We start from the raw sequence: 283,288 nt of genomic DNA, 5'->3' as shown, positions 1-283,288 counted from the left end.
TCTGAGAGAGCTGGAGTTGTTTAGCCTGGAGAAGAGGAGGCTGAGGGGAGACCTTATTACTCTCTACAATTACCTGAAAGGAGGTTGTGGAGAGGAGGGAGCTGGCCTCTTCTCCCAAGTGACAGAGGACAGGACAAGGGGGAATGGCCTGAAGCTCCGTCAGGGTAGGTTCAGGCTGGATATCAGAAAAAAATTCTTCACAGAAAGAGTCATTTGGCACAGGCACAGGCTGCCCAGGGAGGTAGTCAAGTCACCTTCCCTGGAGGTGTTCAAGGAACAGGTTGATGAAGTGCTTAGGGACATGGTTTAAGGGAGTGTTAGGAATGGTTGGACTCGATGATCCAATGGGTCCTTGCCAACCTGGTTATTCTATGATTCTGGCCCCCTGATTTCCTATAGTGGCTGCCCTCCCCACCTTTCCCATCTTTAGTGACTGCCCCATATTTTGTGACAAATGCAAAGCCAGAACATTCATAACAAGTGGAGATGATCATTTCAAAAATACAGTTCATGAAAATTTGCTGAATTTCAGGCACAGATTTACCATGACAAATGATCCACATATGGGCTATGGTCTTCCCCTTAGCAGGAAGACGTCTTTCTAATCTCTGTCAATCAGCTCCAGTCACATCATAGTAACCTGCAGGAAGTTAATTTAAAATGCCCATTTCCAACCTTCCTAAGGTTTTAGTTTTGATACACAGCTGCCAGAAAGAAGTCCACGCTTGTTGCTTTGACAAAAAGTCAAAAGGCTCCAGGAACTGGGGCTTTCCAAAAAATAGCAAATTTTGTGAGACTTAAAATAAAATTGCAAGAGTTGGTAATGTTGCAATTTTTACTAAAATGAAAGAAGTCTGTGGGAGCTAGAAATACAAGTATAGAATCATATAATCATTTAGATATCTTAACTTGCAGCCCCAGACAGGGCCTGCAACCCAAGACGTAGCACATAAGAAAAGGATTCTTCTAGAAAATGTGAATGCTGTCCATTCCTACCAACCCTATTGTCCTGTTGCTGAATAACAGTACCCTGTTGCTAAGGCTGAGGAGAAATTCATGAGGGAAACCAGAGCTGCTGCTGCAAAAATAAAACCCCTCTTCTATGAAGATTTACAGATGTGTTTAGTTTTATCCAGACTATGAATTCTAGCGAGTGGGACTATTCACACTGGACATGGAGTCAAAAATGTACACCAGCCTGAACAGGACTGGGACCTGGGATTGCACAGAAGGAAAAAAAAGAGTTGATAGTTCTTACATTTCTTGAACATTTCATGTTCAAGAGTAAAACATCAAGAGTCATCACATTTGGGAAGAACATGCACACATTTGAGGAAGAACTGAGGGATGTCTTTGAAAACAAGGAACAGCTGAGATTGCTTGGGAGACGCTGTTTAAATGCAGCTAGCATTGTTCCTCTTCTGTTGAAAGCTGAGAACAGCATAATGTGATTTGTGATTACAATTCTTTGTATCTGTGAAGTGACTGAAGAGACAGGGTAACTCTGAAACATCAGTAGACTGCTAAATTCATCGGAAAGGAACTGGGACAGAGAATGGCTGTTTCTGATTTTCTGACTAAAGTGTACAACGTTTCTAGTTATTTTTTAAACAGGATGAAATGATAGAGAGATCTTCAGTTCATGCTAAAGAGAAGGATCTTGCCAGTGATTTTAAAATAAACTTTTTCTGTAGTTTTATTATTACAAATGCTTGTTCTTTTTTTCTTTGATCCTTTTAATGCAAAAGGAAAACAAGCAGGAATCACCAGCTTCCTCTAGGTATGCAGTACAAGTCTTACCACACACCTATTCCATCACCCTTGCACTGACTTTATGTTTACTACCACTTTAGTTTGGATGAAACTGGAGATGGTGATACTCACCTGCATGGCCTCTGGCCTCCCAGTCCTATCCTTCAGTGCATACCAAATAGCTTGAAATGAAAAGAAATAAACAACTGGTAAACCCACTTCTCCATGACATGCTTCCTGGTGTTGCTGTTCTTCATGGTGTCCAAAGTGAGCTCTCCCGTGGCAGCAGTCAAGCTGGTAATCATCTGGCAGGTCATTTATTGCTTCTTCTCTCAAATCTCATTAAAGGTACACACGTGGGGCTTGTGATGGTGTGTGCTTCTTGCTGTGCTCACTGACCCCACTGATGCCTGCTGTTCCTTTTGTTGTGCTGCTGTTGTCTTCTGTTGCTCACCTTTACTTCAGAACAAATGTTGTCTTTTACAGTGTGTACTTGTAGGGCCTCCATCATGCAACATCTGACTGAGATCAGTTAACGATAACCAACAAGATTTTTAGCTTCGCCCTAGAGGTCATGAGTTCTTCCTTGCCAGAAAAGACAATGTACCATGAAAAAATGATACCATTTTTCTTTGGCGTTTGGTGCATTTGTTCTTGAATTATGTGTTCCTAAAGTAGTCTTCTGAGGTATGCCATAAATAATGAGAGGCAACAGATGCCTCATTAAATTAAATGCTGTGTTTTTAAGCATTAGGTAATGAAGTATCTGAAAATGTGTTTCTCTGTTGCAGAAATCCTCTATGCTTTTCTAAATAACAATATCTTGCAAATAATCCCGTCATCCTTCTATAGGGCTCCACACAAAAGGAACGTGGGGATTGGAAATGGATGATCTTTAAGGTCCCTTCCACCTCAAACTATTCTATGATTCTGTGATTCTATGATTCTATGATTCTATGATTCTATGATTTGAGAAGTGATTTTAAACAGAATTATTTTCCTAGTCAAAAATATCGTGATAAAAAGAGCATGTAAAAGACAACAGAAAGCAACAGAGCAAGTGCTACATGAGCCTTCTCAGTGTAATTTTAGAACCATTCCTCAAACTTGTTCTTCTTACACACAAAGCTCTTCTCAGCTCCTGCAGCCAGGCAGGGAGTGTGAGGCAACTCTCCAGCCAGCCATGCTGACATGGTGAGGGCAGCTGTGGGCCCATCACCAGGACCACTGATCACTGCCCAAGCACCGTGTGATGTGGTAAGAAGGTGCTCTGTCCCTCTGAAACCCCAGCAGCCATGACCCAGGATGGTTACTTGATCAGCTTCAGATCAGATCTGAGGAAGGATTTCAGTTTTTCGGACACTGACATGGTGGAGCTGACCTGCCTTCCTGGTACTAGAGGGAGCTCCAAGCTGGAAGCTGTGGCAGCCAGCATGAGCAATTGAGGCTCGCTCACAGACCAGGTGAGTTAGTCAGGGATCAGCGTCACATTCATGCAGATTCATCGCTTCCAGACAGCTCAGAGTATGGGTTGAACTTGCTCATGAGTATCTGTCAAAATAGCATGGACAGACCTTGTGCTCCACACCCTCATTGTCACTTTTGAGCAGCTTGCAGAGCAACTGAAGTATAGAGAACATGTTTTTCCCACAAACTTTGAAATGCTTTAGAAGAACAACATCCAGTCTTCTTCTGTAAGAGTTGTCTACCTTTCTACCTTCAAAGGACCATGGTGCTGCTTTCCAATTAGGCTAATGGCTATCATTTCAGCCTCAAAGGATGTTGATTCAGCAGGGTCCTAATGCTGTTTTCCACCTGATGACTTGTTGTTAGAACAGTGAACAGCAGGCACTCAGACGAGGAGAGATGGTGAAGGAGAAAAGATAAACAGCTTTGGTGTAGTCCAGAATAAAAATTACTATATGAGAAACTAGGTGGCTAGAGGGCATGAGGAGAAAAGCAGCTACCATGTACTATATAGAGGATGTTTTACATTCGCTCTTCCTCCAACTATGACATCAACTGCAAGCTTGATAATAATTGCATTATTAACCCCTTAACTAGCTATGACTTTGCCCTAGCAAAATGCTTTGAGGATTCTTCACAGGACACAGAAACGTCTCCAAAGTTCAAACTACAGCCAGTCAGATGATGTAGCCCAACCAGAGTTGGTTGGTTTTGTTGACCTGTTTCCCCCCAGTGAGCTTTGTCCCTTTCTCTCTTGCCTTTATTGCCACAGCTACAAGCGATAAACAAAATGAGTTTCTGGAAAATGTTTGCAGACGTAGCCTGGGTCTCTTTATCAGGCTCCTGGTACCTATCTTGAAATATTTAGATTCCAGCCAACAGTTACACAGAATCTTCATGTGTTCCCATGGAAAAGTCATGTAGACATTTATCCTTTGTAATGCATCCAGGAAGAATAAGCTTGTATCACAGATCCCAGCTGAGCTTTAAAAGAAGAAAAATACACAAGCATGAATGCCATTCAGCTGGCTGCCAGGAAATGGTGCTGATAAAGAGAAACCATAGAGAGTACAAACAAAATGTGTAGTATAGAAAACCCAATTGAAAGCAGGAGGATACTACTTAGAAAAGGTTTGTATCTACCAAGGATGAAAAATCGCTGTCATAAGACAAAAGGTGCACAGATGTACTTGGGAATCCCAAGCACAGTTACACTCATAATGTTTTTCTGAGCTAGAAGAATGTGCCCTAAACTGAGGGAAAAATTACAAATCCATTTACTTTTTGGATCTGCTATTCAAACAGGTGAACTAGTCCACTTATGTCTCACTCCTATATTTCAAGGGATCAACAAAATCTGTGCCCTCATTTTAAACTATTTTTAATGTAATTAGCAAAGTATGTACCTGTGTCCTTACAGCTGTCAAACCGGGGCCATGTTCTGACTCACCTGGTGCCTGAGGCACATGTGCATCCGGTGTGCAGCGAGGTATGCTTCGTAGTTGGTTTTGAGGTGGCAGATGTGACTGATAAAAATAGAACCTGGGCCAGCTGATTTAAGCCTGGAGGAATGGCTGCAGGACACAGCCACCTTGGGCAGCTGTGGATGGTCCTCACAGAGCCTGGTCAGCACTGCGGGGGCTGAAAAGCCAAGGCACTGCGTGGACTGGCCGCTCTCCGAGGGTGATGCTCCAGCTTTTCAGCTAGTGCAGCACTACATGGGAACAGTTACCCCCACTAGCTGTGGCGTGGCCCACACACACGTTAGACAGCTTGTGAAGGGAGGTAAATTAAGTTACAACCCTATTAATTTTTTGCCAGAAGCAAGACCTGTCTGTGTTCACTTTACAGCAGCCAGGGATCAGAATACCATGTGGTAACTGCTGAAGGTAAACATGTTGTGGTCCATGCTGTCTACATGGAGGCTATGAGAGAGGACATGAAGTCAGTACTGAGGCAAAATTCAGCCTGGACACTGTCTGAGTCATGTGAGCTCCCCTCCATCACAGCTTTGTCTGGTCACATAAGCCATGACATACTCCCAAAGCTAATCCATGGGAGCTTCTTTAAGCTTAGCTCTGAGTCTGGTGTGATTTACATGCAGGACCAAATGGTTCGACAGTCTCAAAAGCCCACAGGGGAACTGAAGTCTTGGATGAACTTTGTCTGCGTCAGAGAGTAGTTAGCTGGGACCTCAGATGTGGGTAGAGACAAGATCGGTGGCATGCAGGTGGGAGAAGACTGACTGCCAGTGACTGGCCAAGCGCCAGGGCTGGCAAGCACACGGATATTGGCTCTTGGATGCACAGATCCCTACTTGCAAGGGGAGTCCAGAGCTGAAAACCACATGATAAGAAAGCATTTGACTGATCTGGTAATTAAAAAAGGGATGCCAAATCCTTGTTCCCCTTTGTAGGAGTTATTTGAGTGCCATTGTTCTCCTTAATTACCCCTCTCTGGAAACATGAAGCATAGGGTGAACTTACCATTGAATTTTGCGAGGAATGATAAAAGTTTCCCTTAGAGTAGTCACTTTATATCTTTTCTAGTTCTGGGCCCAAGAACATTTTGCAGTGGAGGTGCAGACAGCTACATACTTCAGTCTGTTGGCAGTGGTCTCAGGGGGTTTGTGAAACGTAGTCAAGAACAGCTACCTTTCACAAACAAAGTACCCGCAAGGGCTAACTGAGCAGAGGTTGAAATTTGGTGTCTTACTGCTCTAAGATTGACCAAGGACCTATTTCCTATAGAAAGACTAGGTTGGGTTGGGTCATGTCAGGTCAAGTTAGGTTAGGGAGAGCTCGTTGCTGTTATAGATGCAGAAAGGGATCACAAGATACATTTTCCAGCATGTGTCTAAGCAACTGATTGTCCTTCGCTTGTCCTCCCTCTAGCAGCATAAGCAAGAGAGTTTTCACTGCAGGGCTGTTCTGCTTTGAGAGCAGAGGGCTGTTTTTCCAGGTTTGCCCTGAGGCTCAGGGAAGAGGTCTTGCAGCTTCCTGCAGGGCTAAATGTCACATGGAAACAACGCCTTTACATCACTTGGCCGGTGTCTCCTTGGATGTTCTTAGGTGTCTAGGCCACCTCTGTGCAGACTGCAGGGAGAGCACTCAGCGCGCTGGCTGGCCCTGCCGGGGATCTGAAAGGAGAGAAGTGTGCAAACCCCTCTTGTGCTGAGCTATGCATTCCCCACCGCCTGCTCTCTAACCTCCCCCTCCCTTCTCCAGATTATGTAGGTCACTGTTGACATTGTTTTCCTCTGAGCCCAGTCTGCTCCTGTTGTACCACTTTGTTCGCAATTAGCCTGTACTTTTGTAATTGACCTGAATAAGCCTGTTTGTTTCATTTGCCTTCATCCCATGCCTTATGTTTGCAGAGAGCAGTAATTAAGGAGAAAATGTACCACGAATATCCCCTGCAAGCCCAAAGCAGACAGTCTTGCTCTTGGTGATTCTCAGCAAACTGACAGTGTAAACCTGAACTCAGCCAGCTTTGGGCTTTGCACTGAAAACACAGCATAACAGATCTTACAGCTTGGATGTGCTGTATGGCTGTCTGGCCTCCAAGGATGCCTTTTATTATTACTACTGTCAGCAAAATTAAAGAGCTACAGCAAAACTGTAATTGAGCAAGCAAAAATGAAAGTCCCTCTGATGACAAGTGATGTCAAAGCACTATATTACAAGCCATGAAATCCATGCGTTTATATTAGTTTTTGAAACTGCTTGCTGTGTCTCCTAGAATCACTTCTGGCACGTTGATGATGTTCTGAATTTCTTCTCATGTCACAACCCTGCCTTCCCCATTAGGGCTCAAGTATGAATTTTGGAAAATCAAGCTGAATATGAGCTGGCAATGTGCCCTTGGCAGCTCGGAGGGCCAACCATATCCAGGGCTGCATCAAAAGAATTATGAGCAGCAGGTCAGGGGAGGTGATTCGGTCCCTCTACTCCTCTCTGGTGAGGCCTCCAGGTGCAGCTCTGGGGCTCACAATGTGTGAAGGACATGGACCTGTTGGAGTGGGTCCAGAGGAAGGCCGGGAAGGCAATCAGAGGGCTGGAGCACCTTTTCTGTGAGGAAAAGCTGAGAGAGTTGGGAATGTTCAGCCTAGAGAACAGAAGGCTCCGGGGAGACCTCGTAGTAGCCTTCTAGTAGCTAGAGGAGGCCTACAAGAAATCCGGAGAAGGACTTTTCACAAGGGCGTGTAGTGATAGGACAAGAGGTAGTGACTTTAAACTGAGAGGGTAGCTTTAGTTTAAATATAAGGAAGAATTTCTTCACTATGAGAGTGGTGAGGCACTACACAGGTTGCCCAGGGAAGTTGTGGATGCCCCATCCCTGGAGATGTTTAAGACCAAGTTGGATGGGGCTTTTGAGCAACCTGATCTAGTGGAAGGTGTCCCTGCCCATGGCAGGGGGGTTGGAACTGAATGATCTTTAAGGTCTCCTGCAATCCAAACCATTCTGTGATTCTTACGAAATGCAATGGAGCGTGCAAGGTATCACTCCCTCTTTCTCTCATGTTGCTCAGCAACACTCAGCTGGGCAGGTTTCAAGCACTGCCTTTTGCCTCAGTTTCCCCATCTGTCCTCATGAAGTCCTGCCTGAAGTGAGACACCTCATGAAAGTTCCCTTTACTTGCTCTGCTTTTTGCCCTTCACATCCTTAAAAACAAAAAGCAAACGTCAAAACAAGACCTTGCAAGACAGTTTTTTTCCCTCAAAACTTTCCTGTTGTGTCCCAGACCCTCCTGCAGAGTGCTCTGCCCCCCTCTGTGTTGCCATCCTGCAGGCAGGGCTGTGTCGAGGTCCGTGTGTCGAGCTGGTTCAGAGGTCAGTGTGGAGGCCCTCAGGGACTGCTATGGAGTTTGTAGAGAAGGGCTTAGCCCTGTGCCACCCCTGAGCACCAGGATCCATCCTCTCACCTCACATGCTGAAATGAGGCACAGGGGCTGAAATGCAAACTACATTTCATGGCTGTTTGGAAACCAAATACCAGAAATGCTGGCGCTGCATCTGTTTGTGTTTTTCTGATTGGACGCCAGTACCCTGCTCAGCCCTACCTAGAAGTACGTGGTTTGTGTCAGCCCCTTCACTTGTACTGGGTTCTCTGGAAAGACTGGCTAGGAGGACTTTGTCTGAGACAAAGCACAATTCTGTCTCTGAGGAGATGCTGGCTAGTAAGCAGAGAGGCAGCATGGAGATAGGTACAAAAAAAAAAGCTGTCACACTTGGCTGTGGAGCTAGAGTTTTCCAATAAGTCTGAATTTGATACCCAGCTCTACTGCATTTCCTTGGGAAGCAGGAAAACAAGTTACCATAAATCCCTTTTAAAATTGCTGTTAGTTCAACCCCTGGCTCCTTGACATAGACTTTGAGAGCCAGGCTGCCCCCTTCCTCTATAATGTACCTTGGCTTGCAGAATTCACCACACAGAATGAAATTTCACCTTTCCACAACCCATGGCAACCATAATTCAATTAAACAGGAAAAACCTTGGACAGCAGTCACCCTCAGGACACGGTATACTAAATATGATACAAGCAGGAGAAGAGTGAAACACAAAACTCATGAAACAATCCTGTCAAAAGAGAGTTGGCAAGTGGATGCCCTTCAGGACAAGGACACATGCAAAAGCACACACTCTGCTTTCTTTATGCCCGTGCACTTTACATAGATGACAACAAATAGGAAGGACTGAGATTAGTGGCAACATTTGTGTGCTTGTAAGTCTATCTGAAGAGCAGTCAAGTGGACATTTAACTTGTAGTATTGGATGTGTTTGTTCTCATTGCTAATGTGCAAATATTCTTCTGACTAGGGGTGCTTTCCTAAAGCAGGGCTAATGTAGGCAGAAAACAAATGTCAAATACAAGAAAACACAGTCAATTAGTCATCTGGCATGATGACTGACCAAAAGAAAGGGAGATATAAAAATATGGCCAAATCTTAAGTTCTTAGGAGAAACTCTTGAGATGTCATGATGATAAGAGCCAGAAGACAGAGACAAAGCTTCCATGATCCAAGAGGAAATTGGTAGAGAACTGCTCGGCCAATTGGACATTCACAAGTCTATGGGCCGGATGGGATCCAGACCAGGGTATTGGGAGAGCTGGCAGAGATGCTCACCAAACCCTTTACCATCATCTGTCAGCAGTCCTGGCTGAGTTGGGAAGATCCGCTTGACTGGTGGCTGGCAAATGTTATGGCCATTTACAAGGAAGGCTAAGGGAAGAATCCAGGGAACTACAGTGTCAAGAAAGGTCATGGAGCAGATCATCTCGAGTACTATCACACAGCACACAAAGGACAACCAGATGGTCAGGCCCAGTAAACATGGGTTTGTGAAAGGTAGGCCTTGCCTAACTAGCCCGGTCTCCTCCTGTGACAAGGTTTCCTGCTTAGTGGATAGAGGAAAGGCTGTAAATGTAGTCTATCTGGACTTCAGTAAAGTCTTTGACATAGTTTCTCACCATATTCTGCTTGAGAAACTGGCTGCCATTGGCCTGGACAGGCGCACCCTCTGCTGGGTGAAAAACCATCTGGATGGCTGGATCCAAAGAGCGAGGGTAAATGGAGCTAAATCCAGCTGACGGCAGATCACAAGTGGTGTTCCCCAAGGCTCAGTGTTCAATACATTTCTGTTCAATATCTTTATCGATGGATGAAGAGATTGAGTGTAACCTCAGTAGGTTTGTAGATAACACTAAGGTAGGTGGAAGCGTCACTTTGCTTGAGAGTAGGGAACCTCTACAAAGGGATCTGAACAGGTTGGATCAAAGGGCTGAGACCAACAGGATGAGGTTCAACAAGGCCAAGTGACGGGTCCTTCCCCTGGGACAAAACAACCCCATACAGCGCTACAGGTGTGGGGAAGAGTGGCTGTAAAGCTGCCTGGCACAGAAGGACCCAAGGGTGGTGTTTGACACCCAGATGAATATGAGCCAGCAGTGTGCCCAAGTGGCCAAGAAGGCTAATGGCATCCTGGCCTGTATCACTAACAGTGTGGCAAGGAGGATCAGGGAAGTGATTGGGCTCCTGTACTCGAAACTGATGAGACCGCACCTCGAATACTGTGTTCAGTTTTGGGCCTCACTACAAGAAAGACATTGAGGTGCTGGATTGCATCCAGAGAAGGGCAACGAAGCTGGTGAAGGGGTTGGAGAACAAGTGTTATGAGGAGCGGCTGAGGAAACCGGGGTTGTTTAGCCTAGAGGGAGGCTGAGGGGAGACTTTATCACTGCCTACAACAACCTGAAAGAAGGTTGTAGAGAGGTGGGCGCTGGTCTCTTCTCCCAAGTGACAGGTGGTAGGAGAAGGGGGAATGGCCTTAGATTGTGGAAGGGAAGGTTCAGATTAGACATTAGGAAAAACTTCTTCACCAAAAGGGTTCTCAGGGACTGAAACAGACTGCCCAGGAAAGTAGTTGAGTCACCATCCCTGGAGATATTTAAAAGATGGTTAAATGAGGAGCTCAGGGATATAGTTTAGTAGTGGATAGGTACAGTTGGACTTGATAATTTCAAAGGCCTTTTCCAACCTAACAATTCTATGATTCTATGAAAAAGCTCAGCTGACAAGAGAATGCAAGATAGGGATGCAGCCTGCACTAGTATGTTCTTGAGCAATGAAGTGAGGTGTAGTAACTCTGCAGACAGAGAAAGAAATCAAAGTGGAAGGCAAATTCTTCTCCTGGATAGACTCAAAGTGGTGAAAAATAGAGAGTACAATGAATAAATGTGAAACGCACAGCAAACCCAAACACTATTCCCAGGTTAACTGGAATTAGGAAAGCTAGAATGCTGGTAGTAACAGCCTAGGAACATCGCCAAGGGAGGTGGTACCATCTCCATCCCTTTAGGTTTTTAAGTCATGGCTGGAGAACCCCCTAAGCAACTTTGTTTCATCTCAGTGGCTGATGCTGACCTGAGCAGGAGACTGGACTACAGATCTCCAGAGATCCCTTACCACCCAAATTTTCCTACGATCTTATGAGGGCCTGCAATTTGGCATAGAGATAAGGCAACCACTGACATTGCCATGACAACAAACTGGGTTTATGCTGGTGTTGCGGCTTTCTGCAAAGAGGAGAGTGCACGCTTCCTTGAGAGAAACGTTCACAAAAAACCAGGAAGATTTATAATACTAGACTCATTCAAGCTTTGCTTTCAATCTGATGTAAGAATTAATACGCTATCAGCTTGTTACACTGTTCATTTTTGCTTCTGTTTCAATTTTTTTTAAGATAGAGGGGAGAAAGTTACACGCAGTCTCAAAAAGAAGATAATTACATCCTCCCCCTTGGGGAGACAACCGAAATAGCTTGAGCTAATACTCTCAGCACTGGGGGGAAGGCAGCCAGTCAGCAGCCCGGGCCTCCTGCATGTGGCTCATCACAGCCAACCCAGTGCTGTAAAACATATTCCTTCAATATTCACCCTGTTGTCCTCCTAAGTAAAAACACATGAAGCAAAGCACTGCCAACGCTTTGTTCAAATACTGCAAATGAAATCACAGCTGCAGTAATGGGGAGTTGAAAACAGGCGAATTCTAGGCAGCGGCACCCCTGCGGCACAATGTCACCCACATGGCGAGCGCATCGTGAAGCCCCATTCACGTGGATTTAAGACTCACTTGCACTGCTCTGCCACTGCCCTGCTCTGAAGCGCCCGCGGACTCCTGAGTGGCAGGCGGTTAGAATCATGATGGTTCAGCTTGCAAGGGACCTTACAGACCATCTAGTTCTAACCTCCCTGCCATGGGCAGGGACATCCCACTAGATCAGGCTGCCCAAAGCCCCATCCAACCTGGTCTTAAACACCTCCAGGGATGGGGCAGCCACAGTTGGTGGGGATGTGCCAGCCTGCCAGTGCAGCTTCTGCCCTGGCAAAGCCCCGTTGGGGAGCTTGAAGACAGGAGGGCGTTGGGGCCTGAGCACACGCAGCTGAGGTGACAGTGCTTTGTTCAGACACAGCAAGGGCTCTGCTCTCTGCCTGCCTCATGCCCGGGTGCCACTGCACACAGAGCAGCTCTGGAGGTGGAGGTTTCCTACACGCTTTCCACTTGCACTGCCTGCCTCCCAGCCAGAGCCAAGGATCTGGCCCCCTGGGACCCATCTTCTGCCAGGAATCACTTCTGATTCAGTAGGTCACTGAAGCTGCTGGCTTTTCCCGTTGGCAGTTATGCCTCTCTTCCTCAGCCTATGAAAATCAAGTTTTCTTTCAAACATGAATGTGGCCCTTGTAAGCTGATCTGCAATATCATTATTTTCTCCCCTGCTCAGCAAAGTTTGCAAAACTGGACATTTTCCCCATCAAATCAATGAAGCCTTGTCTGCCCTGGAGCATGGTAGTAAACAATTCCCACTGTGGCTGCCATCAGTTCAACTTGCCTGGTGGGAGCCGTTTATTAAAATTTCTTCCTGGAGACGAAGGCTCCCGGTTCAATTGCCTCATATGTTAGAGCCACAAACATTCGTGGAGTGAGATTCTGCAGGAAGACTTCTGTCTTTTTTTTTTTTGCCACGGACATCCAAAAGCTGAGGAAGGAACTACAAACCTTGGCAAAGTGCTCACAAGCTGGAAGTCTGCTTAAGTCATTTTTTAAAACCAAAGAGTCATTGTCACCTAGAAGGGAGAGAACTGGCTGAGGAGCAGGAGTTAATCATTATCATTGTGAAGTATTTGGGTATAAACTGGAGAGGGGCAGATTTAGAGTAGACATAAGGAAGAATTTCTTCATGATGAGGGTGGTGGGGCACTGGCACAGGTTGACCAGGGAAGCTGATCTAATGGGAAGTGTCCCTGCCCATGTCAGGGGGAGGGAACCGCATGATCTTTAAGGTTCCTTCCAACTTAAACTATTCTATGATTCTATGTTTTGCAGGCACCTCCTTTTTCTGTTATGCTTTTGCAGCATTAACCTTAATGGATTATAACATGATCATGTCAGATCTACGTCATTAAAAACAAAATCTTGAGATAACCAGAGCAGGAAAATACTATCTGCTGTGTTAATCTATCTTGTATCTATGTTTACATTTTGCTGAAGCTTGGCCCATACGAATATATCCAGCCCCACAGCCTGTCCCAGGCCCTCAGAGAGGGGTTATGGGATATCAGCTGGTCCCACTGCTTACTCCCACACACCCCAAATCCAGCAAAGCCCAGCTAAGCCAGCAACTGCCCCTCACCCTGCATCTGCAGGGCACATTCTGCAGGGATGCCCCCCTCAGCAGCCTCCCCTCCCCCCCAGCATCTCGCTCCCACGTGGGGCTGCCTGGGCAGGAGGACCTTGTCCTGGCCCCACTGCTTTTACAAGGCTGAGTGTACGATATGCGGCTCCAGCCAGGCCCCAAAGGGACAGCAATGGTTTATTGAATCACGTTTTACTCCAGCTGCACCACATTGTTTTATAGGAAAGTCCAGGTCTAGCACGTCTCAGAAATAACATTAGGTAAGGCATTTTCAAAGCTCAGTGCTGCCACTGCCTTGGGCTTAGGCAGGGATAGACAAAGGTGTCTAATCAAGAGCTGTGCCCCCACAGGGAAAGGGCCAAGGGCTCATGGGTGGGATGGCACAGCTTCAGCCGTGCCAAACATCACGTACCTCCTGCAGGAAGACGTGTCTTTAGCTGCTGTTCACCCAAACACCTCCGGGCTTTATTTGATACTGAAGAAAACCAGATACCTGGTCACTGTCGGGGGTTTTTCTTTCATGAGAAAGCGACTGAGCAAGGAATTCCAGGATGCCTTCAATAATCTTATCCTTTTAGGACACCTCAGGGTGGAAGATTTCGTGTGAATAAAAGAGCACAACTGGCAAGCCCTCAGTCCTCTGGAGAGAAGGCAAGCTGGAGGGAAGTAGACAGCAACAGAGGCCTGACCCCCACACTGCTGCCCAGCCAAGCTCGAGGCAAGTTGTTCCATCCAGCTGTTGTCTAAGCAGTTAATCACAATTTAAAGCCAGTAAAAATGGGATACAACTTATATTTGTGTATGGCTTTTTAGCTGCTGTTTAATTGCCTGGTTTTAGCCCACAAGGCAGGGCATGCTGCGGTACTTATGAGGGGCACCCCTTCTTCTCAGCCAAGGGATCTAGGAGGAGCCCTACAGAGGGAAGGAAGTCAAAAGAGGCATAGAAAAGCCCATCTCCTCCTCCTTGCAGGGGGTCGCAGCAGGCTGGCACAGCAGAGAGTGAGCCCGGCTATTGCAGCACCACAGCCCTCACAGTTACCCCCTCCCCTGCCCAGGGAGGTGGTCGAGTCACCTTCCCTGGAGGTGTTTAAGGGACGGGTGGATGAGGGGCATGGTTTAGGGATTAGGAATGGTTGGACTCGATGATCCAGTGGGTCCTTTCCAATCTAGTGATTCTATGATAGCGTGAGGCTGCTCCCACTGACCCCCCTTCACCTCCACACACAGGCAGGGATCCTGGTCCTGCTGGCTGCCAGAGCTGAGGAGTAAAGGCTGCAAACTCAGCTTGTTCTAAAATTACATCAGCGTTCAAGTCCCTCAGCTTTGATTTCCAGGATCTGCTCATCACCAGAGGAGAGCCAGGGCCAACAGCTGTAACCTCTGGGAACCACTGTCCTGTACGCACAGTCCTGCATAAAACAGGGAACCCTCACAAGAGCGAGATGAACTGTTAAGGCAAAGAGAGGTCTTCCTTCACTTGTGCTACCACAGGAATCCTGCTGCCAGCAAGGGGCTGTTGGAGCAGCCTGGCTGAACGAGGGGAGGGCGGGGGCATCCATGGCTGCAGTGCTGCAGGCGCAACTCCCCGGGCATTGGCTGAGATCACTCCAGCTCACGGAGGCCTCGCTGGCACAGGGACTCGCTCACGCCGAGCGTGCTGGAGGTTGTGTGGCTGCAAACCTAGGGCAAAGGGCTTGAAAATGTGCATGGGCTGTTCGAGCCTGCAAGGCCCAGGTAGATGGCAAGGACAGATTACGGCTTTCCTCTTCTTCAGAAAAGACTTTTAGACAAGTGAAGACTCCACATCTTTCTAGGGGTAGAAAGAGCTGTCACACCTGTCATGGGCCTCCAGCTCCCAAAGCCCCAAAACCAGACAACAAAGGTGCTTGGTGAGGCAACACAAAATTCAAACACAGGACTAACCAAGTAGAGTGGCATAATATCACCTTCTTGGTCTATAGCAGCAGTTAAAAGGGCAAATAAACGGTAGCCCCAGTTTAAGTGATCACAGGTACCACAATTCCTCCACTACCATGATTCCAGACGACAGTAGTCAATTTTTAATCACAGAATGGTTTGGATTGGGAGGACCTTAAAGATCATCCAGTTCCACCTCCCCAGCCATGGGCAGGGACACCTTCCACTAGATCAGGTTGCTCAAAAGCCCCATCCAACCTAACCTTGAACATTTCCAGGGATGGGGCAGCCACAACTTCTCTGGGCAACCTGTGCCAGTGCCTCACCACTCTCATAATGAAGAAATTCTTCCTTATATTTAAACTAAAGCTACCTTCTTTCAGTTTGAAGTCACTGCCTCTTGTCCTCCTATCACCACACGCCCTTGTAAAAAGTCCTTCTCCAGCTTTCTTGTAGACTTCCTCGAGCTACTGGAAGGCTGCTATGAGGTCTCCCCGGAGCCTTCTGTTCTCTAGGCTGAACAATCCCAGCTCTCTCAGCCTTTCCTCATAGAAGAGGTGCTCCAGCCTTCTTATCTTCATGGCCCTCCCCTGGACCCATGGAGAATCTGCTTCACAATCTTGCCAGGCAGAGGTAAGACTGACCAGCAGGTCTTCCTTTTTCAAAAATGGGGGTGTACTTCCCCTTTTCCAGTCAGTGAGAGCGTCACTGAACTACAACAACTTCCTGAATATGATGGATAGCGGATTAGCTATTTTATCTGCCAGTCCCCTGAGGTTCCTTTAGGTTCCATTTGTTGGCAATTATGGACAAACTGCTCCTCTACACATTTTTTGGCGGCATTTATGGAGTCAAATCTGGCTTTAAATCAGTTATTGCAAAGGCTTCCAGTAACTTTTCACAGTCAGCCAGCTGAGCTTATTGGTACCACCATCTGTATTTCCAAGAACACAATTAATATGCTGGAAAACACAGGCCCCCAGCATGGATCACCATGGGAGCCTACTGACAAGTTCTTTCCGCTGCAGACATGACTGGACATACTTTACGCTTATGTTCCTTTCAATTCCAAAGAACTGACTTTACCCCTTAAAATAAGGAGTCACAGGATGAGGCCTTGCTGAAGGGTTTCTTCAGAAGTTTCAAAAACATGTTACTGACTGTATTACTCATTTTTATTCATTCTCTCCTGCGAGAGCAGATCTGCATTTAAAAAAAAAAAACACAAATTATCTGTGACATCTCCTGTCCATCCTTTACCCTCATGTATAATTGTTTTCTTCATTTTATTTTTTTCTCTCAGGTCTACTCATTTGTAGATGTTCATTACTGATTTTTTTTAAACAAAAAGACGAACCAACAAAAAAGCATTTAGCGAGCATCTTCTCTTCCAAGTAATGCATATGGAAGTGATAGATGGTGACTTGTTTCAGGCATTTTATCTATTTCTTCTTAAAAAGCATCTCCTCTGACTCTTCACTCCCAGACGGATCTTCAGACTTGTTCCTACAACGGCAGCTGTGTTCTACAACCTCTCTAAAGGAAACAAACAAAAGATTAACCTAGGCTTGGGGTTGGGAGACTGGAGAGTCTGGATTTTATGTGGACTTCATCTTCAACCATTGGCTTTTGGTTTTATGCCACGATTGAATGTCAGCCCCATTGGTTTCCTGCCTAAGATACAGTTTGGTGAAAATAAAGCCCCTCCAGTGCCTTTTCTGAATTTAGCAAGTCAAAACCCCTTTTTAAAATCAATAACATTTCCTGCCTCCTGCTCAAAACTAAATCTCCTCCAAGTTACCTGTTTTTTGGTTCAAGTAATTAACTGCACGTTTGCACTGCCAAGCAATCCTGCCTCAGAGCATAAGTGTGTGTTGACTTGCTCCTGTCCAGCACCACACATCACCAGCAGCACGCCACCACGTCATTTCTGCTCCCATGTAATAAACTTTTCATGTAACGCTCCGTTTAATAAACTTTCATAGCCAGTTTCTAATCGACCTCAATGCTTTATTTTAGTTTTACATTTTGTCCCTCACATACAGTTACTTAAGTCTTGTACTGTTAGATTTCTACAAAAATATCAATTTTTCAAAAGCAGAAAAGAGGGAAAGATATATTTTAATATATAAAAGGGAAAAAAAAAGCTAAATCTGACATTTCATTATATTCTTAAAAACATTCCAGTCTATTTACAGATGTGTAAAAAAAATCTCCAGGTCTCTTGGTCTGGTGAGATCGTGCGCCTTGCAGGGGTTTTCTTTGTTCACCTTATTTAAAAATCTTTTCATTACATGTCATATTCTTGCATTATTGCCTCAAAAGACAGCATATATATTTAAAAGTTTTGTTCCAAACCAATGGCAGCTTGAGGAAAGAGTGGAAAAAAAGAGTCAGCATTTAAATTAATAGCAAAATGTGAAGCTGCAGACATGAGACAGCACAAGGAAGAGAGCAAAAACTAAGAGCATTTCGAACACGCTTTGTTGCCTGGTAGAATCCATCACAGTTCCTACTTGGAACTGCACCAACTACCACCTTTTACAGCCAAATTTGGGGTCTGTTCTTAGTTAATTTAATAATCATGCTCGGGAACCAAAAATGTTTGCTGTTATCTTTACACAGTACATTTTTATTGCAATAAAATTCCCCGCTGCCCAGTGCCAAACAGTAAATACATCCAGGCATTTTCCATTACCTTGATAATGGACAAAACATCCTCCGAGGTACAGCATTTATTTTAGGTAATATTTGATTGGATTTCATGTTAGTGTTTCCTGATCCACGAAAGTGTGCAAAGCTCACGTTTTTAAGAAGCACGCAGATATGATTAGCACATATTTCTGTAATTTGGAACCATAAAAGGATGGGGTGCAAAAAGAAAGGTCAGTAATAAGGAATCCAAAAGGAATCACAGCACAGTTCTGGTTACCGTTTCACGCAAGTGAAATCTCTTGGCAAAACAAACTGCCATAGGGAAAAAAATAAGCAACTTCAGCCTATTAGAAATGCTCAGAACCAGACTCCCAGGTAAATAAATTTAAATCTGATGTAGCACTAGTAAACCGATTCAGTTACTCCAGATTTCCACTGGTTTAAAATAAGGTTAAGAAGCTTAAATAATAAGCAATGTGTCTAAATACTTACACATATTGTAAATTCCCTTTTCTAAGGCATTCACTGACAACTGTAAGGCCCTACATGACTCTCATGTTGACCTCTGCTCTCTTTTCCAAATCACTAAAACAGGACTTGTATCGAATATTAAAATAATAAACATGCAAAGGGCAATAAAGAGTTACATGTATCCACTTTAAAACACACCATTTGGAATGGCCAGATGAAGGACCTTTTTTATGTAGGTTCTGGAGTAACTTTATGCATATCAAGCTTGAAAGGGCTTCTCTGCTCTGCAGCATAATAAAATCATTGTAAAAAAGATGAGGAAACATCCAAGGTACACACATCCCCTGGTGGATCCAACTGAGACACAGATCCAGAAGATGCAGCTTAATGAACAGGGTGTATGGTTGCACTGCGTACAAACATTGCTCCCTAACTGTGGAAGAACATCACTCAACACCTGCACGACCTCAGGGCTGGAAGGATGAAATTCCTGCATTACTGCATCACCAAAGATGGGGAATTTCAGGAGGAAATCACAGCTGCTGTTACTGGAACAGTAGGACAGGGGATTGCATTTCTAAACACAAAGCTAAATGCACCACCAAATTCTATATCATTTTCATGGCAAATTTTTTTACTTCTTCGGAGCAGTTAAGAAGCCCCTCAAGCGCACCCTAACTCATATTTACAAACTTCATAGGAAAAGATTGTGTGTACACTCATTAACAAATCATCTCTCCTAGGTTCAAAATTTCATTTGTCAAGAAAACTATGAAAACAAAAACTGTGTACAAAAATATACATATCTTTACAGTCTGTAGGCCCTTCACATCCAGCAGCTGAACATAGAAGAGTATCTACAGTTATTGAGTAAGCAGTGGCAGAGAAGAATAAAAAATACATCTCATGATTCAATACTGCCCTATTTCCCTGGTAATGAGCATTTTTGTTGACTTTTTGCTATACACAGCTTGTGCAAATGCAGTGAAAAACCTCTGAGTACCTTTCCTGAATTTATAAAGAAATGGAAAGTTTGGGAAGATATACACATATTTTCATATATACATTCACATATACACTCGCTCAATTACACTCTGCAACAACAGCCCTCAAAGCGTTCCTTATTTTTATGAAGCAACTTCAGTGATACTTTTAAAGATGTAGCAACAGGGTGCCCAAATTAAGTTTTGCTCTCTAATTTTTCCTTCCTGATGCATCAAGGGAGGGAGTATTTCTGTAGGGGCAGGAGGTAAAAGTGAGGGGTTTTTTTTAGTAGTTCCATTAAACATACCATCCTATTTTTAATTACACTGGGAAATACCATTTTCTTCCCCATGTAGTGAGTTACAGATATTTACTAAAATCTTCTGTGCATAAGCTCCTAAAGAGTCTCTGCCAGAGAACTATCTAGCACCAAAGAACAAAAACTTTTCACTTCAGCCCTCTGCAGTCTCAGATTTCCCTTCCACTGCTCTAGGTAACAAGTTTGAAAGCAACTGCAATCTCATTTCTGCACATTCATTGTATTCTGCAAACATTAAAAACAGCAAATGTGAACAATCTGACTTCTGCATAGATAATTTGCCTGGTATGAAAACAAGTAATCCATTTGTTTCCTCCACAAGACAGCTGCCTCCCTACTTGAGGGGCGGGCAGTGGAATTCTCTTTCAAAAGCCCAAGGTTCTCAGTCCTTTGACAAACTATTTCTGTGAAGGACCCAATTTTGGAAGGATACCATGTGTCCAGCAATGGTTACAGATCATCTTCCTTGTTTTGTGATGGAGAAAGAGAACATCCAAAATACAACAGTGAGGTAAAAATATTATCGACATGCTTAAGTTTCATAGCATTTACTTCTCAGTTTGGGGCCAGCCCTCAGTTGAAGAGAGTGCTGATGCCATACAGAAAATGAGCGTTGCAGACAAGGGAGGGCGTCAAATTCTGACACTGGTACACTGCTCCAGATCTCCATTCCATATTAGAAAAATATATGCAACTTATTTGCCTGCTGAATTTGAAGGCAAGGTCCCAGTAGCATTCAATTTCATAACCACAGGTGCTAAAGTGGGCATCACTTTGCTATCCTGTTCTTCTTGAACAGTTGCAGGTAATGAAGATTTTACCCCGCTGGGTGCCAGTTTTGCAACTACAGGTGCCAATAAGGGCATCACTTTATTACTCTGCCCTTCCGAGTCTGCTGGCAGACTTGCCGCTTTTAAGCCAAGTGGTGCCAGCTTGGGCATGGGTCTCCACAAAGCGTCAGCATTACTAGCTTCTGGATTAGTTTTCATCTGCAAAACCGGTGGAGTCACATTAGTGGTCTCTGCCAAGGTTGTTACACTTTTACCATTACCACCACTGGTTACAGACAGATTGGGAAGCGGATCCTTCATTTCAGCACCTATTACTATCTTTAAAACATCCGCTTCAGATGAAGGTTCTCCAGAGTTCTTATCCCCATCAGTTAGGTCATCATCTTCCAGGTGCAGCAGGAGAGGGCTTATAGAGCCACCACCTTCTGGAAGCTCTGAAAGGTCCTTAAAACTGCCTCCCAAGTGGCCAAACTGGAAGGAAGGCCCATCTGCAGCTGTGAGATTGCTGGCTGTTCCCCGACGAGCTTCTGCACCTTCATGTGAGAAATTTGAGTTTAGAGTGCTGGGCAGTTCTGACATAGCTGAGGCATCATCATTCAGCTGCTGATTGAGGAAGGCAATCTCATTGAGCAGCGAAGTGAGGGTTTCATCAGTGTCGTCGCTCTCCTCAATGCTGCTCAGTAACTCACTTGCATCCAGTTCTGCTTCCTCCATTGCAGATGCTACTTTCCTCAATTCCATTTCTATCCTGGAATCTTTGATCTGCAGCTTGCGAAATGACAATTCTTTCGATTTTAATCTTTCCCCTCCAGGATCACCTTCTTTCCTCCTAGCCTGGCTTCCTACAAACTCACCAATGCAGAGCTTTTTGCTAAAGGACTCTGGAGGTTCCTTTGTACATGATGTGTTCCGGAGGTGTGGAAAGCTATCTTTACTTTGAGATAAAACTTTTGTGGGACCTGTTGTATTCTTTCCATCTCGGCCACTGTCTCCAGGACATAGTTTGGCTTTTTCTTCTGAAAGGATGCTGTCACTTTTCCTACTTTCCAGAGGATCTACAACCAAGGACGTCTCAGAAGCCTGAGCACCTCCAGCTGTTGCATTAGAATTTTTGTTTCTGTTCAGGTTTAGACTCGCGCTTCCCTCCGTAGCCAGTGATGTTACGTTAACAATCTTTGGCATCATGAATGAATCTTCACTTTCTGCAAAACCAAACAAAGCAACATCCATCAGGATCCATGCTAACTGAAAGATAATTCCTAATAAATATAATTTGATCACTTTAAAGTCCTCCTTAAGTAAGCTGCTATTCACAATTTTAGTCATAGGAAGTCTTAAAACCCTACGAGCTGAAGTTTCAACTTGTAGAACAAGAGCAAGCTCCACATCTGTTATCCCAGAAACACTTTCCCAGACCCTCAGCTTCCTTCAGTAGGCTGGCACAAATGTCAATAACTGTAGTGCTTTCAATTTTGATGGTGATGCACAGGAAAAACAAAACGACAATATTCTCTTAATGTTTTTTCACGCTTTACTTTTATGTTTGCATTTAGCAATACTGGTTTAGAGGCATTTAGGGGACTACACATTCACTTTTTGCCTCCAAGCACTTTCCTATTTATCACACTCAAGATTTTTTCACAGCCCCATATCTGAAGCGAACTTTTCATTTTCATTATGACCAAATGACTACAATGAAGCAGAAAGGGCGTGGCTTGCTTTTAACAAAACAGATGGCAAACAACATTGTTGGGAGGAACCACTCCACACTTAGTCCTAATGTACAGTACTCAGCCTTGAAAACCATCTCTCCAACAAGCAGCAGAGCTGGCAGGGTATGGGAAAAAGTTGTGCCAGAGTAAGAGCCTGGATGTAACAGGCAAGTATTTTCAACATCACTTTGCACTGCAGCAAGATATATCACACCAGACACATTCCAGTCCCACTTATTCTGATGTTGCTGAAGGCAAGGAGGCTCAGTGAGGTGAAAGTTGAAAAGCTCCCATCTTTAGTCCTCTAGAAGCCCCTCTAAACTGTTCAAAACATTTGATAGTGATTTTCTTTGACTTCCAAAATAATAATACCTATTATCACTTCCCAGTGAGAAAACAATATAACTTCATTTTTGCAAGGGTACTGTTGCCCGCACAAGCAAAAAGATCAATAAAAAGTAGAGAGCATACCTGAATGGGGCTCTGCAGCTGATACTACTGTTGAGGGCACTGGGTTTCCAGCAACAGTTGACAGTGTAATGGGAATGGTAGAGTTAGTAAGGATTCCTTTTACTTGCACAGGAACTGTTGATCCTGGCAGCTGAATCACCACTGAAGCAATACCTTATCCAAGAAGAAGGGAAGTGGGGGTAAGGTGGAAACAAGAGCCTTTCAGATACTCAGTCAAGCCTGGAAAATAAGAGCCTTGCACTTCTACGCAAGACTTTACGCTGTAATACCATCTGAGTGTGGTGAGAAGAAACACAGATTGTTTAGGTGACTGAGAAATCTTCCATAAGTTTCCCTAATTTGAGAATAGCAAAAATCTAACAGATTTTACTTACCTGTTGATAAACTGATAGTTTGAATTAATTATATCAAATATCTCTTACCAGAGTCAGGCTCTTCCTCAGTCAGTTAAGTTGTAAAAGAACTCAAACAAATTAAAGTAAAAATTAAATAACACTTTACTTTGTATCTGCAAACAGCATTATCCTGATTTTCATTAACATGTCCTCACATGATCATACCTGGCTGTGTTGTCATGGAAGTACTGACAGCTCGAGGCTTTAATTCAGCTTGCAGGAGCGTGGAAGGAACAGCTGCTACCTGCCCTGGTACTAGTGGGCTCTTCAGTGTAAGCACCTGTCCCTGGGGAGTCATCACGAGGCTCGCAGCAGTTAGTGTGAGTGAGGTTGAGGTCTCCACTGTAAAAAAAGAAATATATAAATCAGTAATTTATTCTGGCATAGCATTCTTCATGGCGAATGATATCCTGTGATCCAGTGCTAGAAGGAACTCCAGCTAGAAGATTTACAAGGCATAGATTAGAAAGCTGCTGCAGAAGCTATGCAGGCTCCAGGAACCCCACCTACACAGCGAGAGCCAATCTGTACTATCTTTTTGCACAGTGTAACATAATCTTAAAGAGTGGCACCCTGATCAAACATCAGGGCAGTCTTGCTGAAATTAAAGGTGATTTCTTCACCTTAAAGAAATAAAGGAAGTTCTCACCACATCCAAATTCTGATGTCAAACTTCTCAGGATTGGATAAAAATGAGGCTTGGGAAACCAGAATGACTTTTATGAAAGTCCAAGACAATTTCTTATTACAAAAATAAGAAACATTACCAGATCCTTACACAGTATTATAGTGGTACTACCATCAAAGTCTGGACTTCGGCCATTCTTTTTTTCCTTCCTATGTTTACAGTGCGAAAGTCTACATAAACACCAAATACTTCTCAAAAAAAAAATTCTCAACCATCTGACAATTTTGTCATTTAATTTAAAAGCAAGTCTTCCACCACCTTAACAGTTAGCTTGTTTCAGGGGAGGGGGGATGTTTCAAAAACTGAACCTATTCTAACAACTCCAGTCTTCTTTGGGTTGAGCTTCAGCAGAAAAAGAACCACCTTTGTGTCTCAGAAATTACTGTGTGATTGCAGTGAGACTCCTATGACCGACCCGCAACATAATAGGAATTTATTTTCCATTGTTCTGAAACTCAAAAGTCACGTTCTGCTGAAGACCTCTGTCGTGCTGGTCTTACCCTTACTGAAAACAAACTGTTTCAACACCTATTGGATGGACACTTCCTGGTCCTACACTCAATTCTTCTCCAGGAAAGCAGCACAAGCAGGCAGCACCCCATGGGAGGGCAATGTCTGTCTTCCCGTTATGCAAAATGTGCATTGCTTTTAGCCCACCTGTGGGACGGGGTCCTTTTCTGGCAAGTATCAACGGCTTGCCTCTTCTGTTTGTCATAGTCACAGGAGGCATAGCCACTTGGGGCAGCTCTTTGGAGGGAGCAGAAGATGCTTCTTGCTGTTTGCTAGCAGTTGAGGTTACAACAGATGCCTCTGACTCAGGTTGTTTCTTCTTTTTTTGCGCTTCTACTGCTTTTTGTTTGGCATAAATATATTCTAGCTTCTTCAGCACAACCTCTTCTGTCTTCCCTGTAGAAAAATTACTAGAGTCAATTATCTTCAAACTCTCTTTGCATAACTAAAGAGTTTAAGACAGAACTAAAAATCTATTGGCACCATTCAACTTCTATACAAGACAGCCACCACGCCCACAAAGTAAAGTGCAAAAGTTAATAACAGAGGGAAGTAATTACCTATTTACTCCAAGATTTTTTTCCCTTCAGAAACATCCACAGATTTTAGAATTTATGTGCAACTTTGATGAGCAGAAATCAGCTAGGACAGGCACTGGCTGTTGCTGAAAAAGTACTGCTGTGAAAAAAAAATCCCTCACACCTCTCCTAGTAAAAATGTATGACTACCAGACAAAATGATACCTTTACCTGTTATGAAATTTCTTCAACCAATGGACCCTGTTACTCAAATGACACTGAGGTAAATTCACATACAGTTTACCATTGACACAAAACCCGTAACCTTGAACACACATACACCGCCCCCCCCCCCCCACACACAAAGATTTTATACTTTGTTTTCTGCAGAGGCACACAATTTAATATGATCCAAGTAGAAATAACTATACTAGGTTGTTTCCTACTTAGTATTTAACATCATAGTCTACCTTTAACTAAGTCTATATTTAGCTAACTCTCCCAAGAGAGTTCTTTCTCATCAGTTTTGAGGTTCTTCACTAGATATGCAAAAGATCAGAAAAGCACTTTGTGAAGGTATTTGCTTTCATTCCCTGCCCAGAAGGCCTATCATACATTTTTAGATTAATATGAGGCTTAACTATACCATTTTTTAAATTATTTTTTTAATTATCTTTTTCTCGAAGAACCTCAAATGTAGATGAATTGATTAATGTAAATACACAAGATTCAAGTTTCTCTCATTTCTCCTTTATAGGTAGTCTCCTGGTTTTATTCCCAGACAGTAAGAGTAGTTTAATATCTTGCATGTGTCACAGCTTTCCTACACCTCCAAATGAGACAGAAAGACACAATAAAGACAACGTGGTTTTGCCTTGAAATGCCTATATGAGTAGCAGCTCAGAATATATTGCCATTTTGTTCTATGGACAGAGCTGCCATCTTATAGGCAGAACTAGCATTAGTTCTCAGAAAAGCAGTACCAGACAGTTATTTGCAGAGTTGACCAAAAGAGTCATAGGTTTTGGTACTGACCAAAGACAGCTGCGTATACTTGTGAAGCACTGAGCGAAAAAGCCACTTCAGGAAGTCATCAATGACAGCATGAAGTGACTTTCTCCCCTACACCACTAAAGCACACTCAATGCACAGGACTCCAAGCCTGTGGCCTGCAGCACAGAGATCATTCTACACTTTCTTTAGGCATAAAGGAAAATAAAAGCAGTTCTTACCAGCATGATGAACGTATCTGTGAGTCAGAGCTTAGCAGGTTATTTGGCATCAGAAATCAAAATTTTACGTGAACTAATGACTCACTACCCCAATCCACAGAGAATCATTCCACTCGCTCCCGTTTCTGAAAGCCTTTTTTTTTTTTTTTTAATTATTCCAGTTAGTCTGCATCCAAAAATAGTCTCACCTGAAAGTGTGGATACTTTTCTAATCAAAACATCCTGTCTGCGCGTCAGTAAGTTCTTCTGTCCAATAAATTTATCTGCTTGATCAGTCAATCCTAGGATTTCATCATAGGCCTAGGAAAGTGTTAGGGAATTGATTTATAAACCAATGATACATAAAAAGATAAAATAATTTTCCTTCCCAGAAACCTTTACGAAATCTCTTTAGTCATTTTTATCATCATGAAAAACTAGCGTTCAGAGAAAGCACGTGAAGTACCACAAAATACCAGCTTTTCTTAAATGCATGCTGAAAAGTAAGAAACATCTTGTTATGTCCTTCTTCCGAAGTTCAGGTCCAAAGAAAAGAAACAACTTTTACCCCACAAATCCAAGATATAGCTGATAAACACTACGTATCTACAGCTTCTGTTCTGTTTCCTATCATTTACATGTTTACAATTAAGTTTTTAATGGCAGTCTAATACTTAATGAAATACTACCTTCTTCCGCATTAAAAAAAGCAACTCCTCAATGTATTTCAAAACTGCCTGATGTGCACTGTAAACCACTACGGAATTAAGATATAACCTTCCACGGTTAAATTCACAAGAAATACAACAAGGAGAGGGCTAACAGAAAACATGCATCTGTGTTATCAAGATTAAGCTTTGGAGAATACAGACTCTTTCAGATATTGTTTTATTCTAGAGACTCCTGTAAAGGTGACAGAAGTCCTCTATTCACAGCGTCACTAGGACTCACCCAAATTGTTCATACCAGCTTACTTACTCTGTCCAGATTAAATTAATTTCCTTCTCAGTTAAGCTTCAAAGTACTTACTTTCTGGAGAATGTAGCATTTGGAGACCTTGGGAAGGCTGTGTAACCCTAGAGTTCTCTTCAACTTTTCAAAGAGATCTCTCATCACATTACGTCGCCGGCGTTCATTTGCTGTGTGTGTCTGGCGGTAATGAGCAAAGGCTTCTGCCTCAGTCTTCAGCTTTTTGTTCCAGAATGGAGGTCTCTGCTGGAGAAGTAACCATATTGACCAGTTTAAATAAAAAAAGGTACTGCAATGGCAAACAATGTTCAAAGACATGCCTGATCTACAATGTTTCTACAGACACCTGAAGATTTGATGTCATGCTATTCTTCTATTATGTCTTCATGAAAGTTCAGTGTCAGAAGCACATGCAATAAGCATGAAATGCTAACCAACAAGAAATCATATACCAACATAATCGCATCAATTCTAAAGGAAAAGATCATGAGCAGTCCCTTCTGTTCATAAGCTTTCATTTCTTTCAGTACAAGGCTACTTATGATTACACAGGATTACAGCAAAACCACACGTTTGAGTCGAATTTTTTTTTTGTTGCTTGCTCGTCAAAATTAGTCTACTAATAAATAAATCAATCACAAATACAGGACACTTGAATCTTTTCCTGGAGTTAAGCTAGTCTGATTTCTGTTTTGTTTCACTTGTACGTATGGGTTGGGGCCAAGAGATGTAGATAAGAATGTGAAAGACGGCACTGAAAATTATCACCCCAGACATCTACCAAGAAACAAGAAGAGTCAAAGACAGGCTCCAATTTTGAATTTGCTTGAGTTTCCAAAAAGGTTGAGAGGCAATAAGAATAACTACTAATCTCCACAGATTTGAAGGGTTTGTTATTTCATTGTTACTCTTTCAGGTTTTGTACAATTATGTTATTTATTTCACAATGAAGTAATACTTAAAAACTAATATTAACACATTTTTTTACATCATTTTAGGTCTGCTCCAAACCCCAGTGAATCAGTGGAAAGACTCCTCAGGTCCAGTGATAATATATCAAATCAGCTGGCCTTAGGAGGAATCTGAAGACTGTCTCCTGACATCCATTTTGCCCTCATAGGCAGACTGAGCACAGTAAGGCTGCACCTGTATCTGCTCTTGTGTTGGGCGTTAGGTTCCTTTCAAGGAAGGGCCTTATGCCGTAACTTCAAGGGCAGAGAGAAAAATACATGGAGAAGGTGAGGGAAGCAGAACAGCCCAGAACCCATCTCCATCTCAGGCAAAAGCATACATACCAGCTGCTCTAACATGTAAGATACACACAAGGCTCACAGCCAACCTCCAATCCCCACCCCGGCAGGTAGCTCTAGACCTGACATCAAGTACTTCACAGAGTTATCACAAACAGCGAGTGAAATTGGCTTCAAAGACACCCTAAAATACAGCATAAGCTTCAGAAAGAATACAATGAGTTTTGGTTTGAAAGGATTCTGTGTTATCTTTAACTTGCCTAAATACATGTTACTTAAACTACTGTTTTCAGGAAATCCTTTGCCCAGTGCTGTGCCTATATAATCTTACACGCTGTCTTCTTTGACATGTAAAAACATTTCTCAGTTTTTCATATTTTGTGTACTGTAAAAATTATTTATGCCAAGAACACAAAGCCTAAGCAAATGTACTAATAAACAAAAGGCAGATATTTCACCCATACATAAAGCTCGATCTGAAGCCCACTGATACCAGCAGCAGTCCTTTTTCTTTAAAGAGATTTGGACTGAGCTCCTTCCCCCCACAGGCATATTTGGCTTATAGCATTTAATCAATTTAATAGCATTTAATAGCAATTAATTATATGGAAGAGATAAATCATGTTAAGAGTTGCACTTGAGATGAAAGTTTATCTTTAAAATGGAGTTGTGATACCAAAGGAAAGAGGAGAGCAAACATATACCTTCGTAGGTTTTTCTGATAATTTTTCATCCGAAGAATTACGAGCATGGTATCTGGAAGAAAGGTAAAAAGTTTTTCCCAACGCTACTCATCTCATGCACTCTATCCTCATTAACTACATCCCAACAGCCTAAAATCGCTCATTTCTATTCCCTGAAATTAATTCTTCCTTGTATAACTACATGAAAGCAGAACACTCTACTAGTTTACTTTCTTGAGAAAGCTCTAAAGTCATCTCCAGTGTCATTATCCTGGAAAAAATTCAGCTGCTCTGAAAGCTGTAAAGTTTTCCCATAGTGCAAAAGACAAAGTACTTCACTACATGCCAAAGAGAATAAATTCAGCCTGTGACTGTCAGCTGAAGAAAGCATTTTTTTCATTATGTTTTGGTTCTTTTTTTAAAAAACACAGATTCAATACAAGTGGCAGAGTAATTAATCCCTTCCCCACTAGGAACAACCAACCAATATTCTCACATTTATTACTACCCTAATATATAACAACAGCTTTCTCATGTCTTGGGAGATTCAAGAAAACAAAGAACAATACATATTTCAAGGAATTAGTGTTTACAAAACATGACATCTGTTTTTCCCTCTCACTGAAAGATTTTCACAATTTAAAGCAAAGTCACCATCTAAGGATAAACGTTGAGCTGTATTTCTGAAGGAAAAATTGTATTTCCTATCTGGAAAGTAAAAAGTATCATCAAACAGATTTTTCAAAGTTTCTACAAAAAATATTCTTGAGATAAAAAAACGCTTTGGATGACACTTTCCCCATCCTTTCGTTTGCTGCAGCTAAGAATTAGCCATGACTATTCTTTACAGTCTTAAAGTAAACCATGTTTTTACTTTGCTGGTTCCCCCCAAAAGCCACGCTTTTCAACCATGGCGGTCTATAGGCAAAATAAGAAAATACTTTCTTTGCTGGGGCAATGGTACCAAATACAAAGCTTTCATTTACAGGATAAAGGATTAAGCCAATGACTACTCTGGCCTAAAAATAACAAGTATCACTAAGAACAAACAAAGGTTGCAAAATCATATTTAAAACAAGATGGCCCTGCTCATATTCAGTTTGCAGCAAGGGAGGTGATTCACTCATAATAATTTTACATTACAAGATACACACCCCGATGAACAAATTAATTAGAGAGGGGGGAAAAAAAAAAAAAGGGTAAGACAACTTGAGTCTACTCTTAGTTCTGAAAGCCCCATCCTCACAGACACTGGGAAGCACCAGTGCCCAGGAAGACCTGGCATAAGCCTTGTCTTACCATCATATTAAACCTGTTTAATGAGTTCATTCAGCGCCAGCTCATCAATAAAATACAAAACTGTAGTGCTCTCCAAGGATGCTTACTTCTGTTTGGAAGGTCGGATATTAGCAGCTGTGGCCTTCAGACGGGCAATGTTAATCTTCTCTGAAAGCTCCTCCACGGTCTCAATGTCCACCTGCTCGTCATCCTCACTGTATTCACACGCACCCTGGAACAGTTTTTGTTTTGTTTTTTAAAATGAGTATCTACTTAGCAACAGAGCTCAGGCCAAAACAGTTTCACTTCAGTCTCAAAAGAAATTACATTATAACATTAAGAACCATTAAAGAATCAACAGCTCTAGCCACACTGGCCAATAAACAGTGTTAAGCAGGTGGTTATTTTAACTGTCACCTCTAGGAATTCATCCCACTAGCAACTCTGCAAAATGAATTTGCTAAGGGCAAAATCCATCTCAGTCATTTATGCTTTTGCTATAGGTGAGATAAACTTTCACAGGGCAGAGCTTTCCTGTCTCTATTCTCAAATAAGATTAAACTGCCTTTACAACCTACTGCTGTAGACTCTTGCCAACTAACATTTTTTTGACACAAGATGAGAGTTATCACCTTGGCAATGGGCTCTTGCACCTAAGATAGCAACAGTCAGAACATCATACAACCAGACTTCTTCAGTCATACAGTAAACTGCTTATATGATGAAAAGTATGATTTTAGCTCTTTCCAAAACACTGCTCAATAATTCTTTTAAGTATTTATGATATTCTGAAAAGTACTTTTCCTCCATGCTTGCCTGACCAAGAAAACTTGCTACCATCTGTGAAGAGCAACAGAACAACTGTAGCACTGTAGCATCTACAAGTTATATATCAATCTTGTGGCTGTTCCTAGTACCAGACATCACCTCCACTCCAACAAAACAAGCCTTATTCAAGCAATTTTTTCTATTACTATTTTAATTGAAGTTTTTATATTATACTCTTTGGTCTGCTTATGGAAACCAGAACTCTTTCTCCTCAAGTAAGAAAGTTTAACTATAATTCCAGTCTGTACTCTATTTCACTCAGTTCCCTGAACTAACCCAGTCTTGTCTTCCTCCTAGTCTTCTTTTCTGTCTTTCCTTCCTCCTCTTCATCCTTCTTTTCTTTCTTTTTGATGAGCTGCAATCTCCTCCTTCTTTGAACTGAATACTTACCTGAAATCGATGCAAATAGTTAATCACAAAAAACACTATGTGCAGAACAGGAAAAAAGAAGCAATGTGCCATACTGGATCAGTAAGTGGCCTCTAATAAATGCTTTTTGTGATAATGATTATTTAAAGTTACCTGCAACTCACACTGCTGTTTTAAGGAACTGATTAGAAAGGAGGAAGTGTGGCACTTACTCAGCTGACCCCTGATTATGCTATATACAGTGCTGTAATGAAAACAACCATCAGCCTAAATTGCCACACAATGGTAGCTAATCAGTGGCTAAGAATGTACATTTTCAATCGTAAGTGATTAAATTTATACCTGTGAAACGTGCAGCTACACTACATTAAAGGGACTCAATTTACAACCAGACAGTAAATCTTCGTCAATAACGTCCTTTCTGAGAGAAGCAGGATCTCCCATAACCCAATGTTTGAGACAGTATTTGGCTTCTTCATACTGACTAAACACAACCTCTTCTGAAACAAATTAAAACACAACTGTGAAACCCGCAACTCGCACCAGGGCTAAAATTGGGAGAACAACGCAAAAAATGCCATCTTAGTCACTGACACCACAGCATGTCCACCACTGTGAATCATGCTGCCAGAGAAAATCATCAACATTTTTTAAACACATGGCTGTGTGATCAAAGTTATAAAAAACGGAAAACAAAATCTGTATGAAAAGTTAAGCAAGTTTGCCTTTCCCATGATAACACCTTCCTGAAGTATTGCAACACATACTTTGTAGCAATGTAGCCCTTATGCATCCATTTTATAGAAAGAGGGCATATATATCTATAAAAAAGTGTGTATTTACTGTCTACATACATATACTCACATATGCAATAATGCCTGTAAAATCCTCCAGTCTCTTAAGAATAAAACCATGCAGCATCCTCCCCTCTGTAAACCCACTCAACTATTCTCAAGCCTTCCATCACCTTCATGACATGACGGGTCCTACGAAGCATTAGTAGCATAGATTCTGTGTTGAAAGAAGTATAAACTTTCAAACTACTCTCCTGCAGAGAAGCTGACAGCTCTTGCTTTCCTATGAAGTATCAAGATATTACTGCTGAAACAAAGAAAAATGATGCTTACATTATCGGCTGTAGCTGCTAGATCTGTACAGAAAAGCATCCTTCTACACGTTGCCATGCACACTTCCATGTTATTTACTAGGCACCACCCCCTGTTACCTCCTATCTCTACACTTGTAAGGAGTCATGACGTTTGAAAAAGAAACACAAAAGCAAACAGAGTGACCTCAGATGAGAAATTACTAGCCTTGGAGAACAATATCTTTCTTAAAGATATTTTTGACACATGCTGATTTTAAAGACAGCATTCTTTGCTGCCCAGGAAAGCAACTCTTATCTCTGATGAGTTTTGTATTTGGAAAGGAGATACCCAAGTTATTCTATGACTACTAACTTCTAGGGTTTCTTGCACTTTTCCTTCAGAACAGCTGCGAATCTGTATTACATCATAACAGTTCCTGTTTGAATATGAAGAGCAGCATGGAGGTAAAACAAATTCTCAACCGACCTTAGGAAGTATGGTGCTGACACTGGCAGGAACTTAAGGACATACCATTTCTCCCTGTGCATGAAAACCCATAAAATCGTTATATGTTTTATCTTGTAAATATTCTCCCACAAAGCACTGGGATCAGACAGAGAGAGAAAATGAACTGTCTTTCCTGAGGAAGGAATGCGTCACTTTGAACCTGACAGGCTGCTCAGGAGCTTCCCGTCACCACGTTATGTTTCAGCACAGGTATTTCAACAACTTTCAAACATTGCCTATGAATGGGTACACAGCTTTGTTTCATGTCTGTTGAGTGGCTCTATATGCTTACAGAAAGTTAAAGAATTTAAGTTCTACTAAGTAAAATCTCACCTGAAGAATATCACTTATGCAAACAGCCAGCAATTTTGCAACAGTTTCTTCTACACTTCCTCTACTTGTTACAGAATTTGCCAAGATCTGGTTTTAATGAACAGGAGCAACTTCTTGGATGTTTTTTTCCAAGCCATTTTGTTCTTAAGACAACAGATGCATCTAAGTTGTCTTTAAGTCAATTCTGTAGCTTCCCCATTGAAAAGCAGACACTCAATCCTTTACACAAAGTCACAGAAAGGGAGAAGTATCAAAAACAAAACTGGAGATTTCCAAATTGTCTACAATCCTTAACTGATAACCCAGGGCTCACAGAGTGCAGAGGATGCATCAGAAGACCCAGAGTGCTGAGATTCCAAGAATTCCTCAGCTGAGGAGGACATCATAAGCTTCAATCTAAAATCAAAGTCTACTAACTGGTAAGAGCGGAGGGAAGGGAAAGCAAAAGAAAGTAAGTTTGAAGATATAAAAATTACACCATCTCCCTAGATGCAGACCTTCTGTTGAGCTACACAAGTGATATAAGCATATAGCATAGCTCCTTCCACAGCAGTTTTTTAATTGTCCCCTGGGCCTGATGAAAGAAGGAAAAGCAACATAAAGCCAGATCAGAAAAACTGAATGAAGAGAAGTTCTTCTAAGATACTATTTAAATTCCAGAACTACTGAACAGATACGTGTTATTATATTTAAAACATCACATGGGCGAGAGGTACAGAGTTATGCCATTTTAACAGGTCACATTTTATGACAACATAGTTGTATTTCATTATACATAAAGCACTTTTCATTCTTGCCTGTTCTCCTGGGTCATCCATAAACCCTAACAATAAAGGGAAAAATGTTTCAGGATGCTAAGTCTTTCCTCTCTACCTCTGACTTCCTAAAACCAGGAAAAAATACCACAATTGTTACATAATCAGAAGTAAGTCCACTTAAGTTCTGCCACATGAACAGCTATTCCTCTGTACGTACTGCTAACTCATCAAAGGCTGAACCTTATCCATAGCCAAGGATGACTTCTTGTTGAGGTGCAAAACTAAATGATTGTGGAAGCCCTAGCTTTCCAGCATCAGACTTCCCACAGTTCCTGTAGTGGCAAAACTTCTCAGTGCCTTTGGGCTTATAAGACTATAATGCCTTAAGGAACAGAGATATAAGAGGAGCAATCCTGCACTACAACAGAAGTACCAAAGTTGGTACCAAAGAAATATCAGCAGTTTTTCCTCTCTGCATTTCAATGACTGCTTCCAAGCATTCTCTTCTTACTTTTATCCATCTGTTCCTGGCAGCCTACACCCTGATTGCTGGTTTATGAAAAGCAAATTGCCTGATGGCAGAAATAGATGTACTCAGACATTACCCAAAAAAATGCCTCCTTCCTGGATCTGTCTTCTATGCTACAATGTCTGCAGATTACACATCTGATCTGTACCAAAAGCTCAAAATATGCAAGAGATTATAAACCCCTAAATAATCCACAAAATGTCACTTGTACTTTTTATTAAGCTTACGATTTTATAATAATTCGTAACAGTTCTTGTAATTTTAACGTTCAAGCTCAGTGAAAAAAAAAAAATCAACTGAAAAACACATTTCAACAACATTTAAAATAACTTGCCAGACACAGAGGCTATTTCCAGACTAGAAGTTACACAGAACCACGGGACTGTTTGTAGTAGTAGAATACCATAACAACCCTGGTTTTGGCTTAAGCTCAGGTGGTTTTGTTCATATCAAACCCAAGATGATCACCCTTCCTAATCTTCTCTTGATGCAATTCAGGATATGAAATGCACAAGGCAAGGATACCCTCCCAGGAAGACTCTCTTTCTGTTGAATAGACAGCAGTCTACAAGAGCCTTTTAGGTCAAGCACACAAAATTAGCGCAACTCACTTAAATTCCAGACAGGTTTTTACAGTCCACCAAGATCTCATTCCTCAGCTTCACTGCTCTAGAACCAACGTTAGCCTACTCAATGTTTGTGTGAGCTTATGGTGAAGAGATACTCTTATATAGCTTACCAAACCCTATCAGTCAAAAATAGCATAGTAAGCCTCTTCCAAAACAAACATTTCTTATGATCTCAAATCAATATTTTTTCTTTTCATCATCCTTTTGTTGCAGGATAAATTAAAATTAATCTTTAAACATCGACTCTGAGAATAGGTTAGTCTCTGACCTAGAGATTATATAACCTGTTAGCTTATCAACAGATCCCTAAGAGTATCTTGTCAGGAAAGGTTATTAGGATATGGTCAGAAAAAAAAAAAGGTCTAATTTGGTTTTCAACTTCGAGAGGACTAAATTAACACAGGAGGGCTAAAAGAACTATATAATTTCAAATTCCTGTAGACACTAACATAATCTCTCCTTTTGTTAATTTGTTTATTCTTCAATTCTTCACTCTTTCCACTTTTCTCATCCCAAGAAACCACTACCTTATTTCTTATGTCTCACAAAACTGCAACTTCATACATTTTAAGCAACAATGCACTGTTTCTTAAGTCACACAGATACATAAACAGTACTTCAAGCAGTTACATGTGAAATTGTTCTCTTTTAATTTTTGGGTGAAACTTGGTGGAAATCCTATGAGCACTAAAATCTAAATATATCTTAATTATACTAACCACAATAGTTTAGCTTTATTCCACAAAAAAGCAGTTTCTTTTCTACTGAAAATGGAATGACAGCTTTCACAAACTACTTACATTTACTACTAAATTTCAAGAGGAATTTAAGAAGAGATTGAAACATTCCTTCCAGAAATAAATGTTAACTTAAGGGCTACAAAAATCAGTGAGAAGGAAATTAATGACAGAAATACTAGACTAGCTACTGCATTTTACAATCATTAAGCCACATTGCAAGGAATCAAGAGTAGAGTAAATACCAGAGGAAGACCATGACAATGACAAATCGGGTCATAACAGACAACACACAATGGTCCGCCTACAACTTGCTCGGTATATTCCTGTCATCTGAAAACCAATTTCTGAAAGGCCACTACAATGTTACCTATAAAAAGTTATGCAACTAGGTAACAAAAGTCACTTCCCCTTGGAGCCCTGACCTAGATTTTTATGAAGAAACTGAAGTCCAGAACACAAACATCATACTGTCTTTTTCAAATCCATGGGCTGTAATAGATTAGTTGGTCAATTTAAAATCATAGTAGTAGCAGTAATAATAATCATCATCAACATCTTCCCTCTTAAATTGTTAAATGCTTACCACTTTTTCAACATCTACTTCCTCTTCACTTGGGAAGTCAGAAGCACCATCCAGCATCTCATCAGCAGAATCATCAGTTTTTTCATCCTCTTCATCTTCCTCTTCATCTTCCTCTTCTTCCTCTTCCGTATCATCAGCAGTTGTATCAATACTGGGCATGCAATCCTTTTTCTGATGCTTGGTTTCCTGTGCTCTCTGTTCTGGTGTCAGGAAATCACTCTTCTCAGATTTATCAGCTTTACTATCCATCTCACTTTTATTTTCTAAAGCAGGTACAATGCTAGATATTTTACTCCAGGAACTGTTGACATGTGTTACAATATCATGACCTGTTTTCATTTCTTCCTGAGAATCAAAATCATCTTTTTCTTTGTTGTTACTGCCTTCCTGCCTAGCTATATTTGCTTTGCCTTCCGTGGTATTGACTGTATGCTCTTCTCCTGAAGCACTATCCTGCTCTTTTTCAGAACTGATTTCAGACTTACTTTCTTTTTTCTCTCTTGTGACTTTTGCTTCTGTAGAGCCCTTTTGCTCCTTCCCTTCAACACCTGACAGCACAGCATCACTCTGGCATTCTTGTTGGTTCACAAACAGTTCAGTCCCACTCTTTTCCTTGTCATTCTCCAGCTCTGTAACTTGCTTTTGTTGATTCTGTGACTGCCCAGAACTTGCCTCATTGTCCTCCTTCATCTGCATCTGCACATCATCTTCCTTCTCTTTTACCGATTTCTCTTCCTGTTCGGCATGTATCTGTTCCTTCCCATGGCTCTTCAGCTGTGCACTCTCCTGGTTCTTGGGACTCTGTGGATGTGCAGTATCCAAAGGAGTACTCAGAGACTTATCTGACGACCCACAAGCAGTTTCAGAGTTAGTTGTGACAGCCTCCACTATAGCTGCAGAACCAACAGAATCCTCTTTCTCCTCAGAGGCCCCTTTTTCCTCCTCATCATTTAGCTTTTCACTGATGTATGAGTGGTCAGTTGATATGACATCTGTGGAAACATCATGCTGAGAAGAGGAGCTATGATCACAAGAACTCTCTAGTATCCTTGAGTCCTTCTCCACCATCTCTAATGTAGTGAAATTTGTACAAGGTGCAACTGTGCCAGATACCGACTCTTCAACGTTACTCAGCTGGTCACCCAACAATTCATTTTCTTCCTGTTTCCTGTCTGACACTGTGACCTCAGACTCTGTAACTTCAATGTCATCTGAACATTTCATCTTCCCATTCTCCTTCTCCTGAGCAGCACCCAAGTCTTCTTTTTTGCATATTTTCTTATAATCCTTCTTCATCTGAAGAGATGCAAAATGGTGAAGAATGGAGTTTGGCACAGTCTTCTGTCCCGGGAGCTGAAGTAAAGCAAAACTACCAGATTGTAAAGGTATGAGATTAGCATTAGTAGCTGGCAGACCACCTGAGCTGCAGGCTATTTTAGACTCAGAGGTTGTTTGATTTGTCACGTTGCTTGCGGCAGGAGGAGAAATCCTTAGAGTCAGAGTGCCTGCCTGTGACACAAAACTCGTTACTGAAGGAAGAAGAGAAGATGCTTGAGTGGCTAGGTTAGATGTAGGGGATAAGTTGGCTACTGTTTGTACAGTTGAATTTGTGGCAGGAGAAGTGGTAGAGATTGAGGAAGTAGGAGACACTGGAGACTCGGGAGGCTTAGATGGAGCAGGCAACCGGATTCCTACAACAGATCCTGTGAGGAAAACAAAACATCAACTAATACTTCCTCAAAGCAATTTTCTTCTTTTAGTTTTAGTATTTGATGCTGTAGTAGGAGTAGCCAGCATTCCCCAGGATCACAATGTAATCAGGTACTTGATCAGAAGTTCTCAACGAACAATCTGGTGCTGCATAAAGACATATAAACTCTTGAATGTTCATATAGAACACTGCAATAAAATGCATGAGGAACCTACTTTAAAACTAATAGATGTAATGTAAGTTCTAGCATTAAGCTTTTTAATAAAAAAAAGTTACTGCGTTTAGCTAAAGCACTCTGCATTTTACTCTTTCCCATTTACTGGAAAACAGGAAGTTTCTTTAAAAAGAGAGATAAAAAGAATATTTAATTTAAAAATCCTTTTTCCTCAGAAAAACAAGACAAGATTACACCACAATCTTTTTCACCTTAATGAACTCTCTTTCTGCAGCATCTCAGAACTTGATGAAACAAGTAAAAATATTGCCACTGGCAACTAGTATCTCTTGTACAGTCAAAGCCTCAAACCAGAAAGGAATTCAATGAACTTTGATTCTTTCTACACTCCTATGCGTTCAAACCTCTACTAAAGCACAGGACTATTTTCTCTCCTGCCCACAGTTTGTGGTCTCACCTCTTTGTTTTCAATACCATTCTGCCTCCCTGTCCTCAAGATGCTTCTTTATAAAGGGAGAACAGAAGAAAAATTCTACTACAAAGTAAACATGCATTTGAAGTATATTTTGTTTATAAACATGTTTTATTTAGAAATATTCAACAGTATACTCAACAAGTATCTTGCAGACAGTAGGTAGGATATCTGTAATTTCTTCACTCTTCCAACCCTGTCTTCAACTATGCATTAGAGAAACAGCTGAAAATTGAACTTATTTTTCTTATCACACCCTAAGGAGGCAAACACCCAGCAATTTCGTACTATAATATAATATTTGAACTGAATATTTGCTGTAAAAGCCTAATGAGCCTGCAAACCAAACAGAAACAGAGCACCATATCCAATGTGACTCGGGTAGCAGCTCATTCTTTTTAGGAGAATATCCAATAAGAATTATTTTTTAATTGCCAAAATAACAGAATTTCTTTTAAGTTACAACAGTACAATGGACGTGGCTCCTTTGCCACACACACAGGTCCTCTCACTTGCTGCACAGAACTTCCATTTTGGCGACTTATCTATTAACTGCACTTCCTGCCTTTCTAATGTGTGGTATTTAAGTTGCATTACACTTGAATAATTATTTACACTATGTCCTTCAACTACTCATGCAGCACCAAATTACAGTCTGCTCAACTACTTCCAGCAGGAGAAAGGCACATCACAGGGACACTTATCACATTGTTAAATTCCGGATAATATATTGGTCGGTCAAAAAAGAAACACTAGACTTTGTACCTGGATTGCGGAGCATCACTGGCTGCACACTGGGCTGGGTACCTGCAGCTCGAACCTGCTGCAGAGGGACAAGCTGAATTATCTGCCCATTAGGATGTCTGAACAGATTCACACCACCAGGGCTTCTGAGAGGCTGAAGGATCATCCTCTGCCTCTGAGCAAGCGGCGTGGTATTGTTTAGTGGTCGCAAAGCAGGAGATGTCTGATGCACTGGAATCAGCAACAACCGAGGTCCTACACGTTTATCAGTTCCAGGAGACATCTTCTGGGGAGACTGAGTTACAGCTTGTGGAGTAGCATCTTCTGAAACATTTAAAAAGTTATATAAAAATCAGCTTAAGAGAGCAGCCTACAAAACAGGCATTATGTTTAATGAAAACAAGCGTAAATATTTTGGAAACAACTGGGTATCTTTAAGTTTATTTGAAAACACTTTTTCCCCCCTTTTTAGTCACAGAACACACATGGAACCACTGAGCTCAAAACAGACTTCTTCATGAAGTTCTATTGACATTTCTCAACCAATACTCAGAAGGCTTCCATGTTAATAATGGGAGAATAATTCCATACCTACCTAGACTTCATGCCAACGGTGAAATTCTAGAAGTCATAGCAATGATCATGCTATACATTTCTATGGGACAACAAATGATGTGAGACTTCCAGCTCATTTCATAGCAGTCACTAACCACATTGCCACATTTTTTTCCTTCTCTACTAGCTCAGATTGGAATAAAACAAGCCACTTGAGATTGCATTTCTTACCCTATTTTGGAAAGAAGGGTGAGGCAAGTAAATCTATATTTGAATTGGGTTCTGCAGTTGCAGGCTGTATTCCAGCTATGAAAGAGGCAGAATAAAAAAAAAGGAAATGTTTGCAATAATAGCCCATAGCACCTAAGCCTTACCTCTTTTTGGATTCAGTGAAGGACTTGAATTTACTCCTGACAGTATAATTGGAACAGAGCCAGCAGAGGAAGTTGGTGTGGTCACCACAGAAGTGGCTGTTGCAGTTGTTAGTACCACTGTAGAAGTAGATGTTGTGACAACAGGACAAGTAACAGTTGGTGGTGTTACCACAGTTTTAGGGAATGACGTAGTTGTTATCGGTGCAACAATCCCTGTTGCTTGTGTTACGTTCACAGTGGCAGTAGGAGCAGTGGGTGAGGAAGTAGAACAGGTGTTAATTCCAGGTATGGCAGGAGCAGTTGCAACTGTAGTTGCACTAGAAGAGCAGGCAGGTTCATTAGCTCTCATTTGGCTAAGATTGGTCACAGTAGATGCTGCCACACTGGCACTTTCCACAGTAACCGGAGAAGTAGTGGTGGCTGTAGTGATCCCAGGAGATACTGTGCCTTGAGTTGGACATGGCCTTGAGGGAACCACAGGAGCCACAACCACTATTGACGTAGGCTTGATACTAAACTTCTGTGGACCTGACAGAGGCTGGCGTGTGCTCACTCTGGGAATCTTCTGCTGCAGAGCTCCAGCTTTATTCATCACAAACTGTGTGAACACGCCACCAGGTGAGGGTCGAGGAGCTGCAAATAAAAACTCGCAGGTCAAAATTTTAGTAGATTTCCTCTTTGCCTTTCACAAGGTGCTACAATTATAATTTCTCTGAGCCTCCATTTTCTTTGTACCTTGTAATTAAAATGAAACCTTTATGTTAGTCCTGAGCATGCCTTACATATTAGAAATATGTCTACTTTATTCCACCTCTATAGCTTTTTGTTGCATTTCTTCCTGGCCACATAAAAGAATCAGATCTTAAGGGGTTGTTCTTTATCATGAAAGAGACAATTCTAATTACAGTATAGGAAAACCAACACCTAAGCGAAATAATGGGCTGAAACTACTTTCTAAACCTCTTCCTGTAACAGTTTGTGTGATCTTCCTGTGTTCACAGCTTCTCAGTTTTCAACCCCGTTCTACTGTATCCACATTTTACACAGCCACGGGGGAAGGGATGGGAGAGGGATGTGTGTCTCAGTGCAGTGACATTTGTGCAACCGAGAACTGGATGGAACAAACTTAACCAATGAGAAGTAATCACTACAGGGAAGATCCTTTCACTCATCCCTTGCTCTCCAAGGAATCAGAATACTGAATCTGTATCACTCTGGAAGCCCACAAATGAGTAACAACAACAAAGATTATGGAGCAAGCCCAACTTAAACATAGTAGTTATTTATGGATATAGCATCTTTAACCCATAACAAGCCAGAACACTTAAATCATATATGCAACCCATCACTTCACCCATCAATGAAATGCAGCCAGCTCTTTAGTAGAGCAGAAACACACAATACAATAAGTTTTATTACAGGACAGGAAAAACAGCACACCCATTTAAATAGCAATGAAAATTTAGGTAGAAAGGAACAAAACAATCAATCAATCAGAAATTAAAGTTTTGCCAGGACACAGGTAACATCCTTTGCTCTTGCAAAGCTTCTTCATATTAATTAATGTGTGGGAATATCTGGATGGGCACTAAATATTTTATATATTTTTTTAAAAAAAAACTAATGCAAAATGTAATAGTGAAAAGCAACTTCCTCTCTTGCCATGCTGGGGTAATCACTTCAGTACCAACTCAGACACAAGTACCACATGTTTCTTCTGATACTTTGCTGGTTTTACTCAAATAGTTGACTAAGTCCAACCTGTTTAGCTTGTGAAATCCAATGAGATTACAGGCCAGTGTGGTTATTGGCTGCACATCTGATGTTTCACTAATCCAGATTTGGACCATCCTGTCTTCCACTTCTGCTTCATGTGTATTTGCTGTTCACAAGAATCCCAATTACAAGTGCCACATCATCAGAAAAGCCAACAGTGGAGAACCACAGAGTAGAGCGATCCTTTTCAGTTAAATAGATGTTTGATGAAAACCAACAAATCGTGAGGAAACTCTCAAACAAAAATCTTAACATTCAGTGTATCTCTATCCACTCTTCCCTGTCTCTTGAAAATAGGTTCTAACTCTCTTAATAAAATAACTAATAGACAACATCTCTAATCTTATTCTGAAGTCAAAATAGAACTTCCTGCTTTAAAGAGGTTATTTATTGCAGAGGCAGTCTAGGTGGGCAATGCAGCCAAAGGCAGCATGCACCGTTGCACAGAAATCAACAGCAACGCTGTACACTCACTTTTTACTTCAGCTTCACGCAATTTAAAACACAGTAATAAGTTCCAACCTACCTATCTGTCTCTGTGCTGGGACATGGGTTTTCAGAGTCGTCACAGTGGGGGTTGAAGTAGTGCTGGTGGAAGATGCAGTATTGGGAGTTGATGTTGTGGGCACCTGGACTGATGGTGTCCCAGAAGCAGCTGCTTTAGCATTGGATGCTACCTTGGAGATCATAGTACTGAGGGTTGAGATATCAAGTACTGTGGGTCGCAGCCTGCCTGTGATATAAGCTGCTAGCCGATTGGCAGGATGTAATGCCCCCATCTGTCCCAAAAGCAGTTTGGCCTGAGGGTACCTTTTATCATTAACCTGAAAAAAGTGGAAAATGGAAATTTGGTGAAAAGAATGCTAATTCACCACCTCTGGAGAGGCATTTAATTCCATGGGACTTCCAAATGTCCTTTTCAAAAAAACATCGCAATTCAGAATGGGAACTCCTGATTTCCTTACTGCCTGGGAGAACTTCAAACAACTCTGTTATATCTTTAAAACACAGATTTTAGATGCTACTCAGACTCCACATAAAACCCTAGAGCCTAAAGGAGCATGTAAAATCACTGAAATTAGACAGAGTGAAGCTAGAACTTATTTTTCCTGTCCTTATCTATAGTTCTGACTAAAAATGTCTTTCCAAATTCAAGGACAATTTTGGATAACATTCTCAAACCTAATTAACACCTAGCATCACAGAAGAAAGAATACATTTATGTCATATACATTGGGACAAAACTGTATAACAAGGTTGTAAAAGTTCTATCAGCTTTTTTCTTATCTGTACTATCATTCAATACCCTAATTAAGGTGTTATGAGTTGACTAACTTCAAATTCAGAGTTGTAGTCATAACTGACGGCTTGGGAAAGAAGAAACAAACATCCTTCTGAACGTGAAGCTTTATACCTAGCAGTCAATGGGAACTTTTGGCAGTGTTGCATTTTACTTTCATGTTGTTTCATAATACCTTCTAACAGCCAAAATACAGGTAACACACAGTACTAAATAAAGTCTTGACTCTTTTTATTGATCGATTTTTACTAGAAATAGGAAATCTCCCACATTTTCTCTGTTAGCTTCTCTTTGTGACGGTGCCGTATCTGCAAAGTGCCATGAAAAGAAGTTTTACTCTCATTTTCTAGTTCTTATGCCTTCCCTGAAAGTGGTGTTAATTATAATTACAAATACCTTTGACTGAAGATGATGTTCACCCTAGCATTACAGTTTCTACCACTAATTGATAATACTGGCAAGCAGTATTCAAGCTGGCAGCATGAAATTGCAGGGAAAGTACTCACTTTGAATTTAGGATTATGAAATCTCTTGAAGAACAACAGATATTCTGCAAAGAAGAGGCACTCTACAATAATAAGCTGTAGCAAAATAAGCAAGTTAATGTTTACAGTTTCATTTTAAAAGTTTTGTCCCAGTGTACACTTCCTTAGAAAATGTTCTTTTTGTGGCCACTAACAGCCATTCATTTAGAAATATCTGTCAAATGCATTTGCATGGAGTTTTCCAAAGCATCAAGAAGATCTTGAAAGAGATTCTGTACTTGGGCCACCAAGACGCAAATGGCCAAAAGGACAAGCTAAACCATCAGATTTCAGACTTCAAAACAGGTTTCCTGTTATTGAGTTAATCTTGAAAGGGACAAGCTTATGGAGAGGCAGGAATGCCACTAGATACTAAGAATCCTCGTCTGGACGGGTAAAAGACTAGGTAGATAAACTAAAGAGTGTTCTCTCCTTCAAGGAACTCTGGGATACTGGATGAAACTGGATCTGATCTCCACAGTAAAGGCAGATGGACCCACCTGAATCAAGCCTGAGGGGCTCATATTAGCTTTGCGTTTGTAGACAACCAACTTTCCTGCAGGGGAAACCCCTGCATAAAAAGGCAAGCCTTTGCCCCCATGCAACTTCTCCTGCAGTTTGTCCAATGTGTCTGCCCGCAAGAACTTTAGATTTTCTGGGGTTTTGCACGATGGCACTCCGCTATCAGGAATCTCCAAGACGGGTATCTCAGGCTCCTCGTCCTTGACCTGGTAGGACGGCACTGATATTTTCACTCTGGAGGAGTAGACAGGAGAGTGGTTCTCATCCTGGGCCTTGTGTTGCGAAGCAAATTCAATAATGAAGCTACCCACTTTGAGGCACTGAGGCACGTTACTGTTGATATGCTGTGATAAGATGCTCAAGATCTTATTGTGATCTTCCTCCCAGTTGCAGTCAGAGATAATCTCGATAAGTTTGGTTCGTTCACCTGGAGTGGTGTGATGAACATAGGAGGTGGAGGAAGAGTCCTCCTCACTACGGGAAGACCACCAGCTTTTCTCTGAGAAAGAATTGAAATAGGTTTCTGCAATACTATGGCATTGTAGTCACCTGGATATTCAAACATTCTGCCCACACCTCCACCCTTGTCTCAGCTGCAGGGCAACAAGTAAAAGAACTATTCAAAGCATCACTTCCCCTTGCAAGGCCTCAAAAGGAAGCAAAAGCTCACTACAAAACTAACGTAACTATTTCTCACAGTTCATTCCCTGCAGCCATACCACCTCAGGTTGTATCCCATTGCACCACAAGCTAAACAAAGCTGGGTTACTACAGTATATGAATGAAAGATCTCCAAGCAACACCAACATGCAGTAGAAAGCATCGCTGGTTATTCAAGAGATAGCACTTTTCTCTTGGAGACAGAAAAGCACCAGTGTCCTATAATGGTATAAGTAGCAAACACACTGCTAGCAGAACTGTCTTTTGCAGAAGATGTATAACAGAAGCATGACTTTTTCTTGTAATTAGAGATCGAATGTCACCTTTTGCAAAACTGTAAGGATGTTAAGCTCTGTGTCCTGGCCATTTTAATTTCACCTACCAATTCAACAGCATTTTCAACTAGTGCATTATTTCCATTCCTGTCCCTAACTGTAGAGTCGTTGTTGTATAGGTTAAACAGTGAAAAACTCATCTCAGAAGGCAGCTATATTTCATTAGTGGATGACACAATGCCTCTAGTATATGTCTCATTTTAAAGCTCGTAACATGATTTGGGCACCTTCAGAAAAGGAGAATAAAGATCTAGCCTACTTCTTTATGAACTAGAAACTGAAACCCAGTATATATAATGTAGAAAAACTTTAACCTTTCAATTTGAACTAAAAGAATTCAACATTAAGAAACTCTAAATAACGTATAAGCGTTTCCTTGTCCTGTATGGTTCTAAGTGGAGAACACAAGGATCCCATCCTCACAGCACCACTTGGATATATATTAATTCTTCAGCAAGTACAAAGCAATAATAAGGAAAAAAAAAACCCAGACAAACCCAAACCAGTGATCTCCACTCCTCCCTAAGCATCTAGCTATCCCTCTTGAAGACAAGCTTGCTGTGCAGTATTCTCTTTTATCGCTCAACAAGATACAGTAATCGTGGTCATTTTAACCTTAGAGCAACAGCAAGTACTGGGTATTTAGCCTGCTCTATCTCCCATGTTACACATACACAACTGCTCCAGAAAACAGGAAACTGTAACCACATAAGATTTTTATTGACAACCACAGTAGCTTCCCCAGCAAGCGGACTTCTCTGTCATCAATAGCTCCAAATTTTTTTTTTAAAAAAAAACGTAAGCCAACGCAAAAAAAAACCCACAAAAATGTGGGACCACCGAGATGTCGAATTACACTCAAGACTCTGCTCTTACCTCCTGATTTATCAGTGTCTTTGTCTATCTCACAGGTTGCTTTCTGAGGAGACTGAGGCTCTGGTTCAGGCTCTTGCTGGAGGAAAGAAATTCAAGAAAAATATTCATCCTGTGTAACTCTTTTACATGCCAAAAAAGAAAAATCACATCACAAAATTTAACTAATTCACCATACTGTCACCCTGAATCATAAAACGTATGTTAACTTCGATGACGTTATAAATTTCAGCTCAGCACAGCTCTCTCAAGAATGAAGATAAGCCTTAAGTGACAGTGCCCACTGGGAGCCAGGAACTTCCACGGACAATTTCTAATTTCTAAGGCAAGCTTACCAGCATTGCTAAGTAAGTGAGTCAGGCTCCAGTCTCCACAGTACTATCACCATGAAATCTAAGTCAAGCACTCATTTTGCATAAGAATTTCTGGGGAAAATATTATTTCAGTATTTTCACATGTTAGTTACAGTTTAATTTCTACCTTTATGCTAGGAGTCTGTGAATCACTTTTGTGCTTCTGTTGCTTTTTCTCCTCTCTCCTGCATTCATATGCTCGGACCCTTGCACAAGTCATCATACTTTCGAAGTACAAGTAGACAGGATCCTTGTCTTCTTCTCGGATCTACCAAAAAAAAAAGAGACTTGTTAGAGTCATGAAACAGTTCTGCTTTCAAACAACATTTCAATAGTAAATCTCAAAAGAAAGGTCTAGCATTTAAAGCTCAATCTGTCCTCTTGGTATCACACAGCCCAGCCTACGTCTTGCTTCCAGATTCCATATTCAGGGCAAGGGGGATAATGGAACCCCATCATGACCCCTAAAATCCAAAACCCATCCAGATACTCTAAGTGGGGAAACAAGTTTAACACTGCTTAACATTATCTGGTATACATTAAATAGCAGCTCTGGTATGTTTGTTCATAACTAGACTCAAGTCTACTGCTGTTGTTGCTTTTGTTAGATACTAAGGTGAGCATAGAGGCAAAGGTCAATTATTCCAACATTGGCAGTGAAACCTCAAACAAGTATAAATATATCCTTTTTTTTTCTGCAAGTAGGTCATTAATTAGATATTAGCTGCATTATGCAGCTAATAACTTATACAAACATTACAGGACCAGCAATCATTTTGCCAGAAATAGCAGATATTACCGCATTTTTTGAATGAAGCTGATTACGATTCACTAACAGCCTTCATCATCTGTATATTACTACACAAAATTCTCAACAGAAAAACGGACACAGTTCAAGATTTATATACAGTTAATTCATTCTAACTTAGCAACATACCTACAGGGAGTCAATCTTAAGCTTTCATCTCAAATTTCATCTCAAATGACATAGCACAGAAGCTTTTGCTATTGCTTGTTTTAATTTTCAATATAAAGAAAACCAAACACTTCTTTTCCTTTCTTACCACTGGATTTGGTTTAGGAGTGTACACTCTGCCTGGTTTCATTCCACTGGAAGATCTATGCTTACTAGAAACCAAGACTTCAGGATGGGGCAGTACTGCAGATTTAACTGGTTCAATAACAGATGGTGTTGGGATGTAGGTTGGCTCTGGATCTATTTCACCTTCTACTTTCACCCACAATGGACAATTCCTAATAGGTTGTTCTGGCTCTGAGTCACAGATAGCTGAAGAAAGAGGAAAAAACAAAACAACTTACTTATAAATGAAGCACCATCTAACACAGCAGTAACAGAAATTTCTGTCTGAGCCCAAGGCATGGCTATGCAGGAATCACCAGTTCATGCTGCTAGAAAATACTACTGATTGATTTTTCTTGTCTCAAATCCTAGCCAGAAACAACTGAGATTTGTCCACAAGAAAGAGGAGAAAATAAAAATGGTTCTATACTAATCATTGTTTCTCACCTGTACTGTGATAGCAGATACAGAAAAACACTTAAGAATTCTGATCTTCATTAATACTGTATACTTAAAAACTACAAAACACTCCCAAAAAAGCAGACTTTATACCACAGCTGTATGGAACAATTAATTTTAGTGGAACACAAGATAACACTACATTCATTTTTAGCTATTGCTAAAAGTACTACTAGCAAGAAACTGAAGATGTAAATTGACAGTCAATTTCTAACATTTGGTTTTCTGAGCATCCCTCAGGCCAGATCTGAAACTACCATACATCACTACGGTCAGCGAATGATACAGCTACATACAGCAATTGAAAATGCAGCTCTAGATACTCACTAGGTAAAAGGGAAATAACACAGCACTATCATAGTTAAGATTACCAGCAGCGATAACAGTAATTCCAACCCAAACTATTCTATGATTCTATATCATATCCTTAATCTTTAAAAGGTACCCAGAGAGTTGAGCAACAGTTTAAATGATCAAAAAGAAACTCCAGCTACATGATCACAATAAAAAACTTATGTAGTGTCCAAAATCCTGATCAGACAAGTAAGAGTTAAATAAAAGGAAAAGGTTCTTTCCTCCTAGCCAGCTATACAAAAGCAGGTGTCATAGAGAGCCTGTGGAATTTATTTCCAATTTCTGGATATAGAAATGGCATAACTACTACATCCTGATAACAATGCCCACTAAGATATGTGGTTTCGGCAAAGCTGTAAGTAGTCACTTTTGCACTGCAATACTCACTGTATTCCACTCTCTTTCTCCTCTTCTTATCTTTCTGCTTCAGTTCATCTTCCTCCCCATTACCCTCTTCTTCCACATCTTCATCCTCTTGCTGTTCTCGTGTTCCATAGAACACAAGATTTCCACGTACAGCCTTTTTCATTATTTTCTTATGTTTTGAGCCTCCCTTCACAAGCAACACTCTTCTCTTCAAGCAAGTACAACCAAACATACAGTCTGGCCTGCGGCAGTGGGTAGGCTGACGTTTCTCCAGTGCTAGACTGGCACATATGCAACCCAATCGACAGAAATCATTATTGCAAGGAGGTGCTCGTCGTCTTATTATTTTGTGGATAGGTTTGGTTTTGAGCGAAGCCTAAGAAAAGTTTTAAAGAAGTATACGCTTCAGATTTTAGTAATATTAAATAGAGTATAAGCAAAATTTCTATTCGAAGTTCATTTAGAATAACCCCTCCAACCACACAGTTTACATATGAAAATTTGTCAATAAGAAAAACAGAACAGAGGAGAGTTCACATTTGAAGTCTGGGAGGCAATCTGAAACAGCTAAATCATCTTGGCAATAAATAAGATGTGAAGAAAGCAGAAGAGGTCATTAGCTGACAACCAAGTTACATGACTAGGATTTGCTGGCGCTCAGTTAACTGAAAAAGCAACAAATAATAAGTGCAGTTACCAAAAGGCAATTGTATTAACCAGACTTTCACAGTCAATATTTGAGATAACTAAAATTGATTGATATCAACGCAGTATTATTACAATTTTTTAAAAAATACTGCTAAGTCAGCACTTCTCAACTTTCACTGCGAAGACCGCACCACAACCATCATGAGCTGTCATGCTACATAGCAGCTTATTTTCTGTGTCTATATGCAACACTAGGAAGTGCACAGATTTGGAAAAGTAGAAGAAAGGGAAAGGGAAAGGGAAAGGGAAAGGGAAAGGGAAAGGGAAAGGGAAAGGGAAAGGGAAAGGGAAAGGGAAAGGGAAAGGGAAAGGGAAAGGGAAAGGGAAAGGGAAAGGGAAAGGGAAAGGGAAAGGGAAAGGGAAAGGGAAAGGGAAAGGGAAAGGGAAAGGGAAAGGGAAAGGGAAAGGGAAAGGGAAAGGGAAAGGGAAAGGGAAAGGGAAAGGGAAAGGGAAAGGGAAAGGGAAAGGGAAAGGGAAAGGGAAAGGGAAAGGGAAAGGGAAAGGGAAAGGGAAAGGGAAAGGGAAAGGGAAAGGGAAAGGGAAAGGGAAAGGGAAAGGGAAAGGGAAAGGGAAAGGGAAAGGGAAAGGGAAAGGGAAAGGGAAAACTGCAGATCTACCTGAGCTGTAAGCAGGGTTGCCAGAGAGATGTCTGCTCGTTCTTCTGTAATATAGGTCCGCGGTTTGCCATCCCAGAGAGCACAGTCTTCCAAGTCCATTAACTTCACTTGAGATTTAGACAAACCCGGTGGACGAGCTGCTTGCTGTTGCTGTGGTGGTGCCTGGCGCAAACTAATCTGTTTTGGAAGTACATTTTCATCCAGAGTCGGCACCATGAAACTATCTGAGACAGTAGCCTTTTCCCCTGATGCTGAAGAGTTCTGTTTCTGCTTTCCAGAAAAAGGTGAAGGCAGTATAGGCTTGTAAGACGATTTTACTCTACTGTTTGTAGACGTGTGTCTGGTTTGAGTCTTTGTCTTCCTAGAGGTAGATGACGGAGGAACAGGCTTGAATGTATAAGATGTTGATGGAATTATGGCAGACTGCTTCTTTAAAACACTGTCAAGCGTTCGCACATAGCTGGTGCTCTTAGTGGGAAGCTGATACACCACAGGAGAAGTGGGAGTGCTAGACGAGAACCCCATACTTGTTTCCATCAATTTCCCTTCATTTTCCAGATACTCATCCAGCTTGTCACTACAGAACGCCGAGCGATTCTTCAAGGAACCTTCTGAACTGCCACCTAAATAAATAGAGCACTTGAACTAGTTCCCGGGAAAACATTAACAAATCTTATAATAATTAAACAATACAGAAGAGGTAAAAACCTCTCTAAAAATATATGTACAATTCTTAGAACAGTACAATACAGGCACACCAAATATAATCAACTCTGAAACACAACCAGCTGTCTGAACAACTTTTTTGGTGGATATTTTACACGTGTATTCATTCACAAAAAACATTAAACTTTCCCCAGTCAGTGCTTCCACATAGCTTACTCGTTTTGTCCTGAACATTTAGCCTACCCAGCATACCACGATACATCCAGAATACCCCAAAACAACATGGCATGAAAGTACAACATAAACATTTAATCTAAATATAAAGTAAAAATTGGCAAGTTACCAAATGCCCATTTCTCCCTGAGGCAGGGCAAAATAAACAACTATGTAAGGAATATCTGCTCTAAATGGAGTAAAAAGTACACTTCTATAAATGAAAATTACTGTAGTTTATTAGGTTGCCTGCGGCAACAGAATTCTGCAACTACCATACATCCAAGTAAACTCAAAAGTGATGAACAAAACCAAAACTGTAACAGCTTTGATATTCACTCAAGCCTTCTGCGTAAAACAGAACACATGTATTTTTATCTTACTCAGAGTAAGTTTCTCTTCCCTCTTAACTCCATTCTGACCATGGAAGTAGTACCAAAAATACACTTATTCATGACAGTTTCAATATAAAAAATAAATCTCTCTTCAAGACACACACAATTACCAAATTGCAAGCTCTATGAAAGGCCGAGAAAAAGGCCACTGTTGGAAACAGGTACACTCATCTTTTTTTGATTTGGATTGGGTTTCTTTACCTTCGTTTCTAGAAGCACCATGAAGCTTCCCTCGCCACCCTTTAATTTTTGTGATATCGTTTGTTTTTCCTGTCCTGGAAACAAAAGGAAATCCAGCATCTGCAAAAGAAGAAAGCTAGCCTCAGTTTTTGAGTCAAGCTTGATCGTATCCATGTCCTAGTAAACTCTGCTTATTCCTTTTCAGGGACAGATGAACAATAGTAAATTGAAAGACTGAATAAAGAGACTTGATTTTTAATTTCTTTTTTTTTCTTAAATTAACAGAATACGTAACAAAGCCAAACTTCCTTTAGAGTTGTGCTGTGCAATAATGCACCTGCTATCTCATACAAAAGATGTCTTCTGGATTTCCAGTTTTAGTCGCCTTAGCATTGGCGCCAGTCGTTGACTCCAAAATGTAAACAGGCAAATCAGCCTCTTACTGGGCTAAAATGGAACAGGCAGGTCCCGAGCTGACACTACTACCACCTCTCACAGTGAGGAAATCTGAGCCTTTCCCCTCATTTGAGCCAATGACTTTTATAAGACCTGTAGAAACTTCATTTAACATTCGATGTTTTGTCAAATTCAGTTGAGTATCAATTAGAGGTAGAGACAGGGAATAATTACAAAAGGCGAACACTGACATCTCTGTCAAGTCATCCATCAGTTCTGGGAGCTAAGTTGGAATGTGAAAAAAAAAAACCCAAAAAACTAATGGGGAATCTGTGTGGCTGTTTCACATATTACTAGGCTAAAAATAATTGCATTTGACACTGAGCTGACTGAGGTCTTATGAACTGAATCTGCCTCTTTTGCAGTGTAAACAAAGATAAGATACAACATCTATCTCTTTACCAGCTCCCAAAAGCTTATTAAGAAAGACACAGTAATCAGAATATTGACGTAAGAAAGCAGGAGAAAGCAGTACCCCTATACTTGTCCAACCAGTTTATTATTAAAAATACCATCTACCAACGATATTAAAATCATAGTCACACTATAATGTGAAATGCATTTATTTGGATACTAAATAAGCTTATAAAAGCACAACTGGTCACCGCTTTTGTAATAAATAATTCCCATGAAGTTATAGGTTAGCTCCTAAGTGGTTTATCAAGCTCTTCTGGGAAGTTCAGCTCTTTCAAAGATAACTTTTTTTGGTTTGCATGTGAGCAGCATGAGAGAAATGCATATGTCTCACGCGTTCTCTGAGGAATTTGAGATCAGTTATTGGGTATACTTAGGACTTAGAAAATCTAGTTCTGATAGACAACACATACCAGTATAAGATAAACTGGACAGATACTATTACTGGATCACAATCATCACAAAATGGAAGGTCTAAAGACAATCTGGTCGGAATTGCTCAGAACTACTTGGACAGTAACCTCGGAAAGATTTAAGAAAGTTCTTGTATTTTGTCAATTTAACAGAATCATAGAATCACTAGGTTGGAAAATACCTTTGAGAACATCAAGCCCAACTGTACCTGTTCACTACCAAATTATATCTCTAAGCACTTCATCTACCCGTCTTTTAAACACCTCCATGGACAGTGACTCAATCACTTCCCTAGGCAGCCTGTTGCAGCGGTTGATAACCCTTCTGGTGAAAAAATATTGCCTAATGTCCAATCTAAACCTCCCCTGGTGCAAGATACCAGGTTCAACTAAGAGGCCGCTCCCTTCTTCTGAACATCGATAATAAAAAGGTAATACTTGAGATTTCAGCAAATTCATATTCTACCCACCTGGAGAATTGGGATTGGTTCCTGGATAGCTCCACAAAGAGTAATTTGAGTAGGAAAGAGGAAGCTGTACACCCAAGTATTTCAGGTCAATGCTCATTGTTGGGTCCACAGAATTCAACTTCAGTCCCACTACAACAGGCAAGTATCAGTAAATGTCTCAGTACAGGAAGGTATTAGGAAAAAGAAAGTCAAGAAATTTACCAGAAAAGGAACCTTTAAGTTATATACAGGCTTTTCTACCGTTCACCCACCTTTTTTAAGAGACTTGAAAAAGAACTTTAGTGACTCATAGCTGTTACTTATGCTGGATTTGTAGCACGTATGTATTAAAGAGTAATTTAGGGAATTATAGGGAATTAGACAACAAGAAAAAAATTGAGTTACTTTTCATAGATCTTCTTATTACTACTGAAGTTCCCACAGAAATTTATTAAACAAAGTGCCAGTGCTCTAATAATTCCCATAGGGTTTGTTTCTTCTTTTTGTAGAGGTCAGCATCCTTTATATCCTTCAAGGTTACAGTTAACTGCCTGCACCCATCTGGGCTGACTATTTGACATTTTGTATCACTACCTAAATTATGAGCCCTGGCAGTGGTTCTTAACACATCCTCTCCTTTACTGAAAGCTATTATTGAGCAATAACACATACCACAAACCCTTCAGTTTCAACCAGCAGTAAGAGACAAGACTAAACCACATTTTAATTCTGAAGAAGAGAGTGTGTGTGTGTGTGTATGGAAGTTATGATATAAATAAAGTTGTATTTGGGCAGTGCTCTCGGGACTAGTTCACCTAATGATCCAGATTCTCAGTAGGTTGTTGGGTTTTTTTTCCTCCAGGCTTGGCACCTTACAATAAAATAATTTACTTTTTTTTAAAGCAGGGGGGAAATCTGCTATCAGGAAACTAAGCAATCCATGTTCTTGATGCCACAAGTGCTTAACTGTCTGTAACATCTTCTTTGATCAACTCCCTCAAAACACTCAAATTGAGAGATTTTATGTGGTCACAAAAGCTATCCTAGTGTATGGCAAAATGAATATAGCTACAAAAATGCCGAGAAAAAAAGAAGTTAATAACTTTACTCAGTACCTTTTTCAGATAATATTGTTAAACTGAATTCAATAGATTATTGTTCTCAATCACATTCAGCTTGCAGTCTAGAGTTGAGAACATCTGCCTCGGTTTTTAGCTACAGTAACCTACAAATGGTACTCCTGCGGCCAAACAGTCTGAAATTCATGTATTAAATGTATGAGTTTTGAAATTGAAAATGTATGACCTGACAAGGCTCTGGACATAAAGCATTATATGCATGTACAGTAGAAACCTTGGGGTGGTGGTTGCACATTTATGTTCATAAGTAGCAAGACAGTGACCTGATTACTGGCAGCCCGAAAACAATCAGCATGGAACGAGTGTCAGGCATCATTTAAATGGATATCATTATCAAAGACACTCTAGCAAAATATAATTTTCCAATCTACATAAGGAAAATGAGCAGCAAGTCAATCCAGCATTTTGTACAAAACTATGTCAAATGCCAAATGTCAAGATGCCATCAAGTTCTTTTCAAGCTCAGTTTTTAAAAAACTGGAAAGAGCACACAGGTTTGCTTTCTTTCTCTTGACACTACATTTGATTTATTCTGTCACCTTCAAAAACAAGTCTAGCTTTGTTTAATACTCAAATAGAAATAAGAACATCACCCATACACAATCGATTATTTCAGTTTACGGTCATCGAAGTATAAAACACCCAGACAAAAACCAGATGACGATGACTTCGGCAAGTGCAACATGGAATGAACACAGATGGCTTAATGAGAACAAATGCTAACAGTTAATATGTGACACCACCACACATGAACGTGTTTATTAATTACTATCATTCCAAATATTGCTAAATTTCAGTTGCCATAATCAAATAGAAGCAAATCAACTCCTTCACAACCTTTTTTTTCCATCAGATGCAATTGCTAAATCCAAAATACGATGCCTGACAAAGGTGCCTTTGATTTTCAGGAATAAAGGATTCAAGTTAGCTCAGATACAAGAGGCATCCCATAGCATGCCAGCAGGAGCTTTCCTTTCAACATACTTAAGTTGAATTCCTTTTCCTCTGAAGCATCTTCTTCCTGCAGTCCTGCTGACTTTAAGATCTATAGATAGCCTCAATCACCATTTTCATTACAAATCAGCCACAATTGCAGGATTCAGGTACAGCTCCAACACATCACCAGTGATTCTCAAAAAGAAACTCTAGATTCTCAACTACATTATCTAAAACCAAAAGCAGAGTTAACATCAAAATTGCTATGTCCACTTCCCATACTGCAGTGAGGACAAAAAAGCAGTAAGTTTGTACAAAATGGCTGAAAGCACATTTAGAAATACGCACGTCACATTTTCCAGACAGAAGCGAGCTATGTCTCTTTGCCTGTTCTGAGTAGACCACAAGGAGTCATGATTTGCAACCAAGAAGCTTTGGAGAACAAAGTATCAGAATCAAGGAGACTAATGAGGCTTTATGAAGCAGCACAATGCTACTCAGAATCACTATGTCTGGCAAAAGACATAGACCTTAAACTTGTCCTAGGGGCACTTCTCAGCCACCTTCTTACATCTTGTTGATATTGTAAACAGAGCAAAAAAAACCCCAAACCAACAATCCCTCCCTCCATTAACATCACTGTTTGTTCCCTAACCTCAATTCTACAATGGAAGGCAACAGATCTGTAACATTTTGGAAGGTGGAAGTAGTTTGAATAAAGATTGATTCCAGTTCACATGCAGCATCTGAAGTCTAACAACGCAAGTGTATGTATCGTAATTCACTTCACAACTTGATCAAATTACATCTGTATCTCTCGGTAGTAATGTTCTTGCTGTAATTAGTCTTCACATTAACTTCCTCTCCCTCTAGAAATTAGACAGGTGAGGGTCACTCTCTTCATTGCTGAATTACAATTTCACCATTCAACAAGCTCAGCAACTAACATCCAACACTGGAAATGACAGTCACAGGCGTTCAAGAAAGTAAATATTCTTTAGATCTCCCTTTTCTTAGCCTGACGCTTGATTTGGCCTTGTCGATTTTGCAGTATCTGAACTGCTCACTACTCCTCAGAAAGTACCGCACGCTTCACCACCACTAATTTAGAAGCTGGAGGAAAAGCATGCAGGTTTCACACATTCCCAGTCGCAGGATCATCCTATGAGTAAAACAGCCTTCACTACTGCTGTGGTTGCTAACATACCATAATTTTACTACACTTTTCTGGGGTAAAGACAACATCTTGGAGGCCCAAAGTATAACCCTTAAAAGCTTCAATGTTGCCATAGCATTTGCCTACTAGCACTGCCAGCAGCTGACCACAAAAGGGATTTTACCACCATTTTTTAAATACGACAGCATACACAGACCTGTGAGGGCAAGCTGGCCAGTGGGTTCATTAGAAATAGGGCTGCCTGTTTCTGGAATCATAGGAGTGGAAAACTGCATTTAGACATCCATAACAACTTTCAATGCTAATGCTTTACCACCGAGCTAAAACCTGGCTGGAGATAGGTCTTGTTGATACTCTAGTATCAGAGGCTAGATCAGTATTTGGATCCAGCCTCAACCCTACAGCATTACAGTTATATGCTTGAAAAATTCAAGGCCAGAACATCAGGAATATGAGGTACAATGCTGCCATTTGGATCAACTTATTCATCATCTGCTCTGATGCCTATACTAATGCCATCAGTGTCAGGACTATTATTGCTGAAAGCTTTCAGCATCATCAGTAGAGAACTACTGTTCTCAATATAGTTCTGCTGTATTAACCCTTGCCCTTCTTCCATCTGACCTTGGGATAAAATTGTACATAAATGAAAGATTACAAGCTATAACAGAAGTGCCTTGCTTGGCTCTCTCATATGGCTAGTGAACCTGGATCTACAATGATTCAAATACAGGCTCAAACAGAGCAAAAGTAGTCTTAGTTAAGTATTTCTGGATCTCTAGTGCCTCTACTACTGAGAAATGGCTATTTTCTATGAAGGAGTAAAATCAACTCCATCTGCTCTTTACAAGGATTAGCTCATTACAAAACGGGCATTGCCTGGAGTTTTAAGGCTCAGCATCTTCTGAGAGGGGCATGTGACATGCAACCTCTTGCTTTGCTGTTGTAGGTTCAGGAATCATCTTTTTGCTTCCTCCACCTCTTCTAGTTTGCAATATGAATGCGTAAAAATGAAAACACTTTTATTGGCTGGCTAGAAGTACTTTTAAAGCCTCCAAGAACAAACTGGGTCAGACGCCACAGATTCCCTCTTATTGCCACAAGTGGCAAGATGGAAACTTAGTTTCACACAGATTTCCTTTCACGCTCTCACGTTTGTATGTACACACCTGTACGCTTTCCTGCATTTGGAAAAAAATTACCAAAATTAGATCCCAGCTGCATTGGGCATACACAGCATTACATCCAGTAGAAATTATCAACCCAATGAGATTAAGTATAATATACAATCAGGTGCAACAATATGTATACTGCACACTTACCCTCCTGAAGACTAGGATGTATTACTTGCTTATGCCTCAGTGTCTTCAGCTCTTCCATCAATTCCTTTTCCAGTACTTGTATTCTTGCTTGACAATCTACTCAAAAAAATGAAACAGGGAGAACACATAAAGAACATTTACCATGCAAAATGGTACTTAAATGATTAATTTTCCAGTATGTCTTTACAAATTCCCTTATTGTAGGGAATAGCCATTTACAAAGAATACAAAAACGTACCTGGATCATTGGTAGTCAACAACGGAGCCTGAAGATTCTGTGACTCTTCTCCTGCAGCTCTATCGACAGTGTGAATGTCAAGAGCTTCCTACATACATAAAGAGTCTTGAATAAGCACAAGATACCTTAAAATGCTGATTTTGATACAAGTGAGGGCACATCAAAATACCACTGAAATTATTTAATAAATGAGTATGCATTCTTTTATGCAGAACTCTAGACCCTGCTATTTCTCCCCAAATTGCTAAGTAGTAAGAAAATGTTATCATTAACATAGGAACATGATAACAACAGATTTAGGAAGAGACCATAAATCTCAAAGCTTACTTTAAAAGAAAATACTCCTTCAGCTTATAAGCACAAAGGATTTAAACACAAGACGTTAGGAAAGGTTTTTAATTTTACATGAAACAGGTTTTACCTTTGATGCAAAGGACACAAAAAGGACTCCATCAACATCTTCAAGGTCTGGCTTAACATCTGGAGGGATATTCCCAGGTCCCAGAGAGGTGTTCTTGCTTGTTATTACAGTTTTCCCTACACCTTTAGGTGGTCGACCAGCCTTGGACATTTTCAGTTTCCGTGGCCTTCCTCTTTTAGTTGTAACTGATGACAGGGAGTTTTGATTGCTACCAGAGCCTTTCAGGGACATGGGATTCTTCAATATACCAGGCCTCTTTCTTCCACAGATCTCTTTAGTTGAAAAGTGACAACTTACTGAGTCCCTGAGATTAAAATTCAGTGATTTAGATAGTGCCCACCGGGCCTCTCTGATTGAAGGGTATTTCTGTGACATTTTACTCCCAGGAGATTGTTTTTTCATAACTAACTCCTCAGTTACAGTAACTGTGTCAGAGCAAGAGCCTTTGTTATTTTCAAAGCACACAGGCAAGGAATCCAGCATTGCACTCAGAGGGGATTTATCCCTTTTGCAAGAGGACAGCATGGTCTGTGGGAGCTCAGATATCTTCACTGTGCTCTTTGTGACTGCACAAGGTTCCAAATACACCACAGGCATCTTCCCACTTTCCAGTTTTAACATTTTTGCTTTGGCAACACCTGAAGGACTGGTTAGCACACGCTTCCTAGATCTGAATTCTCCATCAATTCCATCTGTTTCACAGCGCCTCATCAGGTGTTTTTGTACAACTGGATCATCATCATCAGTGTTGGAATACTCATCAGTTTCTTCATCTGTGTTTTCCTGCTTTACATTTACTCCTTGAGTGCAAATATTTGACTCATAGTCATAGTCATCTACCGGTTCCTCTTTAATGACTACATTAAAGTGTCCATTTGGGTCCAACGGGGATGCCATACGGGAACTGCTTTCGTAACTGCTAGCAATGGGACTGGGATGGGAGGGAAGGGACAAAAACAAAACACAACATCTTTATCAAATCTCTTCCTTTTTCCAAATTCCATCATCTCCCATAATCTTAGATTACATATTATAAACAAATTTCCAAACTGCCAAATAAGCTGTCACGTACAAGCTTACATTTTTAGAATCAAGCATTAAAAAAACCTGTCATAGTTAAAAGCAATCCGACTTCTTATCTGAAGGCAGCAGAATAATCTCCTTCCCTAGTAATATCGAGGTGATATTTGCACTTTTTCCCATTTGAGGCTCAGCATGAACTCATGGTAAGCTATCATATTTAAATGCTCAGAAGTGGCCTTACTTTGCTGTGTATCTCATTAAGTCACTATATTGAAGCCCTTGCCCTTGGAAATAAGAAGATAAGTGAGCTCTTAATGAACTTCAATTTATATGATTTAACTAAAATTTTAGTTAATGCATCCTAAAGCCACATAGAGATAATTCCTAAATTTAACTGTTGTCCAAATGGTTACGGCATGTTAATATCCTATTGAATTACACTTCATCTTCCACTAAGTCTGAGCACTAAAACTAACTACAATTAGACACACCATGCATTAGACACCGAAGACGTAACAGTGCAGCCAGTTACATTCTGATGATGGGCTTCTTTGAGAGACAGACACATCAGTCAAAAAATTGCAGTCAGCAGTTTTGTTAAGTGCATCAAAAGCTTGCTCCCTGTCATAAGAGGGAGCAGCTAAGATATGAAACCAGAAACTCATACCCACAATGAACCCCACAGAATAACAGTCAGAACTTATTCACTAAGAGTATCAGATAGCATTCCAACGATCCCTTTACATTTATTTTTTAAGATACTGTATACATCTGTGTTAAATTATTATTCAGATTGTTAACCTTATGTTACTAATGTGTTATTAAAATAATAATATTAATGTTAATGCTAGCATAATTTCAAATGTAACAACATAATTTTTATCACAATCTATTATATATAAGGGGAATATTCCTTTATATATATTGCATGCATGTATTTTATTATTATTATCCACCCATCCTCCTTTAAAGAATGACTATGCTTAGTTGAACCCCTGGCTGCAACTAAGGGCGGGAAGATGAGGAACAAGAAGCTGCTTCCACCTTGTACAGACTGAGGACAAAAGCTGGGACATGTTAAGAGTCACAACATGGAGCTGAGAGTCTCCAACTCATGGAGAAAGACTGCAGAGTTAAAACAGGGAGCAGTCAGACAGATTTATATACTCACCTATAACATTCCTAAGAATAAGACGGAACCTATTTAGAAAACTTGCTGCAATTCAGGATGCTAAGTAACCAGAATGAGGCTTGAAGCAAACACCTGCCTTTTGCAGGAACAGCAGGCAGCAGGAGAGTGGCATACCACTCCTGTCTTGCCTACTGTTTTCTCTGGACAATGAACTTCCTATTACAAAGCTTCTAGTTTTCATTTAATTAAGGATATCACACATAAAATTAAAAAGCCTTTCTTCTTCAGCGAGTTTACTCATAGAGAAATTCTAAAACAATCCACTTGTAGGTTATGGACAACTCAAAATCCTGCCACATTACAGCTTAGAGATTCATTCAGTATAGCAGATCCACAATTAAAGTGAAAGGTATTAAGAATATGAGTCATCCGCTTGCCTGTCTTAAAATTCTTTAAAATAAAGAGAAAAACACTAATAAATTTGCTGGCCAGGAATAAATTTATCATCTTAATTCTACTGTTTCCAGTTGGAAGGCCAGTAAAGCCTGGACTTCTCTAGCCATTTTCCTTTATCTACTGCAAGATATATACTCAAGATAAGGATCGCCCTACTATTAGGAATCTGGGCAGTATCCAAACCAAAGCATCTCTGCCGTAAAAAAGAAATTTCTAGACACGAATGTAATTTTAGTCAGCATATTACAGTCATCATAAAGATGATGAAAAGAGTGAAGAACCACCAGTATGAGTGAGATCAAGTACTTGCACAAAATGCTGAGCAGCGTTTTTCTACATTTTTAAATCCAGATGACATTATCAACTTTTCAAACAATAACAATGGCACCTTTTATTTTGTGAAGCTATGTGCAACACAAGCAGTATCAGAAATTTCTCTTCCATGGGAACAGGACTCGTACAAGTTTGACCCCTGAAGATCCTTGGCTTAATCTGAGACCAGCTAAAAATGGTGAATTAACGTCATATCTAGCTCTTTCTTTGCCCAAAGTGGAACAATGCTTATATTTAAGCAAGCTTCACAATCTAACAGTAAAAGCAGAGAAACAATTTCCCTGCATTTTTCCAAAATGAAAACCACCTAGCTGCTCGTTTATTGAAAATACTGAAATACATGGATTTTTTTAGGTAAATCATTTTAAAATACACCATGGGAAAAAAAAAAAAAAACGCAATTCCATTTGGAATTAATCTAGCAATCTGTGACTGAGGTTTAAAGGATGACCACTTGCCTTCCTCTTCCAAGAGGACAGGAAGGAGGGAAGAAAAGTAAACTATGAGACTAAGCACAAGACAACTAAATCAGAAAAACAAGACTAATGAAGCATTAAATAAATCCCACCATACTTGTATTTTTGAAGCAGGAAATTCAAAAGACCTTGGAAGAGAGAAAGGGCACATTAGCCTGTAAGACTTAAAAACCAGTAAAGTTCACTTGTAGTTCCTTCTATGCCCTCAACATCTGAGTGGTTCCAGGCATAAACATTCCTGTAGAAGTGTCCGCAACTCAATCTAAACATTTATTTTCTTTACAACACACTTGAGAAAACTAAACATGCTATAAGGCCACAACCCCCCCTTCCCATTACCTTGTATAAAGAAAATAGTCTTATATTTCCAAAGTATGCTAATAATTCAACATTAAAATTATTCTTCATTATATGGAACCTTTTACATAGTTCCATGCTTAAAAATGTCACAAAAATTGAGCACTGGTGGGAAATACCATGCACAACAGAACCAGGAACTCCACTTCCTTTAGTGAGTGCTGAGAGACAGCAGCCCCCAATTTCTGTCTCTCATACGAATCTAAACTCAGCAGAAATCACTGCCCTGCATAAAAGCAAAGTAGTTCCTATCAGCTGCTAATAGCTTCTCTCTGACCAAAAAGACCAAATCACCCAGTATTCACTAAGAGGTAAAAATATGTAAATATTAATGTGATTTGTTCAATAAAGAAAAATGCCACTTGCTCAACACTGTCCATGAAAGACTGACATATTTACAGATATCAACTGCACAGCATGAAAACACTAAACATGGGAACAGACCTGAAGGAAAAAGGACAACTAATGTTCTTAAAAAGTCCAGCACATGAACATTTCTGCTGTTGCCTGGACGAGATCAATTTTTCTCTTTCGAAGTACGGAATCTGACTTTTTCACATAGATTACAAAAACAAAACATGAAAGCTGGACAATGCTTGAGGGTAGTTTCAGGACTGTGGTAGCATTCATTCATCAAATGATGGATGCTTCCAACCCCAGAACAAGGAAATACCCTTCACAGTCTGCACAGCTTTTAGCACGTTTCAGAGATAAGTTGTCTTGGAGGTGAAAAGAGGAAAGGCACATAACATGCTTTGGACCAAAAGAAGTTAAGTCTGCCAATTTGCATCAGCTATTCTTAAGGAAGGTCCTCAAGTCTTAAAATGATAGCTTTTACTCCTTGGGAAAGAAGCAAACCAAAAAACACCAAGCTGAACAATTCAAAGACTTCCACAAATAATTTGCTTCAACGGTCCTCTTCAAACAAAATGATCAGAATTTTAACTTTTTTCAATTGCAGCTGGTCTCAAAGAGAAAAAAAAAAAAAATCACTTCAAAGGCAAAATAAACCTTTCAGTATTTATTTTCAGAGTTTTACTGCTTTAATTCCAATACACAAAGTTACCTAAACACTTTCCCATGCTGTATTCTTGGGAACTAAAGAAAAGACCATCCTCTCCAAAATCAGCATACCCTCAGTCTTCAAGATGGGTTTCTCTAGAATTTACAATATTTTTAGAGACTAAGTGTGTGACACATTTTTCTTCCTAATACACTGACACTAGAAAACAATGTGAAAGAAAGGTTAGGGCACTCTAGATCCCAAACAATTCTAGTATTCTTACAAATTATTACAACAAAACTCAATAGTCTTGAAGTTTTTCATTTACTCAAAAGGCAAGCAAATGCTTTCTGCAAGGCAGAACCCAAACATAGTACAGGTAGGCTCTCAAAATACACTAGACTAGATAGCTTTACTAATTTTGCGTATACCTGTGTAGATATAAAATTACCACATAGTAAATGAAGGTCTTAACAGTGTAACAATTACTTTGACATACTTCCCTAGGTACAAATCCTCGATACTTCACAGCAAACATGAGGTAACTGACTACCAACAGGCAGGCTACCTCATACTACTATCTGGAACAAATTAATTCACAGAAGCAGTTACTGACCAAACGGTGGCATCTTGCCAGTTACAACTGCTTTGTAGCAATCACTACACTTATCCAACCTAAATATCCATACCCACCACACATCCTCTCCCATCGGCTAATGAAAACTGAACAAAAAGAGACAGCACGTCTCTGTGGCAAGCAACTCTAAAAGAAAAGCAATGTTTTGATGACTACACGTGCCCTGTTTTAACACTCTGAAAAATTAAATTTAGTCTTCTAAAGTGCTAAGAAGGTTAACAGAAATCCCTCAACACTTCTTTACAAAGGGAGTTAAAGTAATATAGGAAAAAACATTGAACACTTAAATGCCGTACACACATTAGAAAGTCCAGACTGATAGATGACTGTTTAAGCAAAGGAAAGCTTTTAATACAAAGTGCTCTGCCATTTCAGGTCAGGAACCCTTTAGCTGTAAATCTATACTGAGCATCTTATTATTTAATGTTTTACCAAACACTCTACTCAATCAGTATTTGTGCTATAAGTAGAATGTGAACCCACCTTTCAGAAACTTCTTGTTTTAGCTTTGGCACTTCACCTGAAGACAGGTCAGTGTCCAAAAAACTCAGGAAGTCCCTTTCTGCATTAAAGGATTCTTTGTCCAAATCAATGTCTGAGGGGTTTTGACCAATGAATGAAGATTCTAAACTTCTCTGATGCAAATCTAATCCACCAACTTCAGCAGGGCGACCACGAATGCTAGGACTGCTAAAAACATCACCTCCTTCTAATTCTAAGTTACTGTTTTGTTTCACATCACGCTGAGGTCGACTATTCAACCCATCATCTCTGAATCCTTTAGCAAAAGGATTGTAATCTATTTTCAGCTGGGTAATCTGGATGTTCTGGTAGGCTGTAACTGCGAAGAACTCTGTCTGTGGAAAAGTAAATGTATGGACATCTGGGCCATTGAGCTGAATGACTTCTGTGGCTTTGTCTGCAGGCACCAAGTGAAGTCGTGGCAGATAACGGTGCATAGAATGCAAGATTATATGACCCTCCTGGTCCAGGGTATTGTTGGTAAGTTTGAGTTTGTAGAAGGATACTGGCTGGTGCATCCAGTACTGGCCAGTGGAAGGGGATTCTGGATGAATAAACACTCGCCCGAGAACATGTGGTTCTGCCTTCCCACTAGGCTCCCACCAACGGCCATTCCATTTGTATCGGTGATTGTCCACAGGGGATATGTCCATGACTAGGATGTACTTCTGACTGGCATCCAGACCTCTAATCCAGTATCGGCAGTATGGGAACATGCGCCTCCCCTGCTTCGTCAGAATCATCTCTGTGTTGCGATGGTAGAACTCATTCCACATACTATTGTTATCTAGGGTAACGGTAATGCCCCCTGAGACACAGTCAGCTGGGAGGCAGGTCTTGACTTTGGATGTTATCGGAGTTGATACACTGCTGGCAAGAGCACAAGCATCACGGTTTGCTACTAGGATTCCTTGGTCAGCTTTACCATTTCCCTGCTGCTGTTTCAAGATGACAAAAAAAGCAGGCGCTGCACCGGATACAGTCCCACTATCCCGGCTACCCAAAACAATCTGCTGTTTCTCCATGATGAGCACTGTTACAAGCTCTCCAAACAAATACAAGTTCTACACAGTTCTGATATCTTCTACATGTGTTCACTATTCTGGGGAAAAAAACGGAAAATAAGGTTAACATTATTAAAATACAGTCTACAAAAGTAATTAAGTCTCATGAGAAACCCTTTTTGTAATAGTCCTCCTCACTGAAAACTCAAAATATACCGTAAAATCCAGCACCAATAGGATATAGCAAATCAAGGTTGTCTATGTTTACATACAATTTAGGCCTCATAGGCATGGGGGCTACAAAACTTTTAAACTGTATTTTCATATCATTCTTTTTCAGAACAGGGTTCCTTACTTTGCTTGATATTTCAAAATGCTCTTTGTTCTGATATTGTCTCAACTCATCAGATTTACTTAATATTAACAGCATTTGGTAAAATCTGCAGTTTTCAGAAAAGCAAAAGGCACATCTCTGACACAAATGCAGAAATCATTTGTTCTTGCCAGAAAGGAAAGACTTCTCTGAGACCCAAAAATTCTCAAAATTGAAAAGGGGGAAAGAACAGAATAAGACAAAAAAAAAGTTAAAAACATTTTTCCAAAATTTGTTTATTAGAAAAGACTACTTTTGAGGGGTTGGGATTTCCTTGCTTGCCCCACCCATTCCGATCCAAAAACTTCTGAACATCAATGGAAGGCAGAGACAAGTAATAGGGAAAAAAAATTGTTCAAATGGATAAGCTTTGGGGAAAAATAGACAAACTAACACCCCAAATGGCCATGCAGTTAAGAGCAGATAGATGAATGTGAAGCACCGGGCAACCTTAGCGATCTTTATCTTCTTAATGATAGAAACAGTGTAAATCAAATAAGAACACTTCGTACTTTTATGATTAGCCAAATCACTGTTTAGAAAGCTCAAAAAAGTTGCCTTTATCTGCATATACACAATCCCACTTTAATGTGTCTACCTCAAAGGTTAAGCATTATGTCAACACTCTACACAACTTCATTTTCCAAACAGCTTGCACATTTCTCAAAGTGAAAATCTGAACTAAGTGCTTCTGGTAACTCACAAGAATGCCATTCCCACGTTCAGATGTTTGTATTTTATTCCTAATTATATATAGAATACAACACTGACAAAAATAAATGATCGATTCCTGTATCAAATGCCTAGTTGGTGGGAACCAGACAAATATGAACAACCACCACCAGCTGAATTAGCTGTTTGAAAAGAATCATATTTTTTTCCAGCGAATTAACTTGAATTCACAAGTTTCAAGTGAACTAAGTGTTCAATAAGACATATTCATTTTGCTAAGACTTTGCTACCATAGGAAAAAAAACATTCCTCTATGCAAATCACCCGCCACATGCACGTGGGAAATTACCTCAAAGCTCAGGAGGCAAGAAACTTATACTCCATGATAAGCATTCTTGACATCTAGCAAATATGATAGCTACCTCCACCTCTTAAACTTTGCATTTGGGAAATAAAACCCTCAAACCTGTTCTCCACAGGTTTCAAGATCTGTGATGTTACAAAATCTGGCTTTCAGTTTTACTTTGAGGAGGAAACACTATCCCACAACCACACCCACAACCACCCATCCACTCAGGACTACTAAACAGTCTAGAACACAAAATCCATTAGCTGTTCAAAATGAGCTTCGTGTTTTCCCTTTTAAGAATGCTGCCCTGCTTTTTCAATAGAGCACATCTTAAGTCCCACCAACATAAAAAGCTATCCCCCAAAAAAGCTTTCTCACTTTCATCTATAAAAACACAACAGAAATATAAATCCCTATTGAAAACCAGATACATGGAGTAGGGAGAAAGAAACCAGATCCTAAGTTGTATGTAGCTTTCCACTAACCGACCCTCTCTATATACACATACCACATATTTATACGTATAGTGAACATATCATCCTGAAGTCAGTTCACATTCACGTTGTGTAAGATACATCAAAACTGTATTATCTCATGAGGGAAATAAACTAGAGTTGAAATCACTTTGGTAGTGTAAGATATGCTGAAAGCCTGCAACTTCACGTTTACTTGAGATAGAAATTACATGTGCCAGAGATAAATCAAAAAAAAGCCTAGGAATCATGCAGTCAGCAAAACTTCTATAGATTTTAGAAAGAGTCAGTTTCTGTTTTGTAACATTTTAAGTTCCTACACTGAACTGCTGTAGTTATTTCTACCACAAGCATCACTCACAGTATCAAGTCAGTCTAAAATGTGTGTGGTTACAATATCATTATGTGCAATTACAGTATCCAATCTACTTTATTTCACCACTAACACGATCCATCACGAGAACAATTTCACACATTTTACTACACTTGCTCATGCACACTAGCCTATTTTATTACAGCAAGTAGCTTCTAACCCAGTATTTCCAGAAAAATGTGTGTTCGTGGAAGCCGAAGTTCCAATCAGCTTCTTCAGATATTTCACTTCTCTACCCACATGCAGATCTTACATTTGAGAAGCAACATCCAAGGAGACAGGAGGAGACAAAAGTACTTAAAAAATACTCGAAGTTGCACTAAGGCGTGCTAAAAGCATAGACAATGAGACGGGGAAAAGTCCGTTTCAAGAAAAATAAAAGCCCCAAAACAAACACGAAACCTTCCAACCTGCAAACGAGCCCGCGATTTCCGCGCACACGCTGCGCACGGGCTCCCCGCTCCGTTAGGCGCCGATGACGCCACCCCCGCTGCTGGCGTGAGAAAAGCCACAGCGCAGCTCGCCAGCCGCGCCGCCCGAGCTCCGATCGCCGCGGGGCCGCCCGCCCGGCGGGGCCGCCCCGACTCGCGTCCTGCGCGGCGAAAGGCGAGCGCCCCGCCCGGGGCAGGTGGCGCCGGGGGCCGAGCGGCTCGCTGGTCGCCGTCCTTCTCCCCCGCGGAAGCCTCGGGACGAGCGCGGGAAGCCGCCGCCGCCGGGACCCGCCCGCGCCCCTCCGGGAGCGGCGCACAAGGGGAAGCCCCGGCGCGCGGCCCTGCCCGGCGACACGGGGCGGCCTCGCGGCAGAGCCTCGCGTCGCCGCGGCGGAGCGGCCCGCGGGGCCGGGCCCCGTCGCCTCGTGGCTGTGCCTGGTGTTAATTTTCGCAGTTGGGGAGAGGCAGGCGCGGAGCGGAGGGGCAGCGCGGGGCGGCCGGCGGCCCCGCTCCCCGGTAGTTACCGTGCGGCGAGGCGAGGGGCCTCCCGCTCCCTTTCTCCTCACGCGGACCGTGTGTCCGCCAGCTGGGGACAACGTGCGTGCGCACCGCGGTGACGTCAGCGCGCCGCGGCGCGCGCAAGCGCGCGGCCCGGCTCGTGGCCCCCTCCCTCCCGCCTCCCTCACGCCTGCCCGTCACGTGCCCGCGCCGAGCACCGGGGCCCGGCGTCCGGGGCTCGGCCCGGCGCGCGCCGCCGCCGCCCGCGCGGGGAAACTTCTCGAACGCGCGCGCCGCCGCCTTCGAAGCCCCGCGGGGCTCCGAGCGGCCGCCGCCCCTCCCCGGGTCACGGGCCTGGCCCGGGACGACTCCCGCGCTGACACGCGACGGCCGGCGGGTGGCGCCGGCGGGATGCGCTGCCGAGGGCACCGGCACCGCTGCCGGGGCAGAACCGACCCTGCGACACCGTGCGATTTTTGGGGCAGCTCACACGGGGGCAGGATTTATCACACCCTGCCCCCGGCGAACCGAGCGCCCCCCGGTTACCGAACAGAGCTGGTTTAGCGCAGCCTTAGCAGCCTTTTCACCCGCAGCTCCCAAGCGCCGCGGGGCCGGCAGCCCGCCCTCTACATCAGGGAAATTACGTTTTGTAAACCAGGCACTCCCGAGATAACGTGATGGAGAGCAGCCCTGTGGAGAAGGACTTGGGGGTGCTGGTCGATGAGAAGCTCGACGTGAGCCAACGATGTGCGCTCGCAGCCCAGAAGGCCAACCGAATCCTGGGCCGCATCAAAGGAAGCGTGGCCAGCAGGTCAAGGGAGGGGATTCTGCCCCTTCTATTCCTCTCTTGTGAGACCTCACCTGGACTATTGTGTCCAGTTCTGGAATCCTCAAAGTAAGAAGGATATGGAGCTGTTGGAACGGCTCCAGAGGAGGGCTACAAGGATGATCAGAGCTGGAGCACCTTCCATACGAGGACAGGCTGAGAGAGTTGGGCTTGTTCAGCGTGGAGAAGGGAAGGCTTCAAGCGACCTTCCAGTACCTAAAAGGGGCCTACAGGAAAGCTGGGGAGGGACTGTTCATAAAGGCTTGTGGTGATAGGACTCAGGGCAATGGGTATAAACCTCAGAGGGGCAGATTTAGGCTGGACATTAGGAAGAATTTCTTCACCATGAGAGTGGTGAAGCACTGGTGCCTGTTGCCCAGGGAAGTTGTGGCTGCCTCATCCCTGGAGGTGTTCAAGGCCAGGCTGGATGGGGCCTTGAGCAGCCTGATCTAGTGGGAGGTGTCCCTGACCACGGCAGGAGGGTGGAACTAGATGATCCCTTCCAACCCTTACTATTCTATGATTCTGTGATTCTATGAGAATGAGCCCATGCGAAGAGAATCCTGAATGTTAAGGGAATTCACTCCTGGAGCTGTGCTGGAAACTGTCAATAACGGAGGGATGCTTTCATTCATAGCATCAAAGGTCTTTTCTGCTTCCTGCAGTGCCCCACCAGTAAGCAGACTGGAGGTGCACAAGGAGCTGGGAGGGGACACAGCCAAGACAGCTGACCAAGGAGAATGTATTCCATACCAGGTGGAATCATGTTCAGCAATATAAAGCTGGGGGAAGAAGGAGGAAGGAGGGACTTTTGGAGTGATGGTTTGTCTTCCCAAATAACTATTACACTCAATGGAGCCCTGCTTTCATGGAGATGGCTGAACCTCTGCCTGCTAATGGGAAGTAGTGACCAAACCCCTTGATTTGATTTGATTTGCTTGCATGCATGGTTTTTGCTTTGCCTATTGCAGTGTCTTTATCTCAACCCATGAGTTTTTCTCACTCTTCTGACTCTCTCCCATCCCACTGTGGGGGAGTGAGCAAGCAGCTGTGTGGGGCTTACCTGCCACCTGGTGTTTAACCACGACACCCATATACTAGATAATGTTGGCATGGTAGAAGGGAAACACCCCAAATGCTGGCACCAACAGTTTGGGAGAGAAAAAAGTTTTACTTTTTTTTGGGAGGGAGAGAAAATAAAAGAATTGGAAGGAAGGAGACAAAAAAAAAGTCACAGGGACATGGCAGTTCTTTTTGTTAAGGGTCATGTTCAGCCATACTCTAAAACAGCTTCAGGTTCTCTCTTGGAATTTGCACAAGAAAAAAACAAAGCTAACAGCCATGCACATTCATGTTTCACATAGCAAATGGGGAATAAGGGAAGAAAGGAACCAATAAAGCATTCCAGTTTAGCTATAAACCCTGGAGGGGATGGGGAATGGGAGGCAGGAACTCAACAAAGGACCTGGCTCTTGGGGAATCAAGGGAGTGCTATGAGCTTTGTGTGTGTATTCACATCTGTGTATCTCTAAAGGGCAGGGTCGTGTGGGTAGAGGACATCACGGAATTAGAGTAGTCCCAGCCAGCAGAGAGAAATGCAGCACCTACCAGCCCCTGGGACAGGACTGTGGTCTCAGGGGCTTAAGTGGCCAGAAGCCAGCCACTGGGGAGACTGGGATCCAGGAACCAGCTGCTGGGCTAACCAAGTGTCTAAGCCCAGCTGCTGCAGGGTATCTACCTTGTACATATACATTCATATATAAGTGTGTGTGTATATACACAGGCACACTCTCACTAGCAGACCTAGGCTGTTGCTGCTATGTTCCTGCGAGTATCTGTGTGTCTGCCTGATCTATGTGGTCAAATGTGTATACATATATGTGCTCTATGTGCTTGCACCTACCAGGAATACATATTCAGCATTGCTACTGGTTATACCTGAGGACATGAAGCTGCAGCAGCCTCATGCTGTCAAATCCAGCACAGTATTTTTCACTTTAAAAATTCAATCAGAAATAATTACATCAATTAAAAAACTAAGCCATGTTGTCCAACATTGATCAGGAACAGTAATTTTATACCTACAGCAATCACATACTGGGTACAGCCATCATCAAGTTTTAGGGTCACAGGATACATGGACACTCTTGTATTAAGCAATATGTTTCTGAACAGTGACAATACAGAAGTGGCTCCTTTTTCTTCCAGCTAGATGTCCATTTGTATGACTAAAAGCAGCCACAGAGAACTGAATAGCAGATAGTTACACGTTCACAGCCCACAAGACCATGTGTCAGTGACAATAAAAGAAGCAACATCAGAGACTGTTGACACTGCCAGGCATTTTGGTACCATTTTACCTAATATAGGTAGATATGCTTGTCTGCAGCAAAAGCAGAACCTCTAGTTTATCAAGAAAACAGATTCACTAGAAGTCATGGCAGTACCACAGATTCCCTGCAGCTTAAGTAACCCGGTTCTGAGCAGCTTACAGCTGGAAAGAAACAGGAGTACTGCACTAAAGAACTTCCTACTTTGAGCAATACAAATACCAGTATTAAGGTCTTGTTTGTGCTAAACACCAATTGCCAGTATAGAACTGAATACCGCCCTCCACGATCAGAGGGAGTTACCTTATACTAACTAGTAATGTGATGGTTGTACTTGAAATGCTGAAGTTCACAAGCAAGAAGTACCCTCTTCCCCAAAATGTTTCTTTCAGATATATTCCCTGCTTTGCAGAGCCTTGAAAGTATGAACTACAGTCTTCACAAACTCTATTTCACTGCCTAGTAAATCACATTTCTTCTTTCAGTAATGCCCACAAGCATAAAGAGCCAGTTTGAGTCTACACACAAGTAATACTGAGCTTGTAACTTTCCCTACCCAGCAGTCACAGAGATTGCTAGTTGGAGCTGTAGCAAAAAAACTGTTCTTCAGCCACACTTGTAACCTGTCTTCAGAAAAAAAGAAAAGATTCAGTAAAGATTCAGTAACAGATCACCAGCTGGAGGGTTGCAAGGCCCAACCTTTGCTAAAGATTTGCATGTGGGAGAGCAACATATGTTGCAGACATAGGAAAGCCCAACTAACAGTTGCCAATCTGTGGAAAACATAAAAGAGGTGCGAATTGCATGTTTTGTTAGCGATCCCTTTTCCAGTTCAAATACAAAGATCTCTACTGCACAAGTAGATACCGGAAAGGATAGTTGAAAGGCACTACTAACAGCATTATTGGAGCATAAAGGGGGCTTTCATCTCTCAAATTCACTAGCTAAAAAATAAGCACTAGCTGAAAACCATAGCTGTCAAAATCAACTATGCAAACGTAACACACCCACAAAGGCAGGCAGCAGAGCCCTAGTCTAGAAGTTTACTACTATGACCAGGCAGCCCTGACAATCACACAAAGTCCCAAGTTTGGGCCAAAAAGAAGAGTGTGAAGACCTGAAAATGTGGTGATGTTATAGTCAGAAGTGTTGTGCAATGTGCACACTAGAAGGGTTAAAATACAAAACCATACTTTCCTTAGCCAGTGTTTTGCCACTAATGATTAACACAACAACACCCCACAAGACAGTCTGTTAATTCTGAAATTCCAAGCTGGATTAAACTGCCTACAGGTATCTAGTCTCATTTTCTATACCATAACCAGCCCCACTGGCCTCCAGCTGCTTCTCCAAAGGAGTACTGGCCTCTCCGAGTTGGATGTTTGCTCTATACAGATGTCTCTAATATCTTGCAGCATCTCTGACAGCTCTGGATCCCTGTCCTTATGGAACAGAATCCCAGCCCAAAACTACTTTAAAAATAAAAAGTTTACATAATTTTCCTTATTATAGAGAAGTAGCATGAATTCTTCATTTAGCTATATTGAGGAAGAATAATCCAGTGTCAAGAAGATTAAAGGTGTAAGTGGTGGCAGAATCTAGCTAAAAAGTGAGATACTAAAAAAAAAAAAAATTGCAAGAAATGGACTTGCAGGGGGAAAAAAAAAAAAGGCAAGAAATCTGCTTTTCCAGATTTACATTTTCTTGATTATGCAAACATGCAAAAACCTTGCACCAGCAGCACACAAAATGCACTATTCCCACAGCAAGTATGACAGCTTGTGCATCATCAGATTTTAGCCCAGAGCATTACTTTACATGAAAGCCACACTCACTTCTTAATTACTTTATACTTAAACCAAACTAATTTCTTAAGGTTCAGAGCCCTTATTATCGCAGGAGAAATAGGTGGTAGTTCAGGAAGTGCTTTATCAACCGTCAGCTACACTCCTGCAAAAGCAGCAGCTTCGATTGGAGGAACAGGGCAAACGCAAGGAAGGATGAGGGAAACACCTGCCTCACCTCTTCCACACTGATACTTTGCCACAAGAGCCTGAACTTTCGTAGTCCCCCATAAAGTCGGTGCTTCGTTTAACAGCACTAATCCTGCTACATACAGTGTACAGTATCCAGTTGTTTTCCTTCTGCCAAGAACTACACAAACTTCTGGGGAACATAGAAATCTTCCCAGTCCTGAAGACAGCAAAATGGGAACACACAATGCATTTACATTTACATGAAGTATGAACCACCGCTGAGAGGGCAGGGAGAAAAGTCAGTGTTCATGACAAGTAATTGCTCTTTTTTACCTGTATACAATATGTTATTATTTCAACATTTAAAATAATGTATTTTATGTAATTTCCCATATTTATCAGAAAGACATTGATATTCCCACTGCTCATACATTCAATGACTGCTGTATTTTTTTGCAATATGCTACTGTTTCAACTACTGGAAATTAAAAACTAAAAGAATAAAGCAATCTTTCACACCATTTGCCACGCAACGCTGGCAGAAAGAAGCCATAATTGGCAGGAATAACAGCGTTTCAATTAATTTCAGTCTCTTTATGGTGGTCTTGAGGAACGTTTATCACACACATGGCAAATCTTCAGCTGGGGATCTTGGCCACATCACAGAAAAATATGAGACCAAAAAATAAGAAAAATTCAGCAAAACAAGTCAGGCAAGTAAAAAAAGCCCTCACCTGAGCTCAGGGCTATCTTACTCATTCTGCCCTGTCTTATAGTAATACTAATTGCTACAGAGTTACTAATGTCTCATAAAGTTAGAACTGCCAGGGAATATCCATTTCCCTTTGAAGTTACTGTAAAAAGGAGAGTAACAGCAATTAAAGTATCAGACTGTTGGCAATGCCTTCCAGGTTTATACCCATCTTCATTAGTGACTTATCCTGTGGTCAGGCAGACCACACCATATCAGCAGAAAGCACTGTACTGCAAGAGTTAGCAAAACACCACAATTCCACCATCCCAAGTATTTAAGGGTAATTAGGTCACAATCTTGTCATTCTCCAAATTTGCTTTTCCTGAATACAGTGACTGTAGCAACGAATGGAAACACTTTTATGGTAGATAGGTTTTATCTATCTCCCACATTCATTTTCTGTCTTTTATGCTGTTCACATCCCTTACTGCCTTTCTGTTTTGGGCTTGATTAAAAAGAAAAAAAGACTCTCTTCTGGTTGCTTTCCTCTCATGAATACCTTCATAGTTCTTCTCACCCCTAAAAATCTTACTGCATTCTTCCTTATCCAGTATAGGAAAGGGATATATCAAGGATTTATCATAGGTACTAAACCAGCCAGAATCCAACAGTGAAAGCATATTCCATCTTGCAAAGTCACTCCGTATTAGGAAAAAAAACCAAAACACACACACACACACACACACACACACACACACAAAGACAAAAAAACGAAAACCACAACACACCCTTCATTATGGAAGAACATGACACCAAGTAAGCCTTGCTGGTGTCACAGCTAATGGCACTGTTTCCTATGTGCATATCATGGTTGAATTTTTTAGCAGAGTCTCTGGCATCATTGAAACAGCAAACAGACAACAGCCCTTTAGACAAGGGCTCTTTCTCACTCCTCTAGGCAGAGATCTATTTCATTGTGTTTGTAAAAAGAATGTTTTGGACTTCCCACTCCTTATGAAACCAGTTTTTAAAAAGCCAACATACACAACCACATACTTTAGAAGCAATCTAGTTTATTTGAGTGTAAATGAAGAAGTGGCATGAGCTCAATGAGAAAGAATTTCAATTTATTTATTTTTTTCAGGTGACCAAACAAGTTTATTCACAAGTGAGACTAACGTTGGTTTCCTCCAGCTGCACGTTTCTCTCCCCCATGGCAGCCACAACAGCATCTGCACCAACACTGAACAAACATTAGTTGAGGTTAACAGCCAGCTGCTGCCAAACGGAACACGTCTGCGAATGAACGCTATCCATCTCTGCCAGACCTAAGAATTATACTTTTTTACCTCACATAAGAATACATGCGTACACAAAAATGCTCACCCGCGGCAACATTTTTCAAGCGGAATCAATTCACCATTCCAGTTCTCAATACAGATTCACAAGGAGCTGTGCCTGAGGGCACCGAAAGGGTGCTTCAGCAGCAGAGCAAGCAGCTGCATCGGGCAAAATACCTTAAAGGGGCAAGAGCGATTCATCAGCCTGACCTCTTCCTTACACAACCTTCAAAATCTGTAGCAACTTCGATTCTTCAGGCCTTTAGCCCACTCCATCGAACGTGATTAAAGACAACCATGAGTTCAGCTGCCACATCTTAAAAGTAAGTGTGACTGTATAAACTTCGACATCTTAAGAAGCGAGGCAAGAAACTCAGACTGCCTCACTAGGAATCAGGTGGATTAAAGAAGTGCAAATGTTCATGCCTACCCACTACAGAGCTCACTGTAACATTTTTAATGCTCTTGTAAACCTAGTGTGGTTCCTAAGACCAACAACAACCCCCAAGCCAGCACAGCATCACAGAATCATAGAACAGTTTGGGTTGGAAGAGACCTTAAAGATCATCCAGTTCCAATCCCCCTGCCATGGGAAGGGACACCCCTCACTAGCTCAGGCTGCCCAAGGCACCATCCAACCTGGCCTTGAACACCTCCAGTGATGGGGCAGCCACAGCTTCCCTGGGCAACCTGTGCCAGTGCCTCACCACTCTCATGGTGAGGAAATTCCTTCTTATGTCTAGCCTAAATCTGCCCCTCTCCAGTTTATACCCATTGGCCCGAGTCCTATCAATATATGACTACAAAAAGTCTCTCCCCAGCCTTCCTGCAGCCCCCTTCAGGTACTGGAAGGTCGCTATAAGGTCTCCTCGGTGCCTTCTCTTCTCCAGGCTGAACAGCCTCAACTTCCTCAGCCTGTCCTCGTATGGGAGGTGCTTCAGACCTCTGATCATCCTTGTAGCCCTTCTTTGGACCCGTTCCAGCAGCTCCATAATCCTTCCTATGTTGAGGATATATCCAACACAGGCGCTGCAGCTCATGTACCAGCTCCCCTCGGGAACCGGCCGGCGGAGCCCGCGATCCGCCACACGAAGCCTCCTCCCGCTCCGCACAGGTGTGGCCTCAGCCTGGGGAAGGCTGGAAAATCCCAGATCCGCGGCGGAGCGCGGACGGAGCAAGGGCCGCGCGGGCCGCGCCGGCCGCGGGCACCGGGCAGGGCCCTCCCGGCGAGGCGGGGCGGGGCGGGGCGGGGCGAGGCGGCGAGCACGCCCCCGCCGGGGGACGGCACACAGGAGGCGCCGGGCCGGGCCTCACTCGACCCTTCGCGGCCGGATATGGAGCCGCGGGGGGGCTGCTCGGTTCCTTCAAACCCCCCTCTTTCGTCCTCTTTAAGCGACCGCCGGGACGAGGAAAAGCGAGCGACGCGCCCTCCGCCCCCGCGCTTCAAACACGGGCCGGAGCGAGCGCGCGCATGCGATTGGGCGGCCGTGGTCACGTGACGCACGCGCGCCTCGCGCCATCTCCTCGAACAAGAAACTTCACAGCCCGGGTGGGGAAGGGAGAGGAAGGGACGGGAGGGGAGTGAGGGGGGTGAGGAGAGTGAGGAACGACTCCTACCTTGCTGCCCACGCGCCCCTCGCCTGTCCACGCGCGACCTCCCGCCGTCCTCATTGGCCGCACCAGCGCGTCACGTGGCCCGCTCCCCTTTTATTGCTGCCGCCGCAGCGCGGGCACTGCAGAGTGCGGCTGGGGGGCGGCGGTGGCGGGTGGCTGCCCCGCTGCCTCGCGACGCCCGCCAGCGCCGCGCAGCTGATTGGCCGCAGCCTCTCGCGACGCGGTTCCGCTCGCCGCACCGCCGCCCTTCCTGCCCCGCCCCTGCGCGAGGCGAACACGAGCCCCAGCGAGGAGCGGCCGGAGGGGCCCCCGGCGCCGCCGAGGGGAGCCCGGGAGCCGCGGCCAGGGCCCCTGCGGGTGAGGAGAGGGTCGGGCGTGCCTTAAAGCGATACGTGCTGTAGGCTGAAGTAATCGTTCGTGTAAAAGACGAGCAGTTTAACGAAGAACGGACCGCCGTGTAAAAGAAGAGCCTGTAAGAAAGACTTGGGGGTGTTGGTCGACAGCCGGCTGAGCAGGAGCCAGCAATGTGCCCAGGTGGCCAAGAATCATAGACTCACTAGGTTGGAAAAGACCTGATCATCGAGTCCAACCATTCCTATCTGCTATTAAACCATGTCCCCGAGAACCTCGGCTACCTGTCTTTTAAATACTTCCAGGAATGGTGACTCAACCACCTCCCCGGGCAGCCTCTGCCAGTGCTTGACAACTGTTTCAGTGAAAAACTTTTTCCTGATATCCAGTCTGAACCTCCCCTGGTGCAGCTTGAGGCCATTCCCCCTTGTCCTGTCCCCTGTCACTTGGGAGAAGAGGCCAGCACCCAGCTCTCTACAACCTTCTTTCAGGCAGTTGGAAAGAGCAATGAAGTCTCCCATCAGCCTACTCAAGGCTAAACAGCCCCCTGGGTAAAAATAATGGAAAAAATGCTGAAGGGAAATAGGTAAAGAACCCCCCATGAGCTCTGGGCAGCACAGTGAGGCTGGGTGAACTCAGTGTAACCAACAGAGTGCAGTAACTGTTGATAAAAAGGTGACATCCTGCACTGACTTGGAAAGTAGTTTCAGGTTAACTTGGGTATCACTTCTGATGGAAACTAATTAAAAATGCAAGCAAAAGGTGATGGTAAACAGTATCTTAATATAGCCCTGTGCTAAAATTACTGCAGTGAGGTCTAGGCCACAACAGGAGCTCAGTCGTGGCAGCAATCGGCATTCCCCAAGCATGGTAACATTACTGAGAATTTGTGACAATAGAGCTTAGGAGTCCATGAAGGATGTAAAGCGGGAGGTGTCTAATTAGGCATAGATTTATACTTTAACAAAATTGAACTTCCTCTGGGTTTGATATTTAATTGAGTACTTAGAAGCTCAAAAATAGCTGTTCTCACCTATTTGATAAATATTTTTTGAGGAATCCATGTACAAAGGTTACAAACACGTTAACCAGTGAATAAGTTAAATCATTGGTGAGCATTTGCAACCTTGCAGCCAAAGTTTAGAAGTGATTGGGTGTCAGTGGAGTAAGCAGTAGCGGGTTTAGGTCCTGTCTTTTTGGAGTTTATGAACAGATTGAAGGATGGCCAAGTTTCAACTGCTTGTTTGAAATTCCTGTTACTGTAAGAGATGCAGTGCCCAATTTGCAGCTGCAGGATGTGTTTTATCAGGCCAAGCAAAGGAAAAGTCTCATAAAATGAGGTTTACCATTTGACATGAAACGTAACAATGCTGCAAACCTAGGAGAGAAGAAAGTAGTAATTCAAAGACAATCAAAGATGGTGAGGCTCTGGACAAATGAAAGGTAACGCATGCAGGGGAAGTAGGTCACAGATATTTATTTCTCAGGGGAAAACCACATTTTTACTGGAGCAGTTTTGAAAGAAACCTGATGGTGTTTGTGAATATCAGAGAAATAAAACAACAGTGTGTTACTGCTAAATGAAAAAGTGTTGTTTTGGTCTCTATGTGAAAAAAGCCATCCTTTACCCAAGAGAGGCATATCTCATGAGTGTTCTGCTGAAGGAGTTCCTATGCAAGCCAGATTTGTAAATCTTTATTTTGAAAATGGGCACTTAGTTTGAAGCAGATGCCCAAAATTGTGGTGAAGTTTCGAAAAAAATTCTTTGCTGCTCATTCCCTTTGCTTTTTTTTCACCTTTGAACAATCTTTTCTTTGTTGGCTAATCAGGGTGGGTTTTTTGAAAGCTGAGTGTTGGGAAACTAGAGTTCATTAGAGATTCAGAAAGCTTAAATAAGCAAGAAAAAGATTAGGCCTCCTCTCTTACTCCTTTCCTTGATGAATAAAACCTTCACAGGGGAAAACTGGGGTAAGAGCAGTATCTGTTCTTCCAGGGCCATGTCTGCCCAGGGACCACGCTGCTGTTCTACACCATCAGTTCACCCAGAGGTTTCCACTCACTATCCACTTCTCCCTGCTCCCCTGTTTGCAGTTGCTCACTGTGGGCCTTCTCCCCTTCACTTTAAATCAAACCTCAACATTTTCAGCTCTTCCATTCCCATCCATCCCAGTACGGGTGATAAAATGGGCCTGTAAATCCATTAGGAGAGTTCCCACTGAGGAACATATTTAGGAAATAAAGGCATATGCTTTAGAAAACTGAGCAGAAACAGACACATCCTCTTCTAGGAAGAAATTACACAGGTGTTGAGTGGGCTGAGCTGGTGGGAGGAAGGAAGTGTGATACAAAGAGAAAGGGCGGTACTAAATCTGGTCTGTGCCTAAGGCTGGGATTTTATTGCCAAACTCATTACCTGGTGTATTTATTCCTGATGACTGCAGAATTCAAACCCCGATAAACAAATTTTGTTGCTCCACTAATAATATCCATTTATAATTAGTCATAAGGTAAAAATAATTACATTTAAACAACAATAATTACATTTAACAATGTTTGAAGTATGTTATTTAAATGCTTTAATCATTCAGAGTCTTCAAAATCTCAGAACTAAGGATGCAGCTTCCTGGGCACTGAATGAGTCAGGATCATATGAAGGAAATAATGTGTGAATGTTTCGTGTAACCCGCATTACGCACATGGGACAGATAAAGATTGCTGATGTAATTGTGAAGCTGGCATTTACTAGCTTTCTAGTGTTGATTTGGCATCCCAAATAAGGACTTTCTTATCTGAATACATGAAAAGGGTTCATTGGTGGTGGCTGCTTTGTAAGAGTTCCTTAATTTTTTTTTATTGGGCAAAGTTTTAAAAAAGATCAGTTGTCTTGGTTACCCTTGGAGCCACTGCTGTTATGCATCATCCTCATGATTTAAGCCTGAACCTTCTCTTTATACCTTTCACCAGAGCTGCAAAGGTAGCAGTGTGATTGCACAGCCATAAGACCTCTTCTCTCCAGAGCTCGAGGCCAGGGATCAGCCGCTGAGACTGAAGAGGTCGTGTTAGGACAAGAGAAAGGCCTGTCCAGGTTTACTTAAATAGTTTTGCAAAGAAAAACAGCAAAGTGGAAGTTCTGACACTAGCTTTATAGCTCATGTTGTTTCAGAGATCTGGTGAAGCCCACCAGCTGTTCACTTGAGGTCTCCAGACTGCTTCCACTAGTAGCCTTCCTTCTTATGCCTTCCTGATCTGTTGATAATTGTTGGTGGTGAAGGCACCTCTTTGTCTCTGGACACGTTAGAGCCTGCACCGCTGAGCTTGGGCTCCTGCTTTCTCCTTTACAGAAGACTGCAAGATGGCCAAGTTCTCCTCTCCACAGGGGGCTTAACATCCCAGCTTTCCTCTGCAGGGACCAGGAACAGTCATGACCTCTGAATTCCCAAACTGTTGCCCTACCCAGCCATAGAAGACAGGAAGCAGGATTCCACTCCATCCCCTCACCTTCTGCCTTTCTACAGAGAGATCGTCTGCCTCAGCACCCAAATCAGGCGAGATGCTGGCTGTTCTCTCTCTGCACTTCACTCCTGGCAGGGTGTTTGTTTAAGGCAGAATCCTCCTGGAAAGCATCCCTGGTGAGCTTTCTTGCCCTGGGCCAGCTCCTAATGGACAGAAGCCAGCTTCAGGATCTGGCTCAAGATCATCACTCCTTGAGGGAACAGCGAACAACCCTCCCAGTACTGCTCTTCCAGCCTTGCCATTCATCCCTGCTGGAGCTTTGGCTCTTCTGCTGCGTAAGCCTTGCCAACCTTGGTCTTTTTCTTTCTTTCCTTCCTTCCTTCCTTCCTTCCTTCCTTCCTTCCTTCCTTCCTTCCTTCCTTCCTTCCTTCCTTCCTTCCTTCCTTCCTTCCTTCCTTCCTTCCTTCCTTCCTTCCTCCCTTCCCCTCTTTAGAAGGGGCTGCAGCTTAACAAACCCTTCCCTGCCCGAACTGCTAAAACCCGCCATCCCCACTGGCCTTGTGCTTACCCCTTCCTGACCCCAATAGGCAACTCTGGGAGCAAGGGGTTAAACCTTTGTCCAAACAAAGCTGAAAGGAAGGAGGGTGCTGGACATCTCCCTGAGGGCAGATCCTTATCACAACAGCAGAAATCTGAGACCTTTTAATAAATGGGAAAAGGATGGAGGATTAACCTTTCCTGAAATGTGCCTTTGAGGGTGGCAGGTATTGTGTGTGGCCACTGAAGGCTCTGGCACACCGTGGGGACCCAGATGCTGTTTGCTCTTGATCCAAACGAGTAAGGAGCTGCCCTGGAGACCTGGCAGAAAGCATCAGCTGCAAACCCCCTTACAGGCATCTGTAAGCACAAGTGCAACATCAGCTGCAGTTTTGAGGCATCTCATTTCAGTGCTCCTGGCTGACCTTCCTGTAAGTGCCCAAGCCACTGGCTGGCTCCGGGAATTATTTTGTTTTAGGTTGGAAATGTTGATGGTCTCTCAGATATGTGAAGCCAGCTCTTCTCATGCTGCAATATCCTCACTGCACTCCTGCAGCCCATCTCCCAGTGGAGCTTCAACCAAACTCCCCGATGTATGGTGAGGAGGGACTGTCAGGACATTCACTATGAAAACGGCATCCTTATCCAAACTAACGACATGCTAAGGCATCCACTTAAACCCAGTGTTCCCATGTTATGTACTTCATTCATTTTGAATTACAAAATGGCACAGACACGGCAATCATCAAGTAGGCAAAACACTTTCTCCATAGATGCTGCCGATAAAGAACATAATCACATCACAAAACTGCAGAAGCATCCTAGGAAACAAACTCTGCACAGACTGAGAGTTGGAACTCATTGAAGGCATTGTTGCATCTCTCCCAAGCCTGTTTCGCTGTTGGCTTCACAGGGGAACCCACCAGCTGCACATCCAGAAATATCATCAGGCTTTACATGCCAAATATCAATGCAGAGCAAAATTACTAGTCTGGGGCCAAATTCGCATTTCAATTACTCCCTGTAGTTTTGCAGGAGTCAATAGGTGTAACTGAGCAGAACTAAAAGTCTGGCCAGGAAAAATCTCCCAAGTCGCAGACTGTGTGGAGCCAGAGACCAGAATTTTCTCTCACTCAGCAAACTGTTACTGCGTCTCGACAGCTGAATCATGTTAAAATATATATTCAGAGACATAAATGGGTTTACTCTTCACCGTTCACCAAAAAAAACAGTAGAGCACCAATGCTGGCCGGGGGAATGTGCCTTTCACCCCAGATCCTCTGGACAGGTCAGTGACACGGGGGCCAAGGTACTCAATCAGTCAGCAAGGCAAAGTATCCAGCTGGGCACATAAGGCATCCTCACAGGTAGAAATGCTGCCAGGGCTCAGGGGCTGCCCTCAGTGCTAGGGCTGCCCCAAGCCAAGCAAGATGGCAACTATCCAGCTGGGTTGGGATGGGTACATAAAGGAGAATGTATTCAAGGTGAGGTATTTAAATCGTTTGCCTTTGCGGGATGCAAAGCACGATTTTGTAGCTGGGCAGGCTGGAGGGAGAGTTGTGAGAGAAACTGGACCTCCTGGTGAATGGTTTCACCTATAGAACTGCAGGTGGTTAAATGAATGTCTTCAGCGTTCCGAAGAGTCTGTGTTCAACCACCTTTATTGGTGCATTCCTCAGGAATGTAAACAATAAAATGTGAGGGATTATAAAAACCAGGCCAAAATCTGCAGTCAACCGAGTCCGTAGAGATGCTCCAATGCCTGCTGTAGGAGGGGAAACAGGTGTTTCTGAGAGACACAAATGTCAGGCTGCAGGAGACAAAATGTTCCAATAGGCACATTTATCCCACTGCTGCCATCTCTGAGCTTTCTCAGCTCTTCACTGAAGAAGCTGACTGGCTGGACATCTGCAGCTGGCTGTGGGGGTGCAAAACTGAATATGATCCCTAACATCCTTAGGGTAAAACCTTGCCCACTTCAGGCTGCGCCAGGGCTTTTCTATGCACTGTGGGAGGGAATCCCACCACCCACACCTGCATGGCCAGCTCAGTGCATGTTTCCAGCATCCTCCCTGCAAGCAAAAGCTCTAAGAGAAGAAACCAGAGAGATGCCATTGTCTATGTGTTCATCTGCACTAAGGGAAAGGTGTGTTGTCTCCTTCTACCGTACCTGGTGAAAACAAGACAGCGCCTTGCTTCCACCTGTGATAGCAGGTCCAGAAAAGGCAGTTGTGGGAGAGACAGAGATACACTGGAAAGACCACAGAAAGCCTCGTCTTCAGGATTTTACCCTCATTCGCACTAATGTTGAAATAAGAATATCTGAATATTTGCTGAGCTGTCATTGATGCTATCTTGCCCAGACCATTTGTAAGATGTTTACTGAGAAAACACATCCGTTAATTTTTTTCTCACGGAAGTTTAGAGCCCTCCTGGAATGAAGGCAAGTGCAGATTTTCTACATTCACAGATTTTTGATGCCAATAGAAATTAGTCTAGAAACAGGCAAGCTGCAAACCACGATGTTGAACTCTTGCCAGCCTTGTGACGGCATCATCCCATGGACTTCCGTGAACTGCTGCGCGTTGCTCCTGCTATGGAATCAGCATGCGGACTCAGAGGTGCTAAACAACACTTCAGTGGCTGAACAGGCAGGAGGAGGAAAACCTACGTCATTGCAGCAAATCACCTTCACCAAGAAGAGTTTCAGACAGGGTATAAAGGCAGGCTAGGTGCATTTCCAGACTACAGACTACGTCTTGCTCTCATGCCAGGGAACCAATTCTGGTGATCTTGCTGCCTTTCTCACTGATTACATCAGTAACAGCAATGGCCGATTCAGTCCTGTGGTGCAGGAGGCCTCTGGGATGGTAAGGTCTGCTTATCAGCAGAGACAACTGCTGAGACAACCATGGTTGAATGTGAGAGCACAAATCTCCAAATAAAATCCCTGTGGGCCAGCTGTTGTCATCAGTTACAGCACTGCAGCACCCTACATACAGCTTGACAGAGCTCAGCAGACTGGCAATATTTCCTGGGCTACATTAAGAGAAATATCTAGCCATTTTATTTTCTGCTATAAATAGGTTCAACTCCTCTCATTTCGATCCTTGCCAGATGATGCCAGCAGAAAAAGTTGGCATTCTGGCAGGGCAGCAGCCCTGAGTAATTTCAGCAGTAACCCAGACAGATTTCATCTATAGGTAGAAAATATGGGAAATGTTTTATGTAGGGAACCCAGTCATCATTGCCTCAGGTACAGCCCAGCATATCAGCTTCAGTGAAAGTGCATTGGTGTAATTGGGAGCACTGGCAGACAAGCTGAAGTGAATCAGACGGGGGATGGAGTGTTAGAAGTCACCGGCTGTTTGCTCTGCAGGAGATTTCCACCCCCACAGCAGTGCTGGTAGAAACATGTGCCCATGCTTCATCCTTTTCTGTGCACAGCGTGCCGTCTTCGCTGCCTTCAGCAGCACTGGCACCACTGGCTCCGGCTACTCGGATCCCCAAGTCCAGCACATGGGGAGCAAACAAATGCTGGGGAGATGGGTCTTAAACTGCCCCTGCTGAGGAAATGCCAAGCCTCAAAATTGAGATTTGACATAGTTTATTTTAGTACCAGGGGTTCTGGCAACAACTAAGCATCTGATATTTTCTGGGGTGCAGTTGGGCCCCTTGTAGCCCCCAAGTCTGCCTCTTCCTTTGTCTCGACACCCTGCAGCTCCGGTACAAGGTTCACATGCACCAAAAGGCTGTTAAAGGTCTGTCCCTCCTCATATGCCCAGCCACAAGCCTGCAAAATATTCCTGTTCCTTTCTCTTTGTGTCTCTTTCTGCAAGGGGAGGGATAATGAAGACAAATAATACCATGAAATCTATTAATTAGGTCTGAACCTTACCTGATGTTAGTGGAGGCATGCTGCTTTACATTATCTAGCAATATGAACCTTGTTTTTTTTAGCTTGTTTTAAAGTAATTCAATAACAAGAAACAAGGAGAGGCAGCAGGGAGTGACCAAAGGGCTCTCTGCTCCAGCTAACACCCACGTTACATGAGCAAAAGTGGCTGTTGCAGAGGCATTCATTGGCGGAGCAGAAGTAAAGAGGCAGCAGCAGTCTCCCACGCAGCTTGGGTAATGACAGGGTAGCAGCCAAGATCGTTGTCTTATATATTAACCAAGAAAGCAGCGACCTTCTGAATTTGCTGCACTAATTGCCATGTTGCAATGTACATTGCACGCTTCTCTCCAATCCCCCATTTCTCTCAGTGCCCCCTTTTTGTCACCTTTACCTGCACTGTATTTATTAGCATATGGTACAATATCTTATATTCCAAATTAGATTTTTTATGCATGCAAACTTCCTTTCTTCTTCACAAATTCTTGCTTCCTCACACTGGAGGCTGGAAAGAACCAGCTCCTATAACGTCTCATCTGGAAACTAGTCCAGTCCTATTAAATCCCTATTGAACTCAACAAAGCTTAAATCAACAAGTGCTATCTATTTCATGAAGTCAAATATTTCTTTCAGTTCTATTTTAAACCACTGAAAAGAAACTGGAGGGAAGAAAAGCTGGTTAGACACTTTCTAAGCTGTGGCTGGTGGCTCATTGGAGCACTTGCCTGGAAAGCTGGGCTTGGTGGGAGCCAGCAAACATGCTGCTGAAATACCCAGCTCCTAATTTCAGTCCTGTCATTAAATGTGACCAAAAGAGGTTCTGTTTCCCTAGCCTGTCCCCATTTAGGAACAACTTGGCTTGGCATGCCTTGAGATGGAGGATACACAGAGTAATTAGTAAGCAAGGAGTCAATCCTCTTTGTTCTGTCACTAGACCTCATTGCAGTGACTGAGGTCTGATTCATACTGACGCTGAGTTCCTTTTATATGACAGAGCAAATGCAATCAAAACCCATGTCCATCAGTCTTTTCTGTTCCTGGACTAAGTAATTGATTTTTTAGCTCTGTTTCCCATGGTAACAGGGCTTTCTGATCACTGGCTGCACGTGTTGTCCCTAATAGCTTTTGAATCAACTGCTTCATTTCAGCCAAATGTGATGGCAAGATCGAGGTCTGAAGGATAATTAAGTTCTTACAAGTTTTCTGAAAACAGGCTGTATGCGGCAGGCCCTGTTAATACCACATTGGTACCTTCGCTGCAGATGGAAATTCAGTGACTTGGTATTGGACACCAGAGATTCCACAAAGGGAAAAGCTCTTCTAAGTACCTTAACTAGGGGCAAGCTTCACCCAGGATTTGCAATGATCTGTGGGATGCAAATCCACAGGAGACCAGGTTTCCTTCCCTCCGAGTGTTTGAGAACAACTTGATATATTAAAGGAGCATAACGAGTGTTAAGTAACAGATCAGTATAAAATTAAGACTATGTAAGACAATGCCTCAGAGAAATACCTGTAAAAATACGGGAGTTTGCAAAAACTACTGGCTGTTAGAGCATTAGAGCAAAAAGAATACCGCCAGCAAAATCGAATGTGGATCAGGAAGATATGTATGTGCAAATACTGGTCCTTCCTCTGGTCAGCCAGGCTCGAACTTTCACTCAAAATTAATTGTATTTGACTTCAAAGAGGGTTTTTACCAAGTCAAGACAGCAAGGGTCCCCTCCAAATGCAGATCAAGAAGGAAGGTGGCAGGTCCCAGGGTAGATGTGCATTAGTGCACGTATATCCACACACTGCAGGCACCTGCTGAGCTACCAGCCCTAAGCACGCCATTCCCCATGCTGAGAGATATCAGATTGGGCTGGAGAATCCCTGTATCCTCTGGCTGAGCTGCCAGCACAGTCGACAGTTTAAGGTCCACCAGTCAGCTCTGCCACTGGAGCTGACTGGGTCATCTCTCCTTGTACATTAACTACCCCTACGTGACAGAGACTGTGCTGCAAGCTTGTTAGAAAACCAGTGTGCCGAAATCAGAACTCTTAGGCTAAAGCTTCCCTGCGGTCAAGGTCACAGTGCTGTCACCAAGCAGATGCAGAGCCAGGCCAGCTGCATACAAGCCTCTTCACTATTTAAGAGCAACACACTGCAGGGCACCTGGGCTGGACCAGAGCATCTCATCCTTATCCAAAAGACAAAGCCAGCCCCCATCTTAGACCCCTGCTTGGTCCCAGCTGGGGCAAAGCCTTCTCTGTTCTGGGATTTCACATAGAAAATTGCCAATCTCTGCTTTTCAACTCCCTTGTTTGCCATCATCACAGCTTGTCCCATCTGTCCATATTTTGAAGTGTCCTTCCCTCCCTCTTTTCTCACTAACTCTTCTTCTGCTATCGTTCCTCTCCCACACAACACAGCTTCATTTCTACCTGGTCTGGCCTGGCTTATATGCGAAGGGATTAAATCATCACTTGAACAAGATCCAAAGGACATCACTGTGCAATCGAACCTTAAAATATTAACTAAATCAGCTGCTTCATGCTTCGGAAGTAGTTTTTCCTGCATTGCAGATGGGGGGTGAGCACTCGTACCATTTACCATCACTCTTCCTCTCTGTGTGAGCTGACAGGCAGAGAGCGTGCAACGTGCTGTTTGCTGATGAGGAATAAAAGCACGATGTACACCTTTTCTTCTCTGCAAGCTGGAAATCCAGGGGCTCTTTTATGTTGCGCTTGGAACATTTGACTCACCAGCTGAATTTTACTCACCGCCTCCAAAGCACTCTTCCATAGAGAACACTGCCAGTAGTTGGATGAGTGCGGGCAACAGTTTTCAGGGAGGAACTGATGCAGAAGTTTTGCACTCCCAGGTAGGATGCAGCATGTTCCAGTAACAGCTCTACCTCAGGCTCCCAGAGCAGTGGCTGCAAAGCCTGTCTCATCAGTTTTCAGCCTTCACAGCCTCAAGGGTAGAGCAATGCCAAGTAACTGCAGCCTGGGGAGGCCAAACATGCCCTCTGCCTCCCAGAAGCAGCTTAATCGTGCTTGGTGAAGAGACGAAGACAGCTTTCACCTGGGGTAGACAGATTTTCTATGACCCCACCCAGCAAGTGAGCATCATCACAAACTCTGCCACGGATTAGAGGCTGGGACTCAAGACACAGTATGTGTTTTATTATTAAAAAATGCATAAAAACTAAAGACATGCTTCCCAAAGTTAAAGTCTATATGTACATCTGTGCTTCCCAGGCAGCTGCAGGGAGCATAGCTTCCAGCCCTCACTGCAAATGTGCACCACACAGGTTTTCATTACCCTTTGTTAGGTGTTATCTCCTCACCTGCATTTACAGCATTCCAGTGAAACGAAGAGAAAATCCTGTACTGCCTGGCATATAAGATGGTGCAGCTTCTATCTGCACCTGAGAAACTGTTCTGAACTTCTGGAGCCATATGTAGGACATTGCTCTTCAGTAGGAAACTTTACAGAAAGGACTCATGCCCAAGCTCCAGGCTGAAATTCCCCTTCCCTAGGAAGTGTTCTCACTAAGGGCTGAAACTGGACAGGAATTTTGTAGAGTTAGCCCCAAACCTTACAATAAGCAAACACTGGGCATTGAACGGTGGAGTGTTCTGATGTCAAGTCTGCAAACTCATTTGACTTATGGGTCCCACCTTTGCCAACTCAGCAAATGATGATATTTGTGGTATTTGTTTCTGAGGAAGAGCAATGTGGAATCTCAAGCCTTGCAATACTGACAAGTTTTCAGTGCACTGGAAATAAAAGAAATTAAGATCTAGCAAATATTTAGGATAAGTAGAGTAAGATGTAACTGCACTTCATTGCTGGGAACCACTGCACAAAACAAATGTTGATTTACAGTAAAATATTAAATTATTAAAAACCACACAAGCACTTGCAGTTATAGTGACTCAGACATGCTGATTGGAAAACAAAACAAAACCCGAAGAGCAAACCCATTAATTTTGCCCTGTCTGGAATGCTGCAGTGATACTAGTCTGTGTTCTGATGTGCCTTTTACAGCGTGCCAGAAGACCTCCTAAATAAGAAGACCAGTGGTTCTCAAGCTTTTTAATTGTGAGGACTCTCTTTGGAAAGAGATCTCCCAGTTGTTTCCTTCCCCAGCACACACTCCTTCCCAAAACCAATTTCACACCTTCACTACAGCAGCTACAGCACTTGGTTATTTGAAGAAGTCATAGGACTGCTAAAGAGAAAGATGAAATGAATCCTATTTTAAAGCAAATGCTGAATCCTGCTCCAGCTAAAATTGAAGCTGGAACTGAAGCAACTCCACCATTCTGTATGTAAGCTGTCTCCTTTCTCTCCTGGAGGGCAGCACTTAGCATTAATTAGTACTGTTTCCCCATAATGCTGTTAAGTCCTTTCTACACTGTTTCCTTTCCATCCCTTTGAAGCTGGATTCTGCCTTCACATATGCCAGCTGCTCTCCTTCCCTTCATATTTTAAAGCCAGCTGCAAGTCTGGTCAGGCCTGAATTGGCATCAAACAGAAGAAAAAGACAGAGATAAAAGAAGTACGTGGGGTGAAGAGAGATGCTGGATTTTCATTTTTTCTAATTTCATCGCTCATCAAAATGTCTGAAACTCTTAACAGAGCCCCAGACTGAGGACACAGCAAGTGTCAACTGCATGAAATAAGCCAGACGTTCAAATTCAGTACTGGGTAGAAGCATATCCGCAGATCAGTTCAAGAACCACTGAGGTAGGCAACAAGTCTAGGCATTACTGCTGAGTGAACACAAGGGTAATTTCCCCCCTCTTGTCCTGAATGACAGTGTAAACACCCATTAGTGTTTTCAGAGGTACCAGTCCCAAAGTCACACAGTCAGGATCGAAGACAACATCTATGCAAGAGCAAGCACTGACTGAAAAGAAGATGTATTCAGCTCTGCTCCCACAGTCAGTGAGAAGGAGTAGAGCATAGACTCTGACTGCCCACCTTAGCTGTGAACTCCTTTCAGTGGGATGCGATCAACCTGTAACCCTACAGTCCCTCTCTCACAAGTCCAAGGGGTTGTTAGGGTTGCAGTCCTTCCAAGCCACCCACCACTGCAGCCCACACAGGTGTTGAAAGCTACAAAAGCTGCCTAAGAGCTCTGACCAGTGCTGTTCAAAGCCATTTCAGATCCAGCATCAGAGCCCCAGGCGACATGGCACCACGGCTGCACACGTCCTGTTCCAGGGAAGCAGAGTGTCACTGCTATGTACAGACTAGCAACTTTTCTCTCCTTCTGTCTCCAGCTCATACAGAAGGCTTTTGTCCTCCCCGTCCTGCCCATCTGGATGCCTTTCACCCTCAGCATCATCTCCAAGGCACAAGGGGCTCATAATGTAGCGATAGTCACTTGTGACAGCAGCAGCTGCCCCAGCAGTGATCTCTTCACTGTCCATGTTTCCAAAGGAGGCATGCAGGGATGGGTCACTTGCAGACGCCTCTATGTCCTTCCCAATGTTGACATAGAGAGGATCTTGACTGGAGGAGAGTGTGGACATCCTCCCCCGAATCATTTCCAGCTGGGACCGGAGCACTCCAAAGCTGGGGCGTAGCTTGGGCTCAGGATGCCAACATCTGCACATGAGATCATAGCTGCAAAACAGAGGAAGACAAGAACACTGAGAAGCAGAGCAACCACCCCCTGCACCTCTAAACAGGGGCTCTGTGCTTTGCAGCTTTACAAGCACAGACATTTTCTCCCAAACCTATCGTATTTGGCCTTGTACAAGTGACAGCACATAAGTAGTCATTATTCACCTAATTCCTTGTTCCTCCCCATTTTCAAAGGCATTCTCATTTTGGTCAAAAGAATTATTGATACAGCATCAAAAAAACCCCCAAAGCTCTGTCAAAGAATGTTTAACTTTGTGGTAAAAGCCCTGTTCCACTGTGTCTGGAGTGGTAGAATAGTACTGCGAGTGTGACACCACTTAGTAACAGCTTATCTATTTATTCCCAAAAAGCATCCCAATAACCTCTGGCTGAAGCCACCCCTCCAAATGCTAGCTCAAGAGCAGATAAAACACAGGAAGAACAAAACAGAGATCCAGCTGTGGGAGGTGCAAGTTATTCTCAGAATATTCTTTTTTTCACATTATGCTAACTCAGTGGTGCCGGCATGGTGGAGGCGTGCTGCCGTTGCTACTCAACAGGTTGCCAGTGGGACTGGAAAAAGGCACAGAGGGTTTGCTTAGAAGGCTTTGAAGGAATGGACAACAGCTTCACTGCTGGAAGAGGGATGCCGAAACAGCCTTTCTACTGCAAAGGCACCACCATTATGCAGAAGACACATTCAGTGCCATTATCAGCCTCAGTCCCCATCTGGCAGCGTTCCTCCTGTGGTCAAATGCCAGCCACCTCAGCTCTGGTTGCTTGAGGGCCAGATGAGAGATGGTGGCTCCTCAGGCGAGGAGCTCTGTTCCCCCGTGGCCGCATTTGCGGCTCAGCACTGACTGGCTTCCTGCTGGCCAGGCCTCCTGCCTGAGCCCACTGGGCTGGAGAGTGGCCAGAGCCATTGTCCCCCTCCTCTTTATGCATCACCCACAACACTGGCAGCTGCATTCCTATGGCATTATTGTTGCCAGTTCTTGCAGGGAACAGGAACAAAGCACAGTACTGGCACTGAAAAACACCACAGACAAATGAACCTCAGTTAAACTTGTAAATGGAAAAAAATCTGATATGGCCTTTACTAGGAAAGAAAGCATTTCATGATGGCTTTTATTTTACTTTTGTGTCCCCTGCTTCCTATCAGCTTTACAAGACTGTTTTTGATCTCACACTAGTTTTATGGAAAGCTTCTATGGCTCAGTTGTCTTAATCCTGATTTACATCCCTGACAAACAGTAGAAATAACTGTAAGTGCTCCAGATAAAATAGGAACTTCCTGTTCTATGGCACCAAATTAAATACTTTCTTTTAGCCTTGCTGGCAAAGAGTAGAAATTCATTTGTAAGAAAGGTAGAAAACTACTGGCTGTACTGAATCAGCCCGAAAGTCCATCTGCTCCAGTACCCTGCCTCTGACACTGGCCAGTAGCAGACACTAGAGGAAAGCACAAAAGCTGAGGGTGGGCATGTAGTGATATCTTCATGGTATATTTTCCCAGGTCTCAATAACCTGTAGCTCAAGAGACTCTCAAAACGGAACTTGTACATTTTTGGTAGTTTTTGATGGATTTTCCTTCAGCACTTGGCATTCATTCATTTTCTTCAATGCCTTTTTAAATCTCTTCTCTACTTTTGGCATCTACAACATCCTATGGCCGTAAGCTCCACAATTTGGAACCAAAGTTATTCACAGCAGTCAAGATGCAGACATACAAGGAATTTAAGCAGCAGCATAACGATGTTTCCATTTATACTCAAGAACAGTTAAAATCCACTGCTGAGAAGATAAAAGTGTACAGCTTTAACAACAAGAGTACAGATTAGTTTCTATGTGGAAAAAAGCCTGGAGAAAGGAAACTATACAAAACAATCCGCTATCAGAGCACGAAGGAAGAGGGAGGAAAGAGGACTTCATGTTGTCCATTTTATACACAAGGAATGGCTTGAAAAGACCACTAAAATCAGGGTTCATAGTTATGTCCTGCTTTGGACTTGACACAGATTAAACAGAGAATTTCTTGGGCACTCAGTGAAATGATTTCACCTTGTCCGGACTAGGCAAGCTTTTACCCTGGGGACAAGTTATGATGATAACTCCCTGGTGGACCTCAGGCCCATGTGAACTTCAGGAGATTCCAGACATCACCCATGGAGCAAAGGCTCCTGAGCAAACATTACATGTAACCCACTGTCCAAGAACAGTCTCTTGGCCACAGGACTAAGGCAGGAGTACAGGCTGTAGCATGTGGCTGCCTGCTCCTGCAAGTCCGAAAATGTCTGCATTTTGTCACACTTTTGTTTCCCCCTGTAATTTAAGGTGGGACTCGGACCTACAGAACCTTAGATCCTCCTTTCTGCCCTCTTCTCTTTCATCCTGCTACTTGTATGAGAGTAGTAGATCCAATTTTGACATCTGTGCGCAGTTTTGAAAGACACATGCAGGCCACTGCCTCTGCAATCTAGTTTCCTCATAGTCTTGGTAGATTGCTTTTGCATTCAGCTTTCAGGGTATGCTATGAAACTCGCATCTTTTCTCAGATGCTGGCTTGAGAAGGTACGGACCACTGAGGTTCTAGAAACACAGTTACAGTTTTCACAGAGCCAAAAGCTGCTAATGCTGACACTGTTCAAACCTTTGAGACAAGTTAGCTGCTCATGTAGCTACCTACCATAGGTTCCAGGGAGCTGTGCCTGCAGAGAGTATCTGGTAGCTAACCCATAGACTTCTAGTGAATGCCTCTGAGTACTGGGAAGTGGACAGATTCATATCTGCACCCCAGCCAGCTGTCCCTGCTTCCTCTCAGCAAGCCAAACTTCTCAAGAAATCATGTTAGCAGGGTGAGGAAGTACTCACACATCTTCCAGGCACTCCGGTGGCTGCTTCAGCCTGTTCCCACTGATGAGGTAGTTGTAGATTTCTGCATTCTCGATGCCAGCATAAGGGGTTTGCCCTCGGGTCACAATCTCCCACATGGTCACCCCAAATGCCCACTGAAAACAAACAGCACACAGAACAAGTGAACAGACAGTTCCCTGCTTGCTGCGGTGGGGTTCCAGCATGATCAGACTGTGACGACCCTCCCTGCCTATGGTAGGGTCATGTAAACACTGAAGAATGAAGGACAAGAGGGAAAGGGTTCATGTCTTTTGCCTTAAACTACTCACACACATCATTAGTCTTGAGTTTTGAAAGCACCCAGTGCAGAGGTGGCACCGTCCTTCAAACACAAGGCAAACTCCCTTTCCTATCACCACTGATGAACACAGGATTCCTCAACTTCAGCAGGAATACGGGTGGTCCCCAAATGCACCAGAGAAAAACTCACCACATCACTGTGTGTCGTGTACAGATTGTCTGCCAGACTTTCCAGAGCAAGCCACTTCACTGGCAGCTTGGAAGCACAGCCCTGACGGTAGTAGTCTCCACTATAGATTTTCTTAGAAAGCCCGAAGTCTGCAACGCTCACGTTCATGTTCTCATCCAACCTAAGGAAAAGTTTTAATGACTGAGAAAAGCATTTACTAGCTACCTCAGACGAAAAAGAAGTATGTCTCTGTTTAGCCAGGGAACTGAGGCATAAAGTTCACCAAGTATTGCCCAGAATGATGATGACTTCCTCTACTTGATGAACAACGTGAAATAGTTTAGTAGTCTCAAATCAGTTCCTTGAGACTAACAGGGAGATAATTAAGACTATGGAAGTAAGGAAATGGCCCTGCTCAGGTGGTCTACTCTGTCAGCCAAAGTGAACTCTGATACTTTCTGTTGTTTCAAAGATTAACAGAGGACGTGTGTAGTACTCGTTGCTACCACTAAGGCCTGTATCCTGTACAGGTCATCAAAAAACAGCTTGCCGGGACTGCCTCTTACAAGGAGTCAAACTAGATCTGTGAGATCTTCTCTTCAGGCCTGGTTAATGATCTGAATTGCTCTGTCATCCACTTAAATGTAGACATGTCGATAGACAGTGCAAGTAAAGCCCACAAACAATTAATGCTCCCAGGACTCATAAAGGACTTCTTGCTTTTCCCAGGAGACATGATGAAATAGGCAATCAGCTTCCTCTGAAGGAAATCTGTATTTTTTTAAATGTTTAAAAATAGGAAATCAGTTTGCGTTTCCCATAAATGTCAAAGCAGGATAACTCATCATTTTTCATTATGACTATCAGGCTCATGTCTGTGCATCTGGACATTCAAATGCCTTTGGAAATTTGTGTCTCACTGCAGATTCTACCAGTTGTCATGGTTTTGTTCAGAGGCAGAGTTCTGTCTGCCAGAATGGGTTGTTCCTTACTCCATCCTCAGGGAGAAAAACAGAGAACTAAAAAAGGACTTTTTTTCCCTTCAGAGCAGGCAAGGCAGTCTAGGGACAAGAACAGCAGTGTGGGATCATACAGAGTGTGCACCATGCAACTACTTCTAAAGGCGTCCTTCACATAAAGCCATTCTTCACAAGCTTTCAGGGAAATTCTATGTTTCTTATATTGCAGTAATTATGTCCTCAAAATAGATACAAGAAATGCAGATTTCAGCCTACAATGAAAGTTCCTTTCTCCAAACATAGCCAAACCTATTCTCTCCTGCTCATTACATCACATTGCAGAACAAACAGCCTACACTGACACATTAGAGTCACTAGTAACAAACACATATTGTAATCGACCCCATGAAAATATATGTGCAGACCAATGATTGAAAAGTTCCTTATAAATAGGATTGATTTGGAAGCTCAGTGGGATATTAGGAGTTGCCTCCTGTTCTCAGCACCACCACCACACCCCCATACCCCTATGGCCATGGCTCCCCTATGCTTATTGTCACTTGAACGCAAATACCAGCATCCTTGGAGAGGATCCCTCCCCACTTCTGTCATGTAAAAGGCTTCTTATCCCTCTCTCATCTTCTCTGGTCTTTCCTTTTTCTAGAAACTCATGGGTCACTTACATGCAGTTCCGAGCTGCAAGGTCCCTGTGTATGAAATTTTTTGAGCTCAAGTACTCCATCCCACTGGCAATGTCAATCATAAACTTGAGGAGTGTCTGAACAGGCAAGTTCTGAAAGAAATAACAGTTTAAGTTCTGTTTCTGGAAGCTTTCAAACGTGTCAGGCAAAACTGCAAGATTTACTGCTACATTACTGAGCAGGAATATAGGGAGGGGATGGAACGGAGGAGTTGGCCCTCAACATGCATGGAACTATATACTTCAACCCCATATCCCACAGCTTCCTTTGATATCAAAATCGGGTCATCTGCCAGTGCCTTTGGGAGACCAACCCTGAAGTGATCCGAGTACACTCTCTGAAAACCCTCCCAGAAGGAATTCTACAGTAAGACAGACTTACAAAAGGGTTTTCCCCAATCCGTGACATCAGCAGAAAAGCATGAAGATCTCCATGCTTCATAAAGGGCAGGATCACCATGGGAATTGGGAGACGGCCCTTGGGACGGCTCCGAAGACTGACTCCTAATGAGGACACACACAGCAAATGGGTTTTAGCAAATAAATCAGACCCAAGGGGAAGCTTACAGGCTGTTGTGCCTTTCTCTTACAAATTCAGAGGAAAACGTACAGTACTAAGTGCTCAGTGGCTCTCAGCTCTCCTTGCAGGGCAGGCTATAAATGTTTCTAGGATCGCTCTAGACCAGGCAGCCCCAAACTCCAGGGTCTGCGGAGCAATTTCCACATTCTGGAAACTGCCTATGTTCCCAACTCATGAACGTCTTGCACCTTACCCAGTTTTTCAGAAAAGCCCTCTTCCTCTGTTTGTCTGTTGACTCACCTGCCCGCATTTCACAGCAGTTCAGACATTCCTCAGCCAGCTGAATACTACAGAGTATTTGCAAGAAGTAAAGAAATTGCTTACATAAGAGCAACTTATTGCCAGCATATGAGGGCAAGCATTCTGAGCACTTACACATCCTAGGCCTGGGAAGGAGTAATGCTGATGTATGCAGTACTCCAGGCAGCACAGAGCTCTTGGAGAGCAGTGGGGGTGAGTATGTGAGGCTGTGTGTGATTGTGCAGGATCAGGAGCTGCTTTGCGGCACCAGTGCTGGCTTACCAATCAGTTTAGTGACATGCGGGTGGTCAAACTCCTTCATACATGCAGCTTCTCGCAGGAACTCCTCAATGTCAGTAGAAGTGAAGATGTCCGCTGGAAAAAAGCGACTGTAAGTTTTCCACCTTTACGGGACTTTACAGATAATGATTATCAGAAGCTTCTTTGTACCACAGCATCTCCTCTCAGACCTACAGCTGGATGAGCTGGTTTACAACAAAGCAGAGCCTGACACTCGGCAGTAAGCAAACGTCAGGGACAACTGGTAAATTGTGTTTCTGCAGAGTAAAGATTTGCTGATTAGCAACTCTCCTCTCAATAACAACTTTCCTTGGAAGCCACAGAAATCATGGGTGCATTTAAGATGTAAGAATTAATTAGCTAAAAGGACCTAAACCAGAATGTCAGGAAGAGGAAACACCACACAAAATTCAAGAAAATGTTGAAACTGAGGAGATGGCCTGGAGCCTCTGGCTAGCACAGCAGTCCACAATTAATCTCTGATCAGGGTGGCATGAAAGATCAACACTTTTATGTCTGTTAGCACGACTGAGTCTTCTAAGGTGCTACAGCTAAGATTTCTTGAATAACCACACAGCTGGAAAGCCTGGGCCAAATTCAGCAGTGACATCTATCAGCATAAATTTTGAGTAAATTATTTCTCACTGTTATTACTCCAGATTTATAGAAGTATATCAATATAATCAAGAATTATCTGAGTGGGCTACTTCCCTCACTGTTGCTGCTGAATTTAGCAGGAGTCCTGCAGTCCTGCTGCAAGATCAGACTTAGATCTGTGGGAGAGTATTCACATTGTCTGCTTTAGGCAAGTAATTTAAACATGATTCAAAAGACAGAAGTGGATTCCCTTTTTACAGTCAATGGAGAAAGGACAGTTCTTCTGGAGGATGACAGAGAGTTCAAGTTAGATGTCTGAAGGCAGACAGTCTGACTACACAAAACTGCTTGCAAACTGATTAGAATTATTGTTGAAATCAGAGAAAATGATGAAACTTACACTAATGCGGTATTAGTATATTTATTTTTGCCTTATAGGAGACATGAAATAACATAGGTTAACACATACGTACAAAATATACACATATTTGCTTTGTGTTATTTCTACCTATTAATTGCTTTTCTTGTTACGGACGTTTGCCTGATGAATGTATTAGTTGCCCTTGTTGTTTACACACATCAAATGACAAACCACAAGGGAGTTAGACTACTTACTCGAACATGTCTGACTGAGACGAGTTAGCTTGTCGCCCTGTTCAACTCAAACACTCTTCTGTTTATTCTAGGGTACGCTTGGAGGAATAGCATCCCTCATTGCTGAATTATTAGGGCAAAGCAGACCTGAGCTGTCTATGCTACTCAATATAATGCTATGTTCAATCAAGAAACTGAACAAGATCCCCTATACACAGTGGCTGCAGCTATGACCTGGGTTTAGTTGCACTCATCACATGCTCGGTGCTATACAAGCAATTAAGGTGGCATAGGTCTTTCACTAAAGAGTTTCCACTACAAAAAGACTGACATGTGAAAGGGATGGGACAACATGGGTAGAGTGGCTGAGTGGGAAGCTCAGAGAGGAGGAAAGGGACATTTGCTGGAGAAAAGGACAAATAGCATTTAATCTTTGCAAGCTCTCTTCTCTTAAGTACTTCAGGTAGCCCTGCTCCCACTTACCTTTCAGCATCTTTACTGCCACTTTCTGGAAAGAGCCATCATCTAGCTTCAGTAGTGCCTCTCGAACCGATCCAAACTCCCCTGTGAAATGACCAGAGCAGGCAGTGAGGAAACAGCTTTTTGTGAAGAAAGCATGATTCATAGCAGGTTCATTCCAGGAGTCACTGGCAAAGAAGCTGAATAACCACAAGAAATACAGCTATAAGACTGATTTTTCATTCTGCAGTTCTAATCAGCAGCTTTTGGCATCTATGTGTCTAGAAGAGTAGCACTACCAGCAGACAGAAGGCGAAGGAAAACAAGAGACAAAGAAAGTAATCTTCTCTCAAACGGACAATGCAGATCAGAGTATGAGGCTGAGATCCTAGGCAGACATTTCTGGGGAAGCCATACCACGGGGGATGAGGCTGAGTGAGGCTTTGGTCAGAGAGCAGGCTATTAGCTGAAGTAGTGAGTGGATGGGTTGGCTGAGGAAGCTCTCAGTGCCGACAGCCATCAGAACTGAGTAATGGTGCCAGGACTCAAACATATGAAACACAATCAGGCCTTATCTCTTAGAACTCAGGGAATGACTTCTGTGAATCACAGCTGACCAGCCAAAACATAGAACACCTACTTGTGTGTGCATGATACACTAATTCACAGGAGGAAGTGTTTACTCGGGCATGTTCTCTAAGAGAGATAAGAGGAAATGCAACTGGCCAAACCCTCTTCAAATTATTTTAGCCTAAAGTGACTTTATACCACACCATAACAGCCTCTTCACATTAGGTCTGGCTCAAGATTTGCTCTCCCTAAATTCTGACTGCTTAACTCACCCAAAAAGCATTAGTATGAGAGATTTTGATACTGCAAAGAAGGAAGAAAAATATGGCATCCAGGACACCTACCCCCAAAGCATTCTTTCCACTAGCTTTTCAGTAGTGTCCTTCTAGTGCTAGTGCCCACTAGCAGTGGATCTGACCACAAAAGAGGAAAACGGGAAGGAGAAAAGGCATTTTGTACTGCTTCTGTATTATGGAGCAGAGTCAGCAGAGCCCAAGATAATACAGTCGTGCCACCTTATAACCTGTATGCTGAGCATGGGGTTGGAGGATCCTGCCACCTAGTATTCCAAAGCCACCCCCAGGGGCTCCACTGAAGCCGGTTTCCAATTTTTCACCTGTCACAAGGACAGCAGAGAAGGGTCAAAGAAGGATCCCAGAAACTGGCCAACAGCTGACATTCTCAAACAGATGTCACAGCTGTTTAACTACTTAGCATTGTTAAGCCCTCTGAGACCACTTCTGCAGGAAGGTCATCTTCCTGCTCTGGAAGAAAGGCATTTGTTTTGGGGAGGAATGGAGCAGAAGGATGCTCCCAGTGGGAAAGGGTCAAAGAGAACCACAATAAAACTAGTCTTACAAAGAAAAACGAAGCTGAATACTTCAGCTTCCTTTTGCTTATGACCCCTGACTTACACTCCTCTCTTAGTTATTGACTTTATCAATACATGTTTTCATTTATTTCTAGAGATTGCCTTAAACCTGAGAAGAAGGGAAGGATTATTTAACAGCACACCAGCACTGGCCTGCCACTTGGGAAATCTAAACTAAAAAATATCTTTCACACAGCATTTCCAGGACAATCTTTTAGACGAGATTAAGCAAAAAGCATCTCATCTTTCCTATGGCCATCCCTCCTAACTTGAAAACCTCAGAGAAATGTTAGGAGCGCCTGTGTGGTGGATCCAGAGGAAGATCCACAGCCAGAAGAGCTCCTAAGGACCTGATCTAATGAGGACAAATGTCAGCAAAATTCAGTATCTGTTCTAACTGTGCCTCTATAAAAGCCCAAACTAACATCTGGAGTCAAACCACCTCAGATGTTGAGAATATTTGAAACCGGATCAATGTTTTATTTGAGAGGTCAGAGTGTTTGAGGTCGATCATCTCTGTCTCTCTGTTGTCTCAGCCTGTTTAATACTTGATGCATGCTTATGCAAATGGAAGGAATTCTATAGCACCACTCTCTCAGTAAAAAGATTGGAAGTTTAACTGAACATTCCTTTAAAACTCTGAAAGGAATTCACACACCAATGAATCAACTGTACTTTGGAAAGCTGAGCACAGACTGCAGTTCACGACTGTGTAGAGCCATAACTCCGAAAGGAATTCACACACCAATGAATCAACTGTACTTTGGAAAGCTGAGCACAGACTGCAGTTCACGACTGTGTAGAGCCATGTTATATGAATGGCTTAGCCAATATCCTGTTAGTTATTTTAAATCTTTTTAATGTTTTCTTCCAGTGGAAGGGAAAGTTCCCTTTAAATTGCCACCTACAAGCAGAAGGAAAGTAAATAGGTTCCTTACAATTGCTTCTCCCTACCCAACAGTAAAGGTAACACAAACAGGACTTTCAATGGAAAGCCTTCCTCAGTTTTGGTTCTTACCCTTGCCCAACATTCTTCCCAAGGTGAATTGCTGTTCCTGGATTAGGACATCTTTGAGTTTCGTCTTCAACTCATCACTGATACCTACACTCTCCACTGGAAAAAAACAAAGGAAGAGTCAAATAAGGGATACTTAAGTATTCTGTCACAATCTAATCACCTGTTCTAATCCCCATCTCCAATCTGACTCCCATATTGTAAGCAGGAAAACCTGAAAAAGGTAGAGTTCCCTTCCATGTCCTCTAGCCTCACCGCAGACAAGAGGCCAATAACTTTCCACCACAAGAAAATGTACCAACAGTACTGAAAGAGAGGTGAAATAATCTCTTCTGAAAGAGAAATAACACCAACCTCCAATATGCCAGGAGCAACAGGAATACAGAACTGCTGTAAATAACACCGAGAAGACAATCCAATCAGAAGGGCCACTGAGAGACACTGGTTCACACAGCTTCATTAAAGTTGACAGAGCTGCACCAGTTTTCAATGACTAGCTCTTGGACTATTTTAAGTATAGTACCATTCTCAGTACATTGCTGACAGGGTAACACAATATACAACAGTTTGTGGTCACTAGATTTAACGGAGAGATCTATAAAGCCAGCAGAGCAATGCTGAAGACAGCTGAAGCCTCATCCTAACCAAACCATGCAGCTCTGCTACAGGGAGCCATGCCCTTGCTGAACCAGGTGACAGGAATGGATCATCTTAACTCTGGCCATTCTCAGGACTCAATCTCCTGTTCGAGAAGTTACTAACTTATGGCCTTCCAAGGCTGATCGATCGGTTCATGCTTGTAGCACAGCTCAGCACGCTGAGTTTAAAGCATACCTCTCGTATTGTTAAGCCATATTTGTCTCACTGTTGCATAGTATTACAGCTGAAGAAGTATCTGTAGTGTGAAACTGGGGCAAAGGAGTGGCGAATTTATGCCTTGCACTAATCTACACAATGACTGTAGCTATAATTAGCAAGTGCTATGTAATTGGTTCGGCAACAGCAATTCTGGCCTCTCACCTCTGCCATCCACAGCATCAGTTTCAGGGAAAACAAAGAGAGAGTTTGGTACATACATAAACAAAGTTCCTCAGGCAGAATCACTCAGATCATTTTACTTACATGTCGCTTCAATGAGCTCAGGGCCCTCCCTGTTGAAAGACCTGGCAGCTCTGAAATGGACTGCTGGATCCCCTCTGCCAACCACACTGCCAAAGGCATGGCTAGAAGTCAAAAAAGACACACAGGGCCATGATTACATGGGCCATCCACTTCTGAAGGGTGTGTTGAACCATATGTGTGATTTCTCACACTTTGCCATATAAATACTACAGACTGTTTTGTTAAAGAGGGTGTGGCTGGAGAGGAGGAAGGATGGGTTTACACTGCCTCATTGATGCACCTTGAGGGAGTGGAAGCCTTCTGAAAGAGGGGAATTGCTTGTCTGAGTGCCTGGGAGAAGCTGCAGGTTGGGGCAGGTTGCAAAAGTCACATAAAGAAAGATGCTGCTGTGAGACAAAAGTCTGGGAGACTCTGAAAAGAATGGGAACTTTGCTTGCATCAGGGAGCAAACTAGCATGGGATGAAGAGCCCAGCCAGTAAGAACACAGCAGCGGTGCTAAGGACATACAGAATTACCTTGATCTAATTTATAATTTCATCTTCTAATAAAGCTCAGCTATTGACATAACATTTTTTCTACTGTACTTTTGGTGTTACCATTTTGAAGAAAACATAGGGCACTTTCCTTATAGTCTCTAATTCAGGATCACTCCCAAAATTGGGGGGGGGGGGGAAAAAGTCATCTAAAGAAAGCGCCAGAAGAACTCAATTCACAACACTTTCTGAAAAAATAAGAGTCAGAAATGACACTGGAAGAGAAAGCAAACATCTCTCTAATCAGCACAAGGAGAACCTCCCTTACCCAAATCGAGTTTCCTTTCTTCGTTTTCGAAGGAGAATAAGAGCCAGGGCAACAGCTGTGACCAGAGCTGTGAGAATGCCCAGTGCCACAGGAACCCAGGATGTCCCATAAGGAGGCTGTCTCTGGCCACCTAGACAGAGAAAACACCGAGAAAGAGTCAGGAAACAGCATACCATCAACGGTAAACAGACCATACTGGGATATTTCTTCTTTTTGCCTTTAAATGGGAAAGCCGTGGTGCTGGATCTGGTGTACACAGTGGCTCACTGTACACTGGAATTTGGCATAAACAGCTATTTACTCAATCACCAGAAAAACTATCTGTTACACATAGCAAAGGCAGAGCAGATGCACCCAGTTATCACAACCTGTTCTCAGTTTTGAGCCTCAAGAAAGTAAAAGGTGCTGCTCCAGATTATACTACTTTACATGAGCTCATCATCTGTGGTGCTTTAAATTGGTGTCTCAAGAAAAAATGTCACTTAATATGAGCATTTTCTGTGCAAGTTTCACCTTGTTCTGTTTGAGGTAGCCAACAGAACCTTGACCAGGCTACACAGTACTGCCTGAATGCCAACCAGATAAGATTTTGAAAGACAATAGAGAAAGACAATTGCCTCACGGTAATCCGGTTGAAAATATTTACATTTCCCCTCTCACCCCTCCCAAAGAAGCAGCACTCTGTGGGACTTGGTATTGGCTGTAACATCCCAATGTTGCCGCTTGGCTGTAACTTTTCAATGTCTCTCCAACAAAGAAAGGATGAAGTTTTAGAAGTGCCCAGTAAGTCAAGAAATAAGTTAGGCAGCATGCGGGTTCCAATTCCAGTCTAATATTTGCTCCCAGAATATGTGTACTTTTGACTACAAACTGTTTACGAAGAAATGGAGATGCTGCCAGTCTGAGTAAGCTGCCAGAGAAGGAAGATAAGCAATGTGGTTATGAATTAAAGAATATTACCTATGTGTGGCAAACAACAGATAAATTAACCCAATTCCCGAAGAGATTTCTTCTCCAAATACAATTTCTTAAAGATTAAATGTGAATTTGAATGGGTTTATTAAAATCTGGGATAGGTCCCATATCTCAAAATTGTTTAAGAGCAAACAAGAGTAGGTAACAGGTCCCTTAGCATTTCCCTCATCTTTATGCTGCCTTGTTCCCCTTCAGTTGCAGACTGCGCTGTATCAGAAACTAAGAAAGACTCATGTTTGCTGATGTAAGCAATCATTTCATGTTATATGTCGTGATAGTGTAGTAAATCTGTCCTCAAAAAAAACGTTAGCTTAACGGCTAAGATTTGGATGAACCTCTGCATAGATGTACGCAAAAAGGAATCAGACATCCTTACTAGCAGAGTCCTAGCAGGTAAAAGGCTTCTAAGGCTTGATGACTAGTTACATTGTTGTGACATCATTCAGTTTTTTAAAGAACCAGTTTTAGTCTAATAAACAGGTAGAGCTTAAGGAAACAATTCTTCTGGACCACTGAGGAAGCAGACTGGTACTTCTTCACTTGAAAGAATTATCAGAGCTTTAGAATCTGTTTTCCAGCATGTTACTTCCTTCAGTGACTCACATTCTTTTCCCACCCAGAAGCCTTTATAAGCTCTGGGTTTTATGATACTCCCTCTTGTTGCACTTTTTGACTCAGCCTTCAAGGCTGCTTATGAGGGGAGAAAGGGATCAAAAACAGAAGTGGAATGAAAATACAATGAAATTAACTCCAACCCCCTCCACAATTCCCAAGCCAATCACTTGGGCTATTTCTACAAAACAATCAGGGCAGAAACAATTAACAACACTGAAGTAAAGGTCCTCTCGGATAGTTAACGATAACATTCCCGCCCTCCTACTGCGAGGCAACCCCCTCTCAGCCTATTTGTTTCCTTTCTGTCTGCTAGCTGGCCTGGTGAGAGAGCAGGGATTTAGGTCATCTTCTGGGGGGGACCCTCCAAAGAAGGATGGATGAAACCAAACTAAACCAAAACTAAATTATTCTCCTAATTACTAAACTTAGGAATCAGGATCCCATCCCACAGTTTCTAGCAAATGTGTTAGAAATAGAAATGAATGTTGAAATTCACTGCTTCACCCCCTCTGCCCCACAGATCACTGCTTCCCACTCATGCCACTGCGGTAGAGAGCATGGCTGCAGCCAACGAAAGATGGAGAGTTGCCTCTCCTCCCTCACATCTGTCTCTCTCCTGTCTCCCGTACTCCCCTTCTCCAACTGGCACATGCCTTAAGACTGCAAAGGACAGAAGGAAGACAGTATTATTAGGTGAGCTTAAACCAGTTTTTAGGAGTCCTTTGATGATGATGAGAGAACCACTTTTATTTCTGTAGCAGGTTTTACACCACAAAGTTGTGCAAAGACTGTAACCCAAGAGTCTTCGTTTGCATACTACTATCAAGATAACAGGAAAAAGCTATTAGACCATTCTGTTCCCCTCTGCAATGGAAGAGCGAGTTTTCTACTGAGAATGTTTCTGAAAATATTAAACCAATCTTTGTTAATAGTGCACAAGGGCTCTGCATAAGCAGGGTGGAGCTCCCACTTTGTGGTGATGACAAATATGACTTAAAGTTTACACAAGCTTAGTCATCCTTACTGCTGCACTGGGAGCTGGTCAGAAACCACCCTTGGCATTTCTCGCATAAGGCAGCCAGTGCCAGTTTGCTATTTTAGGAGAGGAAGCGACTTATGTTTTCTACCAGGCCTGAAACAAAACTGCAGTCTTTCTGCAGCTCTGCTGCTCAAGGCCTGTCAGTGTTTCACACTGATATTTCCAGGCTGTTATGCTGGTGAAGGAATATATATGCTTTCAGACAGCATGTGGCCAAAACAAGCACCACTCCCGATGTTATTTCTTTTAAGTGGTTTGCAAATAAAAACAAGTAAACATTCTGTGCTTTCAGGATTATCCCATTCCAGCTCCCTGTAAAATGCAAACCCTCTACACTGCCTGGGGCTTCTTGCTAGCACTGGCCATTTTCAAAAGGGATCTTCTCGTCCTTTCAAGTACTTCTCTCTGTATTTGGATGCCACAGAAAATAACTGAGCAAGAAGCAGTGGAAAAAAAAAATTGATGTAGCCGATGTCCAATCTCTAGTAGAGTCAGCTCTGGACCTCTGCACTCCTTCATTCTGTTTTAAATAATTTGAGGGCTTCGATCCCACAGTGACTGTGTGCTCACACATAACAATCAGTACAGACTGCATCACAGGAACCGACTTGCCAGAGGGCCTTTCTGATGAACGTGCACACTAAAACCAGCATTAGAAGTACTACCGCAAGTAAGGCTACAGTTCCCTCCTCATTACTTTGCCCAATTCCCCACCTCCTGCTTGCCTGCACACCCTACTCTAGGTTCCCACAGCCATCCCTAACCGTGGAGGCATCAGAAGGGATCAATGTCCATACAATTCCTCAAAATATGTAGGGGCTGAGAAGAAAGCAGTGGCAGATTGGTCAACCACGGAGATTAGAGACTGCTGTCTTGTCCTGCCACAGGCATTAGGAACAAAATCTCAAGAGATTGTGGGATTTTTGCACAATCGCACCTCAATGACTTCTTATCACTGATCTATATTTTTATTCTAACCATCTCCCTCTTAATTGTTTCACACTTTCCTTCACAAGCAGCATCCATCTCCCCCCACAACATCCTGCTCTTCTCCATAGCCTGACTCCCATTTCTCATTCACTGTGAGATAAAAGCAGCAAGCAAACAGCACAGATGAGCCTAACTGCCCTTTATCAGCAGGAACGCTCTTCACACATGTGTGTTCTTTGCCCCCCACAAACACTTCCACATGGTCCAGACTGCATGATATGGTCTCTGTACCATCGTCTCCCCTTTATACCAGTAGCTCAGCTTTTCCATGGAGCGCGCTAAACTTGTTTAATATAAACACATTCAGTAAAACCATTACAAGCCCCGTGTGGCCATGGTTTACATGGTTTACATGAATCCCAGCTCTTCTAACATTTTTCCCAAAGCGAAGAGAAGGCAGTGGATGCTTACCCATGACCTCTTGGGCTTCAAGCAGGAAGAGGTCACTCCAGGGCCCGCATCCTGCAGAGTTCAGTACACACACTCTGATGATCAGGTCTTTGAGAGGATTCCATGTTGTAAGATTAGCTTTTGTATCCTGTACGATCATCTCCCCCTGTGAGCAAATGGCAACAAACTGTAAGCTGTCTTAAAAGGAATGGAGCCTAAAACTTCACCTTTAAAACTAAACCAAAACATTACTATGGACTTCATGGGTGCTATAACAAGGGTTGGAAGTGGCCACTCCTGGTTCTTAGTCTTGGTTTTGCCATTAACTTTAGCTGTCACCTTGGGCTTCTCATCTCAAAAATTGTTAATATGTTCCCAGGGTGCAGGGAAGATATGAGGTTTAATGATTTCCTGCTTTGAGGTCCTTCCATGAAAGTTGCTATGGAAATGGTTTTTTTTTCTGCTGTTAAAAGATACACCTCCTTCTTGTGGGTTAAACACAAGGATGCACTGACATACCACAAAGCATTTGACGGTTTTAATCCAGGGGAGTCTGTTTGAACTTCTTGACCAAATCCCAAATGATTTCATAGCTAATTTTCGTTTAGGATAGCAAGGCCAATATATTTTCAGTAATTCTTTTTTATAAGCATCATTTGCAGCAAACCCATGAAGATTTGGCTGCTGCCACTGACACAATGTAATGAGAACTCAAAATATTGTCATTCGAAGTCAATGACCTAGTATGAAATGGGTCATGCTAGAAAGGAAATAAGCTTCTTTTCCCTCTAGTTGTCTATTATTACAGGCTTGTTCATCATTAATAAGCACTGGCTAAATACATATTAAGAAGCAAGAAACCATCAGATATGTGTGAACTTCAAAGGCAGATAGATACCTGGGAAAGGTCAATGCTGAAGAATAAATGAAAGGCCTTCTACCCTGACAGGGCTCTTTCAACTCCCTACATATTGTAAATGAAATAAAAGAATCCACAACCTTCGTTCTGTGATTTACAGTATAACTCATTCACCTGTTAAATACACCTTTGCTGCTAGGATTTGGAAAGCCAATGACAGGAGAGAGAACGGCCCCACCATGCACTGCCTGAGCTGCCTTTGAGGCAGCACTAGAAAGAGTCAGAGATGAACTGAATTTTGTCTGTGTTGTCCTTTTGTACGAAAAATGGCAGAGAACTGGTCTGTCTGCAGATGAACATTCAAGTGAAGGAATTCTGAATTTACCAGGAAAGGAGAGATGGGCATAAATCTTGAGGCCAGATACTGACGAATTGTTGCCAATCATCATAGATCCATTTACACAAAAGCAATGTCAGCAATGTAGCCTCCTGGTATGGATAAGGATGAGGGGCCCTAATACCTAGAAAATTTCATAGGAACTTTCTCCAACTGTGTGCCCAATGGCTCAGCTGCCCTCTTGATCCATTACCTGAGTTACATTATCCTGAATCCACTCCAGCCTGTATCCCAGGACATTTTCTTGCAGCATATCTGGAGCCACACCTTCCCACTCCAAAATGAGACCGGGATCTCTTTGGATAACATGAATGTTTTGTGGGGTGCTGCTTGGAGCTGAAAGCAGAGGACAGAACACAATTACTTTGGGCAGGGAAATAAGGCACTATGCACACTGAAAATGGCTGAAAAGACAGTTTTATCTTCTTCCCTGAGATAAACTGGAAGAGAGAGTGAGCACAAAGGAAGAGAAAAACTTCTGGAGGCCACCAGCACTATATTTGCTTCAAGCCGGGAAGATAAGGTTGGTGGCACCTCTTGCTTCTTTCCAAGACCCCAAGAATTTCAGAGAGCCAGCGGGACATACTTCTAGCATGCAGGAGCCCTGTGGCTGGATCAACATGTGGTTAGCAGCAATGATGCGTGACACAGACTTGAATGCATATTATTTCATGTTAGGTGCTAGGAGACTCTTAGAGTGGACAAGCAATCTGACAGTATAAAAATGCCTGCATTTCAGAATTAGGAAGTTTATAATTGTCTCTTTTTCAGATTCAGAACTGCTTTCCTGTTCTTGCTTACCAAGCTCCAGTGTTTGGAAATAAACCCTGTCGGTAAAAGGGGAGCTGCCCATCTCATTGCTGCACTGCACACGAACGCTGTAGTTGGTGGAATGCTTCAGGCCTTGCATGCTGTAGGCAAAGGGGGGCACGGGGGTGACTTCAGTGGAGACCTCATGGCCATCTGGTGACTCAGCTACCTGCGCCAAGAGTGAAACAAAAATTGTCATCATAAGCCATATGACTAACAAGTCTATAGGGATAAGAATCCATTTGAAGGTTAATTTAGGAACATGTAAGAATCAATATGGAACAAGTGGTGTTTAAAATACTGAAATGAGAGTTGGCAAACTAAGAACCATGAGCCACAGCTTTTGGTTTAAGTGACATCACCCTCCTAACTCTGTCAGTGCAACAACATGGTTCCATATTTTAAAATCTTTCCTTATCTACGTTACAAATTCTACAGTTTCCTATGATTCTACTAGTCCCTTTAAAGAAAACTAAACGTGCATTTTGCTCTTGAGTGGCTGGCTTCCAAGGCTTGTCTAAATCTGGGCAATGAAAAATTGGTAGGTGAACTTGCCTGTTGTCTAGTGTCACCTTTTTCGCAACTCCTTTTTCAGAAGGTTGCATATTTTCAGTTTTGTAGTGGATTAAAGACACTGTATACTCTGTTGGCTCGGTTCAACTAACCTGTTTCAAATTAAACCAAGAAGAAACTTTTTACCACTCCTGCAATCCTTGTTTTTTGTTTGTTTGTTTCAAATCTGAACTTTAAAGAAACGTGAATGTTAATTTAAATCTGATATCACTGTGTGCTTTTAACACCCAGAAGTTCAATGGTCCTGCTTTTGTACTGACAATAGCAGAAACTACTGCACAGCTTCCAGGCTCAACCTATCTTTCTTCTCAAGTGCATATGAAATAGCAAATCTAGGAGTAAAAGCAAGGCGTACAGATAAAAGTGAAACACTCACATAGACTTTTTATTCTTTGTATAGCAGTCTTTATTTCTTCCTGGCCTTCTGCTAATTTTCTCACATGCTTTTGGCCAACTAGTTTGGCTAATAAAAAGGGATAATCTCAAATTTCCTTAATAGAAAAGCATACCATTATTATTATCAGTGTCATCCAAAACAAGAAAAACCCAAAGAGACTTCTGTGTAAAAACCTATCCATTTGATGATGCGTTTTTGTTCCACATTCTGAAGTGTTGGTGCTCTTACATCTGCCCCCTTCATGCTCTGGAACACGGCTTCTGTTAACAGTCAGTAAACATAGCGATTCCTTACCCTGTCCTCAGAAGCAATCTGTCTGCCTGAACGTGGTACCCACTGCAATTCCTGAGTGCTAGAAAACCAGAGACAGGCTTCAATCACCCTTCTCTTTCTGGGAGGCTTCAAGCAGAAGTGCAGTCAAGGGGAACCAGGAATGTGTGTATTTTCACATGGAAATGTGTGTCAATAGCTCTCACAAAAATCTCTCAATGTGGGAGACAGGGGAAGCACAGCTTTCTGTCAGTGAAGGGTTACTGCCAAGTTTAAGTGCTTCCAAATCCAAGTGCAGGAACTTTGTCCTCCCTTAACGGAACAGAAAAGGCTTAGAAAAAGGGTGAGAGACTGCTGAGCGGACAGAAACCGAGCTGCTCTGATTCAGTCTCTTTTCCACACGCCCCACCCCCCCAACCCTGCCTCTGCCAAAAGTGAGAGGGAGAACTCAAAACCCAGAGCGATTAGCATTGCAGCATGCAAGCCAGAGAATAGGCTGTTCCAGCTGGAGATAACTTGCATTGTAAAACAGAGGAAGAGAAGAGTTTTTCCAACTGAGAACAAGAACAGAAGCAGCAACAAAACCCAGAGACCAGGAGCCAGCTAGACTCAGGCCTTCTTTCTGCCAGGGACTTAAAACAAAATGATATTTTCTTTTACTTATGAAAGGGAATAAATATCAGAGCATGAAATTTCTTGTTTCCTCCACAAATAAAAGGAGGACTGAAGTAAATAAGCTAAGTTGCTTCCAAGATAACTTGGGTTCATAATCCTCCTCTACATAGTTGACATCATCCCATAGAAATTCCACTCACACTGCTGCTGTAGTCAGGTAGGGAAAGCACAGTGGCCCAATATTCACACCTGGCAGATAAACCCACGGGGAATGTGCCTAGCTGTGTTTGCATGGCCTGTTTCGAGAATCACCATTTCTTTCTGACACTCGCTTAGCAGCTGTTTGATCTGTTTTTACAGTTAAGTGTGCAATGCTAGAAACTAACTGCCTGAAGCTGGACACACGCCATTGTTCCCAGAAACCTAAAGAAGTAGTCCAGTTTTTTTAGAGATGTTGAGTACTCAGCACCCATAGAGCTAAATGATATTATCATCCTTCATTTTCTGGGCAGAACTGGACTTTGACAATGGTAAAACCAATCAAGACTTAGAGGCAGGGCTTAAAATTATTCTGAAATGTGCAAATAGGCCTGACAGTATCAAAAAGCCCAATCCATCTCCTGCCTTCAGCATTCTCACATCGCCTGCACCGTAACCCACACTTTGCAAGCTCCTCATCCTTTGGGCTCACTGCTAGGTCCAGATTCCAGCATTTTTTCTGGCACAGCAAAGCACAGGGCTGAGCTGTCATGGGAGTCACAGGCCACTGCACTGCAATACATGACCACGAGCCAGCCGCTCCAGGACATGGTAGCACCCTGCAGCCACCCAAGGGCATTTCCCATAGAGAGATGCGAGCTTCACAGGTGCTGCAGTGTTATGACTCTGCATGGAGTAGCTGCCATGGAACAACCAACATGATAACTGGCCAGGAGGGAGAATGGGGCCAGTCTCAAATTCTCAAATGAACACTTCACGCTTAAAACCTGCTGTTCGGCACTGTTTATGCCCTGAGTTGCATCCTGTTATGTTCCCATGTTTTAAAACTGGAATAAGAATTCAAACACTGCTACAAAGCAGTTGGAGGAGAACAAAAGATGGCCCAAGCAGTGTTGTGGTTCAAGGGAGTCCCATTCTTCATGCAGGGCAGGAGACAAACCAGAGAGGCCATACCTGAAGAGTGCAAGAGTGGAGGGTTGCACGGCCATCAAATCCTGGCACCCAGACCACACTGGCATTGCTGCTGGTGACTTGGCTTACAGTTACATTGAGAGGCGGGAGAGGCATGGCTATAAAGGAAACAAAGAAACCTTTCAGTATATGCAGAACTGAGCAGGTATTCACAATGGCAGAGGCTTAAGGCTAGAAATTATGCAATGAAATCACTAACAGAGATGGTACAATATCACATCTTTAGAGTGTCTCCTATTGTTGTGAATGAAACTATTACCTTGACATTGAACAAGCTACGAGCATCCATTCTTTGACAGTTCAGCATACTCGCTTGATGCATATAGGCAGCAGTTGATCTCTTTGATAGCAATGCCAGTGTGTGACGTTTATACCTTGGTTACTCAGCCGTCTTCCCTGCCCCCTCCGTTGCAATGCATGACTCAGCCCTGCACACACAACTGCCTGTGGATCTACATTGTGAACTAAACCAGGGCTTTAAAATCCCTCCCCTGGTTCTCAGTCCAGCCCCCAAAACTAGCTCTGCCAGCACCAGTGGAAGGATGGTTTGTTGTAGTGACCTGTGTACCCTGCAGCTGCATTTGCAGTGGAAAGCGTCCTGCTGTGAAAATGCTACCTCCAGAAGTGCATTACAAACCCTTCCGAAACACTCTGGGATGGAGTCCAGACTGAAAACCACGCCTCCTTCATGCTGGAGATGAATAAACTCAGAAAGCACTCTGTGTTTTATAGAGGGGCAATTCAAGGCAAAGACTTTGCTTGTTACACGGCTGATACCACACTACAAATTAAGGGAGGAGCCAGGAACAAGATCAAGATTCCCAGACTGGCCATTTAATCAGATGTTTGTGCTTTCTAACACCACAGAACAGCACCAGGGCACTGCCCCTCCGCTCCTGCTCCGAGCCAACGTCTCCATCACTGCAGGGGTCTCCAGTATGTTGTCACATTAACCTGAACTCTTTGGCTTCTTTTTAGGATACTCAATGCTTCCCTTTACCTTCCATTTTCCTTCTACTGTAATTCCACATAGTTACTTCCTATTCTTCCCAATATACCCCTCATCATCTCTTTTTCATTCCTGAGTCTCTGCTTTTATTTAGGCACCTCAGTCCCGAAAAAAACTACCAGCTTCATGAACACTAATGTTTGCCTTGACCTTCTGCTCATTTAAAACATCCTACACTGCTGCCATGAGTAATACTTTTCCTGCAGCACCTCAACAAATTGTACCCTCAGGAATCCTTTTTTAAAAATGCAACAGTCCTCAGGACAAGGCTCTGCCTACAGAATGAATTTTCCACCTCTCCTGTGCTGCATCCAGTGGAAAGCAGCAGTGGAAAAATAATTACAAACGAGGATTCCTCCAGCTGCCTCTTCTACTCTGCCAGAGAGCACCCTTGTCTCTCACTGCACTGAGGACAAACACAATATTGCCTTCAGCATCTCCACAGGGCCAGCTTACAGGAGAAATGCTTAGACCAAAACCCACTCCAAAGTCTCTACAGAAGACCTAGAGGAGAGGATGGGGCAGGGAATAGATGGTGTCACAGATAAACCCTATAAAGCCTTTATTGTCTGGCTAACTAGTTACCAGAACTCAGGGCAGAGATCCTGCAGGGTGGGTGAGTGGGAAGATGAGGCACCAGGGTCCAGAATGGAAGATGGACAATGAGTTCTTTGCCTTTCAGTGAAACGTCTTTCTGAGTTAACTTAGATTTTTCAGTGTCTTGGTTTCTTTCCCTTTTGATGTTGGATATTCAAGTTTGTAAGCTCTTTGAGAGGGTAAAAAGCGTGCTTTCACTCCTTACTTGGGTATCATCGAAACACCGCCATTAACTCAAGTCTCTTGTAAACATAATCCTAACTCTTGGGTTTAACAACATGTAATTTTCAACACTGGATGGCAGGCCCAAGGGAGTATGGGTTGTACCACCAGTAAGAATAATCAACTGCTAATAAATCTATTCTGTACAGGACACAGCCGCTGAAGAGTGTTGGCTTGCTAGCACCTTCCCCTAGCTCTTCGATTTATGAAAGGGACAGATGCATTTCCCCATCATGCACTGAAAAAAAACCTGAGCAGTAGTTTCCTGTTGTGCTCTGAAACACAGCATACAACCCTACAAGTTGTAGCTGCGCACATGGAGGAGACCAAAGACAGTCTGAAAACAGGACCTTGAATGTTAACATAATGAGAGTTAACTTCCTCCGTGCTGGTAGAGTGGCTGGAATAATGGAGTTTTGTACACGGCTGGGGACTGTGGGCTACAATAGAAGTAATTTTCTGCTTGGAGTACACCCTGCACATTGTGGGCACTACAGAGAATAGATAATGAACAACAACAGCAGCAAATAGGAAGAAATGTTAACAGTTTGTAAATGTCCTAGCAAAAATATTTGCCTCTGGAAACACAAAAGAAAAATTGTTTAATAAATTGTAGAAAGACTTGAGCAGATGATCGCAGCGGGGTTGGAACTGGATGATCTTTAAGGTCCCTTCCAACCCAAACTATTCTATGATTCTATGATGTAAGCAGATGTGTAAGAGAGGAAAGCCCTGATCATGCATGTACAGACAACTACTCCTGGCAGTAGTTTCATTGAAGTCTACACGTTCATAGGATCAAGGACTAAACAACCATTATCTGGTCCTGCTCTAGTTCTTCCCAATGGCCTTGTTAGGAGATTTACTTTAATTTTATCAGGGGCTGTACTAGATCTTCAAAACTTCTGCTCTTTAGAAGAGCCTCATCAATTCCCTAAGTTTATAACTACTCTTTTAGACCTATCTTTGAGGTAGTCCAGTTCGGCCTTTAGGACTACAGCACTGGACTTGCTAATTAAAATTGGTTTCTTATCTCTAGGACATGAAAAATACTGGTACAATATTTGCTGAATCACTTAAGCTTGCTCTTCCTCAGCTCTGAAGTGTGTGTATGCACACAAGTGTGTGATGGCGATATATCCCTCCCAAATAGGTTGTGTGGATTCATTAGCTGATGATTAGCCCCTATGGATCACTTTTGGCTAAACATAATTGCTGGGAAATGCAAGAATTTGGAGGTCTTTACCTCACCATCTTATTAACAGTTTAAAAAAAAAAAAAAAAACTGTGTTAACATTAAAAAAAGGTGTATTTATGCCAAGCGTTACTTAAAATTACAGTTGGATGAGGTTTTTCTTTAAAGCATAGTAGCTTTGTGAACTAAATTCTATCCCAGGATAGAAATCTCCATAAAAGATCTATTCCACAACAACTAATTCCCCTGCGTAGCCAAGCCTTTAAGGCAACAACTCAAAATGTTTTTAAATTACATTATAAATCTTACTAGTTCAGCACACTGCATTCTTGGCATAGCAGTAACCACAATGTCCTGAAGAAAAATACACTGTAAGAATGGTAGATCTGCAACTGGATTTTAAGCTATCCTTTAATGAATATTAGCTTACACAACTTTAAGTACTGATACAGACACAAATGCTTGCTTTTATTCGCGCTGAGCAATACGCTAGCACTTGGAACAAATTACTTTTGTGACATGCCTCTCCTGGAGCTGATAATCATGTAATTTAATGTGCATTAAACCATGACTAAAAATTCAAATGCAAAAGCATCTCAACATGAAGAGGAGGGGAAGAGCAGATTGCTTTGATTATCCCCGTTTCAGTCACCTGGAGGAATAGAGGAAACGTGACACTAGCTTTGGCATCTCCAGATGACAACTGGTCATGCAAAGGCTAGGACTCATTTGTTTTGAATAAGTTTTTAAAGCGCAAAGAATTTAAAGAATAAAATCCATAAAAACATCTGGATGAGCAGACTTCACTGGCTACTGGTGATAGTCTTCCTTGTCTTTTTTCAGTATTTAATGTGATGCCAATAGAAGCAAGCAGAAGACATGTCCTCTAACATAGCTCTAACAAGACCTATGTATCACCAAGAAGGAAAGATTTCCCCAGCTACAGATTTATATCTGGCTTCATCTCTCAAAAACAATTTGACTGCTTTGACTCTCTCATTTACAAGGAAAAACTCTTATTTGATATCACATTACCAGTCCTCAGTCAGATGTAGTTCATTTTCAACAGCCTGGGATACAGCCCTGCGTAGCAAGTGGAAACTGCTGTTAGGAGCTCAAAGCAGTTTCAACTGCTGAGGGCTCCAACCGGTGCTGGTTGCTGGCACCTTTGAGACAGCCCTTGGCATTAAGGAGCCCTACTTTCCCTCCCCAGAGAACAAACCCAAATCCCTTGCCCATCCTCTTGCACACTCTCACCTTTAATTTGAACAGTGGCTGTCCGAGATGAAGACAATCCCTTTACGTTGTGAGCTTCGCAGGAGAAAACTGTGCTTTGATTAATACCTGAATATCAGCCAAGAAAAGGAAAGGAAACACAAACAGCTATATAATCCAGCTTCAATCTTCAGCAGAATTTCTATTATGTGTGACATCCAGCTCAACCAGTACAGGCAATTGGAGAGCTAAGCTGGGTGCAATCAAAAGCAAATGAATTTCAATGTAATTAACATGCTAAACACATTTTTAATGGAGAGAGTGTAGCGATGTAGAAGAGCATTCACAGGAACTTCAGAAAGCACTGAAAAAGAAAGATGAATCTGGCAGAACAGCAGGTCACAATGCTCAGCTAGTAGATGTCCACTTATCACCTTCTGGTGAGCATCCTTGGAGCAAAGATACTGCTGAACCACATGCTTATACAACACCCAACGTTCTGGACCTCACTCTGCCACATAAGCAACAATAACCTTCTAACTGGGCTACAAGCCCGGCAAAGTTCCAACCAGACGCTGCAGATTTCAAGCTAATACCCACTTGTCTCTCACCTTGCACGAGACTTTCGAAGACATGCAAAGGAAAACAAAGTAAAATGCTAATACATCAGTGTTGAGGCACTTTCCAGGGGTGATACAATGCAAGTGAGGATTACACTCCCTCGCTTCTGTGAGCGTCTATCACTGGGCCTGAACATGGCATCATACTGATGTCCAGCTGCTCCAAGATGCATATAGACGTAGCTAATTAATCAAAATTGACACCGATTTGCAAAGCTGCATGGAGAAATATGTCCAGCGTACATTTTCCCTCAACTCAGCCCTCAGTTGTCTTATAGGGCTCTATCTGAGGAAAGTTAAGGATTGGCACATTATGTGCATACAGCTTAAGAGGCAAAAAGACTTCAGAGCTGCATGGAACAGCTTGCACAGTCTGTCTTTGCCCTTTGATTCATCTCCCAAGCATGAGATTAACAGCATCGCTAAGAGGGTGCACTGGAAGAGAAGAGGGACTGCTACAAAATGAAAAAGCAAAGTATTTTAGCTTCTTCCACTCACCATTGTGAACCAGAGGAAAATGCTGCAAGCAGAGCAGACCAACACCTGACACAGTAGGTTATCCCAAAGACAGAATCAAACACAGCCCTGTCCTGAGGAAAACACAAAACACACCCCAAACCAAGTTCTCCTTACTGTCCAGCACCACTGCCAGCACTGCTTTCCAAATACAACCATCTTTTTACCAAACCAACTGCTTGCTGAACCTTCTAAATGTTTGCTTTCTAGACAGTACTTTTTCTTCAGGATTCAATACTTTCTTTAGCTAGCAATGCTTATTTTCTTACCTACCCTCTTTTTTGACAAGCTTAGGAAATCTGGCTATGCAGCTTGTATCCTACTGCATTTTCTCCATCACAAAGACAAGATATGCCCAAGAAACATCCCAAAGAACACTGAAAAGGCTAAAGAAAGATGCTTGTGATGAATATATATAACACCAATTTATCTGAAGAATCACGAAGAGCAGACGTCCTTCTTCAGGCCCCCATGCAACTCTCACATTTCTCAGTGATGGAAGTTTCATACAGCACTATGGGATGAGTTCAGAGGAGGGGAAGGGAGATTTTTTTATTCTTGTTCCCCTCTCGACCATAATTTTTTTTCAGTTTCCATTTCAACTGGCAGATTATATCACAAGGGAACAGTTTTCATTTCCAACTTGGAACAGCACTGAATGGCTACAGAAGAGAGGGAGAAGATGATAAAACCACTGCAAATCACAAACCAGGTTTTGGTTTAGGTATAAATTAGGTTCTAAGGAAATGCTTAATAGGATTGGATATCTCAAAGGTTGGCCAAAGAGGTACAGAAAGAAACTCCCACCAGGTAAAACTGCATAAACACTGATAAAGAGGCCCCACAGAAGACTCTGAGTTATAAAACCTTTTCTTTCTAAAGACCTATTTCAACTTTGGCTTAAGGCTGCTAAGAAGAGAAGAGCAGCAAAGAGAAGAAGTAACACAAAGCTCTTGGACAACTGACTAGAACAAAGTTACCTTTAGGAGGTAACTTCAAAAATAGCTGCAGTCAGGTCCTGGAAAGGGTACACTGCCCCTTCCCTGAAAGTGGGCTTAAGAAAAGCTTAAACACCTACTGGCTCCTGAGCTCTTCACTTGACGCTGCTGGGGAAGGCAGTTGTACCACCATGGACCTAGTGTGCCTGCTCTGGGCAAACCTTGGTCTCCGAGGATATCAGTCAACCCACTTCAGCACCAATATAACTACTCTAAGTGTCATACAGTTACATGAGGCAGTCAGGTTTTAATGATATAAGCATCCAGCAAGCCTGAAAGAACAGAGACGGGAAAGGGGAGGGAAAAGCAGTGTGTGACATGGCTACGCAAAGAAGGAGGTAGCAGCATTTGTTACAAGTGAACATTTGGTGATTTCCAAGTCAAATGTCACCAACAGAGTCACTTAATATAACCATGAGGTGGTTATACATCACCCTACATGAGGTGGAACAAAAGAGGCACTCAATGCATCGTTTGTCCGATACCATCCTTACGCCAGTGCCAGCCCCACCCAAGCTCTGAAGAGCCTGCGCACCTCAAGCCAGCAGAAAAAACACAGAGCAGCAATAATCCCTCAAGATGATTTGGTTTTGTATGTGATCATGATCTCTCAGCTCTCAACGTACAGTCAAAGACCATTATGTGGCTACACAGGGTCACCAGGCATAATCAGAAGACAGTTCTCCTCATCTTCTGATGCTCAAAGTGATCCCCTGCATTGGCAGCAGCCTTACCTGACACATTTAAGATGGAGGGGGAGATGTCTGGAAGCCCCACTCTAGAGTCTCCCATCCACCAGACAATTGTCACTGGTTCAGGGGGACCAACAGCAGCACAGGCCATATGAAATGGGACATTAGGGGACACGGACACATCCTCGGGTTCCACAGTAAAGTAGGGCACACCTAGAAAAGCAACAGACAAGTGATAATAACTGCAGAGACTCCTTCTGTCTCTTGTCTATTTCCAGTAATACCAGTGCCCAACACTAGGCAGAGAGGCAGGGCAGTTGAGTGTCCAATCCAACTGCCTCCAAGCTCTTCACAAGATCAGATATGCTGGATCACCTCAGGACATGAATGTCTACACTTTCCTGCAAGAAGAAGTCAGAGAGGAAAGAGCACTTGCTTCCCAAAACGCCTTTGAAAAAACTATTTCACTGAGTCTCCTTCAAGATTCGCCTATGAGGTAGCTTTTACTGGCAGTATTTGCTCAATTTTTCAGCTGGAGAGACTGGAGTTTAAAGAGGCAACCATCAATAAATTTAGTGGTGGCAGACACTACCTTAAAAGATGCCTAATCCAGCTGCAGATACTTCTTGCTATGCATTAAAAACTGAAGCTTGTGAATGTGTTGAACCAATGGCTTTAACAATCCCATGAATGAGGGAAGAATCCCCCAGGTGAGAGACTAGGATCATTTACAATGCTTTTTCCTCAGCTTAATTGACTGGAGCTGCCTTCCAGCATGCTCCAACACAACAAGAACTGGGCTGCCTTGGAGTTAAGGGTAATTTGTTTCAGAAATTTGTTTCAGAAGGCTATCGACGAACTCAGTTCTTTTGATAACTATGTGTTCCCTGCCACAGAAAGACTCCTGCTTGGTACAATAGGACTTAGATCAGGCCCATAGGGAGTAAAACACAGTTGCAATGCTAACTACCTCAGGTCACCTCTAAGCAGCAATAGCTGAGTGTAACTCAACACATGAATATATGTGGTTCCTCTTGCAGGCATTGCCAAAACACTTGTGGTTTCAGTGCTCCAAACTTGTGACACAAAAGTTATCAGCCATCAGCACCAGTGCGGACCCTGCAGGACAGCTGGCATGCACTTCTGGTGGCTGGTGGAAGAGTTAAAGGTCCAAAGAAATGCCAAGTTCCCATTTACACTCGAAACTTTGGGTGTCAAGCACAGCTGCTTCCGACTGCATCTACACCAAAATTATGTGTTCTCAGCTGCAAAAAGCGTGTTGTAGAAACTGATGATCGGCTGCATCACAGCAACATGGGAACCAACAACACTATGCATGTGTTTTAATTACACCGTTTGTCCCTGGCCAAAGATGACAGGGCCAAATAGATTCAGTAGGTGTGGCAGATGCTGAGCACCTCCAACAGCAGGCAATTAATGTAGGTGACCAAAGAGGAATTGAGAAGCCTAAGGCTTACCATTTCCTCTACATTCCAGCTGACAGTGGTGTCCTCAGTCTTTCATTGGCCATCCACTTGCTGTCTGTGTCTTTCAGGTGATAGTTTCTTTGGGCCTTCCTTGCCTCCTTGCCACTCCCTTTAGAGTGGCATGTAAATGAACAAACTAAACCAGATCTAAAAATAGGTCACGTCAGGAATGATGGTGAATATCTGTACAAAGGCTAATGCTTAGACAGGTATATCCATCATCATGATTTACTGCTGGTTTTTGCTTACATGTGTTATTTTTTTTTATTGCAGTCATACATAAATAATAAAAGTGAATAAACTTTCCAGATACCAGCTATGACAGCTCCACCTGCTTTGCCCTCCTCCAAGAAAGACTAGAAGGGATAATATCTTTGTTTTTCTACCTGTGAGCAGGGTGCCTGCCTCCTGTCCCTTTGCCATGGCAGCTGAGGTAACATTTCGGGAGGACCATGCCCAGCTCAGAAGGTTTTCCCACCTTGGGAGCAGCTAACTAGATCAGACAAGACCACAATTAAAAACTCTTACAGTTCAGGGAGTGCAGCCGATTCATCCAGCTCAGGAACTTGCCTCCATATATAGGTCACCTGGATATCTCACTCTGTAAGGCATTTAGTTTCCCAGTTCCTGGTACAAGAGGTGAGTGCCCGCATCCCCTTTCACACATGCACCTTGGTGGCACTGAACAGCCAACAGCCAGGAAATCAGTGGCAAAACAAGAAAAAGAGCCTGCCTATTCCCCATTCCAAGCCAGCATGCAACCTACAGGGTCATTTTTTTTTTTTTTATTTTCTACAGCTCAGTTTTTAGACACTTCACTCAGGAGGACGTGTCCATACAGGTGTGGCTGGAGGTCTGAAAGTAGCCACAACAGGACCCGGCAGCCCTGGGAACAGCCGCATGGTTAGAGGTGTAATTTCAAAGGGGAAGCTCTGTAAGAAATGTAATCTGTATTTTTCAGGTAGTCACACACTACAGTGTGCCTCTTAGATTACCTCTCTCAGCATCAAACACTATCATATTCTTGGTAAGGTCAGACTCCAGTTTCTAAACCAGAAAACAGTTTCAATTTAATTTTGTTTCTGTAAATTGAGAAGTGTTTCATGAGATTAAACATTCCAGCTGCATTACAAAGGCAATTCAAATACCATTGCTACAAATTCTGCCCGATACACACTACCTAAGCGGATCTCAAGGCAGACACTAGACAGCATAGAAATCCACTCAAGCCCACTTTAAGCAAGATCACCACCAGCTCATGCTTGTTGAAGACTATCAGCACTTGCCAAAAGCTGTAAATGACCAGAGTAAAGATCCTCTCTCAGTCAAAGAGGACAACAGCTGTTATCAATACAGCAACCACTTCTAGACAAAGCCGGTAGGCTCAGGAAAGAAATACACACAGTGATAACAGTGATAGTGGTACTGATAGGATTTTGTGTTTCCCAGTTTTTTCTTATGCTAAGAGCTGGCACGTTTATAAAAAATCCACCCCTTATCACTATTTGTTATTTTTTTATTTTTTTCCCCCACTAACTCCCACTTCAAGATTACATGCTCAGTTTGAGTTTAACTAGCTATTTGCTCTTCTCATCAAGGTTACTACTTGCATTTTTTTAGCTTACGCTTAAGCTGTAAGCTTTGGCCGTTGTTCTCAACACTCCCCCTCACATAGCTGCAGCTGGTCTTTGCAACTTTGATACTTCTTGCTGATCTATCCAGAAGGGCTCCACTGTTTTTCAGAGGGCTTAGCACACTGAGCTACCCAATCACCCCTTAACACACCCACCATGCAAATGCAGCCACCTCTGGAGCAGACCATGGTAATGGAATAGAAACAGAAAACCAGCACAATACAGAGCATTTTTAAACCGTAAACGTTCTCCAGTTAAAACTGCACCTGAAAATGCAGGTGGACAAAAGCCTGGGACTTATGGAAGGCAGCAGGCAAAAGTTTCTCTTCCTGTGAGAATTGCTATGAATCTTTCCATGGCTCTGAGAGACCTTTGCTGTAAAATATCCAAACTACACAACCTCCCTTAACATCCTCCCTGTTTCCCCTCTTTAAGACTGTCCATTCAGCTCTAGTCCAAAGTGTTACCAATTACATCCAAAAAGCCACTTCTTGCTGCAAGTTCACTGTTTCTGTCAACCAAATATTGAGCCATCCCATGACTACCAGCTTCTGAGGATGTAACACAATCATGGCTCAAGGAAAATGAAACTAGAGACAGCATGAAGCCACCAGCCAATGCTGCCTTGGGTGAACTTTGGGCAACCACGTAGAAGTTATTCTTTTATCAGACAAGACTGGGCAAAACGGAATAGCCACAGCTATGAAGTGCTGATACACAGCACTTCTCCCAAAACTCAGAATTAGTCTAAAACTGTACCTTGCCCTCAAACACCCGTTTGGCTGATAACCAAAACCAGGCTGTGACCCTGCTTTGAGAAATGGGTTGGACCAGATGACTCCCACAGATCCCTTTCAACCTATACCATCCCATCATTCCACAACCTATTTCAAGAGGAAAGCAACAACTGATCGTAGGGCAGGAAAAAAGCGTATGCATGAAAGGACCTTTCACTCATTTCCTAATGTGCCAAAAAAAAACCCCCAGAAGGTAATAAACTAACAGCTCCTCTTCTTGAAGCTACTCTCCTACCATTTCTTACTCCTGCTCTGTAGTGATCTCACTGCAGTTAGCAGCTATGGTTCAGAGCCAAAGAGGCTGTCACTGGAGCAATCTGCTCTTACCACTTCCACCTAGAGCATATTGGTGGGTCAGCTCTGAAAGGAAACCAGCACTACTACTACTCCTTACCTTCCACTATGAGCCACACTTGCTGTGATTCTTCCTTCTTCCCCCCGTTCTCAACCTGGCACCAGTACTTCCCAGAATCTGTCCGCTCGACGGATTTCAAGCTGAAAAAAGTCAAAAGCCATATCGATATTTTATGTGGATAAAGCATGTTTTTGCCCCAAAGGACCCTTCAGTGTTTGGCAAACCAGATGCACAGACAACACCCCCTGAGACGCAGCCAGCTCTGGGGAGGAGGGCAACAGCTAGCCAGCACAGAGCACGCAGCAAAACAGTAGAGACAGGAGGCTCCTCTCTAAAGCGGTGGAGGCAATCCTGAGCAGGGCAGACAGCCTTCCTCTGAAACGTCATCACGGGAAAAGCATTCACGTCCTTTGAGGATAGGAAGGCATTGGTCATCTTGATCCTGAGTCGTGACTCTAGCTAGCCTTCAAGAGTGACAGCTTGACCTACAAGGCGTGAGCTAGCAGGAAGCTCCAAATCACAAACATCCAACGAGTCCAACTGTTTTGCCTTAGTTAGGTGATGGGACTGGTGACAGCCTCATACAGGAACTGGTGGGTCTGAAAAACCCTCCCCTTGCCTCAACTGTACTCAGCATTACTCTTATCCCAAAAGCACCTCACACTGTGAAACTCCTTGAGCCTCTCAATCTGCAATATCAAGGAGTTATGCTGGCCTACTCCAGCACAAGGCCTCAACCTACAAGCTCTTGTGTCCTCCCTTCCTCAGCAGCAGCTCCCCTTCTGCGGAGATGCATCCAAGCAGGGGCAGGCAGCCATGGGGACTGAGCAGCATTCAAGTCGTAGCCCTCTAGGTCAGGGGAGGAATACCGCTTCTTGCTCCACCACTGGAAATCTGCGGTCTCGCTGCTGTTAGCAACATGAGGCTAGCGTGGTGAGTAAGGGAGAATTAGGTCCCAAAGCAACAAGGTCTCAGCTACTAAAAGCACCAATGCGAGTCTGAGCAGCTGTCAATGTACAAATGTTGATCGCCCACCATGGGATGTGCAGCCATGCGTCTGCTGCCATGCAGGGATCCTCAGCAGATCTGATGACCACCTTTCTAATGCTAGCGGTCCACCTTGGGGAAGGGGAAGAATGTCTCTGGAAGGAGGACGGAAAAGGGAGAGTGTTTGCTGAAATGCACAAAATGGACCCACTACAGCCTGATTTTCAGAGCTGTACCTTCAAACGGCATCAGCTGTCCTGCCCATCCAGCCGCATGTTCTGAAACAGTGATCGCAGCAGAGAGTCACACAGAGGGTGGTAGAAATGATCACTTTAGGAGAAGAAAGGAAAAACGAGAAAAAGATTTGGACACACCTAGATTTAGCACCCTATACTTCCCCTGGTGCCACAGAAAGTTCTCAGTAGAAGAAAGCAAGAGGTGAGAAAGGAGATCAGACAGCGATTGTGAGGGGCAAAGACAGTTAACTAGTATAACGAAGGGGAGGAAGTAAAAAGTATAGTTTCAGGTCAAACTGTTTCCACAACAATCTTATGCAATTATTTTATTTGGCACACATTTTGTTCCTATCAATGTTTCCTACAGACAAGCTTTAGCACAGAGATTTTTAGTTGCTGGAATTGGAGACTCTGTGCACTGTCAATCCAAGAAGTCTAACAGGAGATGAAGCTGGAGTAAGAGTGATTCTCCATCAGTCAACAGTTTTGAGCCCTCACAAGTGATGGCATGCTTCCTTGTACAAGCTTTCTTTATCCATAGAAAAAGCCAGAGCAGAACCCTGGGTGTTGTTTAACCCTGTACTCCCAGAACTAGCTGACATCCCGCTTCTGCTGAAATAAAGGCACAGTGAGCTGCTTTGCAGCAGAGGAGGTTTTCTGCCACTGAGGGGGGCAGGACTGACACAATGCAGCGTAAATGTATTAGGAAAGTCACTGCAAAATGACTCGGGGATGGTTCAGGTGACAAACACACCTCCCCAAAGAAAGGAAGGGGAACTGGTCTCGGGAGTCTTATTACAATTGACAGTCCTCACCCTTTCAGTAAGACTGACAGCTCAAGAGAGAGAGCAAGAGAACAGAATGAGTATTAGAGAGAAAACCTATTTGTAAGTCAGACCTTAGTCTTCCTGCTGCAGAGCAGAACAAGATGAACAAACAAGGCAAGAACACCCTTTCACCTTGAAGTCACGTCCCAAGCATCACAAGCATTAGCAAAGCACCTGTCAGCACAGTAGTCACAAAACCAATATGGTTCTAGCGCATAAAATCTCAGTCCTCAGTGGCTTCAATTCTGCTCTCAGTTATGCCCTTGTTCACACACTGAACCTAAGAATCCTGCCCCGCTGAGGGCACCGCAGTTGCATAGATATAGCTGACAGCTAAAACTGTGCGATAGTGTCTGCAATATTCTTCCTTCTCTGCATCTGTTGTACCTGAGGAAGCCGATCCAGTGTTCTTCATCTACTGGAATGTACACCTGGTCTACGCTTTGCACCACTGCTCCATCCTTGATCCACAACATCTCGGGATCTTCCATTCCCTCGACGCTGCAATTTAGTTTGACGGGTTGACCCTGGGACACCTTTAATTTGATTGGAGGTCCTGTAAATTTCATACCTAAAAAAAAAATACTACTCCGCCCCACCCCCGGAAGAAGGGGGGTTGGAGTACAGCAAATTACTCTAGGTCAGTCTGGAATTACATACCCTACCAGCACACACTACAGAGGGGTCTGTTAGTCTCAGCACTGCTCTACTATGTCTGATAGGCAACAGGCAGAGGCAAGCACTGAAAGCACAACTGCTAGAGAGAAGTGGTGGCTCAGTCTGTACGAAGGGCTTTTCACAACTCATGTAACAGTAGATGGGCTCCTGCAGAGCAGTACTCAGGCAAGCCAGACAAATGCTGGGAGCTTCGCCATGTCAGTGATCCAGCAGTGCTAAGCACATTCGCTCAACATCGTACCACACCTCCTTCTTTTCCCCAGGCTTGAATTTCAGCCACGGTGTTCCTGTGCTGCTAAGAAATCATCATGCTCACTCCATTGTAAGCATTTGTAAAGAACTGGGATACAAGAAAGAATCAATTACGTCTCATTATTCAGCGCACACTGTTCCTCTGCATAACAGAAAGCTTCTCTGCAATTTGCAAAACCCATGAAAGCAAAGCCTATTCCACAGCATACCTCGCCAAGAAGCAAAACTGTTTACAGAACAGATATTTCTGTCGCATGATGTGGGCGTGTGCTCAAATGAGCCTCCCTGACCCTTCAGTCCAGCCAAAGGACCACGTTATACTCAGAGCTATACAGCTGCAACCCCAAAGCAGCAGGGTGAGAGATGGTGGGGCTACTCAGGTTTACATTGACACAGAAGCGATCAGAATCTGGCCCAGAGCACGGTTACATGTGTGGGTGGATGAGGAGTGTTTCCCTCAAGCCGAAAAGAATACATGGAATGTGTTACCATGAGAAAATGTAGAAGCCAACTATGTAAGAGCATTTAAGAAAGAAAGGCATACAAAGGAAGAACCAGAGGATCAAAGGAGACCGTGGGAAAGCAAGAAGGTGGGAAATAAATGTAAAGCTAGTTTTGTTAGTGGCCATTTCCTATGCAGAGGCGTAGGACTGACAACAGAACAGGTCTAGCCTAGTTCAATATTATGCTTTGGCAGTGGCTTCCACATCCTTTACAAACTATTGACTCCATCTCTCCACTGCTCTGGCAAGCCATGTATCACAATATTACACCTTCAGCCAGTTCTCTGGCTGGTCAGCTTCTCATAGGATGCCTCACTAGCCTACAGAGCCAGACAGAAAAATGCCAGTTTCTTAAATCCAAAGTGCTGCTAAGTACGCAGCCCTGCTGCTCTTGAACTGTTACAGCCTGACCGGTGATTAAATACAGAGATTTCTCATGTGCTACTTCCTTTCTTGCCAACCTGTCACCCTCCCGCAGCCACGAGGGCACCACCTCACAGGGCAGAGCCACAGCAGAGAGACTCACCGCCTGGTTGTAACAGCTGAAAGAATGGGGAGGCAGCACTGAAGGATCAGCCAGCGCTCTGCCGCTGGCAGCCAGTTCCCAGCAGAGCAACAGTGGTCCAGGAGCAGTCCCAGACCACAGGCGGAAGGACTTTATTCCTTTCCTTAATGAGATCCCCAGCCTGTTAACAGCTGGTTTCCCACACTCAAGCCTTTTGCTATTCTATCTGCTGTTTTTAATTTAGCAAATTCAGAGAGAGCATTGGAAAACTGGTAAGATGACCACTGTAGTTTAGTTGCTACAGCCAGTTTGCTGGACTAAGGATTTAATCACCTTGGGTGAGGATGATCTAACCTCGCATTACTTAACCCATCTGCAACACAAATGACTCGTCCCAGTGCATGCCAGAAAGCACACTCCCCTTCGCCACTCACAACACTGGAATAAAACACGAAAGCTTCACAGCAGCTTTCTCTGGTACAGAAAACTGATACAGCCAAGCTGCTGAACGCACGCACAAATTGACAGACACTTTCATTACAGATGCCTTCACGGAAAAGCAAACTACTAAGCTTTCCTCAGACTGCTCTGCCGAAAGAGTTAGCCACAAATGAAACAAAGAAGCGTTGTTAGAGGGCCTTTATGGGTTTCAGCTCCCGCACAAATTAATGATGTAGGAAATTAATATACAGTACAAGCATTCAGCCTTCGTTGTCATTCTGCACATCACCCAAGTATAACCCCTCCACCAAAATCAACTGAAATGAAGAAACACAGATCAGAGCTCTTTAATAAATTCGCAGGTTTTTGACAAAAAAAATCCAGTGTTAGCTGCAGCATCTCTTCCTGCAGGTATCGGGAACAAACACACAGGAGGCCAATATGGATTTTAATTTCCACCTATTCCTCCTACTCTCCCACTCACAGTTTCTCATCTGATAACATTCCTGCCCCCGCAAGAAATAACCTCATCCAAATTGGTTTCTCCGAGCCCACCTGTAAGGGCTGCGGGAGCTGAAATGTGCAGCTAGGAAATAAAACTAGATTAGATTTTTTATCAACCAGTCGTCAGGCAGAATTAACAGCAAACAAGCATAATAGTTGTCAAAATACATTACATATTTTGGGGATTTGTTTGTCTTTAAACTCGCCACCTCTGGGTATTTTGACTCCTAGGACAGAACTGTGCTTTTTCTGAAGTTATTCTGGGAGTGGGGAGAGAGAAAGGCTTTCCCCCATGCACGACAAGAGAAAGGTTTTTCGATTCTCAGGTTCCTTCGGCGATCCGATCCGCTCCGCTCCTCCCCGGGGAAGCCGGCAGGAGGCCGGCCAGGGCTCCCACAGGCTCCGGGGTGAAACTTGGGAAAAGGAGTTTAGGAGAGGGGAAAAAAACCCAAACAATCCAAGCCACTCAGGAATGCGCCCGGCTCTCTTTGGCGGCGATCCGGGCCGGCACACGGCGCGGATTACGGGGGCTCCGCTCGGTGCCTGCGGGCGGGCGGCGGGGCTCGCAGCCCCCGGGGCTCCCGATCGCCACGTAGCCGGTCCCGCAGCCCCCAAACGGCCCCGACCCCGTGCAGGGGACGGTCCCCCGGTCCCGAGCCCCCCCCGGCAGCGCTGCCCGCCGCTCTCACCTGCCACGGCGGCGATGTCCCGGAGCGCCGCAGCCCACAGTCCCAGCAAGAGGAGCCGCGGGATCGCCATGCTCCGCTTCAGCTCCATCGCTCCCGCACCAACATCCTCCCACCAGCTCCCACCGCACACGAGGGCGGCAGCGGTACCGGCAGCGGCAGCCGCTCCGGGATCCCCGCGTCGCTACCGGCTCCTCCCGGGAGGCTGCGGGGACGCGCAAACTTGTGTCTGCGGCTCCGGGTCGGGTCGGGTCCGGGGCAGCCCGGTCTCCCCCTGCCGGCTCGCAGCTGGTCGATCCGCAGCCGCCGCCTTCTCCTGCAGGAAATGGCGCTGTCGGGCGGTCACGGCGAGCTGTGCTCCCCCTCTGACATCACGCTCATGAATATGGAGAAGCCGGGCGCCCGCCCCCAGCCCGCTCGGCCGCCGCGGGACGGGGTGATGGGCGCGCAGCGCGGAGCGCCCGCAGAGGGTAATCCGCATCCGCGGGAACTGCCGAGCACAGGGGGGAAACAGATCGCCCGTTCCCCCTCCTAAATGGTGATGTGATTGAGAGCAGCCCTGCGGAGAAGGACTTGGGGGCGCTGGTCGGTGAGAAGCTCGACATGAGCCGGCAATGTGCGCTCGCAGCCCGGAAAGCAAACCGTGTCCTGGGCTGCATCAAAGGAAGCGTGGCCAGCAGGGCGAGGGAGGGGATTCTGCCCCTCTATCCTCTCTTCTGAGATCTCACCTGGAGTATTGTGTCCAGTTCTGGAATCCTCAATGTAAGAAGGATATGGAACTGTTGGAATGGGTCCAGAGGAGGGCTACAAAGATGATCAGAGGGCTGGAACACCTTCCATGTGAGGACAGGCTGAGAGTTGGAGTTGTTCAGCATGGAGAAGGGAAGGCTCTGAGGAGACCTTATAGCGACCTTCCAGTACCTGAAGGGGCTACAATAAAGTTGAGGAGGGACTGTTCACAAAGGCTTGTGGTGATAGGATGAGGGGGAGCAGGTATAAACTGGAGAGGGGCAGATTTAGGCTTGAAGGAGAATTTCTTCACTATGAGCATGGTGAGGCACTGGCACAGGTTGCCCAGGGAAGATGTGGATGTCCCATCCCTGGAAGTGTTCAAGGCCAGGTTGGATGGGGCCTTGGGCAGCCTGGTCTAGTGGGGCGTGTCCCTGCCCATGGCAGGGGAGTGGAACTAGATGATCTTTAATGTCCATTCCAACCCTGACTATTCTATGATTCTAAATATGGAAGCCTGGCCTCTCGGGAGCCCCCGTGCATCCTCCAGGGAAGGGGGGCTCAGGGTCACCACAGCTCAGCCCCCCCAACCCAGGGCTTTAGTCATGCACAGAGCACCCCCAGCTCCATCATTCCTGGCTGTCTCTCTCTGTCTCCGGCCAGGCTCCCCTCACCAGCTGCATCCTGGCTCCAGGAATGCCGGCCACCCCATCCCGGTGCCCTGTCTGTGGAGGCGGTGTGCCCTTCAAGCAGGACCGGATCAGCCTTGCCCTCTTTTCTGCTAGTGGAGGAGGAAGGAGAGGTTTGAGGAAGGAGGTCTCTGCTGCCATGGAGTTACTGGCATGGGGTGGGAAAAGTCACCGACAAACAATTTTTAAAAAAACAACCGTGGTTGTCCCTTTTCGTAGGGGTTACAGTGAGAATCTGGGTTGAGAAGCACCGTAAGGAGCAATAGCATTACAACACGATGCAGCTCTCAGCTCTGACACAGCCATCAGTGTGCAACACTTAGCCAGGGGCTCCTGCAATGCTCTGAAAACCTGGCTAAATGGAGGAGTGTGGGGAAGCAGCGTTAGCCCCATCGGGGGGGTGGAGAAACTGAGGCATGACAAGCTCACGTAATTCCCTCCCAAGCTCAGATCTTCCCCCACCCTAGCTATTTGCATTTCTGATAAGAATTCCTAGGGGACTGGAGCAATGCCAAGAAGATTTCATGACTGGAATGGAAATGTCCCTCCCTCTCAAGTGCCTCCTGCCACAATGAGGTGGCCAGGGTGAAACACTGGCAAGATATCCACCTGAGAGCTTGTGGGAAGCCTGGGTGCTCTCAGGAACAGGAAACTGAGACATGCCTCTTGCTGGGATCACCATGGCTCTTGGGCTGAGACCTTCTGTGCCAGCGTTTGCTAGAAGCTTCATGTGTACTTGCTGTCACTGCTCTCTCCGCTCCATGTATCTGTATATATCCTATATACGCATCCATCCAAGTGCATGGTGTGTTTCTGCGCTTTGTCATGGCAATAGTGCTTTCCCAAAAGTAGCTGCTTTTGCAGATTTTAGTTGCCTCATGGGAAAAAAAAAATAATGACCATTAGAATAATCCTGTGTTTCTATAGCATTTTCCTTCTGATTTCTGCCAGCCTTAAAATTACAGAGGCTTATGACACTACTCTATGGGCTCAGGAAATGCCCTCGTGTACAAGCAGAAGAGAGGAGACATCATAGACAGTCACTATGTCTTGACCAGGGCTGTGTAGGAACACAGCGGCCAAGAGAGGCTTAACTCCATGCTGCGTGCCTGGAGCACTCCTCTGCCTCGATGGGCATGTTGTGCTTCATCCACAAGTCATATGCAATGCTTCCAAAGTTTTTGGGAAAGGGAAAGGACCTTTTATCTGCAAAGAGGAGTATGCAATAGGAAGTTGTAGCACAGCACAGGCCAGACTCTGAGCTGGTGTAAGAGAATAAAGCTTTGCTGGAAGCAGTAAACCAAAGGGAATTTTCCTCAGCAGGGGATCTGGCTTCAGTTCTTGTAAGAAGGACTTTTTGTCAACAGTGATAGGCAGGAAGAGCCATATGAAAATTGGACTGAAATCTTGCACGCACTGCCAGTTGGAGTGCAAACTGCTGTGGGAAAACTTACGGAGGAGTGCAATATTACCATGCAGAAATCAAAGGAACTGGTGATTCTGAAATGCTTTTGCGAACCAAACACAAATAAACTCTTCTGGCCTTTTGTGCCACTGAATTAAGGAACATGGCTTTGTTCTACAGGCCGTAATGCCAGTGGCAGTGCTCGCTGCTCACACACACAGGACACAACACAGTGGGTCATAAACAAGCTGGTGCTTTCCTGGCTTACATCTTTTCCTTAATTCTGTTGCGACAGTGTGTTGTCACATCTCACCAGGCTTGCTGGGTGGTGTAGGCATGTTCTAGAAAATGCCTGAACAGCTGCACAATAACCAAGAGGTAAATTTGCAGTGCTGGGAGACTTCTGAAGATGATGGAGAAGGAAAAAGGAAGAAAAGAAGAGAGGGAGAGCGGATGGATGAGATAAGGCAGTAGAGAGTATTTGCTGGACTTCTTCATGTTCCTCTGCTGTTCAGCCTCCTCTGATTATTGAGACCCGACAGGACAAGGATGGGTTATCCCAGTGAGAAACACCCCAAACCATCCATTTTCACACAAGAAGCTATAGCCCTAAAAGTTCAGCAAAAGGTGATGGCACATGCCACTACCCCATTGCCAAAGCAGTCTGTCTGCAATTGGGTACAAAATACTTGTGTTTTGTACAAAACATTTTCCAAAGAGCTGCTTCATTTGCTCTTGGAAACCTGTCTACTCCACCCTCTGAATTGGGATTTGAAAAGCAGTGTTATCCTCTTCCATTGCTAGGGGACAGATCTTTCACTCTGCATCAGGAAGCTGTGGCAATGACAAGGGCATTCAAGAGTCGCAGGAGTTGCTCTGCCCTATGGTATAGGAGAACCAGGATGGTTCTTCAGGTGCTTCCTGAGTAGATGATCTGTTGAAACCGGTATATTCAGGCTCAGGCCAGAAAAGGACCTGGTCCCAGCTTCTCATTCACCAGCAGAGGCTACAGCAAGTGACAGGAGAGAGCTCCATGTGTGCGAAGGCTTCTGCAGCTTAGGGATGGCTTCTTAAATAAATGCCCCAAAGCAGGGCCAGAACACAAGGAGTGAGAAAGGAGAAACCCTCTGGGCTTTCTAAACTCTGCTGAGGACACATCCTGATAGCTGCTTGCTATTACAGTGGCTTTTGAGGACACTGAAAAGATTAAACTGGGAATAAACTGTCTCCACTCTCTGCCCAATCCATCATAATAATGGGATTGCCAGAGATTGTTTATGTTGGATAATAATACTACTTAATGTGGGTGCTTCTGAGGACCCAAGTAAACCCTACATCTTGAAATATATATGGAACCAAAACTGGCCATGCCGAGACCTTGGACATGGTATTGAAAGACACAGGTAGCTGCGACAGCTACACAAGATGACTGAAACTCATCCTGTCTTTGCCTGGGCTAAGTCTGCCATAACTGAGTTATGCTGCTCATTTGGGAATTATCTTAGCTGCAGCTGCACTCTGTTCTCTTTTAATTTATATTATTCCACCATCTCTTCATTTGTCCTTTCTTGTCTTCCTCCCTACCGCCTCCTTCAGTAAGAAACTGTGTTGAAATATTCCAGCCCCTCTGTTTTGTGAAATTTCAGCCTCCTCCAGCTCTTACATCTTCCATATGTGCTGGTTTTAACTTTCTGTTTGAATGAAGGGAACTGTATTAAAGTCTTGGATTTACTTCATTTTCAGAATACAAGTAAATCGGGGATGAGTCTGAGCTTTGAGTTCAGGCCTGATCTTTTCCTAATTCTCAAACTCTCCCAGCTCTGCCTGGAGGTGGTAGGTAGCACAGTGTAGATGGGGGACTCAGGACTGGGTTACTGTAGGGTGGATCTAAGTTTGGATTTTTCTCTAAGTTTCAGTGTTATCTAGTTTGGCCCCAGCCCAATCATAATCATTACCCTGATCCCAAACCTGGTTCCTCCATGTGTCTGGGCTGGTTATTCTTTTTTAGATATGATAAACTAACACATCATATGTGTTATCTATCTTTTGCGATAAATGCCAAGCTGTCAGAATGAAAATGTCACATAAATCATACATCAAGTATTTACATCAAAAAAGGTGGACTCGTATGAATTTCAACAACTTTTCTGATGGTGTTATCATTTGCAGCAGGCTAGCCAGGTATCGCCAATATTTCCATTTCTGGAGTTGAAATAAACACAGCACATCAAAACAGAGTCATCAAACCAAAATGAAATGTATTCAACATGGTGCAACAGTCAATGCCATAAGAAATCTCCATGTAAGTATACAGAGTTATATATAATCTACACATACTAATATGACTTTACAAATCTCATATTACATGTAGATACACACAGAATGAACTTGGGAGGAAGCATTTGCTGCCAGCCCCTGTGGGGGCTCAGTTTGTTCCCTACTTGCCATAGGGAGTGACAACACTTTGTTTTCAAAAGTGACTTTTATTGCGAGCCTATTGCATTCTCCTGTGAGTCACTGTGGGTAATAATCTCTGCTATCCACACAACAAAATGGTACAGAGCTTGCTCAGTGTATTACCATGGCTTGTGGGATGGAGGTTTGGCAGGTGTGAGGTCCCTGGAGGGTCCCCAGTGTGACCATAAGCTTGTAGGGTCAGTCCCTGCCTCTGGGGGGGCATCTCTGGCCAGGCCAGGAGGGCAGCCCACAGACCAGAGGGCAGTGGCCCACTCTGCTGCGGTGGGGCACCTTCTGGGTTTGGCATTGCTGAGACTAATCGATGGTTTCTGGAAGGTGCTACACCTGCTCCAGGGAATGCATTGTGGGAAGACCCTGGAGCACCAGCAGGAGCAGCCAGTGGGGCTGGCGCCTAGCTGTGCTCCCTGCCTGGGGCTGGGGTGGCACCACATCCCACCTGGGAAGGTGGGAAGACAAGAGTGGGCTATGAGCCAAAACTCCTCCCCAGGGCATATGGAAAGCCAAGGGTAATGTAGAGCAGTCCTGTAACTGCTCTGATAGACACTGTGGGCGGAAGAGCTTCCTAACAACTCCAGACTACCAGTGGGAGGGTTAATACCATATTTACCCTTCCCTTTCCAGCACCTCTCCCCTTGTACAGCCTGTGCTGCTCTGAGTAAGCGGTAGGAACGAGACAACCACAAACCAAACCCGTAGCTCTAAAAATAGTGGGACTAACAGGGCACTGATCTACCTTATGGCTCTGGACAATTGCTAACAGGTGTGGAGCTGGACAAGTTTAACTACAACTGGAAATGCAGCAGCATCTCTGCTGCAGACCAGGCAGGGCAAGGTGAGCAAAGGGCTTTTTGCTTTATTGGTTCATGTCACTGCTCTGGAAAAAAAGGCCTCAGCATTCCTTAGGGGCATAGCCTGTGGTTGTATAAGCAGTCGGTGACATTTGTGCTGTGAATACTTTATTTTTGCCCAGTGGAAGGCAATTACACTCTGAAAGACATCCTCACTGGCAACCCTCCCTGAAAAATACAAAAGCAGAAGTGAGAAAACTGAAAAAAAAAAAAAAAAAAAAAAAAAAAGAAGGGTAAAGTGGGAGGAGGAGAACGTCAAGAAAGGAGAGAAGAAATGACGGAACAGGAAAAAAGACTGGTGAAAATAAAATAAATTTTAAAAGCACCTTTTTTGGTGGTTTGCAGGAGGTGACTCAGCCCCTGCAGATCTGAGTTCTCCTTCTGACTTCACTCTGTCTGGCAGCATGCCTTTTGCCTCGCTTTATCTGAGTTTCTTACCTTGCAGGGCATCCAAGAGGGCAAATACACTGCAAAGCACAGGGTTTACAAATCCTCCAGCAGCAACTGAGGTCAAATGTAATATAAAGGCTGAGGATGGGATGGGATGGGAGGAGAGGCAGGGAACTGAGGAGCAGAGAAAGGGTGGGAATGAAAGAGCAAAAGGAAGAGGGGAACAAATGACTAGGGAGATCAACTGAATGAGGAGGTGAAGCTTTTGGAAATGAGGTTATCCATTGATCAGAGTGACTGCAACCTCTTGCAATGGCAGGGTAAAGAGCTGAAGCTCGTCCGGCTCACCTCCTGTGGAGATGGATGCTTGCAGGATCCCTGCCAACAGCACCTCTGCAAGCCCTGTCCTGGGGCACAGATATGGAGAAACCACGGAGACTTGTCACAGAGAGGTTTCTAGGCAGGAGGAGCGCCTGACATAGAAATGCCGCCCATTGTGCCCCTCTGGCCTGTGCACAATCAGGACAGGGAAGAAGCGAGCATCATGGTAGGTTGGGGGGTTTTCATTGACAGCCAGCTGACTGGAGTAGGAGCAGCACTGCTCGTCCTGGCAGCCCCGTTCTGCGATGCTGCTGCTGTGGCTCCTCCAGAGGCCTGTCCTGTGTGAGCCATGGACACGGCAGAGGGAGAAGCGGCTGGTGTTGAGGGAGATGCGGGAGTTGCCGCTGCAGCTGTGGAAAGCATGGCGTGAAAAGATAGAGGAGGTGCTGGAGGCACGGTTGCAGCGTTCACAGCCATGGGCTGTTTCACCATAACGACACACTGTGTAGCTGTTGTAGGCTGGGGAGCTGGCCAGGTCCATGAGCATGGCCTCTGAGTAGCTGGGGATCAGCTGCCGATTGGTGCAGATGTGCCACTCCAGCTCAGTGCTGTCCTGCGTGGCGTCTCGTGGCATGCGATACCGGTACAAGGGCTCCTCCACTGCAGTGGGTGCTGTGTACTCCAGACCTAGTAGCTTCTCCACATGGTAGTGAACGTAAGCAGTTCGATACTCTATGAGGACCCTGAGTGGCCACGAGATCATTAGGATAGCTGCCACCCAGAAAGCATAGTGGGATACATACCATGGGAGGTGATCTGGGTCCCCATAAGCCATCATAAGCTCTTTAAAGTCCACATTTTTTAGCTGCATGCCTTCCCTCACCTCCATGTAGTCATCCAGCCCCTCGATCTCCGTGAAGAAGTGAGCTCTCTGAGTCAGGTAAGAGTTCTCAGACTCTATATTGGCAAAGCTGAAGCACTTGGTGAACCTCAGCTTGGTGGCTGTGTAGCTCTCCAGGCCCAAGAGCTCCTTGGAGATGTCCTTGTATCCACAGTGAGAGTAGTCAAACTCAGCTTCAGCCACATGGGTGTTGACCCTCTCATGGTAGACTTGTGTAGTGGTGTAGGCATCGCCGTTGCGGTACCGCGTCACCTGCCGGGTTCGCCGCACAAAGTGGTAGCTAATGGCCTTCCACCAGATGCACGGAGTGGCTTGTTGCATGCGGTTGATGCATTCATAGACACTGTCCACATCTGCCTTGTACTGCAGCTCTCTCTTGACATGGCAGTGCCAGCACTCCACCAGGTACACCACGTACAGCATGGAGAGGAAGGCGAGAGGGATATAGACATAGCCATCTGAGCATGGGCTGTCATGGTAGATCATGGACTTGCCCTTGAAGGAACTATCAAAGCTGAGCTTGGTGACCCGAGCCAGCTGACACCAGGCCACTGCACCCAGGCAGCCATACATGAGGATGGAAAGTAGGAGGCATTTCCAGTGGGACTCTCGGCACATGCAGGCACTCAGGGACTGCTTCACAGGGCGTTGCTTCAATCACACCACCAAGAAGGGAGAGAGAAAGACAAAGAGAGAGCAGGGAACCTGTCAGTCACACTACTTTGCACAACAGACTCCGTGACTGTTGCCTTCAAGGCTGCATCTGGCTTTGCTCTCGACTGCCTGAGCACTGGGACACCACCCTACTTAATATAAATGTGAATACAAACAGAAGCACCACGCCATGGACAGAGGTACATGGACACAACTCCTCCCTTGCTTCTTCCTGGCTCTGGGGAGGGAAATTCTTCGTGCAGCAGTGACTCAGTGTACCTGCATCCCGGTTGGATGGGCACATCTGCAGGGGGCAAGATGGACCTCTGTTTCTGTCTCCCTGCCTGGAGCCAGCATCATCTGTGCACCTCACCATCTTCTGAGGCCGAGAGGGCTTTGCAGCATGTAAACAGTCAAAAGCACAGGGCTGTGGACTTGCCTCTTTGCTTTGTGACTGCCTGGCACTTGGGCTCCCACACGGTGCTGCTGCTGAGGCTCAGAAGCAGCACACATTGCAGGGCTGCAGACCCATGGGTCATGCCAGCACAGGGGAACCAGCACTTTGTGGAGCTGGAGCTGCTGCCTGACTCAGAGCTGACTCACGCTCAACCCTGAAACCTACCAGATGATCGACACCATTTTCCTTGGAGGTGAGCCATCAGGAAAATTACTAGATTCAAGCACATTTAGTTGAAAAAAATTGCCAGGATTACAGCACGGTGCAGCATAGCTTCAGGCTGGATAGAAGACTAGCTCTGACCTAAAATACCTGAAAGCTTAAGCATTAGAGCTAAGGGTGTATGCATGAATATTTAAACACAGCTCATCTCTCTCTTTCAAGTCCCAAAAGTCAGGCTAGGAGAACCAGAGTTCACACTCTTGTAGTCCTACTGCATCCCCTGAGATGGTGTGATTGCAGCCCTTACCCCGGCCGTGAAGCAGTGAATCAGCTGCATTGTCATACTATGTTGAGCTATAACCTAAAATGTCAAACTGAGCCATGCAGGCAGCGGAAACGGAGTTGTCTCCCTGCAAAGAGGAGGCAGCAGCATTACTGGCTGACAGCTGCCTATCTATAGAAAGTGCATGAAGCAAGATCCCCCGCTGCCCTGATAAATAATGGGGAGGGCTGTCTGCATCCCTCTTGTTACTGCCATCCTTTGCCAACCCCCTAACTCTGAAGAACTGACAGTGAGAAAGCAGACATACACTGATATTCATGCATCATTATGCCCTCTGCCGAGCCAGATTCCATGCAAAAATAAAAGCACACTATTACACCTTCTCCATAGATGTCAACAGATGCTAGGTTGGAAAATATCTTCACTTTCTTTCTTTAGGGATAAAGTTCTCCCCTGGTATAGCTTGTCTTGGAACCAAAGCAGTTAGGATTCAGTAAGTAAACTTGAACTAACAATTAATTTAAGGAGCAGCATTATATGACTCAGGAAATAATCGTGTGGTGCCACTTAAAATAAGAGTTTACTGTCTTCCCAATGAGATGGAAGTATTAGCATCTAACCTTGTGGGGCTGTAAGGTCAGATTTAATACTGCTTATTTTTCTGGGACAGAGAATCATTTCTAAGTAACTATAGAGGGCGTTTATGGCTTGGTGAGCACTGCCAAACTAGATTTCACAGAGCTCAGTTTTGATTTCGTAGCTTCTAATCTGATACTGTGTAAGTGCAGAGTAATTTTATTGATTTTAGAGAGCTACACCAGTGTTCATCTGCAGGGCCCAAGGGTAGAATCTGGCCCTTCATTCTACCAAATGCATCCAGAAGCAATCTGTTAAAATATTTCTATTCTTATCCCAAACCTTTTGTATGTGTGTATGTGTCAGAATAAAAAATAATTATGCTGGGCTGTATTCTCTTTATAGTGGCCAAAATGGTTGTAATGAAGCTAAGTGGGTTATAAAGGACACCGGCCATAACTTTCCTGTAGATAGGGCAGTTAAAAGACCTTAGTATGGGTGAGAATAAGGCTGTTTTCCTTAGCTTTTTGCAAGAAACCTTGATGAAAGCCACAAAGTGGCTTCAGGGAGCTGCTAAATGAGCTGAAAAATAACCATAGTAGTTTTGGGAGTGAATCCTGGCATCTACATGCAATCATGGAAAGTTTCATCTCTTAAAACTCTTGCCAAATACCCACTGCTCTGTTCCAGTGTGGCTATTGCCCCAATGTAAGCTTCTGCCCCAGTTGTACATTGCACCCTCGTTCAGAGCCCCAGGCTCATGGGAACTCTGCCAGGAATCACTGTCTTCTATTCCTTGTCTCTTCTTGACACAGAACTAGAGTTTTTAAGTGCTGTAGTAATGCAAAAATATGGACTGTAATGAAGAATTGCAAATCTCCCCCCGTTTTTTCCCCTGAAGGTTTTCTCAGGTGAAGAAAAACTTTGAAAATGAACATAGAATAGTCAGGGTTGGAAGGGACGTTAAAGATCCAGTTCCACCCCCCTGCCATGGGCAGGGACATGTCCCACTAGATCAGAATGCCCAAGGCCCCATCCAACCTGGCCTTGAACACCTCCAGGGACGGGGCATCCATAACTTCCCTGGGCAACCTGTGCCAGTGTCTCACCACTCTCACGGTGAAGAAATTCTTCCCGATGTCTACTCTAAATCTGCCCCTCTTCCGTTTATACCCGTTCCCCCTGGTCCTATCCCCACAAGCCTTTATGAATAGCCCCTCCCCAGCTTTCCTGTAGGCCCCCTTCAGGTACTGGAAGGTCACTATAAGATCTCCTCGGAGCCTTCTCTTCTCCAGGCTGCAACCCCAACTCCCTCAGCCTGTCCTCGTAGGCAGGGCGCTCCAGCCCTCTGATCATCTTTGTAGCCCTCCTCTGGACTTGTTCCAACAGCTCCATATCCTTCTTACATTGAGGATTCCAGAACTGGACACAGTATTCCAGATGAGGTCTCACAAGAGAGGAATAGAGGGGCGGAATCACTTCCCTTGATCTGCTGGCCACAATTCTTTTGATGCAGCCCAGGATACGGTTGGCCTTCTGGGCTGCGAGTGCACATTGTTGGCTCATGTCGAGCTTCTCATTGACGGCTCATGTCGAGCTTCTCATTGACCAGCACCCTCAAGTCCTTCTCTGCAGGGCTGCTCTCAATCACGTCATCCCCCATGGTGTACTGAACGTCTGTCTACTCAAGTCACTTGGACTGTGCAGAAGGAAACAGATGGGTGATATTCTAACACAGGAAGTTCACACTAAGGTTTCCACAGGTACCTCTCATGACATGATTAATTTTGTGAAGAATGCTAGTGGACAGAGCAAAAGATGTCCAGCAGTTAGTTTTAATGTAAGGTGAGTACTTAAGTACTCCACACAGCTCCATGAACCTCAATTCTTCCTATGACTTGTTCAAAGCGCTCTTAGCCTAGCCCTGCGCACAGCCACGCAAGTGGGCTGTCCCACATCAGTTAAGTCATTATTTGCCAAAGGCACTGCAATCCCCACCTACCCTTTATCTCACATCCCTTGACTAACAACTTCTCCGCTCCCTGCAGCTCTGTGGTCCAACTTAGAACCCACAGGCTGGCTTCTGCCCAAGGGGTGATTCAACCAGCCCTGCTGGTTAGGGCTATCAGTGGCCATACTGGAGCAGGCAAATACCTCCTAATGTGCTTAGCTCCATGAAATGTCATCTTCCCTTTGCGGGAAGAAAGAGGTCTGGTCTCACCAGTCCTGGAGTGGCACCGAGCTGCGCTGGCAGCAGCTCAGAGGCTTGCAGGTCTGAGATGACATTTCTGTACATTCTGACATTTCACGCATCCTCTGGAGACGCTTCAAAAATGGAACTGTCCATTCAACCCACTGCACTTAAACGGTCAGATCAGCCTCAGCCAGGTTGCTTCCACTATTCTCACTGCAGCCTGTAAAAAAGGCAGCTTCTCTCCTCCTTGCATTGGTGAAGACATGCAGCCACAGAGCCCACTGCCACATCTCTCTGATTCACACACCTATCAGTCCAGTTCAGCAGGGCCTTCATGTTCAAAATCCTTAGGGAAAAATACAATTCTTTTCTCCTGACGCTTCTAACCCATTGCCTCATCTCCTTATTTGCTCCTAAGCAGATCCTACCCTGCACAGGTCCTTGGTTATAAAAAGATCTCTCTTCCAGGGTCTACCCCCTAGGCTGTCCCTCCTATTTAAAGCTCTGAATACATTCATGTGGCCTATATCCCCTTATTTCCCCTTCCCTTTGCTGAAATAATTATCTAATGCAATAATACTATTATAAAACACTCTTAGTGTTCGCAAGAAAGAGACAAAATAGAACATAAGTACAATGAAAGTATCAGACATTCACAAATATAATAAGGAAATATATCTTTCCATCTCTCTCTGCATAATGAATTCATTAATATGTTAAACCAGTGGTTCCCAGACTTTATTAATTAACATACCACCTTCCTGCAAGCATGACGTTTGTGGTGCTGCGTAGAATTTTCTCCTTTCTATGCATGGTGTTTCAGATCAAAACAGGGCAATCTTGTATTTCTGGATGAGTACAATTAATACTTAAGGAAACTAATAATTTCCATGATAACTTGGGCCAGCCAAGCAAACAAGAGTTGCATCCTTTGAGGAATGCTGCACGATCTGTGTTGTTTTGATGTGGAGCAAAAACATAACACTTGGAAAATGTTAATAGAGAAACATAATTGAAGAAAGCACAGAGAGAACCAGAGCCAAAGAGAGACTATCCCAGAATAGACTATGCCTGTGAGCTAGGACTCACAGATTTGCGTCTCTAACCTGGATCAAGAGGTGTCCTTTTTCTCCTGATTGTCAGTGGCTTTGCTTCCAGCACTGACCTAAGAAACCTCCCAACGGAAGATCAAATGAGCTAGATTGCCCAGAGAAGTTGCAGATGCTTCAATACTGGAAGTGTTCAAGGCCAGATTGGACAGGACTTGGAGCAACCTGATCTAGTGCAAGATATCCCTGCCCATGGCAGGGCGGGTGGACTAGATGATCTGACCCAAGCAATTCTGTGATTGTGCATCCGCTTCTGTCAAGCAGGATAGCTTTGCCAAATCAAATGTTCCACCCTAAAGGCCCCAACCAGCTCTGACGACAGTACAAATTGTAAAAATCTTCTGGATTGGATGGAATGCTGTGAACAAGCACAGCTGAGCCGCCAGTGTTATAGTTTATGAATTTCAAGTCATGTTAAAAACACACACGCTGTAAATAATGTCTTGCTATGCTCTGGCATTGCTGCTGAACGGCTTTCAGAGGCCTCCCTTCTCATTGCATCTGACTGGATTGGAAACTCCTCTTAACTCTTACCCAAATTACCCATAATCACAACAAAAATGTGTTTCCCACATTCTTTAGTAGATCTCAGCATGAATGAGGAAAATGCCATGGGTGGCATATGTGAGGAAGGCTCGGGATGCCTGTGTTGGGGGCCTTATGAAGCAAGAGAGGGTTTGGGGACAGCCCTGCCTGCTGTCCCTGGCCCCAGGCACTCAGCCCGTCATGACTGCATTCAGGTTATTTTGGCCCATCGTTTCCAGAAAGCTCAGGCAGGGTGAAGGATTTGTGTACCATGCAAAATGAAGAGGGCTCCACGTCCTCCCATGGTCTGCTTTCTGTCTGGTGGTGTCGAGACTTCCGAGACACTAAATGATAGATGTTATTTAATTGTTTGCCACAGTTGCTGGAAAGTAGTCTGGAAGGCCCTAACTGCCGATGAAGAACTGGAATTTCAACTGACACCTCTAGCAGACAGGAGTTTCCAGACTGGCAACACTGCGATTATTTCTCCTTCAAGAAAGTTCTGTGCAAAACTTAGTTTGCAAATGGTAAAATGTCCAGGCAGTGGATGAAAGGGCAATTGCCTTCAAAGACACCTTCCGATGGCAGATGCCCAAGATCAAAAGCAGGTACGCCAGGACTGGTGTGGAGTCTCCCACTGGGTGTGCAGTCACACCCACCCAGTGCTCATCCTGGCACAACAGCAGCCAGGTCAGGTTCTTGCTGCACCAACTGTAATGAAAATCATTAGAACGTGCTCTGTGTTGCAGCAGCGTGCAAATTAGGGCTGCTAATCTCACACAATATAAAGGGGTGGAGAGAGAGCAGGTGGGTGCACAGCCCAGTACGTCCCCTGCTTAGCAGCTAGAGCTAAGTATGCTCTGGTGGCATGAGCAAGGGGCTGGTTTTGGCTCTCCTACCCATCCGTTGACTCCTTGTAAGCAACTAGCATTAAGACGTAGGCAGGTAAATTGTAGCTGGTAGCTATCCTAAGTAAGCCTATAAGAAACTCTATTGGGGGTGTCCAAGAATACAATTACACACACACCCCAACCCTAATTTCTCCTTAAAAGGCACATTTGAAATGCCAGGCTGATGCTAAAGAACCAGAACATATTTCTGAGTGACCAAATTGTGCTTGTGTCTCTAGGTCCCTTCCTCGGTGGGATGTAAGGACTAATGAATTCCATAGGACACAGGTTGAGGAGGGCTGGGGAGTCCCCCCTCCCATTAGTAGGAGGAGGTAGGGCCACGTTCAGGTCCAGATGGATTCCACCAGCTCAGGTTTTTGGGTAACTAGTGCCTCTGTTTTACCAGCAATGGCTCTCTGCTTTTGCTGACCTCTGGATACAAGTATATCTGACAGCAGTACTCGCCCACTAGCCACATGGTTATCCCTTTGTGATGGTGGGCATCCTTGTAACATAATGAACAGCCAGATGGTTCTTTAGCATTACAGGTAGTCACAGAAATTTCTTCTATCAACTTTGCAAGGCCACTCTGAGCCAGGAAGGTTCAGCTTCCAAACTACATTTACACCTGAAGACTGGGAGACACTACACAAATTTACTCTGTATTCATATGTATGACCCAGTAACTAGCAGTTGGTAAAAGCTCATCTTTAACTTATCAGTTAAATGAAGAGCCTGCAATCCCCTTTCATCTCATAATGAAATTTTACTGTGGTTGTAATTTCATCTCACTCCAGCCCCCACTCATGTCAGTGAGGATGCCCATTCTCCAGGTGGTGAAGGAATCCTTTAATACGATTATCTTCTCTCTCTGAAGATACTTGTCCATTCTGACACTTCTCAGCTTTCTTTATGACAATTTAAATGGGTCAAGACCTTGAAGTCCTTCATTGTACAGTCATTTTTCTAGCTTATTTGGTGCTGTACTCTCTTTCTAGCATCTTTAGATCCTTCTCAAATGCGTACCCTGCAAGTGGACATAGGACTCCAGCACTTATTTAATTGCCATCATGCGAAAACATAAAATCACCTCCCATTCCCACTCATTCCTCTCTTTTAATGTCTCTCAAGAGTTGCATTTGTAGATTTTTGCACAGCACCACCCTGGGAGTTCCTGTTCAACTACTCACCTGCTTTGCTCCCATGTATTTTCTGAGTCACTGTTTCTGAGGACAGCTGAAGGATTGCCTGTACTCTCCACTCTGAAATGCATAACTTCAGATTTGGCTTTGGATAGAATGATAAAATTATCAAATGAAGCAAATCCCTCTGTAGGACTATGTTCGTCTCATCATTATAGACCAGCCTGCTAATATTTGTGCTAACTCTAAATGTTACCAGCAGTGAATTTATGCTTAATTCCAGTGGATAGTGTCAAATCTAGTAATTATTCCTGCAGAACTCTGCCAATCTAATGGCTAAATACTCCACTAACTTATACAAGACTTCTTATACAACACAAATCTGTGAGTCTTCACAAAGCTGAGTGTCAATCATAAACACAAGGCTGTGAGGTGTCGTGTGGTCACCGACGTGCTCCTCACACTTCCAGTGCTCACTGCTGGGATTAATGCCACGTGCAGATCTACATACAATACTAAGAGAAGCCCTCCCAAAGCTTCATTCAAGCTTTGCCTAGCTTGCTGTTGCCGTGCGCTATTCATCAGCAGCTGTATTTTACTCCAAAATTGACTGTATGACACTGTGAGCTTGAAGCAGCTCTCCTTTTTCTAGCTGCTTACTTCATGCAAATGGTTATGGTGACAATTACAAACATCTTTTGTTCTCTTCTGATTTTGATTGGCAAAATAAATTTGAACTGAAAGTTGCCAAACTGACCCCAAGAGAGGGCAAGAAATAATCTGTGAAGTCCAAAGGAAACAGAACAAACTATTCTGGAGTCACAGACTTTAAAAAGTTGACACGTAATTTTGCCTAATTCTTACTACTCTCCATAGCTCTCTACTGACAGAATGCCTTTTTCCTCTCGGTCAGACTTTGTGTTTCAGTCTCCTTGAAAATTCCAGCATGAGCTGTATAAGCAGAAAACATGCTGCCACAGCACGAATTTATTTTAATGTTTGTTTTGTGGACAGTTCAGGGCCTAAGTTTGACTGCTTCTGTCTGCTTTGCAGCCAGATATCTGGGTTCTCCGGTTTCAAAAGCATTAAAATTCTCCTTCAGGGAAATCACGTCAAAAGAGTTTCCTGTCCTTTTAAACCCCATGTGTAAATGCATTTGCCCTTGGTGGATGACCTCAAGACCTGCAATTTTTGCTGGAGCAATATGCTATGATGTCTAAAGTGAAAGAATGAGAGAAAAAAGAGAGTAGTGAAGATGTGGTCTGAATGGAAACAGGTAAATGAATGAGAAACATGAGTAGTGGGGAGAGCAGGAGGAGAGAAAAGGATAGATAGCCTAGATATGCTCTGAATGCCATCGAGGCAGGGGAAGGGCGCTGTCAGGGAAGGTTGGAAAACAGATAGCCTGGGCAGGGGTAGAATCATAGAATGGTTTGAGTTGGAAGGGACCTTGAAGAGCACCTAATTCCACCCATCCTGCTGTGGGCAGGGACACCTCCCACGAGATCAGACTGCTCAAGGCCCCATCTCACCTGGCCTTGAACACCTCCAGGGATGGGGCATCCACAACTTCCCTGGGCAACCTGTGCCAGTGCCTCACCACGCTCATTGTGAAGAATTTCTTCCTTATGTCTAGTCTAAATCTGACCCTCTCCAGTTTATACCCATTCCCCCTCATCCTTTCACTACAAGCCTTTGTAAAAAAGTCCTTCCCTAGCTTTCTTGCAGCCCCTTCAGGTACTGGAAGGTCGCTCTAAGATCTCCTCTGAGCCTTCTCTTCTCCAGGCTGAACAAGCCCAACTCTCTCAGCCTGTCCTCGTAGGGAAGGTGCTCCAGCCCTCTGATCATCCTTGTAGCCCTCCTCTGGACCCATTCCAACAGCTCCATATCCTTCTTATGTTGAGGATTCCAGAACTGGACACAATACTCCGGGTGAGGTCTCACAAGAGAGGATAGAGGGGCAGAATCACTTCCCTTGACCTGCTGGCCACAATTCTTTTAACGCAGCCCTTATTTCTTGATTTGACCCATTGCATGGTTTCAGCACACCTTTTTATACCTCCCAAAGACACTGAAAATATAGCATTTATGAACTGCTTTTTTGGCAGGCTGGTAGTTCCCAGGGTCATCTTTTCTACCCTTTTTAAAAATGGGGACAACGTTACCCTTCTTCCAGTCACCAGGGACTTCTCCTGACTGCCATGACCTTTCAAATATCATGGAGAGTGGCTTGGCAACCACATCAACGGATTCCCTCAGGACTCTGGGATGTATCTCATCAGCTCCCATAGACTTATATATGTTCAGGTTCCTTAGGTGGCCATGAACCTGATCCTCCCCTACAGTGGGAGGGCCTTTACCTCCCTGGTCCCCATGTTGTTGTAGGAGGGAATCAGGCCCAGAGAAAGAACCTGGGTGAGGATCAAATGGGGGGAACAATAAGCCTGAGAGCACCAAAGCACTGCATGAGCTAGCAGTTCTCCTGGCTCATCTTTGACCTGGGAAGCAGCTACTCCTGAGTGGCTGATTCCTTGCCACTGAGAACTTCTCCAAAAAACAGATCTATGCCCCTATCTCCTCTTCGCAGCCTGGGGAGAGGGGTAAGGAATTGGGACAGATTGTCCCATGGTAATGACAGCATGCTGCCAGGCTGACACTGCAGATGTTTTTCAGCAAGAAGAGATGTGTGGCATCACAGCATGCCCCTGTTCTCCACCAAGACCTGTCTTTAGGGCTACAGGGTAGCTTTTATCACTGTCTTCAACAACAAAATGACCCTGCAGCCTGGAATTACTCATGTGAATAGAAAGTCGATCTTATATTTTTATTTTTCTTCTCTTTTATTTAGCAAGAATAATCTTCCCATACATGGGGAAAAAGAGTTGGGGAACACTGACAGAGTACTGGAAGAAAAGAAATAAAAGTAGAGAAGAAAGAAGGAAAAATGGTGGATAAATTAATACCGGTCGTAATTTCATTTGCCTCTGCAGATTTATGCTTGAGATGAATATTTCCCAAGGATATAATTGAAAGGGAAAGAATAATCAATAACCCCAAGTCACACACTTTGGCAGGCGGTGACCTGCCGGGATGAAAGCAGACTTTTGTCACTAACTGTGAGAGACTCTTCCATCTTGGTCAAGACAAGTCAGAAGAAAATGTTCCACCAGAGAGGACCACCGAGTCACTGCTAGGCATGCCCTAGGCTGTGCTCTTAACTATAATTGAGGTGACCTCTGGTGCTGAGAAAGGCTTCACCATTTGTGCAGTGGACAGGGACGATGTAAGAAGAGCAATGAACTCTCTGTCCCCTGTCCCCAGGCAGCCACAGCAGACATGGGTGCGGATATCATCTTCCAGCTCCTGAGGTGATCCTGGTGAAAGACTGGCCCAAGAAGTCTGGGGTGACCAGGAAGAAGACAGCTGTAGGAGAAAAGTCAGAGCACAACCTCTTATTGCCTTCCAGGTCAGATATTTGTTAGGGCTGAGCTAAACCAGACGTTGGTGTATGACAGGCAGAAGTGCTTCTCCACCATCTGACCCAATCTGGGCACTGCATGGGGCATTGATAATAAGGCCTGGTGAGGGAAAAGGGAGCTATTACAACAGTCATCTCATAAATCCCCTCCTGGAGAGCAGGAAACAAAATCTCTCCTGTCATCTATCTTGAACAGCAAGGAGCCCATTACACCTAGCTCATGCTGAGCCAGTAGCAAGTGCTCTCAGCATAGCTGCCAGCACAGAGGGAAAGAGAAATATAAGAGATAGAAGGCAAGAGAAAAAGTCTGGTTTGCATTAAAGAGAATCCCCCTCCAGTACTTGAACATGTAGCACATCGGTTTCTGTGCGAATGTTTTGGATGCATCATTTGCTCTTCTTCCATGAAACTCCTGTGAGAATGAAAGCTTCCTGCAGGCAGGGGCTGTGACGTCAGTGTCAAGCAGAAATTATATTACTTGGTCAAAAAAGAATAACCTGCATGCACTCCACGTGCTTGCAGCATCACTGACTCAGGTGTTTGCTTCATCAATTGCCCTCCTGTGGTGAACAGGGACTGCTTGGTTTCTTATTGTTCAAGTCCCTGAAGAGATTTAATCTCCTTCTGTCAACAGAGATGTCAGGAGAAACGTCTCAGGTTGGGAAGATGTACAAAATGGTAGCATTAAATTGTCTCCTCAGCAGAGCCTATCACATGACAAGACAAGACAAACCATGAAAACGCACAAAACTTGCTGATTCACCTGGATTTTTGGTGCTAGGATGCCCCTGAAATACCATACAAAGACAGCCTCTTATTTCACACCACTTATCCTTGTGAATTCAAGCCACCATCTGAAGATGACGAAAGCAGAGGGCAAGACAGAAGGAGCCTCCAGTCCTCTAAAATGTCAAATTCAGCAGTAGCTCTTGCAGGATAGTTTGAGTTCTTCTAGCAGAAATAAAGAAAGTCCTGGAAGATAAAGACATTTAGACCTCAGTCAATATATAATACGCTGCATGTTGCAGTATGATGGGAAAGCCATTCACTAAAATACAAGGGTACGTAGGCAAGAGGCACGAAGAATTTGGTCCTAGCCACACCCAAAGGTGATGTTACTGCATGCTGCTCCAAGGAAAGCCATGCAGTTACATCTTCAGTGCCAAAGAATCCTAGGAACAAGGTGGTCACCATGTGCAAAATAGAGAGCAGGGTCATTTTAGTGACAGCTTCTCATGAGCTCACAGAAATGCTACACTTAGATATTATTCCTTTCCCTCCCCAATCGCTGATGTTGCTACCAGCGGCTTTTCATTCAGCAGCAACATAAAGAGCATATTCTGGGGGCATGGGATCTTTCACAGTGATGTCAACAGTGGGAAAGAGTTCCTCAGTAAAGAAAAGCTGGGTTTTGAGCTGCCTTAGAACAAGTGAGTAGCTCCAAGAATGGTTCTTTTTTCATAGAGTCATTAAGGCTGGAAAAGACCTCTAAGAACATCCGGTTCAACCATCAGCCCATCACCATGCGTACTAAACCACGTCCCAAGGAACCACATCTACATGTTTTCTGAAAACCTCCAAGGAAAGAGACTCCACCACTTCCTTAGGTAGCTTGTTCCAATGTTTGACCACTCTTCTAGTAAATAATTTTTTTCTAATTTCCAATCTAAACTTCCATTGGTGCAATTTCAGGCTATTTCCTCTCATCTTATTGCTAGTTACTTGAAAGAAGGGACCAACACCCACCTCTCTACAACCTCCTTTCAGGTAGTTGTAGAGAGCAATAGGTCTGCCCTCAGCCTCCTCTTCTCCAACTAAACAGTCTCAGTTCCTTCAGCCACTCCTCACAAGACTTGCTCTCCAGTCCCTTCACCAGCTTCACTGCCCTCCTCTGGATACCCTCCAGCAGCTCAACGTCTTTCCTGTACTAAGGGGCCTAAAACTGAACATAGGATTCAAGGTGTGGCCTCACCAGGGTGAAGTACTGGGGCATGGTCACTTCCCTACTCCTGCTGGCCACACCATTTTTGATACAAGCCAGGATGCTGTTGTCCTTCTTGGCCACCTGAGCTGGCTCATGTTCAGACAGCTACAACTTCAACCACTTCCTACGCTTCAAACATACACTTGAAGCATACCAGACTTAGCTTAAATTCTCCACTCCTCTGCCTTGAATATTGGTGGTTCCTAGTAGACAAAGGGTAAATTTTACAGGTATAACAATGTGGCTCACCTCAACATTTATTGGTTAACTGATAAAAGCATCACATATCCTCATGAAAGGTATTGAGATGCAGTTTCCAGCTGCTGCCAGATTAGGAAGACAAAGTAATTGGCATGAGCCATAGTTGTGCCGCTTGGAATTTTGCAGCTTGCTTCACGCTTAGCCAGCCACTTGTCGCCCATCACAGCTAGTGGCCACCCCACCCAGAGGTTTCTAAGCAGGTGCCCTTGCCCCTCCTTCCACACTGCAGGGAGCTCCTGGAAGGGCTGACAGCAGTGTGTGTCTGTCTGTCCATCCTGTGGCTGCAGAGCAGACTGATCCTCGCCTCTGCAGGGACTGGCTCTAACATGCTGCTGCCAGTTAAAGCCAGACCTGGACAAGCCACAGGCGATACAGAGGTACTGCAGCCACAGGGGATCATCTAGGTGCAACTTACTGACAGCACTGGTGTTATGCACAGCTTTGCTGATATGAAGGGAAGACTGATTCCAGCCAAGGAAAAACAGGAGGGCTGGTGGGACCAGCTCCTGTTGCTTCGGTCTGGGAGAGATGGGGACAGTGGAGAGGGGAGAGACAGCTTGCTGCCAGCCTCAATATGCTTGACAAACTCCCAGCTGGATTCAACAGGAATCCCGTAGTATCTATTTTGCACCCACCTTTGCTCACAAGATGCAGCTCTCCAGGCATCGAGGAGGAGCTAGCAGTGGAAGAAGAGGCTGGTGGTTCCTCCTGTGCTGTGCAACCAAGCAGCCTGCAGGAGCAGATGTTAGAGCCACAGTGGTGTACTAAAACTTGTCCCTTCCCATGCCTGGGTCACAGATCCGCTCACCACTCATTGAAGAATGCATGTCCTGTACTTTAGTGTTCTCAGCATTGCCACAGGTCCTGTGTGTCCTGCCCAACATTCCCTCAGGATCAACATAGGGAAGCAAGGAACTGACCTGGAGCCAGGTTGGACAACAGCCACAGGTTAGTTTCCCTGATGGGGAAAGCAGGGAGCCAGGAGGAGACTGTATGGTGAGGAGGAATCCTAAGGAGTGTTAGCTCTTCAACAGCTATTTGAAACCTAGCTGTTGAATGCCTCTCTTTAGAGACTTTGCAAATGAGAAAAATAGTTCATTATTATTGATAACATTTAATCTTTGCTTACTATGAAGGAACACCTTGAATGGGGGGATAGAAACATCTCTGAAGTCCTCAGAAGAAATATGATATGGGGCTGATTGAAGCTCCAGTGAAGTCTGAGGATATAGGAGAGCTACTCAAAGGGAACTGTGAATCAAGCTTCATAAGAACCATGAAGTTTTATGTTTATTCTTGCTTTTTTTTTTTTTTTGCAAAGTCATTCTTCTACTTAGCAAACCCAGAACAAGGTCGCTCTGTGATTTGACCTCTTAACTTCCAACCTTCCCGTGCATGACCTCCCAGTCAGAGCCTGCCAGCCACACTTAAGGAGAGGACCAGCCAGACCCATGATGCTAGGCTGCCACAGTTTAGGCTGCAGCCATGCCAGGTCCCTGGTGCTGCTGAGCTGAGCATCCCTCAGAATAACCCCTAGCCACTGCTTGGGCTTCAGCTGCTCTGTCAGATTCGAGGAGCATGTTTCCCTTTCTCTGCATCTTTCTGAACACGGCTGGGGCCTCAGTGCTGTCAGGTCATTTTATAATGGTGCTCTCGTTAAGATGTGGTAGTATTCCAGCAGCTAATGCTTCCCCGTGAGAAATGAGATTTCATCATAAATATTCCTTCTCTCTCCCTCTTGCTTCTTTCTTCTCTCTCTGCAACACATTCTGCAATAACATGTGACAGCATAGCAGAGAAAAGCTTCACTGGAAATTCATCTAAACACCTAATGGTTAAAAGGGATCCTGGGTGCCAGGACATCTGGATCTTATTTCTTGATTTGACCCACGGCATGGTTTCAGCATACCTTTTTATATCTCCCAAAGACACTGAAAATATAGCATTTATGAAGTGCTTTCACATAAGCATTGAGCAGCAGTCTCTGGGAAGGAGTCTCATCTGCATGTCAGCTGTTGCATCCTGACACTCTGAGTACCAGCTGGTGGGAACCAGGGGATTTAGCTCCTGCCCTGGCCTGCTGACAGACAGTCCTCTGCAGAGGCCCATGGCACACCTCAGGCCAGCAGGCAGACTGCTATTCCACCCTTTTATCACGTGCTCTCACTACTCCCTTCCTCCACCAGCTACTGGCAGTTCTTGCCATCCACCTCACCACCAGGCAGCCACGAGGGAGTTTTCTCCATCTTTTTAGTCCTCAGAGGGAACTCCATGCTGGCAGGACCATGCTGGTAGATGCCACCACCTCAGCCTCTGTGGTGATCCACAGTGTTCCTGCCCATCGCAGGTTAGAGCAGATGGCATGGCTTGTGCCTGCAGGCATTCAGGCTCTTCTAGCTCTTGTCCTCCAGGATACACTGTGCTGGTTTGTGAGAGCTACTCAAAGATGCTGATGCCTCATGCTGAATCACTTTTGTTACCACTCTAATTGAACGACGTACTCTACAATTCCCAGTCCAGCTCCTAAGGATAATCAATTGCATCGCCATAAAGGCAGCCCCTGGCCATAAATGCATGGGCACAAATCACTCCTTTCCCACAGCAAAATACATTGTGACCTGCAAAAGTCTCTCACCAAGCTCATCCTCTTCCCTGACAGAGTCAGATTATGCAGACTCCACATTTGCAAACCACTCCAATTAGCTTCCTTGCCAGAACGTGACCCTTTGTGACCTGCTCTGCCCTTTTCTCTAAGCTATCACTGCTCCCTGCTCTCACCAGCTGGCTACTTCGAGCCTCCGTCTTCCCTGAGGCCCAGTATTGCCAGTCTTTCCTTAACAAGGCCTTCACTGGGTGGATGCTGAATTAGGGTGTGCAATTCATCAGCCATATAGAAATGGTGCTTCATGTGAGTTGAGATTCCCCATACGTTATTCACCTGATGTGAAAATTAAAAGTATGGGTATTTCATGGGGCATAATCCCCTCTGTCCTCTCCTGGTGGCACACATGGCACCATGAGAGTGGCAGCCAGGTACACCAGAGACCACTTCACAACCTTAACTCTGCTCTGGGAAGGCTGCCAGCCTCCCAGTACTGCCAAGCTGCTGGTACCATGCGCAGCCACGCTCCTCCAGCCTTCCCACTCACCATCTGTCCTGCCCATTTCAGGCACCTTGCTTTGGCGGCTGCAGCTAAGACACACTGTGGGCAGAGCGCTCAGCGCTCTGGGAGGACCAGGCATGGGTGGCTCTTGGAGACGGCTTCTACCCCTGACCTGCGCTCTGGGCTCCTTTTGACAGATACCCTACCAGCTCTGCTGCTGGCAGCATCCCCTCCATAATACCTCACTGGCTCTTTTATCCACTGCTGTTTAAATGGAGTTACCCACTACGGTTTTGCATAGTTAAAAAAGCCATTATAGCAACTGTGACCTCAACAAAGTTTCACTATGTGCTCTTTTTAGCTTTACAGTTCTCAAGCTCAGAGGAACCTGGTGAAGGATTAGAGACTGAAAATGAACTCTCAAGTGTACTATATTTTCCGTGATTAGAACTTCAAAACTAATTAACTACTTAAACACACTTTTCCAAAAAGTGGAACTGGTACTGTAAGTGAAAAATCAAACACAGCCTTATCTATAGTGTCATGATAGTGTCACTATAACAACTGAAAGGTCCTTACAGTGCTGACAATAGCTCAGCAGCTGCTATTCTTAACTCACTACCATGTGTTAGGACACACCTAGAAACGCTCATGGTGGATTACTGGGGGACATTTCACTCTTTCTAATCTCTGTTTCTGCATTGTCACTTGTCACTGGCAATGATTTGAGTTATTTTCTTCCATTGTGTAGAATAAGACCAAAGGAAGCCTTCTGCCACCATTTCTGGGGGAAGACACCTCCTACTTCACTCTTGTACTGTTTGAAAAGCATCCTTGGTATCCACTCTTCCCTTCTGGAGGGAGATCATCCCCTGGCGTCTCTGAAGCAAGAAAGGGAAACGAAGGAGAGTATTTGGGGCTTTGAAACAGTGTGCAGACTCATTACTTTTCCACTGGCTGTATGCCCACTTGAGAGAAGAGCATTAGAAACCAGGTCTGGAGAGGACCTACCATGTAATCATCTAGTCTCTCCCTCTGCCATGACACAACATCTATGTACTTAAGAGCTGTTTGCTTCAATTTTCCTTGTAATCCTCCAATGGCAGAGCTCCACAAGCTCCCCAGTTGTTTCAGCCCAGTTCTCCTTTGAGAAAATTACCTTGCTGGAAGAATTTGGGAAAGTCAGTCAGAAGGAGCAACTCACTTCAGCCTCAGACACGATGGTAAGGAAGCCTTCTCTGTCAGAAGACAGAAAACTTTGCCCGTAGAAGCCCACACAGCTGGAGCCTAGGCTGCCCCTCATAGCTCAGATACATCCATTCGATGTTTTCTATCTATTTTTTTAAACTCCTGATAGCTCCCTTTGTGAAGTACAGAGAAGAAAGCCAACTTCAGGGCATCAAGAACAGATGCGTGATCAGAAGATAAAGTAGGACAACAAAAAGAACAGAAGCAGAAGAAAGACGTGATGCCTCAGCACGGATTTTCTTATGACAGGATCTGCAATGCAAATATTGCCTCAAACTACAGGATCATGAAAAAAAGCTTTCCAGCTCCTTCGATGCTACTACTGCTTGACTTTTTCCTTTGTCTCTGAGGGAGATCATTTAGATCAAGGAATAAGATGCACTCCATGGTTTATGTCTGACAAACAAACCAAGGGTAGGAGGGGTAGAAAGGGACTTTTCCTCTTTGACATTCACATAAGAGGGGGAATATAGTGCACTGCATAAAAAAATAACTTTGGTCAATCGTACTCACTTAGTAACCAAAAGCTATCATTCAGGGTGTTAGCAGAGCAGGTCTTTTGCAAGAAGTTTAGGAAAGCTGAGGGGAAGGAAAAGCATAGCTTCCCCAGGAGCCACATCTCACATCTCCTTCTCTCCTCTGGGCAGAGACCACTGGGTCAATGCCCTGTGCAGCTCTTTACAAGGTTTACAAGGTCCGAGGAGACCTTATAGAGACCTTCCAGGACCTGAAGGAAGTTACGAGAAAGCTGGAGAGGGACTGTTTACAAAGGCTTGTAGTGATAGGACCAGGGGCAATGGCTATAAACTGGAGAGGGGCAGATTTAGACTAGACATAAGGAAGAACTTCTTCACTATGAGAGTGGTGAAGCACTGGAACAGGATGCTCAGGGAAGTTGTGGATGCCCCATCCCTAGAGATCTTCAAGGCCAGGTTGGATGGGGCCTTGGGCAGCCTGACCTAGTGGGATGTCCCTGCCTATGGCAGGGGGTTGGAACTGGATGCTCTTTAAGGTCCCTTCCAAGCCAAACTATACTATGATTCTATGAAATAGCCCCTCTCTGGCAATGGTCCCTCCATGGCTTCTGCTTAAAAGGTGGTGGAGAAGAATACTAACCACCATGACAGGCCCTGCCCCCTCTCTTCTCCATCTCCCTCTCCTGGGTTTGTTTCTCTCGAGCATAGAAGTCTTAGGAATGACAACAAGCCTCCAGTGGAAGAGGAGATCATCAGAGAGGCAGTGGGAGCAAAGAGCCTCCTGCAGATCTGTGACAGAGCAGTGTTCATCAGATCATGGGGATTCGCTGGTGAGAAAAGTGCACCCACAGCATTCCTGATAAACCTGGGAGGGTTGCTTGTCTTACTTTCTCCACCACGTCTCAGCCCCACGAGTATGCCTCAAGACACAGAAGGGGACAGTTTAAAGCTACCCAGTCTAAGCTATACAGGGCTTTGTGCCTGATGTTTTCAATGCCATAAAATGAGTCTTGACAAATAGAATAAACATATTTGACATACATATTGGGGAAAAGGGATAAAAATGCTAGAACACTAAATGGAGTTAATCCCACAAGTAGAGGGTGTCTCTCCAGTGGCGTGCTTAAGAGGAAAGAACCCAGCTGTCTTTTGACCTGACTGCCTATAAAGCTGTAGCCTGCAAAACAAGGAATATGTATGTTTTCTTAACTTGTAACACCCCTTGGACCTTTTGTGACCACGAATAGCACTCTTAAAATGAGCTCTTGCTGCATTTTGCAGCAGCAGTAAGAGGCAGATGAAACAGTTTTAAGTGGCCTCTTCTGTAACAACTCCACCAGTGAGCTGAGGACCTTGGTTTTCAGGAACATCGACCCATGAGGTTTTCCCTCTTTTATTTAAATAGCTTAACTGATTATAGTATGTCAATTAAAGTTCTTAAATATGGAAGAGAAGATAAACCCAGGCGTGGACACCTGCTGTTTGACTCTGCCAGTACAGATAAGACAAATACGTATTTCAAAATGTCAGGTTGTTGTTGCTTTCAGCTTTCTTCAGTGATTACTTGGCTATGGTGGCAAATAAGTTATGTTTGTTCTCATCAGCGTCCCTTTCATGAAAAAGGAAAACAATTTCCACTAAGTTCTAAAGATTTATTTAAGTATTTAAGACTATTTCCCAACTGAGGTGCAAATTGCAGAAATGCAGAAAAGCCCCTACCAACTCTTCAGTGTAGGTGTAGGCTGTCACACAAATAAGACAAGAAAAACCACCATCCCACAGCTTAACCAGGGCAGTACAGAGCAGCAGGTTCTGCTACCTCAGGGAGAAAAATAAAGGAAAATATGTCCAGAGAATCAATCTACAGCACCAAATGCTGAGATGTCTGGAAGAAACATGTTCTTTACAATCCCTCCCCTCAAAGATCTTGATTCTTTTTTGCAAGAGTTGATAGGATGGTAAAATCCTGCAGCACCACCAAAAGCACCGCTGTTCCAGGTCATCCAGCTCAAGCAATTGATATTGATATTCAAAAAAAAATCAAACCAGAATACTGGCAGGAAATCCAGGGGCTTGCTCTGATATTCAGCAAAACCAGCAGCAAACCTAAGTGGCCCTTGGGAAAAGAGGATGAAGGCAGTGACAGGTAACCGGGCCACCTCTGCTCTAAAGCTGCACCTTTGCTTGTCCTGCTTTCGAGAGTAAAAACAGACTTCTGTCACATACTCTATTACTAGCTCAGAGTTTTATCTGACATTGATTTATTACCAAATAAAGGCAATTTTAAGTCACCGTTAATATTTAAGTCCATGTACTTGATCTAAGTGAATCCATAAATTACAAGATGAATAGAGAAGTCCATGAAATCTCCATTTCATACTGGGCATTTAAATGTAATTGCAGATCCGAGCTCAAAAGGACTGTTTACATGCAGATGAAGGAAACACAAGAAAAAGACCTATGTTGTAGAGCTGCAGTGTTAGGATATTGCTGTTATAAGCATTTGAGATATAGATTCAAATGTGCAAACGTTTGAGTTGGAACAGAAGAAAAACTGAGAACAGGATGAGTGAAGCAAGATATAATATGCTCAGCAGAGAGATTGAGTGCTCTTATGCTTAGAAATGGCTTGGATGTTTTTATGGTGGACTTAATATATTGGAAAGCCTTCTGTAGCTCCTAGTCATAGACCAAATAAATAAAAAAATCCCTTCCAGCATTAACCATCTATTGATCTTTTGCAGGGCTGTAATTACATTGGGGAGCTCTACTGCTGGAACAGCAGCTGCACACTGGATTCAGCCACAGCTTTTTGAGGTGAACTGTGTGACAGGTGTTTAAAAAGCAATCGTACAGGAGAAAACCCTAGTTTTCATTCACAGAAGACAGTTTTTTCAGCCTGAGCTGCAAAGTCGATTATAGGTACTTTAAAAAGTGCTGTTTGGTTTTAGCCTAAGTATACTGCAGGTTCATGAAGGCTTTGTTGAGGCTACTGGATTTTGACTACAGGACCATGAGTCTGTTGACAAGCCATGGAACCCGCTAACAGAAGCTTTAAGCAGACTGACTCCACACAGCAATGATCCGGGGCTGCCTTCACTTCTGTTTTCAGTTTTCTTTGCGTGCTTTAGGGCTGCTCTGTGCATCCCTTGAAGCACATATGTTTGTTTTTAACTCTGCATTTTGAAGGACGTCCAGTCACTTCCACAATCCGCACATGGACTCTGTGATGTAAATGGCAGACCTGTCAAAACAGCTGGGAGCAAAGGCCACAATAAGTGTAGAAGAAAAACTCAGGCATCTCTAGTACAGGGCAGCTTGCTGTGCTCGAACGTGCTCGATGGTGCACGCACAGCCACTTGCTGCCACAGAGCCCCGCAGTTCTGTCTGCCCGGTGCCTTGTGGCTCACGATTTTTTGTGTCAACACTCAGACACATTCATCATTCCCTCCCTATGATCTGCAAGGCCACGGTAAGAGCTTCGCAGCCCATCTGAAGAATCGCATTTCTACAGCGTTTTCTGTTGCGGATCAGGCCCATGGGAAAAGGAGAGGGATGAGCTCCCTCTTTGGTCCCAAACCTCTGCAAGCCACGGGGCCCGGGATGCAAACCCCCTCCCCACACTCCATGTGCCTCTCCTGCCAGCGACACCAACGCCTTTTTTTTCCTTCAAGTCCCAGGGAAGCGGTGGGCTCTCCCAGACCAACCCCCAAGGGGTTTATTTAGCCCAACTTCCATCGCAGAGCCCCCCTTTCCCGCCCGAGCCCGGCAGCCGGGATCCCCGCTGCCACCGCGCCGGTGCGGGGGTTCGGAGGCGCTGCGGAGGGGGGATCTGCCCCCGCATACCGCACCCCGCACCGCGGCGCCGCTGCAGGGACCGCGGCTCCCCCGCCCCGCAGCTCCCCCCGAGCCGGGGCAGCCTCCTCCCGTCCCCGCGCCGGGAACACCTTTGCGCTCCCCCTGCATCCCCGGGGTGGGGCGGGCGCCCTCGCTCACCTCCTCCCGCACGGCGGCGGCCGGCACGGGGGTGCTGCCCGGCCCGCTCCCAGCGGCCGCCTCGGCTTCCCCCTCCGAGGACATCCTTGGCCATCACCGGCGGCGGGGGCTGCGGGGCCCCGAGGCGGCGGAGCCCCCGCGGGACGCCCCCTGCGCCGGGACCGGGGCGAGGCCGCCCCGCCGGGCGCTGCCGGCTCCCTCCACCATCCCAGGCAGGCAGGGCGGGCGGCGAGGGAGGGAGGGAGGCGGCGGAGGGGAGGAGAGAAAGACGAGGCGGAGGGGGGTGCCCCGCCGGCCCCCCCAGGTGAGCAGGCGCCCCCGCGGGAGGCTGAGAGCGGCGGGATGCGCCCTCTCCTCCCGGGGAACGACACCCCCCGACCCGTCCCGACAAGGGGGGGCTTTTCCCTTTCCCTGCCCGGGGTGCCCCCCTCGGGCTGAGCCCCCTCCTCCGCCTGGAAGCCCCTCGCAGAGCGGTTCCCACGCCTTCGCCGCGCGGCCCCGGCCGCTCTCCCGCCTCTCCGCGGGGCTGGCGGAGCCCGGCAGGGCGAGGGGGCGGATGAGGGATGCCCCAGGGAGGGCTCCTCACAGAGCGGCCAGCCAAGCCTGCCCGGCGATGCCCCGCTGCCCTCCCGGGCCGCCGGACGCTCGCACCGGGGGCAGAAGGCGACGCTGCCGGGACCAAGTCCCGAGGCTGTCCCGGTCCCTCCAGGCGCAGCCGCCCCTGTGTCCCCCGCAGTGGGACCTCTGCTGCGACGGGAGCTGCCTCAGCACCCCATCCCTCTGCCCACCTTCACCTCCTTTCTCCCAGAGGAGTTGAGGGAAGAAAGGGAGCCGCCCTGCCGCTCCTGCCCCTTCCTCCCCCCCCTGCCGCCTTAGCCTTTCCTACGGTTCCATCTGCCCCCGACAACTGCAGCCTCCTGCAAACCCCCTGCACTCTCAATATTTCTTCCTCCTGCCTGCATCCGCTCAGAGCATCCACCTCTTCTCCTGGTGACCAGGACTGGGGTACTATCTTTGCATGTTTCCATCGTGTTTCGTGAACTCTTTGCCTTCTGAGGCTCATTTCATTAGATCCGTTTCAGTATGCCCTAGAGCAGGATATATTTTAAATGCTTCATAAAATCTTGGAAACTGGCAGGTGAGTACACTTGAAGCATCAACTTTCACTTTATATTTGCACCTCAGCTCCTGCCACGACATGCTTGCTGCTCTTCAGACGTGCTGCTCTGGAAAACTCCACTCCAGTTTCAAGGAGCTCACGTTGTGTAAGAGGTTGGTTAGAAGGACTGCAGAGCTGGGAACCGTGCTTGGTGTCTGAATGCGGAGAGAAAAAAAAGCCTCTAAGCTGGGATTTTCTAGAATAATTGGGGACTGCTATATCTGATGTTCAGGATATTCATTGTATTTGACAAGTCTTGGCTGATGTCATATGGAGAAAACCACCCATTTTTGGAGGTGCAGGTTGTCCATGAGAGACAACTGATGAACTCCCTTTGCTTGACACAACTCTGGATCACACTGCAGTGCATCTACTGCCACTGTCGCTGCAGCTGCATGCACCTTGTCCTCCCCTGATGGTATCTCCTCCTATCAGAAACAGCATTTATTTGGCTGCATCCCATATATGTGTGCAAAGGAGTCTGGCTTTTGCTCCTGTCAGCCCTGGAAAGGAACTGCCGGATGCATAGTGGAAGGCAGTGCAATGCAGATTTATAAACCACATGAAAATGCACATTCAAAATAATTAATTTCCTTTCCATAAGTAGCACAATGGGAAATGATCTCGTGTGGATATGATAGCCAGCGGATGAGCTGGGAGTGGGTCACATCTGGGACAAGGGAAATAGCTGTAAAGAATGCATAAGGAGTGCCTGTGATTTACCTGCCAAGACCTATAGAGGAAGAGAGAAATTTGAAACCTGTTCTGTTTGGTCAGGCTGTGCATGTTTGTCTAGATGTTTTCAGTGACCTTATATAAACTATAAAACCAATGTCTGTGGCTATGCTGGGATGATGGAGTGCAGTGGTTAGAGGGAAAATGTGCCAAGCTAGAGAATTGTGCACTGAGAAATCTGGGCTGAACGTTTGATTAATGCCAAATTTTTACTTGTTAAAAAGCAACAGTTAAAGGCACCGTGAAAGGAGGTAGAAAGAAAAGGGCTTTGGTGTGCCACAAGACAGCCATGAAGAAGTACCCCCATTCAGCAAGGCAGAAGGGGGTCCCAGTTTTCTGAAGTTGGGGGACCGATTTGTAAAGGCAGCAGGGCGAGGCTTTGCACTGGAAAAGTGTCATCCGGGAAAACCAAGCAGCCCAGGACTAAGAGCATCAAATTGAAAAGCTGAGTCAGACAAGGACGGAAGACAAAGACCTGGCAGAGCTCAGCCTGTCAGATTTGTCTGCCATCCCAGTCCAAAAAGTCTCCTCTATTTAATAAATACATCTAATATCCACTAGGCTTTGGGACAGTCTGAACAGCTCCATGAAGGTTTTTAATGTATTTTCATTTCTACAGACACTCTGCTTTTGATGTTGAATAAACTATGATTTATTTCATCCAAACCAATTCTGACTGTTGCCTGGCTTATGGCTGCAAGCACTGCCAAGAACTGCTTAATTGCCCCTTCCACCTTTAAGGGAGGCAGTTGTCTCTGAAGGTATGTAGCCCCCAGCTGAATTGAGGCTTTTGATCTGCAAGGCACAGGCATGTACTTTTTCCTACCTGCCATGCTGTCTGTGTTCTGCTGGTACCTGAAACCAAAACATAGGAAAAAGCCTGGAGATGAAGGAGACCTGGAAAAGGGGAAGTGAAGGTTGCTGTCCCTGAGATTTAAGCCTTGGAAATGTCGTCTCTGACTTGGTGCCCTTATTTCTACCTCTGTAGCTCCTGATTCAAGGTATTGATCTCTACTACCAATGTCGCCTTCACAACCTAAAGGAGCAGTGGAAAAAAGGAAGCTTGAATTCCAGAGAGTACTGCAAAATCTGCCTAAAGAAGCTAATTTTTCAATTTAAGAAATGCAGAGGATCAGTGTCACTGGTATGAGCTGCCTGAAGGGGCTATTTTTGTTCTTTAGAAGCCTTTCCCTCTATTCTGACAGAGATTAATTATGAATATTTATGTTTATAGCACCAAAAATGTGATAAGTGTTTTCAGGCTGGCTTGCAAACTATGTATACCACATTGCAAAAATTAGCTGTCTCTTTTGGGCTCTGTGCCTGGTCACTCACTCACTCTAAACGGCTAGCAAAGAACATGCATTTATAGCACTGCCACCTCTATTCAGAGCAAGATGAAACCGATGCAGTCAGGAACTGCAGTTTGTGTTAGTTTAAAATCAACCCATCACTCAGAGCACGTCTCTGGTAAAATGTTGATAATCCTCTCATTGAACTAAGCTCAAATTGCACCAATTTAACAGGCAGAATTTTGTTCTGGTCTTTAATGAGACACAGTATTTTGGCTAAATTTGCAAAGATCTAGTATCATTTTAAGATATACCTGGGACCTTGATGTCTGTCTTTCAGATCAGACAGCTATCAGGATCCTGAGCATTTCTGACCATCAAAACTTGCAGAACACTTCACTAAAAGAGAAACATTGAGCCTTCTCTCCAGGGGAGACTCCTACCAGGGAAGCTGCAGTATGATAATTCAAATTACTGCTGCTCCAAAAAATAGCATAAATTAATATATGCTGTTAAGGAACTGCCTGCCACATGCTGCCCTAAAGCTGACAGTAATGGAAAGAGTATTTCCAATACAGATGGTTTGTTAGTTGACTTATGCAAGTAGGCATATTGGAAGAGAGAAGTTATTGCTAAATATAAAGTAAGTCATACTGTCCTACAACTTGTGTGAGCTGCCAAAGAACTATGCAGACTATCTGTAAGGAGCAAATGTAGTGATTTCAGCAGGCTTTCAATACTGCTCTTAATATAAAAAAGAAGTGTATTCCTAGTTAACTATAATTCCTAGTTTCTTCACTGAAAGGGTGGTCAGTCACTGGAACAAGCTCCCCAGGGAAATGGTCATGGCACCAAACCTGTCAGAGTTCAAGGACTATCTGGATGACACTTTTAGTCATAAGGTTTAGTTTAGGTAGTCCTGTGAGGAGCAGCGAGTTGGAATCAATGATTCTTATAGAAGTTTTCCAACTTGAGATATTCTATGATTCTATGAATAACAAACTCTTCCTTTTTTAAATTACAAATTCAAACATCTATTGGAATCACAAGTGGCACTTCCTTCACTGTATCTGTTTATGAGTCTGTAATACAAAATATGCCTATTGTCTTTCCCAAAGCCTGTAAAAAGAGAACACTGCCTTGCTTCAATATTAACGCTTAGTGCAATATTTGTGAATTAAATTGTGGATATAGCAAAAGAGAATCTGTCTGGACCATTCACAAAATGAGCTTTGATATCCTTTTAGTAAGTAAAAAGCTGAAGGGAGACATCAATAATTTATTAGCACTTGGATTACATCCTCCAGTGCTTGTAGTTTGCTGCCTTCTTGGAGGAAAAGAGGACAAAGGCAATATTGTCTTTTGGTTTGTAAAGACTTCGGATACTCTAATACATTGGCACAGACAAAGGATGCCTCATTTTGAGGAGCGTTCTGACTCAAATAATACAAATGACCCTCAATTTGATGTTCATAGCTCCAGGGACCACAGTGGGATGAACAACTGTTGTAGGATGCCTTTCCAAATAATAGCATGAAACAAGCCGGGTGGTATTGGTACCCTTGCACATAGGCATTTATGGTGCAAACAGTGAGCTTGGTGCCCGGAGAGGTCTGGCTTTTGACAGCTAATGTACAAAACCTCTGGAAATCTGAGGTGCCTGGAGAGCATAGGTGCCACCCATGCAGATGTGAGGCCCAAGAGAGATGACATGCTTCTCATTCGTTGTCGCGTCCTGCCATCATCACCTCCTGGCACTGCTCACTGTCTTGTCTTTACTTCTCTACACTCCAGGCATTTTTGTTTCCATACTGTCTCTACTGTCTCCCTCCCACTCTCTTAGATGTCCCTGCCCTGCCTCCTACCATCTCTTTCCTGCTGGCTACTCTCAGACTCTAGGCTTAGCAATGTTATTGCCACCTTGCGCAGACATGCCAGAATTTGCACTGACATTTGCTCTTTCCTTTCAGAATTAATTGTTCTCCCTTCTCATATATTCTTATGGCTTGTGTGTTTCAAATTCGGCACTAGTCTCCTCTTTCTGTCTTTCCCTCATATTGCTCCTTCTGATGTGCTATTTACAATACCTGGACAATCACCAATCCCCCACAACTTATTTCGCAGCTTTTTCAGTCTTGGACTCCTGGGAAACCTCTCCTAGTTCCTTCCCCATCCCTGTCACCAAGAGCTGTGTCTCCTCTTACAGCACTCCCTTGAGTCATTCCCAAGAAGCACTTAGGAATAAGCCATTACTTATAAGCCTTCTAAGTTCTGCTAGCTGTATTGGAGCAGAATCCAACCTCTCTCTTTGCTGCTTCTTCAAACTGTTGCTTTTCCCTTTTGGAGCTGCTAGTGAGGGAGGACATCTCCAACCTCCGCTGACAGAGACAGAACAGATATGATCCTCTCAGTCTTAGGTAGGACATGAAAGGCCATGCGCAGCATGAGGGCGCTAGAGCTTTCCCTGCCTTCTCTGTGTACAGGGGTTTTGCATTCTGCAGGTGCTGACATTTTCTGTTTGATGTATGATGCAGGTCAGGCAGCAGCAAAAGGCCATTGGTCCACCAGCATCCTCTGAGGCTGCTGCTCACATGCAGAGCCTGAGTTGATGTACCCTGCTTTACAGTGGGAGTTGGTAGCTCAGTTTAACAATACACAGGTCCTGTCTGCGAAGTGCTTTGCAGCAAATGAGGACAAAAGAGGGCTGGAGCACCTTCCATATGAAGACAGGCTAAGAGATTTGGCGTTGTCAAGTCTGGAGAGTAGAAGGCTTGGAGGAGATCTTATAGCAGCCTTCCAGGACCTGAAAGGGGCTACAGGAAAGCTGGAGAGGGGCTATTCATAAAGGCTTGTGGTGATAGGGTGAGGGGGAATGAGTATAAACTGGAGAGAGAAAGGTATAGACTGGACATTAGGAAGAATTTCTTCACCATGAGAGTGGTGAGACACTGGCACAGGTTGCCCAGGGAAGCTGTGGCTGCCCCATCCCTGAAGGTGTTCAAGGCCAGATTGGATGGGGCCTTGAGCAGCCTGATCTAGTGGGATGTTCCTGCCCATGGCAGGCGGGTTGGAACTGGGGGATCTTTAAGGTCCTTTCCAACCCAAACCGTTCTATGATTCTATGATTCTATGAAAAGTATTTTTAAAAATATTGTAAAGTCATCCCAACTTCAGTGGAGTGCTGTGGGCACTGACAGGGAGTTGAGTTCCCAGAAGGTCTCTCCTTAGCACTGAGCACCTTTGTAAATCAAAGGGAATAGCACAGGAAGAATCTGTCCACATTTTATTATCTTAAATAGGAAAGAGACACAGTGGCTGACCACGGGAGCAATCCTAGGCTAGGCAAATCACTAGTGGTTCCAAGGACCAAAATATGGCGTGTATGGCTGGAAGAAGAGCAAATACCACCGGTCCTTAGCAGGAAATACCTGTCTTGGGGCCTGGACAACTTCTTTCCCAAGTTAAAGTTGGAAGCCCACATCTATCCATTGACCTCCACAGCTCATGACTTCTGATGCAGAACAGCCATCTGGGCAGTGCTATTCTAGAGCCAAGTCAATAATTTGGAGAGTTCCCAACATTTTCCCATGGGAAGAAAGCTGGGCAGTTGCTGCTGCTGTATGTCTCTAGAAGGCAGCCTGCCAGCACTCACGGCTGTTGTCCAGTTCCAGACAGACTTTTAAAATGCACGGCCGTCAGAGATAAACCAAAATGAAAAGGTGCATACATGCATCTGAGCAATCAATGCTCCCACACAGTGACACTGAGCAAGCACTGGAGTGATCTCTGCTGTTTCCCCTGCAACTGTGCTACCGAAAAAACGGGGCTTTTAAGCATTGCTGTTGCTAGTGGTGCTGCTTGCTACTAACAGGAGAGGGGCTCTCTGCCTGTGTGCTTTCCTCTCTGGCCACTGTCAACTTCTTTGCTCCTGACGTAGGCAACTGTCATGAGAGATCACAACAGCTATAAATACCTCTGAAAAGAAATCAAAAAATAAAACCAGTGCTGAAGAGAACTTGTTGTCAGGCAAATAAGGAGCATAAAAGACTACTGTAGAAACATGCTTCCACATCAGCCTGGTAGCAAAGCGTGCACAGCTGAAGCTTTCTAATAACTTTCATCACCAAGTACCACCAGTGACAGAACAGTCCTGTCCTGGTGCCAGGCACACACCAAACTTCACAATCGCTGAGCCTCTGGAAAAAAAAGATGCAACTTTCTACCTTGCAGAAGACTGGCAGAAGCACTTCTTCAGCGGATGAGGTGGCAACAGAGTTCAAAAATAACTTGGCACTCTGTACCAGTGCCACATCTAGGTATTAGCTATCCCATGTGACAACAGCAAAGTTCTGGTAGTTTCCTTAGAACACCCCTCTTCCAGGTATCTCTTCCACATTGCTGGGAAGTCCTTTAGACAGCTGATTCTCACTAGGCTGCTTGTCTCTGCCTACCCAGAAAGCTGGGTGAAGTAGCATGTGCTGCCACTTGAGAAGCAGAAATGCATGCTGCCAGTATGCTCTTCTGGGAACCCACAGCTTTTCATGTCACTTCCCAGGAGATGGGAAACCAGCTCTGCCTTCATAACACTCCATGGGCAAGTACTCAGAGAGATGGGGCACAGCTTCCCACCTCAGCCCTTTACGTTTCCAAAGATAAAGGCAAAACCCCATCTCTGTGTGACCTCAGTTAGTTCTACCAGACCACTTAAATCATCGGGATGTCAGGCTCATCACTGTTAAGAACTCTTCCCAGTTCTTGCAGCATTAGTACAGCTATTTAGAGTTAAGTACTTCAGGCTTGGGTCCACTGGCAGTACGAGATAGCTGCTGCTCATGCACCTACCCTGAATTCTGAGCTTCCTAAAGTGAGTGCATTGCAGTGGTCACGTTTTCCGTTCACAGGGTTGAAGAGTTGAAGCCTGCGAGATGTGAGCTTCCCATGGAACTCCTTTCAGTATATATTCTGACTAGTACTAGATGATTCTGACTAGATGGAATTTGCATAAAGTACCTATGCATCACCCTCATCCTGCTCAGGTGCAGAAGCATCCAGTTTTCCCTGTGATACAACTGGAAATGATCTCAAGAGAAGAAAGGAACAAATCCTGAATTGCAAGCAAAACAGCCTGTTCTTCAGGAGATTTGCCATGGAAGATAACAATCTGAGCACATCCAGTGCTTTAAACTGTCTTAAATTGCATGAAATATCAGGTTTACGCACTTTGACAGGTTTCCTTTAAATCTATGACAGTAGACTTGAATGTATCCACTACATCACTCAGATTTTGGCAGACAGATCCAGAGCAGCAGCCACGAGAGACACTGTCCTCAGCCGAGAGAAGCTGAATTTCAGAAATGCTGCTTTCCTCAGTAACAGCAGGAGCAGAGGGTCAGCTCAGCGGAGGGTCAGGCAGGATCAGCTCAGAGACCATTTTCATTTAAGCCTTCTGCGAAGCAGTGACAGTCAATGATGATGCATTCACCATCTGCGCAAACACTGATTTTCACCTGCAATACTTTTCAGAGGCAGGGTTTGAATGACCTGACTTGAGAAACACATTTGCTTGACTGCCCCTTCTAATTTCCACTGCAGCCTGTTCTCTGGAGTCTTTGCTGTACAGCATTCTGCTTTTAGCTGTTTTTAGTTTTATTTTGATGTTACAATGATGGGAGGAAAACCCAGTGTGATAGGGATACATTTTGTAGACTGAGCAAGAAATTTGCTGAAGATGTGTATTATTTCAGGATATTGTAATTTAGCCTGATAAAAATGGCATTTCTATAGAAACAATTGATAAAACAAACGACAAAGAGGAAATCCCATACTAACTGTCATAAGCCAACATAATGTTTGGCAGATGTATTGCTAGAGATGAGTAAATATTGTTTTGGGCTTTTAAAATACACAACCCTTCTTCCTCACTTAACATGGTAAAATCAATTCATGTCGGACATGGAAGCATGCTTTTTATTGGCAGCAAGTAGAGGTTTGATTTAAAATAACCCTGCTTACCTAGTCCCAGGGTGCTCAGTAGCCTTTGCTTGGTGAGGTGTTACTGCCATGGAGTCCCAATGTTCAACCCCAAAACAAGGCCAGAGCTTCAGAAAAAGCCACCCAAAGTTCTGTGGGAGTATCTCTGAGGATATTTGGGGACACACAGACCATCTCTGTTGACCTATTGTGTTCTCACACCAGCAAGAAAGCTGTTTGCTTTGAATCCAGTTTTGCTCTCAGACACCCACGGTTCCTTAGGAACATGCGCAGGATTTTTACTACCACAGAGAGTCCTGATGTGCAGTGCATGACACTGCTGTGTGTCCCTGCTCTGCTGGCTTAGAACTCTCATTCTTCATTGGTAATCAGGAGACCCTGAGAACTACTGACCTGCCAGCCTCACCTCTGTGCCTGGGAAGATCATGGAACAGATCCTCCTAGAAGCTATGCTAAAGCACATAGAGAACAGGAGGGTGATTAATGGCAGCCAGCATGGCTTCACCAGGGGCAAGTCCTGTGTGACTAGCCTAGTGGCTTTCTGTGATGGGGTAACCAGGTAACCACAGCAGTGGACACAAGTAACCCAACAGATGTAATCTACCTGGACTTATGTAAAGCTTTTATATGGTCCCCCACAACATCCTTCTCTCTAAATTGGACAGATATGGATTTCATGGGTGGATGGTTTGGTGGATAAGAAACTGGTTGGATGGTCGTATTGAAAGAGTAGTGGTCAATGGCTCGATGTCCCGTGACAAGTGGTGTCCCTCAAGGGTCTGTACTGGGACTGGTGCTGTTTAATATCTTCATCAATGATATTGACAGTGAGATGAGTGCACCCTCAGCAAGTTTGCAGATGACACCAAGCTGAGTGGTGCATTTGCCACACCAGAAGGACAGGATGTCATCCAGAGGGACCCGGACAGACTGGAGAAGTGCAAGGTCCTGCACCTGGGTTGGGGCAATCCCTGGTATCAATACAGGATGGGGGATGATGTGATTGAGAGCAGCCCTGCAGAGAAGGACTTGGGCATGCTGGTTGATGAGAAGCTCCACATGAGCCGGCAATGTGCGCTCACAGCCCAGAAGGCCAACTGTATCCTGGGGTGCATCAAAAGAATTGTGGCCAGCAGGTCAAGGGAGGGGTTTCTGCCCTTCTACTCTGCATTTGTGAGACCCGACCTGGAGTATTGTGTCCAGTTCTGGAATCGTCCACATAAGAAGGATGTGGAGCTGTTGGAATGGGTCCAGAGAAGGGCTACAAAGATAATCAGAGGGCTGGAGCACTTCCGTAGAAGGCCAGGCTAAGAGAGTTGGGCTTGTTCAGCCTGGAGAAGAGAAGGCTCCAAGGAGACCTTATAGGGACCTTCCAGTACCTGAAGGGAGCTACAAGAAATCTGGGGATGGTCTGTTTACAAAGTCTTGTAGTGATAGGACTAGGGGCAATGGGTATGAACTGGAGAGGGTCAGAGTTAGACTAGACATAAGGAAGAATTCTTTCACCATGAGAATGGTGAGGCAGTGGAACAGGTTGTCCAGGGAAGTTGTGGATGCCCCATCCCTGGAGGTGTCCAAGGCCAGGTGGGATGGGGCCTTGGGCAGCCTGATCTAGTGGGACACATCCCTGCCCATGCCAGTAGTGTTGGAACTAGAGGCTCTTTAAGGTTCCTTCTAACCGAAACTATTCTATGATTTTATGATTCCAGATGGATTTCTGCAGATGTTGGTGTTGATGTGCGGAGCAACCACTCCTTTGAGGCATGATTTACATTCCGAGTTCAGTGCTTAGTCTCTTGCACAGCTGAACCTTGAGCACGGGTCACAACTTACTACTGAACATTTTGTTCTGCCAGACTCAAATCTTTTTTACAAATGAACACAGTAAGGACCTGTACCCTGTGCCTATCCCATATTATAAACTGTTGTCCATTCCCAAACTCCACTCAGCTCCAGCTACTCTGTTCTCCACTTCAATTCCTGTCTTCTGGCAACAAACTACTAGGATTATGTGTCTCACCTGCTTCTTAGACAACTCATCCTAATATTTACCATCTCTGCAACACACATAATACTGTTGTCCTTACAGATTTACTGTTTCTAATCCCACCAAGGCCACTGCCATATTGTCTTTGTTTGTCCAATCCCTTCCTTGTTAACCAGTGAAAATGCATTTGGCTCTAGGCTGTCATGTTTCTCTCTGCTTTAGAAGACTAGAACCATCCTTCAGAAAGTCATGTGAAATTATTTGCTTGTGATGAGCTAGAAGAAGAGGATGTGGGATATTGTTGGGGCTTGTGACAAGCCTGACAATCTTTTAAAATCTCATAAAAGGGCTTTCCTAAAGTGAGGAATATTTGAGTTCACCTCCAGTGACTCTTAGAGGTGCTCTTGTGGGAATTTCTTTGCTAGAATAGCTTAGCAGACCCACACAAATGTGTTGGTACTTATAATTTATAGGATAAATATGAAGATGCACAAGCATGATTTATTGATAGAGCATAAGCTATATATAGTGCCCTTCTCTGTATTATTAAAACTGAAGGTAAATAATTAATGGAATGAAGAAAAGATACTTAAAACTTTGGCAGTTTTGATGGGAAGCATTCTTGTCTTGCAGTAATTAAAACCAAATATATTCTGAGTATATTTTTATGACTTTCTGACAAAAATTATTACTTGTCCACTTCACATGTATGCTAAATGTGACTATGTGTGGCTGCAGAACCTGTGCAGCCTGCGTGAGAGAAATCAGGGAGGGAAAATGCTTATAGCTGTCAGGCTTAAATGCTATCCTGCACTCAAAATAGGAGAAGACCCACCCTGTCTGTGGGTATTGACCAGTTCTGCCTGGTTGACCCTCACATTAATTTCAGATTAGATTTAACTCAAATGATATGTGTTAGTTTTGTAAAGTTCAGTGTTGACTACTCACGTGACAAGTATTACAGAAAGGTACACGCACACTTCAGCAGAAAGCAAGACACAAAGTTAACCTTTTATCATTATTAGATTCAGAGGACTACTCAGGTAAAGCAAAATTCAACTAGCAGTTGGCTATGTCTCCATAGGCACCTCTCCTGAGCTTAAGAGGAGAAGATGGCAGATGGGCCACCTCAAAGAACCACAACTCAAACAGACCCTTTCAGAACTCAGGCCATCTGGTCATAGAATCATAGTACCATAGAATTATAGAACAATAGAATAGTTTGGGTTGTAAGGGACCTTAAAGAGCATCTAGTTCCAATCTCCCTGCTATGGGTAGGGATACCTCCCACTAGACCAGGCTGCCCAAGGCCCCATCCATCCTTGAACACCTTCAAGGATGGGGCAGCCACAACTTCCCTGGACAACCTGTTCCAGTGCCTCACCACTCTCATGGTGAAGAAATTCTTCCTTATGTCTAATCTAGATCTGCCCCTCTCCAGTTTATACCCATAGCCCCATGTCCTATCACTACAAGCCTTTGTGAACAGTCCCTCCCGGGCTTTCTTGTAGACCCCTTCAGGTACTGGAAGGTCGCTATAAGGCCTTCTTGGAGCCTTCTCTTTTCCAGCCTGAACAAGCTCAACTCTCTCAGCCTGTCCTCCTATGGGAGGTGCTCCAGCCCTCTGATCATCCTTGTAGCCCTTCTCTGGACCTGAACTGATTCAGTTAAAGGCACATAGGGTCAGATATCCTCTAATAACTTTAGGGTATCGTTTTTTCACTCGATGAATAGTCATTCATTTACATAATTTCCATACTAACAACATTAGCAAGGTCAAAGTGACCATACAAAGTTATTAAATTCCCTGGAGTCAGAACAGCTTAACCTCATAAGCGGTTGTCAGATAGTCTAAACAGTCCCAACACTTCACCCAATCATGTTGCAATGCAGCCACTGCCAAGGCCTACCAGGTAAAAGAACCCAAATGTCTTAATCAGGATTCATGGAAAATCCTTCCTAAGTTCAGCACCAGCAAAACCTCGGAGTCTGTGAGGGTTTCTACTCACTCCAGTGCTTCTGCCAAACCCTTCTGTAAAATCAATGGTGCTCTCTTGTTCAGTCTGAAGATGCACGATGCAACAAACTAAAATCCCAGTTGCACCTTCTACCTCAAGCAGAGGCATAATCCATGGATTTCAATAGATTTTGGAGCAGTCCTACATGACCAACAGAGACCTGGAGCCACCAGCAATGTTGGAAGGTTTCACAGAGAAAGGAGTAGAAACTGCTGCTCCTAAGGTTTAACTGCAAGGAACGTGAATAATTATTTCAAAGCGTTTCTTACATCCCTAACCAGCAAAAACTAGGAGTGACAAAATTCAGTGGCAGATGGCATTGGTAGGGTAACAGTTGATTTCAGTGAAATGGAGAACTGGATATAACATTTCTCAGCAGTCACTGCTGTTCCTGAACTAGGTTTGACTTCAATTTGATTCCAGGTCCTTCATGGAGTGCAATGCAGAGCTCCACCAGCTGATGAACTGCAGTCTGGCAGGGCAGCATCAGAGAAGCACTCCAAACACTCCCAAGGCTCCCTTCTGAGAATCTCCAAATGTAATTAAGAGCAGCTATATTTATTCCTCCTGCTACAGGCATCTATAAGCACCAGATAGCGGTAACTGCTCAAACACCTGTGCCGGAATCAGGTGGCAGAAAAACATCTGTTCGTAAGGTTAGAATTGGGGTCACTCCTGGCTACTTAGTCAGTTGGTCTAGTGAGGCATCTTCAAATGATTTTGGTGGTTCCTACTTCAAGAAGTGCTCAATGACCTAAAATAGTGCAGTCGTCAACTTCACCATCTCAAGAACATCATTGCTTGTCAGAAGGTGCGCAGCTGAGGGAAATGTTTCCTGCCTGGCATTTTCAGTGAGAATTTGATTTTGTGGGAGTTCATCACAGCCCTGGTTTCCTGACACTGTGATTAAGACTGGCTATTGATTGACAAGATGGAGGTTTATCTTCACTTCTATAAATTTAAGTGCTTTCAATGCTCATAATGGATAAAACTTGTTTCTGGCTGTAATTTTGTCAGACTGTATCAGTTTTCTGAAGGGATAAAAAACCAGCAGAATCCAGCAGACTAGAAAGTGCTGTATTTCTTACACCATTAGAGCACTTGTGGCTAGTCCTTCCCAAACACTGCGCCTACCTGGCCCAGTCTGAATCAAGAACAGAATCTGTGCCTATTCTCTCACTCACATCACTTACCTACTAGACAAAAAGGCTGAAAGCTGCCCAAGCACTAATGACCAATATTAAAATCAATGCTTCTGCAAGTTATGACAGCTTTCCAGTAGTTTTTAATAAAACTTGGCATATATAACAAATGAATATTCAAACATGAATGACAAGATACAGCCATGTTTTAACAGCTTTATTACAGAATCATAAAAGGGGTTGGGTTGGAAGGGATCTTAAAGCTAGTTCCAACGCCCCTGTCACGGGCAGGGACACCTTCCACAACATCAGGCTGCTCAAGGCCCCATCCAACCTGGCCTTGAACACCTCCAGGGATGGAGCAGCCGCAACTTCCCTGGCCAACCTGCTCAAGTGGTCACGACCCTCATAATGAATAATTTCTTCCTAAGGTCTAGTCTAAATCTGCCCCTCTCCAGTTTATACCCATTGCCCCTAGTCCTATCACTATATGATTTTACAAAAAGTCCCTCCCCAGCTTTCTTGTAGCCCCTTCAGGTACTGGAAGGTCGCTATAATGTCTCCTTGGAGCCGTCTCTTCTCCACGCTGAACAAGCCCAACTCTCTCAGCTTGTCCTCCTATGGGAGGTGCTGCAGCCCTCTGATCATCCTTGTAGCCCTCCTCTGGAGCCGTTCTAACAGCTCCATATCCTTCTTATGTTGAGGACTCCAGAACTGGACACAGTACTCCACGAGGTCTCACAAGAGCGGATTAGAATCCCCTCCCTCGCCCTGCTGGGCACGCTTCTTTTGATCATGGTTGGCCTCCTGGGCTGCGAGCGCACACTGCCGGCTCATATCGAGCTTCTCCTCACTGCAGCAGCGGGGACGCCTCTCGGGACCGCGGATCCCGCAGCACCAACCCCACCTCCACTCCCCACCGCCCCTCGGGCGGAAGTGACGCAAGGCTGGGCGGAAGCAGCTGCCGCGGGCCGGGCTGAAAGTGCTGGCGGTGAGCGGCGTGCGCCGAGCTGCGGGGGCAGCAGGGGGTTCCCTGCCCGGAGGGTGCGGGGTCCCCCGGGTGGCGGGGCCGGAAGCAGGCGGCGGGGCCAGGGGCTCCGACTTCCCTGCTTTCCCACGGCGTGTAGAGGGCCTCAGGCGCCCCCGGGGCTCGCTCGGTGCCGCCGGTCTCGGGGTTCCCTCCGTGCCGCTGCCCCGAGACGCTCCCCGAGAGGGAGAGGCGTCGCCAGGCCTCCGGCCTTGGCCCACGTGTGTGTCTCGAAGGCTTCCATTCAGACTTGCTTAGTGAAAGCCCGTGGGAGCATCGGGGCGCATCACCCCCTCAGTTTGGTGATAGCATCTTGTTGCTTTTGATTTTATTTGGTGCCGTGCTGGTGCCTCTGTCTTGCAGGGATTCTTTACGCAAGCTGGGGACAGCTGCGTTTCTGCAGGCAAGGGCCTGACAGGCAAAGTAACGGTCGTGGAATCTTATATGACCAGCGGGAGGTGTGGAGCCTCTTTGAGGAGATGTTCTTGCAGCTTTTGACTGGATTTTTTCTTTCTGGGAGGAGGGTCTTCACAGGTGTCTGCGTTCTCTGTAGCAGATGAAAATTGCAGCTTGTCTTGTCAAGTCTAGATGTTTTAGAGGGTTGGTCATTACGGTATTGTGTGCAGAAAGCATTTTTGTGGCAGAGCAGATTACAGAGCAAAACATCACTGTTATGCAAAGTAGCCAAGAATCCTGACTGAGGCTTTCATTGAACACTAATCCACAATGGAGAAATTGTACCTTTCCATTGATTGCTGAGCTGGAGAGGCTGAGGTGTGACTCTTTGCTTCTCCTTTTAATTCCATATGTTAACCATGAAGTATGAAGAAATATGTTTATTTGGGATACTGATTTTGACAGCAGGCCCTTGTATTCCTCTTTGACCCAAAGCTGATAACCTCAGCAAAAGAACGCAAAACTGTACACTTGAGTGTGAGGGGAAAAAAAATGAATTCATAAATCAGCAAGAGCCTGAGATGTTTCTTTGCTCTTATATGTGCGTGCTACCTTTTTTCTGTTGACCGTGTCTAGTTCATGGCTGTTGTGCAGGTGTGTCCCTTGGGCTGTAGGCCTCTCCTGCTGCAGAAGAAAAATGCATTGTAGATGCAGATGAGCTAGACTAAATGCTTTGCCTATAATTGTGTGTTTTGTATTTGTTAATCCTGGCATTGTCCTCATTTGGGCTTTGAAGCTTGTGATGATAGGGCATGAAACACTTGGCTTCTGATGCGTGTGGTGCTGCTTAGGCTTACCAAAGAGGATCCTGTCAGCCGAAGTATGACTATTGGAGCCTCTGTTGTGGTAGAAAGCTCCATAAATAAACAGCAAGTGGGTGTGTGCTTATGGTAGGGTTGCGCGAAAAAGGAGCTGTCTGCAAAAGTTTCAGTTTTTGCTGTGTGGTTGCAAGGGAACTGGGCTGAAAGGAAAAGTTTCTGCATTCTCAGCATCAGTCAGAACTGTAATGACATCCCAGGTGGTTTTGTGTTAAGTCCTTCTTTGACAGTAGCAAGGCACTGTAGCATGGTGCTCCCTTCTCTTACTGCCCTGAAGTAGCTTTTGCTAGTGGCTGTGTTCCATAGATGTCTCTGACAGCATTGGCACAGAAGTTGGGCATTTTCCCTGTGTGCTTGGGGAGGGTTTTATTGTTCAGAGGGTGCAGGAAACTTCCCCTTGCTGCTGCTTGTGCCATTTGTAGGCTTGGTGTAAATGGAAGTTATTGTTCTGGGACTCTTGAGCTGACAGATTTCATTAAGGTCAGTGTTTCTAGATGTCTGAAATCCAGCAACTAACTCGTTATGCTGGCATCGGATGAAGAGGTTCCTCAGTCATGAAATGCTGAAGTGAATGGAATCTCTGGAAGCCTTCGAACCTCTGAAAATCTACTTTATTTTGGTTCACAAAACTCTCAAATCTGAATGTTTTCAGTTCAGCTTTTGCACAAAATTAGGGGCAGGAAAAAGAATTCCAATGGGTCTTAAGTGGTTGGTGGTTTTACACTAAGGCCTTTATTTGAAAAAAAACAACCAGCAACCAAATGTAAAACTCTGAATCTCTTCATGCTCTTGGAACCAACAGCATCACATCTAACCAGCCTTGGTCAAGAATGAGATCCCTGAAAGTGGCATACATCTTCCAAGTGTAGGTCATAAATACTACATGAGGTAATTCTTGTGTATGTTAGCATCCTTCCGAAAAGTTATCTCCCCATATATTTTACAATGAAGTGTGATAATAGCATAAGACAAAATATTGCCTTCAGAGCTGTGGCTGTGCCTGCACAATGGTTGAGTTTTGTTTTGGTCTGAGGTGATGACAAGTTTACTTCCAAGCTTTGCATTTTCTCATGCGTACAGCCTGATCACATGGCAGATAATTGTAGTTTTAAAAATCCATATCCACTTTCCTTTCCAACTTCACAGTAAATCGTAATTGAGTCCTGATGGGCTTTTAAGAGTGGAAGAGTTCAAATATGTACAAAATATTTCAACATACTGAGTGTGGGAGGGTGTCAAGTCAGTAGCATTAGTGCTGATCAGTGATTCAATTAGCGTGAAGTGTATTTGCAAACACTTTACTTGCTGCCTGCAAGAGATTGATTGATGGCCCTAGGCTCTTGGAATAAGAGGTGGGGAGTAATGCTCACAAATATTTTCACTCCCAGTAAATGAGAGGTGGAATAGTTGCCTTCCTAGTAAGTTCTCATCTGCACAGAAGTTAAAATCTGTATAAATACTGCCCTTGGCTTTCAACCCTAAACTGGCCTGGGCAGTAAATAAAAATTCTTGGAAACAGTATGGCTTATGTTGATAAGAAGCTGAGAGAGAACTAAAGCAGAGTTCTATATAACGAAGAAAAACTTTTTTCACTTAGGAGATTTGAGTGAGAAGTAGAGCAGAGTCAGTGAGAGCCAGTGCATTGTCCAGATCTGCGTGAACAGGCTCTTGCACCCTGACAGATGATAACAGTGAGATCCTGAGAAGGCTGTATGCTCGAGGGGGGACATTGCATGGTGCTGTGCCACTAACGTTCTTGATTGGTGTTGATATTGGAGTGAGTCTAATTTGTTGTCTTGGACTAGGTGCTTCTGTGGCTTTGCAAATCCAAGGCTGTGTTGTTGGCATTCTGGAAGTGTTAAACTTGCTGGCTGGCTGGCTTTTTGCTGGATGGATGCCATTCTGCTCCCAGCTGGATGGTAGACCAGGTGTTAGCTTGTCTAGTAGCACCTTGTTTGGCAATCAGGAACAAAGTAAACAGTTTGTCTGGGATAACTAATTGTGTCCTGGGGTGATCCTGAAGTTGGGTGGCTGTAGTATGTACAGCAACAGCGGTGTGGGACAAAAAGTAATAGTTTTACCTTGCTCTCCTCATCCTCTCCCCAGAAAATCCAGTTCTGTAACCAGTTTTCCATGTCTTCAATAGGTTCCATGTGAACAGCACACAGGGCCAGGCTACAAGAAAACGAAGGCAGGATTTTGTTGAGACCAAAGCCTGGGGAGTCTGAGGCAGACCTGCTGTATTTTCAAACCCAGTTCCTGGCAGCCAGAGCTTCACCTGTAGCAAAGGTTGTGAAGAAAGCAGACAAGAGGAAGGGGGAGGAAGGAAGCACAGATGCTGAGAGACCCCTGCTACGGGACAGCAAGGAGATAGTTATGTTGGATGGTAATTTCTCTTGTGGGGTTCTTTGAATTACTAGGTTTCTCTGTCCGTTTCCATGTTCTTCAGTCCTTGCCCTTTCACCTCTGTCTCAGACAAGTGTTGCTTTTGCCCTGCATGTGTGTCCTCTTTGCAGTATTGTTTGTAGCCTTGTTGGAAAATGCACTAGTCCAATGTTACTAGCATCCAGTAGAGCCACCTTTCCACACATTGCTGTTGTCTACGGTTATCAGCTGTCTCTGGTATCTTGCCAGCCTTGGTGTAAGAGGTATTTTCTGTGACTCATACCCATTGGACACTCAGTGCTCATTTTGCCATCGGTCCAGACACTATTCTCAGAGTCTTGGAGATTTAACTCTGCTAACAGGTCCAGCTTTCAGCCAACAGATCTGGCTTGATAAGCCTCCTTCCTGCGGTTTTGTTTTCCTCTGTCAGCAGTAACTAATACTTCTCTCATGTGCTTCATAGTCTAGGAATCTCAAGGTACTTTCCTCAAAACAACAGTTTAAATCTTACAGTGCTTGATTCCAGGTAAGCTCATACAATACCAGTTTACAAGAAGTGAAAAGGAGGCCTTGAGTTACTTACTATTGGAGCTGGTAGTGGAAATGTGCTTTTCTGTGCCTGAACACCACCTGCAAGGACACTATTTGTTTCTGTACATCCATCCTTGTTTCTTCTCTTAATACTTGCAGTCAGGTCTCGGTACCCTTGCCTGCTTAGGCAGAAAGACCTTGGTGGCAAGACATAATAAAATTCTCAAGCATGTCTCTCTCCACTACCCAGCACAAGTCAGAGACAGAGGGCTCTTAGTTGCCTTATTGCTTCCTCATTGTCTTTGTTTCTCATCAAAGCAATAATAGGTGCTATTAGGGAGCCTTTTTTCCCAGTACCTATTGCACTGTAGTTATATTTAAGTAACCTGACTGCTTTTTTTTTGCTCTGTTATTTCACTTTCCCAGATTTTCCTGATACTCTTCCTCTTCCAAAAAAGTCCAAAGTCAAAAGTACCTGTGTCCACTTTGAGGATGAAGATCCAGAGGAAAGACTGGAGAGTCACGATCAACACATTACAGCAGTCTTTAGCAAAATTATTTTATGTCTGTTTTTTATGTGATGGTCTAGTCTTTCTTTTAGTGCTGTAAACTGAGCAGTGGACAGAGGTGAAGGGTTCTATTGCTGCTTTTAATTTCTACAATGTAATGAAGCAGTTGTTGGCCTGTAGAGCAGCATCTTTGAAAGATAAAAAAAAAAAAGTACCTTGAAAGAAAAAGTTCTTTGGGTATATTTTTGCTGTCAGCTATGAGTTTGAATCTGCTTTCCAGTCCAGACTTCTGCAGGTCGCACTGCTTTCATGCAGGCATATGCTGCGATGTTGATTTGAGTGACTTTTTGGACTTTCTGAGGAAGATGTTCTCATTGCTCTACATTGGCCCAGGTTTTCCTTTATCTGATTCTTCAAACGGTGTGTGGAGTTTGGCAGCTCAGCCTTTCAGAAAATAGCTTTGCTTTGGCTCTGAATAAGTACAAGGTATTCTGAGCCTGACAGCAATGTAGCAGAAAGCTTGTGAGCTGCACATCTTAGAGGTTTTGAGTCCACTTTTAGCTAAATGGTATAAAAATGCCTGGCTATTGCGGTGGTTTCTACAGGTTTGACTTGTTTGCTGCAGGAATGAGTAGCAGTGACCATGCTAGTGCCCGTGGGAGACCCACATCCAAGGGCATTTCACTGCTCTGAGATAAAAAGTGAGGTAAGATTTGGAGCGGCTGCTTTATGCTACCTTTGTTAACTATTGAAACTTCCCCACAACAAAGCCTAATGTTTGGTGAGTGGTAAGGCTCAGAATAAGTGACTTGGCATGCTGAAGATTGGGAGCTCGCTCAACAATGTCTCTGGCATTACCACCTTAGTGTAGGAGAGATTTCTCCTACCAAGCTGCCATCAAGTCCATACCTTGCAGTTAAATAACATTGCAATCCTTTTGGTTTAGGAAAAAGGCAATCACCTTAAATGAGTGAGATGGATCAAATTTGCACTTTTGTAATGGAATTGATCTTGTTCTGCTTATTTTTCTCTTAGGAACAATCTCTGTTAATTTGTCCACTAGGTTTGATTAAGTCTGTAGTCACTGAAGTTGCACCTGGTTCCTCCTGGCATGATATTTGAATACGGTTGCACAAATTATCTTTCACGGCCTTTTGGATTTTGACGTAAACATATTTTTTTTTCCTTAGGCTATAAAACTGCAAGCCATGGCTGCTGTCATCAGTCGTTGTTGTAGTAGCACGAGCTGCTAGCTGAGTGGGAGTCAGGTGTTGGAAGCTGGTATGTGATAGCTGTGGTTCTTTTGGGAAGGTAGCTTATTTTGAAGGACAGCTTTTTTGAAAGGAGAGTAATACTTTTTAACTGCCAGTTCTGTTTACTTGACACAGGGGTGCATAAAGCAGCTACCAAATGTTCAGACTGCCTTTTAAGCTTCTCTGGACTGAGGACATGCAAGAGGTTTTTTACTTTGTCTGCTTTGGATTTCCTGTGCATCCTGTGCAAGGCTGTTCAGAGCCCTGCCCTTCCATTGCCTAGGCAAGTAACACAGTAATTTAGTCAGGATTATTGTAGCTCCACTTGCCTACTTATTACTGTGTAAATCTCTTCACCCTGCTGCTCTCTAATCACCTTATAAGATGCCTGTTCCAAGCATGTGGTGAGCACAGTACAATACAGACCCATTTATCCCCAGAAATTCAAAGTATTCAGCTATGCAGGGTTTCCTAACAGCAGGAAAGCTGGAACTGTTGTGTTTGGTGATATTTTAGATGTACTTGCCTGGCTTGAATTCACTTGCAATTAATCGTATTCCTTATCTAGGTTGCAAAAACATTCATATTTTTGTCTCTCTGTCCTAACATTAAACTATGTGTTAAAAACGGAATAGCACATGCACAGAAAAGGTCAAGTACCTGCCAGCAGCTTCTGTGTCGTGTCCCAAAGTCTGATCTGAGGCTGTCTTTAGGATCAGATCTATACATTTGTTAGTGGCAGGTGTGTGTGGGAGTCTGGAGAAGAAAGTGGTGACACATGGCTTCCTTGTTCGCAGGTGAAGATTGAATCTGGTAGGAAAAGCATTTTTTTTACAAGATGGCAGTGAGAAGAGCTGCTGAAAAGGCACCAACAGCTCCTTCTGCTGCTGAGTGCGTGCAAATAAGATCAGCTGCTCCGGATGCCCTGGACGCTAAGGGAGCAACAGGAGAGGTGCCTGTTCCCAGCATTAAGGATGGTAAGAAAAGAAGCCTACCGTATTTACATAGCATTAGTGACCATAATATCAGTGCACCTTGTTTTTAAATTAGAGTAGCAGTATTGTCCTCAGTTTAGGAATCTCGAGGTCACTTGGAATGTCTGTGGTGTGACAAGGATTTGAAATGGTCTGAGACCCAAACTAACATTCTAAAAGTTGGGTTACCTTTCTCACAGATTTCCTTTTTGCTTCATACAGGCCCTTACAGATTTACTTTTCAAGGTTCTTGTCTTCCTTTTCCTCTCTGTTGTATGTAAAGTTTTTCTTGTTTCATTGTTGACTTCCACAATTTTAGGAAGAGAGTTCTTGCATCTGATGGTGTTTGAGACCTCTGTGATGTGGTTCTCACTCCTACCTAGAAGCTGAAAGCTCAGTCTTCGTCACCAGATCTGCTGCCATGAGTCCATGGCTTTTCTCTATAAGGAAATGCTGTGAGGCACTGCTGATGAGTCAGTTCCTCCTCCAGCAGTTACTTGTCTGATGGAAATGTGACAAGGAAAGATGAAACCATTTCAACTGGTACTGGTGTATCTTTTGCGTTGTGCAGTCCTCTTTGCTTAGGACCACAGTGTGTCTGGATTTTCCCCTGACATGCTCTTTTTCACATTAAAATATGGGCCAGATTGTCATTTGAGCGTTATCACTGTTTGGCTAAAGTTTCTCTGTCCTGACCTTTGTCAGAGAATTGGTAAGAACCCCTAGATGTGCTGTGCACAAATCCACTATCCGGGTCAATATACTGTGCTTGCTAGGTCCTGTTACAATTGTGCATGTGTAATTGTGTCTCAAAGGTAAATACATACAGCTATGATATGTATACATGTGGTATACATGTGGTATAGCTGTGATCCTCTTGAAGTAGGATGTTTGTAAAAATATAGTAGGACAACAGAAGTATCAGAAAAGATCTTGGCCTTCTCAGCATGATTGTTGCATCAGGATCACTGGAAGTAAGAGGAGAAGAGGGGGAGCTCAATTTCTTATAGTAACAAAGTATGTGTGCCTGGTAACTCTCAGCTCAGTTGCTGGTGGTGGGAAGCTTACTGAATCTTTTAGGAGGTCACTCTGGCTTCTCATCTATTTCTGGTCAATATGCAGTATCAAACCTTACTGGTGTTAGGATGAGTGTGATTACTGCTGTTTAAAAAGGGGGTTGCTGCTTTCAGGATTGACTACTTTAGGGTCATAGGGGTGTTCCAAGTCAGTACATGGAGCACATGAACAAAGCATAAGGAAGAAAGCCCCTAAGTCAGGTCCTTGGATAGTGGGCTACAGGACAGCTGGTAGGTCTCACTGACCAAAGTGGATTTACATTAGGTGACAAAGGAGACTTGATTTTCTTCAGGGTAGGGAAAATGCCCTCCCTGCTAGAACTTCTCCTATGTTTAACCCTTAAAGGTGAATACAGGACATTGTTAGAAGCATGCCCGTGCTTCTAAGAATGCATCCTGTATCACTCCAGAAACTGGTTTACCTAATAATTTTAATTCTCTGTCTCACTCGACGTATATTTGCTAGGTCATGGTTCACCTGACATTAATGCAGGTTCAGATTTTCTTGGGCTGAGAAAGAATCTAGTACTTGCTAACTTGTAAGAATGCTCTGACTCATAGATTATGAATTATGCTCTAGTTTAGCTTTTCCTACTGTTGCTTTGCGTTAAAGAAACAAAATTCCTTTCCCCCTATGCCTCCCTGAACTCCTAAAGAAACAGTGTGGAATCAACATTTTATTGTGACATCAGATGAAAGCCCAAATATTTTAGTTTTGTTTGAAGCTAGATAAACTCCTTTACTCCTATTTTAATTTGGCTACCAGAGAAATTAAAAAAAAAGGAAATTATGCAAGCCTGGTTATGACAATATTGAAATATGTTTGTAATGCTGTACACACGTAAATCTCTAACTGTTTTCTCTGCTGGATCTTATAGATAATACTGATGACTTTTTGACCTCTCAGCGGCCTTATTTCATAACGGGAGAGTCTTGGAAGCCAAAAGAATGAGCAAGAAGCTCAAACTATTAGCAAAGAGAGCTTGAAGAAGCTGTGGTCCATGTCCGAGGGAGAGATCCTGCAGGAACAGGAAAGGCTTCTGGCTCAGCTGGGTATGTGCTTCCCAGGATGAATTCCCTAGAGGTGTGGAAGTTCACCGCATGTCTTGGTGTTCTTAAGTCTTACCAAACTCAGATCAAAGATGGAAGCTTGGGTTTCCTTCAAAGCATGAAGAGAATGGCCACATCTCTTTTCTGGACATTGTCAGACCATAATTAAGCCTCGGGATGAGAAATGAGTTCGGAACAAACAAGATCTCCTTTTCCTAACATAATATCTAGACCATGCATTGCAGCTGTAGCACAATTCAGTAAAGAGCAGGTAATTCTTTTTGTGGTGTATGTTTGGTGTTTTTTCATTGCATTCAGACTGATGTGGTCTGCAGGCAGGGTGGGCAACCTGTCAGACCTGGGTTCCTCCCAGAATCAGAGACCAGAGTTCTCTCCAAGATGAACATTCTTGCTTGGGATGTGCCTTTTCAGTGGCAGTAAGGGAGAAGCAAACAATTATTTCTTTATTTGTAAGTTGGGAGAATATGTGGAACTTTACTGTTGCTTTGCCTTGGAAGATGTTTATCAGCTCCTTCTCTGGTGTCTCCTCACCAGTTGTATCCAGTTTATGTGCTGAAGAGGTCATAAAGCAGTTAAGTGCCTCAGTTTGAAAAGAAGTGACGGTTAGTACAGAAGAGGGCATGTGAAATGGGAATGAAAAGGCTAAAACATAAAGAACAGAAGCTATAGGCATATCAAGTATTTTGAGACTTTCTGTCACCTCTCTGTCTGCCTCTTGTCAATGCTTGCAGATTCCAGTTTAGTTGCTTTCTCAACGTCACTATGTAATGGTAATGAAGGCCAGAAAAAGGAATTAAAAATGGAACAGAGCAGACTGGAGGAGTCTGAAGCTCTGTGTGGTGTAGGATCATCTCTTTCCATGCAGGAATTTGGTCAGGAAGAATCTGTCAGGAAGGAAGAAAATATGAAGGTAGAAAGCTCAGGTAAGAAACTAAGTGCATGTTGTTAATGTCCTGAACATAAATGTAAGGTTTGTATGGTGTTTACATTGATTCAGATTGGATTGATGTGGCACTCTGTTAGTTACCCAGCTCAGAATTCTATCATGATTTCTACAAAGTAGATACATTTTGGGTTCAAGAAAGAACATTTATGTTCTTTCTAGCTAGGCTCTGTAGATTGGGAGGTTGATACATTGTGTAACCGAAGTGAGCTGTTTAGTGGGAAGTCTTGCTTGGGTTCTGAAATTTCTTCTGAGGTCTTTGAAGGGCAAATGTATTTTAAAAAGGAAGTACCATTGCTCTTCAGTTGTATGAACAGGGAAACAGAAGAGCGTGGCAGTGAGATTCAGCTATGGCTTGAATAATTTCTTTTAACTTAGACAGGCTGGGAGCAAGAGGGTGTTAGGTAAGAGTGTTTTACTCATGGGATAGCATGGAGGTGATTGATCAATCTCATTTCAGGGAAGCTGCTCATATAGTGTATGTATGTCTTATTGTGGCACCACTCCTGATTGACTCTGTGGCTTATATCTCAGAGCCCACATGGTAATTTCTGTAGCTTACAGTTCTTTTCTTTGTGCTGTGGGTGGAGGGAAGTATTAAGCTGTAGAGTATTCCTCTGCTTTTTTTGGAAGAGTTGTTCAGAGCTGTTGCCTCTTATGACAGAACTCCTTAGTACTCCATGAATGCCCGTATGAGGAGAAAGCTGCTTTATCCCCAGCAGCTAGAGCAACACACTTGTTCTCATAGTGAAGAAAAGTGTTTCCTTCTTAAAATTCTGCTTTTATTTTTGTAGTCTTCACTGCAGTTTTTTCTTTAGCCATTTCTTTTTCTTTGTGATTTTAGGCTTCCATTCTTATATTTCCCACCTTTTTGATTGTGACATGTCTCTCTCCCTTGTTAGCATGCTTCTCCCTGAATTTCATGTCAAGTAAAGGCTGAGCAAGATTATAGTAGTGATCTTGGGAATACCTCAGTGTTAGAGTGTCATGTGCTGACAACATCTTTTGCTTCCCGTGAAAGACTGCACAGGAAAGGAGAAAATAAGTTTTCCCAGGGTATTTGAAATAACAAAGAACGGATGAGCTGGAACACAGTTATAAAATGAAGGTAAACCTTTCCAGCGCCTGAGTTTATGAATGCAGCCCATCTTGGCCAACAATTTGGCATCAGCACTTACTGTTGGGTTTTTGTATCTGTTTGTGCTTAGAAGTAAACTCATCATGAATAACCCAGCAGAAATGGTCATTCTGAATTTCCCCAGAGAGAGGATGATGACACAAAGCAATGGGATTGCTCAAAAGTCAAATCTGTCTCTTTAAATGAGATAAAAGACTACTGTTTCTAATAAACAACATGAGAAAGCCTTTATCCAGCAACTTGTAATCTTATCAAGAGGAAGAGTAAATTCTGGCACCAAGACAAAATGAGAAGTAAAGCAGAAAGGGAAGAGGTTGGGTGGTAGCCTTTAATATAACCCAAGTCTGAAAAAGTTCAATACAAATGTTGCATTCACACTGGCAGCTTGTGTTTTTGTAAAGGGATTTCTCAGTAACTGAGCAATCTAATGCCTTGGAATATATATATATGTTTTTTTCTTGTTGACAGGATCATAATACTAAGGGCTGGTGGTAGTACGCGTAATCCTCTTCTTAGAATGATTACCTCAACCCTGTCAATTTAGTAATTAATGGAGAAGGAGAAAACAATTTGTTGAATTACTAATGTCAATAGATTTAATTTTTCTGCTGATTTTATTTCCTCTGGTTTTGCACCTACCACCCACAAACGTTCCACTTTCTTACATTTCAAATGCTTTTTCCTTCTCTTCAATTAAAATGTGTGCTGAGCTTTTGGCTGAAATTCTGCAGAACAGCTTTCTGGCTGTGGAAGATAACTCTGTGCTTGGTGCCTTGCCTGACTGAATACCACACTGATCATAAGGATGAAGCTTCAGCGTAGAAAAGATAAGCGCCCTTCCTGGAAGTTTATCTGCTAGTTGGAGGAAAGTAAAAGGTGAGATTTCAGGCCATTTATTAGGAGGAGAAGATAGGATGAAAGAAGATCATCTCAGTGGGACTTATTGTTCCGTGTAAGAGAAAACCAGAATGCTAGGACTAGTAGCTGCAATGCAGATGAGTTCTGGGCCACTCCAGCAGGAGCGATGCTGCTGCTTCTTGTGCCCTCAGCCTTCCTGTTCTGTCCTTACATGTGATTCTGCTTGAGATAGTGTCTCTTTTCATGCTGATATGGGATAGTATCTTAGTAGCAAAGCATTACCTTTCCTAGTGTTCAGACCTTCCCATTTAAATCACTCCTGTCTGTTCACTTTTGAGATTCTTCCACATGCTAATCTGTCTTTCTCCTAGGGCAACTCTTGTGATCGCAGGCACAAACATCTTGTTTCTCAGATTCTTTTAGTTCATAGAATGGTTTGAATTGGAAGGGACCTTTACAGGCCATCTAGTCTGATCCCCAAAGTGCCCAAGTCATATTCAACTAGATCAGGTTGCTCAGAGCCCATCCTGACCTGAAATGTTTCCAGGGATGGGGCATCTACCACCTCTCTGGGTGACCTGTTCCAGTGTTTCACCATTCTCAGTGTGAAAAATTTCTTACTAATATCTGATCTAAATTTCTCCTCTTCTAATTTAAAACCATTACCCCTTGTGCTATTGCTACAGGCCCTGCTAAAAAGTTTTTCCCCATCTTTCTTATAAGCCCCCTTTAAATACTGAAAGGTTGGAATAAGGTCTCCTTGGAATCTTCTCTTATCCAAGCTGGAAACCACCAACTTTCTAAGTCTCTCTTCTTAGGGGAGAAGTTCCAGGCCTTTGATAATTTTTGAAGCCCTTCTCTGGATCTGCTCTGAAAGGTCCATGTCCCTCCTGTGCTGAGGGCTCCAGAGCGGGACGCAGCATTCTAGGTGTAGTCTCACTAGAGCAAAGGGGAAGAATTGCCTCTCTTGACCTGCTGGCCACAGTTTTGATGCAACCCAGGATATGGTTGGGCTGGAAGTGCACATTGCTGACTCATCTCCAGCTTCTCGTCCATCAGGACCCCCAGATCCTTCTTCACAGGGCTGCTCTCAATCCCTTCATCCCCCAGTCTGTATTGATACTGAGGGTTGCCCTGGCCCAGGTACAGGACCTTGCACTTTGCCTTGTTGAAACGCATGAGGTTTTCACAAGCCCACTGCTATGCTTGTCAAGGTTACTGGATGGTATCCCATCCCTCAGGGGTGTCAGACCTCGCTACTTAGCTTGGTGTCATCCGGAAACTTGCTGAGCGTGCACTCGATCCTATTGTCTGTGTCATTGATGAAGGTATTAAACAACATCTGTCCAAGAACAGCCCCCTGCTGCTCATCACTGATCTCCATCTGGACATTGAGCCATTGACCACTACCCTCTGGGTGCAATCATCCAACCAATTTCTTATTTACCAAATAGTCCATCCATCAAATCCAGAGGATGTTGTGGAGGACTGTGTCAAAGGTGTTAGATTCAGTCCACATAGATGACATCCATGTGTCTTCCTTTGTCCACTGATGTAGTCACTTGTAGTCACTCCCTCATAGAAGGCTGCGAGGTTGGTGAGGTAGGACTTGTCCTTGGTGAAGCTGTGCTGGCTGTCTTGAATCACCTTCCTGTCCTCCATGTGCTTTAGCATAGCTTCCAGGAGGATCTGTTCCATGATCTTCCCAGGCAGGAAGAGACTGACAGGTTAGTAATTCCCAGGATCCTCCTTTCTACCCTTTTTAGAAAAGGGTACAATGTTTCCCTTTTTCTGGTCACCAAGGACTTCACCCTACTGCCCTTCTTATTCTGTGCATCTCTCACCAAGTTCATCTCCAGCCATACTTTGGCCTTCCGAATGCCATCCCTACAAAACTGGGCAGCATCTCTATACTTTTCCCAGGATACCTGACCCTGCTGCCACTGCCTGTGCATTTACTTCCTGCCTTTTAGTTTGAGCCACAGGTCACAACTCAGCCATACTGGTCTCTTGCCTTTCTCGCCAGACTTCTTGCACTTGGGGATGGTGAGCTCTTGTACTCTATGGAAAGCATCCTTAAAGATCTGACAGCTCTGCTCTGCTCCCTTGTCCCTGCAGGCAGTTTCCTAAGGGGTCCTATTGATTAATTGACTAATTCTGTGAAGAGCTGGAAGTTTGCCTTCCTGACATTCCAGGTCTTGACTTTACTCTTTAGTTGACCCATATCCCTTAGGACTTTGAACTCCACCAATGTGTGATTGCTACATCCCAGCCTGCCTCTAAACTTGATGTTCCTGTTTAGCTTGCTGATTGGTGATCGCCACGTCAAGTATTGCATCTGCCACAGTAGAGGTGTCTGTTACCTGGCTTAAAAAGTTGTCTTCAATGTTAAACTTCTCTTTATAAGAAGTTAAATCAGTAATTTCTTTCTTTAATACTTGCACCACTGAAATCTTGTTCAAGTGCCCACTTTCCCCACTGTGCTGTTTCTTAGGCAATCTGTGTAACTTTTCAGCTGTTTTGATCTTTTCTTCACGAGCTGATCTCCCCAAGCCTTTAGAGGGTGACAAGAATGAAGAGCAGCATTGCAAATGCAAAGAAAGCATGAACAGTAGTATTTGCGCTCTCTCCAGTGTATCTAGGCTGAAATCATAGTCTTCCAATAATTTGCTTGAACCCCTCTTCATTAATACTTTTGAGTCATTTCACATGTCCCCTAATATGCCCTCCTTGGATAGATATTAGTTTGCCTTTTCAAAAGTAGGGCTGATACTATTTTTCTGCCCTGGTTCTGATATTTTGTCTTATCTGTGTCCTGACTTCTGTTCAGCTGCTCCCAAATTAGCCTTGTCTGAATTTCATTACAGTGCTGTTTACTTCCTCTTCTAGCTCTCATGAAACCTTTGATGTTTATGCATCAGCCAACAGTCAGCTTGAAAATTGTTTTCTTCTTATTTTACATGAATCCTGTATTTGATGCCATCTTTAAGCCAAGTGAGGTCACAAAAAGAGAATAGCATTTTCTTCATCCCTGCCTTGGAAGGCAAGACTGCCATTCCCCCACCTCTCCCTCAAAGATGATGATCTGCCTGTAACACCCAAGGAGAAATCGATTCACATGAACAATGTGTAGTTTGAGAAGCTGGAATGGGTGAAAGATTTGCCCTCATTAAAGCAGAGGAAAACCAAAAAAGGTTTGAAAGCAGAAACTGATATTTTTCCTGTCTGTGTCTGAATCATGCTTCTCAGCAGTGACAGTTTTGAAGGCTTCAAAAACTAGTCCTCTGGTTACTCAGTGTGTGAGATTTCATTAGGCTGAGAAATTCTCCAGTTCCTTCCACAGGGTCAGTTGACACACGGTCAGTTCAGTCTGTAGTGCTCAAGAGAGCTAGGAAGTGAGAGCCTAGCAACTGTAATCCAGGACGAAACGCGTCTGAAAGCTAAGACATAAGGAAAGAGGGGAGTAAATTTTTTTTAAGAATTTGAGGCTGGACCTCCGCCCTTCCAGCAGTTGATGTGAGAAGTGGAATAAGTGATGAATGGAGTAGAAGGCAATAGAAATAATCTTTTTCTCCCTCCACACTTTTACATAGGGAATGCAAGCTTGATTCAGTTTAAAAGGAGAACTAATTCCTGCAGATGTTTATTTACTGACACATCTAGGCCTGCATTGCCATGGAGAAGAGCCAGAAGTAGGTGTAATGTAGTAGGAAGGGCACATTCTTTTCAGTTTTCCATGTTTGACTAGGCAGATGCCTTTTTGTCAAGGCTTTTTAGTGACAAAAACCTTAGGAAAGTGTGGATAGGTGGTTTTCTTTTGAAACGAGCTCCTGAAGAGAAGTTGGGTCTGCATGCATTAACTGCTATACTTTCAGAAAACTCCGTTGATGCTTTTTCTATTTAATGTCATTAAGGATCTGTGGTGTTGCAAAAAGTTACACATACATCCTTTTCTTAAGACATTCAGTTGTCTCCTGTCACATCAACGATTGGAATCTGTTTTGCAATTGCCACAAAGCAACAGAAAGCGTTGTATTGCACTTTAGCTCTGCTATGCAGTATTATACAATTAATCTTAAGAGGCCTTTTTTAACCTATAGCTGAGTGTTTTATTGTCTTGTTTGTTTGGGGTTTTTTTCTTCATTTTGAGGGCTGGTGATACTCTCCAACAGCTCCAAGTCTCACAACCAAATTATTGTACAGAGCACTTAGGGTCTACTGATCTTGAGTTGTGTTCAAAAGGCAAGTCACTTTCCATGGAATATTTCCTCATAATTCAAGTTTCTGGTGGATCAGTGCCCAGATTCTCTGTTAATAGTTGTTTGCTTTCTACTGTTCAATGAAAGTGAGGAAATTCACCACCAAGGCATTCTTTTTTATTGAGGATCTTCTTACTGTTAGACAGGTTAAGTGTTGGGACATAACAAACTGAATTTTGGGTTTCTCTGGAGAGAGATGCTTCCAAGTGTTGTTCAGCAGCAATGCTGCAACTTCAGTTCTGTTGTTGCTTTGAACACAGGTTGGTTTTTGGTGTGTTACTTTTGTGACAAACCTGTCCTTGGCAAAGACACTTTCATTCCTGTTGTCTGAGCCAGCTTCATGATGTGCTTTTTCTGTAGGAGGTGAGAATGAACCAGCCTACTCATAAAGCAATATGCCAGTAGCATAAAGCAAAATGAATATTTACTTCTGTGCACCTTTCCACCTAATTCTTAGGGGAAGTGCTAACCTTTCCTCCAGCAGCAGTGGAGGCAGAGAAGAAGAAAGTGGTTTTGAGAATGATGAGGCAGAAGATGGGTCTAGGCTTTAGAAAGAAATGTTTTCTGCATTGAGGAACTGTAGTTTCTTGCCTCGGTAGAATGAAAAGAGGAGATAATAAAGGAAAACCCCCTACATATGGTTTAGCTGCTTTACAGTAGAAATGGGAAGAGGAAAACACACAGATTGTTGAGATGTACCGACTTTTAACACTGCCTTTGTGTGGCATTCATTTCAGGTCAGGGCTGGAGACTTTGCTTCCTCCTTGAAGGACAGCATTCCACATCCGCTGCTTGATGCTGGGTTTCTCTTCTTGCTGCCCTTCTTGCTGGATGATGCAGTGGTTAATGTCATGGCAGCATCTGTTGGTGCTCTCTGGGCTCTGATGGTGTCACTTAGTGTTGAGTTGAGACAACGTGTGAGGGGTTTGATTTCATGCTGAGCTGTTTACAGGAATCAGAATACAAGACGTGGAAGGTAGCTTGAACAAAGTATTGCTGGATGATTTAGCTTAATAGTCAGTAGAATGCCACTGCTGTGCTTTGGGACAGACAAGGGAGTGTGTCATCCTAGTCTGAGAGATTCAGACATCTTTTCTCCTTTTTGAATTAGCTCTGGCTCATGATTAAATTAAGTGCAGGCTGCTGAGGTTCTCTTCCTTTTGACATCTTTACAATCTAGATTAGACCACTACTAATCTATGTGTACCATTTAATTGTTTTTAATATAGCCTGTTATGTTGTTGTCTTCTTCCTTTCTAGTTTTCCTGCTTCTGAACAGATTATGTGTTCTCCTTGCTTTCCCTTATGCCTCATAATGATGCTGTTTTGTTTTTTTCTCTCATTGCCTGTTTTCTGCTGTCCTCATATGCTTTTCTTACGCTGATAAATACACAATTTTGCCTTCTCATGTGTCTGGTTTTTTCCTTGATGCTTTATTTCCTGTTAGAAGGTTGAAACTTCTTTTGGGTGTTCAGAGATATCAGAGAGCCCTAAGCAGCAGGATTAAGACGTCTTCCTGGTCAGACAGAAGCAGTCCATTATAGGCATTGTGTGCTGTGGGCTGTGTTTCAAGTTCCTTTCGTAAGAGATGCTCCAGTGTCAGACTGCAAGGGGCTGGCAATAGGGAAGAGTGGGTAGATCTCAAGAAGCCCCCTACAACTTATCTTAGGCCTTTAGAGCTATCCCTAGTGGAGAGGCAAGATAAACGGACTGGGTAGCTTTTACCACATCTTGCTTCTTTTTTAAGCTATGAGCCTAGTGGTGTTCTGCTAGATGAGTCCTGCCCACCCATGGTGGGCAATTAATGCTATGAATCAGCTTCTTGATATGCCTTTCTTTCTTTTGGTATTACTCTGGTTTAGAAATGTCTGCAGTGCTCTGATTTGGGATCAAAGCTTGTGGTGTGGTATTATGTCTTATGTAAGTGGGGATTGCTGACTCTCACAACACCAAAAGCAGCACTGGGAGTGCTGTGTCAGTATATTTTCTCAGTTGGAGAGTTCTTCCTAGAGTTTCAAAAGGCGTCTGAGGAAGGGACAGGGCTGCAAGTCGGGCCTTCTGCTTGAGGATTTGTAAGACAACTAGGATTTGTCCCCACTGTAAACAGAGAAGATTGACATACACAAAACCTGTGCTGCCTGGAGGTTTTGTTCTTTCTTCGATGGCTATGAGAAGGAAACACTGTGCTCTGTTTCCTTTGAAGATGCAGGTACTCTGTCTTGTGCTTTTCTTTCTCTTGGTGGAAGGAAGGCTATAGTCTCAAACTCTGTATTTCAGATGGGCTCACAGCTTCATCCACTAATGTCTGACCTTGTAATTCACTCACTTACCAACTTAGTTTGTTTGGGGTTTTTTTTGGTGGTGTGCTTTTTGTCTTTTTTTTGTCTTTTTTTTTTTTTTCCCCCCTCTAAATATCTGATAATAACTTGTGCTTCCTTGGCACTTCGTTTTGAAATTTTTCAAAACGGCTTAGGCTTTGGTTGAAGTCTACCACTTCTTTTCTGACTATTATGGTAGTTATTTCTGATTGCCGGTTCAAGAAATGGAAATTTAAAGCAGTTAAGTAATGCAAACACTTGATTTGTCCATCTTTTATATTCTAAACCATTCTGGGGGAAGTAGGTCTGCTATGGGAGCAGACTTTTCCTCTCTTGGAAAAGTTGAAAGCTCACATATTGCAGTCTTGCCCTAGAACCTGAGAGAATCTGATACTAGCATTAACTGTGAACAAAAAAGTTTGGGTTTTTTTTTTATTTGCTGAAGCTGAGGGATGTCAAACAAAAGCTACACAACATGAACAGATTTTTATTTTATTTTGGCATACCAGTTATGTATTTATTTTTAACATACCTATTTTTACATGACCATTCTGTATTATATGTGATCTAAGTTCCACACAGGTCCAGAAATGAGAATAGAACCAATAAATGCCAAATTCCAGTTTAACTTCTAGAGCCTTAGTGGCTTATTTGTTTATTTTAGTCTGAAATGCTTTTCAGTTAAGCTGCATTTTTGTTATCTGTACAGTGAATTTAATTCACCTCACAATAATTGCTTTTCATGGTTTCCTAAGTGTGTGAGTATCATAAGTTAAAATCACTTCCCTGAAAATGCATCGCATTCTACTTGTACATGTCTGGAATACCCTTTATTGTGCTGCTGTCTTCCTGGGGCTAGGTGAGGATCAACAAAGCGTTCCATAATCAAAAGAATCCTTGAAAATTATTTGTCTTCCATGATTTCTTTGTGAGAATTGTATTTTATGTGCTTTTTGTCACCTTATAGAAATATATTGTTTGGACTCCCTCATAGTACTGAGGGATGACTGCATTCCTACTTGTCCCAACAATGAAGAGGAAGAATTAAATGGAACAGAGAACACTCGAGATAAAAAATTAAAGGCTAAAAATGAGCTAGATCCAGATGTGGCCTGATATGATGTTGTAAAGGTAAGCACAGAGCTATACCTGGAATCTTTTTAGGAAAATAGGCCCTCCTTAGTGGCTACGTGTGGTGTTGAGGCATCTACCCTTCTGTGTGTGCTACTAAGAGCATTCTGAACGAGAACTAGAACTTTTCCCTGGCTGTTAAATTTCATGTTCCTGTCATATGTTGCCAAGAGGGTAATCTTATTGATCTCTAAATATGTTGAGACTTGACCTGTGAGATTTCAGTATCATCAAGTATCTCTAAATTCCTCTAGAGAAACTGACAACAAGCACACTGATGACCTTGTAAGACTTCCTGAAAGGCTGCATACAGACATGGTTTTCAAGCTTGCTTACTTGAGCTAAAAGTGAAGAGGTTCCAGCCGCTATTCAAATGTCTGTATGCACTTTTGTAAAGTTAAACGTAAGCGTTACAGCTAAATGGTTCAGAACTAGTTAGATTTGTAGAATGACATTTTTGTATTTGACCTAAGGTGGCTGCTTAGCCTTTTTCCACTTTCTTTCTTCATATTTGTATTTCTCAGATAAAGAGTTACAGCACATCAATGCAATAGCTCACGTATTTAAACCGAATTCCACATTCCTGATAGGACATCTAAAAATAGCAATCTTTGTTATCTCAAACCCAGCCTTGGTGGAACTAATGCAACTCACTTGGCCTGCTGTGAACGTTAAAACCTGTCATATATCCTTTAGTCCATGCACTTGAGCCTGTGTTCGAATGGTGCTTGGTAAAAAGCTTCCCCATGAAAATGAATTGCTGTACTTGGGGGTCTGGCCTCCTTTGGAGGCTTCATGAGTTCAGATGAATTCTGCTACATTAGACTGCTTAAAAAGCTTAACCAAAGAGTTGTAGACAGAAGAGATAAGATCGTTTTGTGAATCTGGAAACAGTTGCGTGGTTCAGCATAACAGATTTTAACTACTTCCAAGTGGCTGGAACTTGGAAGGTATTTGTGATAAAATTCTCCACTGTACAGTTGTTGTGAAATTCCATTTCACATCTGCTTATTGGCAGTTACAATCCAATTACTCCACACAGTTGGAAAATGAGTATTTAAACTAGCAGCTGAACTTGGTCAGGCCTGGAACTACAAACTTGCTTGGCGGTAGCTTTTTGGAAGTATAAGTACTGCTAACTCAGGTGTTGTGTAGTTGCCTTTTCCCAGAACTAAGAATGCACAACGCTGTCACTTAAACTGCAGATTTGTTTCTTAGCACTATCACAGATCAGTGTTCTGCTGTGTGAATCATAAAAATCATGTCATCTCTCTTTTCCTACTGCAAAATAAGATTGGTGTCTGTTCTCTGCTTCTGTCAGCTTTCTCTCACATAACAGGAATTCTCAGACTGCTGGGTTAGGTGGAGGTGGTGCCTAGCCAAAACGATTCAAGGAACATGAGAACCGTTTTCAGCCACATAGTTTTCAGTAGTCCTTTATAGGGAAGGATGTTTCCCTATTTGCTGTTACTTACAGTTTCATACTCTGGAAAACGCAAGTATCCAAACACCACCAATGGTCTGGTTCATAACAGAAGTTCAGTTGTTCCTGCTCTCATGAGCTAACTCTCGCTCATTTGTTAGCCTACTGGCAAATCCACGGAAACATATGTCTTTGTTTCTGCATCATTAATTTTAAAACCTTCTCTCTGCAGAAGATATAATTGAATCTGCTTTTGTCTTCCAGCAGCTGCAGTTCAAAGAGCAATCATTAAGAACATAATGTCTTTCTTTTTTTCTTTCAGGGACTTTTGAAGACATGGATCCAGCACTAGCTGAGGTACATCCTGGAGGTGGTATGACTTGTTCCAACATTAGTCCTGGATATATTGCACATCCTCATCCACATAGTAAGGTACTTCTCTGAAGTATACAGCCAGGTAAATCTCTCATTGTACAGGAGCTCTGGAATGCTAGAGAAAGGGTTGAAAAAGGGAAGAAAGAAGTAGGTAAATTCACAGCAAGGAGGTTAGACAAACTAATGTGTTTTGCATGTCTTCTGTGTGTCTATATAATTGCATGCTTAGTTATTTGTGCTGCCTGCTATTTCTCTGCGGCTGCTTGACTGTCCTTGGTTGATTGAGACCATTGTCATGGAATTTCTTCCTACTCAGTAGGATCCCCAAGCAGCTGAAGCAGTGTGTTCACTTGCCAGCATCCATGGAGTTACTTGTGCCAGCGCTATGAAGTCCACCAGAGTGTTGGCATCTGGAGAGTCAAATGCAACAGCCAGGCTGGTGAGTGATTCTCAGAACAGCTTTTCTGGTTGCAAAGACCTTTGTTCTCTGTTCTTTGCTTTATATAAGTAAAGATAAAGGAGTAATTGCAGGTGACTGAGCTGAAGCTGAAATAATCATTGTGAAGAAGGTGCATACATGTGTTTTGAAGGAATTGACAGCATCGTAATGGTGATGCTGTGTACCAGTAGAAAGAACTGTCTCAAGCTTTTCTTGTTTTGCATTAACACAGTTATGAAAAATTACGTAGTAGAGCTCAGTGATACTGACCAACAGCAGATGTTTAGAGCGCACATTGTTGTGTGATGCTCTGTACTCTCCCGTGTTCTAGCGATAGGCAGCTTAGGACTGTATAAACCAGAGATTTTATCTCTAACCTTGTGTTTTACAATCCTGGTTGAACTTCTCTGCTATTCATTTGTCTTAACAACTGCTGAGGTCAATTATAAGTATTTCCATTCCCTCTTATCTTCTTCTGAACAGTTTCCCACTTCAGAGATAATTGGATTCACTCTTACAGGCTATCACACCGGTGCTATAAATGCATAACCTCTACCAAGAGCAGCACCCATTACCGTGCAATGAGCACCTCTTAGGGTTTTGGCTTAACTATTGTTAATAGCATCTAATAAATTGCCATCCAGGAAATTGCTCATGTCAGCAGAAGAATACCAGTCTGTGCTATAAAATACATAGAATAATGTGCTGATAATGGGTAGTGGGATCTGTAAAGCCTGTAAGTGGTCCTAGGAGTACAACAGAAAATCTCTGAATTTTACTCCTATTTCAGGATTTGTGTACTCCGGGTGTTTCAAGGCATGCACAAGCTGCTTACAAGGTTCCTGCCACTTAGGCTTTTATTCTGTTATTGCACTATCACGTGGCTTGTTACAGGCACTTAAATGTGGGATTGGAAGATAATAAAAAACTAAACCAAAATCATCAGTGCAGAAATCTATTTTAGCTACCAACAAAATTCTTCCATCTTCCTCCTCTGGAAGTAAATTTGACTTTGCCCTCTGTTGTGTAGGAGGGGTGTCAGAATTCATAGCTTGATTCATCAGTTCCTTTGCTTTCTTATTAGTGTGCACTGATTTCCCTACAAGGTGTCTCTAAAGCATTTGAATTTTAAATTATCTGTAATATGTCCTTGTGTTGTGAAAAAGACATTGTCATCTCATTTGTTTAGGCAGAGCACACACAAGCTTTTGTATGTGTGGGAGAGGGAAAGAGAAGCTCTATTTTATGGTTAAGCAAAAATACTCAGTTGTTGGGGAGGATAAAAATTATTTCTAGAGAACTGCAAATGAGTCATGACATGCTTAATTCAATACGAAAATAACTTCAGAGCATTTCCAAGGCATCCAAATTCTATAATATTATAAAAGTAATAGGCAGGAAGTACCCTTTTTATAAAATAAATGCAGAATTGTAGAAAGTTTCATGTTGCAGGACCTTTGAAAGCCATTTAGTGTGACCTCCCAACCAGAATATTGGCATCAATTCAGTACCTTTGTATACAGTGTTTTTCATAAAATATATCTTTATCTGTAATCTTGACTAATACCAGTTCTATTTATGACTACTTGAAAAAGGTTAATAATATATTTTTTTAAAAAAGCACTTACAGGCTGCAGGGAGTATTCCAAACAAGAGAATGCGTGGGCTTGACAGACCTCAATCAGGAATGATTTAGGTGTAGTTGATCTGTTTAAGGAATGGACTGGATAACACCTAGGCATCCCTCTCAGGAATAATTCTCTCTTAATAGCCATTGACCATTTCTTGATCCTTTGTAGTATGCTCCTTAAGATTACACAAAATAAATGCAGATTTTAACAGTGCAAGAAGAGTTTAGGATGAGCTGAATTGAAATCTGTAGCTCTTTTGTTTGATGTGTCAGAGTAATGCTATAATGATGCACGCAACTGTCTCATCCCTTTGTCTGTTTTATTATTTGTTCCTTTCTTTTTTGTTTGATTAGTGTACAGTTTAGCAAATTTGAAACGAAAAGTAGGTTAAGTTGATTTATAGCAGACAACCTGCTAGATATGCTCCTGCCAAGGGAAGAAGCCATCAGGCTAAGCACCAGAGCCTTCCAGCTGTGGGTGGTGGCTGCTGGCTGTGGTCAGGCCTGTGATCTCCACAGGTACAGCCCAAGGATGTAGAAAATGGGGATGGAGTATGCAACAGAGTGGATAGACATCCTCTTCCAGAGAACCAAATATAGGGAGGCTCAGTCTATACTCCTTTTAGAGAGTCTTATCTCCCTTTCTCTGGCCTCCTGCAGTAAAACTTGCAGTCTCCAAAGGTATTTGTGTTGAGTAGTACCTTCTTCTGGTTGTTCTTTACCTCCTGTGTTTAAACAATGGTATTTTCTTGTTTCTCCTCTGTACTATGGGAGATCACCTTGGCTTTTTAGAACTGCATCTTTTTGCCCTTCAAGGCATGTATAGCCTGTGCTTGTGTGACGTCAAGACACAGAGTTTGTAGCACAACTAGGATTGAATCGGATGATTTAAAGGAAATCTGTGTCACCAGCATGCATGCTAAGTGAGGCAGACTGATGCAGACAAACTGTATGCTGCATCAACTTTCAGTTCAATTCAAATTCTTGTGCGTGACTGTCAAGGTCTGTGCTGGGTTAAGTCTGACCTGCCTCAAGCATTGAATCTGCTTCCTGTAGTCGCGCTGGCTTGGAAGCACAGACATGGCTATGGAGTTGTCTTAAGAAGAGTAAAAGGGAGATGAATATTAAGTTTCAGAAGGGTAACGCTCTCTGCAGTAGCATTTTGTGTTCTCCAGCTCTGTCAGGTGTATTGGTTAATAAAGAGTAAAAAATGTATATAATTTTTTAGCACTGTAAATAATGTTGAGAAGAGAAACAGCAGAAGTTTCTTTAAATTTATATTATTATAAGTGTAGATACTTTGGCTCAGAATTTGAGAACCAGGGGAAAAAAAAAAGTTTTTCCAAGATATTATTGGAATGCTAGGATGCAGAGTATTAGGTAGGTCCTATTCAGATGAATTTGGAATTCTTCCTTTTTCATCCTTTTTCTTTTTTTTATTTTTCTTTTTATTTTTGTTATTTTGGTGGTGATCATCTCATTTTAGCAGTCTTTATAAATATGTGATGAGAGGTGTAAAGAAGATAGAGACAGGTTCTTCCAGTGATATGGAGTGAAAGTACAAGAAGCAGTGGGCACAAATTGAAAGGACATTTCACTTAAATGTAAAAAAGGACTTTTTTTCTGTGAAGGCAATCAAGCACTGAAGCAGGCTGCACAGGAAGATTGTAGGCTCTTCACCCTTAAAGAAATTCAAAACCCAGCTGGACTGTTCTTAGGCAAACTTGCTCTAGGTGACCTGGCTTGAGCAGTGAGCTGAAGAATAGGTGATCTCCAGAGACCCTTTCCAACCTCATCTATTCTGTGATTCATACTGTAGGGATCTCCACCCTGTACTGGTGAGGATACTGCAGTCCCTGCCCAAGTTGCTCAGCACTTGTCATAGCAAGAGCCCTATGATTTGTCTGTCCAGCGAGCTGTGGCAGTAGTTACTCTGCTGATATGTGTGATGCAAACAGCAGGCTGCATGGCAGAACTGTAGGCCAAGCTGAGCAGGTAGATCCACTGTGTCACCAGTTCTTTGTATTGAGTAGCTGACATCCTGTCTCTTTTTGGGTTGGAGATCTGGCTGTCATCTTTTTTTTTTTTCCTTTATTTTGGATGGTATGCTGTCCCACCTGCATCCCTGCATGGCAGAATATATTCCATCTGACACAGAGTCAGAAAGCATATTGTCTGACTGATAGCTGTATGCCTGCTGGCCTGCTAAGAGGCAGAAGTAAAAGTCGGCATTCAGTTGCGGGGCAGAAGGGTAGTGTAAGCCAAATGCCCTGCTGAAAGGAGCAGGAAGCTCATTTGACCTTCTCTTTGAGGGAAAAGAGTAACCTCCCTGAGCTTTGGAGGAAAGAAACTCCCTGCACAGACCAAGATGGGTCAAGGCTGAGAGGTTGTTGTTTTTGATACACATCAAAGCAGTAGGGTTTGCTGAAGACACAAGTACCTTTTCAGGTGAAAAGCAAGAAACTCTTTAACTAAAGCTGGATACTGAGGTAGTGTGTCCAATAAACCAGAGCATAGCTCAAGGACACAGTAGTGCAGGTGCAGAAACTTCAGCGTTCATGAATAGACTCTGCATTTGTCCTTTCTGCCTAAATTGGTTTGGTCTGGTCTGTAGAAGTGCGCAAAGACTTTTTTTTTTTTTTTCCCTAGTGGCTGTTATTAGGTATTACCTTCCAGGCTAGTGCAATTGGAAATCTTGTGATGAAAAGCAATGATTTAGAGAGACAGTTGTTTGAGACACATTTCATGTCCTGTGTCATTATTCCATTGTGTTTCTGCAATTGCTCAGAAGATAGTGAACAAATTCCACCTACTCCAGTAGCGTGGAATCAAGTGTCAGGCTTACAGCCCTTCTTTGAGGCCAATCTGAAAAAATTCCTCCAGGAGATATCCCAGATAGGACCTTGGTAAACTTTCTAGCCTCTGATCACAACTTATGTGACCTACTTGGCAGTTAATTACTGTGCTTGCAGCCAGGTGCTATCGCCTGTAAATACAGTGTATTTTTTAATCTTACCAGCATCAGCTTGTGTATTACCTCTGAATGAATTTACAGGCAATGCTGAAAGAGACAGATGTTGAGGCATCTAGCTGAGGAGCGCATTTTGTTTACCACACATCTAGGCTGCCTGGCATTTAGGATCAGATGAGTCTGCTGATCCTTCACATTAGCAGTGTCAAATATCCCTCTTCCTTTCTTGTCCTTTCTTCATTTGGACTCAGAGTCTTAATCAAGGTACGTTGTAGTGCTATGACTGTTCTGATTTACTGCAGAGATCCAAAGCATGAAGCAATTATGACCTAGTTTAGTTTGGCAGTCCTTTCTCCGTGTAGGCTAAACCAAATTGCACGTTTTTGCATTTGCTTGAGAGCTTACATGTGGACAGCTACACTGCAATAATCTTGGAATATTGAGCATTGAGGGTCATGCCATATGAACTTTCGATAGGAAACAAATTTATTTGCTGGCTCACTGACATTCAATATCAAATTCTGAAATCCAGTTACAGTTGTAATACATGACCATCTTTTAAAGTGAGTTTTCTGAAGATGTCACATCAGTGTGATGCAGTTGATGAGTAATGTCCTATACTTTGGCTTTCCTTAAGATTCACGTTCTAAAGATAAATGCAAGTTACCTATTTACTGCCAGACTGACACACCTGAGTTCTGACTTGGGAGAGCTGTCTTCAAGCTGTAGGGGTGATTTAATGCTGTACTTACTCATACTTCTGCAGCTTCTCAGAAACTTGCCCAAAGTGATTGAGTTTTAGTTGTTGCTGGGGTGGGTACTGCTGGTATCTTTCAAAGATCTCTTCAGTGCCCCGAGGTTTGGTAGTACCCTTCACATCCTGTCATTAGATCCTGAGCATTAGAGGACCGGGATAACCAAGACATTAATAGTCCTTTTCAACTTTTATGATACCCTAGGAGAGTCTCTGACACAATAATTTATTAAGTCTTTGAACTATGACAGAAGATTTTTACTTTTTTTTAATTTCTGCACTTCAGTTTGTGCCGTTGCCCCTTGTCCTGTTGCTGCCCACCACTGCAAAGAGTCTGTCTCCATCCTCTTGATCCTCACACTTCAGATATTTATAAGCATTGATAGGAATACTTCTCAGTCTTCTCTTCTCCAAGCTCAATAGACCCAGATTTTTTGAGTCTGCTAATCATCTTTGTGGCTGTCTGCTGGACTCTGTCCAGTAGTTCCTTATCTTTCTTGGACTGGAAAGCCCAGAACTGTTCACAGGACTTCTGATAGGCTCTCACTAGGGCAGAGCAGAGGAGGAGGATAACCTTCTTTGTCTGTCTGGCCACACTCTTCTTGATGCACCCCGGGATACCCTTGACCTTCTTGGCCACAAAGGCACATTGCTGGCTCATTGTTAACTTGTTGTCCATTAGGACTCCCAAGTCCTTCTCTGAAGAGCTGCTTTCCATCTGGTCAATCCCTAACCTGTACTGGTGCAGGAGGTTATTCCTGCTGAGGTGCAGAAACCGCTACACTTGCCGTTGTTGAACTTCATTAGGTTCCTCTCCATCCAGCTCTCTCGCTTGTCCAGGTCTCCCTGAATGGCATCACAGCCTTCCGGTGTAGCAGCCACTCCTCCTAGTTTAAAAAGAAATTCAATCATCTCCCTGTGGTTAGGTAATCTGATTAAAAAAAAAAAAAAATAAAAAAAATTGCATTTAGGATGTTTGAATGGAGTACTGGGGAAAAAAATAACTTGTAACTAGATTAGGTTATACTGAGACCTTCTTGGAATGTTTTTTGATAGACTACTAAGAACTAAGATTAACATCTTTGAGTAGATTTTACTGATTTCTGGAGAGGGGTTTCACCTAGGGGGAAATCAGATTCTTCTGTTACAAAAATGAGTATTTCTTTATCCTAAAGCAGCATTCTAATGAAGAGAACGAACAATAAAACTTGCCAGCATGTTCCCTTCACCTAGAATATTGCTTTCTAGAGCTGAAAGAATTCTGCTCCTCTGTGCTGTGTTCATCCACAGTTATGCTTTGATGGGTTCTGGCTCTGGGAACTCTTAATCACTGCGGATATTCTGTCTTTTCTGTCATAGAGGGATCCTCCCTACTAGACTGGGATCAGCCTTCTGCAGAGAGGGAACCTGAAAGGCCTAACTTGTAGTCAGGGAGACATCTAGCTGCTTCTGAGAACATCTGATATAAGGGGCACTTAAAATCTTTGGTTTTAAATGGTATTTGAATAGTCACCAAACACTTTGAGCCAAGTTCTTTCATGACTGAAGACTCAAACACTTAGTAGCAAACTTTCCAACACAAAGGCACTCATTAGACCCTTTCCTGCCTGTCCTTGAAGTCTGAAAACATTGGGTTTGGTCAGGCTGTAAAAGCAGTGCATTTAAATGATTAGTTCTGTCATATAGTAATGATTATAGATCTTTGACAGGATTTGCTCTGTTCCTTCATTGCTATTGAGGAACAGAATGTAGTCATTCTTCCTTGTAGTGGTCTTGCCTGTGCAGACATGGTGTGTCTGGTGTGGGCCCTATAAGCGCTGCTGGTATGAAAAACTCTAGTTTTGCCTGCATAGAGTGAGCACAGAGCAGTATGCATGGTTATGTTGACAAACATTAAAGCTAGGTTCTTTCTGAATAGAGTGAAAATACACGTTTTGTGAGTATGTGAGGGGCAGCATTTTTGCCATGTGGGTTTTAGATACCAGCTGGCTTTTTGGCTTTGCCTGTCGGTTTATTGTTGAAATGCCTTGAGTGGGTGGGCAGCTTTATTACCCTGGTTTATGTATGTACGTGGCGAAAAGTGTATATATTTTTTTTTAAATCAAAGGCCCAGTGCTTTTTAAATATTTGTCACTGCATCTGTATTTTTGCAAGTAATAAACAGTTTAGCTGAAGATTAGAACTCATGACAACTCACTGGAATTAGCTTGTATGGCTGTAGCGCATACTTGACCAACTGTGATACTAGTTTTTTTCTTGCACAGTCTTGGGGATTTCCATTTGACTGCAATGTGTGGCACGATTTGGACAGTGATATTCCTACAAGGTAGTTCTTCAGCAATATGAGTGCTTTTGGCATTCGAGCAATACACTTCCCCTCCTGAGGATACCCTGAACCTCCTGCAATTCTACTTCCCGACACTGGTCACTGGTGTGCTGCGCCACATGCAGTGTCCTGTTCTTTACACGTGGTGGCTGTAGCTCATGTGAACAGCTTTATTTTCTCTCAAGAGAGCACAATGCGGCTAGGTAGTGGATAGCAGAGCCTCAGGGGTAGAAGACCTTGGGCTTGGAAAGAAACGTGGTAAACAAATGCTTTTATGACTAGTCAGCTGGTAGCGAATTCACATATGAGAGGACAGCAGCTCTTGTTTGTTATGGCCTAAAGCACTTGCATTAATGGTAGACAATCCTACATAAACCTTGGAAGCCAGTAGCTCTGTTGGGGTAAGGGGGGGAAGTGCAGAGTGCTTTTTCCTTTCACCTTGTTTGAATAACTAAGCAGAAGCCCTCCAAGTATTACAATGGCTACTTGTGCTAACACTCTGCGGTTGATCTACAGTTCTATCTGAAAGTTGAGAAGCCAGCTGAGTTTCGGGTCAGGAAAAGGAGGAGAGAGGCAGGATCTAAGTGATAGCCATCTCAAGCCCTTTCTGATAGAACAACCTGCTCTTTGGAGCATCAACATAATGAGCCAAGCATCCCCCCTGGAATTCTGTACACCCATGGGCAAAGGCAGCATCTTGCTATGTTAAGCAAAACATGTGTTTTCTTCCCGGGAGACTAATGCTGCTTGAAAAAGCATGCTGCGGAAGACATGGCCATGATGGTTAAGGTAGGATCTGTGCAACTGGGACTTAGTTTTTTCAGACACAGTATCTTACAGATTTACCTTTGGCTTTTGAAATTTGTGTTTAACTACCTTGCTAATTTGAGAATGAGAGGAGGTTAGCAGCAGGGTTTTGACCTGCGATTCCTATAAATACTGTTATTCACTTCTGGTAGTAATTGAATTCAAAGCCCTGAGCCCCTTGAAACCTAGATTAATCTCTGTAATATATTTCCATGCCTCTTACCCAGTCTGGGCAGTAAGAGGTCCTAGAGGGTTGATTCTAGCACAGCTATGCATGCGTGATCAGCAGTGATCTCACTTAACTCTTAGTTGGGTGCTTCTCCTGAAAGAACAAAATGTATATAAGGTTTCTCTCTTTCTCTGGGAGCTTATTGAAGTTTACCATTTGTGAGACAGAGCTGTCATTTGGCCCTTTGTTTAGCATCCAAGGTAAGTTCTTGGATCCCACTCTAAACCTGATTTGGACTTCTGGCAAGGACTCATTGTAAGGGGTTGTTGAGGAGACAGTGGAGTTGTGTTCAGAAGAGGAAATCTCACGCAAATCCCAAGTGAATTTTCTTAGAAGAAATTGACCTTTTATAGCTTGTCTATTAAAAATGATGCAATTAAATATGTTGGGCTTGATGGAATTGTACTGTCTGACAGGTTGATATGCTGTGATAGTGACACAGTGGAAAGGATTAGGTTTTTTTCAGACATGCTTAATGGCTGCTGTTTCTTTCTCAGACCTTGAAAAAGCACCTACTTTTCTACAGACTGCTGAATGCAGAGAGCCCTTTGGGATTTGACTTTTATGAGCGGCTCCCTGCTGGGCAACTGAAGTGCCTGCAGATGGTGACACACAGAGAAAATAAGGAGAATGCACCAGCACTAGCTTTTGTAGCAAACACTTGTGCAAGAAGAGAGCCAAGGGGAAGAAAGGAAGAGCTCAGTTTATGCCTCACTGATGGAACTACATGCACTTCAGTTTCAGTGTCTTATGAGGAAACTCTTGGCATCTTTGCAAAGTGAAGCACTAATAGAATGCTCCCAGTCCTGCAGAACAATACACATCTTCTCAATATATCACAATATGTGTGTGTAGCCTCTCTATGATGAATGGTGGAACATTTTCCTCCATTCTCTTTCATGTGATTCTGCTTCTCTGTGGAGAGGGTGGGAATGTGTCTGAGAGGCACTGGACTGTTGAGGAGAGGGTGAGAATGTGTCTGAGAGGCACTGGACTGTTGAATAAACTGAAGGAAGTGGAAAAGCTGTGTTGTTCAGTCAGCCTGGAGACTGTGAGTTCTCAAGGTAATGTGTGTCTTCCCCTTGCTTTTTTTGTAGCCTGAGTTTTGAATGGTCCTTTCGCTGCACTATCCTCTGCAAATAAAATGATGGTAAAACAGGGAAGCTGATCCTGAGAGCTTTTATACATACATACATATAGATAGATGGATATATAAGCAGTTTCTCCAGAACAGAGTTCTGTGCACACAGTCACTCAGATATACTGTGTCAGACCTCTAAGAAATAGTGTTCCTAGTGCAGTGGTCTAAACACTGGATATCCTCCCTTGGCTGTCTTTTGGATAGTCTCTAAACTGCTTTTTCTCCCTTAATATGGTTATCTATGTAACAAGATTAAAAATAATTTCTTAGCAGGTCAGGATGCTTGGCAGTAACCACTCCCCATTCGGGGGTGGGGGGAAGTATCTGCTTGTTTACTGAATATGTATTGGCTGCCCTCTGAGAAGAGAGGAAATTAAAGTGATATTCCTAAGATTAAATGTAATTTAAAAAACTCGTGATTTGATCCCACGTCTACATTCAAATTCTGTATTGCAGCCTCAGACACAAGGGCTACAAATACAGTGCCCTAAAAGGCTCATCACAAGCACCAGATCAAGTTTGGAATTTACGTTAGGTATGGTCTCACTGGACGTTTTATTTATATCCAGTAATTTTTGCAGAACTATGGTCATTCTGGCAGGCTTTTGTTTGGAGAACTTAGTTTTAACAAATGTTGTTCCTACAGTTATTTCTTTTGTTTTGTTCTTGTACATAAGTTCTAGAAGGTGCAGGGTGATGCCTAGCCTCAAGACCTACGCTTCTCTCTTTCCCTATCAAACACGCCAAGCTAGCTTCCCTCCAAAGAAACCATGCCTATACTAACCTTGCTCTTCTGAATGTCCTGAAAGAGAGTAGATTTAGATTAGGTATTAGGAGGGTGGTGAGGCACTGGAACCAGTTGCCCAGAGAATTCCTGGGTGCCCCGTCCCTGCAGGTGTTCAAGATATGGTTGGATGAGGCTTTTGATCTGTGGTTTCATTCTGCTGCACATAAAGTAATAAAAGCCCAGTGGTCAACATGAGTGGTTTTGTTGTTAATTATCTTAAAAGTACTTGATGTGACTAAAAATGTAATCAATGGTTTTCAGGTTTCTATTCTGACTAGATGGCGGGAGTTCAGCAGTTGCCTTTGAAGAGCAACGGATAGTAAAGTTTAAGGATTCCCATTTGCCCATGTAAGAGCAGCCTTCATCAAGGAGTTTGTCTCTTGCCTTTGAGACTTCCAGTTATAAAGACTCTTCCAGTCCTTTGTACAACGCAAAAGTTGAGGTTTGTAATGCGTACAAAGTGTAAAGTAATATTTTGATAGTTCTGGATTTCTTTTTGAACTGTGAGAATGCTCTCTTTTATTTAAATCTTTCTTGAGTTTAGATAGTTCTGTTTGCAGTTTATCAATATCTTGGGAATGCCACCGCTGTGAGGAAACGCACTAAGCTTTGGAGCTCTGTAAGAGAGCTCTTCAAGCCAGATGCATCACCCTGCTTGTGTAGTGGGTCAGTAACACAGGGTACCAAATGCTGTGTGTATGTGGGGAAGGTGCAGGGTGGGTATTATGTGGCTTGTCACATGCTGCAGGGGGGAGGACAGTAAAACATTTTCCATGGATGGTTATTTGTAGGTGATGAGAGAAGAGACAGGTTTCACTTATTTTGTGAACTCTCGGAAGAATCAGGCTTTTTTTTTCCTGATTCTCAAAAGCCCCTTTCATTCCCGGATGTTCCTCAAGACATCAGCGTATGTCCTGCAAGATACCTACATCTTTGACATGAAATCCTGATGCAAACATCAGCAATGGAGGGAAAGAAGGTAAAAGATCCCAAATCGTTCTGCAGGTGCACTTGTGAGCAGGACATTCTAAGGATGCTGCCTGGGAGCCATAAGCTTTCAAAACTTGAGATGACACAGCAGTCCTAACTAAGTTTGAATGTCTTTAAGGATTCGGGCAGCCTTGTACAGATTTCTCTGCAGAACACTAGAGGGCATTGCTTTACCTAGTTTAAATGCAAACATTCTCAGCTTCGATGCAATCGACACTTAAAAAACCCCAAAGCCCAAACCAAGAAACCTGGTTTGAATTTTCTGCACTTTTTAAATTTTTTGTATATACTTTTGGAGAAAGAGTGGAGAATTAAATAATTTTATATGTAATTGGTAGCTAAGAATCATTCGGTGCTTTGCTAGCAGGAGCATTTTGGAAAAATCTTGGTAAAGTGAATGGAAGCTTAAACTGAATGCAGTTTAAGAGAAACAGGACCAAAGTGTGCTGATTCTGTTAATCCATTTTAATCCCGGTCAGAGTGAGTAGTTGAAAATTAAAATTGTCCCCCAAATTTATGTGACTTCTTAACACCTTATCAAAAGTTTAAGATTTCTTTGAATAGAAAATAATTATGCTGAAAATAAGAACCGCAAATAGGTTTCTAAGGTTCAAATGCTTCTAACTCAGAACAGCATATGGTTGTGGAGACAATAACCCAAACAACCACCAAATAAAAATGTCTCAACAGATGCCATCTTCTAATTCTTAGAAAGAAAAAAAGATAGCTTCTGATTTTGTAGCTAGAAAATGCTTGGTTTCATCCAAGTGACTGATATTATCCCATGTAGGAACAGTGGGAATCTGTATTGTGACGAATTCAGCAGGGGTTGAGCTGGAAAACAGCAATAATGTGGTTTTAAAAACAAACACTTGATTGGACTGGAAATGAGTTGAAGATAATTGTAGTATTGCTGTTGAGTTGGCAGACAAGATAGTGGGACTGTCACAGCTTTGCATCCCATGACTTAAATGCTAGCAATATTCTGCATTCTGCTGAATCTTTATTTGCATTTTGAAAGGGGAGAGAATCTTCCCATCAACTTGATAGAATGTCCTCTTCCTAAAAGAAACGGAGCTGACCTGTGATTCTTGGACTGTGTGAGTGATTTGAGTTCCCTGCATTTAGGATCCTTGTGTGGTGACTTAGCCCACTTCACTGAGCAATGGCAATTCCCAAAGAAGATATAGGCAACTCAGTGGCTGTACTACACACAGGAGTAGGACAAAGCCTGAATGAAGAACTCAAAACAGGACTGAAACCCCACCATGTGGAAGCTTTTGAACAGAAAAGTACACATGGAGCATTATACGATTAAAGCGCTTGCACGCCACTGTATTTATTGACTACTTGAGTTTGAGAATGGAATTTAATAATCCATTTCTAGACTAATGCATTCACTTGCTAATAATATCAGGCAAATGCTGAACACCTTTTACTGATGAAGTCATGGACAGATACAACAAGCTATAATATGTGAGTATATAAATATGCTATGGGTCAGACAAAAGCATTTCTTTTCTTGTCAGACAGAAAGTAGAGTAGAAAGGCATGTTAATTCTCACTTTTGCTCCTTCCTAGTTTTGCAAAGTTCTCCTTGGTAATCTTTCATCAATGAAGTGGTGCCGCCTCCAGCTGATAATCAAGTCTGGGGTAAAACATGTTTTCTTTAAGCTTACAGAAGCTTGTATATGCTCTATTCACAAAGTTGACCCTCTGATATCCCTTTTAAAAATAATTTTATGGTAATTTACTGGCCTTTGCCCTTGTTTTTAAAAACTAGTCCTTCTATTTGTTCCTCTTAGAATGGAGAATGCACTGTGAAGGTCTGCTGATGTTTTGCATGATAAGCAGCATTTGTATGCACAAGTAAAATGGCCACCATGCGGCATTCCCCTCCATCCCGTTTTTTGTGATAATCTTGAGTCTCAAATAATCTGTTGCAAAAATGCTGCATGTGAATTTCTAGCCAGGCCCATCCCAAAGAGCAAAAGAAGATCTTGAAGAGACCAAATTCTCACACTGCAACTTCATTTGGGTCAAAAGGAGCAGATACTGCACCGGCAGTGTTGTGGTGAGCCTCAATGTCCGTGTTGTCCTTCAGTAGGTTCTCTTTCCCTCCCATCTCTTTTTCCCTTTCTGTTTTGAGTTTTCCCCTGCCTTAGTAACTTCTAGTTCTTCTCTATTGGCTTTTCTCACTCTTTTGGCAGTTCGCAGGACCAATCAGTAATTCAATAGTTTAGCTTGGAGAACTGAGATGCCACTGCTGAGTTTGAGGTGGAAGCTCACATCTCTTAGGGTGTTGATCTGAAGATGACAGATGACAATAAATACTGTGCTCAAAGTGCCCATTTGGAAACCTTAGGGCAAAGAAGACTTTAACTTTACTTTTAAGACTTGGATTGCCTGCTGTGTAGGTGGTGTAAGCACATCACACTATTTGGGTCTTATCTGTCAGATATTTAATAAACACTTCAGCAATCCATCTGTTGGATCTGTCTGCTGAAAGGAAGACTGATGCTTCTGAATGAAGTGACTTCTTCACTGTTACTGCTTTCACCACAGTAAGCTTTTGCCTTACAAAATGAATGAGCATGTCTACAAAACAATATTCTAGGCTACCTCGGTGCATGTGGGCTTTCGTTAGAGGCTTCCATCACAATGCACGTTCAGGATGGCTATTTGATCTCTTCAGAGCAGTAGGGAGTGCAAAGAGCTCTGAATTAACTTCAGATATTTTATTGTTAGTAGTGAATTGTGGTTTTGGAGGGAGGTTGTTTGATGTTACATCATGATGATACAGTGACAGCCTCACAAGCATGCTGTGCAGCCGTGAAGATATGTTAGCATCCTTCACAACAGAAGAGCTGCTTGCTACTCCTGACATCAATATTTCTTTCAATATAGATTATAAAAAATAGATTTGAAATGATACAAAAGTTTCTAATAAAGTACTGTGCATCTCTTGTCTCTGGTGTGTGTCAGCTCCCTCACAAAACGTTAGTTGTGCTGCTACCCAGACGATGCCACAGATGGCGGCTCATTTTTGTTCCTCTTGGTGCTGCCTGCTGTGGCTTATCAGGTTCGATTCAATGAAATCATTTGCACAGGAGCTGTCATTGCTCTCCTCCTGTCTGTCCACTGTGAAAAGGAGTGGGAGGAAAGGAGATGTAAAATACCCTTTTTTAGTGCATTTCTCTCTTTTTGGTACTGTTTCATGAACAACATTTACAGAGGAGAATGTGGGCTTCCTAATCATGCGTCTTTGCAATGAGGTCTTTATCAGCAATATCTTTATGTTTTACACTCATTTTTGAAGCTCAGACTTTGTTGGTGTTGGTAAGGCTTATCTTTTTTGAAATAGTGCAATTTGCAAATTAAAAGTAAGATGCAGAACTTGGGTATTTGTGTCCAGCAGTGACTGAGAATAACTGCTCCTGTGCATCATGAGTCAAACAGTTTCATTCTCTGTGTGCACTGTTACCACGAAGGCCTGGCATTGCACTGTTGGAAAAGTTAGCAGGTGTGTGCCCATGTGCATTTTGCAGACCTCCCCCAGAATTAGCAAGCAATTGCCAATTTTAACTTAGGGATAATAAATGTTGCCTTGTATGAGTGCCTTTTGCCAGCAAGCTACTCTTAAGGTTAAGAAACTATTCTCTGTTTTGCAACCTAACTTTCTCTTTGAACCACGAATCTTTGCTTACTGCTTTCTGTAGCTACTTATTTCAGTCATTCCTGTAGCTAGCTGCAGATAGAAGAAAGAACAATAAGCCTACAGCTGGCATGGAATTTTTAGCCTTTATTTAAACAGAAAATGCAATTTTATAGTCATACTAATAATTTTCCAAAATGCAGTCTTTGGTCTAAACTAGAAATAAAATATGATGCACCCTAGAAAGACCAATAATAGCCTGAGATTAGAGTAATCTCTTGTGGGAGACCCTCATTACTTGGCTAACAGCTGTTCTAATGTGAAAATTGTTCCCAGTTATCTGATGTTTCCACTTTATTTTCATGCTACAATGAACTTAAATGTGACAGTGTCAAAACTGTACCCAGAGATGTATTTTTACGTTCTGCGTGATCCTCAACAGGCTACTTTGGATGGTCATATTCAAAGAGTAGTGGTCAACAGGTCGATGTCCAGATGGAGATCCGTGACAAGTGGTGTCCCTCAGGGGTCCGTACTGGGACCAGTGCTGTTTAATATCTTCATCAGTGATATAGACAGCGAGAGCGAGTGCGCCCTCAGCAAGTTTGCGGATGACACCAAGCTGAATGGTGTAATTGCCACACTGGAAGGACAGGATGTCATCCAGAGGGACCTGGACAAGCTGGAGAAGTGAGCTTGTGAGAACCTCGTGAGGTTCAAGAAGGCCAAGTGTAAGGTCCTGCACCTGGCTTGGGGCAATCCCTGTTTTCAGTACACGATGGGAGATGATATGCTTGAGAGCAGCCCTGCAGAGAAGGACTTGGGCGTGCTGGTCGATGAGAAGCTCAACATGAGCCAGCAATATGTGCCCGCAGCCCAGAAGGCCAACCATATCCTGGGCTGCATCAAAAGCAGCATGGCCAGCAGGTCGAGGGAAGTGATTCTGCCCCTCTGCCCCTCTATTCCTCTCTTGTGAGATCTTATCTGGAATACTGTGTCCAGTTCTGGAATCCTCAACGTAAGAAGGATATGGAGCTGTTGAAATGGCTCCAGAGGAGGGCTATAAGGATAATTGGAGGGCTGGAGGACCTTCCCTACGAGGACAGGCTAAGAGCGTTGTGCTTGTTCAGCCTGGAGAAGAGAAGGCTCTGAGGAGATCTTATAGTGACCTTCCAGTACCTGAAGGGAGCCTACAGGAAAGCTGGAGAGGGGCTATTCACAAAGGCTTGTGGTGATAGGACCAGGGGGAATGGGTATTAACCGAAGAGGGGCAGACTTAGACTGGACATTGGGAAGAATTTCTTCACCATGAGAGTGGTGAGACTCTGGAACAGATTGCCCAGAGAAGCTGTGGCTGCTCCATCCCTGGAGGTGTTCAAGGCCAAGAGGGATGGGGCACTGGGCAGCCTGATCTAGTGGGACGTCCCTGCCCATGGCAGGGGGGTTGGAACATGATGATCTTTAAGGTCCCTTCCAATCCTTACTATACTATGATACTGTGATACTATGATACTTATGATGAATTCATTTTTGAAGGAACAAGATTCTTTGTATGTGATAAATGTAGTTTGCAATTTGGTTCATTCAGACCTCTTTTGTGATTATTGTATGTTGTTCCAACAAATTGTACTGAATCAGTAACTGGAAATGTCTCCTTACTGAAAACTGTAAGCTGTACTTCACCGGTGCCTTTTTGGCTTGCCAGCTTTGTTTCTAATGGGAAAGGAACAAGAAGGAGTGAGCACAAGAGTCCCACTGGGGTTGTGCTCTCTTGACTTCAGTGCACAAGGTTTTACTAAGAAGTTGCATGTATGAAGAGAACCCCGTCATGAGCTCTTATTCTGCAGGCTCATCCAAGAAGCAAGCTTCACCATGAGAAACTACTTCTTCTTGGATCCTTTTTTTGTGTTTGGCTTTTGGTTGGGCAATGAGACTGTCGAGGCAAACAGATAGTGAAGACCAGGAAAATGGTAACCTAGTAGGCTTTCCTAGTGAAGAAAACTTGGATGTTCTGCTTTGGGAAGATGCAGGTGAGAACATCTCTGAAATAATTCTCAGATTAGTCTTCATCTTTTGCCCAGGGAATATATTCTGAGATTTTAATGGGCATGGAATCACAGTCTCTATTAAAGCCAAAGGATCACAAGAAGTGAGTGTAGTGCTGTAAGTAACGATAATAATTGAATGCTTCTTTGATAATGAGCTGTCCTTTTCATCTAGCTGCAAAATAATAACACACTTTCCTTGACAGATAGTTGTGAATGAAGAGCTCAATTCAAAATCAGCCTTTGCCATTAGTATGCAGAGGCACACCCTGACCTAGCCATTCCTTTATGTGTGTGCAGGCGTGCTCGTGTTAAGACACTATGTCTCTCAAAGCTTAATCTTTCTGGTGACAGATGCGATTGCCCTCTTACATTTTATTACAGTAAAATTTCCACACTATTTTACTACATCTATATTTCACACCTTCCATAGCTCAAGCTGTGTGTGCCTTCAAGGTTTTATTGCTGCTTTATTCTTCTAAGAGATAATTATTGACTACGTTGACAGACTAACTCCTTACTGAGTAGCAGAGTTGATGCCTCTGTTGTTTGGTTTTGCGTGTTCTCTCATCCTCTCCTATGGATTTCCAGACTGAATGAACCCCAAGGAGTTTTGGGACCCCTGGTGATGCTGTTTCTAAAAAAAAGCTTTGAAAATGAGACACGTTTATGAATTGTCCTGGATGGAAACTGGAAGTTGTGCTTAGCATGAACTGGTGTGTTTTCCTTTAGTGCCTATTAAAGAGTCTTATACTTATATTTTGAAAATTTACTGGTTTTGTCCACTCATAGTTTCACCTGCTGACCATAGTTGTGTTCAGCAGCCACAATCCCAGCAATATCGAGCTGTCCTGGTCTTGTCCCTGTCTCTTTCAGTATTGTCTGATAGGCTTATTCAGTGGCAAAGGCATAAGCATTATGCCCTCCTGCATTTGTAGTTTACCTGTTAGCACTCAAAATTTGAGAAGCTCTAATTTCTAACTGCTCTAGTGTGGAAAGGGTTTCATGAAAGTTGAACCATGTGGAACAGCATGTATTATACATCTCCAAGTTCCTTAGCAAATGTTAAGGTTCATAACCTCCTTGTAGGAGTGGCAGTGAGTGCATATACAAGGATTACTTCACCTAATCATAGAATCACAGAATGGTTTGTGTTGGAAGGGACCTTAAACATCATCTAGTTCCAAACCCCTCTGCCATGGGCAGGGACACCTTCCTCTAGATCAGGTTGCTCATCCAACCTGGCCTTGAACACCTGCAGGCATGGGACATTCATGACTTCTCTGGGTAACCTGTTCCAGTGCCTCATCACCCTCACAATCCCTGCACTCCCTGATAAAGAATCCCTCTCTGTCTTTCCTGTAGGCCCTGTTTAAGTACTGGAAGGCTGCTGTAAGGTCTCCCTGGAGCTTTCTCTTCTCTAGGCTAAACAATGCCAAACCTCTCATCCTGTCCTCGCATGGGAGGTCCTTCAGTCCTCTGATCATATTCGTGGCCATTCTCTGGACTTGCTATAATAAATCCATGTCTTTCCTGTGCTGAGGGTGCCAGAACTGAACACATTATTCTAGGTGAGGTCTCACAAGTGTTGTGCTAATGCTGAGACAGGGAGGACTCTCTTAGTCACATACTACAGCACACAGAAATGCCACAGTATTTTAGCCTGGGGAACAAAGGAGAGTACTACATTTAGATGAATCTGTAAGATAGATCTTCACAAGTTACCTAAATTGGATTGTTTCCAGACCAGTGGGATTAACAACCCTCTTTTTACAAAAAGTGTCATGAGATCTTTATTGATCACACAAGGTCAGGACCCAGTTTTATCTGAAAGATCAGGAACTTATAGATACTGATCTGTCGTTGTCTGATCTGACTATCTATTCTAGAAGCTGCTTTATTTTATGAGAGATTTGTCTAGCCAGGACTCTAAATGCCATCAAAACTTTCTTGCCATATTCTTTGCCTGAGGAGGTTTCTGGCTAGTATTTGTTCTGACATATCTTTTATTTGCTTCCCTCTTTTCATGGCAGGCCAAAGCAAGACCGCAAAAAATATTTTCCGGTTTGTCTGTCAGTTTCTGCTATGCAAATAACTACTCACTGATCTAGGCCTGAAAATCAGTCAGTTCCTGTGTTGTTCAGGAAGGTATCCAGTTCTCAATGCCTTTTCTGGGTGAACTTATCTTTCTGCCTACGTGGCTACCTCTCTGAAAGGCCCCTCATTCCCACTTAGTGTAAAACTGCAGCCTGGACTCAATAGCAGGTGGGAGTTGGATTCAGGAACTCACAGATCCAGAATCAAGTGCAAAAAGACAGATGAGGTCTGTATTGCATGCCAGCCATTGAAGAAGAGAGCTCCATTTTACATAGAATTTCGCATATATGGAATGGAATATTCTGTTGGTCAGTTTTGGGTTATCTGTCCTGGCTGTTTCCCCCTGCAGATGTGACCCTTTTTTGTCCCTTTCACTTGCAGCATTCCACCAACTTGAAGATGACCTTCATCTCCATAGGGATAGACATAGGCAATGGCCTTTCTGTGTACCAAAGCCCCATTAATTTGTTGATAAATCATAAATTTCAAGTATTATCACTTGTAGAGACAGACACCAGTCTGTCAGAAAACATGCAGTAGTTGACTTTTGGGAAATGGAGTTACTTAGGTGAGGTTTAGGTTAGAAAATCCATTCTTCTTTCAAACCAGAACACTCTCTCACATACATTCATATGTGGCCGTATGATTTCCATGTTGGCAACAAAAGCACACTTGCTGTAGTGTGGTTTGATAGCACAAAATTGTATATTCATGTGATTCCTGTCAAGGTTTAGGGATCTGAACAGGCTGGACCGCTGGGCCGAGACCAATGGGATGAGGTTTAACAAGACCAAATGCCGGGTCCTGCACTTGGGGCACAACAACCCTATGCAGCGCTACAGACTGGGGGAAGAGTGGCTGGAGAGCTGCATAGAAGAGAAGGACCTGGGGGTGCTGGTTGACAGCCGACTGAACATGACCCAGCAGTGTGCCCAGGTGGCCAAGAAGGCCAACGGCATCTTGGCTTGTATCAGAAATGGGGTCACCAGCAGGTCCAGGGAGGTTATTCTCCCTCTGTACTCGGCACTGGTGAGACCGCACCTCGAATACTGTGTTCAGTTCTGGACCCCTCACCACAAGAAGGATGTTGAGGCTCTGGAGTGTGTCCAGAGAAGAGCAACGAAGCTGGTGAAGGGTCTGGAGAACAAGTCTTATGAGGAGCGGCTGAGAGAGCTGGGGTTGTTTAGCCTGGAGAAGAGGAGGCTGAGGGGAGACCTTATTACTCTCTACAACTACCTAAAAGGAGGTTGTGGAGAGGAGGGAGCTGGCCTCTTCTCCCAAGTGACAGGGGACAGGACAAGAGGGAATGGCCTGAAGCTCCGTCAGGGGAGGTTCAGGTTGGATATCAGAAAAAAATTCTTCACAGAAAGAGTCATTGGGCACCAGAACAGGCTGCCCAGGGAGGTGGTCGAGTCGCCTTCCCTGCAGTTGTTTAAGGAACGGGTGGATGAAGTGCTTAGGGACATGGTTTAGGGAGTGTTAGGGAGTGTTAGATTTCCCTGATTGAGCCAAATGTTCTTTGAGATGGGAGAAAATTAACAAAGGAAAATGTTCTTCTATTTCAGGGTGCCCAAGGAATGAGCTGTGCCAAGTCCTTCCATCTATGTATTATGAAGTTTTATGTATCCCTAAGAGGACACTGCCACACATCATCTGTGCCTTTAGAAGCTTCATTTCAGCATTAGCAGAGGAGGTGAAATTGAAGTCAGAAGATCTTAATTTCAGAAAGAGATGAATTTCTTCAGAGACAAAAGACTTTTCTCTCTCAAGGCACCAGTATATACCCTTGACTTGATTTGGAAGCTATTTAGGATGCTGTAGTCATTTGGTTGACTGGCAGTCTGAATAACCTCATCACTGACGTGCCCATGAACAGCAGATTGTGAGCTGGTCACACCACACTGGTTGACTCATGGACTCTGAAGGTCAAATGCAACAGTCTTGTTTGAGTGACTTTGTTGGCACCAGCAGTGAAATGGGATGCATGAGCTCATAGTGAAATGCAGGAGCAAATCAGTCCTTTCCAAAGAGGTGGGTGAAGAAGGAAGCCAAGTGTATAAAATGAAAATATCACTGATGGTATTGTACAGTCAGAATTTCTGAATAATCTGGGGAAGGAAAGTCAGCAAGACCTGCTTGTCTAAAGGAAGCTTCTAGTCCCAGAGCTCTGAGCTGGCACAGCAAACTGGAAGGGCTTGCTTCATGCTTTTGTTGCCTGTGCACTCCACTGTTTACAATAGAACAGACTATTTCAGTTGGAAGGGACCTACAACGATCATCTAGTCCAACTGCATGACTACTTCAGGGCTGACCAAAAGTTAGAGCTGATTAAGGGCATTGTCCAAATTCATCTTAAATGATGACAGGTTTGGGGCATTGACCAGCTCTCTAGGAAGCCGGTTCTAGTGTGTGACCACCCTCTTCATAGAGAAATGTTTCCTCTCATCCCCTCTAAACCTTCCCTGGTGCAGCTTTGAACCATCGTCCACCTCCCCATTTTCTTTCCTGTTTGGCAGATGGCAAAATAGAGCACAGACTACTAAGGTAGATGCCTCAGGTCTCACTAGAAGTAAGTGAGAGAGTAATTTCTGTGCAAGACTTTCCTTCTTTTCCTCTCCTGTTACTATGACTAAGTCCCCCTCATCGCTTTGTGGAGCTTCAGCCCTCACAGCTTTTGCACTTGCCAGGTTAGGCTGGCAAGCATAAGGTCTTTTGATACTGCCTCACCTCAACAAACATTCACCTTTTAAAATGTATTGTTTACCCAATGCAATTCAAACTTTAGTCCGTGACTTGCACAGAGCTTGACCGCAGGGACCGCTCTTGCTGAGCCTTTAGGATCCTGATGAGGTACCTGCGCCACCACGACTGACTCCCAAATGACTGTTGCTGCAACTGTGTATTGAGCAGAACAACACAAATATGTTTTTAGATTGGTTCCTTCAGGAATGAGGTCTGAGGAATCCCACTGCCTCTCAGACCTTCTCTAATGACACTTGAACCCACACGTCAATTTGAAGCCAATGTAACAGAATAGAAAGTAAATCTATCAAGTCCCCGTGTGTATCATGGGAATTGGTGGCTGAGTAGAAGAGAACTAGGCATCTGTTAGTGCCTCTGCTGAGAGAAGAACTCAGCTTTTTCTGCCCATGTCTGCTCAATCTGGTAGGAGCCAGCTGGTCAGTTAACAGACTCCTGCTGGCAGGCCGTTCAGCAGCAATGTGGGTCCAGCCTGGCCATGGAGCATCCTGCCCCTCTGGGGTGCCACTCTGTAAAATGGGGAAAGGCACAGGAGCCTGAAACAAACGGGTTTAGATGTGGATGAGAATACAGAATGAGATAATGCATAGGAAACTGAACTTCCTCCGTCTCATTGTTCATGGAACAAGAATTTTTTATTTCCATTGCAGTGACTGCTGTATCTGTGACACATATATATATATATATCTATTGGTGCTAATTCATTGGCTGGTGGAAATGTGAAAAGAAAGAATCCCAAAGGTTTAGGATTCTATTAAAGCATTTTGAATGCAGCATAAGTGATGAAAAATGCATTTGCATTGGTATGCATGAAGGTGCTATTACATGATATGTGGGTGAGGAGGGGGGCTGCATATGTAAGGTAATAGTAAGTGGTAGCAATGAAGCTGAGGAGCAGTGTCCTGTGCACAGATGAGTGTTGCTGAAGGTCTTGTTCTCTTCAAACCCTTGACTAAAGGAAAGCAGCTGAAAGCTCAGTTTTTCAGAACAGCATTAGGCCATTACAGTGGATAAGACTTCGCAATCCTTTCTCCCACCAGGAGACTTCCCTTCTTAGTTCCATTAAATTCTCTCAGGATGATTCCTTCTCCTGGTGGAATAGTGTAAAGTCTTCCAATGAAAGCCAAACAGGCATTTTGCTGCTTCGGGGGCTATCTGTACAACATTCAGACTAAAATGAGTACACTCTGCCTGTGTTCTAAGCTGGATGAATTATGTCTCAGTTAGGCAGCTTTGAGCCTGAATCTGTGGTTCCCCACTGAGTAGCCTACGCCTCCTACCCTGCTGAGTCTCAGCAGTATAAAATGTGAACCAGCAGAGTGATACCATACTGCTTCAGTATTTTACGTTGTGCAATTGTGCCACTATTAATCTGCTACGGGGAATCAAAAATTCAGGTTTCCTGTACTGCAAACCAAAAGGGGATTTAAAAGGCAGAATTAGAGTAAGTAATTCAAGCTCAGTGCTGTGCTAATGCAGTTACCAGATTTTTGGGTTGTCTCAGGCTACAGGTAAAAATGAACTCAACATATGCCAGCTGTACTCAGTGGAGGTATCCACCATTGGAGGTGGCCAATGTCACGGGGTTGTCCTTTTCCTACCACTTGAAAGGAACTCTGCGCTTAGCAGTGCTTCATAGCCGTGCTTTTCCTGTAAAACATGAAGTTTGCATATCAATTGTAAGAGGCAATCACTGAGTCAGTTCTGCCACAGGAGTTTTAACACCTAACCTTTCTGACCTGTACTTTCAGTGTGTTTCACCTCTGCAACATGAATGGGATTTTTTTCGTTTCCTTGTCATTTATATGGCTCAACAAAGTTCTTTCAAGTAGAGAGAGATGCCTGGGGACTCTTGTCTGAATTGGGAGCCCTCCTGCTGAAGTGTGGTGAATGCACGTGGTACTATGGAGAAGGCTTGGAAGAGGCAGCTTTTGTTCTGAAGAGCTTGTGCTTTAGGCAAAACAAAAGAGGAAAGAAATAGGAGCGAGCAGGCATTTGATAAAGTGAAACCTGAGTTCAACTGTGTGGAATATTTGTGAATAATCAACTGGCAAAAAATTCTGCCGTTTCCATAATACCTTCACTAGCCAGCTTGTCTGAATTTGCCAATGTGTTTTGACTAGACTTGTTGTTTGAAAGCCCTAAATTTACAGATAGTTGGCACTGGTGAGATCAAGCACTTGCTCCTCAGCAAGAGAAATTAGCCCTTCCAAACCCTGCTGCCGTGTGCTGAGAGGCAACCCTTGCAGATCAGCAGGTAACTTCATCCTGACCCTCTGGGGAAGAAAGGGAAGTGAGAAACAAAACTGTACAAACACTGGGGTTGGCTGCATAGTGACAGGATGCTGGTCTGCCACAGGCATCTCCTCGTACTCTGTCCTCATGATCTCTGCACCTTGGAGTAATGACCTTCACAGGTCACTGTGCGGTAGTACTACCTTCCTGATAACCTCCTTCAACTTGCTAAGATAATGAGTTACTTCTAGAGAGAGACACCACTTTATTAATATCTGGCACAGAAATATTGGTCATGTTTCTGCCCAGCAATTCTCAATTACTGATCTACCGATTCCTCTGGTGTGTTGTTACAGTAAGAACATGACTTTGTCCGCTAAAATGGAATTATATTATTACTTATTCCGTAAAAAAATCAACATAGGTTTTTTCACTCCTGCCACTTTTTTTTTTTTTTTTTTCAAGGATGAAGGAGAAAAATAAGGGAGGTGAATATTTATTCTTTTGTATTTCTCTTGAGGTTGATTATGTTGGCTTAAGCCCAGAGTTCAATGAAAATAGGACTCTTTTATTCTTCTCTTTTATAAAACACTGAAAAGGAGTACTCATTTAATCTAAATTTAGTTCTATTAACTCCATTTCATCATCTAGACACCCAAGGCACCACCTGGGAAAGTGATTCATCTCACCTTCCCAATAAATAACCCCCTAATAAGAGAGACTGTCCCTCTCCATTTTACAAGAGAGAATCTAGGTGAGAAATTCAAACTCCATGCCTAACCTTACAATGCTTACAGTTAACACTACCTAGATCTTGATCTGGAAGGAAAAGTAAAGACCTGTGTTGTGTATTTCAGGAAAGGACACACAGGGTTAATAGCCCATTTCTACTTCTTCCACCTACAACTGATGCAGGTCATCACTGTCACCGCCCCCCTCCCTCCCCCCCTCCCCATGTGCAACTCTATATGTCTATATATGTATACACTCAAATGGGAAAAAGGTAGTGAAGAGTTTTTATTCTGTTTGAAATATGCTCTCTTTTCCTGTCACTAAATAAAAATAAACACTGTGCAAAAAGATGGAAAGCACTTGCCTTTCAGCATGTCCTGCTACGTAGCGTCCATGGGTAACAGCTCATTTTCCTGAAGTGAAGATGCAGTTTTTATTGGTTGGGTTGATGAGAGTCTCCAGTCCCATAATACTCTCCTAAACATACCCCAGGAGGGAAAAAGACAACCAAGTTTAGTATAGTGGCAGCAGTACTGTTTAGGTAAGAGTGACTGATTTCATATTTACCAGATTCATAGCTGACCTCCTTTATTGCTTTTTCCTCTTCAAGATCTGCAACAGTCTTAGGGATCCAGTTAGAAACATCCATAGGAAATGTTTTTACAGGATTACAGCATAGTTAGAAAAACACCTTCAACAATTCTTCATAATCAAATACCATAATGATTGTCATTTTGGTTATGGGGGCTTGGGGGTAGTAGTGTTTTCTTTTCTTTTTCCAGACTGCAACTTCTTCTGAACAGAAAAATGATTCCTTAGTATTAGGTATTTCCAAGCACAATGGAATTGCAGTTTCAACATGGATTAAGATGCTAGCGTTTGTTGATTTAAATTGATTTAAATACATTTTCAGTACTTGTTTTCAAAATAATCCTTCTTTTACACCCAAAAGGGAATCTGGTTGCACATGTCTTCAGGAAGCGCTTGTCACCAAACCTCTTCCCAAAGTGATTGTTGTGTCATGTCTGCCAGCAGAGCTGGTCAAGAGAGTTCTCCTTCTGTGTCTCAGCCAAGGCTACAAGGATTAACGAAGCCCTGGTTTTTATATTGTTCACACCAATCGGGCTTGCTCAGATGGAAACCAAGTTTGAAAGCATGGACTGGCAGCCCTGCCAGCCAGACTGAAGGGCAGGGGGGAAAGTGAAAAGCAGCCTGGGGCTGCCAGAGAAGTCGCACAGTAATTTGCAGGGTACACACATGAGAGTAGGTCATGCTTTCACTTTCCTTCTTCAAGGGAATGTGCAATTCATTCCTTCCCTAGGGATCTCTCATCTGGAAGAATGACACTGTCAAGGGTTTGACTGCCTTTAACACATTTTTTAAAAAGTTCTCTCTATAAATCTACACAAGCACATGGCATTCAGTGAAATGACTGAAGAGTTTTGTATGGGTTCTCTTTGCTAGAGTGCAGACTAACTTTCTGTAATAAAATGAGACTGCCTCCAGAGTTAGCCAATCAGTTGAACAGTTTATTGAAACTGAAGTCACACAACTCTCTTTGGTAAACAAAGGTGAGGTACATTGTAAGAGTTGAAAGAACCCATTCTTCTTCCTTGTAAAAGAAAGAAGACCTGCTTACAGTTCTCTTCCTCGTCATCATTGTCATCCTCTTCATCCTCTTTGTTACTGAGGTTTATAATCAGTGGAGGATGAATTGGTAATATGAGACTCGCTTGATTTCTCGGTGGTTTTTCGTGATGGGCTGGATGTGAAATCCCTTCTTCGACCCCCTGTTGCAATCAGGTGTCTGCAGATAAGAACAGGGTGTTTCTCTTGCTAGGAGGGATCTGGACTATCCAATCCAGGTTCAGACCAGCCGGTAGAATTTTGAAATCATTATCATCCTGAAGGAATCACTAAACAGGCAGATTGTGCCTTTTAGGTGGAGGCTGGCAAAAGAACATCTTCCAACTCCAGAAAGGAGGAAACACCACATAGCTAGAACAGAGGGAAAGGTGTTGACAGTAATACTTCGGATGAAAGGAGTAAACGAGTTTAGGATCCCATCTGTGAAAACACTTTTAAACATGCTGAGTAGCAGGCAGGCTGGTTTCATTCTCCATGTGTATCAGAGATAATGAATAATAGCCCGTTGTTAGACTTGATATATATATAGAGAAATGATATATCATTAAAGTATTATACAATCAAATTTCAAAGTAGTGAATTAGCTTAAACAACAATTCTTAGCCAACTTGTGATGAGGAGGTATGTGACTGTACTTAACTAGGCAGATAAGAGGCAGGCAATCGGATAAAAAAGTAGAAAAGCAGTTGGAAGTGCCTGTCGTTTACAAGATCTTGAATCAAAGCCCAAGCAGCCAGGAAAGGTGTTGTGAGAACAGGGCCTGGTTAATTGCTGTTAGCATGGGACAAATAACAAATTGGCACTGAGCCTGCTCACGCACTGGCCACTGCGTGAGCATGTGATGCTGCTGACCATTTTTGCAGTACCCAAGAAGAGGATACAAGGAGCTGGACCAAACGGGTTGAGTCAGGAAGGAATATGTGCATGTTTTGTTACCAAGGGGACACCCTGGAAGGTGCAATACCTATTGACTCTGACTGTCTGAGCACCATGCTCCGTCTCCTTTTCCTGCTCGGTGATTGACACCAATTCACCAGTTGGTAAGCTGATAAGTTTCTGTGTAGCCAGGCGTAACAGGTTGAGGTATAATAATGTATTTGAACAATAAAGCATATTTGATTTAACTGTGATTTATTGTTCCTGGTTTTGCATACTGGTATCTATAAACTAACCAATAGACCATGGCATTGACTGGGAAGTATTTAGCAGTGCTAAGCACATGGTTACCCATAAATAGCATCCACTTGTTCCTGCATCTGGGACAAGTCATGCTGGCTTGCTGTCACTCTTGCTTCCAACCAATTTCTGACATCCGTCTTGGTTCCCTGCTCTGGACTCTTATCCTCTTCCAGGTTCCTCTTGTCTACCTAGACTTCTGGTAGATGAGCTCCTTCTAGAAAGGACTGGGGAAAAACCCCAACATATTGGTGGCTTTCCCATAAAGAATAGTGCCGCCTTCCACATGATTTCTGTACTTCAGTAGCCTGCATCCAATGGTCAAACGCAACAGATTTATACAAAACAAGGACCTGGAAATACGTCTGCACACTCAGCATTGTCATCTGACAAGGAACATCTCATCCCCAGAACACATTGTGCTCTATCAACAGGTATTTTTTCTAGTGGCCTCACCAACCTCCTCCCCTTACCAGACACACTGCTTTTTGTTTCTCTTCAGTGAGTAACTGCCTACTAACCATTTTCACTATGAGAGAAATTTAAGCTAACAAATGCCCAAGAAATGCAGGGAGTTAGGAAGATTTGTAGCACAGCAGCTAAGAAAATTCAAATAGCAACCCTATTCAAATGCCGGTACAATTCCTCACTTTGCTTTCAGCTTGCTGGGATAACAGATCATACATGGTTGATTTGCCATGGTCCATTTCTGGATCTGAATGTAGATGGCGTACTAAGCACTGGAAATAAGAACTGGAAGGACATTTTTGTGTATTTTCTTACTCTAATGAGCAAAGCAAACTGTTGAGAAAATATTTGCACTCACTGTTAGTAGGTGGCAATAGAAATCCATTTATATAATGAAGTTTGCTGTGATGGAAAGTGCAGCAGATCATAAGACTGCCTGAGCATTGTGTTTCCCAGAAGCAGGAGATGGTGCTGTGCTTTTGCTGCAGCAGAAACCAGTTTTCAGCTTTTGTAAATATAACAATTAAAATGGACTACATGCATTAAGATATGGTGTACTGCTGTGAACACGTTACTATGATTTTGTGGGGCCTTGTACTGATATTTTAGAACACTGAAAGTTACCTTGAATTTAACTGAAGCTCTAGATAACTATAAAGTTATCTTGAGTTAGGTCAATGGATCTGTGGTGACAGAAGACTTCCTAGACAAGAACAGGAGTAAGGCAGTCTACTTGCTGTATGGCAGACTGTTCACGAGAAGCTCGGAAGACAAAAACCCTCTTGGTTACTTGTGTGCCACCCAGGGCCATGAGGTGCAGGAGAGTCGTGAGTGAAGTTGAGCCAGAGAGGAAGGGAGGGCTGGGTATGGTTCCCTGAATGAAGTGCTGGGTTTCTCCCTCAGGACACTCTAGGGCATCCCTATCTATGGGCCAGGCTGGATTGAAAACCCAACAAACAAGCTAAGAAAAGGTTTAAATGATTTTTGCAAATGCTAGTGAAGATACTTTTCCTTCTTTTTGTCAATGTACCTATCCAGTTGGCAATCCCCTCCTGTCTAGCACAGGAAACATTGGTGGTCCTGCTCTAATTTTTTAATGTCTCCCAACTTTACTTTGACAGAGCTTTAATCCAGAATCTATGGGGAAAGATATATTAACAGGATTGCATGAGGTAAGCCAAGTGTTGGCATGGCATTGCCAGATGGTGGCAATACTATTGGGAACATGTACAGTGCTACTGGAGCATTGGGTGCTCAGGAGCTTATCTGAAATGTGAGAAACAAACATGATGGACTGGTACGCTGATCAGCTCTCAGACCTACAGTGTCATTCGGTATTAACGAGACTTTGTGGAATGAGTCCCATGACTGAGGTGCTGGGATGGAGAGCTACAGGCTGTTTGTGAGGGGTAGGCAAGGCAGGTGTGGCAGATACGTTGCACTATACCTAAGGGAGAGGTTTGATTGCACAACCCTTACAGCTAGTGATGAGTTTTGATTAAGAGCCTCTAAGTAAGGATTAGGGGGATGAAAACCAAAGGAGATTGTTTTTCAACAATCTGCTACTGATCACTCAGCCAGGATGTAAGCACTGATGAGTTATTCTGTAGGCAAATAGGAGAAATTTCTGGATTGGTAGCCCTTGGATTTATGGAAGATTTCAACTTCCTAGACATCAATTGGCAGTACCATAATGCTTTGATGAGCAGGTCTTAGAAATTCTTGAACTTAGTAGGAGATTACTTGTTGTCACAGGTATTCAGTAAGCCAACTAGGAAAGATGCCCTCCAAGACTTGCTCTTTGTGAATAGAAAAGGAATCGTGGGAGATGTGATGGTAGGTGGCTGCCTTGGCCACAGTGATCATGAAATGGTTGAGTTTAAAATTTTCAGTGTAATAGGAGAAAAAGGACAGCAGAGTTTCTATCCTGGACTTCAGGAGAGCAAACTGAGCTGTTCTGGAAGCTACTTAGCAGAGTAGTCTGTGAATCTGGTTTTGAGAGGTTAGGAATCTATGAGTGCTGGTCAGTCATTAAGAAAAACCTTTTAGAAGCACAGGAGAGGCAATTCGACTGTGCCATAAGTCAAGCAAGCTGCGTAGAAGACCACTTTGGCTAAACAGGGAATTCCTTGTGGGCCTGATCTCCTCTCCCTGGTATCCAGGGAACGGTTAAAAGCTACATCAGGGAAGGCTTAGACTGGACATGAGGAAGCATCTCTCCACCAAGAAGATGGTCAAACACTGGAACAAGCTTTCTAGAGAGAGGTGGTTGATGTTCTGAGCCTGTCAGTGTTTACGAGGCATTTGGACAACACCATTAATACCATGCTTTAACTTGGTCAGCATTGAAGTGATCAGGCAGTTGGACTAGATGATTGTTGTAGGTCCATTGTGACTAAAATAGTCTATTCTACTCTACTGTCTCTGACAAGCAAACTGTACCAATTCCTGTAACTCCAGGGCCTGAGGGATTTCATGGCTCTTTATCCAGCGTCTTTAACTCACAGTACTATATTACTGAGTTTGCTACCTGATCAGGGCTAATGGCCTGTATGTGTGTCAGCAGAACAGTTCTTCAACTTGTTCTAGTATTCTAAGTGTTTACAAGTAACTTCATGACTACATAAGACCAGCACTACATACTCCCATTTTCTCCCATTTACTTTCCTACCACTCAGTTCCATATGCCATTCTATCTGGATCCATTTCTACATTTCTGTCTTCACATGATCACATCCCTAACTCTTTCTAGACAATATTCCCCATTTATTTTGGTGCAGACAGCCTAAAATGCAGATAGTCCCACACACCTCCAGTAACAGTTGGACCGAGATTGTCTCCCTTAGCCTCTATCTGCACCAAATACCAAGTCTTCTAGTCCAGGAAACATTTTTCCTTCCCTAACCTGGATTCCTCTTTTATTCAGTATTATACAATATGCTGTCTTTAAATATAGGTAGGATATAAATACATGAACATAAATAAGATAAGCATCAAGCTGAGGGCAGGCCTATTCCATGTTAAGAGGCAATCACACCTCTCTTTATAGAGCAGAAATTGAAATAAATTTATTTTATGATCATAGACTTAAAAAGGGCAATTTTAATGAAATTGCCAAGTGTGGACCAAATTTACCTTTGCCTTGTTTTAATTTTAATCTTGGATGCATTTGGCCTTTTTCTATCCTAGTGAAGGTACTATAAACAAAAGAGCAATCATGATGGAGTCCAACATAATGAATGCAGTGTGACGGTGGATGGGGAACTTTCCAGAGAGTATTTAGATTCCTAGAAGCTCACAAAGTTTGAAATGACATCAAGAATAAACCCCTGCAGATGGCAGCAGTGCTCTAAACTTCAAAACCACAGCACACTGGTATAGTCTGAGTCAGAACACCCTACAGAAGACATTGATTTCCGTAGCCTATTACATGATTTGCCAGTCATCAGCATGTTACTGCTTTTTTTTTTTTTTTTTTTTTCTCAGTTTAAAGAGTTTTAATACTTGTCAAGTAGCAGAAGGGTGTTTTTGAGCCTTGTGGAATCTCTCCAAGTTCCCAATGCAGACATCTCCTGCCTTCCTGTTTCAAATATCGCAAGTGTTTCGTTTTATTTTTTCAAGATATTTTGCATCTTTCAGGCTGGCAGTAAGAATGTGAATTAGAATGGTTTTGATTTCAAAGTGTAGATGTCAGAAGAATAATTTTGAAAACACATGTATAGGACAACTCTGTTGGATTATTCAGAAGATATATTTCTCCAAGACAGTAAACTTCTGCCTTCTGCTAAAATCTGCTCAGTATATAGCTAAATACCTCCAATCTTAGCCTGGGCATGGGATTTTTGTTAGTGTTCCATTTCCTGTCCTGCAATTTTGTATAGTGTTACTGGGTGCCAAAGATTAATGTTTTCTAAAAGTAGGGAAAATAATCCCTGGGATGCTTCAAGATGAAAGGTGTTATGTAAATTGTTACCAGTTTTACTGTTTCATATACTGTGAACTGATGAAAGACAGCAAGGGAATGGCAGTTACTTCTCAATATAATGTAAAACTTAAAACGTCTGAGTCTAACCATTCTGTTTACTGAACACTTCATTCACCCTCAGTGGAAAACCTATGGTGGCATTTGCTGCTTTTGTAACAACCCAAAGAGGATGCTGTGTCTCTAACTGTCTGGGTAGACCCCCTTGACAAAATAGAAAATAAGCAATACGAGAAAAAACTCTGCAGAGAATAACTTCATGTATCACCACTGAAGTGTGTGGACTCATCCCTACTATAGGTCGGTTTTGTTTACAGCGAATCCCTTCTCCTATAGTGACAGATTTCTGCCATGACTCTGTTGGGCATATTTTGGAAGCTGTTAGCCGACAAGTCAAAAAGAGCAAGGTTTGTCTGAACCATGTTTGAACTGCTGCTCTGGTGTAGCACTTGTATTGCCTACATCTTCCTTGACTTGCATTAGCATTGCCAGAATACTGAAATACTTAATGGAAAGCATATATTATGCCACACGTTTTGAAGGAAAAAAAATGTTGGCACATAAGAAGACATGGACAGGCTGAGAAACAATTTAAATAAAATGTATGACTGTGAGCAGAAATAAAGTTTGAAAAAAGGTATTCAGCATGCCAAAGTGACAGTTAACACCAGGTTAGACTGAAAGGTATTTAAAAGAAAGCTGGTGGAAGGAAAACTGCTGGTGCTGGAACACCAAGGCTGACACAGAAATGAGCTAGTACTGGGGATTCCTCAGGAAGAAGCTACCTTATAACTGGGAGACTGATGCACTTCTTCCTTGTGCAATCTATATTCAGGTTTGCTGCTGCAGGCACGTACATAAGGTTTCCAAATATTAAAAGATTGCATCTTCCATTAGCACTTTGCAGAAAAAAGAAAAATTATTAATATGACCTGCTGTAGGAAAGGCATAGGCATGAAAATACAGAACCACTGAGAAAGAAGTGTCGAACAAGGTCCTGTAAGCAATGAGGTGTAAAACATGGTAATTTTTTCTTCATAATATGCTATCCCCAGTGGAGTCTGGTCCTGATCATTCACAAGCAGCAGGGGCGCGTCTCCCTTCTTTCCTGCTGATCTATCAAAAGAAATGAAAACAAAGAGTGCAGGTCTAACCAAAAACTTCTGGAGACAGTATAGACTGTAGCTTTCTTGATAGAGTATATCGATCTTTTAGTGAATTAGATTTTAGTGAAGAGCTTCACAGAAAGATTTTTTGCACAGAGCAAATTGTGAGATTTAAGTTTGGTGAAAATGTGGATATTTCTGTGTGGAACTGAGCAATGTTGGCATTTTGTCACCTATCTGAAGTGAGTTTGGCTATCTTGAAGGCATATAATTTTAATTAAAATATTATATTGCATTATAATAGATACTGTGTTGAACCCTTAAACAAACCTGTCTGTTTCCCTGCTGACCTATCACGTTCTTACTGACATATTCTTACAGTTTTGCCCCAGGAGGTGCTAGTTTTCATTATGATCCCATAAGACAGGCACTCAGACTCTGAAAGGATCTCTTAAAATGCCATTTATTTGAGCTAACACTATAAAGAAAGAGAGTATAGTGTTAATAATTTCATATCCCTTCAGATGCTGGGAACCCTGAGTTGCATTGCATCAACAGGTATCTGATCAGGGAGCAGAACATTGTTCAGGTCCCATCGGTGGAAAGGTTATCCAGCATTTTAGTCTTTTGAGCTCTTCTACAATTTTCTTAAAAGATAACAACTCCATTCATCATTTCTACTGTTAAACAAAAAGTTCACTTGAACACTTGTTGCTGCACTTTTAGATAAAGGCAAAGACATGCAGGTGATGTAGTCACTGTTACCAAGCAGGAGCTGTATACAAGCCCCTCTGTTACTCTGTTGAGTTTCCCCGTGTCCCGTGTCAATGCTGTCCTGAAAGCCAAGCTGTAGGTGCAACATAGCACAACATAGACCTGCCCCACTTGGCTTAACTGTGAAATGGTGAATAATGGTCTTCTGGTTCTGATGATACTACTTAGGGTAATCTAGAGAACCATAGAATCGTAGAATAGCTAGGGTTGGAAGGGACCTTAAAGATCATCATGTTCCAACCTCCCTGCCATGGGCAGGGACGTCCCACTAGATCAGGCTGCCCAAGGCCCCATCCAACCTGGCCTTGAACATCTCCAGCGATGGGGCAGCCACAGCTTCCCTGGGCAACCTGTGCCAGTATCTCACCAGTCTCATAGTGAAGAAATTCTTCCCAATGTCTACTCTAAATCTGCCCCTCTCCATTTATACACGTTACCCCTTGTCCTATCACCACAAGCCTTTATGAATAGCCCCTCTCCAGCTTTCATGTAGGCCCCCTTCAGGTGCTGGAAGGTCACTATAAGAGCTCCTCGGAGCCTTCTCTTCTCCAGGCTGAACAAGCCCAACTCTCTCAGCCTGTCCTCATATGGAAGGTGCTCCAGCCCTCTGATCATCCTTGTAGCCCTCCTCTGGACCCGTTCCAACAGCTCCATATCCTTTTTATGTCGAGGATTCCAGAACTGGACACAGTATTCCATTAATTACTGTTAATTACATCCTTCCACCCTTCTCTAATACATCTCATCCTTTTCTTTTGTTTTTAGGGATTTAGCTATCATTGGGAACATGCACATTTCTTTTTCCTTTGTTAAAGAGGACTTTTGAACAATTGCAGTAGGCAGGCTCTTGAAGAATTAATTCCAGGTTTTACAATGTTATGTAGCGCAAGTCTGGACAAAATGTTCTGAATTTTAGTCAGCCTAGGAAAGCTTCCAATATGGCTAAATTCTAAAAAGTTAGCAGATTTGGCTTAAAAATGTACCTTAGTAATTAGCCTTAGTCAAGGGTGTGATATGGCCTTCAGACAAACTGGCATCCAATATTTCTTCAGGAAATGTATAGAAATTTATAGATTTTTTTTCTGATAACCTTTTTCGGATTGCTTCAATTGTCTATATCATGTTAGAATGTGTTAAACTTCAAAGATTCCTTTCAGTTTCTTCTACCTCAGGCTCAGTTATACCTAATGAAATGGAAATGGTGCTGAAGTAAAATATGAAAATGTATCACTTTGAGTTCAGTTAAGATTTGGAGACAAAACAGTAACTGTGTTAGAAACCAAGTGGCCCAGAAAAGGTGAAAAGCTCATTTTTGCACTAATGGAATGCCCAAAACAGCCAGAGGTTAATCACAGAGGCCTAAAACAAGTTTTACTGTTACCAATGTGCACTACTAATTACAATACCTGCTCTTCTTCCCATCAAAAATTACACATGCAATGAAATTGTCCGTTCGTAATAAAATAAGAATGTAAAATGTTCAGACATCCTGGTCTCTTGCCTTCTTGTTTATTCCCTACTTTGTTACCTGTTGTTTTTCTTTAAATCTGATCTCTTTAACCTTGCGAAGATGAGTATATCCTTTGTTCTTCTTTGACAGCATCTACACATTCCTGTTTCTGGCTTCCAAACTTTGCATGTTTGATATTTGTTTTTATCTGCCTGAACACCTGTCTCAATGAAAACTGAGCTGTTCCTCTTCTTTTCCTCTGGCCTTTGATGTCTTCTTCCTTACCAGATAGCAGAGATTTTACTACGCCTTTTCACTGCCCAGATGCACTTGACGAGCCCTTCATATTGTTCTCATAATTCTTTTTGTCTTTTTACTCTTTCTGCAGTAAATTTTTCTTCCATCAGTCCTTCAAATCTTTCCAAGGCACAGTAGAGAGACTTCAAGGAATTGTTGTTCAGGGTTATACTAATCTCCATTTGCTATCAACATCCTGTTTACTTAAATAATTGATGTATTTTATTGCATCTATCACATAGTGAGTTGTTGGTGCTAAGGAATTGAATCTGATTTCATACGAAAATCAACAGGATAAGGCAAGTAGTCATGCAACTGAAAAGGGTCATTTCTAAAACTGAGGTTCACTTAGGTTTTTGGTTTTTTTTTTTTTTTACCTTCACAGGTTTAAAAGAAAAGGTGAAGATGTAACAAAACTACAAAACTGATTGTAAAACATTCAATTTCTTACAGTCCAGCCTCTAAACACTGGATTCAGAGCCATGCTGCCACTTGGACCTCTTTCTCCACTCTAATTACTAGCTTCTGGGGCATCTTATTTATTAAACTTCTGAGATCCCAACTGTGTGTTTTATCTTCAGCTGCATCTTATTATTTCAGATGTGCAGGAATGACATGTTTGCCCCAAAACTATGTACACCTTTGTATCCTATTGCTGTTCCATGTTACAGCAATGCATATAAAATACTTGGTCAATACATATGTAACATTTTTTATTTAATTTACGTTATTTGCTTTCTTCAAAGGTAAATTGTCAGTGTTCATCTTTCTTATTTGACAAAATCTTCCTCCATGAGAAGATTCCAAGAAACAAGAACACTAGCGAGACTGTCTCTGCATCAAGAATTGGCTAGAAGCTTGTCTAGAAGCTTCTGATTACCATACAGGCATTCTGGAATAACTGTTGGTGGGAATTTGGACTTGCACTATCTCTTGGCTCATACTGGAACCATTATTTGCTAATGCCTATTTAAAAAAATTAGGCATAGACAAGCCGGTGTAGTAGCTCAGCCAGAAGCATCAGAGGTAAAAGGGGTAGAATAAACAGAGTGCTGACTGTTGCTGGTGTTTTACATGGGAGGGTGATTTAGCTCTACTTTCAACTACTTTGCTTTAAATGTTAGCTACTGCCTGCAGCACTGCTTACAGTAATGCTCTCTTCTTGGAAGTTAACTGCTGTTAGCAATGGTGGAGAATTTTAGTTGAAAAAAAATGTCATTAGAGACAGAAAGAAGAAAAGCAGTTTAAAGGAATCACAGTAATACTTCCTACTTTCATGGAAATGCTATAATTTGGCAGTCAGATTTCTACAGAGTAGCAAGTATTTAAATTCACAGTTCCTGTGTAACCTGAGCTTCTGTTTAAAAGGAAAGACAACAATCCTCCTAGTCCAGTCTCTCTATAAGATATTTTCAATATAAATACTTGATGCAAATGATACCCCTCCCAAATGGTTCCTGGTCACTCTGAACTGTAGAACAATTTCTTTCTATACCTCAGTTTGAGGAGGATTTTAACTCATGTTTGTGAGCTAAACATCAAACATGAGAAACTACTACTAGTGGGAACATCAGAACTACCAGTACTTCAGGAAAAGGTGAAAAAGACGCTGGTTTAACAATCAAATTATTCAGCCAGAAAATGGCCATCCTGGGGCTATCCATCCAGGGCCACAAGAATTATTGAGGGACTGAAGCATCTCTCATATGGGGAATGGAGCTGGGATTGCTTAGCCTGGAGAAGAGAAGGCTCAAGCAACATCTTATCAAAATGTATAAATATCTGATGGGATGCTGTAAAAAGGATGGATACAGATTCTTCATAGTGGTGCCCCCAAAAACAATGAGCACAGACTATAAGATAGGAAAAGAAAACACTTTTTTTTTACTGTGATTGAACCTTGGAACAGTTTGCCTAGAGAAGCTGTGCAGTCACCCTCCTTGGAGATGTTCAACACTCAGCTAGATGCAGTCTTGGGCAACCTGCTGTAGCTCACCCATCTTGAGCAGGTGGATTGGACTAGACAGTCCCTGGAGGTATCATTCAACCTCAGTTATTCTGTGATTCTGTGAAAAGCAATCCTTACTGACCTCTTAAGCAAGCAACAGAGGTCCAGAAACTTGAACAAATATTCTGTTGATGTGATGGAAATAAACCTAATCAATAATGAGTAATCAGCTCTTCAAGCAACACAAGAGGTGTTATGGCTTTATGCCTAGAAGATACATTCTTGAACTATGTCCTCTTTTTGCATGTATATGTTCCCCTGCATCTTCAATGGAAAAAAATTCCTCATAACCTTTTAAATGGCATCCACTTGCTTCCATTGTCTGTCAGCTTCATGTATTCCCAAAGCTCTGCCAAATAACTATTTCTCAGGCAAACACTGAGATCTCAACTTCTACCCTCCTCTCTGATCCTACATGTCGTAGCGTGAGTGTTTCTTGGTCCTTCAGGTCCTTCCTAACAGCTTGCATTCTGAGCCTGTAACATGCCGGTATTATGTATACTCCCATGTACCGTAGCCAGTGAATCGAACCAGAGACTGTTGTGTAGGCTTTGACAGGGGAAGTACCACACATTTGTTGCTGGCAACACAAAACATCTCCCTGTTTTCCTCGAGTGCTGTGTGTCCAATTGACAGCCTTTTGCACACCATTAGCAGAGATCTCAACTTTTGGAAGACTATTGTCAATGCAAGAAAATAACCTTACTGGGCATTTCTGTCAGTTTTGCCCCATTTATAGCTTGATAGCTTTCTACCAAGAGATTTTCAGCCTTCTTGGGAACATGCAGCTGCTAGACAGGTGATGAAATTCTATGATGTCCTTGAAATCTTGTCACTGTACTTTCCCATCTCCCTGAAGTCTTGCAGTTCAGCAAATGTAGACCCAAGGGACAATGATTTGTCACTGAGGCCCTCAAGCTGTCTGTGCTGTGTGCATGTTTATGTTGCCTGCCAATGGAGCAGATTATGATATGTGTGGCACTCAGGGACTCCGTCATTTTCTCAGGAGGTGACTGCCGAGAATCCTGTAACTTTCTCCATCGACCTGTCAGTTTGCACTCCAGCTGAACTCTTTGTCTTTTCATCCCTAGCTTTGTTCCAGTCCTCATACTGGGCAGGGTGAGAGTTAGGCTACCTGAGTTTTTACAAAATCGAAGTTTCAGCGTTAAGATGGAGGGCTTTGCTGAAATGAACTTAAAACAGTCTCGCAAAATACGATTCCATAAGCTGTTTTTCACTGTGGAATAGCTGAACAAAAAGTTTGGAGAAGAGGAACATTATTTCCTGGTACCTTTCTGGTACAGTACGAGATAAGCCTAGGAACGTAAGAACTTATAAATAACAGATTGAGTAAGAAATCTAATATGTAAAAAGTAGCCTTGTAATTACCTTGTAATAGGTTGTAAATTTGGGGAGAGAGTGGTCTTACCCCGAAAGAAACAGTATATAAACTTCTTCAGTTTTTGAGAAAGGTTGAGCAATTTCCTTCTTGTCAGAAGGAGACACTCCTGCTATTGCAATAAATGATGCAGCTTCACAAGATGCGTGCCTCAGTTTACCTCTTTGAATCATGAGCGTTTCTCACAACAGCAGTTCTGCTTGCTCAACGCTTCCCATATGATTGTCGTGGCTAATACTGTGCTGTGATGATGAACACTGCAGTGAATGAATACTTCTGAAAAACACAATACAGCAAGTTTATCTTGATCAAAATTAGGATTAACAAGAATTTCATTTCAAAAACCTCATAATTGGGCTTTGAATACTTAAGGTAAACTTAAGAGAATAGGAGCAAAAGGAGAATGGATTTGGTACTAATAAAGGTGAGAGCATATAGAAAGCTTGGAAAAGGAAAGAAGGTTGTTGTTTTTTTTTTTTTCCGAGAGGTCCATGACGCAAACTCATGGATTCACTAGAAGAATTAGAAGAATGTGTCCAATGTGAAGCATTCTTGACTGCATTCTGAAAATTCACAGTCTTTTTTTTTTGACATATTTCAGCAATATATTAAGTTGGTCTAACACACTACACCAGAAAAGAAAACTTACTAAGGATGATAATTTTTAATGTAGCTTCATTTATTCAGACTTGGCAGAAGATTCAGACTTTTTCTTTTGTAAAGAGTACAAGCTTCTTATTACAACAGAAGACAACTTGTGACTCAAAAGTAAAATAAACAGTAATAAACTTCCGGTAAAGTAAAACTGAAACAAGCAACTGTCTTTTCTTGCTGCTATTTAATGCTGGGCAGTGAAGATACACAAATTGAGAAAGTCTGTTGAAATAGAATTCAATAGCATCTGAAAAAAAGTCTGTTGAGCATTATATTGTATTCAGTGTTTTAAAAATTAATTCCTAGGGGTGAAAAACTTGTCACTTTTCATGCTTCATATCAGAAAAACAACAAAAATGTTCCTGAAATTTAGTTTTGTATATTCATTTCATATGAATATACAATGCTTTCTAGTCTTGAGTTACCCGACCATTGTTAGAAAAATGCAGAATGCTTGCAATATCAGCGGAAGAATAAGAAATAAGGTTCAAACTACTTAGCAAAGGTAGAAAGGTTAGGTTCTAGTGAGTAGGTTTAAGAAATGGAAAATATTTTGTTTTGTAGTCACATAAGCATGTGCCATCATAATCTGAAAGCAACTGTATGGGTCAGAAAACCCACAAAAATTGTAGCATCTTTTAACTGTAGGTTAGTGACTTCAATCTCTGTCAGGTGAAAGGAAAGATAAATCTTCACATATCACTTCTATGGTTTTATGGTGGTTTACAATAGAAATGCTTTTTGTACCAAAAAATTGATCACATTGTTAGGTGTATAATTGCAAAAATATTGACATGGACTTTGTTTCCTGTGTATTGACAAATAAAGCAGAACACGTAGGCCTTCCAGACACCACTAAATGCTCCTTGCTTGCAGACGCTGTTAAATAATCTTCACGTGTTACAAGCACAGATGTGAGACAGCTTCTTTTTTTCCGGTTCATTTTTGATTGAAAACACTATGTGTCTTTGTGTTCTGTCCTATGCCCTTTCTTTCCTACTCTTGAGAACCACTGAGTGTTAAATGCTATTTTTACTCTATATGCAATGTTAAATGTATCCATTTACAGACAGATATAAGCATGAAACAGACATCTTTTCAGCAGAGACCAAGCACCAAAAGGGGAAAAAGCTAACGTTTCTTTCTGTCACAGCTGCAGCATTGCCCATTTTGGTTTGAGATTCATCTTGTCAGGGAGCGGCAGGAACAGGCAAGCCAGAAGGCAAGGCAAGCCAGAAACCCAGGGCGACAGGAAGGGAGGCAGACCACACACCCACCATGGAGGTGGTTGAGTACCCATCCCTGGAGGTATTTAAAAGATGGGTAGACAAGGTACTCAAGGACATGGTTTAGTGGCAGATAGGAATGGTTGGACTCGATGATCTAAGGGGTCTTTTACAGCCTAGTGATTCGATGATTCTATGCCAAAGGAAGAAGAGCAGATGGTCAGATGGTCAGCTAGTGATCAAATGATCCCTAGTCTATAGTGTCAAGGTGGGAAGCTATTACATGAGACACAGCATACCTGCAGCACAGCTCAGACATGGACCAAAGCCAAGGCCAGAGTGTAAATTCAGCTCCCAGGCCAGTGGGTGGAGGTCACATAGCCAAGAACCTCAGATACGGCTGGCCAGGACTGTTAGAGTCTTTGGTATAGTCAGGGCACTGAGACAGAGCCATACATCACTCCTGTCTGCATTGTGGTTTCTGTGGATGTCTGGAGGGAATGTGTTCTAGACCAATTTGTAATCCAGAAAATTGAGGAACCATGAGCTTGAGGTTCCTTGAGAAGTTTCACGTCTTTTCAACAGATAAGCCATGATCACTATTTTTGAGATATTCCTGTAAAAACCCTTACTTTCTGTTGGATGTTTTTTGCTGCACTGAACTTCACAAATGAGGAAGCTAAGAAATTAATGTGATGTTTGAAAGATGGAAATAGTTAAGCATTGTTTTTTCTACCATTGCCTGTGTTTTTCACATAGAGTTCTCTCTATTCTAGGTTACAGAAACACAAAATAGCACAGAGCAAAAGCTGATGTCTGTAGGCAGGCACTCCAGTTCTGAGATGTGAGAGAGAGATGGCTAGTTGCCTGTGTGTTGTCAGATTATCTGGATTTTTTAAAAGCTCTGAAAAGAGCATATGGGTGCATATACAGCATCCACTCTCCAGCAACTACTTGTTGATGAAGGATTTGGTGTGGAATGAAAAAATCACACTTATGACTCTCTTTATCTGCTTAGTCTTAACTTAGATTTAAACGAAATAGACTGTTGGAAAAGAAATGAGAATACTGTGCAATGTCCGTGTTGATTTTTCTTGTTAGGCTTCTAATAATGAAGGACTCTCCTTTGCTAAAATGTTGCAGCTCTTTGAAAGCTTCATTTGAAGAATACTGTGTGTCCTTTGTTAATGACCATGGAATTTGCTGCAGTTCATAGCCAGAACTGTCTTCGATTGCTCTTAGGAATAGTGGTGTGAACATCAGCTGGCTTAGAAGTAGCTACTCTTCAGTAGCGCTAAATGAGATATGCTGTGGCATAGTAATTAGTTTCAAAAATCTGACTCCTTTTTAAATTGATTAATTCCTTGTTGGCTACACTTTAGGGAAAGAGTTAGGATTTATTTGCTTTTATCTTCTACTGATATCATTTACACTACTGACCTCACATCCTATCATATTCTGCCAGTTTTACTAATCCTTCTGTATGAATTATATGCCGAGTAGGAAATGTGAGGTATTATATCTGTTACTTTAGTTTGGGATCTAAGACTAGCTTTGATATAATAATGAAATATCATAATGGACCTTAAAAGAGTTCAGGTAGGTATTACCATGACATCATTGTGTTATCAAAAACTTCGTATCAACTCAGAACTATGACTGCATCTTTGGAAGAAACTATATGCAATGTAACTATTGTAATGTCTGAAAGGTACGACTGGTATTTTGCTTGCAAACGAGGTAAACAGGAGAGTGAGAAACAGTTGGACTAAGCATCAAAACTGTCAAGAAAGACTGACTGGCAAGGAAGGCACACCAGTTTCTTGGGTGCGACAAGAAATGTCATGTTTATAAGCCACTGACTTTATTTCAGGTATTGACGGTTAGAAGGGGAATTGGCTTTTGAAAACTTTCTTTCACCTGAGCATATGATGACTTGGAGTGTAGCAAGGCAAAGACTTCTTTCTAAGTGACCGTTCAGAATGCTAGCTGAGAAATATGAAATGCCTTTGTGCAAGCAATGAAAGAATCACCCAGAGCAGCAATTCCTTGGCTCTACCTTTGAAGGAAGTTACATATGGATGACAGAATCTGAAATGCTGTTTTTCAGATTTAGTAGGCAGGTGAGCATTCATGGCAAGAATTTCCTAAAGAACTAAGCATGATACAAGGAAGGATGTAGGACAGACTGCACAAACAATAAATTCCTGTTTGTTTTTAAATGCTGATAGAACAATAACTCAAAGAAACCTCAGTTAAGAGCAGAATGGCATCATTTAAGATACTCATGCACACTCACGAAGTTTATGATCTGAATTAAAGATATCAAATGCTTGGGTTCATAGTCTGGATATTGTGCACTTGAAAGTGTTTAAATAGCTCACATAGCACATTCCGGATGTGTCTGTTCACCAAAAAGGAGTTTTTTAGCTCTGGTCATTGAAAGGATAACATCTTGGGTGTAAAGCATTGTGAAATGGTCCAGTGTTCTATTTCCAAACTCGAAAACTGGCTCCAATAGTGACTGAAAGCTACAAATCTCTTGCTCCTTATTTTGATGAATGTGTTATATATTTGTATTTTATATACATATATCTTTCTGACTCTTCACTATTAATTTTTAAAAAATTATGTTAAAATAACATTACAGTTTCAAAGTTAAGTCTTCAAAATTTAGTAAACTTGACAGTTCAAGTTCTACATGAAAGCTTGATTTTGCATGAGTGCTTATACATTATGATAAAGATGTCTTAGTGTATGCTGTCCGGTATTGATTTTAGTGACATGATTGTGTGATTTATTTTCCCCACAGAGCCCTTGTTTCATGCAAGTGATGGAAAATAAGGGAAATAAAAAGCAGAAAAAAATGAGAGGCAGATAACAGGACAGAGGCCTGATGGTAGAAGGAGGAACACAGAAAGGAATATGCAGATGGAAGACATAAAAATAGAGCTGGTCCTAAGGATAACTTGTTTTCCTACTGAATAATACTGAATAGCAATATTTTAAAAACTGCTGGACAGTTTTATTAGTATGGGAAAGCTAGTTTAATTATTACTTCTCCTTGGTTCTAAGTGAGATAGAAGAACATAGACATTTACTGCTGCAAATTGGAAATACCCTAATTAATATCAGGTAGAACAAAGATTACCCTCTGGATTAAATCTCTACTCTGAGAAAGACAGAAATTCAAACAGATAGTTATCAAGCACTAGTTAACTGTGTACCTCTGCTGAGCTTGAGTAACCAGCCTCTAGAGCTATGAAGGCCTATTATCCTACCTACAAGGAGACAGACGAGAAATCTTCTGCCCAACCGTTGTTCTTATTTAGAACGAGTTTATAAATACTTTGTCATTTGAAATTATTGGAGAGCACATAAGTAGAAACATGGCACACCAAGATCTTTTTATCCAAGACAGATCTCTACTTCAAAAAAAGATCCCACGCTAGTCATATAGTTTCAGAAGCATATTCTCCATTGCAAGTTCACTTGAGAATATGCTGGTTTTAATGCTGCTGTTCTTGGAGGTTTGTTGCATTTGATATTAGCAGTTACAACTGTACAGTAATGCATAGATGATTAGCCTTGTACAGTAAGCATCTGCAGACAGATGGCACACTGCTCACGGAGGCTGTGTGCAGCCTCTGAACGCTATGGTAATAATGATTCTTACTGATTCTTACTGGATTTCATAGGCTACAGAAACCTTTGTTATTAAGGAAATTATTCTTAGTAAAAATCCCAGGCAAAATGTTGAAGAGTGTTGTAACAGAGAAATAATGGTCTACATTTTTTAGTCATACAATCAGAAAACTTGGAGTGATGGAAATGAGCAACACCCGTGATCAACATTCTCCAGAAGAAGACCAAGGAAACGGGTCGAATGTTGTTTCTCATAGTGAATAAATTGGTAGGTCTTCATAAAATCTTACCTCTTAGTTAGTAGGATACTATCTTCTTTATGGTACTAACAACAACAAATAACTGTATTAGTGATACCTTCTTAAAGTACATAGCCTTGAGTCTCTAAACTTTCCGAAGCAAATGGAATTAGATGCCCTAAATCTGAAGTTTGCTTGAAAATGTGCAGAGAAAGTAGTAATTTTAATTGTGATTTTTTAAATTATAGGCCTGTTTACAAAAGTATTCATTGGGATATAGCTCTTAAAATTTCATCTTGCTTTTCAGTATGTTTCAATTAAATGTTGCTTTATTTTGTGTAAAAGATACTGTCCATTATGTGTTGTTAGCAGCACCAATCATGCCATTAGTAATCACTAGTACACTTGGTCACAGAATAGCTTTGGAATTACTGTAATACTTTGATGAAAGGAAAATAGTTTTCATTGAGAATGAGTGAATTTTCTTATACTAAATAAAACTGACCTAAATATTATTGCTACTCAAACCAGAACTAAACCCCCGAAACTTGTACGAACTTGGAGAAATTCTGTTAAGCATATTCTGAGTTTTATTTCTGTGGTTAGTTCTGTAATTCTGAAAAATGGAAGAACTGAATGTACCAAGACATCAAAGCAAGGCAAGATCTGATGGTGTTTCTGTCTAGACTGTGAGCAGAGAAGACCAACAACTGTGAACTTGCCTTCTAGAGACCAATGCTGTCTTTCTCCCTTTAAAGTCAAGGTTCTGATGCTTTCCATATAACAATATTTCACAATACAGTAAATTTCACTGTCAGTAATTTTTCTTGATAGCCAACCTAAATTTTCTTTTAAAATCTTTTCCATTAATCCTAGTTCTCCTCTTTTACCTTTGTTTAACCCTAAATAACCTCTTGGTTATTTTGTTTTTACCAGCATCCAATACTTGAAAGAAGGAAAGGAATGGAAATGGAAATAATAGGAGGAAAACAGAGAGAAAATGAGATATGCAACATATATTTCTTTTGACTAATTTGTTTAGATTGTGTAAAAAGGAATACTATAATTTACAGAACTTCAGCAGAATATGGACGAAAATAAACTAGGAATTGGACATAAGGTGGAAACAACACCAAGTGATTTTCTGAGCTTCAGATTATTTTAGAATATTGTGTTTTTCTGTGCTGTATTGGACAAAAAGAAGATATGATAAAGAGCTCAGAGAAACTTGCAGTTACTTTACAATTGCTAAGTACATCACTGTTTTTTTTCACAATGTGTTTTTCATGCAATAAAATGTTACTCCGTTTTCTTCAAAGCAAATTTTTCCTGTAAGCCTTTCTACTCAGTTGTCTAACCCTCAGCAACTCTCTTATAGTCTTTCCAAGAGGGTTTTGACACTGAATTTTACTTTTTGCTGTGTTGTATTTTGTTGTATTGAAATCAAGAGTTTCTTCCTGGTGGCTGGAGACTAGGGTGACTGAAAAGAAATCTTTATCTTTTTCTATCTTTTCCTTTACCGTAACTTTTTAAAGAAAAAATAATATCCCTCTGACCTGAAAAATGCTGAGAGACATGTGGGTTAATCCCACCAACAACCAAAATTTGAAGCATTTTAGTGCATGTTGGTATGTAATATCTTTACAGTGCACAGCCATAATGAGGAACAGTGGAAACAAACGGAAACCTGATCTTCAATATTAGAAGTCTATTCTAGTTAATTTTAAAGAGTTTCTTCTTTATCTTGGAATAGTAGGAGGACTTGTACTTTCTGAAGACTTCAACCATAAGAGAACTCTGCATAATCCAGTAGTCAATGTACAGGAACTTGAATTGACACTTACTTGCTTACAGTGGTCCCCATATTATGTGATGTGTTCAGGATGATGTCTTTTACCTGGAGTTTTTGAGGATGAAGTTATACTATGCAAATTTATACAGCTGTCTATGTGCCCCTCTGCTGGCACTGTAATTCTCAGCTCGGTGATGAGAGAGGAGCTTTCGCATGATAACCAAATAGGAAGAAAGGCCTCCCTGTAAAAAGCTGTCTGTCTCCTCTTTGCTTCCAGAAAGGGAAGATACATAGCGAAACCAACACATTATGTCGATTACTGTGCACTCTGAAGCTGTGGTGTCACTTCACTTGCTCTTTGAGCAGCCTGATCTAGTGGAAGGTGTCCCTGCCCATGGCAGGGGATTGGAACCAGATGATCTTTAAGGTCCCTTCCAACACAAATCATTCTATGATTCTATGATTCATACCTCCTTTCACCAAATATTTCTAGATGTTTGAGATTAAAGTGTCCTGAGTAAGCATTTCATTTTATTTTAATGAGGCCGTTCTGGTATGTTAATTTTCCATTCAGTGGACTCTTCAAAGAGCTCAGCGTGGCTGCAGAGTACTGAAGACATAGCTCAAGCTGCTGCCGAATTAACTTAGGAATTCTAAAAGCAGTAAATGCATGATTACTCTTTTTCTTAATACATGAAAAAGGAGATGTGTAATTGGCACTTCAACAACCTGGCAGCAGCAAATTAAAATTTGACATGATTATGAAGTAACTGTTAGTAATTAATTGGTATCACCTTCCTGTAGTCGCATTCAGCACTCTGTGCAAAGCTTATATCAATGAAAGGATAATAATGTGATTAAGTGAAAAACTGGGAGAGTGTGAGCTTGCAAAATTTTGTAAAATAACTTTTTTTTTTCTATGGAGTGTATGCAAGGTGTGATGCTTAGAAAGTAGCACTTGCAGCCCCTAAATTTTCATCCTAAAGGAATCTAAAAGCTTTGGAATGATGTGAAATTGCAGATATTCCTACACCCATAATTAAAGTTAAATGCATTTGTACTAAAATGAGAATGACTGGTAAGACAGCACCCCTAGGTTGCAGTTCTTACTAAAAAGTAGTGTAGGTAGTAGTGTAAACACTTCAAATCACAGAAATGTTCCTGGATTGCAGAGAAGATCAGGAAGATAATGAAACTGACGTGATGCCTTTGCTGATTTTTAATTAGTATGACTAGTCAGAAACTCTTTTTATGTGTCATGTACAGTACTTCTAGCAGAGAACATCTCTGCTAGAAGTAGAGGGCTTTCTGCTAGACTACCATGGTGGGACAATGACTCATTAAACACAAGTATAATTTCATTGGAATCCCAGACATCACCAGTATGGACCACATAATTTAGGAATGCAACTAGGCAAATGTGACATAGACCCATCTTCTATTTCCCTGTATGTGTCTGAAACAGCGTGATTTGAACTCATTTGCCAGAGACGCGGCAGCAATGTATTTCCCCCATGGACTGATCCCTCAGATGGGCTTCAGATTCTTTTTTTTCTCATATATGTGACAGAAATTAAACAGAAAGTTCCAGCAGATCAGCTTTCCTGTGTTCGTTGTCTGTTAGAGGCAGGCAAGGAACAGAGTAGCTACATGGGCTACCTCGGGAACATCTGTGTGCTGTAACGACAAAGGTCAAAGACCTGTTTCCAATATCTGATCTACCCACCCTCCAACAAAGCTCCAAAGCACTCCTCATCCATCTTGAAGAATCCCTTGAAGGAGGCACAGTTCTTTACAGTAGCAGCCAGAACCCATTCTTTTCATAGACTGGAAGATGAAGAGAAGGCAGATAGAAATGATGGCAGCTGGGACTAGGCTGCTGTCTTGACCATAAAAATTGATGCAGTTTCCTAAGTTGCTCCTCAGTGTTGGTCATAAAGCAGAACTGTATTAGATGGTTTCATGAGCATCCCTGCTTTAGGAGAATAGGGAAGTATAGCAAGACGTGATACAGTTCCTACATGATCAGAGCATCTATACTACACTAGTTGGTATCACCTGGGAGTCTAGCATCCGTAGATTTTCTAGTAAATCTGCACCTGGATGAGAAAGGAAGTCAAAGAAGCCTTGGGAGCTTAGTGGGGGTCAGCATCAGCATGGCCAGGTACATTTTAAAAGCCCAGTGACACGTAAGACAAAAGTTAAACTAGTGAACTGCTATCATGCTTCCAGGCAATGTGTTCCTTTATTATAAAGCCCAGGAATTTTGGATGAACTTTTGGATTTGGATGTCAGATTTGGACAAGCTACATTTGTCCTGCTTCCTTCTATTCTCAATTTTAGCATCTAGCAAATGGGTGAAACTTCATCTGTCATATTCAATAACACTAATACCTATATATTTTCTATTTGATTGCTTCAGTCTGCCTGCCTTTTTGTAACACTTTCTATCTCACCAGTGAAAGAAGAAAGTCCTTTCAGAGAGTGAAAAAGTGTATAATCCAGATGTTTTGTTGGTTTACAGCCAGTGTCTTACTCCTAACTTTTGTGATTAGTTTTTGTTGTTCTGCAGGACAAAGATCAGGCCGCTGCTATTTATTTTTAATGTTTGCACTACTGGATGGAAAAGTACAGTTATCTATCAGGACAAAGATCTTCTAGAAGTTGATATATAGAGTTGTAAGTAGAACTTTTACTACAGAAAAACTGTTAAAACTCATTGCCTACCAATAAAGAAATGAAAATGGAGATCTTTATGGTTAAAATACCACAAATAATTTTTATCTAACCATGGCTGTTTACTAGGAATCTTGTTATTTTTAACTATAGGGGAAGCTGAAATGTCAATATACACCTTTTTTTGTGACATTTTGAGGGAGTCTTTCAACAGTGCTGTACAACAATACATAACTTCTAATGTGGATAAAAAACTTTTCATGAAGGACAGTTGCTATGAAAGTGCACTCTAGGATTTCCATGTTGCACAGGGCAATACAAATATTAGGGAGGGAAAACGAAGAAGGCAGGGCTGATAAATCTCTCCTTTGTGGGTAAAGCATGAACTAATAATCCTGCTCTCTGGTCTTTAGGTGGTTCAACAAACATGTTTTGTCCCTATGCTCCATAACTATCCAACAATCTACACTAAGACTTTTCCTTTTTTTTTTTTTCTGGATACCAAGAGAAAAGTACTGAGTATCTACAACTCTGTCAAAACAAATGAAGTTTTGAATTACTTTAAAATAGAACTTTTCATCCTGTCAAAACATAGATGTTTCTCTTATTGAAACTGATTTAAAATTTACAACTTAAATTTGGATCATACTAGGAACTGGGATACTGTTTGGGCCACTTTTGAGAGAAACTGATTGAATCTGTTTCAAAGTATAGTTGTGGAATTTTTCCAGTTTCTTCTCGTGTATGTCCTGTGCAGGATGTCTTGGTGAAACACCATTCACCTCCTGAATTCCCTTCCAACCTGAATTATCCTATAACTGTAGATTAACTATTTTATGACTTCACTTTAGATAATTGTGGAAGAGTATTTAATAATATACTACCTAAATTATATACATCTTTTTGCTCTAAACCAAGACAAGTGAAAGCTTCCTTAAAACTCCAGTGTCATGGTAGACAATTTTGAGGTGGGTACTCCTGGAAAAGGGTTAGTATATTTATGAAGAAGGGAACAACCACAGAGACAAATATGGAAGCTGGACATAACCTGAACAGGACTTCTGTGTTCTAGAGATAGGTATAAGGGGAGAGTTCTTAAGTGCCGTTTGAAAGGGGCTCAGAAGTTGTCAACAGGAACTTTGGTGTTTATTTGTTGATTTTTATCATCTACTTTGTACAAATCTTCATAAATTCTTACATATGAATAGAATTGCATCTTGAATTGGTCACCAATTCCTCTTAGACCTACATGTAAAAGGCCAAATTCCAGAGAGCAGAAAAAAACCCCAATAATTAATACAATAATTTAAATGTTGTCTGCCAGCACACCTAAGTTGTATTAATAGCCATCCTCCTAGTTTTAAGTATCATCTTAAAGAAAAAATAATGTCCAACACAAAAGTAAAGAAAAATGGATCTTTTCAGATTGAGTAAAGTGCTCTGTAAAAACCCCAGAAATAGAGTATTTCAAAATAAAAGTTGTTCTGAATTAAAAAAGGAAAAGTTTTTGTTTGTATGTTTTCATGAAAATAAGAAGCCAAAAAGAACTAACAAAAAATTTACTTGAAATCTTTTGCTTTGTTACAACAAAAAAATCCAACAATCTATTATCCATAAACTTACATAATCCATAAAATGAGATGTGGACTTCAGCTGCATTCCCTCCAGAAATGATCCCCATTCTTAAATGTTCTGATAATATACGTAAAACCACAACTGGAATCCAAGCAGGTGTCTATCAAGCACCCTAGTCCCTCCTGGCTAGGTTCCTCATGGACCTTTTGTGATGAATGTGTTCCTTCCTGCTGCCTTAACCAAACCAGCAGCAGTTTGATTCAGGCTCCAAAGGAATATACAATTGTGGTCCCAAACATGGTTGCTCTTGTGGAAGAAATTGTGAAAGGTTTGCAAGCCTGGAAGGTGGTGATAGATCTTGCTAATATCTTTGATAGCTACCACTTCAGAAAGCCAAGACCAGTTTACCTTTATCTGGCAAGAAAAGGAATATACTTTCCGAGTATTGCCCCAGGGATACAAACACAGTCCCTACATTTGCCACCAAGTGACAGCAGCTGATACAGCCCTGTAGTCGGGTACTGTTACTGTTTATCATTATATTGCTGATCAATTGACTTATGTCAGAGTCACAAAGAGAGATCGAAGCAGCTGCCGAATTGCTTAAAGTGCATTTACAGGACAAGGCTGTCCAATTAATCCGAAGAAAAAACAGGGCCCAAGCAGTGCTGTACAGTTTTTGACAAGAGTTTGGCATGGGCGGATTAGAGATAAACTGAGTAAGGTACAGCAAACAGTCCAGTGATTTACTGTAGCAACCATGGTAAAAGAGTTCAAGATCTTTTGGGGACTTACAGTGTGTTGGAGAACCTTTATCCCACATTTGACTACATTATGTGCCCTTTGCAGACATTAACTAGGAAGAACATTTTTTGGCAGTGGACCAAGATACAACAAGCCTTTAATGCCTGCCAAAATGCTTTGATTGAGCACGCACAATTATACACTCCGGGTAAGGATATCGTTTTGAATTAGAAGTAGCAATTATAGCCAATATAGTCTGGTGGCATATGACTGAGCCAAAAAATCAGAAAGAACCTCTAGGATTTTGGACCAAGGCATTACAAGGCTCCACTACACATCATACCCCAACTTCTGCTCTTATTTTACATCTTTTATAGATATCGGATTCTCGGGTTCTTGTACTTCAGGCATCTTTGACGAATACCTGTGCCTCTTCTAGGGGAAACAGTACTGGAACTGTGTTGGTGATGTCACAAACCCAACATCAGAATATGAAAAAGTGCAAATTATAGCTCTCCAGTGTAAGGGCAATTACACCACATCAGGTTATCAAACCCAGAGCTGAAGAGCCGAAGCAACATGTATGTACTACTGGAAGGATTGCTGCACTCCTGTGCAGCACTACAGGCTTGGGGAAGTGTGTCTGGAAAGCTGCCTGGCAGAGTAGGACCTGGGGGTGCTGGTTTACAGCCGACTGAACACGAGCCAGCAGTGTGGCCAAGAAGGCCAATAGCATCTTGGCTTGTATCAGAAACAGCATGACCAGCAGGTCCAGGGATGTGATTCTGCCCCTGTACCCTGTACTGGTGAGGCTGCACCTAGAATACTGTGTTCAGTTTTGGGCCCCTCACCATAAGAAAGACATTGAGGTGCTGAAGCAAATCCAGAGAAGGGCAATGAAGCTGGTGAAGGGGCTGGAGAACAAGTCTTATGAGGAGCGACTGAGGAAATCGGGGTTGTTTAGCCTAGAGAAGAGGAGGCTGAGGGGAGACCTTGTCACTGTCTTCAACTACCTAAAAGGAGGTTGTAGAGAAGTGGATGTTGTTTTCTTTGCCAAAGTGACAGGTGATGGGACGAGAGGGAATGGCCTCAAGCTGCGTAGGGAAAGTTCAGATTGGACTATAGAAAAAACTTCTTCACTGAAAGGGTTATCAAGCACCAGCAGAGGCTGCTCAGAAAGATAGTTAAGTCAGCACCCCTGGAGGTATTTAAAAGATGGGTAGATGAGGTGCTCAGGGATGTGATTTAGTAGTGGGCAGGTCTAGTTGGATTTGATGTTCTCAAAGGATCTCTAGGGATTCTATGATTCCTGTTTTCCTTTCTCATTACAGGTTGTCTTGTTGTTGTCTTTGTAATTTGGTACTACAAGCACATGCTCTGGATAAATTTCTGCAAGATCAACATGTAAATACTTAAATTTGCTTAGCTTGTACTATAAATAACTCATCTTCTTTTGTATGAAGGGAAGATTAACAGCTGCAGATCTTTGACAACATGTTTCATGGGCTTACCAGCCCCAGTAGCCATTTTACAGATATGTGTTAGGTTGGTGCAAAAATAATTTGTTTTCGTCATTGTAAACTTTGATTCTTATTTTGGATTAAACTTTTATTTAACTCTGTTCATGCAATATGCCATTTTAAAGCAAAAAATTCACTCTAATTAATAATGCTAATGCTTTTGGTTTTGTTGTTTATTCTTCTTTATATTACACTGTCAAATTAAAAATGGGAAAAATGCAAATTCGAGCAATTTTGTTGTATGAGTTCAAAAGAGCCTGTAAAGCAGCAGAAACTACTAGTGATATCAACTAAGATTTGACCAGGGAATCATCAGTGAACATACAGCTTGACAATGACTCCAAAAGTTTCATAACAGAAACAAGAGACTTGAAGATGAGAATGTGGATGTTCTTCTGTGATAGATGACAACCAATGGAGGGACATTATTGAAGCAGACCCATGCTAAACAACTGGAGAGGCTGCGGAAGAATTAGAGGTTCACTATTCAACAATTGTTCGACATTTGCACCAAAATGGAAAATCAAAAAAGCTCAACACATGGGTGCTGCCTGAACTGAATGAAGTCTGCCCTTCTTTTGCACAATAAAAATGATCCATTTCTCGATATTATTGTGACGTGTGACAAAAATGGATTTTATATGACAACTGATGGCATTCCATGCAGTGGCTAGACTGAGGTGCAGCACCAAAAGAGAAGGTTATGGTTACTTTTTGGTGGTCGGCAAGTAGAATCATCCAGTACCACTTCTAGAATCCTGGTGAAACTATCACAATGGAGAAGTATTACCAGGAAGACAAAACACACCAAGAGCCAGAACATTTATGTCCAATATTGGTCAGTTAAAAAAAGGCCAATTCTTCACCTTGGCAATGCCTGATGGCGTGTCTCGCAAATGACTCTGCAGGAACTGCATGAACTGGGCTACAAAACTCTACCTCACCTAGCTTACTCATCAGGCCTCTCTCCTCCGATTACTGCATTTTCACGTCTTGACAACTTCCCGTGAGAGAAGGTTTTCCACAAGCAATCAGCAGCTAAAAACACCTTAGAAAGATTCATCAGTCCCAGGACTTTAGGATTCTGTGCTACTGGAATAAATAGACTTGTTTCTTGTTGGCAAAAATGTGTAGATTCTAATGGTTCTTATTTTGATTAATAAATTTTATTCTAAGCTGAGATATACTGCATTAAAGTTGTTGGGTAAAATGGCAATTATTTTTGCCCTAATCTAATACTACGTTAAGTGATATTGATACTATTGTTCCTCATTGCTATCTTTTCTGAGTAGGTAATGGTTACCTGCCACTGAACGTTACCAAATTGATTGACAGTGGACTATTTCCTCCTTTGACACCATAAATGCAGCTTTGATTTTGAAGGCATATGTTACTTCAACATAACTGATGATGCCTGGCTGGCTGAGTAGTTTAATTCCATGACAGGATGAATGGGACACCTGATTCAAAGCATTATTGTGGAGATATGTTTATTCCTTTTTCTGTATGTGTTTACTGCATCCTTCTATAAATTACTCTACTCCACACCTTGCAAGCCCAAATGCACATCTTCAGTTTTGCCAGCCCACAGCAGAAGTGGTAGTTTGAATGAAGGCAGTGAAATATGAGAATATAATGAAGATTGGTGAGAAGGAATTGTAAAATATGCCTAAGTGACCTTGCAGCTGGGAGGTAGAAAAATGCATAGATCATGCTAATCATTGATAGCATGAACCACTTTTGATTCACATGTCAACAAGCTCAGCCCCCGGGGTGGAGATCATCACTTCTTCTACTTACGATAATCAATATGAATTATGGGATGTGACTTTAACTATTCAGCTCCTGTCACAACCTACCGACTGCTACAATCAAACTATACGTTATCATACCAAGATTTAATATGATGTTTCTTTTTTCTGTGATTTTGTTAGCTCTGGCAACATTATGTTTATTACTTTTGATTTTGTGTACTAAGGCTTGGTACATGACTAAACAAATACTTCCTGTTGGTCAAGAGGAATGTCTCAATAATGCAATTAATAGTAATATTTTATACTTCTAAAAACTCTTTGCTTTCCATGAATCTGCAAATATGTCAATGTAGTATATAAATAATATTAATTTGATACTTAAACCAAACAGTTTATCAAATAATGAGACTCATAGCATTGATCTACCAAATACTGCATGTTTATGACATAGAGGCAAGAGGTGACCGTAACACCACACTATGGGAATTGATAAAAGTGAATTGACTGTATTTAGGGGGCCAAATGTGACAAATGCATTCCCCAACCCCCCTATAACCAAACCAGCATCAATTTGGCTCAAGCTCCTGTAGAGGTAAAGGCCTGCCCACAGTCCAGCCAAGAACTCCTCTAGGAAACCCACAAGGAGAAGAGCAACACAGTGAACACCGATAAACTGTGGGTATAAGGAGCCTCATGTGTACTTTCTGTATTTTATGCAATCTGACTGTGAGCCAATCACATCTATCCCATAATTATGACAGCTTAAGTGAGCGTCCTTCGAGCTCTTCCTGCTGGTCAGCGTGGCTGCATGGCAATGATCTCCCCTTGCACTGGGATGCTTCTCAAGGGTGCTTCTTGAAACAATGAGATCTCTTGTCCATGACAGTTCACTGCTGAACCCCATTTGAATCTTCCCTGGATGGCAGCTGGACTGCATGCCAGGTAATCCTCCTGTTTAACAGAGATTAAGTCTTTAGCTTAAATGAGTAATATTTTAAATAGAATAAATAATTTAGAGTCATAATATTGTGTGATAGTATGATGTTTGCTTAGCCTAGCACGAGTAACTAGACTTGCTGAAGGACTAGGCCACAAGCTGGGAATTTCCAGTTGTAAACTTTCCCAGTGTGTACAATCTGTTTAGTCAAAACACAACTGCCAGAGTCAACAGAAAAATATAGAGGCTTCAAGCACAGTTCATCAACACCAGCTGCACAAAGACAAGATACCGACCTGTCCGAAAGACAGTGAAGGAATCCAATGAGGAACGATGAAACTCCAGGTGCAAATACTGCTATTGGACCAAACTGTTGCTTAAAGGTCGTGTAAATAGTCTGTAAGTGTATAATTGAGCAGGGACTTCTTTCTTCATGTGGGCCTTTCTTCTTGGAGTCAACCACGATGATGTATCCCTCTGTGAAATTATTTATTTTATAAAATCTGATGTTTCAGCGTCTGCTTAGTGAAACCTCAGATTTGAACATTAGAGCAAATTCACACTGAATGCCCAGTTTGAAATCTTAACAATACAGAGGATCGGATGTGCACGTATAAACCTTTGGCTATAAACACGTATAACCCCATTTTCTCTCTGTGTATTTCCTCCATGCAGTAAGTAACAGCATGACATAGAACTCTGTTAAATTGCTCTTTTCTTAATGAGTTTCATCTAAAATAGTCATTTGCAACACTTTCTCACAACTAAGGTGTTCTAAATCCCTTTTGGATTCAGAGCCCCATCATTGCTTCACCATACCCCACACATCCTTCCTAGTTCTTCCTACAGGAGACACCCAGCTCCTGCTTTTTCATCTCACATCTGCAGTTTTCATCTCACTTTCATTCAAAATGTCTTGCTGCTCCCACCGTTATGGCTGTGCTTTAATACATTGTTGGAACTGTTTCTGAGAACATTTGCTGCCAGAAGATCAGTATAGCTATTGCTGTCCTTTTCTTCATAATAGAAGTCATTCTTTCTACCAGATCTGCAAATTCTACTAGTTAGAAGCTAATTCAGTTCATCAAATGATCCAAATTCAGTGCAATGTACTCATAACAATGTTTGTCTGGCAGGTTTAATGTTGCTCTTTAGTCCAGATCACTTTTACATACTAGACTGGGCTAGGGGCAACAAGTGTAGGATGTCAACAGATCTGAAGGAACTGCCGGGGGCTCTGGCAGGAAGGTAATGATGAATACTTGCGATGGTAGCCTCTAAACCCAGTTTAACTGCATTCTGAAAAGCACAACTGACTGCAGTCTGATTCCTTGTTAGTTCTTTTCAAGTACTCCTCTTCCACTTTGCTTTGGAAACCTCCTCTTACGTGTGATCCCTGCCTCGTCTCCTGAGCCTTTGTGCTCTCTATCCCTGGCAAACAGCCTAGATACAGCTGTCACCAAGACCCAGACTAATAATCTGATGTTTATATGGAGTCGTCTAATGCACCCATAAAGCTAGTATAAAAGTCTTGAGTACAGACCTTCTGAGATTTGAAGCACACCTTGCTTCTGTCTGAGTTTAATTTGGAAAATATAAAGAAACTCTGTGTTCAACAAAAGTTGACATGAAATCTGACTTTTTGCAGAACAAGTAGTGACAGCTGGAACGTAACACAGGTCTAAGAGTTTATAGTATCTGCACTACAATTAATTACTTACTGTGCTGTTCACTTTGCGTGAAACTCATCTCAGTAATTGAACTCATCACTGGGGGAGACAAAGATGTCATTTGCTGCTGCTGACTGCATTTGGTTATGTCTAGTCTGTAAAACTGACTGCCCCTCTTTTGAATCTGGTTTGGTTTATTTTGTGCAGAGCTTTTTCTGCCATTTCGTCTGTGTTTTTAACTTAAAGGCTTTATTCTTGTCCACAGTTTCATTGCCTTTCTGAATAATTTTCTTACCAGGATCCAGAGAGACATTTCTGATGGTTACCAATCTGGGGCCTAATCTGTTCTTTATTTTTAAACCCATGTTACATTAATAATGACAGGGTATGTACATTTGCATAGCACTTTTTGTCCCAATGGATCCTTTTTTCTATTAGTAGATATTGGACAATGGCTTGATCCAAGGAAAAACGTCATCAAAGACATGTGTCTTGCAAAAGGACCATCTGGATCATTAGAATGAAGCATAATGCTCAACCTTGTACTCTTTTTTTTTTTGATTGTATGAATCTTGATTTACTATTTGTAGCATCACAGCTATGACAGGAGTAGCAAAGAGAATTCTTGCTCAGCATGGTAGCTGGCAAACTCTCCCACCCACTGAGAAATGAATCAAAATTTCCCACTACCTGTGTGAGTACTTTAATTACATGGAAGGCAGGCGTGACCTCTTTAATTTGTGTTTTAAAAAAAAGTTAATGCTATGTTTTGTGAAAGGAAGAGTTCAATATGGTGGTGTGCTCTGGAACTGCTACCACAGACACTCGAGGATGAAGGAATAACATAGGCTGCACCAAACACCAAGCCGCTCTTTCTGAGGCACTCCAGGGCACATGTGGAAGCAGAATTCCAAGTGCTTAGGAAATTTTAAGGTTAAACAAGGAGATAGCTAGTTAGTTTACATGCCTCCAAGGGAAGACAGCAGCTATTCGTGGGTATTTTTGATTGTAGCTTTGGATTTAGTAGCCTCACTTCTGTTCAAGTCTTGCCTCTGGCACCTCAGTCCTTGGTTGGAGTTAGCCCCAGAACCCCAGCTGGTACACGTCAGTAGAGATCAATTATACACTGAAGCATCATAGCACATGATCCTGCTTGCTGCAGGCAGAAGTAATTTCAATTGCTATTGAAATGAGCTGCTCTAGAGCAAGGAGATGAAGATGCCTAACAACACAAAATAGTACTACAGTGACATTTAGATCTGGGATTTTTCTCTAAGTGAAATAAGTAAAACCAAAATCTGAAAAAACATGATGATTGTTTTATTTCTTTGATTTTTGTAGTTCGTCACATCAGAGTTACTAAGAACTCTTACAGTTCCCAATGTTAATAAACAACTTTTACCCATAGCATCTCTCTTGCCCATGCCTCTTATCTTAGCTTTTTCTATTTACCTTTATATTCCTATATTTGTAGTGAATTAGCACAGAAATCATAAGCCTGTGGTGGTAACAGCTGTCACAAATTGTGAGAATGTATCGAAAGGAAACAGGGTAGTAAAATAAGGAGGGATTCTCAGGGCCTCTTACACTTCCTGCTCATCCTGAAAGAAGCCAGTAGAAAGCAGGCATTTGTAGGTGCCTGTGATGCACTTGCTGTGAGTTCAGTTCTCCTGGGCCAACTACTGAGCACTTTCACAGCAGGAATGTTTACCAAGAATTTTAAGTGAATTTAACTCAGTTTTATTTCTTTTTCTGGAATAATCAAGTTACTTCATATCTTACAGAATTAATCCAAACTTGTTAGTCCTTTAAGAAGTCCTTCTTGGATGACAGCCCGGGATAGTACTATTTTCCAGGGCCAAGAAATAAAGTTTGAATAATTTACAGTGAGAAAGATTGCAAAAAAAATGTTCACATACTGCACTATGAATACGAAAACAGGCTTTCAGCCAAATGCCATGGTATGCTAGAAATACTTAGCTGCATGTGCATAACAGTTCTTGTTAATGCTAAATGGAACTGTTGTTAGTGATCATATTTGTTTTGGAAGAGATCAGCAGTGAGTAAATGTGCTCTAAAAAATGCCCAGAGCTGCTTGGTCTCAGGATTCCTTTCAGATGTCAGTTAAACCTTATCAGGTGGCTTTCTTTTTTTTTTTTTTCCCCTTTTATCAAGTCCTTCTCTTAGGACTCATATGGTCTGTATATACAGCTAAATATTCTTTAGCTCAGGACCATTTAATTGCCTTTTGCTAGAAATCAGTGGCTAGGTTAGTTACATGGAAGATGAAGGCCACGCTTTCAAATCATCTGTAGCATTTGATGTGACTTTTATTCCAGACAGATCCCATAACCACGAGATTTTCTGAAACCTTGTTTTTCTGCCAGTTTCTTCTGAGTAAACTTGTTTTTCTACTCATTCTCCTGGTAGAGATTCCTCCCATCAAGAGGATGAACCCTTCTGAACCCTTCTGAACCCTTATCCTCTAGTTTTGTGATACCACTTTCTGGCCTTGGATTGTAATACATACCCATCTGTTCCGTGCCCAGTGGAACAGAATAGGGAAGGTGTTCCATCTGAGATATTCCTGTGAAAATGCATTAGAAGAAATGTAATGGATGTGTGTATACAAAGTACAGTGGCATGCATTTAGAGATGAGTGACAGGTCTGCATTTTGTCCTTTTGTCCCCAGTGGCTCAGTCTCCATGCTGTGCTATTCATGTAACTGCTGGAGAGGAAAGAGCTTCCATAAGAGGTAAGAGGGGAAGATATGACAATGGATGCTTTTTTCTCTTCTTTCTTCCATATTAACACCCTCAGGTTTGGGGAATGTTGCTCAGTTTATTCAAAGATGGCTACTAGGCAACTGGTGAGGAGGTAGATTTGGATTTTTGTATGTATTAGGTACGGTATTTCCAGCACAACTAGGAAAGAACTAAGACTCTGCTGAGAATGCCTCTATAGCATACAGCCATGGTCACCCACGTTGAAGTGAGATAATCCAAGTGGAAGAAGTGCAAGGAAGGACTAGTTGGATGGTAAGGGAAGACAACATGCTCTATAGGAGGATGTTAAGAGTGTGTGTATACTGTGCAGTGCAGCTCTGTACAGAGACCTGAGTAGCTATGGTAAAGCTAGTTCTAAATTTGAAAGCAATTCAATGGTGTCAGCATTCTGTTGCAGCTGAGTGGCAGCACTAATTAGCGTGGGATAGTTGCTGTGCTAATGCAATGACTGAGCAAGTATGGGTGAGTTGAGCCAGGTGAATGCACCAATGTCCTTCAGGCTGGCCCTACTGCATAGTTTAGATTCTGAAAGAGTTGAGCTTGCTTAGCCTACCAGTCACTTCAAGGAGAATTCTTTACTCTTCACAAATACTTAGGTAGAAAAAGATTAAGTGACATAAAGAGCAAGTTTGGCACAGTTACAAATTGAGAAGGACGTTTTTTATCTAGTTTTGTATTTTGAAAGGTGATCAGAGAACACCAGAGGTGACAATGGTGTTTCTTTTAGAAGTTGCATAAATAAAATAAACTAAGAAATCTAAAAGTGAAGGGACAGGACACTTGGGTAATTGCTGTGTTCACTTGAAAGATGCCTAAAGAAGTCTAAACCAGCTATGTCAGGAGTGTTGATAGTGGCCTGGATCTTGCTGTGTCAAGAGTATTGCTTCTGTTCTCCTCTCTTCCCCAGCTGTTAAGTGTTTTGTATTTCATCTACTTTGAAACATAGCTTTCCTAAAAGGAACTGAAAGCAGACTTGTGATATTATGGTGGTATATGCAATAAGCGTTCAATCTGAAACAACAGTTCTGAAATACGAATGCACTGGTTCCCCATTTGTCTCTTTTGGAAGTAATGCTAATTAGAATTGAAACTCGAACATTTAATGGCTAATTAAATGGCTAAAGAGATGAATGGGTAAAAATGTTGTGAGTGAAGCCCTCATTGCTGCACGGATGAAAATGAAAAGGATAAAAAATAGCAATGGTTAGAGAGAAGGAAAGAGGGGAAGGGAAAAGTTTAGAACTGTTAATGGTCCTAAAGACTATCTCATTTTCAGTAGGATCCTGAATGCTCTAATAAGAGCACTTAAGACATTAGAAATAAAATGATATTTCACAGTTAAGCTTTAGAAATGAAATGATATTACACGGTTCTGCATGGAGAAGCGCAATCTACCTTTGAGTAGCTTGTTGAAGTTTGTTGCCCTAGTTTTGTACCAGAGCCAGCAGAAAATAGTGGAAACATTTGAAATCTGGGCTTCTCCACTGGGTAAGTTTGACAATGAGAAAGGACATCTTCTAGACTGCTTCAAAAGCTGATGTTTGTTGCTTCTTTCCAAACAGGTTTCTAGTGGTGGAAAATAGCAAATCTTCTGGCATTTCACTTGATCTGAAGTGTTTAATTGCAGTCAGACAGGACTGTGATAGATGTCTTCAACAAACCAAGGTCATAAACGCTCATAAGAGATATAGCCTACATGAGTACTGTGCACTGTGAGTCCTAGAGCAGATCCAATTTGTTGGTATTGACAATCAGAAATAAAATTGTTCGCTTGGTTATTGTAATCCATACCAAAAAGCTTTTAGGCATTGTAGCATTTAATGTGTGACTATAAATTAAATTGGAGAAGCTGAAGTGATGATCCATCTGATAGCAAATTTTCTACAGACTACCGTGACTTCATTTTGATGCAGATTTGTTTCAGTTTTCAGATCTCTGTGCGGTGATGATCCATTTCATATAGCGTGTAAATAAAGATTTGGTTATTATCTGTGCATCATTTGAGAGAGGCCAGATGCCAAAAAAGAGAAATTTTGTTCTTTTTTTTTTTTTGCAATAATAGAATTCTTACCATCATGATTTTAATCCCTATTTAAAAAAAAAAAAAAGAAAAGAAAACCAGCTCCCTAGCCAAACAGTTATCTTTTAAAGATAAGTGTAAAGGAGCAAAATCACTTGCTTTATCTCTCTTTTTGGCAAAAGTAGCAGCTGGAGTATATGCTTTCTTGCAAACACAGATGGTGATATTTCAGAAAGAGTGTGACCTCAACCTTTTTGCCCCCTTACCTCTTTGTCAAGAAAAAAAGTTAAATCTAGATTAGAACTAAAGAAGTATGCAAGAATTGTGCTGATAGGAGCATGCTTTAAAAAGAAAGAGTATCAAAGACTTGTTTATTTGTGGTTTGTTGTGGACTATTAGTGGTCTTGTTAAAATCCTGTCTTGAGTCTGGCAACTGCCTTTGTTGGTGGGAAAATGATCAGGTTCGTTTAAAGTCAATAGTTGGAAAACTAACACACAGAACCTAGAAAATCTTTGTTGTATCCAGGTCCCTAAGCCAAACAGGAAAGTTAAAAATAAGTATAATAGCAAATTATTTGCAAGCGAATGGAAGAAATGGAACAAAACATAAAGTCTGTTTTATCTCAGGCTTTTCTGGTTATAAAACGGACAATGATGGATGGACAGAATGTCTCTCCATTAAAATGCTTTCTGCCTTCATCCAAACCCCGGGAAAGTTAAGAACATTTCTGGCTTCAAATAACGCTGCAGTAATTCAATTTGAATTATTTACTGTACTGAAAATGTAACTGTAGCAGAATTTAGGAGAGTAAAAACCATACTCCAATTCATTGTAGGAATTTTGTTCTTCCAGTTGCAGTTATTGTGCACGGCTTGGTCTGCCTAGTTTGTGTATGTGAACAGTGTTCCTGTCTGAAATACTGTACTAACCCATGAATAAGAAATCCAAATGACAGCACAGAATCCATAATCTGTGTTTTCCTCCGTGTAATCTAGGTACACATGTTCAATTTTTCTAATTGTGAAGGTGAAACAAGATGAGACTTGTTTGTTACCAAACTACTGTCAAGACAAGTAAAAGACTGTAACCAGATCATAACTGTTGGCTTGACAGTGAGGGCAGGAACAAATCTAACAGTTCTCTGACAGACTCTATTCATGGATTATTATCATCCGAAAACAGCCACAGCAGTTCACTACCTCCAATACCTAAATTCATGTCTCCTGACCACTGAATGCAATTCTCCTTCCTCCAAAAATGGTTCTTAAACAACTGTGATCTCAGTATTTCATATTGATACCTCCCTGGAGTGTAAGTGGATAGCCCCCTGTTTCAGATAGGAAAATGTTTAGAAAACAATAGTCAAAAGTTCCAGTAAATGATATTTGTAATTACTTGCAACTTTCTTCTCTTGTTTTCTGTAAATGATAATTTTCTTCTTGTTTGGGAAGTCTGAGTTTCAAATGCATTCCATATTGACTACTGGCAGACATTGGGTGATAATGGTGTTATTCTCTTTCCTCATGAAGAAGACAAAAAGAAGTTGTCAAGGGCTTTAATTTCACTGACTTTACTCAGTGAGCTTTTTGAGATAATTTAGTTGTTTTGCATCAAAAGCTCATTCAGTCCCTACATTCCTCCACATAAGGACAGTCTGTGCAGTTCTCGAAGTGTTTGAGCACCATTAATGGTTGCAGAGAAGTAAGATTCGATCAACCAGTTCCTTGGAAAAGACTATTTGGTTCCCACTGTGGCTGAAGATGTGAAACAATGACATGACACTTACACAAGATTATCACATACCTGATCCATGAGTTGCTGGGCCAAAGTCTTGCCCTATAAGATAGAATAACACCAACAGCCTGAAGCATGGGATCAACTCTTGTAAACAATGTTTTTTCTGGTCAGGATCTTCTCAAGGCAGAAATAATTTCAGATCAAGAACATGCTTCCTGTACAACCAACTAGAAATTGGTATTGAAGGTAACCTGCATGTCTGGATTACTTCAGTCAATATCACTACAGAAGAGTGCAATATCATGGAACGGGGATTGAATTAAACACACATAGACACACTTGTACTGATTTGCTGATTATTACAGGAATGAGGAAAACCTAATCCCAGGAGGCTTGTCATTAAATTATCAGAGCTTTACGGTATGTTACTGCCTCCAGCTTTCCTTGTTCCACAGAAACTATGTCATCATGTGCTGACTTAAAACCTTTCAAAGGTGTTGATGTTTATACAAGATAACAAAGGGAAGAATGAGAAAAAGTTAACATATGAGGCCTTGAACTACACAATGTCCATGCTTTTTCACCTTCCTGTCTTTTCCTAAATGTTTTGTAGGCTTCTACAACTTCTGTATTATCCTTTACTGGGATTCCTCTCTTGCTTGAAATCTCAGGTCTATCTCTGGCTTGGCTTGTCTCCAGAACTGTGTGTGCTTGGGGACTAAGTACTGTGCCATAAAGCTCTTACATGTTCACTACATTTTGTGTAGCAGTTGTATACTTACAGCAACATAATTTTTACATCTATAACTCAGGCCCAAGGTGAATAAAGTCCTTTCAAAAACCAGACTCAGATTAATAAAAGCCAGCACTAGAATATCTTGGCCATACATTGGAAAAAAGAAAAGTCACAGTCTGCCTATGCAAGAGGCAGAGCACTCAAAATAATTTCCTAATTCAAAATCACTTAAATCAATATATACTGATGAGACCAACATATAAAAAAGTATTGTTTACATAATTTGTATCATAAGAAATTTTCTGCCCCTTGGGAAGTAATAAGTGGGAACTAAAAGTACACGGTGAATAATTGGAGAAGTGTGTGATATCAAGTATGATCCACATTATTGGGCAACAGAGCTGCTGTGGTATGAATTATATTCGTGTTGTTCTTTCTCTGTGAAGCCTGTGCAGGCCATTCCTGGCTTTACATGGTATTGCTTGTTCTAGCTGTGTTTCAGTCGCCCCTCAAGTGCATAGCCCATCTGCTCCAGATGCAGAAGCTTAAGAGGCTGAAGCTGGAAGGAAATTGTCCTTTCCTTCCTTGCTGGCAGCGTTGCCCTCCCTGCCTAATAGGGTAGGCATAATGGTGAAGCGTTCAGGTTCAGTGGGCATAGGGGGAAAACGTGGCATGTGCACACCACCTTTGGCTCAGAAAACAGCTGTGTTGTCAATGAAGACAAAGCAATGTTGTAGTGAAGGGCCACTGCATGCCTTCCTTATGTTTTTTTCAGTTCCCATGTTGTCTATGGCTGGCCTTTGCAGGAGACAGGGTACTAGAGGTACCCTGATCCACTATGGTCTGATCCACTATGACCTTTCTTAAATAATAAAGTATACATAGGGCAGCAAAAGAGGTGCCTGAACTCAGTCATACTGAATAGAAAAGGAAACATTTTGGTCTAAGAGTGGAGAACTGTGAAATTCTGCCTTGAGACACATAAAACCACTAGTTCCAATACCTGAGTCAGCATGTTCAGGAACACTAGAAAAGGGAGAGAGGCCTTACTAGCCCCTTCGTGATGTTACTTAGTCTCCCTGGGCTGCCTATGATCTGTATCTATCTGGTTGTGGAAAAGAACAAGTGATTATGAAGGTCAGTCAGAACAGAGTTCATCATAGTCTGTACAGTGTGTATATAGTTTCTGTTCCTGGTTCTTCACTGCATGTAACTCATATTAGTTCAAAGCAGATATGAAATGCTACAGAATCATCTTGGTTGTAAGTGATTCCAGAACATTCAGAGGAGTGGAAGAACTAGTATTTTGTATTCGACCAATATCAGCACATAGAACTTGATTGTACCAGTAGAAGGGAACATAGCGTCTCCCTGAACAATACTAAATCTCTTCCAGACACCGATTTTCATGAGTTTTTCTACTGACCTTCCCCCCTCGATGGAAATGGACATCCCGTCAACTTTAATTCTTCATGATTTTTCTGTACATTTTTGATGTTGTCAGTTACAGTTTCCCTCCTGTAGTACTTTTAAGTGTGTGATGGCCTGTTAGACCACGCTTTCTGCCACATCTTCACTCCTCACAGTCTCAATAGTTTCAGGTTGTCACAATGAATAAAGCTTTTGTAAGACCTCCCAGAGGAGGCGTTCTCTGCCTTTTCTTTCTTTTCCTTTATTTTTATTTTTATTTTTTTTAATTTTTAATATTTGAGGAAGTTAAATCGGAAACAGCTATAGTAGGATAACATCTTAACAAAGCTGTTAACTGTTTTCTAGCATTTTTGCAGGATTTGAGTTGGTTCCACTTTGTCTGCTTAGTTGATCTCAATATGCAGAGCCACCCACTGAGCAGCTGAGAAAGATATTTTACTATGCTTATCATTTAGTTCTCTGATTTTTGACCTGTAAGTAGTGCCACCAGGACTGCAAAGTCATTCAAGGTCTTTTCTGAGGACTTTATATCCTTTTTTTATTCTTTAAGGAAGCTTTAGCTGAGACTGAGGTTAGGGTTTTATTAAGTTAATCTCTGGCTCTTCGAATCTTTCTTTTTTAAATAGGCTATCAATTCCATTCCATCATCCCTGGCTTATGCCTGTTGGACAACGTATCCAGTGAAAATCAGGTGTAGGCTTTCTTTTTATTTTCACTTCATCTTACAGTAATTGAATCCTAGATCTAATGTGTGTATTTTCTGATTACTGTTCCTTTTGTCAAACTGGCTTGTGAAACTACTTCCAATAACAAAGTTCAGAGGAAGGAGCTTTCACCTCCCTCAGAACAGCCAGACACCAACTTCTCCTTCTAAGCTGCTTAACCTGCTCCTGTGCCTCAGTGACCCCAAGGACAGATGAAGCAGCAAGGAAGTAAGAAGCGAGGCTGGATCCCCTTATGATTCCTATTATGTACTTCTGCCCATTCCAAGCTTTCCTGTGAACAGAGGACTTCTCTGACTGCTGAAGCATGAAACCTGCTTGTATGAGCCTAGTAGGAGGGCAGAGGCCAGCTGTCAAGATAAAAGTTTTATTGTTGCACAGTGGTAAACATTGTATTTATATTAAAACTGAGAAAAAATGTTATTTGAGCAACTATAATTTAGCTAGTGTACCTCAATAGTGTGCATGGGGGTATTGCCTATGAATGAGGCATGACAGCTGTGGTTCTACTCTCTTCTCATCCCAGATGCTCATGTACAGCTTCATATCTTGCTTGGGGAATCCTTGTAGCCATTTATAAGCATCTGAGCCAAGAGTTGTGCTTCAAAAGGCAGAAATACTGAAAATGATAAAATAAGATTCATGTAGTGCTGTAAGCTGCGTTGTAGACTATATTATTCCAGAATGCACATGAACATCTTTGACAATTGATGACAATAATCAGGCTAAAACTCCAACACTCTATATTTGCAGATCTGAAAAAAAAAAGATATTTAAAAAGCCTTCTGTATATGTAAGTCTCAGTTTAGTGCCTGCTGGTCTGGTCAGCAGTCAAACATGGGGCAATTGTAGTCCCAGTTCCCACACCCCGAAGCCCCCAGGGAAAGGGGAAAAGGGAAATGAGAGAAACAGAGAGACCTGAGGGTTGGAAACCAAAACTAAAACAGCTTTAATCAAATTATAATAATAAAAAGGAAAATAATATAAATAAGAAAATAATAAAATTAATACAAATATACAAAACCAAAATAAAACTCCCTTGATAACCATACATCACAACTGACACTGCAGAGAAGGCACAGGGAAAGTCCCAGACTGGGCTTCATGACAGACAGGAGCTGGATTCAAGCTGTGTGGTGTAGTTGTCACACTCGAAGGGTGGAATATCATCCAGAGGGACCTGAACAGACTGGAGAAGTGGGCCTCTGAGAACCTCATGAGGTTCAAGAAGGCCAAGTGTAAGGTCCTGCACCTCGGTCAGAGCAATCCCCGTTTTCAGTACACAGTGGGGGATGACGTGCTTGAGAGCAGCCCTGCAGAGAAGGACTTGGGGGTGCTGGTCGATGAGAAGCTCGACATGAGCTGGCAATGTGTGCTCGCAGCCCAGAAGGCTGCATCAAAAGAAGCGTGGCCAGCAGGACGAGGGAAGTGATTCGGCCCCTCTATTCCTCTCTTGTGAAACCTCATCTGGAATACTGTGTCCAGTTCTGGAATCCTCAGCATAAGAAGTATGTGGAGCTGTTGGAACGGCTCCAGGGGAGGGCTACAAAGATGATTGGAGGGCTGGAGAACCTTCTCTATGAGGACAGGCTGAGAGAGTTGGGCTTGTTCAGCCTGGAGAAGAGAAGGCTCTGAGGAGATCTTATAGCTACCTTCCAGTGCCTGAAGGGGCTACAAGAAAGCTGAAGAGGGACTATTAATAAAGGCTTGTGGGGTTAGGACCAAGGGGAACAGGTATAAACTGGAGAGGGGCAGATTTAGAGTAGACATTGGGAAGAATTTCTTCACTATGAGAGTGGTGAGACACTGCAACAAGTTGCCCACTGAGGTTGTGGATGCTCCATCCCTGGCATCAAGGCCAGGTTGGCTGGGGCCTTGGGCAGCCTGATTTAGTGGGATGTCTATGACAGGAGTGTTGGAACAAGATAATCTTTAAGGCCCCTTCCAACCCTAACTATTCTATGATTCTATGATTCAGGAATGCACAGATCAAGAACAGATGGACAGATAAGGTCCTCACTGGATACTGGCCACTGAAGAAGTGGAATTGACCCTTGTCAACACTACACTTTAAACTGAGTATGATCTATATGGCATGGAATATTTCATTGGTCAGTTTTGGTTCAGCTGCTCTGGCCTGTCCTCCCCACTGGTGTGATCATTTCTTGCCCTTTGATTTACGGCATTCCACCAACTTGAGTTTGGCATTGGTTTCTGTAGGAAAAAGTACAAGTAATGACCTACTTTCATAAAAATGTCTCATTACTTTGGAGATAATTATAAACACCAAGCATTAACATCTAGAAAGACAGACAGTCTATCACGTGTATTTATTAGTAGTGAGATGGTTCTAGCTTTGACAGTGACAATCAGAATTTTTACGTTGTTCTGGTTTGAGCCAAACCAGAGCCAATTCTCTAAATTATTCAGCTGAGATTCTTTTTCTGAAAGTTTCTGTACACACCCACGTACAGACACACACACAACTGACTTGTAGAATCACCCATTGTCTAAAATTAGCTTCCAAATGTTTCTGTGTGTTATCCCTTGAAGAATTTTTTTCTTGGGATTGAAGGGCACTTCTGATTCCTTCTCCTGTGACCCATTGATTCTCAGGAGCATGTTTAAAGGCCTTACTAAACTTTCCTATTGGGGACACTCAAGAGACAATTCTCAAATGCTCAGATACCCAGAGTAATCTAAAGCTCTGAGCGTTGGTGATGATTATTTGCATGACATTTTGCCAGTCTGACCTGCATTTTCACTTCAGCCTCCTTTTTTTATAGGCATAGAATTTTTTCTTTTTTTTAATGGGAAAAACTATGGTTTTGTTTACTATCTTTTTACTCAAATACCTTAAACTTTTGCTTAGTTAGAAAAAATGTTTCTAAAGTATCTATGAAATCAGTGCTTTAGACAGATTTATTCATATAGTTTTAATCAGTTGAACCTGGCAGGACAGAAGACATTATTTGTTGCAGGAATTCATGATTTTCCAGTACCACGACTAGAAAGTTTGAGACATGATCACATGGGAGACTCCCACAATGCAACAACTGTGACTTGGCAAGTGTCTGGTCACAAGACTGATCCTAGGAAATTCAAAAGATTTTCTATGGTATATGCCAAGAGCGAGACCTGATTAACTTTGAAGAATTGGTTTAGACAGAATTTTTGGTTCACTCTGGGCTATTTTTAGGTTATGCTATCTTGGCTTAACATTTATTTGAAGACAATTAGCCTCTCCCAATAATACTCTTATCTAGTGTGACCTAAAGTTGAAAAATCGGTTTCAATGTGAAGTATCATTGGTAGAAAAAAAAAGATGTAGAAATACTAAGTCAGGTTTTCTTGCACAAATCCCAGCGATTCCCCTTTCTGTATTGTGTTTTATGTTATTTACAAAACTTGTTTCTATACATGATTAAAAAGGCACGATGGAAAGAACATTCATTTCCATCGTTAGTGGTGTGTAAAATTTGCTGCTATCACTCACATTACCAGACACTTTTACAGCAGAAAATGAAAGGTAATTGGTACTTCAGGCAGACCACAAATCCTTCCTGGCAGCAGTGCATCACTCACACTACACTGATTGCAAAAATTAGTTAATTCAAGAGGAATACTATGTTCCTTGAATCCTGTCATAAATCTCCCCAAATTCTGCAGGCATTATTGCCATCAAGTCAAAAGACAGATTTCTTTCAGCCTACATGACTATGTATGCTTCTGATTTAGTTGCTACTCATTCCAAAACATCTTCCAAAACTGATATATATTGCCTATTAAGTCCATCAGAAGAGGCTTTAAATGGCAGGATTCAATAATATTGGGCTAATCTGTTGCTTTTATTTACTGATATTCTTTGGATTGTAAATCCTCAAGTACTTTTTTTTTTGTACTTTATTACATTTGCGAATGAGAAATAATGAGAGTGCAGTGTTTATGCACTGATAAGAACATGTTTTTCTGTATGTTTGGGACTCTCTTCCTTGCTAGTGTTACGGTTAAGGTCAGAAATTTCTCTAAGACATTTTTTCAATGTCCATCCAATGAGAGTGCATCTGGATTTGATGTAATGATTGCCCATGGCAGCCTATTGTATTTATAAACTTTCAACAAATTTTGTACTTCAAGCATCCCTGTAAATCCCCATCATTCTTCTGACATTCTGGAGCTTCAAGAAGACAATACAAGATGCACAAGTATTTGCAGACAAATAAAAATTTCCTTAACATGGCACATTACTTACGGAAGGCCCAGGATGAGAGGGTTTCAGAAACAACTGTATTGTTATGACATGCCTGCATGTGGGACTTTGGCTCTGCGTAAGTCACTCACATCTCTGGCACTTCTTGCGGACCAGGATTTAACCTCAAGGTAATACTTGCAGGTGAGATACATGTGGTCGTGTGCGCATACTTAGTCTACAATTCTGAACACAAGCAAAAAGGTACAGCCTGTTTTGAGGAGTCAGGCTGAATTTGATTAGTGGTGCTAACAGAACAGCTGTAGGAGGGAGGAAGGTTTTCTAATGCTCTGAGCGAGCATGGCTTATTTGTGGAAGGTGACTGATCTTGTTTGATACTAGCTAAAATGAATCTGTGAGTCAAATGTTGTTATTGTTACGATGAGGACAGCCTTCAACGAAATTTTCCAAGTCCTTTTTGTTTAAAGAAGTTAATATGCCAAAAATGTTGATAGTAGGGTGGAGCCAAGGTTGATCTTGATCTCTTGAATTTTTTTTTTGTGATAACACAGTGCTCTGTAATAGCCTTCCTGTGCTTTTATATAGAAAGAAAACCATTTCAGTTGTTAAAGTTGTGGGTTTATGGCTTTGCTGTGAATTTTGTCAGAATGGTGAGGTAATGCACTTCCAAGAGAAGTGACTATTTTGCACAGCAAACCCAGAGTTCTTTACAATAAACCATCACAGTTGGAAAAATTAAAAATTTGCCCCCTTCAAAGGGTCAGAAAATATTTATTCTCTGAGACCACAGTTTCTTTCACTGAAACTGATAGCAAGCTGAAGATGAGAGATGCCTATCATATACTATTGCAAAGTAAGGAATTAACAAGGCCTGTTGGACTGAAAGAGATTCTCATCATAACCTCTTTCCTACTAGAACAGGAAGTATAATCACACATGTCCCCATAAAAACATCCACCTAGAAAAATCCAATTATACATGTGAAATGTAGAAATAAGAATTTTGGTTTTCTTTGGTCAAACTCATATTCAAATTAAATGTGCAGGGACATTCATGGTGTAATATTTTGCTGTCATTCTTTTTTTTCAGTAGAAAAGAGTACAGGACCCATGGGAATTGTAACTTAATGAAAGGAAGCTCTTGCATGAGTCATTTGAATGGGTTGTTTTGTAGAGGTTCACCTTAAGCAATGTAAGCACATTGATATGACATAGACAGTGAGCAAAATGGATGTTATCAAACTCGTAGCTCTTTGGTGATCGCTGATTGAGAAAAGCCTCTGCACTGAAGAATAGGGCAGCTATATTCACCATCATACTTAAAACGTGCAAACTCACGGAGAATAACTGGAAAAGACTCAAATATGCTATTCTTGAAAAAAGAAATGATCAGTTTTAATATTGGTTCGATAAGAATTGTTTTGAAAGTGCCTGATGTTTTCCATTAGTTTTCCATTAATTCTGGGAAAAAATGCCTTTGTGAGACTGAATTATTGAACTACACAAAGTGCTGCATGGTATAGAAAGATGTATGAGAAAATATAAAAAGAAGATGAAAACATACATGAAGATGTAAATTATTAAATCTGGTGAGATATTGTGGTCATTTTAGGGAGGTAAGTGAGGCACAGGTCAGATAAGGAATTGCAAGACCCTAAGCTACCAGGCAAAGAAAAGCTGAAGACAGAAATCAACATGGTAAAAAATCAACACAGTAAATTTTGCTTCTTGTGACAAATGCCACAAGCTGAAGAGCTACCTTATACTTGGAAAAGTAAGGCAAATACAATAACATCTCACAGTAAGTTGTGATAATTTATGCCACTTCCTTCAGAGTCAGAGCAAGCAAAGGAGCCAAGAGAGATGACATTACATTTCATTCATTGCAGAGAAAAGAATTAGTACTTCCTTCCTATCTATTCACTCCAAATAACAAATTAAATACATATAGATGCGAATGTTTTTGACCATTTAAACAAGGACATGCTTAAATGTGGATGCATCAACCATTGAAAAATATTTGGTATCAGGGATTTTGGCCAGTGACATTCCGAAATAGAGAATGCTTTCTCATTAGGAAATACTGTTTCTGGAGATGGGCTTCTGGCACCTGAGTTGGGAAACACATCTTTGATAGCAGAGAGGGTAAGATCTTCACAGGTGATGTTCTGATCTGTAGAAATGCTGCAGAATGGCATGACTGCAGGCTCCATGTAGCTTTGAAAAGCTGGCAAAGCATAAACAAAAGGTCCATGTTAGCTGAAGCTGTCCCTAAACCACTTACCATTGACAGAGATAGGCCTGACAACAACAGAGATTAGTTTCAAACACATATTCTCTAAATATAATATAAACATGGGACATAGTTTTTATGTTTGCAGCTGAAGTAGAGAAGATCAGAACAGCAGAGTTCCAACCTAGGTTGCAGGAGTATCAATATTCCTTTTAAAGAGCACTATTCTGTCTAGAACGAAACGTGAAATTGAGATTGCCAGTACTAATGCTGACAATGGAGACCTTGCTAGATGTAACTGAAATTATTAGCACTGTGCGTTTTGGAATAGATTCTGGGCCTTCTTTACTTGTTTAGGGGGGGATTTTCAGGACTAGGATGGGCTCATGAAAATGTTACACAGAAACATTGAAAAAGTTAGTCAAATATCATCTGAGGACCAAAAAGTGAATGGAAGAACAGTAATATTTAGGAAGCTTTGAAGCATTGTCACCTACTAAAACACGAGTGGAATCCAACAAAATTTCCTTATTGACAAAGTAAGAAAAACGTGGTCCTTGAAGCAGAAAAGGTTCTAATGGATATTTTAATTTCGGTGAGGTAGCCTTTGCGGTAGAGCTACAGTTAAACAGGTGCTTATGCATATCCAGTTTCCCTAGAGATGATATGCCTCAAGCAATAATGTTTTACAATTGAGTAATAATTTATTTGGCAGTGAAGCTAAGTATGTTGGAATTAGATATATGTATAAACGTATTACTGCTAATCTGTATTATCTCCAGTCCAATGATTTGATGGAAGACAGTGTTAAAATTTTAAGTATATGCATAAAGAATTGCCAAGTCAAGATGGCTGAACTGCAGGACATGCCTCTGCGGATTCTTATAGGATGCGATATCCAAAGTATTGTCTGAATGTCTTAAATTTTTTAGTTATTAGGCTCTTTTTTCTATACTGAGAATTCAATGTTAATTAATGCTCATATTGTGATCAGCTGCAAGTAAGATTTGGACAGATGGCCCAAGAAAGACACTCATGACAGGTCCAGCTTAGTGAGTGGCAAACACGCTGTGCAGAAGTTTGCAATGAACTTTTAAAAATGAGCTATCCCGAACACCATGCGGATCCCTGTAGCAGTAACAAATATAACATGAGACTGAAGTGGTGTTTTTTTCTCCAGTTCACGTCGCTGTATAACAAAAATATCCCTATGTGCCTGCAAATAGTAAGGCTATTAATCACAGAAAGTATGGACTAAGAAACCTTCTAACTCATACAGTCTGTTCATGCAGGGACAAGTGAACTCTTGTCTAACAGGATTATTGTGTGCCAATTTCAATTTCTATTGGTTTGCATGAGCTAATCTTTGAGATGCAGTTCTGTCCTACTAATTTCCCTGCTCCAAATGACTTGCTGATCTCCAGCCTAAATTCCAGCTGCTTAATCCCAGTTTCATCATTGTGTATAACCCTAATCCTCTGATTCTTGAAGTCTGCAGAGGTACTTCCAGCTCCTTACTGTAGCTTGCTCAGGTGCTGTTAGTACTGACTGCAAATCCTGTGAGAAATCGTAGCCTCTGTGCTACTTTGGACAGACACTGTGTTTTAATTTCCTCAGGGCAGCAGAGAAATGGTTGGTTGCAATTGCATTAGCAGATGCCTTTCTCTCTCTGCTTTGAGGCTTTTCTTATTTTGTGGCTGTGGCTCAGTGAAGCGAAAGGAATGCCTTCTCCAACATACACGGAGTTCCAGTAGCTCAGATAAAGCCAGTGAGCAAACATGTGCTTCAGGGTAAATAGTTTCTTCGCAAATATATGTCAGTTTTTGTTCTCTTTCATGTGCACAAACCAAAGATGAAGTGACAGATCAGCTAGATAGTAAAAGTGTGCTGATATTCTCTGCAACCTGAAACAGCAGAGCCATGCTCTAGGAAGACTGTGATCAGTGGTAAGAGGAACATTATAGAGGTAGTGCATTGTATGTTTATTCATATACCCTTTCACGTAGTGCACCATAAGTATATACATTGAACTTCACAAGTTGTTCTCTTCTGTAAAGGTTAAAAAGTATTTTATGTTTACTAACTACTTCAACAAACTAAAACGCAATTTTCTCTGGAGTGGGAAGTGAAAGCCATTTAGGGCAGGAAGCAAAGAGAAATGCTGTGGCCAGGTGAAGCTGAAGCGTTCTTCAGGTTTTACAAACTTCTGTACTGTTGTGTATTCATGTGCAGTAGAAAATTCTCTTAACAGAATAGTTATTTTAGTGTCAAAACAACCTATTTTGCCCTGATTAAGGGCAAACCCAAATTATTAGGGAATTCCTAAAACATTACCAGATTGCGGTAAGGTGTTCTTGCTGTGTAGATGTCAAGTTAGTTCCCTAGCCCTTGTTACATCAAGGTTAGGAGAGCCACATCTCATTAACCTGAACAAACTAATAAGAAGCAGCAGAAAGGAAAAAGCCTTAAGGCTGATTGACCTTCAATTAGTACAGCTTTCCTGCTAACAGTAAAATTAGAAAGATGAAAATGCAATTCAAGTCCTACCCACACCAGAAAGTTGAACTATTTACTATCAATTTTAGGGTTAACCTTGTTATTCAGTCAAAATACTTTGTATCAACTTAAAGGAATCCCGAAGACACACTACTTATTCCCTGTCTGAAGACAAGCAAATCCTGCATAAGCCTGATTTCTAGTTTCCTGCCCTTTTCTATTCCACTTCCTACCTCTTGTGGCTGGTAGTAATGGACAAGACATTATAAGGCGGGACTGAGAAAGGTTGAGAAAACACAGTAACAGTAACAGAGAAGCTGAGTCTATGTTTATATGATAACAGAGCAGAAGGAATCAGGTGGGAACAACGCACAAGTCCAGTCCTTCTGAAAGCATTTCAGTACTTGCTACAAAGTGTGTTGAAACAGCTTTTTGATTTTGGGGACTGGGTTATGTTTGAAAGTTATATTTTCGTTGACTGATCCTCTACTTGCCCTAATGTGAAAAACTTGCTCCCCTGAATATTCTGAAGTTGTGTTTTCACTTTGACTGTTTGTCTCATTCAGGCAGATAGTAAGAGAGTCATGGCAGGAGTTTATGCTTGAGAGAGCTGGTTATGAGACTGGAGTGACATGATTTGGGTCCACAGAAATGTCACTACTATGGTCAGGCCCATGTCTGGTCCAACCAACTCACTCTTCTTAATGCTTGACATCATGAAATCAAAAGTTTAAAGTCATGATTTTTTTACTTTTATTTGATGTTCTTTTTTTTTTTAATTGAAGTTATTTTAATATTAGTAGCAAGTATTTTGCATTAAGGAAACTGCTAAAGGTCTGATACCTTTTTTTTCCGGAAAAAAAAAACCCCTGCAAAGTTTAAAAAACTTTATTTCAGAATTTACCTGAAATATTTCTATCATTATGCAGAATACATTGCCACTGTTTTTTGCTGTATGGATTCCAAACAACCTAGTATGTTACGATTACTGATTCTGACATTGCATAGGCTGTTTAGTGTAAGTTATCATGGTTGAACCTTGAAAAGCTGAATGGCACTTTGTCAGTGTATGGAGCTATGCAGATTTATCACAGCATGACAGGTTGGCATTGCACTGCAGTATTGGTCTCATGAAGTTTCATAACCAAATCATAGTGTACTAACCTTTTTCATCTATATTACTCTGCTACCAGACTTCCAGATGTGGCTTTTAGGTTCATATCTTTTTGTTTCAATTTCTTCCCTTTGCATCCTTATTAGGCTGTATGTGTTCAATCTGCTTTTGCTGCTTTGTAATAGTGAAGGAGTGACATGAATACCTCTCACCTGAAAGTACAGGGTTCATCTAAACTATCGCAAAAGCTTTTGGCAGGGGTAAGGGCATGTTGCTCTCCTATACTAAACTTTGATAGTAAACATAAATTTAAATGTACTGGTGGCTAAGATTGATTAGAAGCTATGATTTTTGTCATGGCTTGTTCTTCCTCTTTTAATCTTTTCATAGATTCACAGAATCATTAGGTTGGAAAAGACTTTTGAGATCATCACCTCCACTCATAGCTGTCAACTACTAAATCATACCCCTGAGCACTTCATCTACGCATCTTTTAAATACCCCCAGGGATACTGACTCAACCATCTTCCTGGGCAGCCTCTGCCAGTGTCTGATAACTTTTCTGTGAAGGAACGTTTCCTAATGTCCAATCTAAACCTTTCCTGGCGCAGCTTAAGGCCAATCCTTCTTGACCTATCCCCTATCACTTGGGAGAAGAGACTAACATCCACCTCTCTACAAACTCTTTTCAGGTAGATGTAGAGAGCAATAATGCCTCCCCTCAGCCTCCTTTTCTCCAGACTAAGCAGCCCCTGTTCCCTCAGCCACTCCTTGTAAGACTTGTTCTCCAGCCCCTTCACCAGCTTCGTTGCTCTTTTCTGGACACTCTCCAGAGCCTCAACATCCTTCTTGTAGTGAGGGGCCCAAAGCTGAAAACAGTATTTGAGATGCAGCCTCACCAGTGCTAAGTACAAGGGCAGAATAACTTCTCTGATCCTGCTGGTCACGCCGTTTCTGATACAAGCCAAGATGCCATTGGTCTTCTTGTCTACCTGGGCACACTGCTGGCTCATGTTCAGTCAGCTGTCAACCAACACCCCCAGGTCCTTCTCTGCCAGGCACTTGGCCTTGTTAAACCTCACCCCATTGGCCTCAATCCATCTGTCCAGCCTGTTCAGAACCCTTTGTAGAGCCTCCCTACCCTCCAGCACATCGACACTGCCTCCCAGTTTAGTGTCATCCACAAATTTGCTACGGGAACACTCAACCCCCTAATTCAGATCATTGATAAAGATATCGAACAGGACTGGACTCAGCACCGAGCCCTGGGGATCACCAGGTTTTGATGTAACCTTCTGATCAGATACTTCTGCTACCTAGCTATATGACAGAAGACTAATTTTTTGTGTGGTTTACTATTGATTAATTTAAGATTGAGGCTATGAATTCATACTCAAGATGGCTTAATCATTAGACATTTTTTTTTTTAGACTGAAATATCTCATATTGTGTCTTGGTTATGCAAATATACCCACATATCCTAAGCCAGAATTATTTCATAATCAGACAAAATATATAGTTAGAAAATATGGTCTTTGGAGTATATGAATGTAAAGTATGTAAAGTATAAAATGGGGAAATAACCAGCTAGCCAATTAATAATGCATTTTGTCTAAAGGGCCAAAGCACATGTGAGTACAAATAACAACAAGATGATATTGAATTATTAATAAGATAATATTAATTGGACAAGAGATGATTGGAAGGAAATAGTAAGGGATTGGCTGTTAATTGATTCAAGAGAACCTCATAGTATTCATGAAATGTTCTTAACAATTTTATTCATCCAAAAGCCAATTCTGAGCGCAGGGAATGCCACGAATATGTGCATGTGTCTTATGTGAAGTTAGAACAGTACAATAACTTGAGACCCTCTGCTTCAGTTGTGAAACTCTTTGCTTTTAAGGCTGAATGGACTTTTGACACATACTCAATGTGAGACACAGAAATATGAAGTGAAAACAAAGTTTGAGAAAACTCCAGCTAAAAAATCCCACAAATAGGAATGAAAATGATTGTTTAAATCACGAACTGCAGGTTCTCCTACAGTTCTCAAGTACTCAAACAATTAGCTTAATAAACTACCAAATTAGTAATAATGTGTTGCAGCATAGTTTAGTTGAAAAACTCAATAAATTAATTAGTAGCTTTATAAAAGTAACTCTTGCATATTGTTTTCTTATGGCTATTCTGTTACATTAATCTTGCATATGCTATCTAATAACCGTAATAGCACAGGAATACAAATGGAAAAATTAATTTTAAAATCACTTGAATTGTTCAGTGTATCATCTAGTACTTTCTTAAATAATCCCAGTAGTTAGGGAATATCTTTTCTCTGGGAAGATTGCTTCACATCCAGAAGCTTTCACTGTCAGGAAGTATTCTTTGGATATTTAATCTCAATTTTTCTCTACCTTAAAGAAGAAGTTTAGCAAACAATTTTAATCTGTAGAAAAGCAACTCAAACTAGTAGCTTGATTCCATCTCATTTGTTAATTGGACTAACCTTTAAGGAGAATGCTTGTTCATTTCTAGTTTTCATCTACTGTTTGCATCTTCACTTGTGCAGATGTAATTCAATATTCAATAATAAATTGGAAAATGTACATAAATTTTATTGAGTATTAATCAATGGTTTATCATATTTTCCCCTTATCATGTACAACTGAGTCATTGTGGTGCTGCAAATCATATTTGTCTTCCAAAGCTCTGTTTGCAGTAGAGAAGCCTCACATGGATGGAATGGCTTAATTAGTAGAAGATATTAAAAGATATAATTCAGGTAGTACCTCACATAAATGTTTGATCTCAAAATGATTGATGTACCAACTGGGAAACTGGCATAAAAAAATGCACATTTTTAATTTAAGGCAGATGAATTTAACTCTGTGCCATGTCTACAGAACTGCTTCAGAGAGCCCTGTACAATGAAGTACGAGTGATTCTGCTGCAGAGAGTTGTAAACATTCTTGTGATATTTTACTATTTATTTTCCCAAACCACAGAATGCAACGTCATGTGCTGCATAACCAATAGGAATAGCACATACATTTCAAAAAGAGGAATACAATAGCAAAGTGAATGATCTTTAGTGATATAGACTGGTGATTGCTGGTGAGTAGTAGTCACGTAACAACTGGTGTCAGTAATTAATAATGAATAACAAACAGCAATTAATTTCTGGTAGCAATCAGAAGTCCAGATAGATGACATACGTGGCTCTTCCCTTGTCCACTGATACAGTCACTCCATCACAGAAGACCACTAGGTTGTTCAGGCAGGACTTGTCCTTGGTGAAGCCATCCTGGCTGTCTTAAATCACCTGCCTGTCCTCCACGTGCATTCCTTTAGTCAATTAAAAGTAATTAGTAGAGTTAAAAAGCAATGATGAAATCATCGATTGTCTTCCCTTTTATGAAGGTGATCAGCTAATCTTAGATTTTTGGGGAAAGCTCACAAAATATTCTGCTCTAGATTTAAAGGATTTAGGATCCAACTCTTGGTATTTCCTACTTAGGCTAGTAATACTGCTTGGAGTATGCTTAGATTAGGGACAGGTTCTGCCTGCTGACTGGTTGTTAAAGTTTTGTGCTTGCATATTATTGGGTCCCCTAATATAACCCAAAGTCTACAATTAAGAGATACAAAGCGGGTAGGCAGAAGACGGATGAAGTCTTACACCATTTAGACTTCAAATGAAAACTCACCATGACAGCAACATCAGGGCTTGCAGGTGCGAGGCCATGAGAATAACAGCAGTATGAGAACAACAGAGGGAATACTGCCACAGAGGCTCTAGCAAATCACTGCCACAGCAGCTGAGGAGAAAAGCTTCAGAACTGCAAGTGAAAGGAAAGCTACAGAACTGCAGATAAATGACTCTTACCGTTATAAAAGCTAAGACACCTAAGGCACTGTGAAAGGAAGTAAATTTCAGGTTTTAAGGCTATCTCTTCATTGTGAATGCTTATTTCCTTTGTCTGAGCAGCCAAATACACTTGACTGAGCAACATTTGAGAATAAGCTTGCCTGTTAGCAGGGAAAATACTTGGAAAGACATTGAAAGTATATCAGAATTTCAAGGGTATTTTGCATGCTCCTTTACTTCAGAGCAGTTAGATAACAGCTAAAGTTAAAAATAAACAACAAAGACCCACACTCTAATCCTTGTGCATATCTGACAAGCCATCTAGACATTAAAGTACTTTCAAACTTGAATCTTGGTATGGCTTGGGCTGAAATCCAGGAAAAGCTGAAATAAGATCAGCAGAGAAGATATACCTTAAGTTGCTTCTTAAATGGAACATAATATATCAAAATGCTGAACTCAAAATAGAATTTATATAGGATTTAGGCATCTAAGTTCAAGAGCCTGAATCCACAGACACTGCCTAACTGTTTACATGCCAAAGAGGTTATTGATTTCTCAGTTTTCACCAGTAAGACTGCTTTGTCAAATAGTTTGATTTTAAAAAATTGACGTATTGGCTCAGGAATCTTCTTAATTTACAAGTTTTACAACTAAGAACGTGTTATCCTGATGAGCTTCCTTTTAAGGGGAAGGAAGCCCTCAGAGTGTTCTAAATGTATTACTTTGAGACTTCGTAGTAGGATATGTGATGAAATTTACACATGCTGCACTGGAATCAGAAGCTGAATGTTACACTTGTAAGGATTCAGTCACAAACGGTAGACAAAGATTTGATATTCACAACCCACAATCTGTTGCCTGCAGACTTAGAAGGACAGAATGAGGCTAACTGCCTTCTATAGATACTGTGCTTGTCAGTGAATCCATTAGTGTTCAGATCACTAAATTGTTGGCAATAACTTTTCTGTCATTCTGTTGTTTGGAAAAAAAAATAATCACTGGTGACAGGCTGTAGTTTGCAAATTATGAACTCAAAACTTTTGAGATACAGTTTAAAGCACCTCATTCTGCAGCCAGCACATACAGAAGAATATAGCTACATCCCAAAGTTGTGTTTGTACACAAATATTCATGGTTCTCAGTTCAAATAAACAACAGAACCTCTCTATAGGGTTAAAAAAAAATCTCCGTTGCCATGTAATTATACCTATGAAAATAGTTGTATTACTTGTTTGATAAAGGAAGATTATCCTTTGAAGAGTTCTGAACTAGCAGCTGCGTTTGTTTTGAGAATGTCATCATCTGAATGTCTTCCCTGGAAACATTCTCCAGACTTACAGGAGGAAATCGGATGTAGACAGAAATTGCATTGAAAATATTTATGTAGAACTGTTAGTATATCTACACTTGATGTCATGCCAGATGTGGGAGCTGGGAAGTTTCCAGGCTGAAGTTACACTGCTAAGAAGAGATAGAGAATGACTTAGGAATAATTTAATATTCCTTATTTTAATAAGGGCCTTATTTTCAGTTTATAATATGGTTTATTTCAGCCTTTCTTTTCATTGCCAAGTATCTCATCTAATTTTGTCATTTTCATCCTAACAAACATTTTCATACTGCTTGTGCCTTTTACTCGATCTGAATTGCACTTGGAAAGATATGGTTAGGAGAGTTTATAGAAGGAAAACATGAGTAGGAAAGTAAGTTCCAGATAGTGTGAAGGATATGGGTTCATAAATAGAAGTCATTATGGGAAATAGGTCCTTTGCAGGATCAAAGTGCAGAGGGGTTAAAATTTTGAAACTCTGTGCAGGAGAGGAAAGGGAATAATTCACTATCAGAGTTGGAAGCATAACAGTTGGACTGAAAAACAACCAAGGACGTTAGCATTACCTGCTCTGTCTCGTTTGCCTGGGTAGATTCAGACCTCCATTGAATCAAACTTCATTTATGTTCAAGAAGTTCCGATTATCTTCCTGTGGAAACTCAATTCCACAAGACAAGAGTGTCGTATGCCTCAAAGGCAGTGGGGATTTTTCCTATCTCTGACCCTACAACTTCATTAATACTTTAGCATCTAATCAGAATCTATAACTGATAAAAATCAAGAATATTAACAGATATTTTCATCTTTTACCACCTATCTTCCCTGGCTACTGTCCTCAGTTGCTTTAGCTTAATTTTAGCTACGATTTTGGAGCAAGTCCTGTCTTCGGTTTCTACCTGGTATAGTTAATGACTCCGTCTGTATTTATACTACCCAGTTCCATTGCACAGCTGTGGTAACAGAAGATTGATTTTGTTCATCTGAATATGAAATTTAATGATGAAACCGCTTTGAGAAGACCCCATTGTTTTTTATCCTTCAGATAAAGTATTGATGGCATGAAACATCTGATGCATGATTGCCATTTTAGTTTACAATTTTTTGTTCCTTTGTGCTCTGCCTCCAAGTAATCAACTTATTTTTACAGATTGTTTTGTGTGAATTTTACTTCTTATAACATTGGGAATCTTTCATTATTTTGATTGAAAAGGCTTTTGACTTTTCTGTTTTCCTGAAAATTCTTGGGTTTAAGGATTGTTTTATTCATATTTCCTGTCATTATCAGGGGACACGTCCTGTGATTGGATCCCTTTCTGACCATTTTAATATCTGTTCAACTTCTTTGACATGATTTTTAAGTATCGTAAAATATGCCAGCTAGATCCTCTAAGCAATGTTGCTACCTATTTATTTAATATAGTGCACCCATAGGAAAATATTTTTGAACATTTTGATTTAATACAAACCAAGCAGGATAATTTACAAAACAATCTCTGGAGGCACATAAGCAAAACTTATTAGTCATAACCACAGCAGACTATGAAACTCTAGTACAAATATTTGCACTTCCGTCACAGCCACTTATCTGATCTATGCCAAATGATGACAGATTTTAAAGATAATCACATTAAATATTAATCAAGCTTGAAAGATGCAGCTGAGTAACAGCATACTAAAGAGACATCCATCTCCAAAGTTAACTGCGCACTACAAATATTCAGCCTCCTATTGCCCTGAAAAATATTGAAAAACCTGTTTCAATCCCATGCTCTTTCCTTGAACCTTTTTTGCATCTCTTTCTGATATATTTTCCCAAAGTTTCAAATATCCCACCCTCTGTGAAATCGTTAAATACACAGAAGAGAACTTCTGTCTCAATGGTTTCACTTCAATTAATAAGAACAGTAGCAGAATAAATGAGCTGAACATGTTTTATTTAAACTTTTCTCTGCCCCTGTGTACAACACTGATCACATTTCACCTATGCATTCTCTTTCTCCCATGACAGAATTATCTCTTTTCTTGTTGTGCTTCCATAGCCTCTCTTCGCCATTCTTCACTTTGGGCTTATTTCCATAGCATCTGTTAGACAAGGGAAAACTTTATGCAGGCTCTGCTGCTACAAAAACTCTTCTTCAACTCCCCATTTAATATTTTTCCATGATGCCTTCCCAGATTATTTCCAGTGATTTCACCCCAAACTCACGTTGTGTCTGTAATATTTGCTGACTTTCTTTTTCTCTGGGACAGATCTTGTTTGTGATGCAATCAGCAGGTGCTACTTTATTCCATTACCAGCTGTATTATCTCAGTTGCTGTGCCTGTTCTGCTCTATCTGACTGTTACCAAAACATGCACTAGTGGCAGCCTTCTGTGCTGGTCCCTCAGGCTCTGTCTGGGCCCGTATCCCACAAAGATCGGTTGCCAGTATCCATCCTAGCCTGCTTGAATGCCTTCATGCAGCATTATAGCTCTTCTGCTTTGCAAATGCTAAGGCCTGAGTGCACTGTCATGGTTTTTACCATCCTTTGCCCACAGCTGACTGAATGTCCAGATGGTGTTTCCTTGGAGAGATAATAATCATTGAAAGATATGGCAGAGACCACTAGCTAGGATTTTGTGTGTCTAGGTGAAATAGAATTTAATCAGGAGACAAAATATATGATAAAGCTTGAGCATGGAAAGTGTTCAAATTCATAAGAACACCTTTTCTCAGTCTCAGATTCACGTAATCTGTAGGCAATGAACAGGTCCATACAGTTTCCACAGAATGCTTCCTTGGCCAGAGAGGTCATGAGGCAGAGAAATTCATTCTGTGTTTTTGTCCATCAATAAATACTCTGAAACAACACAAGATCTAGATCGGCCTCTTCAGTCACAATCCAGCGAAGCCCCAACATGCCAATAGCATTTGGTTGTAACTCTACATTGTTCTGGGCTGGCCTGGAAATCAAGATGTGAATACTAGGATCACAAGCATCTCAGTCAGGGTAGGATGTGGACAAAGGTGCATTCCTGAGAAATTCCAAGACAGCCAATTCTGGCTCATCCAGCTTTCTAGATGTACTTTGGTTCTAGTCCAAAACCTCCTCCTTTGCTGTGAAAGAGTGACCTAGCTGACTAATAGAATCATAGGTAGAAGCTAGGTAAGATT

The 283,288-nt window shown here is 42.6% G+C and overlaps 4 protein-coding genes and 1 long non-coding RNA gene across 20 annotated transcripts; 2 read left to right on the top strand and 3 right to left on the bottom strand.

Moving 5' to 3' along the window:
- Positions 1 to 17,332: 17,332 nt before the first annotated feature.
- MGA (MAX dimerization protein MGA) lies at positions 17,333 to 78,477 on the bottom strand. 11 transcript variants are annotated; one of them, XM_054067354.1, is made up of 25 exons: positions 77,873 to 78,477; positions 64,878 to 66,018; positions 58,978 to 59,908; positions 58,557 to 58,644; positions 58,319 to 58,414; positions 53,766 to 53,894; positions 52,034 to 52,132; positions 50,559 to 51,181; positions 49,255 to 49,609; positions 48,038 to 48,261; positions 47,101 to 47,241; positions 46,624 to 46,699; positions 44,731 to 45,251; positions 42,933 to 43,230; positions 40,631 to 41,263; positions 39,723 to 40,025; positions 36,600 to 38,302; positions 30,343 to 30,467; positions 28,979 to 29,030; positions 27,085 to 27,270; positions 26,265 to 26,376; positions 24,474 to 24,722; positions 23,294 to 23,470; positions 22,734 to 22,886; positions 17,333 to 21,752 (listed from the first exon to the last, which is right to left on the bottom strand). In XM_054067354.1, exons 2-25 carry the CDS (start codon positions 65,939 to 65,941, stop codon positions 20,455 to 20,457), a joined length of 9,636 nt encoding a protein of 3,211 aa, XP_053923329.1. In that variant the 5' UTR covers positions 65,942 to 66,018; positions 77,873 to 78,477; the 3' UTR covers positions 17,333 to 20,454. The 11 variants fall into 11 exon arrangements, with proteins under 11 accessions (XP_053923329.1, XP_053923327.1, XP_053923333.1 ...); XM_054067352.1 differs by lacking the exon at positions 77,873 to 78,477 and adding an exon at positions 69,116 to 69,208; XM_054067358.1 differs by lacking the exon at positions 77,873 to 78,477 and adding an exon at positions 69,116 to 69,208 and having other exon boundaries at positions 27,085 to 27,267.
- Positions 78,478 to 89,090: 10,613 nt separating this feature from the next.
- On the bottom strand, positions 89,091 to 130,242 carry TYRO3 (TYRO3 protein tyrosine kinase). Of its 4 annotated transcripts, XM_054067606.1 has the most exons (19): positions 129,942 to 130,242; positions 126,757 to 126,940; positions 124,359 to 124,459; positions 120,089 to 120,259; positions 117,263 to 117,349; positions 112,965 to 113,080; positions 109,928 to 110,105; positions 109,320 to 109,462; positions 107,892 to 108,036; positions 103,862 to 103,991; positions 103,060 to 103,160; positions 101,941 to 102,036; positions 99,506 to 99,586; positions 97,814 to 97,906; positions 97,094 to 97,215; positions 96,695 to 96,804; positions 95,074 to 95,233; positions 94,602 to 94,738; positions 89,092 to 91,730 (listed from the first exon to the last, which is right to left on the bottom strand). In XM_054067606.1, exons 1-19 carry the CDS (start codon positions 130,027 to 130,029, stop codon positions 91,355 to 91,357), a joined length of 2,619 nt encoding a protein of 872 aa, XP_053923581.1. In that variant the 5' UTR covers positions 130,030 to 130,242; the 3' UTR covers positions 89,092 to 91,354. The 4 variants fall into 4 exon arrangements, with proteins under 4 accessions (XP_053923582.1, XP_053923583.1, XP_053923581.1 ...); XM_054067607.1 differs by lacking the exon at positions 120,089 to 120,259 and having other exon boundaries at positions 89,091 to 91,730; XM_054067608.1 differs by lacking the exons at positions 117,263 to 117,349; positions 120,089 to 120,259 and having other exon boundaries at positions 89,091 to 91,730.
- A 4,760-nt stretch (positions 130,243 to 135,002) lies between these two features.
- On the bottom strand, positions 135,003 to 160,473 carry LOC104067359 (transmembrane protein 151B). Of its 3 annotated transcripts, XM_054069098.1 has the most exons (3): positions 160,239 to 160,365; positions 149,933 to 150,141; positions 135,003 to 138,350 (listed from the first exon to the last, which is right to left on the bottom strand). In XM_054069098.1, exon 3 carries the CDS (start codon positions 138,315 to 138,317, stop codon positions 136,920 to 136,922), a length of 1,398 nt encoding a protein of 465 aa, XP_053925073.1. In that variant the 5' UTR covers positions 138,318 to 138,350; positions 149,933 to 150,141; positions 160,239 to 160,365; the 3' UTR covers positions 135,003 to 136,919. The 3 variants fall into 3 exon arrangements, with proteins under 3 accessions (XP_053925073.1, XP_053925070.1, XP_053925072.1); XM_054069095.1 differs by lacking the exon at positions 149,933 to 150,141 and having other exon boundaries at positions 160,239 to 160,473; XM_054069097.1 differs by lacking the exons at positions 149,933 to 150,141; positions 160,239 to 160,365 and adding an exon at positions 145,740 to 145,896.
- Positions 160,474 to 179,162: 18,689 nt separating this feature from the next.
- LOC128849185 (uncharacterized) lies at positions 179,163 to 181,819 on the top strand. Its single transcript, XR_008450194.1, has 3 exons — positions 179,163 to 179,249; positions 181,479 to 181,569; positions 181,677 to 181,819. It is a non-coding gene; the product is annotated as an uncharacterized LOC128849185 (long non-coding RNA).
- Positions 181,820 to 182,179: 360 nt separating this feature from the next.
- Positions 182,180 to 250,235, top strand: LOC104067358 (RNA polymerase II-associated protein 1-like). Its single transcript, XM_054068128.1, is given in 15 exon segments — positions 182,180 to 182,197; positions 182,339 to 182,369; positions 182,372 to 182,518; positions 184,470 to 184,521; positions 184,523 to 184,644; positions 185,394 to 185,585; positions 195,146 to 195,309; positions 197,055 to 197,546; positions 206,761 to 207,327; positions 208,453 to 208,633; positions 208,983 to 211,255; positions 218,544 to 219,009; positions 242,693 to 242,805; positions 247,124 to 247,247; positions 249,669 to 250,235. Coding segments are annotated over 7 exon segments (711 nt in total). The 3' UTR covers positions 195,295 to 195,309; positions 197,055 to 197,546; positions 206,761 to 207,327; positions 208,453 to 208,633; positions 208,983 to 211,255; positions 218,544 to 219,009; positions 242,693 to 242,805; positions 247,124 to 247,247; positions 249,669 to 250,235.
- Positions 250,236 to 283,288: the final 33,053 nt, after the last annotated feature.

Source organism: Cuculus canorus, chromosome 5, assembly GCF_017976375.1.
Source record: "Cuculus canorus isolate bCucCan1 chromosome 5, bCucCan1.pri, whole genome shotgun sequence".
Classification (NCBI taxonomy): domain Eukaryota; kingdom Metazoa; phylum Chordata; class Aves; order Cuculiformes; family Cuculidae; genus Cuculus; species Cuculus canorus.
This window is presented reverse-complemented; position numbering and strand designations above follow the sequence as displayed.

Excerpts from the sequence above, each read along its gene's own strand:
- MGA (XM_054067354.1), bottom strand. The coding sequence starts at position 65,941 with ATGGAGAAACAGCAGATTGTTTTGGGTAGCCGGGATAGTGGGACTGTA. Across the intron at positions 24,723-26,264 it reads AAAAGTATCCACACTTTCAG|GGAAGACAGAAGAGGTTGTG; the intron begins GTGAGACTATTT and ends ATTTTTCTACAG. Across the intron at positions 23,471-24,473 it reads AAAAGGACCCCGTCCCACAG|TGGAGACCTCAACCTCACTC; the intron begins GTGGGCTAAAAG and ends CTTTTTTTACAG.
- TYRO3 (XM_054067606.1), bottom strand. The coding sequence starts at position 130,029 with ATGGAGCTGAAGCGGAGCATGGCGATCCCGCGGCTCCTCTTGCTGGGA. Across the intron at positions 103,161-103,861 it reads AGAAAGGAAACTCGATTTGG|CCATGCCTTTGGCAGTGTGG; the intron begins GTAAGGGAGGTT and ends TTTGACTTCTAG. Across the intron at positions 91,731-94,601 it reads CCGGAGTGCCTGGAAGATGT|CTATGATCTCATGTGCAGAT; the intron begins GTGAGTACTTCC and ends TCTGTTTTGCAG.
- LOC104067359 (XM_054069095.1), bottom strand. The coding sequence starts at position 160,322 with ATGTCCTCGGAGGGGGAAGCCGAGGCGGCCGCTGGGAGCGGGCCGGGC. Across the intron at positions 138,351-160,238 it reads CCGCCGCCGTGCGGGAGGAG|CAACGCCCTGTGAAGCAGTC; the intron begins GTGAGCGAGGGC and ends GTGTGATTGAAG.